Here is a 242311-nt window from a genome sequence, read left to right on the forward strand (position 1 = left end):
CTGTGTTGCACGTCCTGTGTTTCATGAGGGACAATTATTCTAATGTCACAGTTATCTATGTGTTTCCTTGCTACTGAACTTATTCATTTCACAATACCTTTGATCTAGCTGTTATCACAATTATTTCATCTTTTGCCCAACACCGTTATTTTGAAATTTCACATTGATTATAATGATATCAAAGGCAAACTGCTTTCTTCAGTATTTATTACAAGTGTGTTCCGCTCATAGCTGTGCACCTACACCAGTGAAGGCAGAACAACTTCATTAGAGCATCCCCAGATACTAAATGTCCTCTCTCTCCTCAGCACAAACAAACACACATACCGTAGTCTTGTACAGAGGTGATAGGGCATTGGTATGTGTTTGAACTAAGGATACGTTCTAATCTCTCTGTGGATCCTCAAAAAAAAATATATAAATCACCTTTGGTTCAGAACAAAGGTTGTTTAGACAGTTGGGTACATCCTGTCCTGGTCTGTGGCTTTTTGTTTCACTGTGAATGAACAGATCCGCCTACAAACGGTGAAGTATTTTGCACAAATTAACCAGCCTTGCACAAGTTAACCATTGTTGTCGGTTATGACGCCAAACAAACATTGTAAGGAATTTACAACTGTGCGCTCCCTTTGGCTCTCAGAGGTTAAAAAGTGCTAAGATATGTGATAAAACCTGCAGCAGTACAGTCATAGATAATCACAACCTAAGGAGTGAGGGTTACATTTTGGATTAAAACTAAAGCAGAATTCAGCGGTTGCAAATATTCTGCCATAAAATCGTTATAATGAACCAAAATGCTCTCCACACAGGCACATACATTGACCACATGCAACTAAAGTATGACATTGTGTGATGTAAACTATATTATAGTTATGTTGAGTTGATGATCTAATAACAGTTATTGCCACTAGTCTGCACTGTTCAGGCGGCTGGAGGTGAGCGGGGTACGTGCAGAGAGAAGAAGGAGAAGGAGGGGGTCGTGGAGAGCGAGGTCTTCACTAAAGTTACGAGGAAAACCCAGAACGTGTTGTACTGATTTATTCCTGATCACACACCCACGTCGCTTACAGTGGCATGATTTCATTTATTTTCTCTTTTATATCATCAACATACAAACAATTGATTTGTAATGGCAGTTATATAAATGCAAATCACTTTGTAACAAAATTAACTATTAGGGATTCATTCTCTAATGTAGAAAGATCTTTTTGAAAATATTGTTTATATCCAATAGCTTTAAACTTAAGATGTGCCATATACATAAACAAGTCACATGATCAGGGATTCTAACCTAAAGTCAAAATAGTATAATAATAATAATAATAATAATAATAATAATAATATATTTATATCAAATATATATTTAAACATAATTATTCACAGATCCATCACTCATTCTTCCAACAGAGGTGAGCTGAGCATCAATGCAAACAAAAATATAACACTTCAGAGCTCCTGTTGTTGAGGTTAAATGCCTCTCTTTTTTTTAGGAAGGAAGAGAGCAAAATAGTGTTGCTTGTTTTGATCTTCTTGCACCATTTTACTACAACTTAAAACTTGTAGTGTGCCAAACATATCAGTTCTCAGGAGGAAATCCTGCTACTTGAGTGTCACAAATGTAATAAATGCATCATAGCAGGTAACAGCTGAAGCTCCCAGGCGTCTACAGACAGACGTACAGTATGTCCCTGTTTAGAGTTAAATCTTTGTGAAGTCTTCTGATACTCTTTGGGTAATCAGAGCGTAGCGTTGAGTGACTGGACAGGTGACAGGTGCATGTCAGTAACAGCAGCAGACTTGTTCATGGGGTGGGCCCATTCTGGATACGAGTGCAAGTCAAACATGGCCACGCCCCACGTGTTCATGGCCAGAGTGACACAGAGGATGCCCAGGATGTTCATCACAATGCCAGTTTTCACCTGAGAAAACAGGAGCAGAAAACATGAAGGGAGGTGATGAAAGGTATGTTTAAGTGTCTGATGCAATGATCTTACCATGTCTTTGACCATGAGATGTCCTGATGCAAAGGCAATGGAGTTGGGTGGTGTGGACACTGGCAGCATGAAGGCATATGAACATCCTATTGTTGCAGGTATCATGAAGTACAGAGGGTTCACTAAGCTGTGAATAGCCTGCAGAGACAAAGACAAATCCAGTGCGTTTTTAGGGTGGGCTGTAAATCATTTCATACCTTCGGTGGCACCATTATTGCAAACTTATTTCATATCGGAATAGCATTGTTTAAACCCACAAAGATTTATATTCAAAACCAGAGATAGCAAATATGTCAGCCACAGAAAATGACACACACAACGTCTTGATTTTTCAATTTGATGTAAAATGTTGAGGCCTTGAAGCCTTGCGTTTACGTGAAATAGGTCTAATGCCACGCTTGCACCTCTGTAGGCCACCGAAGATTCTGGGAATTACTTTGGTCATTAGATGTGGGCCATTTGTTCAACATTTTATTGGCAATCTATTCAATAGCTGTTCAGGAATTTCAGTCTGTACCTAACGCCACAATGGGTGGTCATGGTCCAATACATCTTTCATATATATCATGGGTCTCCAACTCGCGGCCCGCGGGACAATATTTTGTGGCCCCCTACTTGACATCAAAGTTTAGTGTTTTTCTCACACACACGATTTTTGGACACTTTCATTTGATTGAAGTCCGCAAAACCCCCTCCGGAGAACGGCCGGTCCCGTGTTGTGATCCCAAATGGCTCATGGACTGAGTTTTTCTTGTTGACGTCACACAGGAGCTGAATGTACAAGGCAGCTTGTCAGCGCTGTTATGACAACGTCAGAGCATTCTCCACACAACTTGTGTTATGGAAAGCCCAGCTCTCTCAGACAGACCTCTGCCATTTCCCAGCATGCAACTCACTAATATTAATAATAATATATCCTTTATTGATCCCCATGGGTAAATTCTTCTCTCCATTGGACCCATCCTTAGTTATTAAGGAGCAATGCGCTGCAGTGAAGCACCCCGGGAGCAACTGGGGGTTCAGTGTCTTGTTCAAGGGCACTTCAACATGAAACTATGGGGAGAGCGGGGATGGAAGTGGGTACCTTGTGGTTACGGGACTCTCCCCACTGAACTACAGCCGACTAATGTATGCACAACATTCAGTGGTGAGAAGTATGCTGATGCCATTGTAAAGCTACAGGGGGAATTTGATCACAGCTTTGAGGGCTTCAAGACACACAGAGACACTTTTCAAATGTTTGTTGACCTTCTCCTTCGATGTGCAAGATGCCCTCCTGTGCTTCATGTGGAGCTCATGGACCTGCAGTGCAACGCTGAACTCAAAGCCAAGTTCAGGGAGGTGAGTGGATGAGCAGACAAGCCGCCACCTTCCCTGAGCTTTCCAGGATGTTCAAGCGGACCATGTGCCTTTCTGGGAGCACATATCTGTGTGAAAAGCTCTTCTCCACCATGAACTTTAAAAAGTCAAAGTACAGGTCCAAACTCACTGATGAGCATCTTCAAGCCGGACTGAGGGTTTCCACTGTTTCCTCCCTCAAGCCGAATGTGGCTCAGCTGTGTGAGAGGAAGCACTGCCAGGTCTGTGGCAGCAAGGAGTAGACAAGAGAAGCCCATGTGAAGAACCGTTCATGTTCGTTCATGTTCTGAAGAACCTGTTCAACCGTTCAGCTGGGCCTTCAATACCATTATCCCCCATAAACTGCATAAAAAAGCTCAAAGCTGCATAAACTCAAAAACCTTGGACTTTCTACATCACTCTGTTCATGGATTCTGGACTTTCTATCAAAGAGACCACAGAATGTGAGGATAGGGAACCTGACATCGACAACCACCATCCTGAACACTGGTGCACCTCAGGGCTGTGTGCTCAGCCCAGCCCTCTTCACTCACTTCACCCAGGACTGCTCGCCCATCTATAAAGTGAATAGTTTGCAGACGACACCACTGTGGTGGGACTCATCTCAAACAACGATGAGACGCACTACAGACAGGAGGTCCAACATCTGGCTGAGTGGTGCTCGGACAACGACCTGGTCCTGAACACCACCAAGACCAAGGAAGTCATAGTGGACTTCAGGAGATCCAGGAAGACCACACCCTCTCCACTCTACATAAGTGGGGAGGAGGTGGAGAGGGTGGACAGCATCAAATTCCGGGGACTCCACATTTCCAAAGACATCACATGGGCCCTGAACACATCACACCTGATGAAGAAAGCCCAGCAGAGGCTCTTCTTCCTGAGGAAGCTGAAACAAGCTGGCCTGTCCCCTACACTTCTGGTTAACTTTTACAGAAGTGTAATAGAAAGCATCATCTGCCAGTGCTTTACTGTGTGATACTCCAGCTGCACAGCAGAGAACAGGAGGGACCTGGCCCGGGTGGTTAGAACCGCACAGAGGATTGTGGGAGTTACCCTCTCTGACCTGGACACCGTGTATGTGGGCCGCATCCAAAAGAAAGCCAGAAACATCTACACAGACATTACACACCCGGGGCAATCTCTGTTTGATCCACTGCCATCAGGAAGAAGATTCAGGGCTATTAAACCCCAAACTAACAGGCTGAGGAACAGTTTTTTCCCCAGAGCGGTTTCCTCCATCACCCCCACCACACCTACCACCCCACCCAGCTCACACCTCACATCTTTCTCACTTTTAAGCCATTGCTGTCTGTGTTTTATGTTTTATTTATTTTTATGTTTTATTTATTTTTAAATGTCTTGTTTTTAAATCTGAATGTCCTGTCTTAAATGTTTTTATACATGTTTTTATCTGTTACTGCTGTACTAACTGAGTTTCCAACTTAATTTCGTTGTATGTTTTTTACAATGACAATAAACATCCTTATCCTTATCCTTATGTTCTAAAGAACCGTTCATGTTTGTTCATGTTCTGAAGAACCCGTTCAACCGTTCATGTTCTGCAGAGCCGTTCATGTTCGTTATTAATAAAGATTGAGAAGATTGGATCAGTTGTACTTTTTTTTTTGGAATACTTGATGTGGCCCAGCCTCACCCAGACTCTACCTCCAGCGGCACCAGGTAAATTGAGTTTGAGACCCCTGATATATATGATAACTCAGACACTTCCAATACATCCTGTAAACGATTCTCTGAGTGCGTACTTTGCAGTGTGGGCACCGCTGGAAAGTACAAAATCCTCCAAATAATCATTACTGACAACAGTAGTTAATGTCCAACAGGCTACAACCATAAAAGAACATGTATTGTAAAGAGTTAAACAACTCTACTAATCCTTTGACAAACATAAAGAACGAGGTCAGCAACAACCCCTGTTCCCTGTCAAGTTCATGAGTTTCCACAGCTTGTCTTGTCAATGAGTCTGACTGTCATCTTAATCATCAACAGAAATCACACCCACAATATGTCTTTAAGTTTGGTCTTACCAGTTCAGCAATGACGGGTAAAAATATGATAATTGTGGCAGTGTTGCTGGCGAACTCAGTGAAACAGGCCAGGAAAGCAGTGATCAACATCACAGCTGCAGCAGGAGGGACCTCAGCCAACGGCTGGAGGTGGGCCCCAATCCATGTGGCGAGTCCGGACTCCTGCCAAATGCCACAGGATCAGGGGGGGGGGGGGGTCAAAGGTCAAATCTCAACATAATAAAGCAAAGTGGAGAACAGAACCAAACGGAGCAGAGGAAAGAGGAGACATGTTCTCTCTCTCTCATGTACAACTGCAATGCGATTGTAACAACATGCTTACCTCGCAAGCTTTAGCCATAGCGAAGCCGCCCCCGAGCAACAGAATGATATTCCAGGGAACAGAGTCCTGAGCTTTCTTCCATGATAAGAGAGGCACATAAGGAGTATTTGATGCTGAGAAAAAATATGGAGGGAAACAATCAATGAAGATGTTGATATTATTTCTCATAAAACATGTCCATATGGACAATGTTTTCTCACACCACTGGTGTGTGCTGATTCAATATGAGATTTGGTATTTAGTAGGTCAAATTTCCACATACTTCCTGTACATACTTATTTAAAGGAATATTTATTTTTAAAGCATGCAACAGAATAACAGAAATGGGCCACTATAAGGTGCTTTTTGCAGTGTTTTATGTGATGTTTTATACATTGCTGATGATTTTGTTGTTGTTATTGTTGTTGTTACTATTTTCTGTACTGTATCTTACGTGTTTTGGTGAGATAAGGATGTTCCATACTGGTTGAAAAGGAATTTGTAATCTTGACCTACATTGACAAATTGACAAATGAGCCCCGTGATTTGCTGTTTTTTCTCTCTCTTGCGTCCAGCAGTTTATTTGACCAGCTGAGCATAACAATCACAATCACACACAAACACACACACTCACACGTGTCTCCAGCGCACACAGAACGGATGCGTACAAACTGTACTCGCACACACACACAAACAAAAAAAACCAGAGTGTGACAACATAGTTTTAAGAGATTATTCTAATCACAGAAACAGAGAAACTACAGTTTCAGCTCCAGACTCCAAATGCACTCAGACTCTCTAATCTACATTATTAACATTCCTTGACATATTTGCAGTATTTGCAATAGTTGTTCTGGAGACACAGAGTGAACGTCTTTGAGTCTTTCACAAATATGTGTTCATCAATATTAACTTGTGACTCCACAAGCCACTACTAACTGGTTGCTTCCATTTCTTATCTCGTTTGTTATCTCATTTGTTCATAAATGATATTCTCACTTTGTTCCTTTTTACAGCACTTTTTGTCCGGGACAAATCTAATTAAATATGTTTATTTCGCCGATATACATATATATATATATATATATATATATATATATATATATATATATATATATATATTTATAAGATAACATTAGAATACTATGTTAATTAAACGTGAATAGATGTGTTGTTTATAGTAAAGCTCACTGACCTTGAGGGTCAAACCACCAGCTCAGAGAAGGTTTCTGAGACGGGAAGAAGAACAACATGGACACAATAATCACACCAGTGACTGCGTCTGAGACGTACCTGCAAGACAACACGGAGGGATTTCCCCATCATAGATAGACAATAATAAACAAATGCCTTAATACATAAAAATGGATCATTTCCAAACAAGAAATTAGATCAAGTGCACCTTTCTTACCCTTTAATAAAAAACACAGACCAGCCGGGGAAAAATTTGGGATCTCTCGTGAAAAGCAGAACGGCAAACAATACAAAAAAGAAAGAGATAGCTCCCTCTGCAAAACTGAAAGGGAAGTTGAAGTCAGAAAAATGGCTCTGGGATAAAAAAACTAAAAGATCCTGTATTGCATGATATTTGAAGACATACACAATTCTTACTTTATGGGCCCTAGTTTTCTGTAATCTTCCTGTATTAGAGCCTGTGCTCTGGCCTCGGCTTGGGCTCTCCGGTCGTATTTCGTGAAGCACAATCTGCATGAAATAAAATGAATACACTATGTGAAACATATTTAAGATAAACAAACCATGGTAATTCTGACAATAAACAGCATTTACCCTCATACGGAAATAGAACCATCGTGATATTTTGCCTTTAATGTGATAGCTAAAAATTCGAAAGTCGAAATATTATTTTTAAAAGATTTAATAAAGTTTCTCAATCTGCAATAAGCAAACGCCTGACACCCCATTACCGTGAATTCAATCCCCCGTGGAGAAATGCAATCCAAATCCATCCAAAAAACAGGAACATGACCATCAGCGGGAAAGCGAACGCAAACCAAGAGCCGAAGTTGATGAGGTCGCAGTCTGGAAAGTAGCTGTAAGACAATGAACGTTTTGTCAAACTGCTGCTTGTTTTATTGAAGTTTTGACTATAAAATTGCTGTGCAAAAATAAAAAGTGACTTTTTCAGCTGTCCAATCAGGATGAGGTTGGGCGCGGTGCCCGTCAGCGTGGCGGTCCCTCCGATACTCGCTGCGTAAGGGATACAGATCAAGAATCCTTTCCACACCTTCAGTTGGTACTTGGACTCCGTTCGGATCTCCTCCGCCGTCCTCGTGTCGCTCTGCTCGGTCCCATCCGCCCTTTTTGAAGTTTGAAGAGAAATGATTACTTCAAACGAACGGCGGTCAAGGACATGAACTCCACCAGAGTTTAACGGGACTTAGGAAATACGCATATTTGCTTTCTTGCTGAGAGTTAGATGAGAAGATTGATACCGCTCTCATGTCTTTACAATACACATGGTAATTAAAGCCAGCAGCTGGTTAGCTCAGTTTAGCATAAAGACTGAGAACAGGGGCACCAGATATAGCCTTGTTCTGACCAGAGCTAACGAAACCCACCTCCCTCTAAAGCTCCCTCTTTACACAACAAGGTTTTTTACTAAAGGTTTGAGATGCTTCCTGTGATTGTCTTCCTTTTGGAGAGAGCTGAGTTGTTTCCCTCTGCTTTCAGGTTTGATGCTAAGTCTCCTGGCTGGAGCTTTATTTACCATTCAGACATGAGAGCACTATTCACTACTAACTAAAAATACATATCCATTTTTGGCAAAATGTTAAACTCCCTTTAAGAAAGCACAATTCAAACATCACGAGAGTTGGTTGTTTGAGGGTGTATCGGATTGTGTAAAACCATTTCAGTGTTTTTCTCACCCGTCTATTGACAGCAATTGTTTTTCGGAGGGGACCGAGGGCAGTGAATGCAGCTTTACAGGAGAATGACCTGAAAGAAAGGGAAACAAAAAGTGTGTTAAACACGAGTCAAATATTGCCCTCTGTGTGAAGGGAAATGTTCTGTACTGTTCATATTCAATCACTTACCACTTGATTATTGACTAACTTTGTATTAAAGGACAAAACTGTACGAAGTTCACATCTGAGGTTATATATTAAAGAACCGTGAGAGCAAGCCTAAAACAAAACAAACCATCTTCTTTGCACATTTTAGTAACCTCACCTTTTGGACATCTTTTAACAACAAATAAAACTAGCATTATTATTTGTATGATTTTCAGTGATTTGGTTATTTACACATCCAGCAGTTATGGAGCAACAGTATCTAACATTATTTATTTGGAGTTGTGTTTCTAGCCACTTGAACAAAGTCAATTCAAATAGTTACTCTCTTTTATTTCTGTTTTACTCCAGAGAAAAATATTGCACATTGTGTTGATCAGAGCCACAAAAATCAGCTGAAAGACAAAATGTTCCGTAGTACTGAGGGGAACTCATCACTAATCACTATACCTTCCACATTATACATTTATTATTTATAATTTCAGCCATTGTTAGAATAGCTACATTGATTAGATCAGCTCTAAGTAAACAGTCACATGTCAGGTAAGCGACATACAACGTACCATTTATTATATCACCTTCAATGCCCGCTGTGATCTTGCTGTTCTCTTTCAGGGTCTCCAGGTCTCCAAACAGACTCTCCAGGATGGCATTAGCAATAGGGAGCATCATGGCTGTGGTGGCGGTGTTGCTGAGCCACATGGACAGGAAGGACGAGGTCAGCATCATTCCCAGTATGAGCCTAGGAAAGTAATTCAATCTCAAATCAGTAACTTAAATCATGGCTGCTGACTTGGAAGATGATCTTTTTGGAATAAGGAGCACTTTCACATACAGGATCATATCGATATTCTATATTTTCGTCAATAAATCCCAGAAAAAGTCCAAGACCAGCTACCATGTTAGTCCCTTTCTCATTTTTTGACTTCACTGCCCTGTCTTTGGCCCCGACACATAAAGACTGAAGACATACATTCATATATCTTTTAAAACATCTTTTTATTTCCTATGACAGCTCAACTTTTTAAAGCACTTTTTAAAGCAAACATTGTTTAAACAGGGACACATAGTGTATTTGTTTGGGACTATTTTCAGCTGCAGATTAATACATATTGGGTGCTCTATAGTGAGCATATTGTCAGCAGCAGTATGGTGCATGTTGGATTGGCTCGAAATAAACCACATAACCCATATTCATTATAACAAAAGAACATGTTTCTTGGTGCAACTGTGTGGCTGACTGGAATTGAGCTCTGTGGCAAAGAGGAATATCCGGATTTGTATATACAGGAAGTACTTGCACAGATACAAGTTCATTGTTGGTCTTGTACTTTTCATGAGATGTATTATAAATTAGAGAAATTAAAGAATTTCATAATTTTCTCACCAGGCTGGTTTTACTCCGACGATAGAGAGGACCTTCAGGGCGATTCTGCGATGCAGACCGCACTCCTCGATGGACGACGCCATCACTAGGCCACTGAGGAAGAGAAAATTGGTTTCGAGGAAGTACTGAGGGCAGACTCTTTTGGATGGAAGAATTCCCAGTGTTGGGAAGAGGCAGACCGGAAGCATCGCAGTGACGGCCAGAGGAAGGGCTTCTGTGCACCAAAACATAGCCATCAGCATCACCACATAAAGACATTTTCCCTCCTAAAAGATAAACAACAGGTGATTGTTAAAAAATTTAAAAAAGGAAGCAAATTAACAATTGTGTTTCACAAGTGATGTATTGCAGTACATACAATAAAATACATAAACAATAGTGCAGGGCATTGCGGGATTACTGCTAATTACTACTTTAATGGCTGGTTCAACATATACATACTATATAACACGCATTAAAAAAACATGCTATGCTTCTATGAACTTATTTGGTATACAAAGTAGCACATCTAAAATTAGTAGTTTGTTAATGTTAGAACACAAAAATAGCGAAATTAAATACAACAATTAAATCATAAAAATGTAATATTCTATTGTAATAGGCTATAACACTTTCAAAAGGATCCAATCTGCATAATACCTAGGGTTTGTGTATGCTGATAATACTACGGCGTACTTTTACTAAAGTAGCTCAACAATTAAAATCCCGTCTTGTCCTGTGGTCTACTTTTATGTAACGGGTCTGAGTACTTCTTCCACCACTGAGCCGGTGATGAATTGATTCATTAATAATTGATTAATTATTCATGACGAAAATACAACCACGTGAACTAATGGCGTAACATCTCACTCACCTTCTCCGGGAGAGTGAACAGGAGTGGCAATAACAGGAGTGGGACGAGCAGGAGGATCAGCTGTTTGTGGATGCACCACAGCTTCTTGGATACTACAGATAGTTTCATCTCCAGAGTAAAGTGTTGCTCCGTTTAGGAGGAGAAGGAGCAGCAGACTGGCTGAGAGGAGCAAGGACGCACTCTGAAGCCTCTCTCTCCTGGTTCAAGATTAACTACGCCTCCTGGTCAGGTGCGGAGCGAGTCAAAAGACACAAAAAAAAGAAGAAAAAAAAGTAAAACTAGAAAGCACTGCTGTATATTTACAACTATATGCAAGTTACTTTTCCCCAGTGAGTATAACAAGTGGTAATTGTCACAGTTTGATCCTCTGTCCATACCCCCCCTCCCCCCCCCCCCCCCCCCCCCCCCCCCCCCCCCCCCCCCCCCCCCCCCCCCCCCCTCCCACACACACACACACACACACACATTTGCCTCATCTGCTCTGCCTGTGATTTTAATATTTTAGGGTTGGATTCATTATGTAACCGAGTAGGAAAACCGATTCTGACAGTAGAACCACTAGAGGGCACTATACTTCAGAGAAAGCTAGCGGGAAGTGAAATCCCTGTTTTCCAGCGACTAACTTGCAGCCCTTTGGAGTTGTTTTCCGTGTGGGTGAATATGTTCGAAAATGTTTATTTCTGTAGGAAACGATCGAAACGTGAGTGAATAGAAGTCAGGAAATTTATCGTTTTTACGCTATATGCGCCGATGGTGATTCACTTGGTCCGATGTTTATAGATTTTTATCAACGTTCATGAGAGGACTGCAAGGCTAATAACGTTTAGCTTTTTAAGATCATCCTACAGGTATACATTCTGTTATCATTCATGTTCGACAACATTTAATCTGAGTGCATTGTACCGAAATTATTGTTTTTAATTTCAGAGTTAACTGTGGTATTGTTTGTTTTATTTTATTTTTGTATTAACAGAAGAGCTAACAGTTTTGTATGCATCGAAAGCATGCACTAAATGTAGATTATTGCACTGATTGTTTGCACAGTTTCAAGGTGCATTAAGTTAGCTAAGGATTCAAGCCACTTTATTAGATGGGTTGATGCACTTCAGAGGTTAGTGACCAAGATTTGTGAAACATTTGGATGTTTAAATGGTGATCACATTTTTTAAGAGAGATTTTGTGTTACAGTGTAACTCTTTGTTATATCTAATACAAATTCCAAATGAACTCTATCCTATAAAGAGTAGTTGAGAAATAAAAATCCCTAAATATAGTTTTGTGTGTGTGGTGTCATACCACATTTCACCTGCCGATTATCACACAGTTTAAACATCATTAATTTGCAAATGCTTCGGTTTAAAATGAGACCAAATTGAATTATTGAAAAATCAACGAGCTGTGGATCACTTACTGCCCTTACAGGCTGGTTCATGAGTTGAGTGAGGAGCCAGCGGTATAAAAGAGTGAATAAAATATATGTGTCACAGCAGGCTGATGGGTTCAGTACTATGTGATATTGGTTGTGGACAGACGGAGAGATACACGCTCGGCACACACACGGCTGAGCACATGATCACCCCACAGGTTTACGTCTGGCTTAAATAATTGTAAAATAATATATCCATTAGATTGTTAGCACAGTGTGGTTTTTGTATTTTTGGTTAGTTGCTAAACTGCATCCCATTGTCTGAGTACTTGTTCTCTGTGTAATGTCAATAAAGTTTAAGATAATATGATTTCATCATGCAACGTTTCATAAATACATGCATATATAGTAACTGATTGGCTGAAATGGAATGAAAATTAAATTGAAAAGTTGTCAGTTCTTTTTAACAATACATTTGAATGGATTAAATCAGAAATAAAAAATAGCTCAGATTCACTCACATGTAAACAGTTTATTGTTTGCTGGAGGATACTGATGCCACAATATATCAATTATAGGAAAGGAAGTTATCTTGTAACATTTTTATTCAAAACAACAATGTACCAGTGACTGAACTGTGTTTATTCTGTGCTACATTTTCTTAAAAGATGTCAATCTTTCATCACAATGAGTTTTCATCCAAAGTCCCAAAATGGTTGTCTCCTTTGACTTAATGACAATGAGAATATGTTAAGGTCAGTATGAGTTGAAAGGAGCAGTGCTTGTCAAAGGTTGAGAATTCTTCAAGGCTCTAGTGGGAGATTATTAACTTTCCTTCTTATCTTGAGGTCACGAAACCACTCGCTGCATACAAGATGGGTTTGACACGCCCCCACAGTACACAGAGGAAAATGGCAAAATGTGGGTCAAACTAACTTTTATTTCAGACTCATGGTCCAGATAGTACAAAAATGAAATAGAATAAAATGCATTAAAAAATCACATGTAAAATACATAGACCTACGAATGCCTTATAAATAGACAGCTGTACCAATGTCTCAACATCTGGGAACTAAAGTATATGTTTGATAAAACCAAGATTACTTCATTTTCGGAGTCATTAACCCGGCAGATAGTTTTATACATACGATTTCTTAAAACAGCTTGGAAAGTATTAACTCCTGCAGCCACAAACATTTCACTGGCACTACTCCATCTCGGTCTCTTCAGTAATATTCTCATGGCATCATTATAAGCTACTTGGAGTCTGTAAGCTTAATTTTTTGTAATTAGACCACAAGTGTGCAGTGGTGCACAATAGGCTCTAAACAGAGACATCTTCACTCCATCTATACACACACTAAACCTGCGTGAGAGAATGTTTGCTTGTGCATGCATCCTACAACATTGCCTGTAGATATCTTCATCATCGGTCATCTGTTCTGTAATAAAATGTCCAAGATATTTTACCTTATCACAGACACCGAGGTAATTATCAGACCATTTGAAGTCAGGGAATTTTACACTTTTGTCCTCTTCGGTTCTACAGATCAGGATAGCACTCTTACTGGCATTGTATTTGATGTCATGTTCCACACCATATACAGTACATACAGTAAGGAGCTGCTTAATACCAGCATTACATGGGCTAAGAATCACAAGATCATCTGCATACATAACATGATTAACTAAAGTATTGCCAATCATGCACCCAGTATTACAGGCTTTCAACTGCTTGGAAAGATCATCAATATATAGATTAAAAAGAACTGGGGACAAAATCCCCCCTTGTCGGACCCCATTGCTGACCCCAAATGGGGGTGAGACACTTTGGCCCCATTTTACTTGCATAGTCTGGTGAGCATACCAGTTAGCCAGAACTCTCACAATGTGTTTGGGCACACCTCTTTTTTACAAACAACTTTCCATGATTAACACAGTCAAAAGCTTTGGAGGCATCAATAAAACACATGAGAACAGATGAGTTTTGACCTCTATATGTGTTGACAATTTCCTTTAAGGCACATACACACAAGTCAGTGCCATGTTTGGCATTGAAGCCAAACTGATTATCTGAGGAGTGAATCAACTCATTTAACCTGTCCAACAGGATTATTCTACTTTTGACAGGATGCTTGCCAAATCAACGGGCCTGTAGTTATCTAAGCTACCTACTTTACCAACTCTGTTTTTAATGACGGGCACTAACAGAACAAGTCATGCGTCACAAAGCTGGTAAAACAAATGGCAAGAAGAGGAGCTATCCTCGGACTAGCATATCAGAATCAGAACCATAACCTTTTATTGCCAAGTATGTTTTCACATACAAGGAATTTGTCATGGTGGGTGGTGCAACAATAGACAGTAACATTAACAACAATCAACAACAATCAACATAATGCGAGAATTAAGAATATAAATATAAGATAAAGTGCACAGACAGAAAGGTTTCAGTACTTTAACCAGTGTAAGTAAGTTTAAAGTGAAGAGTTACATGTAGTTAAGTGTTTTTGCAGAGCGGATGATATGTTGCAGTCTGCCCTTGTTCTCGGCAGTGGCTGCAGCGTACCAGATGGTGATGGAGGACCAGAGGATGGACTCAATGATGGAGGTGTAGAAGTGCACCATCATTGGCTTTGGCAGGTTGAATTTCTTCAGCTGCCTCAGGAAGAACATCCTCTGCTGCGCCTTCTTAGTGATGGAGCTGATGTTCCGCTCCCATTTGGAGGTCCTGGGTTATGATGGAGCCCAGGCAGCAGAAAGACTCCACAGTGTCGACTGGGGGAGTCACAAAGGGGGATGGGGGCGGGTGGGGCTGCATTCTTCCTGAAAGCCACAATCATCTACACTGTTTTCAGAGTGTTGAGCTCTAAGTTATTCAGACCGCAACAGGTCACCAGATGGTCAGTCTCCCACCTGTATGCGGACTCATCCCCATCAGAGATGAGTCCAACGAGGGTGGTGTCATCAGCAAACTTCAGGAGCTTGACTGGAGGTGCAGCTCTTGGTGTACAGGGAGAAGACTAGAGGGGAATGAACGCAGCCTTGGGGGGAACCGGTGCTGATGGACCGAGAGGCTGAGACATGTTTTCCCAGCCTCACGTGCTGCATATTTAAGGGATTCAGCAGTAATATGGTCTAAACCACTTGCTTTGCCATCAGCCAGCTTAATTATAGCGTGGTATACCTCATGTGACATAATCATCATTGGCACATTACTCTCAATATTGTCCACCTTATATAAGTCACTTGTGATACAGTTGAATAAGGTACTATAATGCTGTCGCCATTACTCAGCAATATTGTCTGATCCTGAAAATCCATCAACACGGCAAAGATCGTTTACAGTTGAGAACTCTCACTTCCATGGAGTCAGCCCTCATGGCTTGCTCATTTTAACAAATGAAGCGAATGGCATACTTATATCTTGCATTAGTGAGCTTCTTGTACTCAAGCACAGGCCCTTGTCTGGGTCTCCCCAGTTTAAGACTTTTTTCTTTGGTAAAGTTCTGGAAAAACAGGAGGATATGAGCTTCAATTAAAGACATCGCTTTCATGAGGCAAAGCATGAAAACAAAAAGGATGATTGCTGATGATAAGGTGTGTTAAAACTGTAAACAGATGCTTAACCATGTCCATCACCAGGTCATGGACACGGTTCCATAGAGCATCCAGTGATGCTTCCTGACTTCATATTGTGTTCTCCATGCCAACTCCATGCCGCTAAGGCTGGTCTTGGTCTGTTCATGTGGGGTGGTCACTTGGCTGGATAGCTGCCTGGCTCTATCCCACCTACAAAGGTTTCAAGAGAGCTCCAGCAAGCTCACAGCGGGGTCCTTAGGCCTGACTTACCGGCTGGCTAGCTATTGACCCCCACAGGTGCTCGCCTCCCAAAAATGAATTTTTCGATTCACCATTAATTTTCAATGTTTGAAATGTACATAGTTGTTTTCTCGCTTCAGAAGATTATGAGAAGTTATTTTAATGAAGAAACTTTTTTGGTGTGAACGCAGAATAAGGCATACTGGGTCGGCGTGGGATTGAGCTGCTGGGACGGCTCTGCTCGTTGGAGACCAGGTTTTCAGGAAGGCGGCACAGTTTCTCTCTGCCATGATCAAAGAGCTGATTTGTGAATTGTGTATTTGTGATATTTAACAGTAGATTGTAGGCTATTAGTTTCATGTTGTGCAATGACGGTTTAGTATAGTATCCAGTGTAGTAGTTAATAATAGTAATACAAAATATTTATTTACTTATCAAAATGCGTTTCACAAGACAGACACAAACAGAACAAATGATAGCATTCAATGCCAGATACACACACGTTTCTACATTACTAATAAATATAAAGAATACACAAATGTTGTCTTGTGAACTTTATAACCTGTATTTTGTTTGAAGACGGCCGAAGTAATAACTGTGCACTTTTAACAGTTAAAATATTTATAATTATAAATTGATACATAAAAATATAAAAAGAAAACAGCTCATATAAAAGTGTCTAACCAACATACCGGCTCACTTCATTAAGCATGATATTGCAATTAAAATAATTAAAACCCTGTTTTTAAACAGTTAAATTCTCCAGTGTAAATCTGATTCTGCGGACTGGTTGTGTCATGGTCGTGCCAGTAGGTGGTGATCTGTGCACATTTTTCTCTACTCTGTACCTGCTGAGCTGCACTCTGTGTGATGCCTCTGTTATGATCTCAAATCAATATTTGTAAAAGCAGTGATCCATTTAATGCCTTTCCTGTATTAGTTTGACTTTGTACACCAGGAGGAGAACTCTCCCTCACTGGGATGAGTAGTGGGGACAGACATGACTACAGCATCTCAACATGCAGCACTCTCACTTCACTTCTTAAACAGGAACTGCACTCAGCTCCAGAGGGCTTAAACTAAAAGAGAGTGTCGATGTTTTAAAGATAATCCAACCACAATATTCATCTGCTAAAGGCTTGTTGAAATTACATTTATAGGTGTTTGTGGTCCCACGTTCAGAGTGATGTTATATTTGAGCATTTGATTTATAGCAGGAACTAATAGCTTTAACTGGGTGAAAACCACTAGCTGGGTGATACACAGTTGCTGAGTTTATTAATATAAATGTATAAACAGAACAATTAAAAACATGAATAACATGCTGACCGTTGCAATTTATGCTTCATGTTAGCATATCAGATGTAAATTTAAACCCCGTCAACATAATCAAGTAAATTCAACGTTACAAGATCACCTGTTTTTTGTTCCTCCTTTTTGTGCCCATTCCTGTTTAGTTATGACAAACTCTTCTGGTTGAGTTGACCTCTTTCAAGACATTAAAAAAAAAAGGCAACATGTGTTTTGGTTCACCACAGTGACTCATATTTACAAACCTAATGGAAAAAATAATAATACATGAACTTCTCTGAAAACAAAGTAAAAGCAGAATAAATAAGTAATTGAAAAAATAAAATCACTTGCAACTGCTGACTTCGATGATTTGTACCTCTATATCATTTCACAGGTCAGCATCACCACTTATGCTGGAGTCGTCTCGAGGACCTCGTACGAACAGCTTGAATAACCTGAACGACCACAACAAAAAGAGACAAAACAAATGAATCGGTAAATCTGGAAAGAAGCCCACCCACTATGTATCTCAAATACGATTCCTTAAGGCGGAGGCGCGCTGCTGTTAGAGGAAATGGTGTCTCAGAGGAGGAGTCAGCTCGCCTACAATCTGTTAACTGAGCATCACCCTGCAAAAGGTGTCAAATGTTCACAGAGACAACCCGCTTCACTGGTTTACAGGACACAGGGTTTTCCGCACCATAAAGAAATACAACAAAATAAACTGCGATTCACGTGGAATATTACAACGTTTTACAATAACACATCTGATCATGTGGAACACTTTTTAAAGACTATCCTCCTTCGCCACTTTATTTTGTACACCAATACATTCAAATCCAATGCAACAGCTCGGCCAATTGTTCTACCTCGACAAAAGATGATAATGCTCAGTTTGTGTCGACACTGTCAGAAAGGTATTCATTTAGCAATATGTTTATTGTCAAGGTCTTAGTTAGTGCTCGTCTTGTACTGGACTACATTATATTAAAATTAGTTTCTAATATTCCTCTCCCTTTATAAAGGGGGTCGGCAAAACCTTAGAAATGTGTCTCAATAACATTATAGACCTCAATAATAAACATATTTCTGAATTAATACCACTCTGACAGTGACGACAAAAAACAAAACATTATTAACTTTGTAAAGGCAAAAACTGTTAAATTGTTTTACATTTTACAGGAGTGTCTAATAAAGTGTCCACTAAGTGTAAAATACAACCGATCAACAAGTCCTCCAAATTAAATAAGGCATGATATTGCTTCCCTCGAGAACAACACATAAAAGACGATCTGACTCCCCCATCGGCAGGAAATCATAATTTGACCTTGCATATTCTGCTTTATGACCACACAGTGCTATGGTTTGGTTCGGTTCAGGCACAATACAACTTGGTCAAGAGTAATTTGCTTCTCTTTGGCATGATGGATGAATCTTGGTTAGTGAAAGCTTGACAAACAAACAAACTAACAAACATTTTCTTGCTGAACAAAAGTGAGAAACAGACATTTTAATTTGTCAAATATATGTTTAAACCACTATTCTTTGGTTCGCAAATGTCCATGAACATGCAAGACATGTCTGTGTTTCTTTTCATTCTCATTAATCGGATGTGTTTTCGGGAGTTTGGGCTGTCACAGTTTACAACCAGAAGATCACTCACCACAATATATTTAGAGCTCTGCATTGATTGGTGTCAGTACCTCCATTACTCCACCTCCGGACCCTTTACATCTTTTGGCCAATTATGCCTCTTTATTACACACTCAATCATTTTGTTTATCTAAAGCACCTGTAACAAATCCAAACAATGCGTGAAGAAAAATAGAGTTAATTTACCCAAATGCTGATTAGAGATGAAACGATTTTGGCGAGGCCCACTGCCATGTAGCCCATAACGCTCCACATGACTGGCATGTCCTCTTGTTTGTGGCAGCGCAGGTCGGGCTCAGTCGTGTTCAACACAGGTGTCATCGTTGTCATCTCAGTCTTTTTCCCACAATCTGTATTTAGATAAAGAAATATGTCTGTAAAATACATATTTCATTGCAGACTGGTAGAAATCTATCACAGCAATAAGTCTTGTTAATACCTAGATCTCATCGATGATTAAACTGTATTTCTGCAAAAATGTTTAACTGCAATTTCATAACATTTCTCCACTGACATGTTTTTATCTGAAATAGGATTTGTTTCATCGGCGGTGGCATCGCTTCACATTTTACTGAATGGTAAAATACGTATGGAGGGAAATGCATAATTGCCACAGTGGAAAGGAAAATATTAAGTGTGTTTGAGAAGATGGATACACTTAAAAGGGGGTTTCCTGCTTTTTGATGTGGCTCAGCTCATTCTATGACGCAGAGGTTGAAGTAGGAAAGGTTGGGTCATAAAAGTATTAAATAAATACATGACCAAACACTTCCAACACACTCTTGGCTTTTGAGCATTAATACAAAAATGACTTTGCATTATATATGGTTTAACAGAGTTTAATTCCAATCTTGGATGTGTTTATTTGATTATATATATAGGAAACTATGATAATAACAATTACTTTGTGGACTTCAAATACTTTTGCAACTTGCATACTGTACCCTGCAACTTTAACTGTCAAATGTGAAATATCATAATAATAAAACATTACATCTGCCATAAATATCTTGTCATTACATTAAAAAATCCCAAATTTAGAGATTAGATATCAAAATACCATCCAGATATATGTATAGCCCAGTTCAGATGCTTTAATCGAGTCATATATTCTGCCAAGAATGGTGTTAATTAAAGTCGAAGCTTACCATTGACCTTCAGGTGAACTTCAAAATTCTGATTTTGACCCCCTATATTCGCACTGATTTCACATTCGTAGGTGCCTGAGTCTTCAGGCGTCACACCGGACATCAAAAGACTGTTTTTCTCTCCAAACCTGGGTTTGGGTGAACGAACGAAGTTGCTGTACTTCTTGGTCTTGTTATCTCTGCCCCTCCTGATGATGCCAAGCTTTGTGTTGTTGAGATGCTTAAAGTAACAACCAAAAAGTAGTTTGTTCACATCAGATTAAATGAAAGTCCCACACACACACACACAACCATACTATCTATCTGGAATTAATCGCGGGTTCAATTTAGCAACATTTCTGATTTTTGCGTCACTTACCTTGTACCATGCCACAGAGCTGAACTCCATGTTGTCAACAACAACACCTGGACACATCACCAGAACATCTTCATAGCAGTTTGCATACATTTCTGGCTCACTCTGGGTTGCGTAATGCAGCAACAGCATCTGAGATAATCAACCAGCAAATTGTAGCATCAATAAATTGAATAATGTATCTCTGTGAAGGAAATGATCAGTAACATATGAATGCAATGTTTCAAGCTTGAATTTTATAATGATATAAAAGTCAGATTTAACTCACCTTAATGAACAATACCTTGTGGAGCATGATCCGTCACTTCATCCGTCACTTGAGCAAACAAGTGACAAGTGGCGTTTCGTTCTCGCTTCACTTTAAACCAAACCACACATTTCCTGTAAAAGGGGCACATTTGAGGTGAGGGGGGTGTTCATTGCCTGAAGAAAATATGCCGCCAAGTGGCCCTTTAGAGAGCTGCATACTTACTGTATTACATTAACTCATTAATATATTTTTATTTTTATTTTTTAAAGGGAGACTCCACCAATTCTACACAGGACATTCAGAGTCCTTGCCGCAGAAAGTCAGTCTGCCACAACCACAATGTCTCCTGCAGCTGAAGTCATCAGGTTTCTGTCAGCTTGGGCTTTGTGTTTAAAATGATAAGATAAAGGCTGTGTCACAAAATGTGGGGTTTAAAAGTGATGAGTGGCATGACGTTGTAGGATCCAGTGTTTTTGGGCCATAATAGAGACTAAAATTCAGGATATTCCACTGCTTCAATTTTCCCTGTTTGAAATCCACCAACCTCTTTACGCGGTTGCTTTAAATGATCTATGGCGTTTCCTGTCTGCCTCTCGCAGGGTTAATGTGTCATTTGTGTGTGTGTGTGTGTGTGTGTTGGTCTGGTCTTCCTTCCTCTTTCTCCTGGCGCCCCGACTCTGCTCGTCATGCACACCTGTCTGCACTCGGCTCGCCACCTCTCCCAGTCTGCTCACCTGCCTCTCATCCGCTCATCAGCTTGCAGTATCTCCTCAGATTGTTGTTTCAATAACAATGGCAGTTATGCTGCCGGGCCAACATAGTTCATATCTCCAGTGCTTCATTATGTTTGTGCTTTGCGTGACTAACCTGTGTCTCTTATGTCCAAGGAATTATCACTCGCCATGCCTACCTATACACCTCTCATGCATTCACCATTATCTCTACTCTTTTCTGCTGCCACTGGATTTACATTCCCAGCCAGCTTCTCGTCCAGATTCTCTAATCTACAAAAATAATAAAAACACTCTTTTCTTTACAGCACCTCCCTGTTCGTGTCCTGGGTTTGGATCCCTTCTGTGTTCCCACTAAATCATTGGATTGGATATAAAAATCTTAATTTTGCTGACCCTCAGTGGTTTAATGGTCGAACTGCTGTGTACAACTTGTGTAGTTCGAAGTTACATGGTGTAGTGTAAAGCCGGTCGTCATAGAGACGTACGAGACACTTACATATTTTCTGACAGTCTCTCCTGGAAGGGACAGAAAAAAATCGTACCTCGCTGCAGTGATGTAGAGGTGTACTCCAGGGTGTGCAGGTACACTCTGGTTCCAGGTGCAATAAAGTGTAACAGGCACTTTTAACCAGAGAGTGTCAAACAAACTAACAAACAATCAAAATGTAGGGTAACAGAAGACAGTAGAAATGTGTAATACTATACATGTAATGAGTAAGAATAAATTAAGTGTTGTATGTGGTATATGTGGGTCAGTAAGATATGCTTACATAAAACACACACACACACACACACACTGACACACACACACACACACACACACACACACACACTGATACACACACACACACACACACTTATGAGGCTGGCTCATCCTGTTGTTTTCATCACAGGGAACTCCCCATTGTCTCCCTTCAAGCATATTATTTGTGTGTGTCGCTCTTGTTGACAAAGGAGGTCGATATATGGTTATTAATAGCAGACTGGCTTTATGGAAAAGGGAAGAGTGAGGTCTTTGGATTCCGCCATCTGCATTAAACAATGCCTCGTTCAGCAGCAGCTGGCACAGCGAGTGCTGGGATGTAGACATGTACTGATGTTAACACAGAGCATCGGTGGAAATGAGGATTTTTCAGCCGCTTCCTATTGGACACCGGTAACTGCAGCTGTGAGCGGTTTTAGATTTATGACATTGAGTAATCTAAGCATTGGAAATGAGTAAATACAAAGGCATGAAACTCCTCACATTTTTGAAATGTCTCTCTCTTGGTCAGTCACTGCAGCTGCATTAACACATCTTAATCAAGCACGAGGGAGTTTTACAGTTATAGGCCAAAAAAGGTGTTAATTGGAATAGGTGTGGGTATAAAGGACATTTATCAGACTTATCAACGGTGTAACTCTCTTAAAGCCTAATTGTTAGTTTAAATGTGAGTAAGTGCATGCATGTATTAATGCATGTTCTCCGTGCTGTAGTTAAAGGGTGTTGCACGCCACAGTAAATCCCAGAGGTTGTTAGCACGCCCAGCTGTTGGCGAGGGTCTCCATGTTTCTGTCAGCGAGGTTGTTCACTGCACACTTTGTAGCCTCTGATTGAGGAAATCCTCTGTTTGCTGAAATGAAACGTCCCAATGGTTCCGCCGTCCCTCCCATAGGTCCTGTGCGCGGAGACTTTCCCATGAAGACTGTGCATGTTTACTGGGTTTTGACAGATATATAGCTCTTTGATGGACCTTAACACTACCCATAAGGTGCTGGGGGAGGCTAATCGGTGATATTTTTTTAACTCAAACCAGAATTTAACACCAAAACTTTAACCCGAAGCCAAATCAAATCCTTTTGAATTTGGTACATTTTATAAGATCTTTATTGTTTTACAGGAGTTAATTTCATTCTCTGCTCAGGTAGACATTACTCTGCTGTATCTTTATTTAGCAAATAGTTTCTAAATGAATGCTCTGAATATCGACTAAAGAAACTGTGCAATAACACTATTTTAAAATGAAGCCTAATATATTGCATAATCTGATAATCATATTTTATTGACACGCACAAACTAGTCTCAAACATATACAATAATAAATATACATTATGCAGTTAGAAAAGCCCGAGAGAATGTGCAGAATGCTTTTCTGTTTCATCTAAATAATATGTTGGTTCTGTACAACTATACAACCCTAACTGGTGTAAATGTTTTTGTGAGGCAGCAGAGCTTCATCACATTGCCTGTTCAATTGTTTGTTCAAGGAAGCAAAACCAAAAAAAACCTTTCAGTCTGTATTGCTGGATTCTCACCTCTGCCTCTGGGCTTTGGCAGGCTGCTGAGTGCTGGAGGTCGATTGTCCGAGCCTGCAGCAGAACTCAGCCGTCTTACGACGATATTGTTCTCTAATTTCTTCTCTGGGATTTCCTTTTACCAACTCCCCCCCGCCCGCCCATCCTATTCACTGCACAGCCCTCCATCATCCTCCCTCTGTCTGAAGGCCTTGCCAGACTCTCTGGCACATGAAAACAATTGTTCTTGTATGTTTGAGGAGACACAACCGCCTCCTCCGACAGGCTTTTTTCTACCCCACAGAGGCTCAGCTGACTGTCGGGCAGACAGACGTCCTCCTCCTCCTCCTCCTCCTTCTTTTGGAAAAGTGGTCATGCTCAGTAAAATCGGAAGCGAGGTATCAGAGTCCTGAGCCACAAAGTGACTCAGAACCATTAATATCTTTGACATGCAGGTGGCGCGAGGGGCCATCTCCCCAGCCAGTGAGGGTTTGAAACATGCTGAAACAGACTGTGAGAGCAGGAGCTATTAAAATATTACCATGTGCAGGTTTGTCTCTAACAAGAGCTCTTTGGCAAAGACTACAAAATGCTGACGGTAGAAGCACCCATCTGGGAATCAGGACTGCGCTCCCAGATGAGGTTGAAAGAATGCTTTACATCCTTCCTGTTCCTGGCTCATTTTGTCGAGTTAGAGAAGGGAACCAATTTGAACAGTCAGAGGAGTGATTTATGGTTAATCTGCAGAGATGTTTTCATGGAGCCATTGCTCAACAGGAGTGTGTCCTAAACGCTCCTTCTGCCATTCGTCTAAAGCAATATCAGTGAGTCAATCAACATGACCAGGCAGAGATGTTATTAAGTCAGTTTCTTCTCCATTTTTGCACAAATAACTCTCTCAAAACAGTAAAAAGAACACTAAACACGGAATCTGTAACGTACAATAAAGCCCTGAGCTTCTCAATGGGCATCGTAAAGAAGACACTTTATTGAACGTCATTCTGCATCCAAATCCTGAACACATATTTGTTGCTGCTATTTTATCTGCTTTATTTTCAGTGTTAAATTCCTAACACACACACACACACACACACACACACTCACACAAATTATAGCTTTGATAATGCCGGATTACCCAGTACCCATGGGTAGAAATCCTCCTGAGACAAAAGGTTGTTTGTGTAATTCTTTATTTTACTGTTGGGTTATTTACTCTATCACTTTTTCTTTTTTTACCATACATGCAATAGTGGAAGAAACATTAAGAGATTGTACTTATATAGAATTAAACAATACAACAATTTGTGAAGTTTGTTGTTTTTATTAATCATCAAGCCATATTTAACATATTTTAGTTTGGGTAAATAACCCATCTGTGATGTGAAAAAATAACCCAGTATTGCACTGGTGCTATATGTTTAACCCAGATATGTTCAGTGACACTGAGGCCATCCTTCTGACCTGCATGGAAGTAAACACACATATTCTCTCTCTCTCTCTCTCTCTCTCTCTCTCTCTCTCTCTCTCTCTCTCTCTCTCTCTCTCTTCTCAGTGTTTAGTTTAGGTTGCAAGAGTGAGTTCAGACGTGATCCTTCAAAATACATGACATAACACAGCAGTGTTCAAGAGAAGTGACAAGTGTTTTTGCATTTTTGGTTTTGATTTTCTACTTTTCTCCAAAACAAATCCAAAATCAAGGTCATTTCTCATCTCTGGCCATAAAACTGGCAGCAGGAGGAGGAACTGCCGTCTAGCTTCATTTCATCTTCGCTGAAATTCTTCCTGCACAAAATCTCTTTTGGGATTAAGAGATGCGAGCATCCGAGGAAGAGGAACAGCTCACCAAGGCAAAGCCGTAAACCTTTGCAGTGGTCCCCAGATGCCTGTCAGACATGTTAAACAGATCCACACTGACCTTATTCCTCCCTCATCTCCTCTGATGGTCTCTGCCATCAATTTGTTACCTGTCATCTTGGGGGGAAAAAAACGAACTTCTACTTCCGAGTTGGTTGAACACTCACTATATTGGGCCGCTCTCACTGAAAAGCAACACCGGGGGAGCTGTACATCTGGGTCCCAGCGCCGGATGAAGTCAGGACTGGCACTGACCCAAAGCCCGCCGCACAGAGAGTTGCTCAGAGAGGTCGGCTGAGCGTTGTTTTCCCTTCCTGTGCCTCCGTGACGTCTTCCTGCCGGGGGGAGCCTCGGGGAGCCATTTGAGGAGGCCCCGGGGCCCCGAGCGCGGAGGACTTAGCACAGCAAATTCCAATTAGCCTGACAGGACAGGTGGGGGATGTAGGGGGTGGGAGAGGAGCTCAGACCCCCAGCATGCACCTTTAACTGCTTTAAAACTCACTTTCCATACAGACCCCTGAGTCACCGGGGAGCCTCCCTCTGTCGTTTTGAGGACCAGGTCTGCAGTCTGATTCAAAGCGATGCCAGACAGGAACTTGGGTTCAGCTGTCTGTGTGTCCGTCTTTTGGGCCAATCACTGCAGTGTCTTTTTCAGACTGGAGAGGACAGAGAGGCCCGCAGAGACTTGGCTGCTTTTGCTTAGCAGCCGGTATCTCAGCAGTTATGAAATGTTTCCCAGTGAAAGAGGTCTAAATAGTCTCTGCGCTGTGGCGACCTTGCTGCAAGGGAATACAAAAGTAAAACAGCTGGCAAATCATTGCAGAAAATAAATAAGATCGGAATTATCTGTCATGTTGATAGTGTAAGTAAGAGCCTGAGTATAAACTTCAGACTGAATCTTCAACCTCTGCTGACACGTGAACTAATCCGCTAATATAACATCCCAGAAAGTTATCTTTCGGCTCAACGGCAGCATTATATTTGCATAATCTTTCATGATTACACTACAGCAGGGTTTCACTTATTTGCTCCACCGTGACCTCTGACCTTTCACCCCATCACTCCCTGTCCGTTGGGCCCACAGCAGTGATTTATCCCTCTGACATACCAACAGCTGTGTTGGGGGCTCCGAGCAGAGTGTGAGCTACTATTTGCCGTGACTAATCGATAACAGACTTCAAAAAAACACCAATCGTGAGATCTGGAAAAAAATACACCAGTCATTGACACCAGAAACCTTGAACCTTTGCTGAGGCTCTGCGGGCTTCACACAACAACGTCTTGGCAGCATTACTGGAAACATTGGAAAAGTGTGCATTGGAAACATCTTTCCATAAACATATAAAACCCATTGTATAGCACTTAGTTGATGCTTAAGTAAACAGATATTTGGAAATGGAGCAGAAGATTAAATACAGTTGTTAATTCAGCATTTAGATGTCAAACAGTTTCATCTTAGAAATTCCAATATACAGTTGAGCTTCTTGTTATATAATTAGAGAAACCTTTTGAACCCGGCTCCTGGTCCCAGGAGTGAACTTTTTTTCTTTTTTTCCCTTTGTCAATTTCCTCAATGCAATGCTATAACAATGTCCTAGTCATTACCACAATCTGAAATATGTTTTGACATGATTAACTTTCATGACTTTTCAAGTGTGTTTGCTCGAGGTCACAGGACAAAACCTGGAAATCAGGAAAATAACTGCTATTATGTTTGATAAAATATATTTTATTTAAAACATTCAGGGGATGAAAAAAGTTCATAAGTTTCAAACAAATGCACTGCATCTTTGAGAGGCTTATGATTACATTTCAAGTATAAATAGTCTCTTCTTGGGTTCCATCATTTGATCCAGCACGTATGTGTGTGTGTGTGTGTGTGCGTGTGTGTGTGTGTGTGTGTGTGTGTGTGAGTGTGTGTGTGTGTGAGAGTGAGTGAGTGAGTGTGTGTGTGTAATATGTAACTCCAGCTTCGAAACTTCCCTGAGAAAGTCTTTGAGGATTTTCAGGTTGCTAATCGTTCACTGGTCTTCAGTCAGCGTCTCATTCGCAGCGGACCCAGCCTTCGCATTTTTAAACAGTCTCTTCCATCCTTTATCTGAAAAAAACAAAGATTCAACAATACTCAATTTAACTGTCAATGTATTTAGGGGAAATTACAACATAATTAATGACGATTTATTTACTCATTTTTTCAGCTTAATTGTTTGATGTCACATTTATTTCCAAATGCAAGAGGAAGCTACTAAATGAGGGCACATATGTTTACTCACAAATAACAACAAGAGAACATCTGTGTTTGACTGTGTGAGGAATTTACAGCGAGCGCCAAACATGTGCCGTGCGTAAAAGTGCGTTTTACGCACGGCATAATGGACTTACACAAAAGTGGTCACGATTGAAAGAGCAACAGATGCTATACATGAGACGAAATATTCCCAATAAGCACGATCAAACCAAAAGAAACCTGTCTGTGTTCACTTGATTATTTATTTAGTATTTGGAGATTAATTGGATTTGCAGCCGCCAGAGTAAAACAGGCATTTACCCCTTTTCTCTGGTTGCTCAAGCAGAAGGTGCAGATGGTCCGCGGCTGCAGCACCCCGCTCTCTCCTTGCGCATGAAGCGCGCCGAGGCACGGCTGCCCATCGGCGCTGCCGTCTCCGAGAAGAAGCACGTTGGCCAAATGGGAAATGTAGCTGGATGCTAGTCGAAGAGTTTCAATCTTGGAGAGCTTCCTGTCCACCGGCTCGGTGGGTATGAGAGTCCGAAGAGCTGTGAACGCGCCGTTGACACTCTGGGTCCTGCCTCTCTCCCTGGCGTTAGCGGCGCTCCTCTGTTTCACGACCACCGGGGGCTCGCCATCCAGTTTGCGCGAAATCCGTCTCCGTTTTTCAGTGGAGTCGCAGTAACTTTGCTCCGAGCTGCCGTCGCTTTCGCTGCGCCTTTCATCATCCTCGGACGTGATCGTGAAGTCGGAGTAGATCAAGTGTGTCGCCACAGGCCGCAGCATGGCGAAAGTCATCTTTAAAAGTCCCGGTCCGGCTCCCAAGTCCTCTGTGAGATCAGACCGAGGAGAAACGCAGGGACCAATCCGGCATCTCACTGGCACACTGGCTGCATGAACCACCTGCGGGGGGGGAAAAGGACGTTGTTGCTAAAGCTGCCCGACTTTCCACTACTCAGATTGGACTCGACTCTTTCAGGGATGGACGCTGAGTACCTGGTCAGCTGGGCTCTTATAGCCGGGTGGGAGGAGCTGCCATCAGCACAGTGTTACAGTAACCTCTCAAGTGAAAACACTCATAATAACATGTCATGCCAACGTCTTATAAATCACAAATGCAGAATAAGTGTGGATGCATATTGCAGTGAGACATAAACACACTGTGGCCAGCGGAAATATCAAAGAAACATGAGCACTGTGTGATTTTTTTGGGGGGCAATTTTGTTGTTATTACTCCACATTCAAAGTCATTATGGATTATGAATCATTACAACAAGAACATAAATAACGTTAGCAAGACACAAGGTATCAGTAATATACTTGTACTTATACTTGTATTCAGTGGTGCAAGATATGGGAGTAAAAATAAAAAACTCCATTGCAAGTAAAAGTTCTACATTCAAAATCTTACAACTGTTAACAGTAAAATGTATAAAAAGTGGCCATTATGTTGAATACCCACTTAAGTATTGGAGTACTGAATATCATATCATTATTACTCATGCATTGATGTGTGAGCAGAATCGTAGTGTTGCTGATCCAATTTGTAATTATTTTATGCAACATAATGCTGAATAGTTAAGTCCACATAAACATCTTTTTTTAATGAACTGATCAAATGCTTTCCATGTACATTTGTTATCAACCAAGTAACTTAGAACTATAGCTTTCAAATAAAAGTATTGAAACAAAGAATAAGAATATTTGCATAGAAATGTAAGTGCAAGTACCACAAAAGTGTATGCAAGTACAGTATATGAGTAAATGTACTGAGTAACTAAGCCAGTTAAACTTGCACAATTCAAAACGTAATGCAATGGAGTGTTTTAATGGCATTTAGGGACTCAAGTTTGCTTTTCAGTTAATTTACAGTTTACTCTATTGTGACATGTTTATGGTGCGGCCACCCACTGACCCTTGTTTCTTTTAGCTGGTAAACCACAAGACCAAAACAAGCTTCATATCATCACACAACTTCAGCTTGCTCGACACCTATACATATACTTGTGCAGGTGTTTGGAGAACTGTATGTAAATTCAGTTTCCAATGTAAATTGTCGAGTCAAATTTAGGAGGTTCTTTAATTTGAATATATTCTTCATGAAGCCTGGCTTAATTATTCGACCTTGAATCACCAAAGAACAGCAACGAGCAGCCTTTAATTGCATGGAGTAAATAATCCTTAAATCCTTCATCTTAAATCCCCATATTAAAAAGGTCTATACTCAGCAGCAAATCTTAGGTAGCAGGAGAAAGTTGAGTGTGAGTAAATAAACAGATGATCCTGGAATGGCGAGCTTGCCGGCCGGAGTTTAAAAAAAAAAAAACAGTGGCAAATGGACGATTTAGTCTCGACAGCCACATTCAACCACTTCAGAGCGCCTCAGCGTCATCAACAGCAAGACATCAGAGACCAACACTGTCTGCTGAAGGAGTTCTGAGGTCTTACAAAGGACACGAAGCAGTCAAAAGAATCCTCAGTGGCAACGGCTGCACGTGTGAATATGTCAATGAGCAAAAACAAGGTTGTTTCTTCAGAGATTTTACTTCTCACACAAACTGTTTATGCTGTTATTAAACAAAATGATGCTGCAAAAGTCTCAGACACTCGCTTCTGCTGCGGTTTATTATATTCAGTACATTTAGGGTGTGTCTTTGTGGGGCATGTGAACTCACGTGTGTTGACATGGAACTAAAGACAGAGAAGTTTAAGCTTTCTTTGAAGAACTCTCTTGTTTCATGGAACTGTGAAACTCTCTTTTTGCTGGTCAGGAAGAAGTAGATTAATTTACCCGCGCTGATGAAGCGACAGCATGTTGGGTTTGCCACCCACTGAGTCCTGTGTTCACAGGGCTTCACAGAGCTCTGACAGCAGCAGCTCTGTCTGAGGAAAGTTTTCTATCTCCGCACAGTTGCATGTTGTGCACTTTATTAGATGGCAATGTCCATAACTTTAGAAGATGGATTGTCATGAAATATGTTACGTTCATGTTCCCCAGAGGATGAATCCTAATGACTTTGGTGATACTCAGAAACTATTGGTTTTGCACACATGCTCATGTCCCTTTAGGATGAATATAAATAACTTTGGGGATCCCTTGACCTTTAATCTATTGCCACCATCAGGTCAAAGTTTTTATTTGTCCAATATGAAAACTACGATATTATATGGAGGGTGGAGGATGAGTTAAGGAGTCTCACAGCCAGATGAAAGAAGCTGTTTTGAAGTCTGGTGGTACGACAGACGATACTTCAAAAAGAAAAGGTCACTTTATTCCTTTAAAGTGTTGTATTAGAACATTATAGATCTGTAGTATAATACTGTTATATTATCTAAGCATATCATTAGTTTTTAATGAAAACTATTGTCAAAAGAATGTAATATCCCTCTGAAATATAATGACCTAGAAGTAACGTAAAATGGGTACAAGTATGTCAAAATTGTACTCGGTACTTGAATAAATATACAGAATCACATTCCACCACTTGTGTTCAATTAGCGAATGGAAAAAAAACGCTTTAAAAAAGAGAATGATAGCATAATAATAAGCTCTGTTTCACACGTGAAGCTGAGGTAGCGATAGCTTCCTGAGCACATAAAACAATTGCATTTAAGTGCACATCCCTTTAGAGTGAGCCCGTTTAATTCTGCTGGGCATCACCCTCTCATCGACTTTTATTCAGCACTGAGGGGCGGTGGACGAGCCACTGTTTACCAATGAGTGTGTTGTTGAGTCAGACACTGGAAGAGTGTGAACAAGAATAAGACAGCTTTCTATTCTCCACGTTTCCTCTGCTGCTGACACATTTGCTTACATGTCAAGAGATATTCTTCATGTTTCTTACTGTCAAACAACCCCAATAATAAAAAATAAAACACAAATTGATCCTATACTAACAAGTACTGCCTGTGTCGATATAGTTTATTCCTTTTGAGCTACAAAAACTATTACACATATGCCAGTGAGACACCATGCACTGTCTGACATGCAAATAGTCCCCAAAGAATACACTATCTACTTCTATCCGAGTAGCATTTGCCAGAAATTACAGTACATTTTTAGTAATGATTGAAATGATCAAATCAGGACCGTTTTTGTCACAATTTATGTCTTCAGTAGAAACGAACGGGCTTGAGGCTGAGAGCAACAGACAGGCTGGGAGAGTATTGACAGATGTGACTAACTCACTGTTGGTTTTGGTCTTTTCATGGGATTTGGGAGGGCTGTCTCCCCTGTCTCTTAGTATACGTAATGTTTAGGTATATCTATATAATATAGAGTTCTAGCTCGGGTGAACGGTTTAGTGAGGTAAATAAAGCCAAGGAAAAACGTTAAACACAACAACGGCCTGTCACATATTTCTCTACATTATGACTTAGATGCTGCCGAGGACCTGATGATGAACATTGCTAGTAGACACACACGTTAACATGGAGGCGAGTCACCCGCCTGCCTGACCGAGCAGTTTGTCTCGCTGTTGTGTTGCATGCGGACTCAGATATGTGTGATGTCACAGCAGAGACTTTGGGCCTTCTGGTGAGTCAAACCAGTCCTGTTTTTTGTTTTGTTTTCCTTCTTACAATTAATTTGTAAATAAACTAAAACTAAGACTTTTCTAACATGTGAAGGACATGCAATCGATCGATTGACAGAAAATTCCCTGGTAACTATCTTGATAATCAGTAAGTAATTGTTCATGGATATATGCTTTTCAATCAATGTATTTAAAATAGCTTTGAGGTTTGGTCCTTTGGTTGGACGAAAAGCGCTGTGACTGTGTCGGGGTTATCCTGACGGCACTTTTTACAAACCAAACAATCGAGAAGATAATCAGCAGATGATACAACATAGTTTAAATAAGCTCACCCTCAAGTGTTATAGTGATCTAATGTTATATTGTATAATTGTTTAACAGTTACAGGGGACATTTATTCTGCATCAAGTCATCTTACTTTTAATACTTTTAAGTACATTTTCTTCTATACACTTCCACACTTTTCAATGCAGGACTTCTACTTGTATTGGATTCTTTTTGTAATGTTTTGTTAGTACTTTTACATCTGTAAATGATCTGAACACTTCGTTCACTGCAAAGAGGACACAGTGGTGAGGTCAGAGGGTGGATACGGAATTGCAAATCTGGCCCAAATTACACGCCTGCAGCAAGCGGTAGTCTGAGGGAATTCCGGATAGGAAGCTGTGAGAAGTCACCAACACCTCAAACACCTAAACCCTTTCAAGAAGATTCGGTTGTAATGCCCCCCCAAGTGGAACAAATGGGTGAGCTGGCTAACCAGAGATCATTTCTTTAGCTGTATATTAAATGTAGACAGGAGAGCCATAACCAAATTAGTACAATCTTGTTTTATTCTGCCACTGTATCACCTCAGCGGTGCTTTAGAAAGAGGGAACTTTCTATTCTATTCTTCTAAAACTATTATAAATCTGCGATAATAAAAATAAAAGATGAAAAGGCAGGCTTGTAAAATTTTAAAGAGATTGTAAACAACTGACTGGCTTGAGCCCTTTATTTCAAACTGCTTATAGGAAATACAAACAGAGCAATTCATTGTTGAGCAATGCGGTTTGTACAACAGACCATGAGACATTCTGTAGGTAAAACAATTTGTGCGGGATGTGAAAAGTAGAGAACAATTTAGTTTTGTGAGTTCTAGGAGGAGTGAGTGACCCTCTCTGCATCAATCAACATTTATCATCGTGTCCACATGATGCACAAACTACACCACAGCCACCAGAGGACCAACAAATATACCAAGAACGAAAGAAAAAGAAATAACGTTTTTGAAGTATTGTCAGAATCATTTCCAAATGTTGCAGCTCAGAAAAATAAATGTCTTTCTTCTTGGCAACAACAAATACAAAAATGTAAAATCCAGTTTTTCAGTGATAGACTGAGCAGAAAAAAATGTAACTCTGCTAAGAGCATCAAGGAGGCGTCTTCAAACACAAAGTAATCACCATAATTTGATCAGGTCATAATTGAGCAAAGCAGCAAACTGTAAAAAAAAAAAAAAAAAAAAAGACTGAGAATTGACACGGCCACAGTCCATTTATGAAAATGGCCACAAACACTTCCTCTTCTTGGCCCCCTAAACCCCCTTGAGTTGGTTAAATCCTCAAAGATAAAGCGTACAGAACCACCCATGGAAACCGCTCCCCAAAGCAACAGGTGCAATGTATTTTTTTCATACTGGTGTTGCGTGTCAAACTCCCTTTGAGGATATGGTTACTTCCAGACAGTGAGCGAGCCACAGGAAGTGCTCTCACACGCGACGATTCAGAGGAGACATTTAGAGTCCTGCAGGGCCGGTCGGTAAAAGCTGCCCTCGGGTCTCCCTTCATTTCCTCGGTGGCCACAAAGGGAGACCATTAAGCAGCTCCGGGCTCGCATTGTGACGGCGTTGATGTCGGAAAGGCCTCGTCTCTGCGCAATGCTGTATTTGATGTATGGTTTACTTTCATAATTATGCCAACCTAGTTCCTTTCTCCAAGACAGAGGGGCTAGGGAACTGTTTCAATAAGCAGGGCCAGTCTCAAGGTCGGTACCAACAACAAACATGTGCTTCGAGATTACAACAAACCATCATCATCATCATTGTTGCATGTTTGAGAAAGTCAAACGATTGCCATGTATGCTGATTACTGTAAGTAAAATGCATTCATACTCCTAAAGTATCAGTACCTATCGTATGGAACTTGGTTTTTTGGAGGGTTTTCATATGAATGGACCTGGATGACGTCAGCAAGACTGGAAGGTTACATGAAGGATGCAGAGACGAGGAGTGAGAAAGACTGATGACAGGAAGAAGGAGCAAACTCATCAACTCGACAACATCTTGCATTCTGACATACGCTCTTGTCACCCTGAAGTTGCACAACACCCGATTCCTTCTGCAGACCATCTGCTCCATAGGCTCCTTTCTATCACCGCCTGTCGGAAACTTCACAATCAAAATTGACTGTGTCATATTTCAGAAAGTTTTGCTTCCTTTTTGCAACATTTGGTCGTACTTAATTTTGTATTCTTAATAATTTCAAAAAAAAACTGCATGCCACAAAAAAGGGGACTTTTGATATAATAATTTAAATGTATGATAACATTTAAATCTTTTCCCAGAACTCAATAGAAGGAGATCAAAAGGTGCAAGTGAAGATTAATGGATTAATTACGTCTTTTATCACGGAATACATTTTGACATGACACAGTAGGAAAAGCACAGGTGTAAATAATAAAATGAATGACAGCTGAACGTCATTAAGCTGCTTTGGTTTCAAGGTCCTATACTGAGCATGCTGGCCCACTGTCATGCTCGCATTGGCTTACTGGGACTCTTGAATAGAACAAAAAACATGTTCATTGTTATGCTTTTCCTATTATTAAGTGAAAATGAAAAAAGCCTCAACATTTGCAACCATCCTTGCATTGTAGTGTCACTTAGCTGTGTCCTCTTATTAATGTAAATTATGTATTTTCTGTACAAACAGAAATGGCAAGATGGCGCTGCAATGTACAATAAGGTAGGGAATTTACCATTTGAATTGCTTTTCAGGTGCAAGTACAGGGATAACACAATTAAATGACAGTTAATCAACTTGGTAAGAATGTAAAATTTACAAACGCACACATTTACAGTCAACCCATTAAAAACCCATTTCACGGGTTTCAAATGACAAATTTCATGTGTTTAACTAAAGAGTTACATTTCCCCCTGCTGGTAAATCCTTTGTTCTGCAACAGAGGAGTCAAAACTGTGTTGCCATGTGTGAACCACTCGAGCAAAGTCTCTCAAAAAGCTGTTTCAGCATCACCGCAGATCAGGTGTCGAAGCCCCCAAGTAAGTGCTGAGGTCAGATATGTTTGATTTGATGAGCTTGGCTGGGATGGTCGACATGTTCAGCCTCTGATATGCAGCAAACCTGTGACAGCCTCCAAAAGAGTAGTAGTAATTCCCCCCCTCTCTGCCTTTGATCCAGAGCACATCTATGGGAGGAACAACACTGATGTCCGCTGTCTCTTGAAGGAAAGACAAACTGATAATTAATTAAATTCTGATGAAGTATTGATACAACAGTCATATTGCACAAAAAAAAAATGTGTACACTATATTGAAATGATGAAGAGGGAAACTACAGTACGAGAGAGTAACTTTAACGTTACTACAAACATGTCATTGTGCAGAATGGACCTTTTATGTGTATGAGTTAATTAATTAATTATTATCAAGTGGTTTTGCGAGTAGAAGTGGAGTAAATTTGAATAATATTGTAAAGCTGAATACAAATGTCTCACATCATGTGTATATGGTGCTGTGTATGTAGAATGTCATTCTGGTGGAAAATACTGAACATCATCATCAATTCATTTTAATTAATTAGTTCAATTTAATTTAATTAAACTCCTCTTCACGTAAATATAAAACCTCTACATTCCCATCAATATGAAAGTGTTATTATAAGAGGAATTAAGGCGATAAATAAAAAGCACAGACATGAACATAAACCTGAGGTGGACTTTACTTTGGGGAACCATAAGTCACAGTGGTGTTGCTGGCCGAGCCATTTCACGGCACTACCTTTAATGCACAGGTTTGTCTTGGGACACCGTACAGCTAAAACATTATTACCTTTATTGTGTTCATTATACTCTGAACTTTCAGCTCATCCAGCACCGGAGGAATCGGTCTGATGATGACGTGCATCGGGACGTTATGAACCTCCTCGAGGCTGTCCGAGTGAATCGACCTGTTGTTTTCGACGTCACACTCAGTGGACGTTCCCGACATGTTTCTACGGGACAAAACCGACACGTTCCCCCGTGATAGTTTAGTGCAGAGCCACAAGCGAAACATTTACCTCTCGAAAAGTCCTGTAGAGCTAGAGGCTTCCGGGTTGCTAGTTCCTTAACGTCGCGCGTGCGCAGTAGCTTGAACGGAAGGTTTTCATTGGTCCTGCGCGCTGGCAATCACAAACGTAAAGTCTCACGCCCCTTTCTGGCCGGTTGGACCTAGCTTGCGTTTTCTCCTACAAAATTACGTACAATTTGGTCCTGTTTGTATTGTTAGCAGTCAGGATAAATGTTGTTAGTCTTCCATTTGTTGTCGTATGAGGAGACAATAGAAAATACCCGACCTATAACCTATAACAGTGTGAATTAGCAAGCTTTAGCTTAGTAACGGTCCCTTTTATTCGGAAAAAAGTTGATGAATTTAGCGAACTGGTGTAACTTCTTATTGAAAGTCTACGTTATTTACGCACCCAGCAGCCACGGCGCTAACTTTATATTACAATTAATTCGGAGTCATGTTTCTGTTTACCATTTGAATGTAAGTCGAATATTTCTCTCTTTTTAGCTCTGTTTTTGGTCTCCACACTCTGCTGTTTGGTAACATAACGCTGCACGTATGGCGAGGAGTGTTTCTCACAAGACAGCCGCCTGCTGTAGCTGAACTAAACGACAGCAGTGAGTAAACCAAAACAGTAACGTTGTGGGTCGGAAAACAATGACCTAAAACTCACTATAAAGTTCTACGGAATTGCTAATTTAGCTAGACAACAATAATTATCTAAAGGTCCATTGCTAGGAATGACCCCTTTCATGTTATTTTCACGTTTAAATGATTTAGTATTACAATATCTATTATGGCCGCTTTAAATATATTTTCCTCTTGTTTATTTTATGTTCCCACAGGAATAGAGGTTAACTCTCACTGTAGAATGGACAACTGTGTGTTATTTATCTCCTGTAGTCAGTGATGCAAAGTCTCTGAAAGTTCCATTTAGCCGAGTACATTATGTCTGTTGTTGACATTGGCTTAACTCTACTCCCTCATGGTTTGGGATCCCACAGGCCCCCTGCTGTTTGTGTCAAAATGATAATAGTAATTGCAAAATGAATGATTTCTCTCCCTTTTTAAATATGCATTTTTCTTTTTTTCAGACCATATCAAAATTCAACATGTCGAGGTAATTCTGTGGTAACTCTTCCCTCTGTCACAAACTGGACTTGCACATTTGCATGAACAAATACAGTATTTATTCCCTGTGATTGTTAAAGGTCATTCACAGACAAAGAAACATATGTTACATGGTGACATTATGTTTGAGGTCAATTAGACATCTCACAAATAAACTGTTGTAAAACTACAAAGACAGAAGTCAAAACCAATCACAGATATACATCATGTACAAATTCTATATTGTACAGATTGAATGTCTAAGAACCTTAAACAGAAGTATTGTGTCAGACCGTTGAAACATGTCATCACAATCAATTATGTAAATGAGCGTCATTATACTTGTAGCAAGACAAACTTTACCCCTTTTTGTAAGATAACTTATTCATATAATGGCCAAACTGTTTCTCATTAAAATGCACTCCAGCAATTAGTCACGCAGTTGAAAAGAGTTGCTACACGCCCAGAATCCTTTGGTGACAATAGTTTTTAATGAGGTCAGTGTTTTGTATTGTCGACTGTTGCATGATATAGGCTTCCTCCATCAAAGTGCACCACTTGGTGATTTTCTATTTTTGCAGGGATTTCAAAGAGCCAGGCAGGTTGCTGTGGTTACAAAAAGGACGTCTGGGCCCGCAGCTTTGCACAGGTAAGTGGAAAGCTTCAAAGATCTGTGGAAGTGGAGCGGAAACATAACTATTGTTGTTTTCTCCAAGCCGCAGCTACAGTATCTTCTAATGAGACAATTAAAAATGATTTCTTGGACAGTACAGGCAGGCCATCATATTGAATTATTACAAATACTTTGAACTACAATGGCAGCGCCTTTTATGTTGATTAATTGGTCACACGGGGATCAGTTACAACATGAAGGAGGTCTATATATAGTATGTAATCATTAACAGTGGAATCAGTACATTGTACATCATTGTGCATTAAAACTGAACAAAATACACCATGTAATGTAGGCGCTCCAGTGAATATAATCAACTATTACCTCATTGTCAAGTGATAGTTTTGCAGTAACAGCATCAATCTGTTTATAATTTGCCCATAAACAGCTTAGCTTTGAAAGCCACCTCACATTTTCTACTTTTCTTCCTTAAAGAGCAATTTAGTTGACTCCGGTGTAGCGTAAAAGAACGCCTGAAAAACTCCAATTATACTGTAATATGCTGACATGGATCGTGCAGCTGGCTGCATGACTTGGTGTTTCTGTTTGAATAACTGCATTTTTATAGTAAATATGTATGGTGATATATCCCCCCTGGGCATTCACCACTTTATACAATGTCAATTTCAGCTCGCTTCTTTGCTGTCAATCAAAAAACACTTCATCAGGCACCAAAAGAAACCAGCATTACTTGAAGAGAAGAGAGCCTGTCAGTCAAAGCATATATACATGTAAATCATCTCCAGTGCTTAGGTGTGTTTGGAGTCCCACAACACTCTGTGTGACCCTCTGCTGTCACAGCAGGACTGTACTCTAGTTGCGAGCATATCTCAATTACTTAGATTGAGTTAGTCGCAGGTACAACGGCAGGTCATGGAAGAACAGTTCCCACATAATGATTTGCTGTTAATATTAGATTTCAGTCCCTGTGGGATTGTCACACTTAGAGCAGCTGGAGAAAATTACCTGCCAGCTTTCCGACAGGGAAGTGAGCTATATTTATTTATACCTTCCCCTTTTTTTTTTTGTTACACGTTGACATGCTTTTAAAGTGGAAATCATTCGGACGGAGATTTTCAGTCTTCAAACTATAGCTTTGTGATAGATGAATGTTTCTGAAATCATGACACGGTTTAGCATCAGCGGATGTTGTGTTTGCGGCTGAACGTGAGGCGGATTTGTTCACTGATGTTAATTATTCACTGGTGGCTCTCGCTGCCTAAACCTATGAAATAATTTTCTGCACTATCTCCTTCTCGTACAACTGCCCAGAACAGGATTTTTGTTTAATGATCTTCCTTGCCTTGATATAATGTTGTTCACCCAGGGAGATAACTGGTGCTTTGGAGTGAGGTTATTTAGATGTAAGCTGTAGTCTGTCTTTCCATTTGTATTGCAGTTAATTAACTTTACCCTAAAAACACATGCAGAAGAAATGTTTTACCACAAAGCCACAAAAGCATAGTTAAAATGATCTTATATATGTCTGAAACAAATGATTAATGTCACATCTGTAATTATGTTGCTATCCTTGTTTCTGCATGTATTGTATATGAAGAGAAAAATTAGCTATTTAAAGAGTACCCTCATGGACTTTTGCTTGAGTGCTGATGACAAGTTGGATATCTTAGATGCATAAAAATGCGATTTTGACATGACTTCAAAAAGAGAAGCATACGGATGAGGTGGACCCTCTGCCAACAGAGAGACGAGGAAACAGATGGGTTTTACACAAACAGCACAAACATCAAGAACACTGAGTTAAAGAGCTTGGCAGTCTCACTTGATGAAACAGTGAGGAATGGAGGCGCTTTTAATGAGCAACTCTCCTGTGATGCAGAATGTGAAAAGACAAACTGTTAGCTCTTAAAGGAGCAGTTACAGTTGGTTGGCCCAGTCTGGTTGAATCCAATGGTTTCACTAACCTCTTGTTGAGTGACTTTGGTCAGTACGCGTGCAGATTGGTAATAATGAGGAAAAATGAAAAAATGGCCTATTGTAGAATATATCGTTCAGTTGAATTATCCAGTTGAACCATCATCAACAAAAAAAAGCTTGTTGTTGTTGTTGGATTGTCAACGCTGACAGTTGGTGATCCGCCAACAGATGGCGCCAGATGTATGAGAAGGGTCACATCGCGGGCCGGCACCAGTTCAAGAAGTGTTGAATTAAATATTAATATTTTTTTTCTAATTACAGAGACGACATGTTGTTTGCTATGTCACCTGTGAGCAACGGAGAGACACAAGCTTAAATACTTAATTCAACACAGAATTTATAATACATTTTATACCACGACTGCAATTTTGTTCAGTGAACCGATTAATGTTCTACTTTCTATAAAATGTCAAAAGAAATTACTAGTGGCTAGAACCAGGACATATTTGGTGTTATTGCTTCAGCAAACTACCTAAATGATTAATGTATTATTAGAATTGTTGCAGATTAATCTGTTGATTGACTAATCAATTCATCAACTAATTGTTTCAGCTCGACTGTCATAGTAGAGATAATCTCCCTGTACAGGTTTAAGAGATCAGAATTTGTATAAATACTCTGGCGCTGCAACTAACAAATCCACAGATTATTTTCTCAATTGATTAATTGATCTTTCAGTAAATAGCTAACAAATGCTCTTTACTTCTGTCCAACGTTCACTATCACAAAAGGAGAGAAAAAACACCACATATTCACAGAAGCTGTAAATATAGACATTTTGGTACTTTACAAACAATTAAAGTCGTTAATCATCACAATGATTCATTATTTTTTCATAGATTATTCATAATAATAATAATAATAATAGACTAATTGGTTCAGCTCCAAAATGACATGTTGCTTGCTGTGTCATGTGTGAGCAACGGAAAGACACCAGTTGCAACTTAAATCTATTTCTTGAAATGGACAACACCCTACAAATATAGTTTTTTCTCCATATTCCTCTTTGCCTGTCATCTCAGCAGTACACATCATTTCTCTGTGCAGTGGAGCAGTTCAGACTTAAAAGAAAGAATGCTGTTTTTCTATAAACAGCATGATTATACATTGTTTGTTTTAACAGTTTGTGTTGTTTAGTAGCGGCATATCTGCTGCTATACGTAGATGTATTCAGTAACCTTGTGCTAACCCTTCACCACATCAGAAGGCAGCTTTCTCTCAGACAGCCGCTCAGAAGATGGTGGTGATCTTAGGTCAATATCTTTGAAGTGAGAGTGTTGCATGCTCAATTTTGCAGGTTGTTTTCAATAATTTACTTGATATGCTCTGAGAGTCTGTGTGTGGCGATGGGAGGCTGTCGTTGTGCTGCAGAGTGCTGCAGGGATATGAAAGGCCACGTCTCCTTTCCTTCCTCACAGCGCTGATCACTCAGAGCTGCTGTTGTTACACACACAGCTCACCCACGGGTGATGTAATTGGATTGCATGGGTCCCCATTTTACAGTCCATTGCCATGTAATGACATCAGTTACTTACTTTCATCATAAAATCTGATAAGGGACAGCATCTGCCAGGCTAAAGTTTGAATAAGTGCGGCACATGAATGTGATGTGCGGGGGTGTGCAACATCCTGATCTGCAGCGCCGCGAGCTGTTTGCTCGTATACAAGAATCAACACTTGGTTGAGTAAACTTGTCATTTGACTTTGCAAAATGTGAATACAGATATGACAGTTTATTTAGTTTATCTTCAATGACACAACTGAGCATAGAAGTACATAACTGCAACAACAGTGGCAATCAGTGCTTTCCCACAGTGCAGCAAAGTGTCTTGTTTCTGAGGCCCTGCTCTGCTCTGCTCTGCCTGCTGTCTCATTATGCTGCTGCTGTGCTGCTGGAGGACACTGAAGGACACAAGCGATTGAATTCAAATGTTGTATATTCCCTGGAAACCAATCAAGAAAAGCCCCAGAATAATAATCCCTGTCCGCTGTCATGATTCATTTTTATTTTGTTCCATATTTTTCTCATGGCTTTTGAGTCACTCAGAAAGAGTAGTCTCAGCATAAAATCAATGTTCCATTAAAATTTAATGACCAGGAAGGGCTTAATAGTGGTGGAACAGATGCCTCTGCTTTTGATAACGCCGACATCTCAGGAACTCCCATTCAAAGCTGTATTGGTGTTGTCAGGTCCTCTGACCGTTCCTGCTCTCAGCCGCGGCAGAAAACAAAGGATATTGGCATTTCTTTTGCCTCGTAGCGGTTAAATTAAAAGTTAGTCAATTGACATGGAAGCTCGTAAAATTCATCAAACATTGACAGAGGAGGGTACAGCTGATGGCACATTAGAGCCATAACTATATTTACTCATTGTGTTGATGTTGACACATGGCTATTCCAGACAGATTCCAGATTCACCATTTTTCTCAGTGTGTTTTATATTATACATATATATGAGAAAAGGGTGTGTGTGTGTGTGTGTGTGTGTGTGTGTGTGTGTGTGTATGATTTTATGTGATTAAAAATGAAAAAACACCCTTTACGCCTTTAATGAAATCACAGTTGACAATTTAAAAAGAAACAAGAGTGGACTTGTAGGTTCCTTGTGCTATTTGTTTTTTTATTAACGTTATTGTTGCTATTGTTGTCATTATTAATAATTGTAGCAGAACAAGATAAATCAAAACACCCCTCAGCAATCATGGCTTAAGTTTCTTCATACTCAGCTGGGAGAGAGAGAGAGAGAGAGAGAGAGAGAGAGAGAGAGAGAGAGAGAGAGAGAGAGAGAGAGAGAGAGAGAGAGAGAGAGAGAGAGAGAGAGAGAGAGAGAGAGAGAGAGAGAGAGAGAGAGAGAGAGAGAGAGAGAGAGAGAGAGAGAGAGAGAGAGAGAGAGAGAGAGAGAGAGAGAGAGAGAGAGAGAGAGAGAGAGAGAGATCTTAATCAGTTTTTTCTTCTTTGAGGACCATATGGAAGGTTTCAAGCAGCCAACCATATGTTGAAGGCTTTTGTCATGGAAATCATACTTTTTGGCACTTTTTCATTGCGCAGCCAAGCCGGGCACATAAATAAAAGAGAACATAACAGAAAAATCATACAGAACATGATCAAATCTTTCAGAATACACATAGTTTGAAGGTTTTTGTCTGTAACTTACAACAGATTGCTTTTTAATCAAGACACTCCCTGATTCATACGGCCACCTAGACTGCAATTGGTACCTGTATTTGTCTTTTCTTTTTAATAAAACAAAAAAAAAAGACAACATGAATAGAAAAAGAGCAATTAAATGTCTACATGCATTGTCATATTATTGCTGTGATATATTTACAAATATATTTACAAAAAGCATCAAAGAGGAACAATGTCTCCCTATCTAAATTCAGAAGTTTTAGATGAATCAAAATGTGCCTCCTTTTCTGAAATTAATATTTTCTCTGAGGACGATCTGTACTGCTGCCAGTTTTAGAAGCCTACAGTACATTTCCAATTGATGTTTTTAATGATCTCAATGCTTTTATCTGCCTCATTAAAACACAGTCCCCAGGTTTTGGAGAGGCATTATATCTCTGTAAAAAATAGAACATATAAAAAAGGATCTATAGGAAGTAGTGATTCTGCATCAGTTCAATAATACAGCAGCATGCCAAACTGTTTGTTCTGCAAGGTAATCAGGAGACAGGTGGTTTGGATGCTCTCATGCAGTGATTCAGCTGTAGCACTTAGACGGCCATTGACAGGATGATTGTGAAACAGGGATGAGAGGGCGGACAAATGGAGCAGAAACTCCTCTTTTCTCCTCCGTTTTTGTGTTTTTGTTTTGTTTTTAGAGCGAGCTCAGCATTACTGCGATCGTGGCATCCATTTGAAATATGCAAATAGCTGACAGCGCATTTGCCTGCTGGTGCTTGACCTTCCCCTTGGAGGTCGCTCACCGACTCAATTACGCTCCCTATCTGCAGTCTGTCTGCAAACACCTGTTATCCTCCCACACTCCACCACCCTCTGCCAATCCCACTTCAGCCCATCTCATCCTTGGTGCGTCTGTTTGGATGCAGTTTGGACGGGATGGGGACAGCCGGTCGGGGGGGTGAGGGGGGTGTACAAATGATGGGGGAGTTGGAAGTGCATTACAGCGCGTCGTTTTATTACAACAATCTTAAAAACTTTCTCTACCAAGACAGTACCACGACAAGATCATTTCCATTAGCGCTGGTTAAGAAGCATATAGCTCCATCCATTCTCTCTTTTGAAACCTCAGAGGCTTGCTTAGCTGTTTTCAACTGCACAGAATAATTTGGGGGCAGTTGTAACTTTTAATGCAATGCTTTATTATATCCGTGACCCAAATTAGAATAATATTAATCCTGTTGTGTAACTTTCTAGCATTTCAGTCCATTTCAGCTGCCAGAAGAGATTTGTTTTTACCTGGTTGCTATTTGATACAAGAGACGGTAGAAATAATGAATACATTAGAGAATAGCAGTCTTTTCTAGTTGTATTAACACCTGTAGCAATTTTGGACTCGCTGTATGAAGGATTTAGTGTTGCTCATAGTTACTGCATCACTATTATTATTGCTTTTGCACCGTTGGAACCTTGTTGTAACTAGATTACACCTACCTTATTATATAAAGGATAGTGGTATTTATTCATGGCGATGTCTACACCATCACCATCACCGTCGGCCATTTTCTGGGATTTATTTATTGCCTGAGATTTAAAGACAAAAAGGGCCAAAACTCTCGACTCAAAAGGATGCAGTGGACTTTTGGAAAACAGCAAGATGGAGAGTATTTTAGTGTTTTGTTTTCATCGTTTATTTTTATTGCCCTAAATCGACTGAAAACAGGACAGCTGTGATTGTTATACATGTCAGTTGCTGTGTCAGTAAAGTTATTGCCACAAAAGTTAATTCTGCATTCATTTGTGTGAAGTCTCCTAACACTGGTACTGTACATTGTTCCTCTTTAAAAAACTAAGTCCCGTGGACTCTCTACAGTTTTCATGCATATAAACATTTTCTTTGAAGATCAGCAGCATCTTACAAGGTCAATGGATGTTCATCTTTTAAATTATAAACAATAAATAAATACATGATAATTAACAAATTAGCAAGTCTTCAATAAATACACAAAAATAAGGTGAATAAATAAATAAATAGATAAATAGGTAGTTAAATAAAGTATTTACATGATAAATAGATGGTATGCATCTAAACCGTGGGCAGAGCTTTGAGCGACATATAAAACAGACAAACAGAATAATTTGACTGTCACTTTGTAACTGAGGGGGTGTGAGTCCATACCTTCGCTCTGAGGTAATACTGGTGGAGGGGGAGCACCTCAAATAATGGGTAAAGATTGCTCTTTAAGACTGGACGATGCACCATAAAGGCAGCAGAGTTTATGCAAGCCACCATGGTGGAGGAAGAACAACAAGAGTTTTCATTGCTATAGACAAGTCAACCGCACATGGCACTTATAACAATAGATCATTTGGTCTGGCTGCCAGTGTTTTTGTCCGAGTCAGTACATCAGGGTGAGACTATGAATTTGATGTGTGATAACCTGTTCAACAGGCCTGTTCAATGTTTTAAAATCACTGCTCTTGCAGAATTGAATTGAATGACCTATGGCCGATGATCGTGTATAGCTTATTTAAATTGGCCTTTCTTTTCTTTTTCTTTTTTAAATACCCACAGTTACAAAGATGCTTTAGATCGACAAGGGATAATAAGCACAAAAAAATAAATTTAGAAAAATCAAATAGAAAAATAACATCCGTTGAATTGAAACATTGGTGTGGAAAAAGGGGGTTTGTCTTTTAACCTTTTAAAATGATCTCCCTTTTTTTGCAAATACTGTCATAGTTCACATTTTCATAAAAAGTTCATGTTGGCAGTTGCAAAAGAATTCAATTCTTAGCAAATAAAAAGCAGCATAAAAATACAAGAGGTCATTTTGTCTCTAAAAAACAAAAGAACACTGTTAGTCCTTTTTTATGTTGTTTTTTTTCATTTTCTCATTACTATTTGCTATAAAATATCAGGAATCTAAATATTATTACTATTGATATCAATATCATTATAGTCATTGATAAAAATTCACATGCCAGGCCTCATATATAATCGTGTGTATGTTTGTGCACACGTGTGTACATGTGTGTGTCTGTGTTTGTGTGTGTGTGCGTGCGCGTGTGTGTGTGCGTGCGTGCAAGTGTCTATTTGCATACATGTCTGTGTGTGTTTACATGAACCCACGTCCGTGCGAGCACATGTTGCTTAATTGTGTACAACTATCATCTACTGTCTCTATTTGGGGGAAGGTTGTCTGATTGTATGTTTCTGTGGACGATTAGCTACTGTGCAGGGGAAAAAATCCAGCATCTTTTGAAATTGTCTTTGCCATAATCAGTTTCTTCACGTAATCTCAGTGAAAATATTGCTTTCTAAAAAAAGGGAAGAAAAAAGGCATGGAGGGCAGAGTGAACAGGGTTATTGGTTGTGAACCTACAACAGGGGTTCAAAATTTAGCTTTTTCCTTCGTGGTTAGTTTTCTGATCCAGAGTCGTCTTCGTCCGCAGAGCCCTTGAAGCAAGCTGACTCATAGTGCTTGTTCAGGTAGGACTTGAGAGCGAAGGTCTTATTGCAGCGCTTGCATCTGTAGTGCTTGAAGGCAGAGTGTGTTTGCATGTGGGCGCGGAGGTTTGAACGGTCAGCAAAGGCTTTGCCACAGTGTGCGCAGGCAAAGGGCTTTTCCCCCGTGTGTGAGCGCATGTGACCTTGAAGGAGCCACGGTCGGCTGAAGGCCTTGCTGCACACGTTGCACTTGTGCTTGAGGTCGTGGGTGAGGATGTGCATGGCCAGCGCTGGCATGGACACGTACACTTTATTACAGGTGGGACACTTGCGGGCCATCTTGCTGTCCAGGCTGCGGTGCGTCTGCTTGTGTCTGCTGAGGTTGGAGGAGGTGGCGTACGTCTTGCCGCACTCATTGCAGGAGTGGCGAGCCGTGCCAGCTCCCTTCTCCGGAGCCCCGCCGTTGGCGCTGCTGCTTCTTGAGCCCCCTTCACGACTCTCGCTGTCTCCCTTCCGCCTCGAGCGCCCATCGGAGATGAAGAAGGCATCCATGGTGTAACCCTCGGCCAGGGCCTCCGATTCACCACTGTAGAAGCCGCTGGCTGTCATGCCAGACTGGGGGCTGTCGGGCTGCGTCAGGTCGGGGTCACAGTACTCCTCTCCGCTGCTCACCTGGGTGTAGAGGGGATCTGACACCGGCGAAGCCAGCTTGTGCTCCATCTTCTTCTCCCCCTGGTATACAGATGGTGTGATGTAATCCTGGATGTAGCCTGAGTAAGAGACACACGCAAACACAGTTGGCCAGGGGTTGTGATGGATAAGGACACAGTGACATGCTGGTGATTACATGATTATCATGTTGGATGATTGCCCTTCGTAAAATGGTGAAAGAGTGAGTGGCAGCACAGAGCTAATTGCATTTTTCCAGAACTCACAGGTTGCACTCAATAGTGCAGTGATGCAGGAAAACATGACACACTTAGCTGCGTTTAGGAAGGTTGCAATTTTACAATGAGGATGAGCGCTAGATAATAGCTCATCAAAGAAGTCTCCTGCAGGAAGATGCATGTTAAAGCCCCCCTCAAATGAAGGAGTCTCATTCATTAGACAACCTGTTCTGCATTTCTGGTATGTCAGTCCTCTTTGGCTGTGGCCTGTCTCCGTGTTTCATGTTTTAACTCTAAGCCTTAAGAAATATCTTTTTCCCAGGTTTTTTCTACCAGTGTTAAAAAAAAAAAAAAGCACACCCACCCAAAAAAGAACAGGTTGCATCTCTGATTGTTTATGTATTAGTTTGTTTTGTGCTGCAAACAAATGCATATTTTAGTTTTGGACCAGATTACCTAATTACATCCTGCTGCTTACATCCTGTAGGATTTCATGCTACTTCTTGAAGCATGATGCAGCAAAGCACAAAGCACCACGAGTGATTTCAATTGTACAGAGCATGATTTCAGAGAGATATATTTTTGTTGGCATCATTAATGTCTTTGCTTTCCCTCCATAGCAGCCCAGTGCCAAGAGGAGCTAAAAGGCTTGCTGGCAGCTAAATGCATCCAAACAGAATTCAATACATTCTTATCCTCTGACTCTTAAGAGCTGAATTAATACTAAATGCATTTACCTCCAGGGTTGATATTCTATCCGTTGAACATATGAGCGAAAATATAAAAGGTGGTGAAATTCCTTTGCTGGGGGAAATAGTGCATAACTGCAGGAGGAAAAAAAAGCCATTCCTAAGCACTGTGTGCAGCAAGCAGTGGAAATGAGGTATTGATTGCTTTTTAATGTAATTCAAAGTTCTGAACGGATCAATAGGCGATCATATGTAAAACAGTGCAGCTGTTAAAGAAGATAGAAATAGTGCGAGGAACGGGTCAAGTATCTGCGACACACAATAGTTTATTTAGCACAGTGTGCTTAAAGCCTGATAATGTGACACACGTTGTTTGTGAAGAGGGGTCACCTGTCTGCAGCAGCAGCGAGCAGCGAGCCCACTGAAGGGCCTTCAAGAAACAGGCCATTAAGAAATCAGTTGAAGTGCTCTCTTACTATAGCGTCTCCATTCCTAAGTGTTCCTGTTCACACACCCACTCTGTAAGAGGCATGACCATGACACCCCGTGACAGGGAAACACCAGGTATGTGCGTTCATTATTAAGCTGCACCGCATGGTTTTTGAACTACGCAGACGGTGCGAGAGCGCAGCACTTCCTTTCAAAAGATGTATCCGTTCATCTTTCTTTGTACTAAAGTCGTATACGATTCCAGTTAAATGCACAAACGCTGCAGCTCCAACAATTATTCCTCGCTATAATCCACCTGTTTTTTTTTACGGTGACACTATGGACTGTAAGCCATGTAGCTGAAGGGCCTCTGCACTATGTACGACAACATGGCCCTGATATTTGTGCAACAAAACATGCATCAATGTAAGCAGAGTTGTTTACTATATTTCAATTACCCAAGGTCAGACACGGAGCTCATCATTTAGGACCCGCGCTGTATCAGCCTTTACAGCTCATAGGCTCGTTTCTCTCATGCAAAGTAAGCATGTAATTAATGGACCCTCTCAGCCACCCCTCTTTGTTGTTCGACAGACACTCAAGTCAAATGTCTCCACAATGGGGGGAAAGTAAATCTCCTGGCACGGCAGAAGTGCTGATGTGAGGTATTTCAGCCACGCTGTGAATTCTTTTATTTCTCCTTCTCCTTCTCTTTCTTTTTTTTTTTTTTTTGGGACTCAGCACGAAAAAGATTCTTTTGTTCAAATGAAATGCCTTTTGTTAACACCAGCGTAGTGCCTTATCGTCCTTTGCTTCTTTTTAATACAACCCTTATTTGTCATGGAGTTGAACAATAGATTCAGGAACAATAGAGAGTGACAATAATTACACGCACGTGTATTATTTAATAATAATGTAAAATTGTGCAGCAGGAAACCTAAATAGCATTTACAACAAGTTAATAAACATGCCATGTAAATAAATAGAAATGTAAAAAAATATGTAATTATATTGTAATTTCTTAATTCTGTAGTTTTTACCCAGTTAGTTATTTCCAATTTAGCAAACCATCATACTTCACAAACCAGCCCAGACATTTTTAATTCCACTAATCCTGATCCACCCAAAATTCACTGAACCTTGTTATTGACACGGTTGAATAACAGGTGGGCATCATCACAGCATTTAGCTGTGGACTATGGAGCCTCTCTCTCTACAAACATAGCCTGACACATCACAACAAAGACACACATATGGCCCTTTAAACGTGGCCACAAAATGGAAGCGGCGAGCTTAAAGCAGAGCGTTAAAGTGAAGGTCGCCTCTCAGCTCTGACTGGAGCTGACTGTGTGGCCGCTCCGTGTGTTGACCACAGTGCAGCTATGTGACTTTCTTCATGTTTACTGTACAACCTCTGTCACGTGATCAGCCTCATTGCTGCCTCAAGCACTTTTGTCTCCTTTTTCTCCTTCCCTTTGCTATCCCTTCAGCCCAGCTCCCCGCCTCCCTCCTGGCTGTACTGTACTGTTGATGTCTCTTGTGACGGCGATAGGCCTCCATGGCTGAAAGTCTAACCCCTGCTAGTTTTTAAATGCCCGGAAGGAAGAGAAAGATGTAGTGGAGCAATGGGGGTGGGGAAACTGTGCATGCTCCATTTGGATGGGAAGAGGGGGGCAAGGGAGGATCGGACCGTGATGGGAACTCAAGGACAATAACAGCTAAGGACAAATGTATCATCCGATACTCATCTCTCATATTCATGAATTCTTTAGTCCACATGATGATCAGATACATTCAGCCTAAGTGTGTTCAGCCACTACAGGGTTGGTGCAGTCATACAAATACGTAACTGGAGCGTCTCCCGATTATACACACGTTTTGTTCCCTATTTACATAAGCTAATCCGTGGCTGTGACCTGAATTGTGTCTGTCCTTCACTGGAGTCAAAAAACAAAAGTCTGGGAGCAGGGTGATGGGGGTGGGGTGCCACTGAAGAGGATTATTTAGGATATTGATGCAAAAATCAGCTGGCTGCATGTAACATCTCACGTTCATTCACACACTACGAGCATGTTTTTGGCTAAAGCAAGAGAAAATGTCACACCGACACAAATACAAAAGAGGATGCCATCTGTGCTAAGTGGGGAAATGTCAGGCAAGCTGAAATAAGCACCGGAGCTTTCTACAGGCAGGAACGCTAGCAAGGCTTTAACTGGAGCGGGGCAGACTGGAGGTATGTTAACTCACCATTCTCACTGAGACGAACCCCAAGGCTGGTCACCGAGTCTGTGATGGAGCGTGCAAAAGTGAACGAGTCGTCCAGGTGGTGGTGGTGGTGGTGATGATGATTGGAAGTGGCCACATTGGATGAAGAGAAATCATCAAGCTTGATCTTCTTCACCAAAAATGAGCGTGGCATGTTTCAATGGATAAAAACACAAAGCTGAGAAAAACGCATGAGAAAAAAATGAAAGACCCTCTGAGGAAGCACACAAGCAGATCTGGCTTGACGGTAATCCTTGCGGTAAATGTTGAGACAACGGCCAAAAACATAAGATAAGAAAGAAAATGGAAACCAGTGGAGAACAAGGCTGACGGCGATGCTGTGTGATACTCTCTGGCTCCCCCAGCTTCCCCCCAGAAAAATAAAAAAATAAAAAATAAAAGCGATCCTGTTCAGCACTGGATAGCTCCTGTGATGCGGCAGGCTTAAGGGACCAGTGAGGAAGAGAAGAGCTGGAGACAGACAGAGAGAGGAGGGAGAGAGAGACTGTCAGACTAGCTGAGATCAGCAATCACGCCAGCCTTTATATGGGGCACAGGCAGTGGAAGATCAGGTGGTGCTGCGAAATGGAGCTGCTTAGCTTTAATCCATCAAATGTCCCCGGGGACACACATCAAATTACTACTGAACCGTCTGTGCATTCGCACACAGACAGAGGAGAAAGAACACAGGCAGACCCCCACTGCCCCCACTGCTGCTCCCCCCTTCGACTCCCCTCCCCTCCCTCTTTCACCCCGCTTATGCTCCATGCTCGGAGGAGGAGTAAAAGAGGAGGGCAGACAATGGAGATGTGGATGAGAGCACACTCAGTGTCCTGTCCCCCATTGTTTTCAGATGAAGTGGCACAGTTTATGTTTGCCTTGTACAGGCGCTGCCTCCCTCATGTCATCTCCGTTACCTCAAACAGCCTCAAACGCGTCCGTCCCTTGGTCACACTGCACTGTACTCGCATGCTGAGAGCACACGTACAGGACAGGAGAGGTCATCTGAGCGTCTGCGAGTGCCGGACCTTTTTTTTCTCTCTTTCTTTTAAAAAAAAAAAAAAAGAAAAGAAAAAAAGCCGCACTGGATTCCAGCACTGTTGACGAGCGGGCTTTGGGGAAGTACGAGTGCAGTACTGCTCGGCTTGTCTCTCTCCCTCCCCATTACCGTTGCACAGATGTGCGTCCTGCCATGCGTGGCAGTGAATTATCTGATTAATTAATTACATCTTTTTTGATTAGGGTGAAATCTAGAATTAGATCCGTGCTCGCGAAATTGGCTGGATATATCTGGGTTGGTTTGCATGTGTGTGCACTTGTTAGCTCGCTCATTTGATTGTTGTTGCGTTACACATTGTGGGTGTTCCCCCGTTAGAGCTCAACGTACGTTGTTTTCTTGTTGGAGTCAATAAAAGTGAAACATTTAGGCAGGAAATTGATTCAATTGGTAGTTTACAAAAGCAGAAGTGGAACGTTTTCAAGCGAAGCAGAAATTACCTGTTTGATTCAATATCAACAGGAAACACTTGTCACATCACTTGTTTGATTAATTAAAGCCTCATGGCAGTTAATTTGATTATTGAATGAGGAGTGTTGCTTCTGTTTCTGTTATATCACACATGATCTGTGGAGGCATCAGAAAGAAGTGCAGATCTAGTATGATCTATTTGGTTTTATTTAGTTTATATTCTGTTGCTGTTGTGTGGTTGAGCAGTAATGGGGGTGGTGAAGTCATCAGGATAGGAAAAGCTTTCGAGGAGGAAATTCTCCATTCTAGCAATTTATTTTTTAATAATCATGTGCAAATGCTTACAGTTAGTTTGCTAATTATTGTTTTTGTCTATAATTAAAAAGCCTGTTGCTATTTTCCACAAACCCAAGGTGTCATTTTTCAATTGCTTGATTTTGTGTATCCAACAGTTCAAAGTCCAAAGATATTTAATTAACAATCAAATAACAGACACAAACTGAATAAATCCTCACATTTGTCAAGCTGTAACCAGAGAGCACTAATTAATACATACATTATCTAAATGATTGGCCATGTAATTATCTTTTACATTAATGTATTTTCAGTCAAAATACCTGACTGTTTATGTAAATAGTGCTGTTTTTTTGTTGTTTTTTTGCCTTTATTAAAAGTCACAACATGCATCCAGTGTTAACAACAAAACAATGAGAACCACTTGTAGATCCACTGAGACAAATTAATAAAACCCCACAACCGTTATTCTTGTTCATCTTTGAACTGATTTAACATATTTATCATGTACATGTTGATCGCGGCTTGGGTTTGAACGTTGAAAGGTGCCATCGATTCCCCCAGATGTCTAGGGGTGCCCCCTGGCCCGGGTTGCTCTAAATCCTCCCCGCCACGAGCGGTGACCCTGCGTCTCGGTCGTGGCGGGTTTCAAGAGGGGAAGTTGTTAAATCAGTGTGCTGATGATTTATCACACGTTTGTGACTGTACATCACAGCGCAGGTCTACATCGCTGTCGCCAAGCCAAGCCTGTAGAGCAGAGGCAAGGACGAGAAAGGTCACGGGGAGAATCAGTGTGTGAAATGATGAGCTTTTTTGGTGCTGAAATATCTATTTTAATAAACACCCTTTTGTATGAGTCATCTTGGGAAGCAATATTTTAGTAAAGTAATCAATTCCAACTCTTTCATTATCTACATTCAGGTGGTGGTAGGACTGGGCAATGAATCAATAACAGGCTTCAACTTCGCAACTTCCCAGAAATCAAGGTGAAGGCTTCAAATGTCTTGTTTTATTCAACTAAAAGTCCCGAACCTTAAATATTCGTCTTATAATTACCAAGTGGAAAAAGCAGCAAATCCTCTCAGTTGATATTCAGCTTTCACCATCTTTTCTTGAAAAATAACTGAAATTATCAATGAAATAGTTTCTTTTCCCCTGTTATTTTTGTATCTGACTAATTGTTGTTTTTATTAAGTTTTATGATTCTATAATAATATATTTACCAGATCCTAGTATTCATTCATATTGGAAAAAAAACACTCTAATATTGACACCCCAGTCTTTTTACAGTGGTGTTAGATTAAATATTCTGCTGAACATTAACATCATCTGGAGATGAATTATTGCATCGTTCTTGTGCATATGAGTTCTACTGATTAGTTGAAGAAACTGCAACAAGTTAGCTACAGGTGAGAGGTGAATTGTGACAAACAATTAGTAACCTGAGAGATGTTTCAATCACAGCGTGTGATTGAAACATCTCTCAGGTTACTAGTTTCCAGCAGCAGGCCAATTGTTTCTTCCTCCTCCTCCTCCTCCTCCTCCTCCTCCTCCTCCTCATGCCGGCACTCCGGTCTACTTATGGCCCCCAGACTGCCTCTGACATGTGGTCACTGCCTCAGGACGTTACCATAGCGACTGACCCCCTCGGGCTGGAGGAATGGTTTTTACTCTGCGATGCAGGAGCAGGGGCTCAGCTCCGGTCAGATGGGAGGGGGTGTAGAGGCTGCGGTACACTCAGCCTCATTAACATCCTGTATGGCCCTCCAGGGTTATGGAGATGACCCGACTGGCCGAATGAAGGAAGTCAGTCCAGTTGATTTGTCCCTTCACGCTGTTCCACCACTTACAATTAAACTACCAACATGAACACTTGTTGTCTCAATTTTCAGACACGTGTTTACTCAAGTAACTCCCAGCTAATTCAGCCACTTGACATTGAAGAAATAGGAATTACTAAACGGAACATTTTCTTTTCACTTGGATTGTGACGCATTAAACATGAAACTCCAGTGCCTCATACTTGGCTCTGCTTATATAACGTCACTCTGGGCTTGTTGGGCTAGGTGAAGAGATGCTAAGAGTCCATTAAGCAAAGCCATCTATAATTTACCTCACTCTTGCTTACTGGGTCACTTCAATGAGGCTTTTCTTTGAGTTGCTGCTGCTGCAGCAGGACACTCTCGTGCTCTTTAGAAAGACAAAAGCTGCTGCTGATGAAACAGTTTAAAATAGAATACGAACACACATTAGATGCAACAAGTATTTGTTTAAAAAGAACATTCATATTTAAAGGGCATTTTGTGTCTGCTAGCATGCGTGTGTTTGGCACAAAAATCCCTTTTACACAGACACCGATCAGACATGGCTCAGTAAAGAAGGTCATGAAACCAATATTTAACATTTTACTGTGGATTTCCAGTCCAACATGAAGTCTGAATGGACCTTGACTGCCTCTCCAGCCGTACTGTATCTAATGCTGTTTGGCAGATAGTTCAGTGTATCACTCATGCCCTATTTGGCTTGTGTCTGCCTGTTGTCCTGCATGCAACTCGGAGCGTGTGTGCATTTGTTGTCCATGGGCAACTGTTCAGTAAATAGGGCAATTAAGTGTGAAAAGCAGAAAGGAGCTAGCATGTTCCTATCTCTTTGGTGGGGGAGATAATTTATGCTAATAACATCTCTACCGCTCAAGCTGCCCAAAAATGATAGCAGACCCTTTTGGCTTCAGAAGAATCTTTTCATCCTCTTGGAGAAAAAGAAAAAGAAAAAAAAAGTGGTTTCTCAACACCTTGCAAATAAGACAGCTGTGTGGCAGTGAATGAATCTCTCTCCCCCTCTCTCTGCCTTTCATCTCCAGATGATAATCTTTTCTCATTCACTGTCTTGTATGGGGCATGTTTGTTCTTCATTTAGCCTGTGGAATACTTGAAACCTAGTTTCCCCTCCGTCTCCCCCCCCTGCTCTCTCTTATAGCCTCACACCCTGTACACAATCTATCATCATTTTTCCTTCAAGAGCCGTCATAGGAAGTAGCAGCGAGCGCACATGTATTACAGTAAATAGTGTCCTATGCATGAGTGATGCTTCTTAATAACACTCTAGAAGAAACTTGAGCTCAGTATGCTGTTCATGTGGCATAAATTCCTCCATGATACTAAGGGCACAGAGGCATTCGGCGGCTGTGAGGAGCAGGGTCCATGATGGCAGTTCAATAAATAACCTCAGTGAAAGTGGCAGCAATAAACCATATAAGATCCCTACCAGCTACCCCACTATCATGCTCGCCGAGGCGCTCTCATGTCAGCCACTATAGAACAAATGTGTCCACTTCCAAGGCCGAGGAAAAAAGCCATATCGAAATGTGGGTTACAGTTTTAAACACCTTCCACGTTTTAGAAAGCATGCTTGTTCGCTTTCTTTATGAGAGTTAGATGAGAAGGTTGATGGTTATGTGTTTATGGTAAATATGAAACTACCACTAGCACGGATAGCTTAGCTTTGCACAAAAACTGTAAATAGAGGGAAACAGCTTGCCTGGCTCTTGCAAAAGGATATAATAAATGCCTTACTGGCACCTTTCTTTGAGCTATGACTGCAGTCATTCCCTAAATCTCCTTCACACATCAGTTGTGGAGCAGGATTGTTAAACATTTAGAGTCACGTGTGTCCACCTGAAGAATGTAAGTCTAATATTCACGTTTCTTTTTGTCTCTATCAACCCCTGAAACGTGCAGTAAAGCTCTGTAAAGTCGATGGGAGCTGCAGATTCAAATGCTACTTTTAATCGACTTGAATTATCATTAGCTTGAACCAAGTTGTTTTTGTGCCTAAATGTAACCAAACATAAACCATAGAGGCGTTAGATCAGAAAGACCGTATGTGTGTCAATCTGGAGCATACACGACCAACAACGCATTTGGTTGGTTAATTTGTTGGACTTATTGGTGCTTGCTAATATTTGTCCAGTTATTGGTCCCCATGCCGGCAGATTGTTTTTTAATCTTTGGACAGAGCTAGGTTCGCTGTGTTCCCACAAATTGTTTCACTTTTCTGTTAACCAGGGATATGATTGTTTCTTCAATGTTTTATTGTATCCCAAATGTTAATTTATATTTCAAAAGGAAGCTATAATCATTTAATTCACTGCCAAAGACACATTTCAGTGTGTTCTTAGTAATACACTTTCATTTTCTAATGCTGTAATTAAACCTTTACTATAATAGTCATCATTGCACCTTGCTCTGATTTATCGAGAAATAATTGTTCCGATAATCTTAGTTTAAATTAATCGGGTTAATTAATCACCACTGTGTCCTCGCCCTCCCTCTCTCGAATAAAGGCATTGTAAGTCTTTTCACATTATGTTCTATCACGAAGGTCAGAGCGGTGGGTAATAGACTGTCGTTTCCAATTTGTACTTCCGCGCAAAAGGAAGAGCAAATGCGTTAGTGAGATGGTATCAACCCGTTTAAAATGAGACAACAATTGGGCAGATTTGCATGCATGCAGCACGGATGTAGCAGTGTAGCAGAAAGATTACTCAGTGTTGGGTGCACAGTTATACATACCGGTTACTCGTTTTCTTTCTGAGGATTTACTACACCTGTTTGCAGCCAAGAGGACCAACAAAGAGACCCGTACCTGACACCACAGGCCATGTGTGATTGTATTAAAGAAATAAAAGAAATCTGCAACCAAACAAATTTTCCACCAGGCAACGTTGAGACGGGCATTTTACTCTTATGTGTTTTTCCTACCAGTGCATGTCAGGGAGAGAGGTGAGATCAATTTCCACCGGATTAGGCTGCCTGGGGAAAATGATTGCTTTTTCTAATACTTAGTAACAATTTTTCAATTTCCTGTGGTCTTTGTTACTCTCAACATTTTTGCAAATGAGCAAAACAGAGGCAAGCGGCGTTGCTGCTCCGCGAACTTCACCTTGGGACCAAGCATCATTTGCATATATATTGAGAGCATACGTTTTTGGTTTATAATAGTCACCATTCTGGGGTGGGGGCGGGGAACTGGGGGCGGCTGGCAGGCATTCTGTCACCTGTTATGAGGCCCTTGTCCATGAACATCCCTGGGAGACGAAAGCAGGCGATAATTAAGGTGCTGGGACTAAACTGGTGTTGCTCTCTCCCTTCACACATTGTTTTAAATCTGAGGCGAAAAAAAAGTAAAACAAAGACGGCTGCAGGGCATGTCTTTGTTTCCTAGCTCCCAGAGATTTTTAGAGAGCTACCAAATTCACAGAAAATGAAATTAATCTATCGGCACAGCACTGATCCTGTGGTGATTACAGTTTGAGCCTGATGCTATTAAATCCACACGTTCCACTCTTTGCACTTTCACAGTGTGCAGGGGCTAACTACATTCAGGCAGAATCCGAGGAGATGCAGTGCAGATGGTCACATGACAAATGGCTTTATTGCCCCGTTATGGAGATTTGAATCATAATTGAGTATCTCTACAGTGATGTGTGCACTTGGTATGACTCACAGTGAGCCTTTTGCAGGAGGACAGATGAGCTCTGTTGCTTCTACTTCAATCTGCCACAGCGTATTTAGATTTCACGTCAAATCTTTTTAAACCAGTCTCGTTATTTCCATTCTCTCGGAATATTTGTGCAAGATTTACGTCGAGATAAAGAAAAGAATTACCAGGAGAAAACTGTTTGAACACAGAATGGTAAATCCCACTCAAGAGAAACCAAATTAATTGTGAAATATACCCACATTTCTATTTCAGCAATCAGTTTGTATCGGGTATCTAAAGTCGAATAAGGAGTAATGTGAGCATGCACATTTGCACACTGATGCATGTGCGCCACGCATCACTGCTTTTGTGTGTGTTGAGCGCTTTTCAAAGGGCATGCTTTTGTGCAGGCACAGATGATGCAGCTGGCAGAAGCATGACTATTGCTGGAAGCACGTCCACGTTGGCACACTTACAGAAAGCTCCTGGCTCCTGGGTCACACTTTATATAGGCTGCATAAAGGCTGCCTGCCCGTCTGCTGTCTGGCCCATGGATAACGTCTGGGATGTGCTTACTGTTGAATCTGTCCGTTTTCTTAAGTCTAGAGAGGAAATTATTAGTTGATCATAAAATGAATCTGCAACTCTTTTGATAATGAATTCATTGTTTGAGTCATTTCTTTTCATAGCCAGAATTCCCCCGCAGCAACCGAGTTGTGAGGATGTGTTGTTTTTTTTTAATCTTCTATGAGAACAAGCTGGATATCTTTAGATTTTGGACTAGACAGAAAAAGGATTTTAAGGCGGCAATTTGGGCTCGAGGATGTCAACCAGTTGACGAATTGTGAAAATGTTTGTCAGATTAATTGATAATGAATATATGCGTCACTGAAATCACTACCAATGCTTTCTCATAAGTATCATTTCTCCTGTGCTGCTAATGCTGTTTTTAGAGATAGCGGATAGCGTCACACTAACTGTTACAAGATGCAGTCTCAGAAATGAAGAAAACATGTTATGCAAGGTAAAATCATTTGGGTAGGTGGATTTATTTAGTTTTTCAATACCCAATACTCCAAATGAAACACTGTAATTTTTACAGGATCAATCATGTTTCCTGAGTAATGATAGCTCCATTTATTGTGTAATTGCCTGATAAATTAACCAGCACAGACACCTGTCAAAACAGCAGACAATCTCTGTGAAACCACCTCCCAACAGGCTCATCTTGGTGGGCTAAGTTGGTAATGACAACTCCCCAAGTCTGTCCCCTCGGGCTGAAGGATGAGAGCACCATAGAGTTCTCTTTTCCGATCCGTCCCTATTAGGATAATGCATCAAATAGACATTTTAATTTGAAGTTCATTTTCTCCTCAAGGCTCTGTAAATGTCTGCAAGCGTGCATGTTGGAAGAGATAACCTTTCTTTGCAGCATGTGATCTTTTTATTCATGTGTCCTAATGAAATGTTCACTTATCATTTACCACAGTTTGGCATCGCGGACGAGTGTAAAATTCTGGATATTCCAGCGGCTCTTTTGAAACTAGGCGGCTTCCAAAAAAAACACCCAAATAAATCCTGATGCTTCATTCACAGAGCTCCTCCCCCAGCTCGACTAAACCGCAGATGACTCATTGATTTCCACAAACAAACCAAATTGCCAGAAGTGGTACGCTCTAGTGTGACTCTGAGGAAACCTCATCACTCAGCAGTTATATTGTTGTGCACCCAGCGACCTCCTTTTTTTTTTTACAACCCGGCTAGTGTGACGATAACGTGCGTGAAATGAGCGCCGAGGCCTGCCAGCGGTGCCTGAGCACTCGCAGGGCCCGACACCTGCCTGCGCTCAGCTGTTCCTGCCACGCTTGACCGCATGTGGCTAATAAACAGACCTGTCCTTATCACTGGAACTCCATTAACGGTGGTCGCAGTCACCTGAATCCCTCGCTGGGGCGACAGCAAATTACAAGGCAAATGTAATGGGTTTTGCTATATTGCCACACACTGAGATAGTGAATTACACCAAAGGCCTGATGTTATTACATGTCCCCAGGACGCCGGCTCTGTGTTTTATGATGACTCCAGTGAAAACCAGGTCAGCGCTCAAATTGTCATGGTCTTCGCCTCCAATGCTCCACTTCTATCTATCATGTCCATTCAAAGAGGGAACAAAGGCATGCAGCAGGTCGTACACTTCACATGTCGGCCACTTCAGACAAGTGTCTCACAGAGACGTGTAGCTGCTCTCTTCACTATTATCGGTGTGAGACAACAATTTGTTGAAAAAGACACAAAAGCGAAGTGATTAATCAGGTCGCCATGCGGTGAGATCCAGGGGACCTGAAGGTGCTCTCGAGCGTGAAAAAACCTGATGACAGGAAGGGAAAGAAACAGCGTTTAATTAGTCATGCTTGATTATTGTATTAAAGAAAACACTACAAAAAAAAAAACACAATGCTCAGTCACACCAGCATTAAAATAGCTCAATTTAAGGATGAAACACATGGGATGTGTAGACCAGTGTGAGCTTCAATGCAAGTCCATCAAAATGAAAACATCATACAACTCCTCTCCAGCGCAGCATGCTTTATTCACCAAATGTTTGAGGCTATCTGGTCTTCTTCAGGGTAGTGCCCACAGCTGTTGATTGGCACCTTATATACACGTACAACACATTAGTCACAACACTTTACAGTCATCTTTTTCTTTAAACCTACTATTTACGAAATATCCTTGTCCTTTTTTAGAAAAATATCTATAACAACAAATACAGAGTCCTACCTTCACTAACATACAACGATACACGTTTGTATACATGGTATCTATTGTGATATATTGCTCACATGATATATCCATGTGAAACCAGAAACAGCCTCGTGTACCACCCTGATGAAGGCAAGATAGCCGAAAACGATAGGTGAATAAAGCATGGTGTGCTGGAGACCTCTTTTCATTTGAATGAAAACCTCTTTTCAATTTAATTCACTTCCTGGGGGCAAAGTAAATCTGTGTTTTATATCTATGTTTTTTTTTTCTTTTTTCTATTATATTCCATTTAAAAAAGACCGGCTTTTGTGCCAGCTTTCTATCAAAATCTGTCACCAAATCACAATCACATTAGAGCTGACCATATGGGACTTTTTTTTTTTTAATTGAAGAGGTTGAAATAAGATTTCTTTTTACTTTCATCCGTTGCGTTTTTGATGCAGTTTTCCTATGTACTGTTTCCTGCAGTCAGCAGTTATAAGTGCAGACTCTCTGTGGTCGACAGGAGAAAGGGGGGCATGTAACAGAAACAGTCAAAGACACGGGGTTTGTTTTTGATTATTGAACCCTGTATCTTTTCTCTGGCCATACATCTTCCTCTGCCAGGCCTCCCAGGGGCTTCGGGCCATCCAACACCACAGGCCAGCTTTTGAGAAGGAGGCAGGGACAATGGTACCTGCAGGTCCCTATCCAGGCTCAGGAGATACCGCTGGGGCCTCATTGACAAATTGTCCTTGTCTGGCCACATGAGAGAGTGGGGACTACGGTAATTGCATATTTCCCTCTAATTGCATTTGTCACATGTGGGTCTGCTGCTGTGGAGCCAGGTCTGAGGCCCTTCTCAGTGATGTGTTAAACCAAACAGCTGAACTCTCACCTGCACCGCAAGAAGGGGATGTGCAAGAAGAGGCCTGCAAAGAGGGCAATAAATTATGCAGAGGCACAAAACATCAGCAGAGCAGCAGTGGAGCCGGGCACAGAGGCCACGGGCCAGACGGAGACATGCTGCAGGTCCATTAAAGCCTCAGACGTGGTCATGAAGGACTTGACTCAATTATGCTGTTTAAGGACAATCAAGGGCTTCTACCTGCAGGATTACATGACTTGAAGCTCATAATGCAGACCAAAAAAATCATCATTATCTTAGTTGTATAGTTCTAATTATCTTAGTTGTACACAATCACCACTATTATCAGCCTGTACTGAGATGGTCTAAGAGATAACCTAATAGATAATAAATAAATAATAGATTTTTTATGACAAAATCTAAAACAAAGAGTCTCCGGATTTAAGAGTTGTCCACATATAGGAGCGGGAAAGGTTTTCTCATGAGAAAATAATTGTGTAGATCTGGTTAATTATTTTAAACCATCAACTTTTTGTCTTTGTGTTAAATGTTAGAAAATTGTGAAATGGGTCCATTTTAAGTTCTCAGACTTCAAAGTGTTGTCTTCACATGTCGCGTTTTTGTCTCATCAACAGTCCATAACCCAACGATATTCAGTGAATTGAGTATAACAATAAGAAAAGCTGCAAATCCACACACGTTTGAGCGGCTAGAACCTGAATGTTTGGTATTTGGCCTTGAAAAAAATGACCAAAGCGATTTACAGATTGTCGGTCGAGTAATCGCGTTTCAGCCCTGATTCACATGTTTCAGCCCTGATTTCTCTGCTTCAACAAAGTTGCATGTGATGGGTTAAGGGGAGGGGGAAATAATAACGAGCAGCTCTCATCTCGGCTTCTGGTGCTTCGTGATATGCGGCCGGGCTGCTGCATTATACAAAGGGGTTGTACAACTACATTTTAATCCACTCGTGTTTCTGGCCTGATAAAAGGATTCTCTCCATCTCTTTCTGTTTAATTCACACTATCATCAATCAAATGTGTCCCTGCCCCCCCCCACCCCACCCTCCTCCTCCCTCCCCAGCCCACCCCATCCTCCCCTCCTCCTGGGTTTTGGGGGTCTGCAGCAGATAGGTTGGGGGTCCCCCGAGGGGGTTAGGGACATGACGGACTGGTCACAGATGCCACCGAAATTAAAATGCAAGAGTCTGTGCAAGGTGTTACATTTCTCAGACATGCTCATTTGCAGTAATATCTGAGCAACATAAAGAGGCTTATCTGTGATTCCACATACGACTCTCACAAGATTATGTGAATATGATTTAAAAAAGCACGCTATTTGGGAGCGCTATCTCCATGGCGTGGCTACAAGTGTGGAAGATTCCCTGTGCGGTAGACACACTGTTTTTGTCTTCCACTATTGTCTGCACATGACAGTCGCCACAGGCTACTTAGTAATGAATATGTGCCTGTAGCATGTGTGCTGTGTGGAGCCTATGAATAGAGTAAATATGCACGTCTCTGCACAACAGGTCAGCTTCTGAACACAGACAGAAGAGAATATGATCAACCGCTGAAACTACAAAGGAATTATGTATAAACAACTGCTCAGTCTGTGACTAAAGTGTCATGATGTCTGATATCGCAGCAAACCCTTTTTGTCTAAATAAGGCTACAGTCCTGTGTTCTTCATTGTCTTTCATAGATAAACCTCTGATGGTAGCTCTCTTTATGTGACACGTGAATATACGCTCCACTGACAGGTAATACAGAGTGTAACAAAAATAGCATGTTTGTCTAAAAGCCTATGTTGGACTATTTCATGACATTTTGATAAAAGTAAAGCATTTTCAGCAGATTTGTTAATGTAACATTGAACATTGAATTGCAATATTTTTTTCCGTCTCCCAGTAGAGCCTGTAAAAGCTTATTGTTATTCTAAGAAATAATGAATAATATAGTATATTTGTATAACACTTAATAGATTACAAAGTGCTTTAAAGGGAAAAAAGAATAAAACCACGTACCAAATCACATTATTATTTTACTTATGTGGGAAAGGTAAACCATTATTCATTTCCAGAAACATGCATATACCAGCCTGCATCCGCATAAAGACCCACATGTAAACAAATGACCCAAATTAAATATGTTTTACAAAGAATTTTGATATGAAATATGTTTTCAGAAACGTTGAGGTGACCTGACAGTTAAAGCGGGGGTTGCCGTTGGTCTCAAACCTTTTAATACGGTGACAGCCAACAGGTTTCTCTCTGATGTCTTCAGACTGTATGCAGGTTAGTAAAGGTCGCAGAAATATAATCAGATATTGCCTCGGGACGGTTTATGAAGTGCTTTAAAGGTTATGAGTAACATCTTTAAAGGAAATCTGTAATAAACAGGTGGCCAATGTAAAAACTTTAAAAGAGTGTATCGTGTATTTTCTTGTTGGTTGTTAGTTCCAAGTCCAGTTTAAGGACAGATCAGTGAAAAGTTACCATGGCAACAACTATTATATTGCGAGTTTAAAATCGTGAGGTAAACTTAAGAAGTAAGGCGCTCACGTTACAAAGCAATAACAAATAAAATGCTTGCTTGCATGGATGGGAATAGCCACTACAGCATCTTGCCAAATGCAGCAATTTTCTTGTTCCATTCGTACATTTTCTGACAATCGATGTTGTTTTTCTGTCTGTAGTTCAACACCGAAGGCTTTACACGGAGGCTAAAGGAGCTTATCACGCAAAGGTCCCCGACAGACTGAGTAGGCTGTCAACATCTTATCTGCATGGAAGTGATACACCTGCGCTATGTGGCATTATTTTAAGAAACAGAGGACACAAACATTTAGTTTTGCGGGCCGTTTTTCAACCCAGTAACCCTGTAATAGGACAGCAGGTGGCAGGTGTTGAAAGAGGAGAAAGTGAATGTCCTGTCTTCCCCGCTACAAATCTTCTTGAACAGTCCAATTTGAACAAAGGATTAGGTGCCCATCATTAATCATATAGGCTAATCTTGTAGATTTAGGCAAGTGGTTCCCAAAAGTCAATAGAGCTATAATTTAATCAGAGAATGCCATCATAGTTTATGGAGCAAAATGGAGAGCTTACAGACATGGTCTTTTACAATTTGCTTTGAGATGATCACCTCTGTGCACAATAGGCTCCGTCTGAAGACACACTGTGGGTTTACAGGTTTTATGTTTTATGTTTATAGTGAAGTAAATCTATTTACAATAAAAGAGAAGAAGGAAATGTTGCGTGTTGGCTCCAAAACAAACCTCAGGCAGCTCTAGATCATATATATATATATGTGTGTATATATATATATATATATATATACAGTATATGTGGATATATTTATGTCGTAATTATTCTTTTGTGAGATTAACAAGTATATGACATTTTTTTCCCTCCTTTTACATTTTCGCTTTTTAAATAATTGTAACTGTTTTACAAGAGCTATATAAATGTATAGTGTGTTAGTAAACACAAAGTTAGCATGATTCACTAACATGGCTCCTGCTCTCTCAGTGTAACTGCAGTCTTACTTCATTCTTGTAGTTAGTAGTTTATGGGACAAAAGTATAAATATTTTATTGAGAGTAAATAATTCAACACCTGTGTATTCCTCTGCGGTTCACTACCAGCTCAGATCCAGTCACTTCAAGACATCTTTTGTGGATGGAGAGCCCTTCAGCCTAAATGACACTTGGCCAAATAGCATTTAAGTACATGCTCAATATTTTAACAGGGCCACGCAAGGAAGCTGTGGAGTGGTTGGGCTGTTCCTGTAAAGTAGAGGAGGTGGAGAGGCGTAAAGCTTTTATTAGTGACTGTAGAGCTTCTCTGCTCAGGTCTAATAATTAACTCAGAAATTATCTTAGTGCTGTGATATAGAAACACAAGGAGCCGCTTATTATTATTATTATACAATTATAATCTGTAACTCAAGCAAGTTTAAAGAATAATGGTGTCAGTATTCTACAACGACTAAAACCAATGATGTCGGTCATTAGTATTCTTTTATAAAGATGTAATTATCAAAAAGAAAAATGGGGGGGGGGGTCACAAAAAGGTGAGGACTAAATGGTTTCCGAAAGCAGCTAAATACTGTATTTCTACAAACACAGAAGTAAATATTGTATTTATTGGGGACTATCAGCAGCAGTGGTGTATTTTGGATCGAGTCAAACTAAACTACAGTGTTTCATGATAATGAAGGAACATGTCTGAAGAGTGAAACCAGTCATACTTGTGTATCACGTAAACTATAAAGTAAAAATAAGATTTACAAATGTTACGCGATGTGTGCGTAATTTTGGGTGCTCACAAATGCATGTTCATTTCTACACACACATATCAAGCAATTTGAACATGTGTTCAAATATCTTTAAAACATAAATTTTTCATATTCTTTACGTACAGATTTTTTACTTCCGTCTTCACAGATCTGAATCTGATTCGCCTTGGAAAAGCTTCCTGTGTATGCATAACAATATGTGTGACATTTACACATTGACGAATCTGTCACCATGCATCTTGGAGGCTCCACATCCAGGGGTGCATGGATACTGGAAGAGAGTCGATAGCCGGCAGTCGTCTGTGGGCACGGACCTCACAGACCTCCCCGCCCTCCCTCTGGTCCTCCAACGTGCTCTGTGGGCCCTGGCTTGAATCTCAGCCACCTGGCTCTATCCCACAGCCCAGAGGCAGTCTCCAGCCAGCTCCACTCTGCTCGGCCCCTCTGCCAGAGAACCAGAGGGAGGGCAGGAGGTCAGCGGGGTTTGTAGCGCTGGTTAGCATCATAGCTAGGCTAACACACGTTACAGTTTAGTTTACTATTTAGTCTTTCCCGGTTTAACCAGTCAGGACCGGCTGTTTTCCCAGCAGCATAATACATTCACCAACTAGCAGTAGCTTATTTAAACCATATATGTACGCGTATAGGCTACTGTATAGATTATTTAGTTAATATATATATACGTGTACGAAGGGTAGACGAGCTATTCTGTCTATTTCGAAAAATATTTTTTTCCCACTTTCAAATTATACATCATATTTCACTGAAACACAGATGTCCTGGTTTCCCACCAGCACTTAAACGCAGCCTACATGTGTGGACTTGTGTGGAGCTGGAGACCAAAAAATAAACCTGACCCGTTCTTATTCGGGCAATTGGTGCACACACGTTTACCAATCTGTAAATAAATACACAAGAATGTCACAAATACACAGGAAGCTTTTCGAAGGCGAACATGATCAGATCTGTGTAGTTAAAGTTAAACATCTGTTCGGAAAAAATATTAATATTTATTCAAATTGTGATGTGTGCTGTTTTAAATGTTTTTCATATTGCCTGGTATTTGTGTGTAGTTGAAGCATGCACTCACGAGTACCCAAAATTACGCAGATAATGTTGTCACCCAGTGCAATAGTGGGGCTCGCTGTGATTTTAATAGTTTTTGGACAACAATGTAGCTCTATGGCATAGAGGAATAAGATATAGCAGTCTCTACTTGTTAGTGGAATCAATTATTTATAGTTTTTGGGGTTTTCATGAGATTTGTTGACAATAGGAAAAATATTGAATACCTCCAGACATGTATAAGTTAAAGAAGAAACGCGTTGGTTAAAAGATTAAAAGATGTTGTATTAAAAGTACAGTCAGCAAGTACTGGTAATCAAATTTACCAGAACTGTTTTCTGAAATATCACCGGATGGGTGTTGAAATGGCCATTCAAGAAGCTCTGATTAATGCTCTGTTGATGAGAAAATTAACTTATATACACTTCATTATAAACCCGGCAGACCTCAAGGACCCAGACTTTTATGAAGCTGGGACCAGATGTCATCCAGCCACAGCCCCAATTAATCTCCGGGCCTTGTAACACGCCCCTAGAAACAAAAAAAAACCTGATTGGGTGTGGAGGGCAGAGACAGTGAGTAGAAAGCGAGGGTGAGAGATGCTATCCGGGGAGCAGCCGGCCCTGGCGAGTCTGCAGAGGGTAAGATAAGAAGGGGGTGGCTGCGGTGTAGCCCGGGTCTCAGAGAGGAGGCTGAGGTTATTCATTGCTCTGCCGTGAAAGCTTGAGAAGATTACCCAGAGCCTGGTTGGCAGTGATACAAGGGGGGACAGGCAGAGGGGGGCCCCCTCTCACCCCTTTGTTCCCCATCCATCTGCTTGAATCTCACAATGGCTCATCAGGACCAAGTAGGGTGGAGGGGTGGAGCAGCAGAGGCTTGCAGAATGGGAGGAAGTGAGCGGATGGGGTGGGGCTGAAAGAGAGGGGGGGAGGCAACCTGCAAGACATTGGGAGGTAATGCGAGGCAGAGTAGGGAGAGTGGAGCTAAAAGGAGGGAGAGATAGGGCAGGATGGGGAATGAATCCTGGAGCATGGTGCTTGTTGAGATTGAATGAATGGTGCTGTGGCTGACAAGCTCTGACAGACTACATCGGGAAAGGCCAGGGAGGCGGGGGTTCACATTGTTATTTTCTGGGAGGTAATGGGCTGGCAGCTCCTCTTCACTCTGAATAATCAGTACTTTGGTTAGACTCAGACACCACTTCAAACCATGATAAATACACCACTCCAAATCCTTGCCACCAAGAGGATAGCATTTGTCTCTAAATGCCTTGACCACCATATTTATCTTGTTGAGGAATGATCAGATGATGAAGGGTGCTTTCTTCCATCACACAGGTAATTATAGGTGTTTTTATACACGGAAAACATCAGTAACAGCTTACCTTACAGCAGGGGGCTTTCCAGCAGTCCCACTGGGCTGATGGTGGTGAGGAATGGTGTTAATGGTGAAATGGATCCAGTTTATTCGCGTTGTGTTCGATTGGCTGCAGAGGAAACTTTTACGCACAGATGCAATGGACGTGTTATTGTGCATGTTATTATCATCGCACTCACAGCTCTCTGGTACTTTAACGTAATTATGTATTCAACGTGATAATAATTCACCGTAGGCTGCCACTGTAATTGTTGATTCACTGCATACATTTCAGAGTGCAGGACTGCTGCGGGCCTTTCTTCAGGGAAAGGAGGGCAGCTCTCTTTATTCAAAGTGCAGCAGCTGGTTCTATTAATGGCAGTTCATCATAAAAGCAAGATTCACCTCCATACTCCACGAACGAGCACAATCCATCAGCGTTTCTGCATCACAAAAAAAACGATAAATCTGCTAAATTCTGCAGACTGGAAGTCTTTGGATAATGTTGACAGGTTCAATCAGAAAAGGATCAAACGAGGAGAGATTTTTTATTTTTTCACCATGTTGGTTCGGTAAGCCCTCCTGAAAAAACTGACACTCGGGTCAACCCATCTTTTGATTGTTATCAGTGTAACTAGTTCACGTGTGACTGTATGAATAGCTAGAGGCTATTACACTGCTGAATATGAATAGCAGACCAATTACTTTGGCCCAGATGGAGCTGTGTGCTCCTCGGAGAACGGCCTATCCTCGCCTAACGCCCTGCACTCTCCTGGTAGTGACTGAAGAGGGGACATTAGGAGGGCTAATGAGGTGCACAAATATGAATTTCAAACTGATATCACATTTTGGATCAACTCTCAACTCACTGTCCTATCAAAAAATGCTTCTCCAGCTCTAACAGTGTTTTGCTTGTGATTGTTAGCTAATTGCTTCGCTGACAGTCGCTCAGATAAACTGCTAAATTGTCATTTAAATGCATCCAAACCTCGGAGGAGACCGAGCACTGTTTGAGCATTGCAGCCGACCAAAATTGAGTGAATGGATGTTGTAGTTGAATCCCTCTCCGTCCCAGAGGAGCTTTTACTGGGACATTCCCAAAAGAATCCTATCTCAAACCAAGCCAGTGTAGCTGACGCTCACACACACAGTGGACATATGGCCAATCTCCCATCGTCTGCTGTGCTATTTACGGCTCAGTAGCCTGTCATTTGTTTTGCCTCTCAGAAACCAGTATGACACCTGTTTGAATTCTCAATAAAAGGCTTTTTAATGTCTGGGAGAAAGCTGTTGTCACTTAATCTTCCTCTTTACATCACTAATTATTGCTACTTTTCTCACAGGATTGACAGTAATGTTTTTGTTGATGGAAATTTGGGCTCATAATGATTGTCAAGTCAGCTATCAGAAGTCAAAGAATCGTTGAGGCATCCATGTGCTTCTGAAAGTTCATTAAAGCAATGCTCCATTTCCTCTTCACGTAGTGACAGCTTACTGTAGCTAAAATCTGATTATTACTGGCACTGTGGAGAACTGCTAACTATGGAGCAGTATCACCAGTGTGGGGTCCATTATTTAATCGTATTGCTCCACTGTACACTTAACATTTAAGGCCAGCATGCATTGGGCAGAAAGCAGGAACACTCCTAGTCAATTCCTTCTGGTGTTATATAATATGCACAATCTATACTTGTGAAAATGTATGATCTTTATATCACCAAAACATATTCGATTAACACTACTGTTCATTTAATCTGCCATACTCCTCCTGGCTGTGATTGGCTGGACTCTGTCCAGAGTGGACTCCGCCTCTCGCCCAGTGTGAGCTGGATGCGCTCCAGCCCCCTGTAACTCTGCTTATGATAAGCAGGTATACATAATGGATGGATGGAGAGATGGAAATTTAACGTGGTCTGATTAACACAGGCTTTCACATGGAATATGATTATATGCTCATTGATTTTATTCATAACAGGGAAAATGGAAATTGTGCCCAATCTCAAGGTTGTTTCTTAAATAAGAGCTGAACTACTAATACTTAAAGTCACAGTGAAACAGCAGTTAGAGCGTCTTCATCTTCTGTAATGACATGTATTTCAAGGTGAGGTGTAGCTGTACCAGATGGATTAGATCACCTCCCTCGCCCGTGTTGTTAGATCAGCGGGTGGAGGGCGAGACAAGTTAATACATTTGGAGCATAACCAAGTTTTTGCCTCCTGAGACCTAAACACACTCTTCTGACCTTTGCTCTGCTACGTTCCCGCTCGCTAACGGTCAAGTCAAGTTTTATGTATACAAACAGCAGTTTGGCTTTTCACCTCAAATCACATGTTGTATTTGCCCCCAATGTTTTTAATAGGAAAGAAGAGAGGTGTTTTGATGTATAAATACGGCAGAAACGGGTATATTTATTTATTTAATCCCATTAATGGGATTGTTGGCTGTCCTCACAGGACTTTTTTTTGTTTAATGACGCTGTGTCGTTAATATTTTGTTTTGTTTGTTTGTTTCTAACTCCCAGAAGATTAAAATATGTCTTGGGCATCATGTTGTGTTCACTGTATAATCAAAGTGTCGTTCCAGGCGATTTGCAGTGAAAAGACAATTGTGAGAGTTACATCAGATTTTAATTAGTACGTAATCAATACCGTGGGACCCTGGGGTTATGTCCTCTGTATTTCTTTCTGGGAATTGGAAGGTTTTAGCACTCTCAGATGGTTTTAAAATCCATCCTACGATTTTAAAGGCTGATTCCAGTACTTTTTTGACTGAGCATATTTCAATTCCTGGCACCGTGGAGCATTTACATCTCCATGAAAGGATATAAAGCACTTTATTTTACAAGGTGCAAATGTCCTCATAATTTCTTTGACAGTTTCCTGAAAAGAACAATATAATGTTGTACTACTTACTGGGAAAATGGAGAATTCTCTGAGACAGTTATTTTAGTTAATAAAGTTTATGAGCAGTAGTTGAAATACCAGCTTCATTTAAATACAACTATAATTTAACAGCTGAGTAGATACATTTGATGAAACTTCGAAAAAGGTTAAACATTTTTAGCGACTTTCTTTCTGCTGTCATGACCCTCAGTATGTGTAAAATACTGACTCGAGTCCTGCATGCAATCTGTTTACATGTGGACGGTTGTGACTCAGGTTTAACGGAGTCACGGCGGCTCGCACTATGTAGTTTTATCTCTGTGAACCTGAAACGCAATCGACCCAGTGTGATAAACTCATGAGCAAGGCTGAAGAAATGAATCATCCTTAACCTCATCCTTACTCACCTAATCAATATGGAAGAAGACTTCACAGTTTCAGTTTATGTGTTTGTAATGACCCTTTTCTTCATTAATTAGACAACAACTCTTTGTTCTGAGATCAGGTGTTTTCCAGAGTAAAACAGATATTTGCTTCGAGCTCTGTGAACCACAGGAGGTAAATACACTGGGCCCAGGAGGCTGGAGTGCCCTGGATGTGGAATCATCTTTTGAAATGCCTCCTTCCTCCACTGGCTATGACTGCATGAAGGCCACAGGCATAGTGCATCTAATAGAAAGAAAGAAAGGACAAAAGTATCCTTTCGAATTAAGATTGGTGTTAGAAAAGAGGGTAATAAATGTGAGGAAAGACATGGGCACAAAAATAGTATCTCTTGACCATTATTATGTTTTATTTGCTGTTGTCTGCATGTGTGAAGCTTGGTTTATCATCGCAGCCTCTGAATTTCTGTAATTTGCCATGTTTTGTAATCTGATAATGCTATTGTCCAAGTTTGATTAGGTTTGGGCTCAAACATGTTTTGATTAGGTATAGGGAGACATTGTGGTTTATGTTGAAATTACTACTTTGTTGAGGCTAAACCTTTGTTGTAATGCTTGTAATGCTTACAATGAAAACCGATTAGTCAACGCCAGGAAACGACCGTAGTTATGATCAAAAGAAACCGCAGTTTGAAAAGTTGAAACCGGTGTTAAAGGAGACATGTCATGCTCATTTTCAGGTTCATACTTCAGGGGGTTGGCGGTTCAATCCCCGCCCTAGTCGATGTGTCCTTGAGCAAGACACTTAACCCTGAATTGTTCCCTGTAGCTGTGTCTACAGTGTATGAATGTAACATGATTGTAAGTCGCTTTGGATAAAAGCGTCAGCTAAATGACATGTAATGTAATGTAATGTAATGTAATGTACTTGGATTCGTGGTTTTCTACTAAAACATGTTTACATGCTTTACTAATTAAAAACACTTTATTTTTACTGTCTGTCTGAATATACCTGTGTTCACCCTCTGTCTGAAACACTTTAGCGCCTGTCCCTCTAAGCTGTCCCTGATATACATTTAGTATATGAGAGAGTAGATTTAGTATATGTCTCTGTATTTATATAACACGAGTTGTTGATCCAACCGTCCACCACTCTGCTTCTGCAGACTTTGCTGCTCTATAGCGACTAACTCAAGGTCTTCGTCCCGTTAAACGTTAATATGTTGTTTGGGTGAAACAACTGATGCCGTCGCTCTTGTTTGCAGGTCATAAACAAATGTATTTGACAATTCAAAATTAGACGTGTTGCCAAGAAGGATTCCAGAAATTGCCTTGATGTGTTGGTGCATAACAGGAAACAGAGTAAGACAGGATAAAAAACACAAGCAAGTGCAAAAGTCAAGAATCCAAAATAGAATATTGTGAAATGTACAATGAAAATGAGACAATATGTAGAGTATTTCTGTTTTTAACATAACGATCTGGACAGTGTTTGAAACCAAGAGGATGTGCAAAATAACATAAAGTTACAATATAAAGTACATAACGTAAACATTTGACCTAATGGTTGTTGCTTGATGAAAGAAGGATCAACATTCTTTTTTACAAGTGATCCTGAGGAGGATGATGAACAAAATCCTTTTCCAATCCATTAGATATCTGAGACCTTTCAGTGTGGATCAGAGTGGTGGACGGACATCGACTGCCATAGAGCCAAACTGCTCGCGTGGCTAAAAAGTGCTTCGACAACCAACAAACTATCTTGCTCTGCAGATCTTTAATGGGAGCCCTACGATGAGTAGATCCATACTGAGCTCCTTTTCCTCTGCACTTGAACGATCATATGGCCACCAACAGGAGGAGGCGTACTGTAGCACCGCTTACCTGTTATGGAGGGAACAGGATGCGATGCTCAGGTTTAGAGTGTCACCCTCAGGCCACAGAGTGCTGAGTCAGTCGCCACTGACAAGGTCTCCTTGCCCTGCATTCACCCTGACAGCTGAATTATTCATTAAAAGGAGCGGAAAGCACAGGGGACCCTGCTAATGTCTCAATGGGATTGTTGGCTGTCCTCACATAGGCCGTCCAATGAAAAGACAAGCGTCAGAGCATCATTCCCATATGATCCGAGAGTATTTTACTCAATATATTTATGAAATGGACATCACACGCTATCCACACAGTTAAAAGTGCTCTCAGTGACTCATTGACTCGTGGCAGAGCGGACAGATCATGTGTTTCCTGAACTGATATGGCATTAGCTGCTTTCAAGGACACTGAACGGCGATGTGTGGGAGTTTGAATCAGACCCTTGCAGATTTATTGAGTGCACTCCCACTATCGGATACATCCAAAAAGCGGCTTGAGTTGTTTTAAAAGGTTGGGAACTTTGCCAGTTGTCGTCATCAAACAGAGTGTGTCTATGTCCATGTCCTTTCATAACTGGCAGCGAGCCAGTGAGGCATGCAGAGGTTAACTTAGCATATGACATTCTCTACAGCACCGAATCCCCACAATGAACTAAATCCTGTTAAAGTGAGAGTGTACAGGGAGGGAGGCCACCGGTTTGAACATGACACATTACTGTTCTCCATCTCCGACTATTCCATTTTTACGTGGGAGCAGTGCAGGCACGAGAGAGAGATCAATAATCTGTATGAGATAATGAAATCAATCATTAGAGCTTAAGAATCCACACTAGTTAATACCGAACTAGTGGAGAGTCCTTTGATACCAATTAAAAGGAAGTACGAAAACCAAATGTCACACAGATTTAAGTACACCACGTGTTTTTTGTTTTTTTTTAATTACAAGTGAGAGAGTACAGAAAACATTACAGAGCACACGTCTTTTCCATTATCATTTAACCGTGTATCAATTTCTTATGACCAGAACAACCCTGAATCAAGTTACATATTGCACATCAGAAAGGTTCAATATTTACAAGGTCAGTGGTATCAAAAGTCCTGTTCCCATGAGATCTGTAGGCAGATATTCTTCACTGTAATGTACAGCTCAGACATTATGGTCCGTCAAACGCAAACAGTTTCACCTTTTACCCTCAAGATAAAGGCTTAGAAAAGGTTTAGGGGGGAAAATGGAATATGAGAAAAATGTGTGGACCATTCGCTGTAACCTTTTTACATTAACATTACAAGTTGTTGTCCATTAGTCTCTTGCCTTCATGTCTTTGGCCTATTTGTCATGTCTTCCGATAGTTTAATAATGTATAATATATTTCCTGCCTTTAGACTGTATGAAAATGATTGGGGTCTGAAACGTTCTGATTCACTTCATGATTGAGCTAGACCCTCTCCAGCATCACTAATACTTTCTTTGGACCCTCTCTGTGACTTTGAACTGCAACACCCAATCCAAATATTTCTAAATAATACAACAGTAGTGCATTAGTACAATTTGTGGTACAGCCATCAATAAAATACTATACCTTTTTTCAAATGTACACAGAAGACGAAAACAAGACAAGATGAGCGTACGAGACCAAATCTCTGTACTGCTTCTCTCATTGGATTTCACTGAAAACAGAAGAAAGGCGAGACAGAAACACACAGAAGTATTGAACGCTTCAACACCACCTTCAAAAGCCTTTTAATGCTCTCAGAGAAGATACGGTGTTCATGATCAGCAGTGTAATGCAGACTCAGCAGGATATCCAAATCTGTTGTTATAGTATTTATTTGAAAGACTGCATCCATTTTTTCCTTTTACCTCAGGTTTCTTCATTCCATGCATATCTTTACATCTGTTTATAGGGAAGATAAAGGGTGCAATATGTTCATTTCCTCAATGTATAGCTATATACTCCCCCCCCCCAGCGCTCTAATGCTACCTCCGTTTGTGCTAATTACACACAGAGCATCTTGCCACAATTTTTTTTTAGCACCTCTTTCCACTTTAAATATCGGTTTCATGACTACAGAGGGATTGTGGGAGCTACACCTCTGGGGGCAGCGGCATCAACAGGCACAATACCACAAATCACATTTCTTCTGCAGCCTCTCCACACACACACACACACGTGCGCTCAGATAGAGGCCGACCTGTTCGCGAGCACATTCAGCAACAGATGGACGGCCTTGAGGCAGAGCCTGAGAGACTTGTGTGAGGGTGTGAAAGCTGCCAATTGATTGCCAAGATCAGGTGTGCGTCTACACAAAGGCACCTCCTGCTCTTTTCAAGTATCGGGGGCTAGACTCGCCTCAGGATAAATGGAGACACAAAACAACAGTGGCATCTGTGGCAGGTAATGATCCCTTGACCAAAAATCTGGATAATGACATACCTCGACCATTTGTTGCAGTTAAAATCACTGTTGCTCCACGTGTGTCCTCCAGCAACATGTGCCGGAGCTGCGAGAGCAGCTTGGTCGAGTTACAGCCGTAGTTCAGCAGTCAGCCGGTGTTGGAGGCAAGCCAGCGAGAGCAAGGCCGCATGAAACGGTGTCAGCTTTTATCTGCTGCTGATCCAACCTGCAACCATAAATTGGGCTGCCCACATTGCATCAGGTCAAAAGGTGGATTAGAGCACACTGCATCAGCTAATGAGCATATTAATCTTTTTCTGAATCGTGCTTCAGTTCTCAAAACACTTGAGAGCAGCAATTTATATTCTTAATTTGTCCCGCAAAACGTCGGCACTCCCTTAACATTTTTAACTTTTGTCGAAATTAGAAGCATTTGACCACCGTAATGGCATTTCCACTTATCGTTACTAAAAGTGTATAATCTCTATTTTTCTGATAATGCTTCAAATGACAAGGTGGAAGTGGGCACTTGGAATGCTGAACGTGCAGAGAATTGTCACCTGAATTCTGCAACTTCTCCTCAGCTTTATAGTGCGTTTTCGCTCAGAGTTTAGCTCATTTTTAACCGAATTTTTGTTCACAATCATCGCTCTCATGGTGTCATTTTGCTGTTTTTAATGAATAAGCTGTAAAATCTCACTGTACGCTACATGTTAGTGCCAAACAGCAGATGGACAAAGTAAGCAACTAGATGTTCAACATTGTGTATATTTTCCCTCAGGAGTTGGTAGAGACCAAAACCGAGCTAAAAGAGAGCGGAGCCTGTGTTAGCTACTTATAACTTGAGTGCACCAAGCCTCCACCACGGTAGCGCCAGCATTTGTTCTGATGATCTGCATTAGGGTTGCAAAGGGGCGGAAAGTTTCCAGTAAATTTCCGGAAAGTTTCCACCGGAATTTTGGCTCGGGAATTTTGGGAATTTTGAAAAAAAAAAAGTTTTTTTGCAAAAGCATATAACAGGGAACTTAAGTGTAGTTGAGAACAAGACTATGCACGCCTAGCTCAGCTGGATCCTGAATGCAGCTGGTTGGGAACATTGTCTGCCAGAAACATAAACGTAAACATTCACGTTCTGTTGTTTTTGAACGTCTTTGTCATCAGTGTTGTGTCTGAACGTTTCAGCCCTATGCCTGGCAAGTGTGAGAGCGCCGAGTTGCGTAGAGGCCAAGAGCGGTATGGCAGACAGATAGAGATTTCAATTATAGCTCGCAACATATTGAAAAAAATAACAGAACTAGTTCATTTTTTTGGAGCTGTGAACTTAGTTAAAAATTTTGAATTATGAACTATAAACTGGTTCATTTTAAAATGTGTGAACTATGAACTGAATTAGTTCATGTAGAAAGTGAACTTTCCCAACACTGTTTGTCATATAGCATATTGATTACTTGGTAAACTGAAGCCATGTTCATTTTAATACCAAGTTTATTTGTATACAGTAGACTAACTTTACAGCAGTGAGGAGGACGTTGATGAGGTCCAGGAAGAAAGCATTTAGACCTGAAAGGATTCAGGAAAAAACACCCCAAAAACAATTTGGGCTGGGGGGTGGTGATCATAGGGAATAAACCTTTTTTATTCAACGTTCATGGTTTTGTTGTTCGATGAAAGAATAAAGTTCTACTCACAAAATGTCAAAAAAGTCATTTTTAAAAGTCGGATTACAAATGTTTATATGCAGTCTACTAATGACAAGGTACATACAATTAAATTACCCCAAAATTCCCAGTTTATTCCTGTTAATTCCCGTATATTCCCGTTTATTCCCGTTAATTCCCGTGGAAAGTTTCCAACTTTGAATATTCACGGAATTTTGCAACCCTAATCTGCATACATGTGAAAACACGCAAGGTAATGATTGTTGCTATTCAAAGCACACTGAAACTTCTCACAAGCTAGGAAAGATACACATTGCACATACCATACTGGTCTCTATTTGTGTTAGTCATTTATGCACATAAACTAGTTAGTATAGCCTACGTTTGAGTATTCCCATGCAGTGCTCAAAGATGTTCCTCCATGTGTTTGGTTGTAGTTGCACTCTCGTGCGTTTCTCGCTGCGATGACAGCTGTCATTAACCACCGCTTCGGTGGGAATCCACTTTTCCCCAAGGAGAAGATCTCTGCCTCAAATTGCTGATAAAATGCACATCGGTCTGAGAATGCGGGTCTTGGAACAAGGTCGACAATGGACCTGTCCCGAGTTGCAGACCATTTTTACTTTAATATAATGGAAATACAAATATATTTAGACTCCGGAGGGGCTTGGAGACGAATGCACCCGCCTGTTACGAACCTCTTGGCTCATCAAAATGGAAACAAAGCTCTGAACCATGCCGACGCACAACACTGCTGCTGAGGCCACAAGGTGCAAGGAAAAAGAGATTGAGCTGAACTTCCTGTCCCCTCTTTATTGTCTTCTTTCAATTAGGCCCCAACCAGGTTCACCTGAGAGGAAACACAGGTAAACGTGAGTTAAAGCATGTACACATCACCGCCAGCAGGGGGGAGCATGTAACACTGGCAACACTAAGCAGCCCTGATGTTACATAGAAGTCCTACTTGGGGCAAGGACACTCTTCTAATAACCTGGCATGCTGGCTGTCGTCCGATATACATTCATCATATCTCCCAGTATTTTTGAAAGACACCATTTGCATAAAATCTGAACGCAATCAGCACCTGCAGGGCGGGAAACATCACTGCGTTCCTGTCCAACACAGTCTGTAGTTGAGGGGAGAGCTCTTCAATTCACTCAAACACGACTCGCCTGCCAAAGCAAAACCACTCAATCAGCTCACTGTCTGAATAGATGTCTAGTGGGTTTGTCCAATCGCAGACAACTCTTTATGGTCTTAATGCCCTTTCGCTATTTATTCTGTGAAGATGCTTTTCTTTTCTGGTTTTGTGATCATTATTTAGTTTTAGTTTTGATGCCTGCATACTAAGTTACACCCAGGTGACTTAACAGCAACTTAAAAGGTGATAATATGTCAGTGATGTGTACACAACATGTTCATTCCGTGAAGTATTTATGGAACTGTGTCAGTGAGACAGGAGACACTAGAATTGTTTGTGTCATTTCGCACTGAGACGTAAAGTCACAAATAATAGACAGAAATATCCTTGACAGATGATTTCATAAATTCCTGTTGTTCACAGGTTTCTATTCATAGAAACCACTAATGTATAGAAGGAAATCAAATGTCATAATACAATACACTACTGCAAATAAGAAACTATTTAGACATGGAAAACAAATATACTAATATCCTGCCTTACCAAAACGATGTGATACCTCTGGCTGCTGTGTGAAAGCAACAAGAAACGTGTAAATGTTTGTGAGAAAATGAGACCTTTTGATAATCGCCTGAAGTGTTTTGAGAGCCATGATTTTCATCAGAAGTGCAGGAGTTCTTCCCTGCGATATCTGCCTGAAAACAGGTGTTGAAAAGTAATCACACCGTACTGAGACAAACCAATCATATCACCACCTGTTCGCTAAAAGCTCCACTGACATGTTGAAATACAATCTCCACCTGGCTGCGAGTGATCCCATGTCATGTTTCCCCACAATGCCACCGTGGTGTGGCTCAGACGAGCACCCCGCTACCCCTGGACTCAAACATCAACCAACAGGGTCTCCCCTTGATCCCCTCTCCTCTCCTCTTGCTTTAGTAAACACGATAATAGCAGTGCTGTGTTCGTGTGGGCTCCATGTTAACACTGTGGCTGTCAAAGGCCATCATGCCCCTTCAAAGGATGATGGCTCTCTAAAGTGGGCTCTCTCGGTAGCAGCCATTTTCCACTTGACTGGCCCCACACACGAGGGGGACTGGTAGCCCCTAGCAGCTGGGCAACTGGTCACTGGGGGTGGGGAAAGGGAGATGAATGGGCTGCATGTAAGGGGAGGGGGCTAATAGCAAGAAAGGAAGGGTGTCTATATGCATCAAGAGGTGTGTTTGGTATTTTGTCCTAAAATACACCCTTTACTTTACCCTCTAAAACACTCCTGCTAATGCACTCACTGCTCAGGAGGGTTTACACATTTCGGTCGACCATGCTCGCTGTTCCATTTTATCAAATGCGTACATTTCAACTCACTGGCATCAGGATATAAAGCATCATTTTTGTGCGCCATGCTGAAACATTTTGTTGCTCGCCTGAAAAGCTGGCAGATGTCTTGCACTCCTTGATGAGAAACAGACTGCCAATATTTCATCAGAAGCTGGGAACAAAAGCCCATTGAGATGTTATGATATGAATGATAATTCAGAGAGTGCGTGTTTGCTCGGCCATATGGGCTTTGTGTCAACACTCCAGGTCCAGCCAGGTCTCGCTCGGGACCGGCAGAGCAGGATGCATTTTCATAAATCATTTCTTGACACCGCATCAAGGTTATGCGGTTGGCAGTCTGTAGCCGGTAAATTGCCTTTGCATTGACAATGCAAAGGAGCGCCGCTGGGATTTAAGTAGTTCAGTAGCTATTTATGGCCTGGAAATTAGGATGACCTTTTCCCAATCTGCCTTTTAATATTAACCAATTCAACGAAGTGAAATGTCTTATCATATACCGGAAAAATGAACCATTTATATAGAAGCCTTATGCATGCAGACAAGCTAGCTTTTGTTACCCATCCATGATGCACGGGCTGCATGCTACAGACAGTGTGGAGGTAATAATTAGCTCACTACTGCAGGGTAACAAGTTAGCACCCCCGTCCTGCTGTGCCGCTCTGTAATTGGTCCCCTCATGTGGCACAGTCGGGCCCTGGAACAAAGGGTTCCCAGAGGGGGAATCTATGCTGACCCATGCTGAACCCTCCACAACAATGACAGGCAGGAAGCATTTACATATGCTGACAGACTTGTCTCTTCCTAGGGTGGAGTGCTAGGCACTTCATTAAAGCAACATCAATACCTGCTGATAGAAAACGAGGAGTGGGCCCATGTGCATCGCTGTCTGCACCGAGACACTATAGTGAAATGACATAGGGCTGTCACATCCAATTTCAAATAAATGGACGACATTTATTAGATGGGGTGTATGTGTGAGTGTGTGAGTGTGTGTGTGTGTGTGTGATTGATGGGGGAGATTCTGTCTGAGCAGTTAAGCAATTGGTTCACCCGCAAACTGTTCACCTGAACATCAGCTGCCAAAATCTCACCCAAAGCAAATTTCCACCGCATTTTTTTTGTGGTTTTTGTAAAGAAACAATAAAAAACACGCTACCTTTTGTGTGGTCAATCGTTAACGTGCTACCTGGTGAACCTTGCATTCGTGCCTCAGAACGAGAAGATGGCGCGCAAAGTCAGACACAGGTGATCTATCTGTCGATTCAGCAGGAGTGCAGGTGGGTTCATGCGGTCATCGCATCGTGGCACTGTGAATGTATTCTCTCATCCAGTTAAAGGAAGGGTGAATCCTCCATCCATTTGACACGCTGCTCATTTAGCTGAGAGGCACAGTGGCTGGCTGGAGGGAGGGGAGCTGCGGTGGAGCAGTGGTGATGGGTGGGGGGGGCTCTTTGGGAGGTGTCGTCCTGAGCAGATGGACCTCTCTGTGGCGTAGTAAGTGGAGTCTTCGCATGGCAGAGGAGACTGCAGGATCTCACAGGACCGGGACACAGCATCCAGGTGGCCTCAGCCCCTCCTGACCAGCTGGAGGAGCGATGGGACCATCTGACACACGCAGGAAAATGATACACTTTTCTTTGCCTGCTTTGTTTTGTCTCGACACAAAGGCCCTGAGCCAATCAAGGAATGTAGCTAATGAAGCTTAGACTAAATCCTTTTGATTACATATAAGCGTTCAATGTCATGTTAACAATAGCGTTAACATAAATTCTTCAGGTACACACTCTGAGTTTAATGACCATAATCACCCTTTTTTTATTATTATTTCAAGACAATAATAATAAGGTATTGTTTGATTTCATTCTAAGGCATTCTTCAAATGTACGTCAACAATCGACTGCAGTGATTTGTGCAGCTTACACATGCTGCGATGTGGATCCAACAAATCCAAGTGAGAAAGTCCCATCTGTGCTTCTCCTCCACTGATCCTGGGCCCTAGAGGCTACATTGGGCTAATTGTGGCCCCATTTTCCCTTCCTTATCTTTTTGTTTTTACTCAGTGTTGGGGTCAGGGAAGCTCCCAAGTGACCAGCGGCAGGAGCAACAGCCATCAGCCCCCGCTGAGCATCAGTAATTAGAGCCCTCCTCCTCTCGGCCGGGGAACCTCTCGCTCTCCTTCTGAAGGGCAAGGGGCCAGGGAGGAGGAACAGCTGCTGATGGGAAACCACTCTCTGGTTCCCATGGATGACCAGCGTCCCTCCATCCTCCTTAGAGGATGTGCAGAAGCATCTTTGATTGGGATGATGGGGGCTTGGACCAGACATATTATAGGATCTGTCTGGTTTCTCTGGGCTGTTTATGTTTCCGTCCTTTTTGTTATCACCATTTCCATGACCAGTTGGTGATTTATTAATCTGTTGGTGGTTTGATATGGAAAGCATTTCAGTCTGTATTTGAACGGCGCCAATTCAAGACTTACAAATGCATGCTTGAGCAATAAATTACAATAAATGGACTATAACATTACCATGGCCTTTGTGAAGCTTATAATGGCCACTTTGATTAGAAATGAAACTACTGGACTATATAATGGTGTTTTCAGAGGTGGTGACTACAAACAGTGGTGGAAGATGTATTCTGATCCTTGACATAAGTCAGATATCAATACCACAATGTCAAAACTACTCCATTACAAGAACAAGTCCTGCATTCAAAATCATAGTATTTTGTTTGTCCTAAAAGTATTAAACAGAAAATGCAACCTGTGACTGAATTATGAATTTTTAAAGACTGCTTTTAAAGCTGATGCAACAATGTAGAAGCAGGTCGAGGTTGAGTTTTTGATTTTACATTTTTGTTTAGAAAATACCTGTTTCAATTTTATTAAATGTAAAATCTACAACAGAACAGAAAAAAGTACAATACTCTAAAATGCCCGAGGAGTAGAAATGGAAACGCCTCAAAATGGTACTGAAGTATAGTTCTTGAGTAAATCTACTTTGTTACTGTCCACCACGCGGTACACATAAAGATACAAAAAATACAGTATAAAATATAATAAAAATCAATAAACTATGAAAGCTTCACAATGTCTTTACTGCAGGTTTTATGTTGCCCACTCATGTGTATTATATGCCCATATCAGTATCTATCCCACTGATTGCTGGTAGTATAATACTACATGTAGCTGTCCATGTTTTCACTTTCTCTCTGTCATATTCACAGTAATGAAACGCACCAACAATCTGTTTTTATTATATGCATGCATGTTTAAATTTAAGCAGACACATCCCGTATTATAGGCGTATGAATGTCAGCATGAAATCTTTAGCTTACATGTGTAACATAAATTTGAACTTTTTTTCACGTGCACTGTATAAATGGATTTCATGGGCAGTGATTTGTGGTCACCATGTGCCTGCAGAATGTGGTTTGGCAGGTTTTAATACATAGAAGTGTGCTTCCGCCATCTAGTGGGCAAATAGCAGTTTCATGATTGGTGCAATGCACTTATTGTCCTGAAACCACTGAAGCAGAATGAACAAAAGAGCCGCTTCCAAGTGTGTCAGTTCTTACATTTTATATTAATACAAGTTAATAGCATATTAAAGGATTTACACAAACATTGAAAAAGTTAAGTGCAAACATGGTGTAAAAATCATCTAACATTATTTCTTTAACAACAGTTATTAAGAAGAACCTCATTTTGAGAAGTAACGCTTATTGCAGAGAGTTAGAAGAAATGATTGATTCCACTCTCATATTTATATACTAAATATGACGCTCGAGCCAACAGCTGGTTAGCTTAGCATTAAGACTAACAACAGGGCAACAACTAGCCTGTCTCTATCAAGTTAAAGAAAAATACTTACCAGCACAAGTTTGTTTAAAACACTCCAACTGTGTTGATCATCAAGAAATACTTAAGACTACAACTTCACAACATGTTGATTGTGCATGAATCATACAAGGTCAACGAGTTGATGATCTGATTAGTGATCTGTGGAGGTGCTTGGAGGCAGATTGTGTACCTTTGACAGAGCCACGTCTTTATGCTAAGCTAAGTTAATGGCATCTCGCCTCCAGCACTGTACTTAACACACAGATGCGAAAGTGGTGTTGATCTTTCCATCAACCGTTGGGAGAAATCTAAAAAGCACAAACTACTCCTTTAACTGAGAGTGTCTCCGGCCTCCTCAGGAATGTGGCTCTCAGACAAACTGTCATAAAGGACAATGGGTGTTGCAGAAGTCCCCTGACTTAAACAGCTGGTAGACGTTAATCAGTGGGAACATGGTGACCGAGCCAACCAGCGAGCCCATCTGTGCTGCAGCTCCGCACCACACCAGTGCGCTGTGGCTCCGGTCTCTCAGGATAACACCCACCATTACTTTGACATAAGACAGCGTCCCAGTGAAGAAGAGCCACGAGAGCACCTGGTGAGGGCAAAAGAACTCATCTGAATGATGATCTGGGATTTTTTTTTTTTTACATCATTTGTGTCTTATAAAAACATGTTTTATGTCATCAGTTATGAGAGGGTTGAACTTTGCCACAGGTATTTATATTCCCTGATAAAGCCACTGAGAAATGTTTTCTGTGTATTTTATTTCCACACCACACATCTCTTATGCAACATGTTCGTGTCTCACGTACAATGATCATCTCTCCCGCCACAGACCCTTGAAGCAAAGGACATGGACTCATAGCCGCCATTGCCATGTTATAGCTGCCAAATCCTGTCCCCAGTGCCGTCAGCAGGCCAAGAAACACCACTGACCTGGAAACAACAGAGGTGGGTTATCAGTTTTCTCATTTCTAAGGATCTACTTAGAGATGAGAGATAAGTTCTCTTTCAAAAGGATAGTTTGATTGATTTGTATTATCCCACATAAACCATGTGCCAGACATTCATTTGAGTTGCCTGTGCACTAGCTTCTCTGACTCAATACCATCTCTCATTCAGCATTTATTTCATGTCTTTAGGACAAAATAAAGCGTGTTCCTTTCATTAAGACAAATTAGCAAATTAGCAAATTAGCGCAGGTACTTAGTGTCAATATCCATAAGATTCACCAACTCTCTCTTTTTTAAGTTATTTTCCCAATTTCTTAGATACATTTCACGAGCAATCCTTCCTCTCTGTCCAGTACAGGTCTGGAGCTTTGGAGTGATGGTGTTCGTTAAATGCAGCTATAAAACAGAAATATCAATTGTTAGATTTTATATTGAAAAAATGAGCATCCCTATCTTTTGGTTACGAGTTTTGTTACAAATGTTTTTTTTGAATGAGGTATTCCTCTGGAACAGAACCCGGAAGTTCAGATTTCACTTTGGCTCTCTGTTAACTTTGTACTGGAAAGGCTTTGGAAAAGGGATCTCTTTCAGACCATTATGGACAGGAGGACGTATAACTGCAAGTACAACCTGGTTCACTGTGCCTATTGTTGTAAGGCAGACTGCTGTGAACCTATCTTTTAATTAAAAATCTAGATCCATACAAGAATCTTTACCTGTTTTGGAAAAACATTGCAATGGTGCAAGCCACTGGGTTGGCCACCGATGCCAGAGCAGCAGAGAGGTGATAGGCCAGGTTCCCATAGGACTTACAGGAGTACGTCTGCACAGAGGGCAGCAGGCCGTTGGTGGCACAATTGACCCACAGCACCATACAGTAGATCAAGGTCAGCTGGGACACAGAGAGTTGTGGTCGAGCCAACAGAGGCTTGCTTTGGACCGCCCCATCTCTCTGGCATTTTACGCCCTCTCCATCAATCTCTGCTCCGGGGTTCTCCAGACCGGAGCAGACAGATGCCACAGTGTCTGGCACCAGGTTTTCGGTAGACAACTCGAATGTCCGAGGAAGCCTGTTCAGTGCAACAAAAGCAGCCAGGCTTATGCACATCATGACTGCTAGGAGGACAAAAAAAACCTCTGTGGAAAAGTTGGGAGGAAGATACTCTGTGTGTGATGACCACAAGCCCCCGTCCGTGTGGTTTCCTGTAGCCTGAGACGAGTTAACACATTTGGCGATGCCAACACTCTGTGCCAGAGCGACGATGCCAGGAATGAATCCACTCAGCCCCTCCCCAATGAAATATGTGGTAATGTATTTTGCCGGAAGCTGCATCATAAAAGGCAGAAAGGTAACTGAGGAGGTGCAGTCCACCAGAGAGAGGAAGAAGGTGATGATTAAGAAGGCGGTGCTACGTGATGCCCCAGCCACTATCGTAGTCCGGTCCCAGAAGAAGGCGAGCAAGAGGCAGGAGAGGACGCCGATGGAGAGGATGCAGTAGATGACAACATGCTCTTTAAGACGCCCCGGGTACAGTTTGTGCATGAGAGTGACCAGCAGAGGCCCCAGGTTGGCCAGCTGGATGATGACTGTCAGGTAGGAGGGAAGCTCCCAGCCCTCCGGGAGAGTGTTGACGATGAGCGGTAGTTCCACCCACAGGCCGTTCACTGCCACCCAGGAGCCCAGGCCAAAGGCACAGGCCAGCATGTGGACGAGCACAGCCATGGTGCAGCCGGATCAGTGTGAAGAAAGCTTAAAGAAGAAGAAGCCTCCCCAAATGGTTCCACCTATGCCGCGTGTCATACCTAGAACATAAAGTCAGGAGCATTTTTTTTAAACTGTTAGACTATCTTAAAACAATTGTGATTTAGTTCAACTAAAGTTACCACAAATGAGCAATTTGGTTGTGGAAATCTGAATTTCTAGCCACGACAGGATGTGGGTTGTGGAGGTGTTGAAGGTGCAAAGGAAAGTGATGCAGGTTGTATATCAGCTGTAGGAGGGGCAGGAGGAACCATCCTATATTCCTGTAATTTCCCCACTGAGGGACTAATAAAGGATTATCTTATATTATCTTATCTCTTATCTTATAGCCCAAGGGCCCAGTTTAAATCAGCTGATAACCCTCCACCGTCAGCCAAAGGCCTACTGAGGTGGGCCAGAGCAACTAAGAACAAATTAAATGTCAACAAATGTCAAAAGAATGTAGTTCTTTAGTAAAAACAAAACAATAGTTCCAAGATGTAAAGTAGCATAAAATGAAAAGATTCAAGTGTCCCTTGTTTGTTGGCAGAGGCAGCACATTCCTGATTATTCATGTGTGCAAATGTCAGTTGAGGCCAGCTGAGTCATTATCAGTAAACCCAACAGCTCCTGAGCATCAACGTATCAAAGCAAGTCAAGGACAAGTTTGGTTTGTGGTAGATAACAGCCAGTGGGAAATCAAGTGTCTCCGGACAGAAACTAACAGAAATATCATTTGAGTTCACGCCCACAGAGCACTCCACATGTCTGAAGCAGCTGATACCATTTTCACATCCCTTTTCACACGTTGTGGTGGAATCTGACGGACAATATGGACAATATGGAATGTGTCTCAAAAGGCATCGAACATAAACAGTATTAGGTATTTTAATAATGTGATCACTTGAGATAATATAAAGAAAGCGTGGTCTTCATACAGATTATCATGCTTTTGGAAGAATAGAAAATACTGTGTTTACCTAACTGAACTAATAATCTGCCTTTTTTTTCGACATTTAAATGTACTTACAAGTTCCTTCGGTCCCTGGAGGCGTTGAATGCGACTTGCTGTCATCTTCTGTGAGGGTCCGCAAAAGACCTGTTCTTTCTTATATACGCACACTGATGAGAAACACATGGGGCTTCTGGGTAGGTCAGAGTCCACTTTGCTGTTGATCGGCTCCACTGGGTAACAGAGGGCAGTGTCTGTATCCACTGAGCTTTCTTTACTGCACCCACCTCTTAATTAGGTCAAGTCTGTGCTGAAACACGTCAAGGTTCCCTTGACATTTTATCTGGCATACTTTTGCCTGCCCCAGAAGGGTAATAAAATGTGCTGCAGGAGGTGTTTTAGACTGTCCAGGCCTGCAGGGCCCCCTACTGGTCCCAGGTGGATCTGGCACTGAGATCTCAAGGAGATTCACTTGCACACAGCATTTGTTGCACAAGACTCCAACCCTCTCGCTCAAAGAGTTGCACAATGATTTCAGGGAAGTAGACACTTCTTCATTCCTACTCAGCAATCCCAAGAGGCCACTGTCCTCACGTAGAAGCCCCACACCATCTGCCTCTTGTTAAGTGGGAGAACTTAGCTGATACAGTTTCAGTGTCACAATCCAGATTTATACTTTAGTGCATAAGTTAAACAAAAGTGTTTGTATTTATTGTGTATTCATGGCCATTGGTTTGTTTCTTATAACTGATTTAACAGGCCTTTTCTTAATGGACATGTTGACATGTCACAGTTGAAAAGCACAAATCTAAATAATAAAATGAATGTTGGCTGAATTCCACTTCACTGCTTAGTGTCAGGGTCCTGGTAGTGTGCTCACTGTCAAAAGGATCCCTTTTCCAGAGAAATATGTCAAATATAAGCATGTTTTGATTACTGTTTAGTTATTGAACTTAGTCCAGTGGCTCAGCGTGCTCACTCTGATAGTGCTAGCATGTTTATTTCACCATTTTAACCACGTTAATTTAGTCAAATAAAAGTGTGTATTTAATGGCACTCCAATAGTTGTGAGGACATTTCGCAGGAAACAGGAAACGTCAGAGCATCACGAAAGTCAGTAAAAATCATCCACTGCTGAACATGGATGTCTAAAAATATTTCATGGCAATTCCTCCAGTCAATATTTCAGTTGGAGACACGGAGCAATATTAATGGTATTAGTAACATGTGCCTGAAAAGGGTCTAATAATTATATAACTTTATATACAGTGCCTGAATTGGACCCAAAAATGTGCCAGTACCCTAATTCTGCAGTTGCATGGCATGATCATTGCATCTTGATTGATATATTTATATTTAAAAGTACATTTAAAATGTATTTTTGTATGCGTTTCATTAAATATACTTGGCCTACATATGACAATATATATTGGGTATATTGGGTTAACAACTTTTTATAGAGCTATCGATACAAATCATTTTTTAATTACATCTGCGACGTGTGAAAATATCCAACATAATTGTGAGTGTTTGCATGATGTTGTGTTCTTTGTGCTCAGTATCTGGCAGACAGATGTTATTAATGTCCATTGTCCTCATATGTTCTCAGTTCTGCTTTTCACTTTAACTTTGCTTCAGGCTACAGCGTTTTCCATAACACCCATTTGCTATTTTTCCACATTTGTATTTTCCTGACACCAACAAACTAGGTTTCTCGTCTCTGGAATTTTACAACTCAAATAAGATTTATCTACAGGAGGGTTCTCAAAGTATAATTTCAACACAACCCCAGTGACATTAAGCACTGCAATAGTATACGACTAATAAAGATTAATTATACAACGCTTATATTGGAAAATCTGATTACAAAGGAATTTACAAAGGTCAGAAATGAGGCAATAAAATCATAACAAATTTACAATACACATAATTACATACAGTATATGTATATTATGATTATTATGATTTAGACATTTTATTTTGACAATTTAAATTAGTTTATTGTCTGATGCCATTCAACATCTGTTACAGGAAAAACAACAGCTACTCCACCGCAACTATTTAGGCTGCCTAAAACAAGTGTGAGAAAGGAGGGCAACTTGTCTTCAAACATAAAATCTGTTTCTTTGGAAATAGTAAAAACGAAAATAAAAGTATTAAAAGTCCCAATGTGAGCTCTATGAAACCAGCAGAACTCTCCCTGCTCAGCACCGACCAGCAGACACACAGTTTGAGACCAGCTGTTGAACTTTTAAAGCATTTAGAAGCTAAAGGGGACAGATGTTTCACTCGAGATTTCATCGAGACCAAAACCCGAGCTAAAGCAGAGTGACTATGTGACATGCATTCATCACAAACACCGACTCAAATTAAATGATAATGTTGCTCCTGTAACTGCTGGATGTGTGAATATTAAACTCACAGTGAAATGTCACCGCGGAAAGGCCACTCGGAAATTGGTGAATGTGGCAAGTTCTTTGAAACCACCCCTACAGGCCATGAAAGAATACATATTTGCACAAGTTGCTGTTTTTACGAGGTCTAAAACAAACCTGCCGTGAATGTTAATAAGTACATTTACTCAAATACTGTCTCCAACTACTCCACGACATTTTTTAAGCTGTTGTATTTATGACATTATTTATATGTCGCTTTGCAGATTCAGATTATTAATACAAAATCCAAATCAACTAATAAATGAGGATGGATAATTATAGGTTATACTACCTGGCAGTACATAATAAACATAAGAAATTAAATTAATTTATACAACATGCTAATTAGTGATCTTAAGAGATGTTAGGTGGATTGTATTTACCTTCAGGCAGAGCACAGGCCAGCCGGTTCTCTCTATTTCTGGTCTTTATGCGAAGCCAAGTTAGCTTCATATAAATCCTCACTTAACTTCAGAGAAGAAAGCGAATACGCGTCGTGGTTTCTAACAACGTGTCTGCTGACTGAGGGTAATTAAAGAGCAGAAGTTATATGAATGAACACTGTACACAAGACATTATGTAGAAATGCTCCATATAAACTGTCATGACTAACACGTAGTGAACTGCAACAACACAAATGCATGAAAAGCTTGAATTAATATTTATGAAAGAGTGTAAAACATATTGTCACATGAAGTATCAGACAGCTTCGCAAGCCAGACCAACTGCTCCGTTACACTGGACCAGAAGAGGGAGCTGCTTTCACTTCTATATTCAAGCATGGTTTTAAACTGGACTTCTGCAGACCTACAGTAGATTTGCATTCTATGCATATAACTATAAGATATAGTGGTGTAGATACGCAATGTTCCCATTGGACAATTCTCCCACAGAAGAGAAGAATAAAAGCCACGTGTGACAAAAGGTGCTCACTGCCAAGCACCTTGCTGAACTACAGTTGTGCATTTACAACAGGACTGCTTGGGAACCGTTATGCCAACAAGTTAAAATGTGCGTTGGTGGGGGGGGTCATCATTTGTAGACCGTGAAAGATTATCTCATAACTAACAGCCCCGTTTTGTGAATTACATGTGAATATGTACAAAAAAGGCAACACACAAAAGAGGTACACTCAATAAGATTATTTATGTTATTGTACAATCTGCATGTTTAACAAATAATAATAAAAAAAAAAGATTAGTAACATGTACAGTATTCAAACGATCATATCTGGTGTGGACTGAGGACTCCGCCTGCCTCGTCACATTGAGTCCACCCAGAGCTCCAGTGATGGGGGGGGGGGGGGGCTGGAATGACTCAAACAACAAGTGTGTGTTTACATATAGAAGTGTACGTATATTATACCTGTGTGTGTGTGTGTGTGTGTGTGTGTGTGTGTGGATAAATGTGTACATGCGTACGTATGTTTGCATGTAGCCATTACTGTAGACTTCAGTCTTCTGCTGGGTGATTGTGTATACAGATATGAGAGTATGTTTGCATGCATCTGTTATTGTATACGTCGTCAGCCATATGTGTGTGTGTGTGTTCAGTCAAGGTGTTGGCATGAGGGGGGCTGTCACATGGGGAGGGGTTGGGAATAAAGGGATGAAAGCAACAACAAAAAATAAGTCAAGGGGGCAATGGAGGCAAAAGTAGCAGGGGCTCAGTTGTTGTAGATCTGGCCCTCGGGTGGCTGAGGAAGCTTCATGTTTTCCTTGCAGGTCATGATCCGTCGCAGCTCCAGCAGCACCATCCGGATACTGTAGGAGTTCTGCCACTTGGCCAGTGCAGTCACCGCATTCACGTCAACCTGCAGGACAGAGAGCAGGTGAGGATGCGTGGATGGCTTCTCCATCACAGGCAATTCAATTTATCTTATCTAGCAGTTTAAGTGAAACTAATCTAGACTACCTCCTTGAGATGAATCCTAAAAGGTTTCTTGGTCCGGTCATATTACTACGTTTTGTTTATAATTAGAATGAATGCAACGGTTGCATCAGCCGTCCGCAGATTCAAGAGGAACAGGAACCGTCTTATCTGCACTAACCAGTCTACAGAGCAGGCATGGCCGTCCTCCTTTCATTGTATTCACCTTTACTCATGCCAGTGTAATGTGTTAACAAGCTTTTGTGCTGCATGCACATATTCTTTGGTATTATAAAATATACATGCGTAGCAAGAGCAGGATAAAGAGCAGTATCACTTTAATAAGAGCACAGGGCAAAGTACTCAAGCTAGAACAAGAGCAATTTGTTTGGAAGATGTACATACCTCACCGCTGGAGGTGTGCACGCCATTCAAGTTGATCTTTGTCACAAATTTGACAAACGGTGGTGACTCTGGGTATTCTGGCCCACATACAACTTTCAGATTGTACATCCTGTTTTCAAAGCTTGTCTGTGGACAGAGACGGGTAGAGAGGTGAGTGAAAAAACACACACACACACACTGTGTTCAACCCCAAATCTTGGTTATGACTATAAATATTTTGTTGAGCCAGCTGTAGTCTGACATAAGTCCATGTGAGTAATAGTTATATACATTAGTTCTGGTAACATTTTCTAAGAGAACCTTGCTAACATGCATCAGAAAAATCAACATGATTTTCAACAGAAATTGAAGCAATTGTGAATGAGGACTGTGCTTTATAGTGTGCTGCTACCTGTCATTTTGTAATATTATATTTTGTGGTGTTTTATCTTTACTTAAATGCGTTATTGCACCGCTGTCTCAAACTAATGTAGCGCCATTCGTCACACTCCATCACCTTTGCATCTGCCTTTTGATGTAGCTTCTGACTGGCCCACTACCATGACAATCTGTTCACCTCTCACGCTTACTGCACGGTCCTCAGTGTTAGGAAGTGGCACCACTTACCCTCGTGGGGCCGAGGATCACCCCTCTCCAATGTGTTAAGGTCATGTCATCATCATCCTCCAGACCCCAGCTCACCGTCCCATCACCCACACCTTTCTGGCCTTCTTCCAGCTCCTCCAAGAGCCGGAAATTGCGAGGGACTTTGACAACTGTTCGTGGACACGAAACACACCAAAGTCAAGACAGCGCTCACACGTGCAGTCAAACAAGTGGACTTTAAGCACTGTGCAATGTCACGCCTTTCGATACCAGCAGACCAAATGTGGCATCTGGCTTCGACGATGCTGCAGCATTTGGCCTCTGCGGTGAGATTATGAAGTGCTGCGTCGTTAACGGGGCCATGCAAACAAACACAGTCACGCTACCGGATGATGCCGCAAACCAGCGCGGATCATCTCACGAGTCTCATTGATGAAACTCTGCATACATCGTGTTTTCTCAGAGACAATAAAAAAAATAAAAAAATAAAATTAAAAGTGCCGTCATTGTTGACATGAAGCAGTCTCAGCCAAACGGAGGATGCACCGACATCTATAGATAACATTCCCGGGTGGGTTCGTGACACATTCGTGTAATATTACACCGTAAATAAGACTAAACGAGACGAAGACAATTGGCGTTAGCGGTGCTTCACTAGCATGGGGGCTCAACACCGGGACCGTGGTGACAACGTTATTTAACCGAAGCCGACACGATACGCGGCGCCGCAGAGGGCCGGTGTTGACCGGCTAATAAACCACATAAACCCCCGTCACCGGCAGTCAGGGTGCAGCCCGTTGCCTTTCTAACTTAAGTTACGTTAGCTTAGCTCGTAGCGTCGCTTCCTATTCATTGCCTCCGGAAGCTCAAACGTTGCGTTAGCTTGAGTATTTTCACACTTCCGGCGCGTCGGCAGACATTCAACCTCGTTACGAAACTTGAACGCTACGTCGTGATATTAAATTTGGCCGATTGTTCGGTTTATGATTGCGATATTATTTCTCTCGTACATTTACCTGATCCGGCGGCCACCGCCATCTTGTCGCTTCACACAGCGGAAGCGCGCACGTCGTTTTGCTTGTGGCCATGTGCGTGCGCGTGGAAACGCAGAGCAGGGCTTCCTTTGTTGTCATTAGAAAATGAATTGAATGCGATACTAGGACTAAACTGTATTGTCCTAAAACAAATCAAAGTGTGTGAACAAAGGTCTTCATATTTATTTATTTTTAATACACAAACATAGATTAATAAATCAAAACAAATCATGAGCAGGGAGGACATGGCTGGAATAAATAGTCCTGAAAGAAGAAGATATTCCCATTAGGTAGCACATGTATTAATAATGTATAGACCCTTTTCATTGCAGACATTTTAACTTGTCTTAGAGCCTCCAATAACACTTACGATACTCTGTTAATCTGTTGTATTACTTGCAACTGTGCATTTCTGACTGTGACGTATCAAAATGTCCTTAAAAACTCCTGTGGCCCTCTGTTATCAAAGAGAGATTGTGCAGGCAGAGCAAGAGAAAGCAACAATATAAAGGATGATTAACCTAATTACTTAAGATAGGGGAAGATAACACTATTTATCAAGAGGGAATTTAACGTGCAACAGTTGCAATACAAAGTAAGAGTGCAAATATAATTCTAAAATAATAAGATGCAAATCCAAAATCTATACAATGCCAAAATCATGCTAACAGTATGGATAGTACAATATAAACAGTTAATATGAGTCTAGGTGCGGTTGCTTATAGATATATATGTGCAGTATCACATTTGAAGTGTAAGAGCACGGTTAATACAGAATATTGATAATACCATTATATCGCACATTACGTCCTGTAAGTCAGTTGTAAGGAGTTGAGGTGTGGTGCTTAAAATAAATGTAATCCATGAGACAGTAATCCAGTAACAACATATAGAAAGAAATGAACTAGAGAAAACAGGTAGTAGTAATTATCAACCTTTTATTTAGTTTATTTATAAATACAGTTTAATATATACATTATAAGTCTCCCAAATGGAAGACAAACAAAAGGCATCGAGGCATCAAATACTCCATCACTACCAGCATACATAACCAACTACAACATCCATAAGGTGTGGTTCTTACGTCAGAAGAGGTGAGAGGCCAGAGAAGGGCACATTTAAGTCAGCCAATTGTTTTCCTATTTCGCTGGCAAGAACTACCGAATCAATCAGGGTGAGGATAAGGCAATTCAATAAGAAGCCCACGGATCATTACAAAAGTCATGTTAAACATACCAACGACTGCCCACCCCAATTACCAACAATTTAATTTGCCTTCACAATTTCCAACAAGAAGATATTCAGTCAACCACACAGTCATAAAATACCCTTCAAATCCACGACGTCTGTCTAAACGAGACAAAACAAACAGCTTTATCACAAATTCTACCTCGATGACAAGAGGTCGAGTTAACTGTAATGCTATGTAGTTACTAGAGAACCTATAACGCATCTAAATCATTCAACTGACTAAGGAAAAGAGTGACTAAAACAACTTTTATTTATTAAAAGGCCTTAACTTGTTTTTTTCACAATTTCATAATAACAGACTTAACCACAATCTTGAGATCATCTGGAGAATAAGAATGAAGAATAAGTTAATGTATGTTCGATCTAAACTTGCAACCAGACTCCCAACTATGACAAGAAGCGATGATGGCGAGCCTGTATCCAAGTTTAAGATTGCTATGTGGTGCCTTCTGAACTCAACATACATATTTATTGCGAGGTTGTCAGTTGTAGCAATCTCCAAACTTATTACTGCATGTCTAGTATTTATAGCAATTATCCTTTTAATATTGTATTTTCAAAAACACGACATGTCGTCGAAGATGTTATTACTTTTATAGCATCACAAAAAGGAACTTGCTGACGTTCCAGAACATCCAGTAGAGTCGATGGCAAAACTCCTATTCATAAAACAAGTTGTCTGTCAACCTTCATACGTATGGGTCTAGTTTCCCAAACTATATTTCCCCTAATACTGATTTAAAAAAGCTACAAAAGTAGAACTACTACGCAGGCCTTAAACTATGATGCAGTGAAAGGTAATTGTGTCCCTTTACCAGCAAAGAGTGCCTTGCACACAGAAAACAGCGTCTCACAATAGAAGCACTAGGCAATCTGCAGTGGATGTCTGTATTTGACCTATGGAGAGTAATTGTATATAATCAAGTATGAAGGATTAAAAAATGGATTACATTATATCAAAAAATCATTTTGGCTATTTGAACTATCTACTATAAGTACAATATCAAGTTCACTAATTCAGGATTTTTTTTTCACCTGTTCAACCCAACTGACAGAGAGGTTAGCTCCTTTAATTTAAAACCTAAAAAAGATTTATTACATAACATTATGTGGGGTTTTCTTTTAAAAGCAGCACAATTGACTTCATATGGAACGAGGACAAAGCTACAGACGACGTGTGCTGTGCACAAACTCAAAGGGAAACTGGTGACCCAGTATATTACATGTTGTACGCATGCACGCATTCTTACATCTGTGTCGCTTATAGTACATGTATTTGTGCCATGCCGGTTAAGTAGCACATTTTGTAAGCCCCCCGTTTTCCAACAGAAAAAGCAAATATGTGTTAACTGGTAGAAAAAGAAAGGCATTTTAACCTAAATCAGATGAGTTAAGACATATGGTTAAGGGCCTGCATAGTTATTCGCTGCACAAAACATTTACAAATGACTGACTAAAGCATTCAAAACAATCTCCAACATAATCTCGAGGCGTGAAGAAATTCCTGGATCGTGAGCGGTCACCGAAGCCCTTGTAACATCCCCCAAATCTGCTTGGCAGTTACCAAGACGATACACGGTGGCAGCATTGCTCACAGGGAATGTTGCGCTCTGAAAAATGACAGCTCCTTCCCACATTACAAAACAATAGCAGGACGTGAGGCGCGAAAACAATGTTACACACTGTTGGCACATGACTTTGGAGCATCTGTGTCTGACTAAGTAAGACACAAAACCCCCAAAAGACAGATATACGGTTGCAACAACACAAAAGTACATTTAAATGGAAAAAAAAAAAACTAAGACATAACAAGTACTGCATCTGTGGTGTGTAAGGCAGCGAGACAAAACTGTGTCTGCCTCTTTCCTGCAAACCGGTTTGTTGATCAGGAGTCAAATACAAACTCGTCATCGACTCGTCAGTAGGGCCCGCTGACTCTGCAGAACAACAGCATGATACATGTGTAATTTGCCCAAATTTCTAAAGGCCTAGCATCAATGCGGACGACAGTTACATATATTTCAAAGCCACTTTTTCAGATCAAATTACTCATCCTCTTTGTTTCCTCCCATCATAGAAGACAGAAATGCAAACTGTTCCAATGGCCAGATAACATAACAAATTAAAATCAAAATGCCAGCCTATAATCTGACAGCAATAGGAGCAATTTGGTTTTTGGTTTTGGTTTGTGTAAATTAAAACCCGTTTTATGAGCTGTCAGATCTGTCATTTAGCATCCTAGAGGGATGATGTTGGCTTTAGAGTAGCATTGACTCTTCCTTTGTAACTTAAAGTGACAAATCCATGACTAATCCATCAAATATTGTCATCACCTCTCTAACAAAACAGCTCCAAAAGTGTGCAGCTGAACCTAAATGTGCAAGAAATCGACAAAAGTAATTAACCATTTTGTTCTTTAGCTAACAACATTGGGAAAGCATCCAAAAATCCAATATCCCCCAAGCCCGACTACTTGCCCTGGCCTAAATCCAATGGTGTTACTTGCACAACAAGTAGACCCTTGATGAGGTGGAGATGCAAAGACTTATCCAGAGATAATAAAAAGCAGAAGCTAAACATAACCAAACTTATGAACAGTTCTGTCTCTGAAGGAGAGAAAAAAGTAAGCGTTCACTCTTTCAAGTATTCTTTTTTTGGAGATTGTTGGGAGAGAGGGAAACATTTGCATCTCCTTGGAAATTATTTAGAATCAACTGTATGTAACTAAAGTATCTGCATATACCTTCTGAGCACACGCATTTGCAAATCACCTCAAAAAAGTGATGAGTTGTTTTTAGACACACAAAGAGTTGAGGATATATTGCGTTTTGAAATGAGGGTCTCCACAAGTGAGTAATGAAAAAGATCCATCGACAGAGCCCTCCTCTGGAAAAACAGACATAATGTGCAAGACGTAAAGCTATGGCATCAGAAAGTGTTTGTTAGTTTTTCTTTCTATGGATTACAGTTGTTGTGAGGCAAAAAAAAGGGGGATGAGAAGCCTGGACGGAGCCAGGGTCTTCTGAGGTAGGGTGCAGTCAGCCTGCGGCGTTACTTGACTTTTTGAGCCCAGTTCAGGTCGTCCGCCCTGGGCTTCTCTCCCGTTACAGCCTGGATAAGATCCTCCAGGTTCCTCCAGAAACCCAGCTTCTCCAGAGGGTAGTTCAGCCAACCTGGAGAGACAAAGCTCAATGACAAATCTGCCCGACTCTCATCCCATAAACTGAAGCATCCCGCTTCAGAACACGATTTGAACCCGTGTAACTACAATAAAAGACGAACCTGTAGTGATGCAGAAGTACGTCTCATGAGGCGAGACGTGATGGACGCGGTGGTGCTTGCGGGGGAGGATGACTTGGCAGTCCTGGAGGAACACAACCCAACGAGGCAGGCCAAAATATGTGTGCGACCACTTGTGAATCTGGTTGGTTAGGGTCACAAAGATGGCTAACGCGAACAAGTAGCAGTACCAGGGGTAGTGACGGTAAATCTCTGCTGCAAAATAAAAAAAGAAAGAAAAAAAGGAGACAGAAACTCATTTGTTTGGTGGATTTCTTTTTCCTCAGAATGGTCTGTTGAAATCGCATGGAAGGAAAAGTTTTAAAGATCGGACAGAAGAAAATGCCAGATTTGGTTTGTTGATACAAAACTCACCAGGGGAGAGGGTGAGGAAGCTGTAGGCCATGTTTGCTAGGGGGACTATGGTCAGCATGCAGTTGTCACCATTGGTCTCAATGAAGTCGTGACGGGTAATGGCTGTGGGGTCGATGTGGTGCTCTCGAAATGGCCGTATAAAGGCCTGAAAAACATTAAATACGCACTGTGAATGTAGGAAATGTCCTGTTTCAAATAATAATTTACAGTATAAACAATGGATATCTTACCTTTCCAAAGATGGGTAAATCCACTGATCCCCATGAATCAGCTCCCCAGTGAACAAGTCCTGATGCAAAGTCTGCCGTGAGTATTCCCGCCACTGAAAATGAGTTTGAGGAGGGGAAAAGCCCAGAAAAAAGGATGAGAAACCCATTCAAAAAAGGCTAAACAGAGAACAAACAACACTTTGTTTGGACTGCGGCTCTAAAAACAACAGAACTCATCAACCAGTGGCAACACACAAACAAGATAATGTGATAACGTTTCAGTCAGCACTTACCAATGCTCAACAGAATGTAGCACAGATGACCCAGGTGGAAATTGGCAAGAATGTGAATGAAATTGAAGGCCATGAGTGAGAAGCAGAGGACGACACATAACCACTCTTGAAATCTTTTGCCTGAAAGAAAAACACGAGTCGACGTATTAGTGCGATTGACACACGAGCAGCAGTTCCTGATAACCTAAATTATCAGGAATATAAAATAGATTTTAAAAAGTTATCGGGCACATTATGTCCACAGCTCCTGAACATGATGTGACACAATACGATTCAAACTAAAAATGTCCAGAGGTTAGTAAACAAGGCAACACGATTAACTATCAGATGCTTCCTGACATCAGTGAGGCCACATTCTTCTGCACTTTGCCTTTTGTTACATGACCTGAAATACCTGTCCACGTCATACAACTCAAAGGAGGCTCCGGTCTTAGAGAAGAAAGTCTGATCACCAACTCGCTGTCAGATAAGGTCCTCAACTGATATGAGGAGCTCCAAAGACATGAAGTGTGTGTGCACTACAGGCGTGAAGGCCTTTCACGTCATGAGTTAAAATGATATGAAAGACCAAATCTACCTCGTGGTACGAATAACGTAACCTGAGCGCAGTGGACTGGCTCAGATATGAAAACGATCTCATTAGTTTATGCTCATGGCTCTCGGGGTGACAGTCTACGAGCTGGCTGAGCACCATCAGTGTTATGAAAGGTCACAGCAGCTCCACAGACGAGGCTTCACGGCCGAAAGCCGAAGATCCCGACGTGTCACCGGCGACTCAAAACACACATCCAACCTCAACCTCACATGATTCATGTTGAGTAACAACTAAAGTCTGACTTTGGCACGGGCACGGGCACACACACACACACACACACACACACACACACACACACACACACACACACACACACACACACACACACACACACACACACACACACACACAGCTGTCGCTCGTTGTTTCCGGTCATTTAATGTTAGTAGTTAAAGATAAATAGGGTCCTCTTGATGCGATGTTACAAGTGCAAACGTTACTTGGTAACTACGCTATGTAAAGCCTGTCGCTCGTGGCCACTTGAACCAGGGGGGGGGAAGTCCGTCAGACGGAGCTGCCGCGGGGATCGACTCACCTGGTGAGTACAAATTGGCCAGTTCTTGGGCCCCGGCGTGTTGTGGACCCCATCTGGCCGAAGGCCGGCCCGGTGCCTCCGTCTCCGTGCTCTGTGTTTCCACTCCACACCGGTTCTCGTTAACCATTCTCGCCATTTCTCCACTGTGGGCCCAGCCCCTTCAATCTCTCTCTCTCTGCTCGCAGTCAGTAACCAACGGAATCATCTAGTTCTCAGCCCACAGACGGCGTAATGTTTTCAGCCAATCGGGGGGAAGTCGCTGAGCGCCGCAGCCAATCAACGTCAAGGAAAATGTTCCACGGACAGTCGATTGACCAATGGGGGTTTGCGAGGGCAAAGACCGCATTTCCTGACCCCACCCGTCCTGTCTGGTGTCTGCTCTTTTCTCAGTCCTCCGCTGGATGTACAGTAGATGGAGCTCTCTGCCTTTCTCTCTCTCTCGTTCTCTGTAACAATAATACACGATGTCAAACAACACGGGGTGTTACAGCGACATCTGTCACCCGTCACATTCTGTGACGCTACAGCTTCAACCAAGTTCTGGAAAAAAAAGCCGAAAGTTTGACAACATACGGCTCAGCAATAGTGGACAAATTATCGAGACTTACAAATTAAAAGTTATATTCATAAGCATTAAAAAGCGAAACTACAGTCTACAGTCAGGCTTTGTGCAGCCTCATTTAGTCTGATATGACAGCTGCGTGTGTTGGCTCATGTTAGGTAGCGAATTGACACGTGGCCATAGCTGCTGTTCTCTCCACTACTAATATTAATACACGTTTAACTCCACTCCATGTATTTGACCGCTGGAGTCAGTGGTTACTTTGCAGATCAATATTTCGCACAATTTTTAGTAACAGCAGATACAAAAAATGGAATAAAGTCACAAACTCGAACGATTCACAGAATAAACTGTAACACCGGTGCATGAATATGTTGGGGCTCCACTTGGGAAAGACATGTTTTGAAGTGTTTTTGGCTGCGCACCAGTGAAACAGTTTATGTTGAGCTACGCATGTCCTAAACATTTAGATTACCTCCGTTGCTGTAATGCCGTTGTGTCCTGTCCTGAAGCTCACCACTAGATGGCAGTAAGGCCTTACAATACAACGACATCACGTCGCTCTGACTCCTGATCGTCAGAAGACTTGATCGTTGAGGTATGAGCGTTGGGGCTCAGGAGGCCAACTGAGCATGTGCATGACACTAAGACCTGTTTTGCACCATGCAGAGCCAAGTCACATTGTCCGGTTCGTATAACGTGTTTGTTACCTCCTCGTTGATAAATGTAATGTTCTGAGAGTAACATCGCGATGCTAAAACATTTGTGAAAACACCTTTCAGAGTTTTAGTCATAAACCAGGCTGACTAAACGCCCAACACCCACCCTGACCCTCGTGCAGATGTCTCATCTTGTACAGTTTTGACTACACAACAACAATGTGGTTTAGACTAGTCTCTGTTTGTGTTGTGGGGAAACAGCTGTCTGGAGATGTGTCTGGGGCTGCTTTCGCGAGCGTCGTCGTTCTGGCGTAATTACGCATGAACTTGGTTGCTACTGAGTCGGATTTGTTTTTCATTATTGTCGAGTAGATGAGACGCGACTTGTAGAGTGCGTGGGTGGACGTGTTGTCAACAAAATGCTGGAGAAAAAATAAATAATATTCTGTCGTTGGTGTCGGTGTTGTGTATTTTCACTTTTTATTGGTGTTGTCTCAGTTTCGTTATTATATAATACTAATACTGAAAGCCAATGTAGTTACATTGCAACTCAAAGTCTATACCCCGACTAAATGTCAAAAACGCCACACTTGTTTTCCCCTTCTTTTTTAAACCGATAAACCCAAATAGTTACATACAGAAAAAGGTCTTCCAAAATCAGCACATATTGTTCGGTTGGCTCTCGGCTGCGCGTCACACACCTGCCCAGCGAAAACCCCGCCCCGCGCGTCTAATAAAACCCCCCCCGAGACAGGAAGACTTGTCAATCCCTCCCAATACAACATCACAGCTCCTTCAAAGTAGTTTCGCAGCGTGTTGTCACGGGCCAAGTGACACGGGAGATTTACAAAAACTCGTTGCCGTCAGACACTTCAGCCATTTCGCAACTGAGGCAACTGAATCCAAAAACAATCTGGGCGTCTCATCTCAGCCCTCCATGCTCCTTCAATCCGGCGGGTGTTAAGATCCATGGAAGTGGCCGGCTTCTACGACGAGGGCGGCTTTGCTATTCACGGTCGAGACAGCATTATCAGTCCCGTCAGCAACGGCTCATACTGGAGGGTCGGCGACTCGATGACGGAGCTGGGCATTGAAGAGCGGGAGAGAGCGATCGACTTCAGCGTTTACCTGGACTCAGCTTTGCACTGTCCGCAACTGGCGGCGCAGACGCACCACCAGCAGCAGCAGCAGCAGCAGCACCAGCAGCAGCAACAGGGGGACGTTTTCTCCGATTTCCTGGCGGAGAACAAGCTCAAGAGAGTTGCGGCTTTACAGAACTACAAGAACTACTCGCTGTTGAACGAGCTGGAGAGCAGCCAGTGCGACAACTTGAGGGACCCCAGGGAGCCCTACGCGCTGGGTTACACCGAGCTGCAGGAAACCCGCGTGGATAGCGTGCTGAGCCCTGAACTCACCGGGAGCCGCTACAGAGCTGCCGCCGCGGCCGAGAGAGACGACAGCCAGAGAGACGCAACTATGGAGAACGGCTCGTCTGGTTTCTACATTCATTACCAGTCCACCAGCGGCAGTCTCGGGAACATCTCCACCGCGTCCTCGACTTGCTCCAGCCCGCCCGGCACACCTGGCCCGTCGGGTGAAAGCAGGTCACCGTCGCACCGTGGCAAAATGTCCTCCGGGAAAGCGAAGAAGCGCCTGGATAAGGACAGCGACGAGTACAGGGTGAGGAGGGAGAGGAACAACCTCGCGGTGAGGAAGAGCAGGGACAAAGCCAAAGTGCGCAACATGGAGACTCAACATAAAGTGCTGGAACTGGCTGCAGAGAACGATCGTTTACAAAAGCGCGTAGAGCAGCTGTCCAGAGAGCTGTCCACCCTGCGCAACCTGCTCTCTGCCACCGGGCAGTGTTAGAAAACCTCCACCAGAGACTCCACGCGGGCCACTGGGCTGCTTGTCTAATCATCGATGGACTTTAGAGCTGGAGGTGATCCACTGAACAAGTGTTGGAAAACGGTACGCTTCACAGGTGAAGACAGCGACCACCAGTTTACAGGGACAGTTGAAAATGGGACTGAAGGAGTGGGTGCATGGATTGCGCAATCATTCACGATTCTTCACATGTCACCGTAGCTTTATTCTCAGATGTAATTTTGTTTGTGTATGCAGTATTTCGGTGCATATTTTACATACACGCGAGTGAATTTCTACATTTTGTGTATCTGGAAGCAATGGTTGTTGAGGGAAGAGTTGTGCTGCAGTGAAATGATGCAACTCTTTGTAATAGTAGTGGCAATGAATGAAATAAGTCAAATTATTTAATATTAAATGGTTAAATGCTTTAAATGTACTTGATATTTTATTGAATTAAACAGATTTATACTTTGTCTAAACAATTACATTTGTAACTTCATTTTTTGTCATTTTTGAAGCAGGTGCAGACAGGGGTGTTGTGCTCCCCCCTACACATTCACACACTAGTCAGACTGTGTATTGCAATGTGTTTCAATTACAAGATATACTGCAGATACATACTGGTTCGACATTAAGGATAATTTGCAATCTTTTAATTCAGGTCAATATGACAAACAATTGAAGGAGACACCAATAAGCTAAAGGAATGTGATGTTAGTTTTGGGACATTAAGTGATTTTTACAGTCTTCACCAGTGAGGCTAAAGACATTTTAATAATGCCTCAGATCACCATCACAATACATAATTATTTAGTGTTTCCACAAAGCAGAAAATGGCATTCAGTGGTTTGCTCAGTGCAGTTATACAGTGACACAACCCTCCTCTGTTACTGAATACATAATGAGGATTGGTATCCAAAATTGTGTTTTGTAGTACAATAGAAAAATTAAGGGATTCCTCATAATACCAGACTATCCATACTATTATGTGGTAACTCTTAATGTCAACGGAACGCATTCCTGTGTTTACTCATTTATTGACCTCAGATCCTCAAATACATCCAACCAATTTATACTGAAACGATACTGCTGAGAGCAGCGAAAAAAAGAAGGAAAGAGAGACACACACTGCACGTAGCACATAAATGTTAGCTTTATCTTTAGCACACGACTCTGTCAATAGTCTGCTGGGTCCACTGGCCCAGAGAGGGGTTCAAGGTTGCATAGAAATTAATCAGCAACTAACCTCCTCACACCACTTCAGGTCACGCTTCAATAGTCAAAAGAACTGGCTGAGAGGTGAGATACCAATAATCCTTAGCAAACCTTGTTTTACCCCGAGGTGGGAAACACTCAGCAGAAAATGAAGAAGTAAAAAAAAAAAAAAATGGGACTAAGTAGGTTACACCAGACATGATAGATAAGTCGACTGCTTGTTTGCAGTGGAATTTACCAAGCCGTTCAACTGCATTTCACCGCACAATATGAGACGTATCTGTCTCAAACACGCAAACCCCAGACAGAGAGGATAAAGAAAGAGACACGGTGGGATTTGTAGATGATCCGTGACAATTTAGGGTGGGGAATGTTTTTCTAACTCTGCAGAAAAACAGCAAAAAAGAAAACACCTCATTTAGCTGTTTAAGAGGGGACGCACGTACTTTATTCTCATGGAAAAGTCACTTCATATTCTCTCAAATAAAGTGTAAAAAACGGTTGCTGTGAAAGATGACATTTTGAACAGAGTGGATGTTTCAACACACTCAATGATGGAACAGTTTAGCTTTTAACTGTTGTGCAATATCCTCCCTTTCCAACACATCACCACTTGAAGAATGCTACACCCACAATTGAATAAGACATTGAACTCCATGAACATGCTCTATTGCTCCATGAACATCGCAATAGCTGTAAATAGTTGTGGTTTAGCTTTCAGCCTTAAAACATTGCCACTCAGAGGGATTATTTCTTTTATTTATTCATTTTAAAAACATAATCGACACAAGCGCATGGAACCATTCATGTGTCATAAAACAAGTTAATGATTTAACATCCAGCACTCCATTGTTGTGACTTTCTTCAGCACATTTCCTGCTCTCATCGTAGCCGTCAGTGTTGGCAAAGATGCATTTAGACATTCTCTGCATTCTTTCTTTCTTAGATGACCCCTCGTTTCCTATTGGAGCCCCAATGCAGTCTTGCCCTGCTCCCGGCTCACATGCTGACAGGAGAGAGGGAAATTCCCACACAGGATGACCTCTTTTCTTGAAACTTTAGCCCAACCCCCTATCCTCATTTTACCGTCAATGGGCAGTGTCTGACCGTAAACTCCTTGTTGCATCACAGGCCCTCCACGGGCCAACTGGCCTCTTAAAAAACTCCTCTGATAAGGCAATACACACACACACACACACACACACACACACACACACACACACACACACACACACACACACACACACACACACACACACACACACAAACATCTGTCATTCTAATGTCCACTCTGTACCAGTTGTTGAGAAATGTAAGATGTTTTTGTTTTATCTATGAGTCATGTTGGTATGTTTTTTTTAATGCTTATTACAAGCTGTTTCTACATTAAATCACTTTCCCACAACTTAGCATTAGATTGTGTTATTAATTGTCCAATTAAATTAAAAAAACGTTGGATGATGAAAACTCAGCCGTCTCTTACATGACACGTTTGTTTTTTAAAATTTGGCTTTGGTTCAGTTGTTCTTGCTTGTTTAGTTTGACAATGATTAAGCTAACACAACATTTGAATACCATAACCTGTGTGTTGGGGTGACTATGGGTGAGTAGTTAGCATGCCCGTCTTTCAATCAAGGGGTTGGCAGTTCAATCCCCGCCCTAGTCGATGTGTCCTTGAGCAAGACACTTAACCCTGCATTGCTTGTGTATAATGTAAAGTGTCTTTGAGTATCTTGAAAAGCACTATATAAATTAAATGGATTATTATTATTAAAATAAAACAAGAAGCAAACTGAGGGATTAGTGGTGTGTTGCATCTACACAGATGGTTATTTAGAAAAAGGTATGACACAAATTAATATAGGGTAAAGAGCAGATAATTAATTGGCAACTATTTTGATAATCAAATCAGCGCAATCTTTAAAGCAAAAATTTAACATATTTGCTGTTTCGCGGTTCTCAAATAAAAGTATTGAATGCTTTTCTTTGTTACACATGAACTGAATATCTTTATATTTTGGAGTATTGAGCAGAACAAACAAGACATTTGAGGATGTCACGTGGTCTGTGGGAAATTAGATTTGGCATTTTTTATGACAAAACGATAAATGGAAAAAGCTAAGAATCTACAGGTTAATCGTTCATAACGTAGAATCAATTTAGTCATCACAGCAATTACAACATTTGCAAATCAGCACAAAACAGTGATTACCATGTTCTGCCAATTTGGGGAAACTTTTCTTTTGACATAGTTTGCAATCTATTTCACAAGCATAAGTTGGGCAATATTCAATATTGTTATTAGAGTCAACAAATCCCATAAAAAGACCAACGCCAAGAGTGTAGTCCGTCTATCGATACCTTTCTGACTTCCCTGCCTTGTCTGTTGAACTCAGTAATCAATACATACTCTGTATTTAAATAGCTGTGGTTTTTAGCAAACTTCACTCAGACAAGAATAAAATGTACATTTGTTGTGACCTATTTTCAGCCACAGAACAAACCATATATGGTGCTCCAGTGAGTATTTAGATGGTATATGTGGAATTGACTCAAAATAAATGAGGTTAGTTCACCTGCTCACAGTTAATCTGCGGAGTACCCCACAGTTCTATCCTGGGTCCTGTTTGTTTTTCTCTTTCTAAAATCCTTTTTGCACATTCCTTCCTTTAATCGTTCAAATTACTTTTCGATAAATATAGATACAACTTTGATGGCTATTTAGTTCAATAGTGCTCAGTTGTGTCATTGCTTATTCTATATAGAACATATTCTATTAAGTTATTTCAAACATTTCATAATCTTCATGATTAATTATAAACAGGGCTAGATTAAGGATCAAATAACGCAAGATTTATAAAACATGCACTGACTGTGATTTTAGAGTAATTTAGAACCCTCAGATACTGAAATGGTTTATGTAGAAATATTTGATCGTGGAGCTGTCGGAACTCTTTCAGACATGTTTTGTTTTGTACCTTTGTGGCTGCAGTGCCACATCATCCCGTGTATCTATATCATATAAACACGGTTGGCTCAGAGGCAAAGTATTGAAGACTTTTAAAACGAATGATGATTGCCAATGTAAACTTTCTAATGATTTTCACAAGTCTGACCAAAGGCAAAATGTATTTAAAGTGTCTGGACCCTCTGAAACTCCGAAATACTCTTTTCAAAAGTAGCCAAACCTGTGTCGTCTTTCTAGCCACAATTAAAATAAGAATGTATAAATGGTGATTTTAACACTGTGATTTTGCTTGTTTAATTGCAGTTCCTCCTCTAAGTGAAAGGAACACCGGATATCCGGACCATGGGTTGTAACGGGAAGCCAGACCGCCTGAGCTCCGGTAAACGGGCCAGAACATGATCTGTCTTGAAGTGCACCAAGATTTCAACATCTTAGTTCACTTCTGCTATTCTCGCCGTAGATGACTGTGAAAACACTAAACTTACGTGCAGAAGTGACTTGCGGTGACTACACAGGATCAAGTACCACTGCCCAAATATTGTGTAACACCAGGTCATCCTTGCAAAATGACCGTTAATTTTTTAGAGAAACGCTGGTGTGTAAGAAGAGTTCATTTCATATTTTATACTTGCAGCGTATGAAGGGTTAATTGATGGTTTATGCGGATTGATCAACAGGTGTGTCCTTACTGTGTACAGAACTTCAATTATCAATTCATAGATTAAAATGTACAACTTTTCCTTTTCGCTGAGCTACCAAATGTGAAAAGTTGTGAAATGAAGCTGTATGAAAAATGTTTTGTGCCATTTGGGACTAAATTGCGTGAATGGTGGTTTAGCTGGCTATCATGTTAAAATATTGAAAAACTAAGGATTTCATCAGAATTTCCAAAATCGATAAATAGCTATACAAGGGCAACGACAACCTCTGAGGATGATCCTCCAGAATACATTTGAATTGGTTTGAAAATGTATTTAGCACACATCATTTCAAATGGGACACCTGCTTTTACAAAATGTTAGGATATGAGCAAACTAGAAAGGTGCAGTCAGTGGAGTCCAGATCTCCGCCAGGTGTGTATGCAATAACTAACCACTGCTGAATTATGGGATTGAATGAACACGCCCCACAATTAGCTCACACCCCGTCTAGACCACAAGTGTATCTGTCATTTTAATCTATTAGAGCAGTGCCAGTTGTAAATAAGCCTGTACGCTTGTGGCCTGTGGTGTTGTTGCTGCTGCAGACGACACGCCGGTCTGCAGGGCCCTGAAGCTCCGCCCCTGCTGTTACACAGAGGGCTGGATGCTAGTTTATTAAAAGTCTATACATATTGAATGTGTCCACATTGCACCAAATTCGTCAATATGTGCGTAAATGTGAGGTTGATGTCCGATAGAAAGACACTTAATAACTGTGTCTTTGGTTGCAGAGCAGCGGCTGTGTTTGTAATTCTGTTAGCTGATAACACATCATCCAAAACAATAGAGTCCGGAAATGCTCTAATTTGTGTTATTACATCCCATTCCGCATTTTATCCTTTACTCAAGAAAAGTGCATAAATGGTGTCAGTAAAATGTACTCAAGTAAGTTCCTTATTGAAGGATAGCATTAAAATGGTAAATAGTTTTGTTTGCGTAAAATACAGCATAGTACCTCAAATGTGTACCAAAGTTCAGCAGTAAATTAACTTATTTACGTTCCACCACTGAACACAAGATGGCATTTTATACGCTTTATTATATAATATATTAATTGATCTCTAAATTGCCCATAGGTGTGAATGTGAGAGTGAATGGTTGTATGTCCCTACATGTGCCCTCGATGGACTGGCGGCCTGTCCAGGGTGTCCCCTGCCTTCGCCCTATGTCAGCTGGGATAGGCTCCAGCGCCCCCGCGACCCTAATGAGGATAAGCGGTATTGAAAATGGATGGATGGATATTATTATACTATAACTATTAGTCACCTCACATGATAGAAATCATTCACAGTGAAGACATAATTGCTCAAGAGTGATGAGCCAACAATGATTTAGTACTGTTATCATACTTGCACACACACAAGTGGACGTCAGTAATTTGTTATGTAGTTCATTATTGCAGGGCTTTATAAAAAAAAGAAGACATCCAACTTTTATTTCACAATGTTTCTATTAATATTGAAAGTTCAACCCATTGCACTATTCCTCAAAGCTCTCCTCTAAAACTTTCCTAGATTACCAGACAGTCGGACACGCGGCTCAATTAGACTGACATCCTGTTTTATTTTGACAACTGGTCATTGGAAATTGTGAGTAATGTAGAAGTGAAAATGTGTCCTCTAACACTTTAAAGAAAATCCACCACCAGTGCAAACATAAAGCATGATGAGGGCACTTACTGTAAATTGAACCTTTTAAAAACCTTGCTCCCCAATTGGGGTGAGATTTTCACATTATGTTTAAACTGTGTAAAACATTACAATAAAGATGAGCAAATATATTGATGTTGTGCATCAAATTAAACAACAGAACTTGGGCTACAAGAATTAGTAAGCCATTTCAACACAACTCAAACACCAACTAAAAAAAACTATAAAAATATCCTAATCATCATTTTAATAATAATAATAATAATGCATTTAATTTATATAGCGCTTTTCATAATACTCAAAGACACTTCACATAATTAAAACATCCTAAAAGCTAAAAATAAATAAATAAGAATAGCTAAAATACAGGTAAAACAAATAAAACAAATAAATAGGGACTTTGAGTCGCTCGGACCCTGATAAGAAAACAAAAACAAAAAAACAAACAATCACACATTAAAAGCAGTTCTGAACAGGTGGGTTTTGATTTGCGATTTAAATATGGAAAGATCAGTGCAGTATCGGATGAGTTTGGGGAGAGAGTTCCAGAGGGAGGGGGCAGATATGGAGAAGGCTCTGTCACCCCACGTCCGGTGCTTGGTCCGATGTGGGATGGACAGGAGGTCGGCATCAGAGGAGCGGAGCTGACGGGATGGAGTGTGGTGGTGGAGCAGGTCGGTGAGGTAGGAGGGGGCCTGATTATGGAGGGCTTTGTGAGTGAGGAGAAGGATTTTGTATTGGATCCGTTGTGGGACGGGGAGCCAGTGAAGGCTCTGGAGAACAGGGGTGATGTGATCACGGGAACGGGAGTGGGTGAGCAGGCGAGCAGCAGAGTTCTAGATGTATTGGAGTTTGTTTAGGATTTTGGAAGATGTGCCATAAAGAATACTATTGCAATAGTCAATTCTGGAGGTGATGAAGGCGTGGATTAAAGTTTCAGCAGCAGATGAGGAAAGTGATGGGCGGAGACGGGCAATGTTTTTTAGGTGGAAGAAGGAGGTTCTGGTGATTTGTTTGATGTGATGTTCAAATGAGAGGTTGCTGTCAAACATGACTCTGAGGTTGCGGATGTGAGGGGAGGGAGACAGAGTGGAGTTGTCAATGGTGAGGCAGAAGTTGTGACTGGTTTTGGTGAGAGATTTGGGGCCGATGATGATCATATCCGATTTATCACAGTTGAGTTTGAGAAAGTTGGTTTGCATCCATGATTTAATGTCAGTGAGGCAGTTGGTCAGAGTGGAGTGAGTAGTAGTGGTAATGGCTTTTGTGGAGATGTAGAGCTGGACATCATCAGCGTAGCAGTGGAAGAGGAGACCGTGATGACGTATGATGTTTCTAAGAGGGAGCAGGTAGAGGATGAACAGAAGAGGACCAAGCACCGAACCCTGGGGGACGCCCTGAGACAGAGGAGCAGTGAAGTCAGCCCACCATTTTGTCAGGAGTCAGCCCACTCAGCACCTTTTCGGAACTAGCAACCCGTAGCTCGCTGCTATCAGAAAAGGCCAGATAGCCAAAAGCAAGAGGATTTAACACAGATTCTGCGCACCAAAGCATCACCGAGATATGAGCCAAAGAACACGGCAACATGAATCGCTTTATCGCTTTACAGTCAGCAAATACTGCTTACATTTGTTGATTAGAAGAAGAAAAACAAATTTTTTCAGAAAAAAGCCCAAACTGCTGTATTTAGATGTATTGAACACCATAAGTAATATACAACTGAGATATATGGTTTGGTACATGAGAAAATTCAAATTGCACAGACGGTGCCCAAATTTGGCCTAAATTCTCTGTACCTCTCTAACTTTGTTCTGCTTTTTCAAAGTCAAACTTTGTAGAGAGACTGTTCACTTATGTTGATATGATCTGGGTGGGTTTAGACCTTTGCTCTGCATCCTTCCAAGAGATAATAACCCTGAAAGTGCTTTTTTTCCCTAGGCGAACCTGAAACTTCTATTTTTGCTATGTTTCATCTTTATTTACTCTTAACCAGTAACATATATACTAATATTTACACATCTGAACAAAAGCTCACATGGGTTGCCTTTATGATAACACCAACATTATTCAAATAGATTTTGTGGTTGCAGAGTTACACCCTTTTTAGTTTGGGTATATAATTTCGAGCAGAAACCTAAACAATAGGTTGTTTTTTAATTAAGTCAAGGGATGACAGATGAACATGGTTTGATTGAATCAGCTTTGCAAGAAGTTTAACATTTAATTTGGTATAGCAGCTATTGACTGAGTTGTCGATCTATTTATTGCTTTGTGTGAAATGTTATTGATAATTATGCAGTTAAAAGGTGCAGGTAATATTCAGCCCAAAATTCACATTTAAACCAAAAGGTAGCCCTACCTGAGAGAGGAAAAATAAAATACGTATGTATTTAGAGAGGCTATACAGTATGTGAATTTAGACCAACCATAGGAAGGCAGATCTGTGGGAAGATTGTTCCCCTCTGATCTTGTGACTGCATGTAAGAAAAGCCTGACCGAGAAATGTAAAAAATGAAACAACAATATTTTGTTGTCAAGTTGCTGCAAAGTAAGCTAATGAAATGTACAGTAAATTCTCAGGTGTACATTCATGAAATCACAGATACCTTGACATAATAGCAGTCATGTGTGGGCTTTGACATGACCAGATTACTCAACAGGAAGTAGGGTGTGTTGAAGACGTTGGCAGCCATGAAATATTCCTCCCCCACAATAGCTTAACTATGTGACCATCCTCACGTTTGAGTCTTACCTTTCACCTCCTTCCCAAAAGACAAACAGACAGTCATTGGCATATGCGTGTGCGTGCATGTGTGGGTGTGCATGCGTGCGTGTGTGTGCGTGGGTGCCCGCGTATGTGTGTGTGTGTGCGAGAGAGAGAGCGTGTGTGTGTGTGTGTGTGTGTGTGTGTGTGTGTGTGCGCGTGTGTCTGTGTGTGTGCGTGCGTGCATGCGTGCGTACGTGTGCGTGTGCGTGTGTGCGTGCTTCTGGTACAGACTGCTGCATCAAAATCAAACTCGGACGCAAAGAATTGTTGTTTTTATTTCCAGTTGCTATGAAGAAAACGTCAACAATGACCCAAAAGAACACCATGGGGACATCTGTGGTGAGGAAGCTTTGTTTACATGTGGACCACATGTCAACGTCGACGTCATCACTCCTTACTGCGTTCAGCGAGAGGAAGCTTTGAACCAAGGGGAAGCACCAGCTCCAACCTCTTGGTATTAACGATATGACCTATATGCATGAACTTAGCCAATGACAGGCAAAGTACGATATGTCACATCGGCGTCTGCTCTGACAACGTGTCCACAGCAGCAGCAGCCAGGGGGGGGACAGGAACAGGAAAAGGAACTGCTCACGGGCGAGTGTCTCTACAGACGCAACCAAAGACATCAGCCTATGAAATAGAGGCTGCAGTTTAATGATAACAACACAGCGGTGTGTTTTTTTTCTACACTCATTCTGTAGCAAAATAAAAATTGATCATGCTGATTGATTAGGAACACAGTTTTATTCTTGTGATACAAGACTATGTCATGTTTAAGTGAGAACTAAATGGAAAGAGGCACACAGATCTTTTACTAAAGTACCAATACGACAATTTAAAGAACTCCATTACAAGTAGAAGTCCTGCTTTCCAAATCATACTGAAGTACAGAGGTATTAACAGCAGACTGCACTGATATCATCAAAAGGGAAAGTAATTGTATTGCAGAAAGATATCCTTTGTGATATATTAACACAATGTTATATTGTTAATACCTAAGTAGCATTTTACCGTTGTAACCGGTTGAGATGGAGCTTCTGTTATTGAAGGTGTATACAGTTGGATAGTTTGATCTACTGATTCGAAACCTAGGGTTTGGGCCCCTCCAAAGGGTCACAAGATAAATCTGAGGGGCCACACATTTAATACTCAAACCGGTTTCGGGCCTTGAGCAGTTATTTAAATTTTTCCATTGGAGAAGTTTAGAAAGCTTTTCAGGAGCCCGAACTAGATCCTTCTTTATAATGATCAATTCCAATCTCATGTCTGTATGCTAAATATGAACAACCAGTGAGCTTAGCTTTGCACAGAGACTGGAGATACTGGGAAACAGGTGGATTTTGTCACCTTTGAACCCAGCCACGCTAGCTGTTTCCCCGTTTCCAGTCGAGCCACAGTCTGCTAACCGGCTGCTGGCTGTAGCCTCATATTTAGTATATTGAAGTATATGTTACTCAAATGTAATGCCTTCTACTAAATGTATACCTTCAGTATAAAATCATACTGAAAAACAGTACTTCAGAAAATGTATTGAGTTGCATTCCACCACCGGTCGATACTGAGGGCTGACTATATTTCACTATATATTTTGCCAGTTTTGAAACGATAAGGGCATGAAGAGACACGGTACACCTGACAGAGTACTCACACTTCCTCGTATCGACCTTCCATTGAACAACTGTGGTGTGTATGGTGACTCAGACTTTGCAGAGTCACACTGGGAAAAAATCTGCCTCTCCTCACATTCAGGAATTTCCTGATGCATGCTCGGCTCCTTGTGCAAATGATCTGCAGGCTACGAAGGAGACTTACAGTCAAAGATCGTCCCACCCACCCTCACAGCTGGCCAGCTATTGGGAAGTTCCAAGTTAATAACTAAGCCGAGGACTCATGCTGGAAGAGTCAGCAGGGCAGATATCCTTTTCGGTCGATTGTGAATGTGGAGTCAGCATTATGCACAATTAGGCCGAGCAAGGAGGCACCGGAGTACACTTATGATATTTGTGACATTTTTCAAAACTGCCATATTCTGAAGAGCAGTAATATTTCATCTAATTCACAGACACTGACATGTGTGGGCTCTGGTGGAGGACACGCGTAGATGTGATGTATACGTTCAAAATAAGTAATGTGACAACACTGTCAGATCAGGTGGTCGGTTGTCTCAAGAGACACGACTGTGGCTTTAAGAAGACTTCCGGTCCTCGGTCACACCTTGATTGTAGTTTTCCTAGATGAGTGCATCGTGTTCCATCTTGCCAGCTCTTGACGTCAGCAGAGAGCAGTGGTTGGGAGTGCTCTGACTCACTCTGTTTAAGTTGCATTCTTGTACAACACGTACGAGCCTCTTATTTCCCAAACAGGAAGTTCTCGCCAAGACTGTTGCCAAATCATCTGTACTATATCAGTGTGGTGGAGTTTACTCAAGCAGTGCATGTGTCAAGAAATGTTCTTCCGCACTTGAGTGCTCACTGACCATTATTGTTTTGGTCTTTTACACTCAAGTTGACCTCAACTGAACTTGGACTTTAACATTTTTGGGAAGTTTTCACCACAAACTGTCAGAATAAATATAATAGTTGAGTATTATTATGTTCTGCAGTAGTATTTTCCATGTAAAATCATCTCAGTGCAGTTGGAAGCCAACAGAATATGAATAAATGAGAGCAATATGTGGCATGCGACGTCACAATCCCCTGAAAGACAAAAGGCAGTTTATGTTCTGCCATGTAACTCGTGACTCCCATTTACTGTAAATGAAAGTACAATTAAAAGTAATTGATGAGCAAACCCTGGTTCAATACAGAAAGCTAGAAAGAGTGGGCTGCAATAAAAGCAGAGGCTCCATGTTAAGTCAGGAACCAGCTAGTTTTACAATACAACAGCGTCACCTGGTGGTGGTTTTAAAACAATTCATTCAGACTCTGAAGGCAAATAACTATCAATACTCAAAGCTGGAAGATGTACTCAGATTGTAGCAATACCAGAGTGTAAAGATAATGTTACAAGTAAATGCCCTGCATTCAAAACCATGAGTATAAACATCAAGTTTTACAAAAAATATATACAGTATATGATATACTGATATAATTTAGTTAGTGATGCATTATGAGTACTTCAATATTGTAGCTGGTAAGGGTGGAGCAAATTTGATATGTATTGCTGGTCAGTGTAATATTATAATTATATATTATCATTTTTTAGTTGATTAATTAGTTGTCATAATTATCTAAATCTGCTAAGTAACTATTAACTACAACTGTCAAACAAACAGTAACTCAACAATGTATCCATGTACAGTACTTAAGTAAATGTACTGACATCACTGTCCTTATATTGTTGAATATGTTTTCTTCAATATAATAAAGGAAATATAAAGTGCACGATCAAGAGTACAAAACGTTGACTCCGACTAGAAGATTTACTGACATCTTCCGAGATATTTTGGCATCCTTTGTAAAGGACTTTAAAGTTGTAAGTAATGTTCGGCTTTAATGATTATCAATAAATAATGTACTAATGTTTTACACATCAGTTATAAACCATCATACAGTCGTGTGTGAAATGCTCAATTACCAGTCTCGAAATGAGAAATTGTAATGCGTTTAGAGATGTAAATGTGTTGAAAGAAACCTGCACAAATCAACAGGAGACTTGTTTTTTTTGTTTATTTAAAAAGTAAAACAACAAATGTAAATAAAAAAATACATGTTTTTGAGCTCAGCATAAGTAGAAAAACAGGAAAAACCTGGTGCGATGGCTGCACGGGTGCTGAGATTGAATCCCTTGCTAAAGCAGAACACAAAAAATAATAACTCAGAACATTGAAACCTGATTTGAAAAAAAAATATATATATATCTAGTAAGGGTGTGTCCTTGTTGAGGACGTTTATACATTCTAAAGAAAAAGTACAGCTGTCGGACCGACAGTCAACTGAACTTTGTCAAAGGTAAACTGAATGCTAGCAGTTCAGCTAATCTCTTTTTTTAGGACAAACCTGTTGATTCACAAATGCAGCATGCTTAAAAAAAAAAAAATGGAATCATACAAAACAATATTGCCAGCTCAGGGCCACGCATATACAACGGTTCATTGCTACAGTGTATTGTTTTCATCCCTGTGCTGGTGCTTGATTTTTGGTTTGTTCAAAAGACCCTGGTTCCCCATTCAAACTCAAGTGTTTGACAAAGTAAAGGGTGACACATTAGTAAGTATTATTTATTGCTGGCGAAAAGAGTCGGGTGTTAACTACTCTGTGTCTCAATAAGCTGGCATTCTTGTGTGTAACTTAACACGCGTAAAAGATACAACGGTGTCATTCGGGGTTTCGTTACACATTCTCCTGGCACGAAAAGCCTCCACACAATTTAAACCAGAGTGACTGAAAACAATGACTGGCAAAGGCCAGGTGTTATTACCTCATCACCACTGTCCGTTGGTGAATGCCACGCGTATGGAGAAAGAGACAAACCGCCCTGTGCCTGCACCATTTTGTTTTTTTTTCAAAAATACTTTTCTGTGTCACTGTTGAGCCAACAGGGAGAAAGAGACGCAGCGGGGAATCAACTACCAGAAGGCAACTCAGTCTACATCTCACATACTGAAAAATGTTATATTAATATTTCTCACAGAGTAGATTTAACTCAAGCATCAGTAGAAAGCTCCACTAACTACCACTCGCGCACATGTCCACACACAAACACACACACACACACTCGGCATGCCTCCTGCAGACCTACACAGGCCACCAGTGAGGACAGATAATCCAATGCCCGCCCCAGCATGCATCTCTTATCTAGTGGCACAGGGTTGCTTCCCTCTTACTTTCACATCCTTCGCCTTACTGTCGGGTTAAATATTGAACCACAACAAACAAACAAAAAAGTTTCAGGTCAAAAAAAAATCTGGCTCTATGATTTCTGATCATTTGTGGAGACAATATAAAGAAAAAAGTTGGAAATTAAATGTGAAATCCTAACGGACGCCTTAGTACAAGTTAAAATGGAAGAACACATACAAGTGTCATTTGGTAAATAAGAGAGGAGACACAAGTAAAAATGGGCTGACGAGCCATTCGTCCTGGTTCACAGAACAGGGGCGTGAAAACAAACCCTTTTTCTCTCAACAGACATGTATTGCCTGTTGAGTCTGTGTTTAAGTTGGCACGCATATTTGGGACGTGACACCTGAAAAAACTAAGGCCCTGAGCATTCGTGTCGACATATTGAAAGAACGTTTGGGTGGGTAATGAGGATTGGTGGCCTGTTCTTCCCAACAAGCCGACCCCTTCGCACTGCATTTGTAAAATAAACGAGTGAACCTGAATCTGCTGAAGTCCAAATAATCCGATCACTCGTCGAGTAAACCCAAAGTCGAAGCAGGCCGGTTGGCCAACATCAGTGGAGAGACAGAGAGCAACAAAAAAGGAGGCGGCGGGACAGACATCAGTGGAAACAGGCTCGATAACAGACGTAAGCACTGAGGGCCAGTGCCGTGCACAGGCACACGTTGGTTAGTAGAGGGGACCAGGTCCCCGGCTCAGGAGAGCTTTCCTTTGGCGGCTCCGCTGCCTCGGGCAACTCCTGCTCCTCCATCTCCTGCTGCTGGGATTTCATTGGCGCTTTGGAGTCGTGATCTTCGGTCCCAATGTGGCCATGGAGCTGATCATCACCACCGGGAGGAGGCTCGGGGGCAGCAATGTTCCTCTTTCGCAGCTCCGGCTCTTGTGAGGACCTGAAGAGAGGAGGGCCGAGTAAAGCTTTAATGTCTCCGAGCAGTTTGGTTTTATTAAGTGGTTATATAACAGTTGGGAGATTAAGTTTTTACTTGACAAAGTCCTGGAGCCAGTAGCACCGGCTCCCTCAGAGTTCAAACATAATGGGTTAAATTAAAATGGGTTGCAACACACAAACTAGTCGAGATTAGATTAATTTGCCCGACAATCAAACACTCGCCTGCTAATAAGGATGTAATGGGGATTATTATTCTCATTTACGTTCCACGATATTAACACAACATTTTATTTTCACAACTGTTTACATTTTGATTGGACGGCACTACAGATGTTTCCTAGCAACTGCTTTACACGTAACTAAAATCTTTACGATTAGACGTTAATGTCTAAATGGTGCAACCGGCTTCATTAATTAAGTCACTAGTTTGAAACTAAACTAGTAGTTGAAGGGTGTCCTCCGAAACCCGACCAGTTCAACTGGTCAGCTTTACTGGTAGAGAGCTATGTGTGCCACTCAACAAAATATGTGTTCTAACAGCTTTGTAGACAAAATAGACCAATAAACACATTTTTTAAACCTGGCTTGTAGTGGCTGAATCCAAACAAACAGTTCTAATGTTTCTGCAAACACCTAAAAGGTGTGATGAAATTAAAGTTTGGCACAGCCTTCCTACCACCTGGTGCCGTCTGCTTATCAGCTACTAGAAATTCAAAGTCATACCTGCTGCCTCAGATGCCTCCTGGGCTCAAATTTAAGCGTGTTTCACCACGCTTGCTGCTTGCTATGTAATGCCGGCACGATGGTCTTATAATAAGCTGTTGCAACCCAATCCTGCCCTCTCTTTTAAAGTTGACACTAACGATGATAGACAAACTAAAAACAAACACTTTAATAAAATGATTTGAATGATTACCCCAGACTGCGGATCTCCATCTGTTGGAGGAGCTCATCGTTTTCAGGAAAGAAGGATGGCTCAACTTTGCCGTTGTAAGGGTCTCTGGGAGGAGGAAGCGGAGGCGGAGGGGTGAACTCTGGAGGATCATCTTCCTCGTTTGACAGCTCTTTCAAGGACTCCTTGAGAAGAAAAGAAAAAAATACTTTTATTTGCAAAAATACTAAAACAACGTGTACTTAACATGATATCCAATTGATCACTGTCTTAAAATTGAAAAGAAGAAGTTTGAGCAGAATAGACGGGAGACTTGCCTGCAGAGATTTATCTCCCTTGATGTACTTGGCACCTTCAATGACAGCGAGGTAGGAGAATCGAAGTTGATCTGCTGTCTGAATCAAGCCCATGCGATAGCGTCGCATCTCCAGCAGCACGTCACGAATACGAACTGAAGACGGGTCCTTACGGCTGGACATCTGCACAATACAGCAAACACACTCAGTACACAAGAGTCTCGGGTTTTAAGTCAAAGTTGAGCTCATAACTCTAATTGGGGAGTTGTACAGCACTGGAGTCAGACACTCTTCATTAATGGTTTCTTTAACAATGACCAAGGAATGTTGTGTTGCTCTATTTTTGCAGACAGAAAGATATGACATCCAGATTTCTGTACAGACCAATAACAGGCACGTGTCCACGAGACAAAAGGTCCCAGAGCGCCCGATGCCGGCGCTGCAGTGCACCACCACTGGTCCCTGGTCAGAATTCAGACAGCCCGACTTCTGCACCTTGAACAGGAAGTTGAGGAAGGAGGCAGGAGACTCTGGTACCCCGAAGTCAGGCCAGGTGGTGTAGTGAAAATGTAAAACCTCACGAGTCTCATCGGTCTGTAAAGGATGATAAGACATGCAAGGGACAATTAAAAGCCCATAGAAGAGACCAGGATGGAGGCACGGAGCATAAACAATGGTCACGCCGTGTCTACTTTTACACGCACAGAAAAAGAACTACGAAGAGAAGAAAAAGAAGGAAAGAAAACGTACCGACAGATTCTTCAGCTCCAGCTGACGGACTGTATAGTAAGACTTGATGTCTTCTGAAATGAGGGTGAGCTTAAAATTGCCATCTTCAAAGATAGCATCTCTCTCTTCTCTGTGTGGCCAATATTGGGCACATTTGACCTAAAACAAAAACAACAAAAAAGGTGCACATTACGCATAACCGAAAGAGAAAAGCAACAAGGTTATGGGGCAAACAACCGAGTGACAATGTGAGGAAAGAAGCCACCGCTTACAGATCCTTTCTCGATGACTCGGTTCAGCATCACGACCCCGTGGGTCCTCTGCTCCCACACCATCTCCCAGAAGTTGCCACATGTATTTGGAAGGGGTCCCTAAACAAAGAATGACTGTTGTGTCAGAAGAGTAGATTTGATTCTCAGTAAAACTAAAAACAAACCAGTGCATCTATTTATAGATCTCAGCAAAGCATTTGAGATTGCTGAGCATACTACTATTCTTTACATTTTTTATTATTATATATATATAAATATGAAAGAATTTGTCAGAAATTGTAATTCCTCCTGTAAAGATTATTTTTACTTTATTACACCCGTTTCTTACTACACTGTCATTTATTATCTTCTTTATCCACCAGCCTCCACGTGTGCGTTCCCACGGGAGGATGTGGTCATTGACAAATGCATTAATAATTATCCTATGTTGTAAACCATTTGTTAAACGTTTTCAATCAGTTGCCAGTTTATTAAGTACAGCTGCAAGACGTCTAACCTTCATGAAGGTTATGATGTTCCGTTTTTGTTGAAACTGTTTAAGAGATGTCAACTCTATGAACATTTTTGAGGATGTAGTTTGTGCTGCTGTTGAATTGTAGCGCGTCACACCGACAGGTGTTTCTATTAATTTGTCCACCCCATCTCTCATATGTATCAATGAAGGCAGACTAAATCCCTCTCTTCATAATGAAGTCTTCCCTTGAATGCTTCAAAGCACAGGTAGTACTATCACCCACTTCCTTCCGCATAATAATAATAATAATAATTACCATGATGCAATACTTGCATCATGGTCGTTCACAAGTATAATTAAATATTGTCCAATATCACGTAATAACAGGTATGATTTCTGAATAAAGGGTGGATCATCGCTGTACAGAGGAGCGTCCTGAATCTTGCTTACCTGAGTGAGGATATATTTCCTCTGTGCCTCTTCTACTGTTATTAGGCTGGCATTAATGTAGTCATTGGTTCCAAGCTGCAGACATATTCTGCTGTGGTCAACTTAGGAGAGGATGAAAAGAAGAAACATGAAAACAAGCCTGGATGTTTTTAAACGGTCACAACCCTCAGGGGACGACAGATCAGACTGACTAAGCTGCTGGGGACACATGACGAGTCTGTCTTTAAACAAAACACAGAAGTTTACACACTTGATGGCACATTCACAGTAGGTATTTGCATTTATTATTCAGCGTGAAGAAGAGGAAACGACGCAGTTCAGCTGTTGAATTGTGACGTTATTGAAAAAAAAAACATTTTTGTTAAATAATAATTAATTTCAAACACTGGACTACGCTGAGTAATGAATAGTTCAAAGCAGCGGGGTCTGTGGGCCTCGCTGTGCATAATAGATATATAATAACAATTAAATGTACTTAAATAATGCGCTTCTTATGTTTACAAAGTGCTGGAAAGAATAACTTGTACGATTAGAGGAGAAAATAAGTAGTATTTCTTTTAAATCGTGCTTAAAATGTGAATAAAATCTACTAAGATATGAACCGATTGATGATCCACTCGAAACTTGTTTTATAGTGTGTAAAATGCTCAGACTGCATTGTTGGTTAATGATTATTGGGACAAATTGGTGTGATTCATTTTCTTTTATTATTGCAACTTCACGTTGTACTTATGTGTTTTATTATTCGTCTAATTGTGCGTTAACACGGTACATTTACACCGATGTTGTTAAATGTCATTGAAGATTATATAAAAGCCAGCCGACACAAATTGGTTTTATGTAAAGATGATTATTAACCTTATTAAATTCACAGTAAAGAGACCAAAAGCTATGAGCTGGACGTCACATCCTTTATGATGTCGATCCAGTGACGCAACCCTCTGCATATTGTGTAATACTGACATTGTGTTATTTCAAATGACTGAGGTCAAACAGCAGTAAGCTGTTTGTATTACACTCAACTGTGGAAGACTCGGCTGCTGTAACTTCAGACAATAAGTCACCACTGGATGATGTTTGGAAATGAAATAGCAGATTACATAGCCGTCATAAATTTAAAAAGGAAATTTCAAAACTGCTCAGTTCAGTGCAATCAGTCAGATAGAAGAGCTACTTACATGGGCTAACATCTCTGTAACGATTCCGATTCTTGTTTTCAGGCAATTTGGCAACTTTGCATGGGAGTTCACATGACTGCTGGCGAATCTCCTGTGGCAAAATAAAAATAACAGAACATAACATAACATTGACATTAAAAGGTCTGATGTAACATGGTGCATACTGTGTCTCTGTGGCTGACAGATGCTTTAAAGCTGAATACTGTTAAGGATCTTGAGGGGGGTTGTTCCTTCCTTTATTGAAAAACAATTCTATGAATTCTAAAAACAAAACAACAAAAACGTTCAACTCCCTAAAAGGGTCCTACTCATGTGTGTGGGTGTGTGTACTGGGTGATGGGTTTATTGCACCCACATGACTGAATCAACTGTGAAAATAGAATAATAACACCTGATCCACACTGATTTGTAATTATTTGATATGTTGTGCAAGAAACGGTGGAAAAAAACATAAAGAAAGAATCCAAGGCAGTGATGGAATGTACTTAAGTACTTCAAGTACAGTGTTGAGCATTCAACAGTAGTTGAAATTAGCTCCACATTTACCATGCTGCAACAGTGGTGGTGCTTACACAATAATGCATCAATAATCATAATCCGGTTATATATTATTCTACATCAAGTATATTATGATGCTAATACTTTGGTAATTTCACTTTTTTTGAATGTAGGACTTTTAACTTGCAACACAATGTTGCTGCTTTTACTCAAGACAAATACCTGAATACTTTTTTTCCAACACGGACTCGATGTACAATGTGTATTAAATGTACAATAATATAACAGTTTGGTAAATATGGGAGGGGGGGTGCTGCTCGCCCGGAGACCCAGGCAGACACATCAATCATCGGAATGATCCGAGCAGGCGGAACGACTAAAGTAGAGGCTTAAAACAAACATTAAACGGGGAGCAGCGACGCTGCAAACTCGTGTGCACTGGCTATAATTTGGCCTAAAAAGCGGCCGCTTCACCGGCGGACCATTTCCACCTTGATCTCGCCGGAGAGGTCCTACCTACCTGGTAGATGGCGTTCCAACTCCCGTTTTCATCGATTTCCCGAAACTCGGCTTCCATTGCTGACAGTCCAGCTGCCACTCCTTCTTCTTCTTCTTCTTCTTCTCCAGAAATGGCGAACCGCAGCTCCCCGCCGATTGAACAAAGTGTACCCTCAAACTGTCCCGCAATAGCTGCCGATTGTTCCGTCAATATCCTGTAATTCTCAGTACGACGGCGTAGATTACCGAGCTACCTCTGTCGGCCTGGAGTTAGCGGAAACACGCCGCTGGCTCCTCCTCCACCGTGGAGCCGCCGGCCTCCAGGGGCGTGCGTGCGTGCGTGCGTGCGTGCGTGCGTGCGTGCGTGCGTGCGTGCGTGCGTGCGTGTTTGTGTTTAAGAGGTTGAAATCCGCGCCGGGTTTTCCGGGTGTAGATCTGGATTTGAATGTCCTCATGAAAGCAGAATTATGTAACTTTATTTGTAGGAAATAGTCACTTTTACCAAGTCCCACACGGCAGCTTTACGGACAAACCGGCGATGACGAGCGGAAGGCATCTTGCGTGTGGGAACGTGACGCGTCCAGGGCTCCGGGAGCGCGCACGCAACCCCTCAAGTAATGGTCTGTTTACGTCCAATCTGTGGAGTCTCTGTTGCTGTGACCTGCTGCAGTTTAGTCAACGAAATGTTCTAGCTGGATAAAACTCGTGCCAGGGATGATATGATATTATTTTGGGGGCATTCTAGACGTAAATGTCTTCGAGCAGGCGGCGCACAGCGTGACCCATCAAAGGTCATCATGGATTAGCTGTAGTTCAGTTATTTTCTCCAGACAGTGTGACTGACAGCAGGAACTGGGACAAGGGACTTTGGTGCTACTAGCGTTAGCTAGCAACGCAACTTAGCTAGAGGTGTTGAATCGGCTTTACAGCTGCGACAGGTATTATACACATTCTTGACAAGTTCTCCTGTGTGTGTCGCTTCGTATGTTGTCTCCCACCGGCCATCGGCTCACTTTATATGCCTGTGTTTTCCTAGTTGTTGTCTAGCGTTGGCGTTAGCCCTCAGCTGTCGCTGGCTGCTGCTTGCTAATGTGTAGCTATAGTAATTGCCTCCCAGTGGTGGAAAAAGTATTCAAATCTTTTAACGGTAAGTTGCATTAGCAAAACCACAATGCCGAATTACTCAATTCAAAGTTAAAGTCCTGCATTCAAAAATGTAAGTAAAGTAACAGTCCATTTTTGTTGTTGCATAAAAACAAGTATGTGTGTACGTTTTAAATTGAAAGACCTGTTATTGAAATAGTTTGTATTAGTTTTCGATATGATTTGTAAGACAAATCTTATTCTGCTGACTACAGCGATCAGAAAAATTTCATAAATTGCGATAATGTTTAATGTTATCCTCTAAAATGAATTGGAAATACTAAAATTAAGCATAAACTTCAATACTGCAAAATAGTACTGAAGTTCAGTACTTGAATATACTTTACATCTTTGTTTCTCGGACTTTCTAACTTGTCACACCTAAAAATAGCCATGGTTTCTGTCCGCATGCAACACAAGCTTGAATCCCTCCCATTATACACCCATTTAATGCATTATACACCCATTTAATGCACACATCTAGAAAGGATGGCAAATACCTTAAGTGCTGCATGTTCAAACTATAAAGTGAAGGGTGACTATGATAATAACAATTTAAAAACTGTTGTGATTCTCAACAAAATGTATCTTTCCATTTTAGATTCCTGGAGTAGTTTGAGATCCTTGAGAGATTCTCCAGGCAGCATGGCTCCCAAAGACATCATGACCAACTCCCATGCCAAATCCATCCTCAATGCCATGAACTCGCTTCGCAAGAGCAACACACTCTGTGATATCACTCTGAGGGTGGAGAACACCGATTTTCCCGCTCACCGGATTGTCTTGGCCGCCTGCAGCGACTACTTCTGTGCCATGTTCACCAGTGAGGTAATACTAAAACAGTTTTGAGTGCTTAGTAATATGTTGAATTGTTACTATTATTTACCTCTCCATGGAATGTTACATGAAATTTGATCAAATTCAAGAGTAGAACAATATATGTTCTCAGGCATGGAAAAGGTACAAATGGTTGAAAATGATCTATTTACTATTCACTCTTCTTTTCTTTTTTTTCCAAGTCCATTTTTTTTTTTTGTCCATTATCACAAATCACAACATGTGCCTCAAGAGCTGTACAATCAGTCCAGCATACGGAATCCTCTGTCCCTAGACTCTTGATTTCCCCATAAAGAACTTTAACAAGGACAAAATGTTATAAGCCCCAGGAAGAGCAACTGAGGAGATAGATAGTAAACGCATATGAAGAATAAGGCAGTGTTTTTTCTTTTACGACGCAGTTAACGAGAGAATTATAGATAATACCCAATGCAGATCCCTAATCCCTAAATGAGATGTTTATTGTCATTGTCTCTGTCTCTGTGGCTCTGCAGCTTGCAGAGAAGGGGAAATCTTTTGTGGACATTCAGGGGCTCACTGCAGCGACTATGGATATCTTGTTGGACTTTGTGTACACAGAGACTGTACTAGTCACAGTGGAGAATGTACAAGAACTGCTCCCTGCAGCATGCTTACTGCAGCTCAAAGGTAGGTTGAGAAGTTCCGGCTGTACCTTTTATTTGAGAAGTGTTTGCCTAAGCCAGCTGATATCGTTATGAGTATAGGCAGAGGGTATCTGCAGATCTGCAAGAATTTCAGTTTCCCCAAATAAAAAGTCTTAGAAGGTATTAAAAAGTAAAAAATATGAATTTGCCAAAGTCATAAATATTGTATCTTGCCTGCTGTACAGTATCGTTAGTTATAAAATGGTTTTGCATTTGATTGCGGGCTTTTGAGAGATGCTCTTCACCTTTTTAAACTAAAAGTTTTTTTTTTTAAAAAGGTTGTTAAATCTTTGTTAGTGGAGTTTCAGTCTGCACCATCAGACCTGTAGCAAACCAGGGAGTTCATTGTCAAATATGACCTTTTTAGCAAAAACTTAAATTAATTAATCATTTAAAATTGGTCGATTCTTCTATCCATTTTAGAAGTATTAAAAAGGGGGTGTAATAAATTATTCTCGCCACTTGTAACGGGTAATAAATTGCATCTACGTGTTATTTTAAAAGGTCTCAAAAAGTCTGACATTTAATTAAGTTAATCCTACAGAATCCCACTTTTGAAATGAAACGTCCTCGGCATTTCCAAATTAAGAGTTGTTGAATGACATTAGAATCTTGTCTATCAAGATTTGGCTGAATATGAATGTGCGTGCGTTCATTCACACGTATACATATGTGTCTTTGTTTTCCTCAGGGGTGAAAAGAGCATGCTGTGACTTTTTGGAGAGTCAGCTTGATCCCACCAACTGCCTGGGTATTCGTGACTTTGCCGAAACTCACAATTGCCTCGACCTGATGCAGGCAGCCGAGCTCTTTTCCCAGAAGCATTTCTCTGAGGTGGTTCAGCATGAGGAGTACATGCTGCTCAGCCAGGCAGAAGTTGAAAAGCTCACAAAATGTGATGAAATCCAGGTATGAAAACCGGATGTTGTGAGGTTTTAAACCGTATCGTCAGTTGTACCGTCTGTGGTCACTGAGAACTATGAAAACTATATGTTATTTGAAATACCTGACTCCACAATGACACATGCAGTAACGTGCCTGAAAAGCAACTTGACTCAAATTGTTTAGTGTTGACTGACTTTCACAGCTTTCGTATTGTGTTTCAAACGGTGTGAAAAGAGAAAAGCAAGCGCCAACCTGCTGTAATCTCAGCCCCTCCCACCTCTTCTTAATTCCATTCACTTTTGTGGATTGAGCTGACAAAGAAATTGCAGTGAAGGAAAAACTGATTTAAGTTTGCCCTTGTACTCAGGAAATTTCTGTTTCTAACCACATACCTTGCTTTGTGAGGACATAGTTATTATCATACAAGTGACACACTTTACCACAAATCATACACTTTACCCCTTTGCTGCAGTAATCCTGTAAATGTCCCCACTGCGGGACTAATAAAGGATTATCCTAATTTATTTCATCTTAGCTTTTGATTTATAGATCATCGCATCTCTCTAATTGACATTTGTGTTAAAACTAGACCAAACATGTAAATCACTGTCACGAATAATTTTCCCTCCGTAAAACCTTTATGTTGTCTTCCTCGTGTGAGAAACTCATGGCTTGTTTCACCTCCAGCAGACGGCATCGTTGCACGTTGTGCCTTTGCAATGACACAAATAATTGCAATTGCTGATCAATCAATGATAAGAGTGGTTGTGAGTGTGGATGATTTACGTGCTTAAACGTAGCTGTAACTCCTCTAACTGTATGTGCCGTCTGTTTGTAGGTGGACTCGGAGGAGCCGGTCTTTGAAGCCGTGTTAAACTGGGTCAAACACAACCGAAAAGAGCGAGAGCCCTACCTGCCAGACTTGCTCCAGTTCGTTCGAATGCCGCTCCTGACCCCCCGCTACATTACAGATGTCATCGATGCCGAGGTGAGCCAGGCGACGCACATTGTTGTTGTGTAATCATACGGCCAGCTTGGATTATGTGTTGGAAGTGTTTATCACAGTTACCACCATAATTATGCAAGTTTTGACATGTTGTAGCCCCTCATTCGGTGTAGCCTGCCATGTCGAGACCTTGTTGATGAAGCCAAGAAATTCCACTTAAGACCGGAGCTGAGGAGTGAGATGCAGGGCCCACGCACACAAACTAGATTAGGTGGGAATCCTTTTTTAGTAGCAATTTGGCTATAAGATTGTTTTCTATGTAACCGCTCTGTAATGGACAGTGATGGTAAACGTGATTTATGGGTCCTTTCAGGTGCCAAAGAAGTCCTGTTGGTTATCGGGGGGTTTGGCAGCCAGCAATCGCCAATAGACATAGTTGAGAAATATGATCCGAAAACACAGGAATGGAGCTCCCTTCCTGTAAGTATTGAATATTTCAAAGAGAGCACTGTAATGTTTTTCATCCCAGCGAGTTTGGCTAATACAGACCGGTGTGTCTTGAGTAGAACATTGCAAGGAAAAGGCGTTACGTCGCCACGGTGTCTCTCCACGACCGGGTGTATGTGATCGGAGGCTACGATGGCCGGTCGAGGCTCAGCTCCGTGGAGTGCCTGGACTACACGGCGGACGAGGACGGCGTTTGGTACACCGTCGCCACCATGAATGTGCGGCGTGGCCTCGCTGGAGCCACGACACTCGGAGGTGAGCGTGCTTCTGTATGACTCGCACCTTCAGCGATGCTTCCTGCCTGCGAATGATTTCTTATCTCTCAGAAAGGTACATCATATCTTGTTTGTATCTTGCTCGACTCATGACAGACATGATCTATGTTGCTGGTGGCTTCGATGGCAGCCGGCGTCACACCAGCATGGAGCGATACGACCCTAACATTGACCAGTGGAGCATGCTGGGAGATATGCAGACAGCAAGAGAAGGAGCTGGTCTAGTGGTGGCGAGTGGACTTATATACTGTCTAGGTACGTATTTTGTCTTTTTTATTTATTTATTGTTTATTTAATAAGGGACAGTGCACATTAATATAAACATTTCTGTAAATGTGCCAGAGTTAGCCAAGAGGCTATTTTTCATCTGTAGTTCAAAACCCAAATAAATGTAATTCACTTTCGCATAAGACAAAGAAAATCAGATAATACTAACAAATGAGAAGTGGGAATATTTGGCCCTTTTGCGTCAATAGACGTGTCGTTTTACACTCCCCTTGTATTTCCTCATAGGTGGATATGATGGATTAAATATCCTGAATTCAGTGGAGCGGTATGACCCGCACACGGGCCACTGGACAAGTGTTACACCTATGGCCACCAAGCGGTCAGGTAGGTAAGCAAACAGAATGCAGCCAAATATTCCATCTTACTGTGTGTGTTGCTTTTTATCTGAGACCTTCCGACTGCTTTCAGGCGCTGGTGTGGCTTTACTCAACGACCACATCTACGTCGTGGGAGGGTTTGATGGTGTTTCACACCTCGACTCCGTCGAGGTCTACAACATCAGGACAGACTATTGGACCACTGTAGCCAGTATGTCGACGCCTCGATGTTACGTCGGTGCAACCGTCCTCAGAGGACGTCTCTACGCCGTCGCCGGGTAAGAAAGAATGTCCCTTCTTTCTGTGACGGTGGGTTTTAATGTTTTCAAGTTAATCTCAGTAGGAAACTTCAATGCTTCAGGAATGTTGAGAGACTTCTTGGTCATCATTCCTCCTCTCCCTGAATGATATCCTCGTAGCAACATGACTGATATCCTCGTAGCAACATGACTGCACGATAGTTTAACCAAAGCTAATGGGAAGCCAAATCAAGTGCAACTTTATTGCTGGTATTTTGCCACGGCAATTCAACTGGCAGGAGGATCTTTACACCACGGCGGGGCAACGCGGTCCAGGGAGAACACACAACAAGGGAAAACGATTGAACCAGGCTCAACTCTTAGCATCATCAGGCGGTGATGCAATTTGTGCTCATCGGGGGTTGCGGATTGATTGATAACGGGTCGGGTGTGTGCCGGTAATAAAGAAATGCTGACCTGGCAAGTCATAGCATTGGCCAATCAAATACATGCAAGAGCACATTCCTGGTAGATTACTTCGTAGCGTAAATGCCTTCATCAAATCTGCAAATGTAGCTGTCTCTTCACAGCGCAGAACAGATCATGTGATTTTTTTTTCTTTTCTTTTTTTTTCTTTTTACTGTTTACACTGAAAATAAAAAACAGATTGGAGTCCCGTGTATAAGAAGAAGAAATTAAATAAAATTGATTTTGGCCACTTTTCGTAGCATAAGTAACCCTGCACAGTATTTCTCATTGAGCTGCGGTGAGCGGGTACTAGCAAAAATAGGCAATTTGGAAGAGCCTCACTTGATTTGTCTTCAGATACACTTTTGAATATATTTCTGCACTTTAGGATTTTGTCCCATATCACTTTAGAAATGGATCTCTTAATGGATTAGTAATAAGATAATAGATAATGAGTATTATCAACGGGAGAAATTATTACAGCAAGCAAAACCTGTTTCAGTGTCCAAATGAGCACTTCATTATTGTTTCAAGACAGATTTAATAACATTGTGAACCTCTCCCTTAAGATGTTTAAAACTGAAATTAGTTGCAACTGTATTCCAACACTTTTCTCTTGTTATCCGATAACTCATAAAGTTTATCTGGATACCTGCGGCGCTGCTTTATCGCGGTTAAAAACTCTCCGTTCATCTCCGTTTGTCTCGCATCTCTCTGCCTCCAGATACGATGGGAACTCTCTCCTCAGCAGCATTGAATGTTACGACCCGGTCATCGATTTCTGGGAGGTCGTCACTTCGATGGCGACGCAGCGGTGCGACGCCGGCGTCTGTGTTCTACGAGAAAAGTGATCTTTGCCAAGAACCACAAGAGGAAAAGCAGACGGGAGGACAGGCAGCTAGACTTTGCTAAAATACCACTAAAACAGAGCCAAACAAAGGAAGACGTTTGTTTGCTAGTATGCAAATGGTTACTCTCAACAACGAAAAAGAATCGGTGCAGCAGTTTTGGCTGCCTTATCTGATGGATGGTCAACCCTTCGACAGTCGGACTGTGCAACAGCAGAGGTAGAGGTCACCTCCAAAAGAGGCCTCCGAAGAGCCCATCACCACCTGCATGACCCTTCGGTGGTACTTGTTGCTGTCGTTACCTGTGAGATTATTTTTTCAGTTTGTCTTCAAAGTGCAATATATTTCTACTCATCGTAAAAACAGAAAAAGATGGAGTTAATTTATACTCCGGTTGCTGCTATATGCCTTATGACTTTGGCCTACATCAAACAGTGGACATCCGTGTTGCCTCCCATTTGACTTTGATCACAGTGACAGGTCATTGGCTTATTATCGAGTGTACCCATTTGGCATTTGCGAGGTCATTAATGGGGTCAGTAATTCAACCCTTTTTGTAATTCCTTCTGTAAACAGTGCTTTTAGATTTCATACAGAAGGTTTAATACTTATTGTTGCTCTCAAAATATACATTTAGAGATCAATATTGTTTTAGAAAATGACTGAATTGTACCAGTTGACTTTGATTATTTTGTCCCTAAAAAGAAAAATGTAATAAATATGAGGTGCATGTGATTTCTATTTTAATTTGTTTTCTTCCTGCACTTATAAATCTGGGAATGTACACGAAGGACACAAAGTCCTCACATCATTGTTGCCTGGGAAGTGAATAAACGCACTGAGAACTGGCCCGTTTCATCTTCTCGGTCTGTAAACTCCTGATAAGTGATGCAGAGAGACAAAACGCTGCATGTTCGCTTCACACGTCGTCAAGCTGAGTCAGCTTGACGACGTGCCACTCGAAGCAGCAGATTCAACAAACTAAAACAAGGTAGACATTTCCATTTTATCCCCGTGCAACTTTAATGTGTCCATTTTAGGAAACTAAAAAAACCTGGCACCCGATTACTAATTAGCCTTCGTACGATGGCTGTTTGACACCATGAGGTTGATATTTGTGGCTCAACTATTGAAATGAAATGCAATGAAACATGAATGTTCCTTTCAGAATAAACCCAAATGACATTTGTGATCCTCAGACGTTGCATCCAGCACAGCAGGTCAAAAGTTTTAATTTGTCAAACACTTTTTGTGCTTCCTTTTTTTTTTTTTTTAGGCATTATGTTTTTTGGGTCGTATGCCTGATTCTCATGACTGATATCTCAGGAACACCTTCTTTAGGGAATCCCATCTGGTTAAAAACATCCACTTTGACTCTGAAGGTGAACTGATTAGAATTTAGTGGTCAAAGTCACTGTGACCTCACCTCCATCCTTTTCCGGTGAACGCGACATCTCACGCCTGGATTCCACAAGCTCGTCGGTATGTGCACTGAACTAACAATGCTGCTGAAATATTTCACCATGGAGAAGAGTTACCTCAGTTTTTATCAAGGTGAAGTTTTGTCTGATACTTTTCCTAAAGACACCATGTGAATAATGATTAAACAAACAGAAGTTTAGTCTGTCTCTGTTGATCAAAGGAAAAAATAAGATTTAATAGGAAGGAAGTTTACACGTTCACCAAATAATAAACACATTTCACCATCTTCTGTACTTATATGTAACATTTTTAAGATTAAAGGATGATAATATACAGATATCTGTATATAACCTATTTTGCTAACTTCTAACTGAAAAACCTGCATGATTTTATAGGTGGAAAATAACTAATTACATCTACTTGAGTGTAATTTGAGGTATTAACATTTAATAATACTTAATATTTCTACTTGGCCACATTTATTTGACAGCTAGAGTTACTTGTTACCCATCAAGATTAAACCTATCATCTGGTAGAATGCTGCACTGTTTGTGGACCTTAGATTAGTCATTAGTCCCACTTCAACTGCTACAACATTAAAATCCATCAGTAATAACCTATTTTCAAACGAAACCAATTAAATTCATTTTCACAATTACATTTCCAGAGCTTCATGTCTCCCACAAAATCTGAATAAAAAAATATAAGTTATAAGTTAATGAACTTTACAAAATCAAAATGGCACAACTATCCCTATTTGTAATCATATGTCCACCAGATTATTTTAGGTTTCTGTTACGTTCTGAAATCATCATATGCATCATTTCCCACCTCACAGCACACTTTATGCCAGAGGACTGTCAAAGTCCTCCCGCCTCCCTCTCTCCTCGAGCTGAAGAAACACACCGTCTGCAGTATCAGGAGCAGCGCTGGTCGGTGGAGCCACGGCACTGGTCCCAGATCAGTGCAGAGGAAGGTCTTGGCCTGTTTGGAGCCTTGCAGACAGACAAATAAACTCAGTAAACATGGTGAGATAAATGGTTTTGAAATATGTATCTCACTTTTCTGCAGCGGTTTTTACCTTCTTTATCTGTGCTGGACACAAGTTGTATCCAGAACCTCACCAAACCTCTGGCAGCATGGATCACATTAATATGGCAGTTTGTGTTAATATACAAATAGGTTCTCAAGTGTAAAGGCTCAAATTATTATGTATATGTCTAAAACTGCGGGTGTTGATAGTTTAATGAGTCACTCAGCCAAAGCTTCATCCTCAGACCCTCCAGAAGAGCCTCTTTTTGTATATATTGAAGTTCATATTTCAAACTTGAATTTACACTTGTGTCTTACAAATATGACTCAACATACGTGTTCCCATTCTGTATTAAAATGTTTTACTCTTAACAAATGTAAAAACAGCACAAATTCATAATGTATTGGATCATCAGACCGTTTTGCATTTTTGTACACTGAGCTGATGAATATGTAAGTAAGAAAAGGCCATAACTGTGTAAAGTCCATAACCAACTATAATAAACATCTAAAATTAATTTATTACTAGTATCTGAATTTCATTAATCTATTTTTCTTAACCTGAATTTTTACAAAACTTTAACACAAATATTTAAGTTTTCTTCTCGGCCAGTAGGTTGACATTGTTTTCATTTATTAAAAAGCCTTCACAACTTTGATTTGATTTGAATTGATTTGCATTAAATTTACCTCAATATTCATTCGTGGTGCCAAGAGAATCCTAAAGACTTTGGTTGTCCTGTACCTTTTCCTCTAGCGCCATCATCAGGTCAAAATGTAAATGTATTTAATATGTCAATGACTAAATACCTGCAAAACTAATGGCATTCCCATCAACCTCAGCTGTACTTTGCAATTGATCTTATTAAACTTTATGAATGAAAACTTTCTTTTCAGATGAAGTAAGAATTGGAAAGTACAACAAGCTTTTCCACACCGAGCAGCTGATCTCTGGAAAGGAGGATGCAGCCAACAATTACGCTCGAGGCCATTACACCATCGGGAAAGAGATCATTGACGGAGTCATGGAGCGTGTTAGTAAAATGGTCCATAATACCTATGAAGCTCATACATTAGCTAACATGTCACCTTTCTGCATCACATTAAGCAACATTTTGCTCATTACACGCATCACTTGCAGAGAGGTAGATGAGAAGATCCACTCTCACGGTCCAGACTGGAAACAGCTAGCATGCCAGGCTAGTCATTTCCAGTCCAGTGCTAAGCTAAACTAAGCTAAGCTGCTGTAGCTTAATATCTATTTGACAAATGTGAGTGGTATCTATCAATCTTCTCATTTAACTCTCTGCAAGAACAAGTGCTTTTTGCAAAATTATTACTTTAACAGTCTGTCGTGTCCTTTTCTCTTCCCTCAGTCAGACCAGTGCACCGGCCTTCAGGGCTTCCTGGTCTTCCACAGCTTCGGCGGTGGCTCTGGTTTCACCTCTCTGCTGATGGAGTGTCTGTCTGTCAACTACGGCAAGAAGCTGGAGTTCTCCATCTACCCAGCTCCCCAGGTTTCCACCGCTGTGGTGGAGCCCTACAAAGCCATCCTGACCACCCACACCACTCTGGAGCACTCTGACTGTGCCTTCATGGTCGAGAACGAAGGCCATCTTCGATATCTGTCGTCGCAACATGGACATTGAGAGTCCTAGTTATGTTAACTTTAACAGATTGATCGGTCAGATTGTTTCCTCTATCGCTGCCTCCCTTCGTTTTGATGGAGACCTCAATGTCGAACTGATGGAGTTCCAGACCAAACTGGTCCCGTTTCCACGTATCCACTTCCGTCTGGTCACCTACTCGCCCCTTATCTCAGCTGAGAGGGCGTACCACGAGCAGCTGACTGACCGAGATCACCAACGCCTGATTTGAGCCAACCAACCAATCAGATGGTCAAGTGTGACCCTCGTCACGGCAAGTACATGGCGAGGTAATGTCGTCCCCAAGGAAGTAAACGCTGCCATCCCAGATAGAAAAACCAAGGAAGTGCCGCTTGACATTTTTCATCTTTCTGATCATTCTCTTCGTCTCAACAGGTTGGCATCAACTACCAGCCGCCCACTGTAGTTCCTGGTGGAGACCTGGCCAAGGTCCAGAGGGCTGTGTGCATGCTGAGCAACACCACTGCTATTGCAGAGGCCTGGGCTCGACTTGACCACAATTTTGATCTGATGTACGCTAAGCGTGCCTTTGTTCACTGGTATGTGGGTGAAGGTATGGAGGAGGGAGAGTTCTCTGAGGCCAGAGAGGACATGGCAGCTCTGGAGAAGGATTATGAGGAGGTTGGAGCTGAATAAGCCCCGATTCTGAAAATGACGACGAAGGCCAAGAATACCGAACCTTGTGAGGCTGTGACGGATACTTTATCCTGTACTGATGCGATAACGATTTCATATCTATTCTGTGTATCTTCTAAACTGGAGTTAATCAAATTATCTTTCTCACTGTCATTTATTTTTAACATCAGATTGAGATTAAGAAGACAGACTGCTAAATGTTGAATTGTGCTTTGAAATAAAGTGTGTGGTGAAACTTGTTGGGGATGCAGGATGTTACAGTTGTTAAAGACGACACTCGGTCACCACCACGACCCCATTACAAATCCATTCGGTGAACACAAGTCTGAAAGGTGAGTATATTCAGTGGAAGAAATATAAAATTAATACTTCATCTAAGAAATACATTTGAGCTTAGCTTAGCTTGAAGAACCGCAGGTAACACATGTCTACACAACGTTGAGGATGACAGGTCTTGATGGAGGATACCAAGGTGACAAACTACTTTAGTATACATTTGATGTACTTGTGCTTTACTTGAGCAAATCCATTTTATGCTACTTTATACTTCTACTCCACTACATTTCAGAGGAAAATATACTTTTTACTTCCCTACATTTATAATACTATAAAGTTACTAGTTACTTTTTAGATTCAAATTTTACATAAAAATGATCTGATCATTTATTAAATATGATGCCCAACAGTATGTGAAGTAGTCCAAATTAGCTAAGTTACAACATTAAAGTACCAATTACATATTAATTAATGAATAATACAACAATAACACTGGCAGAGGCTGTTCTGCATGTTGAGTACTTTTACTTTGTACATTATGTTGCTAAAAAATATATAACTTAAGTCAAATTTAGGAAAGGAGGAATTTTACTTGCAGTTATGTATTTGTATTGTGTGATATTGCTACTTTTACTTAAGTAGGCCATTTGATACATTATATACATTACATATTTACTAAAATGACGAGCTTTCGGTTCCAAGTCTCCCATACGTAGTTTTATGACCCTGAACTATATCAAAATATACCAGTTTTATTTTCCATGACATCAGCTGACGGAGAGCCTTGTGGTTGTGCAGCAGCAGATGTTATAGAACCAAGAGAAGCATCCAATCAAACTGCACAGACGGCCTATTTAAACAACGAGTCCCGGCAGCCGTGAAGGTGTCACCTGAACGTATTCATCCGCGTGTAAAGTGTAAACAGTAGACGTTCTACAAAGAAGAGACTTGTTTTACATATTATAATGTACTATTCCTTAACAGTACGGGGAGAGAAATAGTTTGTAACGCTTTCAGAATTACGTGCAATGTTTTGTGCTGCGGCGGTGAAGTGGAAAATATCAAGAATCTAGAAGATAATCTTCACTAGATGAAGATTTTAGGCTGCGGCATAGAGCTGACGTTGCCTATGCGACGGACACATTTGAGGGTGTTATTAGATAGAGCACATTTCAGTTTGTATAATCTGTCAGGCTTTCAGCAGTAGTGGAGAGAAGTTGTGTACATTTACTCAAGTACTTAGTCTAAATTACATTTTTAGTATTTTTATTTTATGCTACTTTATACTTTTATTCCACGACATGTCTGAGGGAAATATTGTACTTTGTACTTTCCTACATCTATAATAGTTACTAGGTATTTTTAAAATGTTCCATAACAATGAGTATTTATTAAATGAGTCATATTTTGAATGCAGGACTTTTACATCTAACATAGTATTTTTTGTACACTGTGTAATTGATACTTTTACTTCAGTAAAACATTTAAGGTAAAGTATTTCTTCCGCCATTAATGTGATTTGGGGTTTGAATATCCCAATTCCGACTTTCTAATATAGCCTTAATAACCATAGGCAAACATTTTTTCACACTTTATTGTTATTGCCTTTTCATCATAGACAGAATACTTACATAGAAAAAGGGACAACAACAACATAAATAAGGACCTGGACCTCAAAAGCAGACACATATTCAGGGTTTGTTGTCTTATTATTGACACATAAACATTGTCTATTTCTCCCACTTCTCACGACATCTCTCCTCTTGTTCTTATCCTGTGAGTTAACAGTTCCATATTACCGAAGTGGAGTAACATACATGACTTAGGTATAGCATATATAGCCCAGAATTTTGACTATAACCATATAGACATTTACCCCAAACTGTACAGTTTCAGGACGTATTCAAAATTCATGGGAATGGTCTACATTTACTGCCCCACATTTCCTCCAACATTGTTTAATAGACAGATATTTGCTTGTATTTTGGGGGGTAATAAATAATCTAATTGCATTCTCCCAACAATGTTCTCTCCAAGTACGGGAGGATTTTGAAGACCACACCAAGTTCTTTTTCCCATTTCAGTTTGACATACAATGTTGTATTTTCTACTTTTTCCATCAGATGTTGATATGGTTATATATTTCTTTAAATTGTAAACTTCAATTATAGTTCTAATTATTCCATTGCTATCCAGGTTAACTTTGTGCTTTATTTCTCTGTCTGCTTTTTTCATTAGCATACTGTTTGCACATTTGGACACAAAAGAAGCTCAATCTCTCATGTGCTAAATTATGCTGAATCCATGACTGTTAATAAAGTTTGAGGCTATAATACGATTATAAATTAAAATGTAACAAAATGATGTATTTATATAAAAGAGGTTGTTAATAAATATGTATTGCACTACAACAGTGATAAAAATTAAGACATAGTTTTAACATCAACTTTCACATCACTTAGAACTGTATGGTGTCTAGTTTTTTCAGCGGACGTGCTCACAGCCTTGGAACATTCTCCTCGCTGTGCATGGAAGTGTGTGTGCGTGTGTGTGTTTTTGTGTGTACGTGTATGCTCTATGCGTGTGTGTGTGTGTGTGTGTGTGTGTGTGTGTGTGTGTGTGTGTGTGTGTGTGTGTAAGCTGCCTCCTCTCGTGCTGTCGACGACGACTGCCACCGAGTCTGACCGTGAGCAAACGGGAATAAAAAAACACTCCGGGCGAACCGTAACACGGCGATACTTCTTCCTGTGACCCGTCCAGTACGAGCTACCAGCGGGTCGGTCCAAAAACGATGAGCCAGCCTCGGCCGGACGAGTTCAAGCCTCCTCCGGAGTGCCCGGTCTTCGAACCAAGCTGGGAAGAATTCAGAGATCCGTTTTCCTTCATCAATAAGATCCGTCCCATCGCCGAAAAAACGGGCATCTGCAAAGTCCGCCCGCCTCCGGTGAGTGCGATTAATACAATTAAAAAAACAAACCTTTTAACCGTGAAGCCGTTGAGTAGATGGACCAAGCCGATGGGATTTAAAGGGACTTTTCAACATGGCGGATACAACGTTAACGGCTGCGCTCATTCTTTGTGCTGCTCGCCGCTAGCCAGCTCCCATTTCTGGTTATTAACGCCACTGCGGTTCCGTTTTTTGGGGGCTCGGTTTGAAGCTCGCTGGCTTTAATAATGACGTGTCGGTGTATTAAAAGTGCATTTTTATTCCGGGTTCGCCGTGTGTCAACAAAGCGTCGGTGCTCTGCTCACTGAGCCACTTAGCTAGCTAGGCTAACGCTAGCTAGAAGCTCAACAGCCAACCTGTCATAATTTAGCTCACGGCTTTGACGTTATGTGGCGATGCGGAAGCCATTCCTCCTTCTTCTGCGTAGAAGATGGTGATGGTAATAAGATAAACGTGGATGTTAGCACTTGTTATTACCCATTGGCCCCCTTTTTTTAATGTCCTCGCATGCATCCAGTTTAGGTTAATTATGGATTATTTGTTGAAGAGCATCATGATGCAGTTGGGTCGTTTCCATCCATCACTACTCGACCCACTGGCAGTTTCTAATGAAAATCTGTAGCAGTGTGTGTGTTTATGTCACGGGTCAGGCTAAATAAATCATCCCTTTAATGGGTTGGTTGTCATAATTTGCCACATGATGGGACAAGAGGTACACTGGGTTATTTAAATATAAAGTCCACTACCATTGTTAAATAACAAGTTTTGACACTTGAAGTTGTTATTCAATGTGTCATATTATACAACTGGGCAGAGGTGTTGCATGTTGGTATAATATCAGTGTCTTGTCAGATAACCACTGTTCATGTATGAGCCTGTGTTGTAGGGTGTTGTCCTCCATGTTGCCTTTGTGGTAAGCTGGGCTGGTGAGTGAGTCTTCCATCTGGCCATTTTGTGTGCCAGCGGGGGATGTTGGCTCTTGATTTTAAACAAGAACTTGGGTCTCTGCTTATACAATACTATGTTTTTGTTGTGTATACAAGGTTGTATTGACACAAATATTGATCCGCGTTGTGAGTTATAAACTGAAAAAGATCACTGTGTTCTTTCTATTAGAGCAAGGCCTCGCTTTTCTGCCAAACTTGATTCTAACATTAGTTTAGTAATCTGCATCCGGTGTAGCAGATTATTAAACCACCTCTTTTATCTGCCTAATTTAAGTGACCATGAGTAAAGGATATAGAAATTACTGGAATTTGATTCCATGCAATTGTAATAAGAGGACCATCTGCAAAGCAAACACAAATATACTTATCAATTTAGCATCTCAATAAAAGAATAATAATCAACGCCGCATAAATATCCAGGCTATGTTTTATTACGACCTTCATGTGCCATTGTATGTATTTCTGCTTTTTAGGGTTGGCAACCTCCATTTGCTTGCAACGTTGACAAACTTCACTTTGTTCCTCGGATCCAGAGACTCAATGAACTGGAGGTGAGTTTTGTTAATCTGATTTATATACCCGTGAATATCTAACCACATCTGTTTGTGTGTCAGCACTCTAAAAGTGTACGTTTTAATGGCACGTTTTTACATTGTTTATTTAATTAATCGGCCTATACAGGCTACACTGATGATAACAAAGGGCATGTTATGAATACCTTGTAATGATATTGTAATAATGCAATTTAGACTGGAAATTACAATTCATAATTGCTATTTAACCCAAACTTTACAACTATTTATTTGAAACAGTAGGACACACTATCCTGTTCTTGAATATAAATTCAGCTTCTTTGGATTTTTATTTGATTGCCTTGGTTTGAAAGCCTTGACTCCTGTGTCTTTGAAGATTAATTAATTTCTGACTGACTATCATTTCGTATATCTTATCCAGGCACAGACCAGAGTCAAGCTCAATTTCTTGGACCAGATTGCCAAATTCTGGGATTTGCAGGGATGTGCCCTGAAGATTCCTCATGTGGAGCGAAAGATTTTGGATTTATATAAGCTAAACAAGGTTAATAATTGACAACATTGCCAATTATTTTTAAATATACGTTGCAATCAAACAACTTGCCCCATTCATGTAACTCACTGTCGTTTCAGCTGGTAGCAGATGAGGGTGGATTTGACCTTGTCTGCCAGGAGAGGCAATGGACAAAGATTGCACTACAAATGGGGTTTGCCCCTGGCAAAGCTGTTGGCTCACACCTGCGAGGGCATTATGAGAAAATTCTTTATCCCTACAATCTGTTTCAGAGTGGAGCAAACCTGCTGGTGAGTTGGACACGTGCATCATTATGACGGCATATCTTGTTCCTGCTGATGCTCACGAAGAGAAGCTGTCATACAACTGTGTGTGGCTCATCTGTAAACAAAACCCTAATAAATAAATAAATATAAACAGATGCATATGCATGTTCTGACTATATTTTATGTTAATTATAGATGAAAGTTGTTTTTTTTACAGTATTTTTCTTTGGCGAAGTTAACTAATATGCGTGAATTCACAAGTAATTTATCTGGTGTCTAGTTTTGTAATTTAACAGCTTTTGCACCCAAATATTCCATAACATGTTTCAACAGAGCTTATGAAAGTCATTGGATTGGTACTGGGTGACCTCTTTAAGAGGTCATTTTACATGTTTTTAATTACCCAATTACCCTTTCTTGCCTCAGGCACCAGAGCCAGCTTCCAAACAGAAGCATTTGGAGGCTGATCCTGAACATGAAAAGGTATGTTTGTGTTATGGTTAAAAGCCACTCGCCCTCACAATTAAGAACAATGCATGTTTATCTACATCTGGACTGTATGTCCAGCTTATTGCTTATTTTCCAGGCATGGTAATGTGTATTAACCATTCTTAAAACAGTTATTACCTGGTTTTACAGCAAAAAGGATATCCTCAAACAAATGACGTTCCAGCTCTAAGAGTTACTCTACACTTAATATGCATCTTGGGACAAATACCCCTCAAAAATATTTTGTTTGTCACAGGCAACAGTCACTTTGCTGCTTATTATTTATCAGTTCAAGTATTGTTATTGTCTGTCTCCTATTCTAAACAAATGCAACTATAATTAAACTCAACAGGCAGCTTCTTCTTGAATGTCCGGTATTGTTTACATGTTCACTCTTGCCGCAGCTCAAATCTGTTTTTTGTTTTCTGATTTGGCATGTTCCTCCTTAGTTTCTGTGCCCCCCGTTTTGGGGTGACAAACTAACTAAACATCTCCTTCCTTCTTTGTCTAAAACTGAGTTAAATACTACTATCTTTTAAGTTGTATATCCCAGTCTTTGAACCACGTTTGGTAGCTGCTGATTCTTCCTAATACCTCATTTATCACAGTTTGTAAACGGAAGTAATACATATGTAAAGAGATCTCCTTTTAAACTGCAAGCTGTGGTACACTCACACTTCCTGATTTAGACAATGAAATACATAATTTCGGTGTTTTGGTAGCCATATTAAGATTTAATATTCCATTCATAACCTACAGGTAATTCAAATTTTTTTTAACAGCCAGTGAGCTGTGGTTTTAACTGGCATGCTATTTCCTTCATTGTGTTCAGAAGGCAATCCACCCAATGGAGAACACAGAAAGCATAGATAGCATGGACACCAAGGACACCAAGCTGCAGGACCAGGCTCAGAGGACGACTGCCCAGACGCCCGACACTAGCCCCACTGCTCGCAGAGCAAAGCGCATGAAGTGTGAGGTGGGTGTTGTTTGAGAGAGCCACAAACACCTGACTAAAACTGTCCTGAAACAAAGCAGCACAGACTTTGCTCGTCACTAATCTCCACATATTTACACATCGTGATTTTAGTAGTTTTAAGTTGCCTGCCCTTTAATTTCTCACTCTTTCTGTAGGCCATCTGTGTGAAGACAGAACCAGGTGAGCCCGGTGACAACAAGCCGAACCTGAGGCGGAGGATGGGATCGTTTGTCGTCAAGCAAGAACCAGGTCAGGTTCCACATCCCCTAATAACATTTACAATAATAATGAACATCAGTTAAACTATCCCTATTTACCTTATTATTAATAATATTAATACATTAATAATATAATGTATTCACAAGCAGTATATAAACACTTCACAAATAGTTTATAGCACACTAAAGTTTAGTTATAAGCAGACATGAGGGTTCAGTCATGTATTTTTCAACAACTTTGAGTCCTCCTGTGGGCGATCATAACAGTTGGTTTGAATTTAAAATTACATAGTACAAGAAGGGAAGGATAAAAGAAAAACGACCCCAACCTAGACGCTCAAAACAAAACCTGGGATCCTACATTATGTTGGTAACAAAAATCTGTAAAAAGCATCAGACTCTTTTTGTTCTCTTCCCCAAATATTGAATGAGAGGCTGCCAGATGGCATCTAATTAGTCCACTTGATTACTTCAAATATATCGGTTCATTAGAGGTGTGAATTGTTGCTCGCCTCGCAATTCAATTTAAATGCAAAACAATTCTCCCTCAATTAAAAATATTATTACACATTGCTACTTTTTCATCAATTAATACAATCAGTCAGTTTAATCTGAACTCTAAATCTATAAATCTGTCCACAACAGTCTATAATATATAAAAATCTTCATCTTTTCAATACCACTATCTGGGTGAGCCACCACAGTACATAAACATCCTAAAAACATCTACATAAATAAGGCGTTCACATAGTTCTAAGACAGAGCTCTGAACTGTGGGTCAGTGGTTAGCAGGTCCGTCTTTCAATCAGAGGATCAACGGTTCAATCCCCACCTCCGCTAGCCCTAGTCGATGTGTCCTTGAGCAAGACACCCCCCCGTAGCTGTGTCCATGGTGTATGAATGTAAGTCGCTTTGGATAAAAGCTTTAGCGAAATGAAATGTGATGAATGCCGATGGCAATTTACACTGCATGAGTTAGCCTATTGTCGTGCCGGCTTTGTCTTATTCATAGCTCTTCTACTCTTACTTGGTTTGAGTCACTGCATCCCCCGGCATGGTTATAACACCACGGTGGAATTTCAGCCTGCATACATGTTTTTTTATAGCCCAACATTATTCACAACAGAGTAGCTAATATTGGTAGGGAGAGCAACAAGCTAGGTGTATGTGTGCGTGTGCGTGTGTGAGAGAGAGAGCGTGTGTGTGTGAGCGACGCCCTTGTTGAAACACAAAAGATCAAAGGAGAGGAGAGATAAAAGTGCGTCAGTAAATGACAGCACAATGCAGTAGAGATTCAAACTGAGCTGGATTAAAACCAAAGCCTTGATTATTGACTGTCACTGCATCGATGCAGAATCGTTCACGTCTGCATCGTGATGCGTCTTAGAATAAAGAAATTTCCGCACCTCTATCGTACATTAATAAACACTTATAAATGTCCTTGAAACAAGTTTTACATTTAGTGACGGTGTTAGTAATGTTTCTTGTTGTCTCGCAGAAAAAGAGATTCCAATTCCAGTGAAACAGGAACCAGTTGAAACTAAAGAACCAATAGTTGAAGCTGACAAATACAAGTCACGGTACAAGAAAATCATCCCTCCTGTTCTTCCAAGTCCAGTAAGTAAAGATGTCTTTTATATCCTCTTTTGGATGAGATTTACCTGCATGTGATATCAATGTGTAATGCATCATTGGGAGTCAAATCACTTTCCCTTATACCTTTGCTGGAAAAAATGTATTTGTTTATCTATAGATTGTGTATAGAAACCCGATTAGTTGTGCTAATAATGCAGCTATTTTTGTCCCAGTTGTCGTGGCTCTGAAACAGATTCATTACAAACTCCTTTTTGTTTTCAGGTGGATCTGGTTGTGTGTCTGGTGTGTGGCAGCGGGGGAGATGAAGAACGCCTGTTGCTGTGTGACGGCTGTGACGACAGCTACCACACCTTCTGCCTCATCCCTCCTCTACCAGACATCCCCAAAGGAGACTGGAGGTGCCCCAAGTGCCTCGCTCAGGTGAGGATAAAGGCTGATCAAAGTGACTCAAATTGACTCTTGATTAATGAACTGTGCAAGTTCATCGATCCTATCCTGTCTACTAAAAGAGAGTTTATACAAATATTTATAACATTAATAGAATATAAGAATCTCCCCCAAACACATTTAACGTATTTGTTCACTGTCTTTTTTTCTTTTACCCACAGGAATGCAACAAGCCTCACGAGGCATTCGGCTTTGAACAAGCATACAGAGACTATTCCCTGCGTGCATTTGGACAAATGGCTGACGCATTCAAATCTGATTACTTCAACATGCCAGTTCATGTAAGTACAAACAGTTTCAGAGTAAATCTGTCGGTCTTTCAGTAAGTATTTATATATGTATATATTTATATTTATTTTTAATGTTGCTTCGTGTTTTCATTACAGATGGTACCCACAGAGCTGGTGGAGAAAGAGTTCTGGCGTTTGGTGGGAGCCATCGAGGAGGATGTTACTGTAGAATATGGAGCAGATATTGCCTCAAAGGAGTTTGGGAGCGGATTCCCCATTCCGAATGGAAAATTCAAAGTTTCTCCGGCTGATGAGGTAAACCAGTAAAGCAACTCAAATGAACTTCTATTTGGTGAATCCATCCATGCATTTTATGGTTATCTGGGTCCAGGTCACACTTGATTATATCATGAGGAAATTGTTGTTATCTACTGCTGGGGACTAAGTATTTAGGATAATAAATAATTCTATTCTATATTATCCTGACCGTATGATCAAGAGACGGGTATTACATTGCATTCTATGTGGTGTTGAAAGGTCTTAAATCGAACTTAAAGATTAAACTTGCAGTTGTATCTGACTATATGCGATAGTATGAGTCTAATTTACAATCAAGGGTTGTAAACAGTTTATTCCTGTATTATTAAACTCTGCATGTCGTCGGTCTTTCAGAAATACCTGAAGTGTGGCTGGAACCTCAACAACCTGGCGATGATGAACCCTTCTGTACTGACTCATGTGACAGCTGACATCTGTGGGATGACGCTGCCGTGGCTTTATGTTGGCATGTGCTTCTCCTCCTTCTGCTGGCACATTGAGGATCACTGGAGCTACTCCATCAACTACCTGCACTGGTACTTCAGACTTTAGGGATTGTCTTGATAAGAGCAAATAGAATATTCATCGTTGCTTGTGATGGTTAATATCTGGTCTAGACTTTGTTATTTTTGTTTAATTTTAAACTTAATCTTCTGTTTATCTTGTTCACTACTTAGGGGGGAGCCCAAAACCTGGTATGGAGCTCCTGGTTTTGCTGCAGAACAGCTGGAGGAGGTGATGAGGAAACTGGCTCCAGAGCTGTTTGAGTCTCAGCCTGATCTATTGCACCAGCTGGTCACCATCATGAACCCCAACACCCTGATGGCCCACGGAGTCCCAGTACGTATTTATGGAGCTTCTTGACATGCACTGACCTTCTTTCTTTTATCCGCACTAATGCACCGCAAACAAGCAGCTGGCCTTTTTTAACAGGAACGTAAATGATCTTCTTTTGTCTCTGCCGTCCTTCAGATTTACAGAACAAACCAGTGTGCTGGTGAGTTTGTCATCACGTTTCCCAGAGCCTACCACAGTGGCTTCAATCAGGGCTTCAACTTCGCTGAGGCGGTCAACTTCTGCACTGTAGACTGGGTAGGTATCAGTTCATACCTTGCTGTTTGTAAAAGTAATCAAAATACTTCCTCAAGCATAATTGTGTAAAATAGCAGCTCTTTTAAAAGCTGGAGAACTTTATTTTTAGTCATGACTGATTACACAACATATTACAATTGCTAAACTAAGATGTAGCCAACAAAGTACTGGTGTGAGTTATCTTTTTAATGTATATAATAATATAACATGTAGAGACAAAAAGGACTGGCTCCGAAGGGTTTTATTTCACACATTTTATTTTAATTAACGATTGATTTTAAGGGGGTTCTGGACAGGTTTTTTGGGGTCGCTTGCCAATCGCTGAAAGGCCCATTTGAAGACTTCTATTTATCGTTGTTGCATTTAATTATTCTAAACAACATTGTATTAAGTATTAAAATGAGGAGATAAGAGAGTATCATGATTTGACGAACTGTTTATTTATTGGCAGGCAACATGTGCAACATATTCAACTCGTACGTTTTTTTTATGAAGAGATGCTGCTATACTGCTTTAAAGTAAATCCCTCACTACACCGGCTTTGCTTTTTAACACTGAACCAAACAAAGCCGGCAATTCTTTCCCCAGTTGTGATTTGAGATGGCATGCCGGGATGATGAGTAGCGTCTAGTGTATGTGTGTGTGTATTTCTGCCATGCGGCATGTCCCTTTTACACAGAAGTCGTTTTGGCTCTGTAACAGGCTTAACGGCGAACAACTCATGTGATGTATTTTCTGTGTGTATTGTACACCACATGTATGCACTGTCCTTGCAACCCATTTCATTGTTCTCTATATCAACAGATGCCTCTTGGCAGGCAGTGTGTTGACCACTATCGTATGCTGCGCCGGTACAATGTGTTCTCCCATGATGAGATGGTGTGCAACATGGCTTCAAAAGCAAGCACGCTCGACGTTGTCCTGGCATCAGCTGTCCACAAGGACATGGTCAGCATGTTACAAGAAGAGCAGAAACAAAGAGAGAAGGGGAAGAAAATGGTAAGATAGGCTCTTTTCTTAATTACCAATACACTGTTAAACTGACTAGATTGTTTCTTCATGAGTGTTGAACTTAAGTTGTTTAATTTAATACATATAATAGTGAGTCACTTTTACTGTGTGTTTTGTTGATAGCAATGCAAGGCTTTCGATTACATGTTAAATACACTGTTGAGCTATATATTTAATACAAGCTCATGGTGTCAATTAACAAACAAGCTCATGGTGTCGAGTTACTTTGACCGTCTTTGTTGTTGTCTTACACCTTCAGGGGATGGTGCTTACCAAGGAGGCAAAATACGATCACCTCCAGGATGACGAGCGACAGTGTGCCAGGTGCAGGACCACCTGCTACCTGTCTGCTGTCACCTGTTCCTGCAGCCCAGGAGTACTGGTCTGTCTGCACCACATCAACGACCTCTGCTCCTGTCCCATCACCAACTACACACTGAAGTAAGTCCCCCTGGAGCTGATTAAGAGGTAGCAGTGAACTGGCTTTGGACACAGTGATCAGAGCACACCTGTTAGTTTTGTAAATGTAATTAATACTTAACGTCAGTAAAAATGTATTTCATCACAGACTACCCTGGGCCTCTTGAAGTAGATTTCGGTGTCTTGTTATTACCTTTAGCTCATAAATGAGGTGTTTCCGTTTCCTCCTGCAGTCTCAGGTACACACTGGACGAGCTGTTCCCCATGATGAATGCAGTGAAGCAGCGAGCTGAACTGTATGATGAATGGGCCTCCCTCGTGAAAGAGACTCTTGAGGCTAAACTAGAAAAGAAGAAAGGTAAGCAGCAAGAGCAAATATGAAAACAAAAAAGCATTAAAGCAGCTTATCAGTGATTTTGCATGTTTATAAATACTCCATACGCCATATTTGAGCTTTTGTAACATTGCTGGTATGGTTTTTCTACGCTAATGTTACAAAAAGCAATCCCTGTGTCTAAAAATGATTTATTTAAAAAGAGTTGTTATTTATGTGTGTTTTATGTTCTCTAATCTGTGAGCGTTGCCCTATGTGTAAGACGGTGATTAACCAGGTGTTCTCTCCTCAGGCTTGCAAATCTTTCGCTCCCTTCTTGCTCAATCGGAGTCCAAGGTGTTCCCGGACAACGACATGCTGCGTCGGCTACGTCTGGTCACACAAGATGCAGAGAAGTGCTCCTCGGTGGCACAGCAGCTATTGAATGGCAAGAGGCAGACCAGGTAGCGCTCATACACTCTACAACATCAGATTCATAGATTAGCTGTATTCGCATTTCTCTTCTTGTTTTCTTATGTCAGGAAGTAGAATCGGTGCCTTTTTAATGGGGTTCATTTCTTTTAACTGATTGCACACTCTTTCCTAGGTATCGGTTTGGAAGTGGAAAATCATGCAGCCAGCTGAGTGTGGAGGAGCTGAGTTCATTTGTGAGGCAGCTGTATAACCTCTCCTGCAGTCTCCCTCAAGCTCCCATGTTGAAGGTAGGATAAATTAATCCATTAATAACATACATTCAAATTGAATCTGGGCAGACACTGTGCTTTTTGATTAATTGTGTATGGTGACACAACTTACATTACACATTTTAATCTGCACGGACAAAAACTGTGACTTTTATGCGCACGCTGTACAAATCAACTGACCGACCACAACATGTCTGCTCACAGTGAATGTTAGCGAGGAACAACTACGGAAGCCTCATTTTACCTTAAAATTAACTTCTGAATACATTCTACGCAGTACAAGGACTGTGGAGGTTGTTGCTTACATTGAAAGCACATTAGGAACGGATCTCTCCAGTTCCTAATGTGAGGAGAAATGATTACAGCAAGCAAACCTGTCAATGTCAAACCCATTTTATTGATTGTGATTTGACTTCCTGTATGTTTGAATCAATGTCCTTTCTTTAGGAACTCTTGAATCGCATTGAAGACTTCCAACAGCACAGTGAGAAGGTCCTGGCAGATGAAGTTCCCAGCGTCGCTGAGATCCAGAGCCTGCTAGACGTCAGCTTTGACTTTGACGTAGAGTTGCCTGAGCTGCCCCGCCTGAGAGTGAGGCTGGAGCAGGCACGCTGGCTGGAGGGGGCGCAGCAGGCCAGCACTCAGCCTACCACCCGGACTCTGGAGACCATGAGGAGGCTCATCGACCAGGGAGTCGGCCTGGTGCCTCATCCATCTGTGGAGAAAGCCATGGCGCGCCTGCAGGAGCTGCTCACGGTATCCGAGCACTGGGAGGACAAGGCGAGCAGTCTTCTCAAAGCCAGGTGAGGACAGCACCGACGGATCCATGACTATGTTAGCGTTTAAGCCACAAGGTGGAAAAAACATCCAAAAGATCACCAAGAAGATGTGATAGGTTGCTCTGGTAATACCTGTCACTTTATGTCCAGGTATTTGCACTGATTGTACGTGAATTATGTAACATTACATCGGTGCTCCTGATTTTGCTTCATTTTAATTACAGCTAGTGCAAAATGCTGCCGCTAGAATATTCAACAAGACCAACAAAAAGTGAGCACTCATTTAGTTCTGCCCTCATTCCATTGGTACTCATTGCTGTTCAGTATTAACTGTCACAAGTGCTTTTCAAAGGCTTTAATGGCATGGCTGTCAGCAATGTGCATCTCCCCATTATCAGAAAAACTAATTTCAAGTCAGGTGTAGTCAAGTGTTATGTTCCCTCACCATGCTTAGTTTACTGCAGCTTTGAATTTAGATTTCACAGTATTGAAAATATGGTTTAATAAAGTTTTCTAGTGTGTTGACCAAGTTGTTTGACACTTCTTTTGGATTTTGTATTCCATCTAAAGAGTCTGATAAAAATGTGCTGATAAAAATGTGCTTACAGGATGTTTTGAACATGTTGGTTGGAAAAATATTTCAGAATGCTTCCTGCGAAGATGTCGGAAGAAAATGCCAAGACAGTTGTCATAGAGAGTAATTCATTTGGAGGTGATGCAGTTTTTTTTTTACCTACAGTATGTCATTTGTGTTTTACTGCCCATCAGACCACCACACTCCATAGAGACTCTTAGTGCTGCAGCTGAGAAGACGTCTAGCATCCCCGCTTACCTCCCGAACTGTCGCCTTCTAAAAGACACTGTCAGAAAAGCCAGAGAGTGGCTTCAAGAAGCTGAGGAGCTTCAGGTTAGGACACACTCAACATTGCATGACTTTAGTGGGGGTTTAATGGATAACTATTCTCTCTGTTGGTTGATTTGAATCTGATTGTAATATTGAAATCGCTTTCTTTTTTTCAGGACGGTGATTGCACACCGATGATGGACAGCCTCTCTGACATGGTACTACGAGGACAAGCCATTCAAGTCCGCCTCGAGCCTTTAGAACGGCTGGAGTCTTTAATGATAGAAGTGCAAGAATGGAGAGAATCGGCATCGACAACCTTCCTTCAGAGAGACACGCCCTTTACCTTACTGGAGGTAAAATTGCTCTTTTAAAATGTCAATTTAGGCATTCGACAGCGCAGAAGCTTGAGAAGGACTGCCTGGTTAACATATAATATTTAGGAGCCATGACTAAATTTCTTTCTTTTATTTAATAAGAGAAACAGAATATGTATATGTAAATATTTAATAGAAAACAACGAATTCATGAATTAGGAAGTATAGGAGTACGTTTTTTAATCAAGGCAGAGGACATAATGGGTGTTTAAAAGACTGCCTTCCCCCTTCATTCTCTCGCTTTTGTCCTTGTTTTCTGTGTTGAGAGACAAATTCAGTAAGAAATTAAAGGTATCATTAAATATTCATTTTAAATCAATTGCTAATACAGGCATTCATAAACATGTTATGAACTACAAAGGTAGCCCTCTCCTACCTCACTAACCTCCTGCACCATCGGTCCAAGTCCCGGGCCTGGGGTACAGGGGCACAGGGGTACAGGGGTGCATCAGCAGGACCTCTGAATCCCTCTGGAACCTTCTCCCAGACACCTTGGACAATATTCCTCAGTCCTCTCTTTTAAAACCACAAGCATAACCCACCTATATAAATCTGTGATTCAGTAGTACCACTCCCTTATCTGTTGTTGTTGTTGTTGTAACTTTGCACTCCTGGCACACAAATAAAACACTGTTTTGTCAATCACAGGTCCTGTGTCCAAGATGTGAAGTTGGTAATGTAGGTTCTCCAAAGAGAAAGGCCAAGAAAGGAAAAGAATCGCCGAGAAGTAACAAAAAGAAACCGCCACGGCTGAACACTCTCAGTGACGTGGAAAAAGCTCTTTCAGAAACCAGAGATTCTACCTCTGCAGTAAGTGTCGTCATTCCAAGATAAATGAGACTGTGAACCCTCACTATCAGGAGATGTACTGACTGTCTGTTTTATTCACCAGATGGCAACTCTGGAGGAGCTGCGGGAGAGGGAGATGGAGGCTTTCTCTAATCTAAGGGCAGCAAATGAGTCAAAGCTCCTTCCTACAGCAGACTGCATGGACCTGAAGGTGTGCGTCTGTCAGAAGGCGCCCATGGGTGCGATGTCACAGTGTGAACTCTGCAGAAATGCTTTCCACAGCGTGTGTGTCAGAGACCCATCGGACTCCTGCGAAACACAGCCGTGGCTTTGTCCGCAGTGCCAGCGATCGGAGAAGCCCCCCTTGAACAAAGCCGTCTCTCTGCTAGCATCTCTGCGGCGCATTGGGGTGCGCCTGCCAGAGGGCGACGCGCTGCACTATCTGGTCGAGAGGACGGTTAACTGGCAGCACCGAGCACAGGAGATCTCGCAGTATTTTAACCTACCAGAACTGGAAGAGAGACCTGGAACTCCTCCCACTTTAACTCGTTGGGCATCGGGCAGCCATGATGCTCACAACAACACTCAGGTCACTCTTCATCTCACTCTTCATCTGAACAAAGTTTTTATGTGCAAATGTTAAGTTTGGGGTTTGATGTTTTTCATACAGGCTCCATGTTTGACTCCAGAGTGGAATAGGACAAGCCATACTCAGACTGTCTTCTACACCGAGCAGAGATGCATCCCGCTGCAGGGTCAGTGCCATCTCATTTTAAACTGCAGAGTCATGGGTTGTTATCGATTATTGTTTATGTTTATGTTCTGGGTGTTTTTCTGTGAGACAGGCCTGAGTCATGATCTCGAGGAGCTGATGGTGGAGGGGCTCCTGCTGCAGGTGTGTCTGCCAGAGGTGCAGAGCCTCTTCCACGTTTTATTGGACAGAGCCAGCAGCCAGCACACCAACCGATGCATGTCACCGCCGCAGGACGAGTCCACAGACTGTAACAAACACATGCAGTTTAACTCTCAGGGAACAAATCTGCCACTGAACCAGGTACAACCTCTTCCCACCAAATGAATCGATTTAAATCACTCCTAAAAGCTGCCTCAATATCCATTTTAATTGTTATTTTTAGGACGGCGTCAATGGTGTGAGGGAAACTATGATTGACTCAGAAAAGAAAGCAAAGCGGCATCTGGAGAGGGAAGGATTAAATGCAGAGCACAGAGGGAAGGACAAAAAGCACTCCCATAAAAGACAGAAGATGAATAAAAAGAGGCCAGCCTCGACCTCGTCCTCTCCACGCTCTGATTTCTCTCAGTCTGATGACTCTGATGAGGAAATGGCTGTGTGTCCGGCAGAGAGGTGTCAGCTGCCGGAGGGAGATGAGGTGAGAAAAACACTCGATAGATTATTCTCTCTGCAAAGGTCCGTTTTCCTTCTACTTCAGGAAGCAGAACGTTTAGAAGAAGTATCATGTAACGACAAATTGAGTTTAGCTGCAGAGGAAGACTTTTGCAATCGGACTCCGTGAATGTGAAGCGTATTTACTACATGTAGGTCACACACATAAAAGAATGCTGGTGAAGGAAAACCTACGTTTCTCTGTAAGAAATTCCTGGTGATGTTATTAACTTGGTTGTGTTTAGGAAAACATCTTTTGGTTACAGTATCCATCCACCCTGACCTTATTTGTGATGTGTCAAAAACAAATGGATGTATTGACAATTCAGTTTCGTAGACCAGGCTGAACTGACCCATGCTTAGTATAAAACTCCCCTTGTGTTTGCTTTTTGAGCTGCAGGAGAAGGATGTTCACAAAAAGAGGTAATTTTGTACTAAAAGGGTTATTAAGATATCCACTGAAGCCTTCTACTTAATTTAAGAGGACTGTAGATACACTCTAAAGCATGATAGAATGTGTAATTTGAATGGCCAGTATGAACAAAACTAATGATAACAATATTCTCAGTGTACATGTGGGCATGTTAGTGATGTTAAATATAAGACAGACTTCCTCTTAAGATCAAAAAGAAATGTGGTGCTTAATCTAAATAAAGAACTAGAGCACACTTGTTTTATTAAATAAAGTGGTTATAATCAATAGTTGTAATGTATTTTGAAGGATCACATGACTACTTGTGTGTGAAAGGTGTTGCTCACACTGAACTCACCTGGCTGCAGTTCCCCTCAGCTCCATAGAAGGTTTCAGTGCATTGACATTCATTATTTTGGTTTTCTGGCTCCGTAACTTTACTAAGTTACTAAAAAATCTCTTTAAACACGCTGTCCACTTCCTGCTCAGCACCAAACCGCTGACAGTTGACAACTAGCCAGTGAACATAATGCAGCACTTTGCAGCTGAAAAGCCTGACAATTCACTAAGAGAAATGTACATTACATTCATTAGGTGGACAGAAAAACAACTCTAAATGAATTATGTTACTTTGTATCTCAGTGGCCAAACAATGAATGAATGCAGGTGTAATGTTAAATCGTGTTCCGTCTTGGTTAAAACACTGTGTGTGTGTTTGCCTGCAGGTGAATTGGGTCCAGTGTGACGGCAGCTGTAACCAGTGGTTCCACCAAGTCTGCGTCGGTGTCACAGCAGAGATGGCAGAGAAGGAGGACTACATTTGTGTCAGGTGTACACTGAAAGATGGACACATGAGAAAATGAAGAGAAAGTAAGGAGGTCTGTTTGTCATCAGTCCGTTTATTCGAGCCACCAGTCTGGATATGTCACTGATCCTAAGCCCCACCTCCTTCTGTCCAACCCTTTTGTAACAACGGTGCTATCTCCTCTTTGACTTGTTGTCCAGAACTATAATGTTTATTTTTTATTTTTACTATATATATATTTCTTTCTTTCTTCTTATGAATTGTTTGTGGTTGTCTCAATGAAAAAAAAATACACAGGATGTGAAGTGTGCTGCATGAGATTCCATATCATCAGCGCAAAGGAGTCTTTAGAACATTAAAGAGGTAAATCAAGGGGTAATATTATCTTCTCTGGAACCTCCTTGCATGTTGAACCAGAGCTAAGGGGAAGGGAGTCACGGTTTTTCATCCCCTATTCCCCCAAAAAATTACTATACGTTTCTTTAAAATCCAGTGTTTAGTACATGCATCTTAATATAATTATTCCCATTTTTTTGTAGAATAGGTTTATTTATCTGAGCAATAATTTGTGTCCGAATCGACTTAAATGGCTTGATCTCCGCTGAGATGTGTTGGTGCTTTAGCGATGGTGTGATGTACAGAGAGCGACACAGATGGATGGATTACATCTGTGGTGATGGGCGATGACATGTTACCACCACAGCATGTAATGCAGGTCACGTGGGGAGGATTTTAGGGTCGCTGAAGATGTTATAAGTTTATATTGTGGAATAAAGCCCTTTTTGTTCTATGGAGAAGTCCCATCATTTCACTTGAAAACATGGAAGAAAGAAACCACTAGATGTCCTCGTAAACATGGTTTGATATGGAACTCGTTTATTGTTCTTTGTATCTAGTGTACACCTGTTGGTAACCAAGTTCTGAACTACACAAATAAAAATGCCTAAAGGGGAGGGATCATTTACATGCAAAGACTTTGATTTCTTCCTGTGGGTGTCAACAGATCTGTACTGGATACTGACTGTATCCAAAAATATATGTAACGGCAATGATCATTTTAAAAAACAAATGTCAGGCTTCAACGTCTGTGAGTAGCTTGCGAAGAATGAATGTCTTTAAAAGGTGTCTTGCTGACTTCTTAATTTTTCCACTATAAATAAATCAAAATATAAGAAGCTCAAGCTCTGCTTGCTGTTATGACAACTGTTTAAGAACTCGGCTATTGTCCTGCTCTTTCAAATTGAACATAAGAACGAGGAGGACGCTAATGACAGCAGGTACAGCCAGGAGGAGATCCATAAATCTGTGACCATAAAGTATCAGATGATAAAAAAATTAATTAACTGCATCCTTCAGGCTGCGTGTTATCGAGCAGCTGAGACGGCCATTGAGTGCTGAAGAGCTGCAGAATGACATTATGATCAGCGCAAGTGGATCAGTCCAAGTGATTTCTAAATAATAATTATTCTGCTGTGTCACAGGTCAGAAGTGTATATGTTTCTTGTTACAGATAAGGGTTCATATTTCATAACACAAAGACAAACATTGAGCAACTGCATCAGGAACTGAAAAACACACTGAGCAAAGAAAGTGACGTGTTGGTGAGATTGAAGTGAGTCAAACACACCCTGACAACAGATGATGGCTTTTCCCTTTCATCAAAACAGCCTCCAAACAAACAATGGCATACAGTTTATGTAAAGTATGCCCCCGTGTTACAATGGGAATGGAAATTAAGCTGTCATTAATGAACCCAGTGTTACGAATGGACAAAGCAACTTTCATAATACAGCCCACACGTTTCCTTTCCTTATCCAACCGCTAGAAGTGAAGCTCGGGGAATAAAAACGTCTCATGTTAGAACAAATTAATTCACAGGAAGCTGTTGCCAACGCAGCCTTTTAAGGATTACTTCTACAAAGACAATTCAACACGTGTTTACCCCCTCGGGGTGGGGGTGGGGGTGGGGGTAATGAAAGCTTAGATCAGACACACTTTGTTTTTAAGGTAATCTGTAGTTTGTATAATGGGGTCGAAGGACAGCATATGTTCATAGCGTGTGTATGTCGACAGCACAGCACGGAAACAGGTGCTGTGTGCTTTTCGATTTAAATAATTTACGGCTGCCATATTATAAAATCCATATCTGCCGTTTATGACGATGACTGTGGTAACAGCTCTTTTAATTTGTTTGTTTTCAACAAGGGCAGGAACCTTTTGTTTCGAGTAACATGGCAGCACCGTCCCCAGGACACAGTACATCCCGTACATCCCCGTACAGTACATTTATTTACAGTCAGAAATCATGTGAGGACAAACTCCATATATAGCCAGTGTAATGAGGAAGATATGCAGTGAGAGTAACGCAATCTAATCCATGCAGTCACTAGGCTGTGACCAGCTGTCTGTCTTGCTCTTTCATGTGGGCCTCTGTCATGCCAACAGTAACAGAAACAAGACATGCACACAATGACATATGGAAATGATGAGTGGATGATCAACTGAAGAAAACATTTAGATACAACCAACAATGTGACACACCTACAGAAATGAAATGTGTCTCAGTGACAAAAGCAATGATAAGCGAAGTGAAACTCCAACTCTACTCATCTTGTATTAAGTCTGAACTATTTCACTCAAACGCCTCCACGTCGATCTCATGTTGGCACTAGAGAAAAAAGTCAGAGGATCACCAAAGTTATTCTGAGTCTTTGTCCAAGAACCGTGACATATTTGTACCAAATTGTATGCCAATCCACCCAGTACAGATATTGTATGTGTTTCACCCGACAATTGAACACTTTGACCTGGTGGTGGCGTGAGATGAAAAGTCAGGTGATCGACACAATCAGTAGGATTCATCCTCCGGGGACCACTAATGTCTTTACAGAACTTCATTGTAATCCATCGATTTGTTTTTAAGATAGTTCAGTCTTTAAAAAACAAGTCATAAAATAAATCAATAAACGGACCGCTTGCAACTGTAATGAAAGGGAGACTCACTTTTCTCGTGTGTCAACATGTATTAGAATAAATCTCCAACCAAGGGGCCCTGAAATGACTGAATTAAAGATATTATAACAAGAAAGGCAATAAGTAAGGTGACTCAACTCTCCCTCTGCATCAGCTGCTGTAGTTACCAAAACATTAGTGAGCCAGATGTGTGATGACCACAGCTGTACGGTGCAGCCAGGTCATCACAGCACTCTGACTGCAACGTGTGAACTAAAAGTTTAATATGTTCTGCTTTTCAGATTACCAGCTCAGAGGGATGCAGCATGTTCATATGGCTCGTAGATACATTTCATCTACACCGAAAAGTTGTATCCCACATGTTGTAATCCACCCAGCAACAAGGGTAAACATTACATATATTTATTTATTTAAAAAAATGCAAAGGAACAGAAGCAACTTAGACTAATACTTTGAACAACATACCTGACAAAAAAGAATCGATTTGAGATTAGATGGTGAGACTGATGAATGTCAGAAAAACAAACCTTGATTCTTTGTGTTCTAGATTTTAAAAAACAATCCTGTTTCATTACAAATCTAACAATACTCTCAAGTTAAAGTTATGCACTAAACAAGTATATTACAAGCTAAATGTCCTTGAAGTATCAAGTAATCAATACAGAAAATGTATTTTACTTTGAAGTAAAGTACATGTACTTAAGTAAATTACCTGAGTACATGCACTTTGTGAACTACATTTCACCACTGGAGGTGACACAGGTGACGTCCCAGCTCTATAAAACAAACATGCATTTCATTTCCTGGTCAGTGTTCAAAGGATTATCACTCATTTATCTTTTAATTTAATCTTTATTTGGATCTCCATTATCTCTCACAAAATGGCTGTTAGTATTCCAGGGATTCACACTAAAACAAGAACAGCAAAAAAACAAGAAAATAAAAATAAAAACAAGAAAAGGCAAAGCACGCCAAATGTAAGGACCAGAAAATGAAAGGTCTGTGAAACAATAAACAATAGTTGCTTATAATGGACAAACTAATATAGCTGGCAGACATGTCTAACAGTCCCCATGCTTTGCATCACGCTAATCACCTTTAATGGGACTGTTAACATGCTCTATTCTTCCTAGAGAGAACTTGTGAACGAAAGAATTTACAGCATCTCCTCACTATAACTGGATTAAGTCATTAATCAGCGTATGGCGTCCTTATGGCCCAACTCCCTGCAATTCTTAACTACATGAACTAAGTCGCCACAGGGTCTTTTCTTTTTTTAAACAGACCAAATCTTTTTTGCAAGCTTTTAATAAAGTTTAGAATGTGTGGTTGAAGAGTAACACTTTTATCTTAGAATCAGTATTATCCCTTTTTTAAATCAAAATTAACAATCATATCTCTTTTTATTGTCATACATTCATATCTTATATGTTCATATCATATTTATTAGCTCTTTGGTCATAATTTTAAAGCACATTAAGTCTAGATTCTATGTTTATGAAATGTGCTATAAATGACGTGCACTGTGTTTATTTGTCTTATTGTCCAATGTTATGCACCACCCGCCAAGAAAAATTCCTTGTATGCCCAACATGCTTGGAAATAAATGGTTCTGATTCTGATTAAACTGAAGAGGTTTAAATTGTGCCTTAACCTGGACAGCTGTGATTGGCTCATCCTCGTCCAATCAGCAGCCTCTGCTCCGACGCTTCCGTACTTTGGCACATTCACACCGTGAGAGAGCGCACACACGGCGGAACACGGTGAGTGTCTCGTGAAGCTCCACCCGTACCTACATTAGCTAATTATGTTGCTAATTATCAAGTTGCGTGACTCGTTTGGTTTATTGAGCCGTTCCTTAAATGTTACCGTCTCCGACGGGCCACCTACACGCTCCACTGCAGCTAAACCAGAAGTAGCTTTAGCTTCCAGGCTAACACCAGCTAACGACGAGTTAGCTGACGAGCTATCGGGACGGACTGTTTGTAGTTCAATTAGCTTCATGTCCGGTCTCATCTCACTTGCTTTCAGATATATAGCGGTGTATCCACGCGTTAACAAAAGCTCAACTCAATCATGAGCGAGATTAATGAGAACACTAGTTTTGGGAGTCCAGTGTAATGCTAACTGGCTAGCTAATGGTGTTGGCTAAACATTTATGTTGACCATTAGGTCTTAAAATTGAGTTTATTGTTTGTCAGCTCCCGTTTTGACAACGTTAAACCGGGAGCTCGCGTTTCGTTTCTGTCCCAAGCCAGCATTAGTTAAGTGTATGTGCTGCACAGCTCGTCTTTCCTCTCTCTAAGCTAACAGGGATGTTAGCTCGCATTTGCCAAACGTTGCTAGCCGAATGCTAATAATTGGTAATACATATACTTTTTGAAACTACTTCTTGCACTCTAAGTTAAGTTCGTATTTACGGTGTGTATCCATCAATACGTGATTTTAAGCTTTGGCTGGTCGTTTTCTACGGTGTCGGTGTGCTGCGTTGTGACTCTCAGCCACACCCTTCCTCTAGAAACCAACCAACGTTTCGCTTTAAGTTGTCACAGAAATAAGGTCCTATTAGATAATTGTTTTTAATTGCCGATTTAGCACGATCGTTTTTCGTTTAACAAATAAAAACGTCGTTTTTTTTCTCACTAAATACTTAAAAAAAAAAAAACTTTTATTAAATGAATCAAAAGCTGGTAAAGTGACAATCTATCGACCCCTCTGGACTCTGACACACTGAACTGAAGAGTAGCCCGGTTAGAACTATATATTTTTCAAGTCCACCAGCCTTGTAATGAATGTTTTAGACAATCATGTATTTTTTCTGTATGTTGATCAGCAACAGGTTTCTCGTGCAATACTTTTTGTTTATGTAACAACTCACCACTTGGTGATTTTAAGTAGACTCGTGCAGCACTTGCAGGCATCCCAGAACAGCAGCAGCATCAGAACACTAGATGAATGAGCAAACACTGCACAGCAGAGGATTTTAATAATTAAAAAAAAAAAAAAATTATCTGACTTTATAAGCACATAACCAACAATTCTGTTTAGTTTAGAATTAATCCAGTTTCATTAAGGCTGTAAACACTTAAATATTTGGTTTAATTCAGGGCCAGGTTCCTGTCTAAACAGTTTGGTGTAGTCTTGTCTTCTGGCTCCCAACCAACACTCAGGATCCTTTTTTTTATTATTTGGTTTCCTGCACAGATTTTTAGCAAAATAGTCTATGGTGTCCATTTGAAAACTGGGATGGCTGTTTACATCTCACTTCATGAATGTGGGATGACGTGATCTTTAGCTGTTGGCACCAATGAGACACTTTCATCGACAAAACCAGCAAATGTTTACGAGTAGGTTTGGTGAAGGTTGTCAGCTCAAGTGTTCAATACTTGACATGTTTGCTTCCAGGCTCATATCTAATCGTGGGAGGGCTGAGCTTTCTTATCGGATGTCAGGGCTTAAAAGCAAGTTTTGTGACACCCACACACACTTATTTTTATTTTAAACAGTTTCGGCGAACAAATGCATCAGGCACACAATGGTGTCACCCTAGGTGCAGCCGCCTTGCCATGGTAATGATTTCAGTGCAGTTGTCATGCATGCACCCTCTGATCTCCATTTTCTGTTTGTATGGTGTGCTTGAGTAGAGGGTCATTACAATGGCTCTTTGTAGAGTGCCTCGTGTGCCGGTCTCACTGTGGGTTTCTGGGGATGCTTCATTCGTCCTAGTTAGAATTGCAAATGCCGGTCAAGTGTAACAGAGTGTTTTTTGTATTGTTTCTCAACGTTTGGCAATTATCCAACAGACCTAGTATGATTAGTAGATTCAAAGATGTTCGTGAATGAGATTGTATTGTGCATCACCCCCTCTTTGACATTTTGTATATCAAATGAAAATTTCATTTGTGTTTCAGAATATATAATTTAATTCGCAAAAAGCAATATTTTAAAACTTTCACCACACTCTGTACACATTTTTTTTTTTTTGCCACTCATCAGCTCTGATCTTATTTACCTTCATCTAAATTCCTTTTGAAGTCCACTTCAAGATGGAAATTCTCCCCATTCAGTAAAATCAGCCAAAGTACATTGCAAATTGGGCAGATCTGCTCATGCTCTCTCTGAATGTATCTGAAATGTTTGCAAATGAAACAACAATGAACTGTCTGATTAGTGTTAGATTTGTGACTTTCTCATTGTTCAGTCACACAAGAAAAACAAAACTATGTGAACGAAATGAAATAAAGTTGCGTTACACAACAGAAGACCAGCCTTCTGTATTACTCAAGGGGTTTATGATGCAATTAATATTGGCAGCAGCTGCAAAGTTCCCTGGATGGTAATGGCTTGTTATAAGAAAAAATGTCTTCACCTGAAACAATTTCATGCCTGAGAGTTCTTCTGACTCTTAATATTTTCTAGGCCATTTCGTCTTTGAACTGTTTTCGGCTGATGGAGTTGATGATGGGCCGGTGGCCGTTCTCCTCTGTATTATGAGATGAAGTTATTTGCGGCACTGGAATCTTATGTTCCGACACTGACATTTTTAGGATCTATTTAACTTTTCAGTTTTTACTAAATAGCAAGTTTTTACTAAAAAGGCACGTACTTTTTGTTAATTGCCTGTGTTGAAACTTGACTCACCCGTCTGAATCTTTAGAGTTATGGAGCATTTCTTTGATTTTCTTCGGCTCTTCCTGAATTTTTTTTTTTAGGAGACGCCTGTCGTCGTGACGGCTGAAGTCCCATGGTAGTGGGTGGGAAAGGGAGCTCATTTTTTGGCAGACAAACTGCGTTTTATTCTGCTGATGTCAGTTGTGTTTTCTTATTGTTGGAGGCACTGTTCTGACACGGCGTTCACTCTTATATAAGCGTAGTAATTCAGATTCGGATTGCAAACAGAATCAACTTTACTGGCCAAGTATGTTTACATGTACAAGGAATTTGACTCTGGTTTTATGTTGCTCTCAATGTACTTAACCATTCAGTTTATTTTGTATAGCCCAATATCACAAATTACAAATTTGCCTCAGAGGGCTTTACAATGGTTTCATTTAGTAAGCTGCGCTGGTTATTTTGGTCTCTGTCCCTCCACAGACCCTTGTGCTGTCCAGTGAAGTTGCCCACCATGCGTGAGTACAAGCTTGTGGTGCTGGGATCAGGCGGCGTGGGAAAATCAGCACTGGTGAGTAACGTCTGCTGCAGCACTGAGTGATTATGTTCATTACCTTTTTTTTTTCTCGTAAAACGGTGTTATTGACATTGTTATGATGCAATTCAAAATAATGTAGTGCTCTATAGAATAAATACGAAGGGCAATTCTTTTTAAACGGGAATATAGAGTTGTAGATTGCTTCTTTGTGCCACAAAAACTGCACTGTCGTACCGGGTTATATTCTGCGGATAATATATTCTGGAATGCAATATTTCAACAGGCCACAATAAATAAAAGACTGAGGCATGGGTTGTGCAACCTCAAGAATGTAAATTAGTCTTGCTAAGAAAATGAAAGTGGCTTCTAGTTGGACATTCATGTTGATGATGAATTGTTATATTTTAATTGTGTTTTTATATTTTGGGAAATTTGCCAGTGTCAGTTTTTCATTAATAATAATATACTTGCGTGACTTTTCTGTTCCATTTGTTCATTTCAGACGGTCCAATTTGTGCAAGGAATTTTTGTGGAGAAGTACGACCCAACAATAGAAGACTCCTACAGAAAGGTAGGCTCAGAATCACACTGATCTCCATGCAACTCTGTGGTTTGCTGTTAAAATGCCTCCAATTTTCTTATAAGAAAAATGTGCATGTTTTATTTCTTCTTTCTCCAACAGCAAGTGGAGGTCGACGGGCAGCAATGTATGCTGGAAATCCTAGACACGGCTGGAACAGTAAGTCAAGTCAGGTACCGGATGAAGATGGAAGAAACCGTAAATATAAACATGCTGCTGATGGCTCCTCCTCTCTGTGTTTGATCTGCAGGAGCAGTTCACGGCCATGAGGGACCTGTACATGAAGAATGGCCAAGGTTTTGCTTTGGTGTACTCCATAACTGCGCAGTCAACATTTAATGACCTACAGGACCTGCGGGAACAGATTCTGCGAGTAAAGGACACAGAGGATGTGAGTGTTATATGCTCTTTTAAAACATACTTTAATTTTTTTTTTTTACCATACTGTTGTCTTTTACACTGATATTATAGTCAATGAAGTGGGGTGATTTAGTTTTTACAACAGGTAAACATGGCAATTCTGTTGCGTCACATTAAAACACTACAGTTTTATAAATTACTATAATGCAAGATGTGGAAAATCAAAAATCTCACATTTGAGAAGCTGAAACTGTTTAGCATTTTTGCTTGAACAATATCCTATATGATTAATCAATAAAAAGGTGAAGATTGTCAGTTTGACAGCTTAATTAGATAATCAAATTTTTGGTTAATTCATCTTAAAAATATGAGCATGTTTCCTCCTAAAGGAAATATCTACTATTAATTTACAAACACTTCACCCACCTCTGCTCAAATGTTCACATACTATAGAAGTGAGCAATGTTGTGCTGTGCATCTGGAAGTAAAGAAATAAGATTATGATTATATTGTGTAAATAAACCAGCACATCCTTAAATTACTATACACACACACTGGCATACAGGTATTGTAACAGACTCTCTCCACCTCCCTACACTCATATTTTGCCAAAAAGAGACCGACTGCAGAATAAACTAAGTTTAAAGATGAATATGACTGACTTTTTGGTGTAAATATTGTCAGTTATTTTGGCCACGATAATTGCGTAGTCTAATCTAATAGTGGGGGGTGTATATACAAATCCTCAATCGAATAAAAAATAAATATGATGTATAAAAACTGAGGACATAAATATAGAATGTAAAACAAGATGACACAAGAGAAAAAAATAATAAGAAATAAAGAACATAACTTTGGAAACGCATGGTTTTCATCTGAAAGCATTAGTGTTTATCTTATTGTAGTGCAGGTGAAAGCATTTCTCAACGCACCTCCTCGGTGTGCAGAGGTTCTCCTCAGCAATAACCTTTTATCAGTGTTTATCTGTATAATCTGCCTGTCGCCTCTCGGTCTCATCACTTCCTCAGAAGAGTCGGCTCTGTGGGAGAGAGGGCAGAGCGAATGGGGGGCAGGAACTCTGGGACGGGGAGTAAATGTCAGAGCTATTAGATGCTATCTGCCACCTCCAGTCTTGGTCTCGTCATCTCTTGATTTAGAGCTGACGTGCAGCATGCTGAGTGCTTTATTTATTCATATTGGGTTACTTGATTGGTCTTGATTTCAAGGCTCACTAAATATTGTTCTTGTTCATCTACTGTATATAACATCATAAACCAAGTGAAGCATGCCTATTTGGCCGTGTACAAATGCTGTATGCAGTATATTGGCTGAAAGCTCAAACCTTTTAACATTTCCGTTAATCAGGTTCCAATGATCCTGGTGGGAAACAAATGTGACCTGGAGGACGAGCGTGTGGTTGGAAAGGAGCAGGGTCAGAACCTGGCCCGTCAGTGGAACAACTGTGCCTTTTTAGAGTCTTCAGCTAAATCAAAGATCAATGTTAATGAGGTAAGTTCTGATGCTATTCGTGGGTCTAACGGTACACAGAATATCTGTTTCTGTGTTATGAATGGTTCGGTACAGCAGGGAAAACCCCAAATGGATGAGGATATGCTTTTGTTTTTGATCAGACGGTAGTGCAAGTTTCAACGGTACTGGGGGCAGCAACTATTTTTAAGAAGATACGGAACATTTCAAACACTTCTGTATTGAACTGTACGAACATGCATCGTTGATATTATCAAAATGCATATAATGAATGTATATATTTTCTTTCTCTCGAAGATATTAGTTCTGTGATCGCTGAAATGTTTGGGACCAAAGAACTTTGTCTTGTTTTAGATTTTCTATGATCTGGTGAGACAGATCAACAGGAAAACGCCGATGGAAAAGAAGACTAAAAAGAAGTCGAGTTGCACACTGCTCTAAAATGCCCTCCCACAGCAGCTCCAGGCCAGGTGAGTGGGTGTTGCATCTAAATGTATTTCAGACATGAGCAGGCCAGCCGCTGCACACTGAGCTGGGGCTCATGGAACATTTTAGATGTTTATTGCAGGTTTTTTTTTTAGAATCTTTTAATTCATTTTGACGGCACGCAAGTATTGTGCTGCAATAACGGATACATTTGGTCAAATGTAGTTTAAAGCATCGCTGATTTATGTAACAATAATCACCAATAATGTAAATCTTTTCAGGGGGAACAAGACGTGTTTTCATATGAAGTGATGAAAGAGAGGTGTAAACAAAGTTACTGAAAGCTAATCGTGTGAAAAAACATTTTAGGGCTTCATCTTTTAATTTGATCAGATTGTTTATAGTGTTTTATCCAAATTGTATCACTTTGAGTCTTTCATACATGTTGTGGCGCCACCTGCTGGCGAAATGATGTTACTGTAAATAACTAACATGTTCTGGCCAGTTTTCTACAAATAATGCACTGTACTAATGGTACTGTACTAATTGGACTTAACATTACCAGCTACTGTTTCCCAACACATGTCATGGTGTTTTTTGTATGAGTTTCCCCAGGTTTGTGATCGTAAATCATTGGTTTACAGCCGTTTCACTTTAATACGAAAATCAATCTCTTGAGTTTTATTGCTTGGTTGAAATATGGAATTCATCATAGTGACAGTCACGGCATGTAAACTTCTGAAATTAGACTACACTTCCTTTTTAAAACTGATCATGTAACTTTGGCATCAATAAAAAGCTGACGTTACTAAATTTAAAAGGGATCTGAAAACATGTCCGGTTCATCGTTTTTCAAGTTAACTCGTTAGATGAACTATTTTGTCTGTAAATCCGATGTAATCTGTAGCATGTTGGCTAGAGATCAACTTTGCTTTTGTTTTTGTACAGTGAGAGGACTGTGGATTAGGAAAGGATGTTTTAATGCCTGCATCATGGCGCAACATCTCAAAAGTTGTAGCCAGGTTTAAAACACGGCTGCCAATTTTAGTAATTAATACGTCCGCTAATAGAAATGTGACCTGAAGATTAAAAGCTTTATTAGTCACCCGTCAAAACCTTCCACCTTCAATTGCTCGCTAACCAAATTTGAGTCAAACGAATGCAACAAATATAAAAATAACGTCTGCAGTCCCTATTCTTTTTATGGCAACCGTCAAGCCCTGCAGTTGGAACAGGAGGGCCGGTTACAGCGAGTAAAACCGGTTTCAATGTTCGCACCTGACTGGTGTTTTTAACACAGAATATTTAGGAACCTTTAACATGATGAATCCGTCATCTCATACCGTTTTGCTCTGTTTGTGCGTGATCACAAATGCGATGTGTTTAGTGATCTTGTCAAAATGACTGGAGCCCCTGATGGTTAATTCTGGCCACTGAAGTGTTCAAGAGAACCAGAACCTTTTATTGCCAAGTATGTTTTCACATGCAAGGAATTTGTTGTGGCGGATGGCGCAACATTGGACAATAATATTAAACAATCAACACAAACATATTAAATTTACAATATAAAATAAAGTGCACCGGCAAACATAACGGTACTTTAAACTGTAATGTAAGTTTAAAGTGAAGAATTAAGGCACGTGCAGGGGAGTGACTGGTAGGAAATGGTCCTGGGGACGGCCTGGCCAGTGGCTCCCAGGTTATTTGAGTTTGAGGCGTCTTCTCCAAACTGAGGTTCCGATTTCTCTGCATATCCTTCACAATGTTGAATATCTACTGACGTTATGTTTTTGTCTTGCTTGCAGAAACTCTTAATGATTAACTGTTTCCCAGTGGATCGTGCCAGCATTCCAAGTCCTCTCCAGAGCATTTTTTGAAACAGGCAGACGGATACTTCTTCACCTATTGCAAAATGGCAGGAGACTGCACATACACTCAAGATGCTCTTCTCTGCTTTTTAGCAGCGAAGAAATCCACCTTTTTGTTTTTGTTGTATAGTCAGCCTAATGACAACTCTGTTGTTTTATTTGTTTTTTTCTTCTTCTCCAGGGTGTCTTTCTTTTTGAAATATTAGTGTAAAAGAAGAGACCATGGGTTTAAATCCATATATGGGAACTAAAATGTTTTATTAAAAGTAACATCAATCTTTGGCATATTGTGACAATACGTTTGCAAAAGGAAACCTTGTGAAATGTTGACCTTTTTCATACATTTCTGCACTAACAGTGTCAACAAAGATGCATCATTGTCCATAAGTTACTCGCTCCTCCTTTCAAGGATGTGTATTGATGAGATAACATCTTTCCTAAGTGACTTTGTTTTTTATTGAGAGCTGCAAGCCTTCCATATTTCCCATAATATATTCTACTTCCATTTTTGCATAATAAAGCTAAGGAAATTAGTATTTTATAGACTGATGGGGGGAAATGGTGTGTTCTGATTTGTGTCTTGAGGCTGAAAATATATTGTACTAAACCAACTCTAATATTGCTGTCACAGATGCTTTTCCAGCTTTTATGAATGATTAAATTTTAGTACATTTTCATTATTTTTGTCTTGTTTTTTTCCTTAAATTGGGTTTTCCAAAGTATGAACTGTTTGATCATTTTGAAAAAATAATGCTGGATAATTCATTTTTAAATTTGTTTTTAAATAGTTTGTCTGAATTATAAACAAAACAACTTTAAATAGTTTGATAAATTGTGTTTTCTCCACCGCCAGCAGCTGAAATTGGTAGAGTACTGCTCAGGACACAGGGGGAGGATCAATACTTCCAATAGCGCCTCCACAAGCTTAAAGTGCAACTGTAGTGTTTCCTGTTGGCAGAAATGACAGCCTCAACCCGAGTCACCAGAGTCTTCGCTGAGGAGTTGGCTCGGCTGACCAGCCGTGCAGGTTGTTGAGCGGAAGGAGCCCAGAAAGAGGAACCCTCAGGAGGAGGAAAGAAAGCAATCAGATTGTGGGCATGAAGCCAGTGAAGAGACTCAGATCAGCTGATCCACCTCAGAATGATGGTGAGACACAAAGGCCTCTTTAAAATGGCTGAAGTTACTAGTTATTTACAGATAAAAAACTATATATTCATACATTTTTACAGATAAAAAACTATTCATACATCATATGCCTTTATTTTATTTTATTGTACAGTGTATTGTTAAAGATAAAACCAGTAGTTGGACCAACTTTCTAGTTAGAGACCGTTTACATTTAGTCCAAAGAGATAACGATTTAGTTACATATTTCTTTTAAGATCCAAAGAGGGAAAATCCCCCAAATCTCACACTAAAAAGCAACGTTTTTTAAAAATGGGCACATTTGTGTTTCTTTTTTTCTCCTACCCCAGTGACCGTCATAATTTACTATATGTTGTGACCCTTTTGAGGGGCCCTGACCTTTAGATCAAAGTAGCTCCACTTCAACCAGCTCCAGTAACGAAATGCTACCAACACATTCACACTGATGCAGCAGCATCTAACAATGTACTATACCGGTCACATAGACCATTCTTCTGCTGAACGAGTAGGTTTGTCTTATTCTTATTTATATTTACTGATTTAATTTTGCTGCTGATTTTACTGAACTGGATTTTGAATGCTGGGTATTTCCTTATAGTATGACTTTGTGTTTTACTTACTTCCTTACTGTACTTTACTGAAGTCAAGGATCTGAGTTACTTCTTCCAACACGGGCTAAAACAGAAACTAAAGCGAGATGGTTTCTGATTCACCCATTTCAACCTGCTGCATGATAAACCTTCTCTCTAAAAGCATCGGAATAGACTCGCAGCAGTTATATTGTCGCAATTAAAATCCCATCTCCCTACATTATCACTGCTGTGCAGCGGCGGTGACTCCCAATCTTTCTCACCTACCCTGGCCCTCCTCCTTGCCTCATTTCCCCTCCCTCTCTCCTACACGCATGCATACAGACCGACAGGCTAGGCGACCCCCCTCCCCCCTTCCATCATTTTCCCATCTCTTACTCACTCTCTTCCCTACAACAAACATGGCCGCGAAATCTGATGGTGCACCCGTCTCTCCACGAAACGAAATCCCCCCCGAGTGTCCCTCCAGGTCGGACACGCGTCCTCCCCAGCACCGCCCTGCCGAGCAGCGCTACTCGCTCCCGGACTGCTGCTGGACGCTGTGCGCCCTTTTGGTGTTCTTCTCGGACGGGGCCTCAGACCTGTGGCTGGCCGCGGACTACTACCTCCGGAGGTCCTACTGGTGCTTTGCACTGACTCTGGTCTTTGTGATCATTCCGTCCGTGGTCGTGCAAGTGTTGAGCTTCCGATGGTTCGCCTACGATTTCTCGGAAACCGTCGAGAGCGGCACGGCCGCGGCCGCCGTGGTGGGGGCGTCGGTAGCGGAGGAGAGCGACTTCAGCACCAAGGACAGCGGCGAGCGGGGCGCTGGCCGCTCTGCCGAGGCCGGGGTGCTGCCTGGGCCGGGCACCGGGGGAGGAGCCCGGGGCTGCTGCAGAGCCTTCATATGGCTCTTCCAGGCCATCATTCACATCTTTCAGTTGGCACAGGTCTGGAGGTGAGTCTGAACATAACGGGATCTGAAAGGAGGGGAAACTACACACTCTGCCTTTGTGTGTGTGTATATATATGTATGTATGTGTGTGTATAAATATATATGCATTCTCCACAGTCCTGCATCACGCTCGGTAAACGCTCCCTGTGAAAGCTAAACCAAACGTAATCATTCAGAGAGGACTCTGCCCAAAATGCCAGAATGTCTTGCTGTATTGTTTGACGTGTCTCCAGCTTAGAAAGGGAGAATTAGACTCCACCCAATGCCCCCCTCCCACCCCCCTGACGCGCTTTTAGGTCAATCATCTCCCAGGAAAATCATCAACTCATCCACACCAATCGCCTTATATAGACACATTTTTAAAAATCCCCTTGTCTTTAGGGGTTTTGGCAAGAAGTAGCCTGAGTGCTGAAGGAAATGAATATTCGTAAATGTCATGGGGGTTGCTTCCTATTTGCAGTGAGATGTGTGCCCGCCTCTCTTTCACTGAGCATTTTCAGTTCTTGGCTTGAGGCTCCTGCTCTTATGTTTGCTAAATCCATATTCTCAAATCTCTCAGCTGTTTTTAGATTGAGTCTGTTCCTCTCAGTTGAGCCCAAACATGTTTAATTATCAAGCACACTGTGAGACTGAAAACAAACCGGTGAACAACGTTCCTCTGGTACACGCCTAGTAGGTCTGTAGGTCAGCTACTCAGTGATGATAAGGCAGTGCTCAAGCTTAGAGTGCTCTGATCGGGTTTGACAGGCTTGAACTGCTGCCAGCCAGGAGGAGGCATACAGCTAAACTGTAGAGGGAGGAGGGTTAGACAAAATGTGATGATATTCAAAGACAATTTGTATTTTATAGACATATACAACATTATAGAAGGACATATTATGTGTAAAGATTAAATCAGATGCAAATTGCTTGTTTGATTTATCTGTGAGCCTTCGTAATCTCCCCGTCTGTCTATCTTTGTGGTCGCTCTCTTCCTGCCTCTTTAGACAGCCCTATGGGTAATATATATTGATTTCTCATTTCCTCCTAGAGACTTGGTCTTATATGTTTGTGAGTGTGTCCAGGAGCACATTAAAACATTGTGGCGGCTCAGAATTACCGGTAATGCCATTAAAGCTGTTGTGTGTCCTCCGTTCACTGCCGCTGCTCTCAGACCGGCGTGTCTGCACATTAAGAGGATTACCGCTCAGTGTTTTACCCTCAGCTGTTAACTCCGGAATGATCCGTCACTGATACACTGTTAGTCAGATGAACCGAGATCAATTTGGGCCGGCTACCAGAATTAAATGTCAGCGCACAAGAGATGGGATATGGGGGTTGTGTTACAGACTGAGTGTGTGTGATGAAACTCTGTCTTTGTGTGTGTCCTCCTGAGTCTTTGACCCTCATTGTTGCACGTATACGCTCTATTTTCTCAGTGTGTTACATCCCGAGGCGCACTTTGTGTAGCAGGAAGCAGGACAAAAAAAGGGTTACACAAACTCTCTTGTGGTTCACCAGGCTTGTGTGTGTATATAAGGCTTCTCAGACCCTTCTCCCTAAGGCGTTTACTGATACATTTATAGCCTCAATTCTCGGCGGCAACCAGCATTTTTTTTCTTCAAACAGTTGGGTGTAAAAGTAATGATTTACAGTGGGTATTTACATGGTACAAAAATGTGTCACGTGTCAATGCATTTGTGCAGGAATTTGTTTGCACAGTGCACATGTCAACCTGTGTGTCTACCAAACGATGTGTGTTTGTCATACAAGGTCATCATAGAACAAGCTGAGATAGGCGTGGGACTACATGCCAGCAAAGCTCAGGAGTTCAACAAGAGATTTATAGCGAGCTCTCTTTTCCCTCTCTAACCTTGAATCTGAAGAAGAGATGGAGTGCATTTATTTGGATTTCCTTCCTTTTTTTCCGCAGCACTAACTGATTTTATTTGAAGAGAGATTGCAGACAAGCATTCACCCCCTCCGATGTCTGTACTAAAATTAAAATCACAGAGCTGCTTAGTTTTGTCTCGTCGGAATCCCGGAGGAGCAAGCAGACAATTTTTTGGCAAGAACTACTGACAGCTCCCGGAGTTTGGAATAATGGGTTATGACTTCTGAGAGTTTAAAGTCCAAAGGTTTTTGAAGCACAGTTTTTAGAGTCTGCCTTATAACATCGATGAATGTGTCTGAATTGTGTGTGCCTCTGATACACAGGTATGTCCACGCCCTGTATTTGGGTGTGCAGAGCCGCTGGCACAGAGACCCTGAGCGCCGACACTACTACTGGCGCATGATGTTTGAGAGCGCCGATATCAGCATGCTGCGTCTGCTCGAGTCCTTCCTGAAGAGCGCCCCTCAGCTGGTGCTGCAGCTCAGCATCATTATCCAGGCCAAACAGGTGCTGCCCCTTCAGGGTGAGTGTCCCAAAATGGCCAATCAGCGCATCAGTCAATCACACGTCATATTATGACGATGAGTCACTTATGATGCGCCTCAATCAGGCTCCCAGTGAGCAGCGACATGTATATTCCTGCTGTGCTAAATGGTACGACAGTTACCCCCTGGCCATTTTCATCCGGTCTAACTGCTCTTGCTCATCTCTCTCTCCCCCTCTGTCTCTCCAGGGCTTTCAGCTTCTGCCTCACTGGTATCCCTCGCCTGGATGCTCGCCTCCTATCAGAAAGCCCTGAGGGACTCCCGGGACGATAAGCTACCCATGACCTACAAGGCCGTCATAGTTCAGATTCTGTGGCACCTGTTTGCCATCGGTGCCCGTACTCTGGCCTTTGCCCTGTTCGCCTCTGTGTTCCAGCTTTACTTTGGCATCTTTATTATGGCCCATTGGTGCATCATGACATTTTGGATCATTCAAGGCGAGACGGACTTCTGCATGTCCAAATGGGAGGAGATTATCTATAACATGATGGTGGGCATCGTGTATGTTTTCTGCTGGTTCAGTGTTCGAGAGGGACGCACTCGCTGCAGGATGCTCATCTACAGCCTGACTGTTTTCGTTGAGAACGTGGCGCTCACCACTGCCTGGTATTTGTACCGCGACACTCTTACCCCAGACTTCTTCGCCGTCATCATGGTGTGCGTGGTGGCCAGCAGCTACGCTCTGGGCACCTTCTTCATGTTTGTGTATTACTGTCTGCTGCACCCTGACGGCCCGGTCTCAGGGTGGGGTTATATTGTGGAGAAGGAGGTGCCTCTGGAGATGCTGGCCTCCCCAGCTACCAGCCTCCCCCCTGACGTGGTGAGCAGCCCCCCCAGAACCCTTCAGAGAACTAAAGGGTCAGAAAGAGAGCAGGGCTCTGGGGTGGATGGAGACGTGTTTCAGGTCCGACCGCTTCGGGGAGCTCAGGCCCCAGTGCCCAACCTAACGCCCAGGACAGAGGGGCCTGTCATCCGCATAGACCTGCCCAGGAAGAAGTACCCTGCCTGGGATGCTCACTTCATCGACCGCCGGCTGCGTAAAACCATCCTGGTGCTCGAAAGCGCCGCCCCGGTCACGCCAAGGATTCAGTACCGCTGTCTGGGCACACCCAAAGAAGTGATGGAGTACGAGACCACTGTGTGATGTGCCGGAAGAGGCTCTAACTCAGCTAGAGCCGCGTGGACACCCTGCCTTAAATAAAATGGCAGGTGGATGACTCTCACTGAGTAGTCTGTTTCAGCTACGCGCCTACTTGATTGCTCTCCGTACTGCCAGTCAGCGGAGACAAACAGGTGTGAGAGTGTGGTGTCTTTCTTTTTTTACGAAGGCAAAGTGCTGTGATGTTGTGTAACGATGGTGCATATTTCGGTTTCTGTATCATTTCTCAGATCAGGGTGTGGTACAGGAAGATGTTGACGTTAGCAGCAAACCTGCTGTCCAGTGAAGTTAGAGAGAAGCACAGGTAGGCAGAGAAGTGGAGCTGGTTATCAATCAGAGGCCCAAAGTCCTCCTCAGTGAAAGTGCTTCAGCGCATCCTCGCAAAGCGGTCAACAACCGAGCCTTCAACATGCATGATTATTTATGGCAGCTAGAAATTAAACATCATTGAACAAGATGTAGAAGGGTGAGATGCATTTAAAAGACGGTGAACTCGCACTGAAATTTTAAACACAATCTACAATAAATATACCACAGGCACGGATGATCATAAGCATAATTTTCCATAGCTACTCACTCATGTTGAAGGATTCTCTGAAAATGCTGAATGTAAAAACGTGATTATTTGTGACAAGGCTTCGAAAGCTTCTTAGTAGGGTTGACAACATTCCTGTGGTAAAACATTTTTTAACATTTTTTTTAGGTAAGCTAGAACAAAAAAAGAGATTTGTGTGTTTACAAGCAATCTGTTGTTTTTGGGACACGCCATCACGATTATTCCAATAAGATGCACCTTCATTCAGAATGTGTACTGAACAATAGCTACATTAGGATTTACATTTACAGGATGTATTCTGATAGGACTCTCAACAATTGTATTTTCATACTGCATCTGTCTTACACAGCAAAGGACATTAAGTTCCATGTAAATTAAACTGTATAATGAAGAGGAAGTTACAGAGGGACAGCACTGTCTGTAATAATACTGTATCCATACTTTGTTGTCTGAATAATGTAGAGGAAAAAAAAGAAGAGCTGCAGACTCCAGACTCGGAATAGCTTTGATATTATTGATGGTACAGGCATGTGATACTTGTGGTAGCATTTTTATTTTACAGGATCTGTAATTTCCTTTTAATTTTCTCAAAACGTTCCAAGAAATACATTTCTACTTAGATATGAGTTTTAATGAATATAAAGAGAGAATTTGAGCAGTTGATGTCCAGAGGAATTTCCATGAAAGAACTGCTCTATTTAAAGCCCAACATTATTTATTCATCATCCACTAATTATTGGAAACTTAATTCGTCATATATAATTAATTGAATACTCACCATACTCAACACATTACACATGTCTGACCTGCTGTGGAGTCAAGGTCACACTAACTTTGCATTTAATAAGAATTTATTATTTGGTATTTATATACCTACAATTTGTGCTAAATATCAGTTTCCAGGAACCTTAAAAATTAAATTATTAAGAATTAATGGTCCTGTAAAACAAAGCGATACCATACTTTATTTTATCAGGCTGTTTTTTGTATAGAGTAGTCACAAGAAGGAATATTCTGATATGTGTGTGTGTGTGTTTGTGTTTGTGTGTGTTTGTGTGTATGTGTGTGTGAGCTCATATACCAGCATGTGTATGGGTGTATGTGGAGGAGGGAATTCTGCCATGTACATTTAGGTTCATTTGAAATGTGTCATTGAGATAAGACAGTTTTGTTGTAAACACTGTCCAGTCCGCTCAGTTTTCCCAGATGACACTCAAATAAATAAGTAATAGCCCACTGAACACCTTTACCAACCCTGTTGCAGTAGAACAGAAGAAAGAAGAAGCAAAGCCAGAGAAGCTTACATGATGGTGCTAACTGTTTGAGTCCATCACATAACTACCACATGGTGTACCATAAAATGAGCGTGTTATGGCAGGAATTTGGGCGAGGCTGTACCTCAAAACACAAACTCAAAGCTAGAATCAAAAAGCCTTAAACTGTTCATACCAGACGGTTGCTGTTCAAAACAAGAAAAAAAAAGATTAATGAGAAGGTGAAGACAATTTTATTATGTTGTTGTTGCTAAAATAAAGAGCAATGTGTTTACCTGATTTTTGCTTTAAGTGCTTATTTAAAAAAAGAAGTTTTTTACACAGAAACAAGACACTTTCAAACACAGCGTATAGACAGACACACAGATATGCCATACATGTTGCCATCCATGGAGCATGCTGCTAGCATGGCTAAAAACACTAAACATTGGGCATTTCATTTATTAATTTGACTTTGATTATAATTGTAAATGACATATTTCTAAATAATGGCCATAATGCACAGCATAGTTTTGGTGATACCATATCCGCCCGCCCACGATTTTGTAATTTGTGCAAAATTGTTGAATCTAAACTCTTTCATGCGTTCACAGTTTCACAGTTTAAGATTGGCGGTTGCAAATGCAATGTAGTTCTCAAAACTAAGCATGTTCAGGGTTTCCAGGATGTGACAATTTGTTTGATCTTATTGGCCTTTTGTCCTTATTTTTATTGCACGATTGTATAACCTCTTTAGAAAATCATTGAGTGCAAATAGATTTTGTCTGCATCAAATGTTAGACAGTTTCCGAATAGTCTAAATGTGTACAGATGGACTTTTACAGATTTTTTTCAGGTGAGGGTCCAGCATAAGGCCCAGGTGATCTTTGAGGCTTGATGGATTGACTGGATGTTAAAATATATAGGTCAGATGATGTGTGATGTCTACCAGAGGAAACGCTTAAGGAGACTTGTTTTCATATTAAGTGTCAAACAAGCCAATGGGCTATTGCTTCCAGTACTATTTATTATCTGTTACTGCAAAAGCTGTTGTAAAAAAATGAGATCAATCATTTCCTATAATTATTAATTAATCAGAAATCAAATTTAAATGATGAAATTAGTAAATACTTCCTTTGTTTCCATGGCAGCGCCCACTATTTTACTACACCCAATCAACGGCGAGCAAGATACATAATTTCCACCGCTGCCAATCGGCGCCAAGAGGGGCGGGGCTAATGCTGTGCTACCGGTCTCCAGTTGCGTTCAACGGCCACATTTCAAACTAGAATGGCGACTGCTGTCTGCGGTCTGCAGTCCACCGGCAACAACAGCAAACCAGTGAAAACACACCGAGAGCACCGGAGGAAAGCAAAGGATTCTAGAAGAAGACAAGCGGCGTTGTTGTTTCTAACTAATATCTCACTCGACGGACGGCCCCAGTGTCAGCTGAGCGATGGAAACGCCGACCAAAGAGCCGCGGAGGAGCAGCGACTCGGGAGCAGAGACAGCGGCGCAACGCTCGAGCCCCTGCCGGCGGTTAGCCAAGAGCCGGTCGTCCAGGTGACAGAACCCACCAATGCCGGAAGTGGCTCGTCCTTCAGTTTCCCCGGGGTGGTGGTCTGTCCAACCCGACCTTCTTCAGTAATGTCTCCGGGACTTGCCGGGGCGTCCGCTGTGGGGGCCAACGATGTATTTTTGGAGGGTGGTAGTGGGGCCGAGACGCTAACCCCGGACACCCCTCTGTCTCCTGTTACCACCGGACAGCATCCCTGCTCCCGTGTCAGGTCAACGCCCGCCGCTATTAGCCCGGTCCCGACCGGTAATTCTCTGGATTCACGACAGAGGTGAGTGTATCAGTGGTCGGTGTCTCAACATGGGCCTTTAAAACCGTCCAAGTGCTCACTTCCGCATAAAATATAACCAGCAGGTATAAAGACAGGAAGTCACTTTCATTCTCCTGTACTTATGTAGCCTTAGTAAAGTTCCAGTATGCTCTGCTTTAACCTATAAAATATGTTTACATAATATGGGATGTATAGATGGAACATTCTAGGGTTATTTCACTGTATTCTCTAATGTTACTTGATGTCTTAGACATACATTATAGTCACTGGCCTGCTTTAAAATAGGAGATGACTCCTGTGTCAATTGTCAGCTTTATGGTGTGGTTTCTTGTTTAGAGAAAATACCTTTTTATAAATCTTGACTATCATATTTTGCTTTTACTCAGAATCTATGATGAGCCACATCAGGTGAAGGTCCTTTTTATTTTGTTACATTAATTAAGTGTTTTTTCTTTATCATCTGTTATGGTATTCAGGTTGAGGAATGTCTCTGGTTCTCCTGGACCCAAAGTGCCAAAGAAAGTCCACTTCATCAAGAGTATGAGACAGTACGATACCAGGGGATGTAGGTGAGTCTCCAATTTATATTTACAAATACATTTATGTGTGTGTGTGTGAGATAAAAAGTTTCCTGTTAAAAACAAAACAAAGGCTGCTTTATTTTGTTATCTGAAATATGCATTCAGCTCACAAGCAGTGTTATACTCTTGTTAATATTGTAATAAGCTGCTTAGCTCTGGCACAAAGAGTTAGTTTGGCCTGCAGAGAATATTAGCAGTGCAGCTGCTGCGTGGCGACAGCTACAGTACATGTAATCACCATTGGAAGCTTTGCCAAAACCAAAAGAGGTGCTGTGTAGAATTATAACACCCTATACCCAATAGGACTAACGAGTGGTATTTGTTTTGGATTTATTTTCTGGAATATTTTCTATCTCACTAAAAATCACGTATCATATTTTTTATCGCTTACCATACTATGTGTTTTTTAAAAATTATTTTACATTTCTCCTCCACTCAACTAACATTCCATGCCCACCCACATACATGAATATGTGTCATGTGTTTTCTGCTGTGTGCAAAACAATGATGCAGCAATCCTAAATTACCCCTCAAGTCTTACTTTCTGTTTGAGGCCGTGCATGTTACTAACTAAGCTGAAGCAAAGCTGTCTAGGTTATGTTCCTAAGCTTATTAACACAAGTAGATTTTTGTGTTGCTGTATTGTTCCTAGTAAGAGATGTATTATCGCTCTCTGAGACCCAGGGCCTGCTGACTGTTACTGATTAGTGTTTTGTGAGCAGCTGAAGTTGTGTTCAGTGGTTGTAAGTAGACTGAGTGATTTGTCTACATATTTAGCAGAACATAAGAGTTCTAGTGACCGTAAACTGTGTTTGTTGATGTTCGTCAGTCCATCTGGGAGCCCCAGTTTATGCCTTGTGTGTTTACATAACCTTTGAGCAAAGAGATAAGCATAAGGTTCCAGCATTAAAGCCAAAATCACTGTCTACAGCTTCTGTTCAGGTTTCAATTTATCGTCTCTTATGATGATTAACTTTGTTTGGTTAATTGTATAGACAGAGATTTTGTTGACCGATTTTAATCATTCATCAAGCAAACATTTTAAGGGGTCCAGTTTCTCCAATTTAAAAATGTGTATATGTTATATTTCTATTAAAATGTATATCTTTTTTATTTTTGGGAGGAAAGGTATCACTGAAGGCACTGGACTAATGATTGAATGAGACTCTGGCACTAATTGATTAATCAAGAGAATAAATTGCACATGAATTGATACTGGTTTGGACTTGTTTTATCAGAAAATAGTGAACAATTTCTGTCACAGTTTCCTAGAGTGCAAAGTGACTTGTCTCTTGTTTTGGCCGGCCAGCCATCCATAACTTTAAGATTTTAAGTTAATTATGAAAGAAGGCCAAGTGACCAGAAAATAGTCGTTTTACATTTGGAACATAATGGAAGCTGTAGCCTTTGATTTGTTTTGTATTTTTGCTTTAAAAGGACAATTAATTGATCATCAAAATGACTTCTCTCTGTGACTTGGATGTAATGGTATTACAAGAGAGAGGTTTTCTTCCTCCACTTTGAGCTTCATGTAGTTTTTGATAGCGGTTCAGCTTTGGTAGTAATTCCGATCAACATAGAAGTGTGACTGGTTTCGTAGCCACTGTAGCTCAATTGACAATGAATATTGTGGGGAGAGTAGCAGTGACTGTAGCTGTTGCTTGTAGACTGACACACCATCTGTTTTGTCTGCCTTAACTTGCTGTGTCCTGCAGGATCGTGCTGATTTGTGCCAAGCGGTCGCTATATGCCGCTTTCTCAGTGCTGCCCTATGGAGAGAGTGCTCACCTCAGGTACAAAGAAAGCACCATCCCAAGCAGAGTGCACCCACCCATCGCTTTTATGTTTTCATCATCCTCCTGAGTGATTTGTCATCATCATTGTCAGGAAAGGGCAGTGTGACTTTGTTGTGTGGTGAGAATGACACCAATGTGACTCTTTCTGAACAGTGATCCTAAGCTGGAGGCACAGAGACAGAGGTTGTCTTCTGTTGTGGCTGCTGACCTGCTTCCTTCCCTTGAAGGTGTGGAGCTTGGAGACTGTGGCAAGGTAAATGTCTTCCTCGGACTATGAGGAAGACCCGAGATACTCTCATTACTCAGATATACCTGCTTGATTCGAAGGTTGCTGACGGTTTCCTTTTCGCTTCTCAGACGGTGTCATACGCTCAGTTCCTTTACCCAACCAATGCCTTGGTGAGACAGAAGAGCGGCGGCGCACCAGAGAACTGCACAGCTCAGACCCCCCAGTCCCGTTTCCGTGGCAATGGGCAGAGGAACTTCACCCCGGCTCGTCTGAACAACAGCGTGGCACAAGACCCATGTATGTCTCAAATTAGGACCAACGGGCACAAATGTGCTTCTTCACTGTTGAACTGATAATCAGATGTTATAGCACACTGTCTTTTCTGTGTTTTTCAGCTACAGAGGAGGTGGTAGAGTACAATCCTAACCTACTCAGTGACCCTCAGTGGCCTTGTGGGAGACACAAGAGGGTTCTGATATTTGCATCATACGTGGTGAGTTTGTTCTCTTTACTCGGTACATTTAAATGACGTCAACAATTCAGGATAAAGTCACATTTCTCTAGTAAGCAATTTTTTTTTAAAAGATAATGTAAACAATAAATCTATTTTTTTGTTATGGGGTAAAGGATCATAGTAAAACATTTTCTTCACAGATTTGTTTTTCTGCTTTTTACAAGTATGTGTGTGCATGACAGACTGCAGACTGAGAAAGTAAGGAGGATATTACATCTCGCAATTCGTCTTTATATTTTAAATAATTCCATCTAAACTTGGACTACAACTGAAATGACAGGGTCTCTGCAGTTCTTGAAAAGTTTTTAAAAGCACTGAATGCAGTTTCCTCAAAAAAGGCGAAAGGTTGGATTAAAACATATTCCTCTTGCCCGTTGTCATTTTAGTTATAACATGTTTGATAATGGGCTGTCGGGAGATATTCACACATGTTGACTATTTGGATTGTGCATGTTGAAATTTCTTTATGGAATCTTGAAGGTGGCCGCTTGGTATTTCAGTCACCTGTTAGCTGATAGGCAAACGCACCGCCCAAAGCAATATAGAGCAAGCTGTTTCCCCCTCTGTTGGGGGGCCTGTTTAGAGTAGTGAGTCAGCAGTCAATCAATGACGGTATCAAATAGGCAATACAAGTTTTTTTTGAGAACGTGCAAGTCACTTAAAAGACTCCGCCATAAAAGAGCACCCAAAATATTATGCAGTATAGTATGTAAGTTTATCCGTGGACAGACGCAGTGATGCACACAATCCCTCAAGCGCACACACAAGGTTATTTTGTTGTTTTTTTACATCGGGTTGCACAACAAAATACAGGTCGCGGGCCCATTCTGCTACACAAAATAACACAAAAAAATGCAAACACACTGGTTATTTGATTTCAGGTACAGGTCTGTTTAATTCAACCTGTAAATGAATCGGCTATAATCTGTAAAATGAAGCAGATAAACCAACTTCTAGCTCTGTGAGAGTTCACATGATTTTAATGCTGCAGAGTAGATCCCATCGTGCGTGCGTGCGTGCGTGCGTGCGTGCGTGCGTGCGTGCGTGCGTGCGTGCGTGAGACCGTCCTTACCTACAGGGACAAAAGAAAAAGCAGAACTGTAAAACTGTTTTTCATCTCTTCAGACGACTGTTGTTGAGTATGTGAAACCATCTGACCTGAAGAAGGACATGAATGAGACTTTCAAAGAGAAGTTTCCTCACATCAAGCTCACTCTGAGCAAGATAAGAAGGTACAGATTCCCTCTGGAGTTTCAAAATGTCCTCTTAGAGCCTTTTGTACCTCATCACATTTCATTTCCAATTTTAATCTGGTTCAAACGCACTCTTTCTTAGAAAACTAATCAGTTAGTGACTTCTCTCTTGCCTTCAAACTAGCCTGAAGCGGGAGATGCGGGCCATGAGTGATGACTGCGGTCTCCAGCCGGTCACCATAGCGATGGCTTTTGTTTACTTTGAGAAGCTGGTGCTGCAGGGCTGCCTCAACAAGCAGAACCGGAAGTTGGTGGCAGCTGCGTGCGTGTTGCTGGCCGCGAAGATCAGCAGCGATTTGCGGAAGCCAGAAGTCAAACAGCTCATTGATGTGAGTAAAGTTTCCATAGAACATGGACTCGATGTGCAAGAATACATTTTTATTGATCCCCAGAGTGGGAAACTTGCTAATCAGCTGATACGAGTAGTGATCTCATTCCAGTGCGTTAGAAACGAGTTCAACAGGTCATAATTCCCTCTCCTTATATACTTTTCAAATAACTAATACGTTTTTCGCCAGAAACGTTTAAAGTAATAAAGCATGTCAAAAAGTCATAGTATTGTGTGAAAAAAAAAGTAATGTGTCGGAAATCTTTATAAAAAAGTAAATTTAATTGTATAGCATATTGTTAAAAACAAATTTCATACATATGTAAAAATAAATAATCAGTTTGTCGAAAAAATGTAATAAGTCATATTTTTGTCAACATTTCACAGTAGCATGTTGAAAAAGTAATTATATATCTCTAACGTCTCCAAAGTTTATAAAAGGTTGTCGTATTACATGTCAGTGTCATAATGAAATATGTCAAAAAGTCATCATAATCTGTTTGTAAAAACAGTTACAAAAACAAATCTCATAGTATGTCATAAAAATAAAGTCACCGCCTCATCTCCAGTGACTCGCTATGGACAAAATAAACCTGCAGGAGCATCAAACAGATGCTTAATATATTTCAGTGTTCATGATCGACACATTTCGTGCTTTCCTTTTTAAACTCTTCCTCTGTTTTCTCCGTGTGGGCGAGCAGAAGCTGGAGGAGCGTTTCCGCATCAACAGACGGGAGTTGATTCCGTTGGAGTTCCCGGTGCTGGTTGCCTTGGAGATGGGCCTTTACCTACCAGAGAGTAAGGTTATGCCACACTACCGCAAGCTGGTGCAGCAAGGCTAGGACTTGTGTGTGTGGTAGAGTAATCGGCACTGTTTCTGTGGTGGAGCGACCCCTTTTATAAGCTGTGGTGTTGAAACAAATACTTCTGATACTATTTATTTTCGGTCGCTCACTGTTTATGAAGGATAACTAGTTTACACTCATATTTTAGACTTGTATGTGTCTCCGAATGTCTTTTTGTACGTGTGACGTTGCTAATGCAGTCATGAACTCTATGTTAGAGATGTTTTGATGAGCACGTTAATTGTGCTTTTATTTTAATACGTCCTAGTGTTCTTAAACTATTTAAATTAAAACATACGCTGTGATGTTTGCGGAAGACTCGTCTCCTGCACATTTCTCATGACTACAGTTGGTAGCGTACTTATGAATTACAAGGAACCATACTGTTGATTTTTGTAAATGCCTTTTTAAACACCACTGTGACATTGAAGATGATTTTAGCCAAGAGACTGACACTGTCGATTGTTGGTGAAAAAGATCAGAGAAGAACATAACCTTCAATTTAAGTTTGTTCAATACTTGTATGTTCAACAATACTCCAGCCACATTCATATTTATCTTGTGAATAGAAAATATTAGTTCACACTCATGTGGCCAGCTGTGTTCAGACTGTGTGCCGATGTACAGTACAACTGTTGGAATAATATAATATGTGATGCTTTTAATTTGAATGTCATTAACCAGAGATGTTTTTATATTTTCAAAAAGAAAACACTGGAATTTATTCCTGTCAGGCTAGTTGACGCATCTTTCAGTTCTCAGGTGTTTTTACGTTCTCATGTCTTTGAATGGCTCAAATCTAATCCAAAGAGATTATAATTATATGTATTACCGTTGCTGTGATCACTGAAATCACCTGTGCTCCCATTGTAAGTGAATGGAAGGTAACTGATTGTACTGCTAACAGATCACATGACTGCAGTTGCCACTTAATGTGTAGCTCTTCAGATTTAGGTGTTTGTGTGTGGAAAGAAAAAGTGCCTAAAACTTCAGCGGCAGAGAAATTGTTACCTATGAGTGACATTTGAGTATTGCTGCTGTAGAGATCTTTAAGTGTTGTGGTTTTTATTGTGCTGAAAAAAATAAATGTATTACGATAAACATCCAAATAGATATGTAACTGCAGAAAATGTTGTATTTGTATGGTTGCTGTCAAATGTGTATTTATTCATTGGTTTCTTACTGTAAAATAAATGTTTTTCAGAAACTGAAAAAATCATGTTTTGTTCCTCCCCAACAATCAATCATATGAAGCAGTTTATCTTCTCTGGGCGAAGTAAGTTATGAGAATAAACACAAGACAGCTCGGCATGTTTCATAATTTTACTGCAGGTGGTTCCATGTTCACTCAGCTTCCTCCTTTTGATAACAACAAACACTGTTGGAGGATGAACACGGCACTATCAGCAAGGGAGGGAGTCTTAGTGACATTCTCTACTATACGATCTTTATCCTTAATGTTTAATAGTTACAAAACGAGTGAAGCAGCTAAATAAATACCTTAAATAATAAACTTTAAGAATTCTTAGTCCAGACTCATGTCTTCATCGTCGTCTTTCTTCTCTTTGGAGTCTCCATCCTGGTCCGGCTTCGTCTCCATGGCTTTGGCAAAAGCCTCGACATCTACAACGATAGAAATGTCCATAAAACTATTGCTAAAAATTAGGCGAAATATTGTTTTTGTTAAAGTCATTAAGTAATACAGCATGTTGAAAAACATCATTTTATTTTTGACACTACGATGTCAAAAGTCAGGACGGTACTTCCAAAAAAGTCATAGTATGTTGAAAAAGAGTTAATACAAAAATATTATAGCATGACAATATAGAGGAAATAATGAAGTATGTCAAAAAGTCATCATAATCGAAAGAAAAAAAGTGTCAAAAGTCATTGAGTCATAAAAAGGTAATTCCATGAATGGTGTGTAATAGAAAAGTCACAGTATAGTACTATATCAAATGTATGACAACTAATTTATATTATAGCATTACAATAATTATTACTGGTACATTAGTACGAAAGCATTTTAATGCTGTAGCAGAGTCAAGGAGGAACTCATTTTATTCACTATAATATAATCATGTATTGTATGTAACATTTTAAGGTAACTGTAGCTGTCACATTCATTTAGTGGAGTTGTTGGTGAAGTACAAGTATTAGGTAGCACAATTTGGAAATACTCAGTGATGGACTGACTTACACACAAGATGATTTGTTTTGTGTATTAATAACAGTATAAAATAAATCACTGACAGGGACCAATCATCTGTGGAATGAAATCTTTCCCTTTTGATGATGGGCATACTTACTAAGGGCTTGAATACAGCACTTTTACTTGTATTTTCATAGTGTGACATTAGTACTTTTACTTGAGCAAAGGATCAGAATAATTCTTCCACCACAGGAAATACTCAAACAACTTAAGTAAATATGTACCTGGTTACATTCCAGCACAGTTAAAAAAAATATATAAAAATGTTCCAGTTCCCTGTGCATCTTACAATCTCTCTGTGTGAACAGAAAGATTTGTTTTCTAGCCGTGAAACAAACCGTTACAGTTTTCTCTCCTTGATGTGGGCAGAACACTGACCTCCTTTGTTGGCTGCGTCCACAGCCTCAGCCGGCAAACCGAACTGGTTCATCAGAGGCCCCAACTGCCCGGACGCCAGGGCGCTGCTGAACATGCTCATGGCCTGCAGGGAGCCGATACACACCCGGATGAGGACAAACAACAACGAGATAAGTGTGAGTCACGGTGACCGGAATCCTGCTAAAAAGAGAATATACTAGAGATTCGATAAGCCTGATAATAATAATATACTAATTCCCAGAATTAGGGAAAGTTATAATGATTTCCAAACACAGCACAGCGCACACGTTACCTGCTGAAACTGAGGCGAGCTCAGCGTGTTGTGGAGCTCCTCCGTGCTCTGAGGCAGGGACTCTCCAGAGGGCAGATAAGGAGTCAACCTCTGCTGCACCTCGGGGTTCACAAGGATGGGAGCCATGATCTCAGGGGTCAGGACGCTGGCAAGGTCCACTGCAGGTGACAAACATCCCCACTGACCGGTTACTCTAAAAGGTATCCAGATGTCCTGAGCGACAAATCACGACTTCTTCAGTTTTATTAGAATGCTTATTTATGTATGCGAGTCTGTAGGCGATACTCTTGTCCAATCCTAGTCTATCTGTAGCGATTATAAACGTTAGATAGTCAGCATTAAAACATTCAAACCCCTGAATGTTGACCTGTCTGACGTCAGAGTTACTTCCACTTGTATTCAATTGGAGCCTTCATGAATTAGCTCGCTTCAGGAGATCAGACAACATAAATACGGTGGAGAATTAAGTATTCAGATCATTTACTTGAATAAAAAGGAACATATCACAGTAGCGATAACACACTGGGAAAATACTGCAGTGCAAGTCCTGTCTTTCAAAACAGTTCAAGTAAAAGTAGTAGTATCGTCAGTAAAATGTTCCCCGTCAGCGTTTCCCAGCCGTGAAAGTGTTTGGCTGGTGATGTTTTCACCGTCTGTCCGTGCGTCACCATGGTGTGACCTCATGGCTAAATGTGGTGCTGGAGACACATACTGTAGTGGGAAGTACCACAGCAGCGCTTTTGAGTATTTTTGTATTATTTTGTTTACATGTCTGTCTATGTTCAGTCACAAAGCAGTGTTCAGTGGGTTTATCTTTTTCTGCTCCTTAAGCAGTTTTTTGATGTGAATCTGTAGGCGATGTGAATAAATAGTGTCCATGAAACAGGATAGTTGTGCCTAATATAGAGTAGCAGAGTAAAATTAAACCAAAACAGCAAGACTGCAGTTTGCAAATGATAGTTTTCATGTTAAAATAACACAGTATTACAGAGACGGTTGCATTCACAGTGCTATTTCTTTGCTGCATAATTACTTGCGGGACCACACAACTTAGGCCTAATCATGTGCGTTTCCTCTGCTGGTTATTTTCGTGTTGGTATAATTCCAGTCCTGAGGACTGTGGTTCTCGCTCGCTCGGTTCCTCACCTCCTTGTCCGCTGGCGGGCACATTCATGGTGGCCAGGATGCTCTGCAGGTCTCTCAGCTGGATGGGCTGTGCAGGGTTAGCTGCCCCCGCCGCCACAGAGGAAACCGCAGGGGTGGAGGGTGTGGTGGCTGTGGGGGAGGCCGCTGAGGGAGTGATGGGGGTCGTCGGCACCGGGGTGGAGGCGAGCCGACTGGTAGCAGAGGTGGAGGTGGAGGTGGAGGTGGGGGTGGGGGTGACGGCTGTGGACGGACTGAGAGGAGAGAGATCACGAGTCAACATGAGATACAATACATCTCAACCTGTGATATTGTTTATCATCATCATCAGCAACAACAGCAACCAGATAAGTGCCTCTAGTCGCCTCTTGTTACTACTTTGGATTCTGATTTATTCATTTAAAATTGATAAATTAGATGATCAACAGAAAGTAAATGAGAAACTATTAGTCATTTCTTTTAAGCAATAATACCAAAACATATTCTGGTTTATGTCCTTCAACTATTATCAGAGTGGAACTGCAACGAAAAATCGGTTTACGACTTGACAGAAAATCAGCCGTTTGCTTCTAAAATGTAGAATAGAAAACTGAATATTTTGAGTTTGGGACCGTTGGTCCGACAAAACAAGGAAACTAAACCTTGGAATGAATCAGCGGATTAATCAATAACGTGAATAATCGTCCGTTGCAGCCCCATAATAAAATTATACTATAACAGCAGAGTGTTAAAAAAGGTATTGTCTTCGATATTAAACGGAATAGGAAACCTTGTGGAGGAGTTACTGGCTGCGGGAACACTGCTGCTGCTGCTGCTGCTGCTGCTGCCGCCGCCGCCGCCCCCCAGGAGGTTGGCCAATCCGGGACCAGCCAGTGCCCCGAGACCACCTGTTGTTCAGAGAGAAACAGCCACATTATTCTCCCGAGAGCATGAAACTGCAGTTAGCAAGATGTTGCCCTCTTTTGTCTCATTATGCATGCAGGTACGTACCGATCCCCCCCAGTCCAGTTGGTCCAATGAGCTGCATGAGCTGGTTGTGGCTCATGTTACCCAGAAGGCTTTGCAGACCACCCTCCCCTTCACGAAAAATGAACAGTTGACATACAGCATCAGTGATTAAATTCACTTTTTAGATGTTTTCTGAGGACATATATTTAAGCTTCTTGCACATTACAGGAAAACTATAATGTGAGCATCCGTTACCTCCCAGAGCGGACAGATCATGTCCTCCGCTGCCGCCACTACCGAGAGCGCCAGGCATCGGAGGGTTGTTGAGATACTCGTTCACTTTGCGGCAGTGCTCCTCGTCCTTGTCAGTCTTTGGCTCCTGAGATCAGAAAAAACAAACTGCTCAGGCGTACTGACTCACTAATAAAGTTTTTAACACTTAATTCAGAAATTCTACTACTTTGAGCATTGATATAATTGTGTTTATATATGTTATATTGTTTATAATTATATAACAATTAGTAATTTATTGTCTTCTTTCTGTTGATTTGAATTTGAAATTAATTGGAAAGATGCATTACGAGTTGGTTCAACTTTCAAGTGTTTAAAAGACAGGGCTGGCGATATTCTATATTCTTGTTAGTCAACTAATTTCTTCCCAACGACTCAAGCGCAGTAAATGCTCCATCTATAGTGTATATTTTATTACGTTGGAACAAGTCCCACAGACAGTAGTAAGTAGGGCTTTTGCTAAGGTCTATTTTCAGCTGGGGACTAATACACATTTGGTGCCCGAGCAGGAATTTACGACAGCAGGACGGTGTACGTGGGACTGACTCAAAATGAACAACAGTGTCCACATTTTGATGAAGGAACATGTCACTCAGGGCAACAGCGTTGCTCATTGATGGGTTTTGGACAACAGTGGAGTTCTATGGCACAGAGACTTGTCATGGGATTCGTTGACAATAACAAAAATATAGAATATTGCCAGACTTGTATATAAAGCCTGCGTTTCTGCCACATGCAGCTTTTCTGCAGGCCGTTGTGCTTCATACCTGAATCCAGAAGAAGAGTCTTTTGGAGCCGGCTTTGAACTTCAGCACATAGACTCGTCCGGTGGTGCACTGGCTCACTCGTTTGAACTCACAGTCATCAGGAAAGATGATCAGGTCCTAAATCAGAACATGAAAAGGTGTTAATAATAATAATAATAATAATAATAATAATAATAATAATTATTATTATTATTATTGTTTGATCCAGACAGCGTCACCTACATCATCCACGTTCCCGGTCGTCCGATCCTTCCAGCAGAAGTGGATGAGGGAGTCGTCGGTCTGCTGGATGTACACCTGACCTTTGCGCTTGTCAGGGGTCACCGTGCTGCCTTTCATGGTCATTTTACCGGCCCGAAACTCCACCAGGTACTTGCTGGAGGAGCCGCGGGACCCAGACGCCATGCTGGGGAACAAAGCTCCAGACGCCATGATGAACGGGACAGACTGCTGCGGGGAGGAAAGACAGTTATATACGCACATGGCGTATGATTATTAGGATTTATTATTTAGGTTTTTACATACAAGAAATGTGCCTGGGTATTTTGGTGCAAGAGGAAATGTAAATAAAAACTGTAAAGTCAAGAAACAAAAATATAAAGAGGAGAAACTTTTAAAATAAAATCATGATTTATGTTCAAATATAAAAGTGCTGTGTCGTCCCAGATATTAACCTGAAGAATATACGAGATTGTCTTTTTCCTGCTGTATCTCACTCTCCCAATGAACCCATTATCCAGCAGATTAAGTGAAGTATATTTTAAATGGTAGTTCTTGATTGCACATTCATCCTAAACACAATTCTGACCTATTTCATGTAAAGCCATTATTTTGTCATTTCTTTTCAGGGGATAGTGCGGCTCTCCTAGGCTATCATAACAAATGACTACATTAGACACAGGTTATAATAAAGAAGCCGATTTATTACGAAACATAGGACAAAGCTAATCCCAGTGCTCCCATTATAAACCAGCTAACGTTACTGCAGCAGCCACAGATGACTCTGCATCCTGTAACGTTGTTAGCAAGCCGTCTGTTTTCACCTCGACGAGATCACGACGGAGCTTCAGTTTTACAATTCGCACACGGGGATTAAAACCCTTCTGGTTTATATGTTCTTAATTTAAAAATACATACGAGAAAATAAGATGCGTTATACTTACATTTACCCACTGAAATGTCGTTCAGCCGGAGAACAGGCTAACGCAGTGAAGATGATCCTTATTGGCTGGCTGGCGCCGGGGCTTCACGGTGATTGGTCGAACCGTGTGTCAACAACGTCGTCTTTAACTCTCCGTGAGCATGTTAGGTAGAGATGACACAACACGTCCCGTTTCTAGTACTGGACCTTTTTATATACATATGGATCAGAGACTAAACTACTATATAATTAGACATCCTTAGTCCATAGTTTTGGAGTACTTGAGCATTTCAATTTTATGCTACAATTCAACAAGAATGAACTATATATACATTTACCTGAAGTTTATTTAAACTAAATGGCATTACAGAATAAATAATTATGCATTATTCAACTAAGCTACACAGTAGTATATAAAGTAATTTTAATGATCTCCACCTTTACCAGGTGAAACATTAAAGTGATATGAACATTCATAATCTAATATCATAATTTTGAAATGGGTACTTTTTTTTTTACAGGTACTGTTAATATATTGTGTTCCTAACACCGTTGTATATATACCCGAGTACAATGTTGAATGCAGGACTTTTACTTTTCACAGTACTTCTAACCTGTGGTATTGCTACTTTGTTAACATACTTAGGTAAATGAGTACATACGTGATACCTCCTACTTTAGTGTTAGCATGCTAACATTTAGAAGTTAGCAGTAAAGACAACGTACAGCTGAGAGTTTTGATCGAACTTAAACCCGATGATGGATCCCCAAAATGTCTACACTTCAGTTTAACTCTCACTTCTTCGCCTGAAGGAACATGCACCAAAAATAATGAGGGTTAAAACTATCTTATAACACAGGGGGCCTTAAAATGGTGTGTAGCTGCAACATGCCCTTTCTTTCGCCTCCTTTAAATAATCTTGTGACCTTTTATTTGGGAACGACCGGTGTTAATAAGACACATGGATGCTGTACGATGCTGTTAAAGTGAGTGTTCAAACAACAGCAGGGCTGGTAATAGTCCATCATTTATTTCTCAAATATGCCATGTATGCATATGGTTGTCTGTGGATAACAGTATGGGAGGGAATGAACATACAATGTAAACATTTTCAAATAGACGCTAGATGGCACAAGAAGGCAAAAGGAGTGAGATCAGAAGAACCATTGGAGCGAACCTGCACCTTTGGGTGTCTGTGGGCCTCACAAAGTGCTTTGAATTCAGAGGAAAGATGACAAGCTGGGGGAAGACATGATGTAGAATATATATTCACTGTACAACATGTGCATTGGACTGAGCGTTCAAATGTGCAGCTTATGCAATGTTAGTGCCTTGAAACACAAAGGAGCATCTATATACCGTCCAACAACTGCTGTATGGACGTATGTAAGCATTATCAACAGCACACAACATTCATTAACTGCTGCCTCTGAAGCGCATATTGGCTACACGTTAAAGAGGAGTAAGTGTTTAATTGTTCACATTTCAGGAGGGCAGACTGGATGGATTTTTTTTTTTTTTGCATAGATTTATGATGGCTACAGGGTCCTGGTTTGGTTTTTCCTTTCTCCAAAAACACAGCTTTCACTGAGGGGAAAATATTTTAAAATGGGAACTCTAAAAACAGTCAGTTACTTGTCCATGTGTGAAGATAAATAGCAATTATTATAATAAATATATAATAAAATGACACAGCTTTCTCTTAATACAAGAGGTTTTCGAGCTGTTCCTCGACAAGGCACCGCCGAAGGAGAGACATCAGTCGCAACTCACAAAATATGTAACACATTTTTAGATTCGGCTTGACTTGCACTTCCCAGGAATATCATTATTAATATATAAATAAACGTTTTAAAATCCTGTTAGAAATAATTGAAATCAAAGACTATTTATAACTCCAGGACTTGCCTGAGAATCATCATGTTTAAAAAAAAAAAAAATTTTCTTCAGTATCAAAGAGATCCAGTGATAGTTGTTTGTACATTTCAAACAGGAAATGCTAATAGCTAATTTGGTAAACTTTTAATGGTGCAAAACTTACTAAAATAAACAACAGCCATCTACCCAAGTGACTCCAGGGCAACAATATGTCTTGTTTAGTTAGTTTGTCTTAAAACAAATAATATTAATAAGCGTTTAAAAATACATTAACATGAACTTTTGACATGTTTCTTATAGTGTCCCACTTTGAAAACCTTCTGCTGTAAACCGAAATCCTCTGTATCCGTTGCTTTAACGTTTTATGTGAATCCATTTACAGTATTAGACTTAGTGCAGAAAAACGTTTTTATGGCTTTAACATTGTGTAAATAATCTTGGCGAACATGCATGCACCAATTATCATACACATTATCTATGTTACAGTGGACAATATAATGTACCAACAATATGTTTACTGTGACGGTAAACGTGGTTATAAGCAGCTTTCATCTCTACTGTAAGTCTATTCACGGAAGATGTATCACACTTGTGACATTTCATGGATGTTCACAGGTAACTAAAATGCACATCTAATATTCAAATAGGTTATCTAATTTTTTTTTTTAAGTAGCAGATGTTGTTTAAATAACCCCTGATATTTGAATGCAACAGGACAAGTGTGTGGTATGTCTACAGGTAAGATTACGGTTGGCTACCTGAACTAAAACTGAGAATATATCCTCTAGAAGTCAGAGTGTGTGTCCTGCAGCAGCAGCATGATCAGCACACACGCACACATGGTTTAAAAACCCAGTAACATATATGTGGACTATTATTGTCTTGATTAGGGCATATAAAGATGTCAACATTTACATTAAGTACATTCTAAAAAAAACTAAAATTCTTAATATGACAAAGTCCACAGTCAGTACCAATCTGATAAACTGTCCGATAACATTTTGATATCAGCTTTTTATGGACTCAAACAAAGACACAGTACCTGTGAGTGTCTGGACATCACAAAGACACAAACGATTGATGTAGAGAAATAAAGTGAATCCTATCAGAGCGGTGAGGAGATCTTCAAACTGAACACCTCCTCCTGGGTCAATAAATGCTGGGACAGTCCGTGTAATTCCTGTCAAAATATCCGCCCGTGTACAGCCAATCCTCAGCTCCAGTATGAGGGTTTGTTCCCAGCTGAAACCAACTGGAGACACATGAAACATGCAGGGTTTAAATTACAGGCTTTAAAGGAAATATCACATTGCATGAGGGATGTACAGTCTTTGATTGAAACTATGTTTCGAGGAGCTTCTTCTGCTGGAGAGGTGTGAGAAACAGCTTCTGTACTACCAAGAGACACAGCCGCCAAGCGTTTGTCTTCTAGTTAGACTGCGATGATGTGAGAAGTGTCATCTCTCCAATTATGTATTTAACACGGCAGAAATCCAGGATGTATGAGGCATTGAAATCATGAAATATGTAGTATTGTTGGCTTTATTTGTGTGCTTAAGTGCTTTTCTTATCAGTCTCAAAAGGTGACTTGACAAACAGAAACTAAACTTATTTCACCGTTGAAGCCTTTCTCACAACTATTGTGAACACAAAGGACCTTCTTCTCTCTAAATACATCTTCTCATGCTTTCCACTATTCTGTAAAAGCACCCTCAGGTGGTTAGGAGTGAGTCGTTAAGCATTCAGACCAGAATTAGCTTGTTTTGTTAAATAGATATCAGCCAGTCCAGTTTGAGGAACAGATTTAAGTGCTTAGAGGTTTATCAGATAACAAAACTCTGAATGGTTTATAAAAACCACAGACATGGTTTACAAGTCTGTAAAATGATCACGGGAGCAACTATTATATCTTTTGTGGCAACTGTTGAGGTAAAATATTAAAAATAAAACTTTCAAATTACAATTTACCAGGAATGTACGTTTGCATGTCTGTGACGGCCAATGCAGCGCCTTGCTGGATGTTGGTTTGATAGTGAATGTTAGCGAGTTGTGGCTCCCGGACATTAATCCATCTGTACTGTTGGCATGAGTGAAAACTCATAAATACTAAGTCATTACAGGGAAAATCATGATGATCTGATATCAGAATAATCTCCTCAACACCATAAAAGTGTCTCAATCAGTCTTTTGTGGTATATTAAAATGATTGGATTAGATTTGTCTCGGTGTAATAAACGGTGTGGTGCCTTTTTTATTAAATGACAGCATCCAATTCAGACTCATGATGGAAATGTTACATTTGTGGCTATAATGTAACGACTCAGGTGTTATTCCGCCATGCGTACATTGCAGTCACATTTATGTCACAAAGTGCACGTCTGAGATGGGCTATATTTGCAAGTTCTTGAAAATACACCTTGAAATTTGTGACGAGCGCACACAGACACACACCTGGTGGACCACTCCTCCTCATCCACAGAGCGTTCCCTGCGTGAGGCCCTTTGTTTCTCCTCTAACCGCTCTTTCTCTGTACTTGATGAGTCTATAAAAACAAAGAAATATGAATGAAAAGCAATTGCAGAATCATATGAGGGTTGTGTGTGTGTGGGTGGAATTAATGGAGTCGGCTTCTGTCAGTGGGTTTATGTGAGGTTTGTGTTACCCATGTCTCCGTTCTCCATGGCTCTGATGTCGGGCCGTAGCCGGCAGTCGGTTGGTGCAAGTAGTCTCTCCATGCCGGGCTCCAGTTCGTTTAGTGTCATGGCAAAGCTGGTGAAGTTATACATCTACACAAGGAAACGCGGAGAACAACAATCTTTGTTCATTAGGTGATTTCTCCGGCTGTTAAATCAGCTAATTCATAGAATCTTAAGCTATTTTACTACTTTTGAGACAAAATCCTGATCTATTAAGGACTTTTTAGAAATCACGATGTCCCAAAACACACTGACTAGAACTAAAATGAAATCAAAACCCATTTAAAAAGGGTTTGGTTCACTCAAATTATGTAAAAATAACAATTCTCATTTATCTCTATTGGGATCTATTCATGCAAAATAGTTTTACATGCATTTGCCCAGTTTTGAGATCTCTGCCTCCACCTCAACAGAATGGAGGGGAATTTTGTTTGCAGTGTTCACAAAATTAAGAATTCTACAAGTCCTTCCAGAATCTGCATGGCTACTACTTCATCCACTTTGTCATAGGAACTATTTTTTCATGAGAAAAAAGTTCCTTCCGTGAAGACTCTTGCTACTAAGATGTGTCAAAACTGAGTTTTATTTACCTATTCCTTTAGAGGTAAAGGAAATGGGCCAATTTTAGAGAATTATAACTTAAAATCTGGACGGATAAGACCAAAACACCTGCACGGCTAGATACCACAAGAAAGTTGAAATGTGTTTTATTATAAAAATCTGATTAATCAGCCTACAGAAATTAATTTGATGTGATGGGAAATAGAAACCTAGCCATTCACCCCAATATAAAAAAACATCTATCGTCACAACAACTGCCTCCCCACTTTAACAGTCACAGCCTTAAAGTTAAAAGGTAACCCGAGAAATGCAGGTGACGATACCCGAGCAGTGTTTCTATAAATGGGCCCCAGTTGTTTGCATTATTCATGCTTGTGTGACAATGCGGCTGGTTTCACGCTACCCTGATGCGCTAAGAAACAGACGTGTGGTTGTAAAGAAGTAGACTGCAAGCTAGCAAACAAAGATGTCAACAAGCAGGATGATGAATAATACAAATTCATGATAAATGTTTTATGAGGGGAAGGACCTGCCCTCAGTGAAAAACACGAGTTTTGGTCAAGTTTGTTTGCAAGCAAAGCCTCCAGGACAACTTTAACAGGTGTGCATATGTTCTGTGTGTTTTAAGTGTGTGTGATTTTCACCTGTGCTGAATCAGCAGGCCGCGGCAATATCCTCCACAGTAAGGCACTTCCTGGTATCACAGTCACAGTCTCTTGAACTTCTGGCATCTCATCTGACTCCTCTGCTTCACAACTATGTCCCTAAACAAACACACATACAAAGATAAATAACATGATCAGAGGTGCACTAACAAGCTGAAGCTGACAGTACATACAGTTCATGTACAAACAGCTGATTCACAGAACTACAGTTGCCACAAATTCAACACATATCTCAAGCAAAAATGCATGTCATTGCAAGACATTATGGATTAGTGCTGGCAATGATCTAATCATACACTACACTTTGAACATAACTCAAACTAGACAACAGCAGTAGCACATTACAGATATCAAATACATGTTTACCTTACCTTCTACTAAAGCCACTGCATGTTATTGTGAAAGGAAAAGATACCATTTGAGAAAAGAATTTAGAGTGATGAGTCAGATTACGTCCAGTTGTAAGACAGATAAAACACGTCAATGACAAACGTGAGAACAAACTCAAGCAGCAGATCATAAATCAGTCAAAACAGAATAGACTGTACTCGCTCACCGGTTTCAGCTTTTTTGAGTCTCCCCCCGTCTTCTTGTCTGACTTCTTGTATGCTTCGTAAACCTTGGGGTCCATGCTGTACATGCACTCTGTCCACTTTCCATAGATCACTCTGCGCTTCTTCTTACTGGTTCAACAGCAACGAGAATCCAATTCAGTTTAGAGAAAATTAAATCACAACAGATGGCTATTAACAGTGTTGCTGTGATCTTGCCCTTACCTTTTGTCTTGGATATGACCCTCGACTTTGTGCAGCTCTTTCCCAAACATACCACACGGTTTGAAGTTCAACACACACTTATCTCCAGTCCTGATGGATTAAAAGTACATATATAAAATAAATAATACAACCAGTTTAAATATTGCAGTTAAGAATTGTCACTATACCTGTGGTTGACTATCTCCACCGTTCCATATTGCTCAATCCAGAGTTTTCCCAGTATGATGTTATGCACACAACACATTGGGTTTGTCCATGTGTACACTTCTTTATGTCTGTGAGAAATTCAGAAAGGAATAGTTCGATATTTTGGGGAAAACACGCATTCTTTTTCTTGCCGAGAATTAAATGAAAAGAATGACACCACTCTTGTGTTGGTCTCTTAAAAAGACAATTTCTTACCTTTGGACAGGACCAGGCTATCCATTTACAGTATTTATGCTAAGCTAAGCTAACTGGCTGTAGCTTCATGTAACAAACAGATATGAGAGTGGTATCAATCTTCTCATCTAACACTCTGAAAGAATACAAATAAACATGTTTCCTACAATGTTGAACTAATACTTTAAAGATTAGTTGGAGACACGGTCACATTCATTTAAAAAATGTTATCCAAAGTTTATCCACAGTTTGTATGTAAATATAAGAGCGGTCATAAGACCAACACTTTAAAAAAACTGCATTGACTGCTAACAAATAATCAAAATCAATCAGATGCAATAAAGCTACTCATAACAAATAAAAAAGCACAAATACTCACTTTAGTAGCTCCAGTGTCATGATGCCTTTGGGCTCAGCCTCCACACTTTTGCCCCAGAACTTGAGTTTTGGGTAAATTGAGCCGTGAAATTCAAACTCTTGTTTCAGAGACTGGGCATGGAAGGCGCTGATGGGGGGGTGGTGGCTCACCTGCTCCGAGATCAACCTGTATCCCTCGTCCTCTCTTAAAAAAAATGAATTAGAAACTTGCAGAAATTATTTAAGAAACATTTTGGGTTCCATCTATCATCAAGACAATGTTGTCTTCTCTAATACCTTGTGAGTTCATAAGTCTCCCCCAGTAAAGGATTAAATGGCTTTCCAGTCCTTTCCCATTGAGATGCTACAGCTGAAACAGCAAACGCAGCAACAACCTGTTGCAGAGACATGAATCAGAGAAGAGTGGCAAAGAATAACCGGTTCATTGACTGATAGAAAATTAACCCTTTAAGTCGTTTTTAAGCAAAACGTCAAACATTTCCTTGTTTTAGCTTTTCAAATGTGATGATTTACAGATGTCCTTTGTCCCATGTGATTGAAAAGCTGAATATCTTTGGGTCACATGCTCAGCATCATCCTTTATTTGTACCTGCATTCGGTCTATTGAGTCAGACAAACTGCAGGCCTTGTGGATGAGGTTAGTGTGCTCCATGTACTCAGAGATTCTCTGGAGAAAGCTCAGTGGCTCGTTAAACACAACCGGCATCGCTATTTTGGACAGCTCCTATAAGAGCACATGAAAAGATCAAAGAACAGACCACATAAATAAGCATGTGAACTACCAGATCGGATTAACACTGTCGTACAAAATTGCTTACTTAAACATCTCATGCACCATATTATTTAACTTTCATGCAACAAATACTGTCGGACATGCGTTTTGTATCCCTGGTTTTCTGATGCTCATTTAGGCTATTTCGGTACTTTGAGAACCTGCAAAAAAATTCCACGCCAATTATAGTCAGCTGAGCAGAGAGAAGCCAAAGAGTTCAGACATGATTAGTCTTGTAGCGGTGCAATTACAGCTGAAGCGTGCAAGTATTCAATTATAAACTCCAAAAAACATGTCACACTAGACCCAGAAGAAAAGCATGTTAATAGCAAAATGTGATTTGAGAAAGTCAGATCAAATTGGAAGCAGATTGGACTCACCATGCCAATGCATTTCTTCAGTATACTCCACACACTGAAATTGTGTCTGGAGATCATTTCGGCAGGCAGGGTTTTCCTGGTACACATTTGGACCAAATAAGATTTATATAATGTGAACTCAGACAAAACTTTTGAGAGCCATATCTGTTAATAGCTGGCAGAATATTGTTTTCACAATACACTGCATTAATATACAGATATCTTTCAAAGTGAAACATTGAAAACACACTAGCTAACAGCATACAACTGTGGTTGCACTGGCCTTGTCTGCTTCTAAATGGGAGTGCATGCTTAATGAACCCCTTTAGACCTTATCCCAAAGACTAATGTGGTAACATGCATATAGAAAGACAGACCACACTTCTGCATGATTCCTCACCTGCGCTCCCACACTCCATTCTCCTGATTGCTGCCGTCAGTCACCCGCTTACTGTCAAACACTAGCGCATCTTTAAAACTGACCTCACAGGAATCATCTGACTCCAGCCCTGATGGGGACAACATGAGGGTCAAGGGAAGAAAGAGGGAAAACAACTTAGCACAAGAAGCAAGTACAATTAACGGTATGAGATATGTCAGCGTGTCTCACCCGTCTCAGCGTCGTAAAACTCTTCCTCACTGTTCATACTGAGCGGAGAAAGTAACTGTGTGTTACTCAACAGTCATATTTCCACCATTGGCCTGTCCCTGCAGCCCCAAGCATCACAGACAGCCGACACACCTGCAACAGCACGGACTAGTTACACCAAGCATGGCAGCCAAAGATTATGCAGTAAGCCTCATGTTATGTCTAAAAAAACAACAGCTTTCTAGCTCACTGTCAGCTGCTCTACTCCCCGAAGAGCTTCAGCTAGTTAGTTGTTAGTTAGCCCGTGCTAGCTAACTAGCCGTTAGCATCGCTACTGCTAAGCTTCGCTGTTAACCGGAAGTTGTGTGGCAGAGATTAGTTTACGTTATCAACACAGACCACGACACGAAGATTTACACACAATTAAATTAAATATACCTGTGAATTCAGGTCAAATTAATGCTCAAGTGAAATCAACAAACGAAGAGTGTATTGCTTCTCAAACGGGGCGGAAGTGGGCGGCAAGGACACCGTGACTGACGGATCCGTCAGACAATCACAGCGCGGCCGTGTGCGTTCTAGAAATAGATGCTCAGCCGTTTTTAACCGTTCACAAGACTTCAAGGCGGAATGGACGCGACTCCTCAAACGTATGGTTCAATTAACAGTTATACACTTTATTTATGAGGCAAAACAATGCTTCAAAGTGCTTTGCATGGTTGAACCAAGAGCAAAACCTCTCAGGATTGCAGTGAGGCAAATGTAACTAGGCAATTAAAAAGAATACAACAATAAAATGCAATGAAATACTCAAAAAATAAGATAAAAACAACAATAATAATACAACAGATAAGACATGGTTTCCAAAGGAGAAAGTGGAAACTGTCGGAAGCGACATCATCTAAATGGCGTCAAGTCACGAAGCGCCATGGTAAGACCGGAAATGTGGACTTTCGAAATAATAGCGCAAACATCAGAGATAGCTCAAAAATATATGTTGTTATGGTCAATTGATAGTTTTTGTCATTATGTATTATCAATGTATATGTTTTACAATCATTTGACAAAATACATTGTTTCAACATAATGTGTTTGTAAATATGTTCATCAAGGGTCACGGATTCATTTTATGTTGGAATTGTTGACCAGAAGTCATTCACAAACTGCGTTAGTCAGACACTGCTGGTCACTTTCTGCCCCCTTTTCTGCGCTCGTGTTGGCAAAGTTGTAGTCTTCAGGATGGAGAGCAACCAGAGTGATGTGTTCAGTAAGCTTTGAGCTGCGGGTTTTATGACCTTTCAACATAACTAAAGAAGAAGAGAAAGAGAGTCGCGATGAACAGAGACGGGGACAAGAGCGCAAAGACTGCGCTCCGGAGCCAGAAACCACCCAAGGCGCAGCAGCAGGTTTCTGTCCAAAAAAAGAAGAAAGATCCGGCTTCAAAAGATGCCCTAAGTGGCTCTCGTTCATCTCAAGGAGACTCGGAGAGGGAGCTGAAATCGGCGGGACTGCAGGGAAAACGACCGGTGAAAGTGTCACCCGGTGCCACAGTGGACTGCCCCGGTGCGCAGAGGAAACTGTCGGATGCCAGCAACGCTTCAGAGGATCTGAGCAAAGACTCCGGCTGCCCGTCTGGGAAACTTTCCTCCTCAGACAGCAGCTCAGAAATATCCGACTGCCCCTCGGAGGGCAACCATAAGCACGACTCTCCGAGCAGCGACAATGATTTAAGCTGGATAGACGGTGCAGCTTATCTGATCCCGGACAGCGAGGGGAAAGGCGACGGGAGACCGTGCGTAAAGGTGCCTGCTGCGGGTCTTAGTTTGTTTAACTCTACCGGGACGTTTATGGATCTAATGATGGGAGAGACAACCGAAGACGTTGTCCGGGAAGTGGAAGATTTGAGATCAGAGAACGAGTATTTGAAAGTAAGTTTAATTTAGTTTCAATCATGTGTATTATATTCATTTAGATGTTTTAATTATATTTGCGTTGTATTCGTGTGGCCTAAATGTCCACTTTTAGTGTATGTGTCGCTTCTTTGTGAAATCTATAAGAGGGCCTCAGACTCTGAACACCAGAGCAGATTTGCTGTGCTCTTGTCAGTCTTCATTAGAGAGTAAGGACAAGAGAGGGGAAGGTCTCGTGCTGTGGCACCATCAGCAGAATTCCCATATAATATTGAAATAAAACTGCTAAATGGAAGATAAATAACAACGTGAAAACATGTGGAAAAATAAGACATTCAAACACAAACTAACACATACTTTTTTATTGGTATACTTCAATGCAGTGACTTGCACATTCATCTGTTTGTTGCCAGTTATTTAGATAATTCAGTGTAATGTGAGTTGTGGAGATGGCTGCTTTAATGTGTAAGAATGTGGTAGTCTCTACACGGTTGTATTTGTAGTAAGACGAGTAAATTAGGAGTTTAAAAAGTGGAAATTAAACAAATCAGAATGTCCAGTTGGAAGGTTTATTCTAATTTTTTGTTATTTAAAAAGGTGTACTCAAGTGATGAGTGTTAAATATCAAAGTGGCTCACATATTTACAGCTTTAGAGTAAACCATTACAATATGGTGTGAAATATGAATACATCAATAAAGAAATAGACAGACACAGTCAACAATAAAATAGTACAAAGAATTCAGTCTTTAAAGTCTGGCGCTTTTGTTGTCTTCCATTGTCTTGAAATAATTGGAAACTTCAACCATAAGCACCACATTTGGAAATGCAATTTGATGTTTTTGGTATTTGACATTTGTCCCCCGAGAGTAAAAGGGATTACTGAATCAAACCATTCACCGGGACCACAAATGTGACCCATGGCTGTAACTTTAACATTCCTATAATATGTGGGGAAAACATATAAAAGTTGTGGTCTTTCGGTGTTGTTTTGTCCCAGGATGAGGTGGAGGAGCTTCGCTGTGAGATGTTGGAAATGCGCGACATGTTTCAGGAGGAGGAGGTGTACCAGCTGCAGGACCTGCGGCTGCAGCTGGAGCAGGCCAACAAGACCTGCCGCATCCTGCAGTACCGCCTCCGCAAGGCCGAGCGCCGCAGCATCCGAGTGGCTCAGACGGGGCAGGTGGACGGGGAGCTCGTCCGGAGCTTGGAGCACGATATCAAGGTCAGAGGTCATTCCAGTTACTCCTCATGCTTCGTCATCATGCAGCCTTGTTAAAGCTCGCAACTGCCATAAAACAGTACATTCCTTCCAAATTGGCTTTTAACTGAATCACTGCTATTCCAGTTAGCAATATAGATCTGTTATTCCCACAAAGCTATTTCCCATTTCAGTGATTGTTTTGCTCATATACGCACCGAAGAACAATAATTATTTAACAGCAGCCTGACTCACAACGGTTCGCTGTGCTGTTAACTGCTTCCTGCTGTTTGTCAGCTCCGCAAAAATGTAATTAGCTGGAAATGTCTTCATCATGCATCCTGTTTATATTTTTGAAGTGCCATGGTGTAATTATGTGGTGAGTTGTTCTCCATCAGTAGGAAACATACAAGCACAGTAATCTTTAGCAGAATAAATGCAGGTCAATCGCTCTGTTGACTTTGTGGCGGCAGCCAGACTCAGTTTCTTTAAGCCGGGCTGTGTGTGGTGGTGTAGGATTCCCAACAGCCTCACCCTCTCACCCTCTCACCCCCTCATACACTCATATGGTGAATTCCTGTCACAAGCATTTTCTTGTAAAATCTCTTTCCAACTCTGGGAAGGAGATGAAATCTGGGCCAAAAGATATTCTTTACAGCAGTTTTGCCTATTTGGAGCAACATTTGGAGTGACATTTCTTGTTGGAAAGTCAATCAAACGGCTACAACAAGATGCAAAATGAGATGCAGAACGACACAAACACAAAGATGCAAAACGAGACACAACACTACCACAAATAGATGCTAAACGACCGCCAAGAGATGCAAAATGACGTCAAAGAGGCATAAAATGAGACGCAAATGACCACCAAGAGATACAAAACGACCAGAAAGTGACACAAAAATACTACAAAGAGATGCAAAAATACTACAAAGAGAAGAACAACAACCATCAAGAGAAACCAAATGAATTCGAAGAAACTCAAAATGACTACCAAGAGAAGCAAAACAACCACAAACAGACAAAAACGACAACTGAGACACACAAAATGGCAACATACAGACGTGAGACAAACACAAAGATCACTAAAACGACTATAAATAGACGTAAAAAACCACTGCATCTCGTTAGGGGTGGCAACAGCGGATCATCTACTTGGTCTGTGTGGAAATCTGACTTTATAATCCACTTATTTGATTTGGCAACGGTTTTTACGCATGTCTGTTCCCAGGTGGTCCATGATTGGAGATCCACTAACCTGCTGTTGGCTTTGTTTGCAGGTGGCAAAGAGTGTGTCCCTCCGGCTGTACAACGAGTTGGAAGCGGTGCGAAAGAAGGATTCCCAGTTGGAGTGGGAAAACGAAGTGCTGCGTGAGAAGACTCAGGAACTGGAAGTGGCCAAGCAGGTGTTGCAGGCTGAAGTGGAGAAAACCAGAGAGGTGCGACATTAAAGCACATCATTTTACATTAAAGCCCCCCCCCCCCCCCCCCCCCACCCCTTAAGTTAGTTTTGCTTCTTGTTACTTTATTTAGATGTTTGAGAATGAGGAAGGGGAGTATTTTTATAGGTCTAAAATCTGGCTTGGAGGAGATACTAAATAAATCTGTTTATTGGGCTCAAAAATATTCTGCCTAAATCTTGACAGAAACATAAGCTGCTGCTACCGACACCCTTTTCACGAGCCTCCATCCCTCTGGTCAGGAATCCTCCTCTCCATTTCTGCTGCTACACAGCTGCACCCGCCCCAGCCAGTTGTCACCCTCATCCTCAGTCACCCTGAAGTCAGGTGACACATGACCCGGGTGCAGATCAATGGTATGAGAGGAGGGCACGGCCAGCAGCTGCCCGGTGCCTCGGCAGGGTGAAGCAGCCTGGTATGCCGAAGCATGAACTTCAGGCACAGCTGACATCCTCCCAGAGAAAAAGGGAGAGAGAGAGAGAGAGAGAGATTACAAAAATAGCCTTGCATTCTCCCTTTCTGCTCTTATTAAGATATGCTAAATCTGGATCAGCGTGTATTATGGCATTCAAATTGGTGTTTGTGTGGCGACATACTGACCTGCAAACGCACATGCTTTTATTGTACAGTGGCGACCGCACCTCGGCAGTGATTGAATTTCTAGTCCACCTTTTATTCCTGCGGCCCCTCCTGCCTCGACGGCTCCAGCGATGACGGTCGAGCACTTCAGTGACACGTGTGTGGTTTAATCCAGGATTCGGTGCTTTTGCATGAGCTCAGTCTGACTTCGGAGGCAGCTGCTAGTCCCTTTGATCCCAGCAGGGAAATCCACTTAGATTACCTAATCTAGGGCCACAAAACACAGTCTAGATGGATGTGAAGGAGGATGAACATTTTAGAGACTCACATTGCAACTGGACTGTCTGTGACCCAGTTTGTGGGACTTGAATGGTAATTTAATACGGTCAGGTCACGGCACAGCTGCAGATGCTTGAACAATGACAAAAGCATAAATGACGACTAAAACTGTGTTTTTATTTTTAAAAACACAATTTATGGCAATTTTCCATTTCAAGAAATGCAAAACATGCATTTTCATCATGCATATTTCTTACTTTTATGACATTTTATGTTATTGCTTACACTGACCTTGAATTGAAAACACAATGACCCACTCCTTATGTGTGTTAGCCACTTCTAGCCTAAAGAGGATGACTATAATTAACATGGTGACATCCTGTCTAGCTTCTGGGAGCGAGACAATGCTGCCAGAAAGAAGTTTACATTCCTCTAATGCTCAGACTTACAATAAATGTAGAGAAGGGAAGGACTAGAATGTGAGAAAAGGTTTGGCTCAAATCACACCGTGGACTGTCATTTCATTTTAGGTTAAAAGTATAACAAGATCATAATGTTTGAGATTGTGGGAACTGCTCATTCCCTTTCATGCGGAGAGTTAGAGGAGAAGATGGATACCACTCTCTCGTCTGTAAGTGGTATCCATATCTATGCTTACGCACAGATCAGAGCCGATCTCAGCATCAGAAACCAGATAAAGACATCTCAGAAAGTGCAGCCATGTCTATCCATCAATTCAGTTTTAGAAATGACAATTTGCTCACTTGGATATGTTTTTTTGTCCGTATTGCACCCTTAATAAACCTCTTGGCCATGTTTGTATCCCTCAGAGCACTCTGAAGAAGAAGAGCATCCGATCATCAGCCAGTAGAGCTGAGAAGAGGCTCTCTCAGCAGATTGAGGTTTGATGATCACATCGGATGTAAAATTTGTCTGCAACCGATACGAAACCATCATCCTCAGAATGATATTCACTGTTGTTTGTTTTGCCCAAAGGATGACAGTGCAGACCTCAGGTGCCAACTCCACTTTGCCAAAGAGGAATTAGCTCTCATGTGCAAGAAGCTCACCAAGTTGGTATCAGAGAGCGAGGGCTTGCGCGAGGAGCTGGCCAAATACCACTCGGCCTACGGCGACATAGACGCCATCCAATCGCTGGAGGGCAAACACAACTCTGCCCACGCCAGGGAGGCAGGGGTCAAAATTCACCTCAAACTGGTGGAGGAGGAAGCCACGCTCCTGAGCCGGCGAATTGTTGAACTGGAGGTGGAGAACCGTGGACTGCGGGCAGAAATGAGCGACCTGAGAGAGAAAATGGGAAGAGGAGGAGATGAACATGAAGAGGAGGAAGAAGAAGAGAATCGGGATGTGTCGGAGGAGAATCTGTCGGCTTCCACACCGGTGAAGGAGAGAGAGCGAAGTATTGAAACAGGATGCGCATTATTCGAGCAGGGTCAGGACGAGGAAGCAGAGAAAGGTCAAAGTGATGCTGAGACTGATGGGATGATTACTCGTCATATTACTCGAGAGGGTCCTGTGGGTGGTGAGTGGGACCCTTCAGACCGCCATGAGAGTGACAACAACAAAAACAACAACAGAGGTCTCAGAGGCATGACGGTGAAAGACTATGAAACTCTTCTAACTCTCAGAGATCATTCCAGCATTTTGAGTTCAGCAATCCAGCTCGTGACGACTCCTCCAAAAAATGGCCACAGCTTATCTACCTCATGTGCTTTTACCTCTCCGACAGAGGTGGACTTGAATGACAAGGCACATAAGATATTCCCACCTTCAAATGAGGCATTGGAGCTTCTACAGGCCATGTTGGTGGCTTTCATTGGGAGAGTGGAGACGCTCCTAACGGGAGGAAATTTTGTCAAACTCTCCGTTCACAAGGACGGACACGTTCGGGATTCCTGCGCGTTCTCCTTTCTCCCTGAAGACTGTCCAGATCCTAACCTCAAAGAGTCACCAAGTAAGCAGTGTGTAGAAGACCTACGCACCTCAGAGGTTAAGGAGAGAGAAAAACAAATGAGACAAACAACTTCCTTTCAATCAGACCTCATTCACAGCTGCAGGGACCCAAAAATGCGACTGTGCTTGCAGGTTCTGTGGATCCTCCATCAGTGGTGTCAAGTTAAAGGACCCGGGCTGGAGGGAAAAGAGGTACAACTAAAGTTGTTCATACTAAAATCAGCATATTGTGTCTGTTTATAAATAAATATATATATATATATATATATATATATATATATATATATATATATATATATATAGGGATACATTTTCTTATATACCTTGATTTCTTTCATTCAGGGTAAAGACAAAACCATGTCTGTGCTGCGGGGGCTGTTGCAAGACCTTGGTGCGGAGCTTCGGGATGAGTGGCTTGAATTCAACAGTAGGGCCAATAGTACGTGGAGCAAGGACGCTGAGGTAAGGATGAACCCTTCAGGCCTGGGGCTCTCCTGCTGCGTGTGAAGCTCTGTGATACAGCGGCACGTCCTGCTGATGATCTGGCTCCCTGGCCACACGCCCTCCTGACACTCAACAGGCATCATGAAAACATTCATGCCAGAGTATTTAGGCTAATCTCTTGTCAGGGCTGCGGCCAAACAGGACATGTTCAAATCTGCTGCATGAAAACACTCCACTGATTCTCTTCATTGTCCAGAACTGGTGCATGAATATATTTCTTCAAAATGTGACAGCGCCTTGATTATTGTTTCCAGCCACTTGGTCAAATGCAAAAGGAAAGCTTTAAATAACCGCTGAACTGTCGGTGTTTTCTTTGCCCAGCATGACTGCTTTGAAGGGCCGGATTTATTTCTTCAATGGTGTTTTTCCTCCTTATTCCACTGGCTAGACTGTAATCCCTCCTTTCCTCTGAGGCACATTTAATATGCAAAAAGTGCCAAAAAACGTCTGTCAATCAATGTAATTGAACCCAAACTTAATGGTTTATGGTGTTGCAATGTCAACACACAAGATTCTAAGTCGTAAATAGGAATCGGTCCAATTTCTACCATCAATCCCATATGACATGAACACTGTTAATGTTTAGTCGCACCATATTAGTTTAACATGTTAGCATGCTAAGATTTGCCAAGTAGCACTAAACACAAAGTACAGGTGAGGCATTAGTTCAGCAGGTATGTCAATCCATACAACAGTTGTTGAGATATCTGGACCTTAGTTGTGGCTCTACAGGAAAACATTTACGTGACATTTCTTTGTCATTTTTTTTATTCAGTCTGGCACCAGTGAAGGCTTTCATGACAGAGCTGACAGGTGAGTTGTTTTAAAGCATTCCCATCTTAACCATTTTGTTTGCGGTTATAATCCATGTATCACCATCTGTTTTTCACAGAATGAGCAGCTCAAAAGCGAAAAGACTTCGGCGACAGTTTTCTCCACACGGCTGCAAGAGGAAGAACTGGTGCTATCTGAGCCAGGAGGCTGCCCAGCTGGACCGAGAGGACCACGTTAAGACGTGGGACCATCTAATCATGCCGCTTAGCTTCCCTGATCTCGACTTTGAGCGGATGTCCACGGAGAGGAGCCACACTGCCCCGGAGAAATCTGCCGTCCGCATCTACTACAGCCCCCCGTCGGCTCGTAGAGTCCAGCTGGCTCAGCTGAAGCAAAGCCCCGTCACAGATCAACAGTCTGTCAACTCTGGCTCTCCGTGGTGCACGCCGCCGACCTGCTTCTCTCCGCTCTGTCTTGGGGGCTCAGCTGCTAACCTCAGTGACGACATGAAGGAAATGACGGCCGGCTGGAGGCAGCCGGTCCAGGGCAGTTCACAGGAGAAGAGAGGGCGATTACAGCAGCGGTGGGTGGACGTGGCCTGTTCAGGTACTCAGACCCACATGAAGCCCCAGATGGTGAGTGTTGGTCTGCAGACAGACGGGTCAGTCACTGTGAGAAGCAGTCCATCCCGGGTCCTGAACACCTCCTTGGTCTCCGCCCGTCTACACCAAATCTCCACTTCACTGGACGGGGGACCAGGCAGAGTCGAGAGGCCCAGAGTCTCCACCTCATCCCCTAAATTTGACCGGAGACACTCTGTATCTGGTGCATCGTCTCCCCCTTCATCCATCAATTTGAGCTCCTCCTCATCTTCATCCTCTAGGGATCGAGTATTGTGGAGCCAAAGACACCAAGGCCACACCAACCTCACGTGGACTCGACAAACCAGTAACAGATCCTGTCCAGGACTGAGCCACAGCTCTCTGAGCAGCGACAAGTCTTCCAGCAAACCTGCAGGCGCCAACCGCTACGGCATGGTCACAGAGTTCCTGCGCAGGGTGAGCGGCCGGGCAGAGAAGCCGGTACCGGGGTCAGGGCAGAAGACAAAGAACGGCCTGAAGAACCTGGAACGCGTTCCAACGAGGCCTCCCGCCGCTCCGCTGCACAGGAATGACAGCGTGACGAGGATCGTCAACCAGAGGTTCATGAAGCAGCGAGAGGAGGCCAGTCGGGCCCAGAGAGAGGAGAAGGGGAGCGGTCGGAACCCCCACGGTGTCCGACACAGTACCGTCACAGCAGAGGTGATTGTAACAAACAATATGTCTGATGTCTGTGTGGAAATCAGCAGTGGGTGTGTTTTATCAGGTTGAGGCGAGATGTTCCGATCTTCAAGTTGATTGATTATAAAAAAATGTACATGAGGTTAAGTTTTGCGGTGAATAATCAATTAAGTAGCGAATCCATTAGTCAATCAACCGAAAATAAAACAACAATACAAATGTTGAGTTATTTATGAGGCTTAAATAGTAAACATCTGCTGGTTACAACCTCTCAGATGTCAGGATTTGCTGCATTATTAAAAAACAAGTGATTTCAATACGTCACACTGGAGGACTAGGGGCATTTAAAATCATTTGTTGACATAATGTAGACTGAATGATTACTCAAGAAAAAGACAGAGACGACACAGAATCCAGGACGTCTGCACCACTTCCAAGCAAGACTTTCTGGATTCTGTTTCTTCACCTGCCCGACCAAAGAACGCCTGTCGTATTCGCCATCAGAGCGTCGCAGCCTTTCATCGCTTTCCTCTTCCAATGTGAACAACTTTGTTAATGAAAATAACTGATTGTTGCTTGGTAAGTGTCTCAGTCCTCTCTCTTCTTTTTCTCTGACCAGGATGGAAACTACGACCACAGCTCCAGCAGCACCCTGACCTTCTGCTTTGCTCGCCCATCTCGCTCCACCCAGAGACAAACGTCGAGCCAGAGCAAGCTCCACCGGCACAGATACTCACCTCCCTCGAGTACGGCTGCAGACTCCAATTGTGAGTGAACGGGCAGAGAAACGGCAGCTATTATTTATACTTCTGGACAGCTGAGAGCAGTCCGAGTGACAGGGAAGGGCATTTAAAATGTAATTTTAAAATGTAATTCCTTCTTTACAGGAGGGTTGAACTGGGAGAACTGGTCACTGTATGTGGGATGTTTAGGTTGTCTAGCTCAGTTTTTGTGTGTTCTTTTGGTGCAATTTATAACCCTCATCTCCTTTGAATAAACATCTAATAACAGGATGTATTGAGATCATTTCATCTCCATATATGGTTTGACAGTCCTCCCCTACCCCTGAAATCTGCAGACACTTGTTTACTCTGCAGTAATCAGCTGCTTCAGGAGGGAGAATGCAGTTACATCACATGCTCAAAACGGCTAAGTAGTTAATAAGATAAGATCAGGAGCATGATCCATCCTTTCTCTCTCTCTCTCTGATTGTGTGACTGTTGACTTTCATTGTCTTTGAAAACCTGCAGCCAGCACATGAAAATGTAGCGTTTTGTTTTGTAACTTTGTGATATATTTGGATATTAAATATTGATTGTGTGGGATGGAAGCTCAGTTTTTTTTTTAAGCTGAAATATTTTGCCTCCTCTCAGTGGTGGCTGGCAGCTAGCCGGCTGTGGTCAAGGACGGAGTCACACAATCACACAGTGTCGCGTTTCTGCTCAACACACGTGTTCCCCCTCAATTCTCTCTATAAAACACACACACACACACACACACACACACAGACACACACACACATACACCACACACACACACTGTGGAGAGTCTTAAAGTCAACATAACCCAGTTTCACAGGATGAGTGAAAAGGTGGCTAAAACACACAAAAGCTACTATGAGTCTTTACAATTAATATTATTAATGTCGATTAATTTTGTCGTTTACATTATTTGGCACTGGCAAAACATTTACCTCTCATATCCTATTGACAAAAGAAGTGACTGACATCCGCAGAGACAGAGGTCAAGCAGCTGTCCTTTGCAGAGGTGATGCGACTGTTTCAGGAGGGAAAGGAAGTGCCCGGACTACAATAGAAAAGTTTCATGTAGAAATCATTGAAACAAAAAGTATATAAATACAATTACAACAATGATTCTTTTTTTTTCAATTAAACTACCTAACAGTATATTTAGTAAAATTAGCTTACCAACTGTACATGTTAATGCATCTATGATACAAATCCAGTAATATACAATATAATTCAACACTCTCAAACAGGACATTTTGCTGACAATACTTTAAAAAAAAAGATGTTTAACTTTAACTTGCAACAGAGTACGTTTAAACTGTAGTATTACTACTTTCTGTGTACCTCTTGTGACACGTTGCAGTACTGCATCACACCTGAGGGGGCGCTGCCGCTGCAGCTCTGCCCTGTTCGGTTAACTGCGTTCCTTCTGTTGGTTTGTTGATGAAAACAAAGCCGGAAGTGGCTCTCTGCTCTCGGATACTTCCACATGAGACTGTCAGGTACGTGAATGTTGAATCAGCGGTTAGATGGAGTCCGTTTTCTTGAGGTTTGATTCGTTTGACTTCGAGGCTGATGGACGCTTTCAGGACGGTGTGAAGGGTTTAAATACGTGTCGCAGCAGCAGGGAGGAAACCAGCCTGCTGGACCTGAAACTCTTCTTCTACAACAGGTATGCGGCACCTGTGGATGTATCCGAGTACATTTACTCTGGCACTGTATTTAAGTACACAGTTGAGGCAGTCCCACTGCACTTTACACGACATTTCGGACGGAAACATGGCATTTTTCTTACTTTAAATTGCATGTATTTAAAAGATTTATTTACTTTACAAATTTTTGCACACAAAACAAAGAGCTTATAAAAGGACTGGACTATAAAATACACTGGACTATAAAATACACAACAAAATAACGTTATACAAGTATATAGCGGAAATAATTAGTAATTATTTAATGATTTAATGAAAAAGATCTCATGGTTCCCGCTACTTTTCCTTTTTAATTATTTTCATTGACTTCTTTAAAATAAAAAAAAATAAAATAAAAGATTTTAAGTGCTGGTATTATCTAAATGTATAAATTACTTAGTACTATTAAAACCGAACTTCTTTCTGCTGCCAGCAGATGGCACTATGCACCACTGGGTAGCTTAAGAATGTTCCCTTGGGGATCAATTGGGTATTATTCATGTAATATAATATATTATATTTAGTATTTTCAATCTGAATGTGGTAAATAACTCTCAAAGAAATGCAGTGACGTAAACAGTACACTTTTGGCCTCTGAGCTGGAAGTATAAAGTGGCAGAACATGGAAATACCTCATGTATAAAATACCTTGCAATAGTAACTGTACTGCATTATATGTTATGTTTTTACATCATGATCTTGATGATGAACTTAACGTTACAATAGCACAGAAAATGAAGCCGTTTCTGTCATTTCCAGGTTTGTGGAGCCCATCGACCGGACAGGCTACAAAAAGCGGAGTTCTGCTTCTCCTTGTGTGCCTCCAGTAGACGGTGGTGTCGAGCAGCTGGAACAGCAGACACTTTCAGACTCTGAGATCAGTAAAAACCAGACGGCAGAAACATCCGCAGAGACAGAGGTCAAGCAGCTGTCCTTTGCGGAGGTGATGCGACTGGTTCAGGAGGGAAAGGAAGTGCCCGGAGCAACACAACCTGACATAAAACCAACGAACCAGAGTCCCACTCCTTCTCACATGGAAAGGAGACTGAAACCCTGGGAAACGTCATCGGTTTCAAAGTGACCTTTCACTGTAAAATAAAGATATATATTTTAATAAAGACTATGACAAATTCCAACTATATAACATGTTGTCATTGACTGGGGTTTGAAAAGTAAAGCAGGAACAAGCACTGAAAGATAATTGATGAGCAGAATACACTCAAAATGAGGAGCATACTTAATGTGAATATGTGAGAATGAAACTCACATTATCCTGTTTGCCTTCAATTGTGCTCCTCCTTTGTCACCTGGATTACTGAGGAGACGTAAGGTTTGACAAGCTTCCAGTGGTGGAATATAAAGTACATCTACTCAACTACTGCATTAAAGTAACACGTTGAGGTACTTCCACTTTATTCTTTTGCTCCACAACATCTCGGAAGCAAATGTATTAAAACAGTACAACAATATTAGTAAACATCAACAACTCAAAAGAGTGAGTGCAAAAGTATATGAATATTTCTTCCACCAATGCAAGCTGCTACAAATGTATTGTTCCGACAGTTGTTTATCTTTTTTAGTATATATATATATATACTTTTTATACAGCCTATGGTCGTATTAAACATTGATATAAAGAAGCAGAAATGATGCAGCTCTTATTTTATTTCCGTCATCATTCAGGTGAATTTAAGTTCCTAATTATCTCCATTAACTTGGACTAATCTACATGAATATAATAATTCCTTTTTAATTTTTTTTCACAATGGGGGGTGCACAGCACTTGTTACTAAATGCATGTATCTAATTAGTCACCTCCAAAGCAATAAAACAAGTCAAAAAGAAGAAAAAGAAATGTATACAACTATCAACTATGTCTCAATTAATATCACAAAGGCCATTTGTTTTTTTCACCATAGAAAAGGGCTTTACTTCTCTACATCACTTTGTTATTTCATTGGAACAAATAAACATTCAACACAACAACCTACAAGAAAAAAAAAATCTAAAAAATGCAGAGGTAAACAAAAACAGGCAAAACCCAACTGTACATGCAACGTTAGCGCTGTTAGCGTAGCACCATCAGGAACCAACAGTCCCAAACGAACAGGCAGTAAGGCGAAGGCATCGAGCGCGTCCCTGCCGGTCTGTCCGTCACGCATGTGTGTGTGTAACTGCACAACATGCAGTGAACAGATGCAGCAGCACAGTGACGTGTGGCCAAGCACCGGGAAACTTACAGTGATTCATACCGAAAACAGCACCATAATAATAACTTTCAATCAAGCTAATATGATCAATTTGAACGACAACAACAAACCACACGGGGGAGCGTTACATCGTAACACCTGAACAATACTGTCAATGTTTTAAGAGACTTTAAAAGCTGTCATCTAAAGAAAGATCAATATTAAGAAATCAAAAGCACAGATATGACATTCATGCAAACGAATGGTTCGTGTCTCACTGAGATTAAAAGGACCACAGTGTTTTTTTGCAACAAAACGTTTTAGAAAAATCTTTCTGTGATTATAGCGGTAACTACCGAAAGCATTCGTTACTGGTTAATCTGACGATTGATTTCTTGAATAATCGATAAATGTTTTTTCACATCACACGGCCAATACCAGCCACAGGACCACAAATGACAATTATTTTAATAATGATCATTCTGAAGAATATTTAGTCCTAATAGTTTATTAATGGTTTGGTTTATGAAATGTCAAAAACTACAGGATAAAGTCGGGATCCACAGGAGGGCAAACTGTTTCCATCAAGTTCAAGGCTCGCTGCTTTGTTTAAAGCCCTTTTGATTACTTAATGTAGAAAAGGTTTCTAATCTTCTTTTTCATAATTTCTCATTTTTTTCCATTATTTTTAGTTTGAATTACAATTCATTACTTTTATTATTTATTTATTGTTTTTACAATTTAATTTTTACAGTTCTCCCTCTTCATTGAGGCTTTTGTTCACATTGCTACCAAAACATAATTATTACTGTTTTTATATAACTTTTAATTATTATCTTGTTCTTACAGTATAAACCTGAGGAAAGATACATCTTGATCTTTTTTCCATGAAAGGATAATAAAAGGTCTTAAACGTTGGTTCTTAAACAAAGCAGCGGGCGTTGGCTATTAATATATTTGCCTTTTTTGGAGGAAATGTGCAAAATCATGATTATGATCCTTTACTGCAAGTTACACGTCTGCTACATCTCGTTTAAGTCAGACCTCTGTAGTCTTGTCCTTATTACAGTATTATTGTGGACACTCAAGTGGAAATATTAATACTCACAATTGGTTGCTCTCAAATAAGTAAGTAGTACATATTTTTGGTATAAATAGCAGATCTTAAAAAAGATACAATGTTAGCACCGATGCAAAATCAATGAGGTCATTTTGGGCAAAATCACTGGTGCACTAAGGCGAGATGAATGTAATTTCAAGCAGATTGAAAAAATTGGCTAGTAAAAACAAAACAATTCACCACAGCTAATGATGAACATGATTAGATCAGACTCAAAATCAATGGTAAGATTATGCAATAAAACAAACATTACAGATCACACTGACAGATTTCCTATTTGTAAATTAAAAACAGGATAAGAAAGTGTTACTACAGATGTTTAACCAGTACATCGGTGTTGAGGTAGAGACCTAAAGCCTGAACCACGAAGCAAGTTCAACAGCTCTCTTTGGCTTCACTGAAGTTGTAGAAATATTAGGAACAACGTACAAATATGAAGACATGTTGTCCAATGATGACAAACAACTCTGAATAGATTATTGAATTAAAATGAGTTAAAGTAAAGCGCTTCCTGCTGCCAAAGCCGAGAATAATCATGATCATTAATTGCAGCTGTCATGGTAGGCAACATGATTCTACTGATCTATAAAATGTCTCTATTGCAACTTTATTGATCATTGCAAATTCCGTGGTTCATGTCAGGATCCTGTAGGAAGGACTCATTTCTTTCCCGTAGCTGATTGGTTAGTAATGGAGCTGTTGGCAGGTTACCATAGTGATCTACCCCAAAAAGAACCAGCTTTGTGATGCTGGAAAACCTGAACTAAGCCCAAAGATAGCTTGTCAACCGTCTGATCTCGCTTCGCGATTCAGGCCAATGTTCCGAGCACAATTATTGTTTGATCACAGCACCATCATCTATCAAAGGAAAAAAAACTAACTGAAAAGTGTCAGTGCCTGCTGCTGATAGTGGATGATGGATGACTGACAATTCACAGGATTAACGAAGCCCGTGAGTAAACACTACACGTCAAAATAGTAAATTCTACAGTAAATTCCTAACATTATATAAAAAGACTGGAGAGTTTGAACGGGCTAGTGATGCAGGGCGGGGCATGATATTAAGGCAGTAGGTTTACCACTGCTGTTCTGTTCACAGTCACTATTCACATTCAAAGTAATCCTTCAGCGGGGCGAAGAGGTGGCGGATAACAGGGACACTCCAGGAGCGACCCAGGACCCTCTGCCTCTGCGCGCGGCCCATGTTGTTCACGTCCGTGTAGTGTTTGGGGAAGCCAAAGATCCTAAAAGAGTCGAGCAGATCGAAAAATGTTGCAAGAAAAAAAAAAAAAATCTACTCATCGAATATTTGATCCAAGATCACAACCGCGAGGTGGCCCACGATAAATATATTTTCCAAAAGGCTTACTGTTCCATCTCGGTGCACCACAGGTAGTCCTCTTTGCCGTTCATGGTGACAGGAAGTGGACCCATCTTTCCCTGCCTTATAGAGTTAGACTTTGTTGTGATGGTGCGGACTTTTTCAAACTGCAGGAAGAGACGACGTATCAGAATCAAGTTGTTTCCAACTTAAATTTAAGACATTTTAAAACCTTTGTAATACCCCACAGAATGCAGATACCCTGGTTATATGGTTGCTTCAACAACAACATAACTAATTTAGTCAGGTTATCATCTATCTTACACACAGCATAATAAATGTTCTACCAATGCTTTGCGTCCGCCTTCCAAACAATCCTGGAGGCCCACTTTGTCATCGAGAGACGTAGCGAGAGGTCTAAAGAGAAACGCAGACAGGTTTGTAAAGTAAACATTTATGTTTTACAGTGTGAGAATATGCATGAATAAAGGGCATATGATTGTGTATTATTAAGTACCTGTTCATGCCAGGGAGATTTCCCCAAAAATAGCGTGCTCTGTGAGCGGGACTAACTTTCACTGCGTCGATCAAAATTGGATTACACTAGGAAAAAAAGGGGAAAAGGCAAATAATGAACAATAAAACTTAAGGAAGTCTGTTTTCCTGCCATTGGGCTGAGAGGGTTATCAAAAATAATCACCTCGAGGAATCTGCATATATCTGATTTATCGTGGGAACTCATGAACACGACGTTCTCAAACAACCAGAAGAAGGGACGGTTGTCGCCCTCCTTCGGCTTCAACAAGGTCAAAAGACGGTAGAACTCAAAGAAGAGCCTTCCGGTGCCCTCTGCAGGACAAACAGAGAGAGAGAAGTCCAGTGAATGTGTGTAGAGGAAGCTGAAAGCTGTATTTGTCCCAGTAGTTCATCAGTAACTGCTACAGAACGCACAGCTACCGACATGCCTTTCACAGAAGTTTGAAAGCTGCATACCAAATAACCCTTTTCGAATAGGGTTGACCATGGACAGGTCGTTACACGGACTGCCTCCAATCAGAAGGTCAAACGGACCCCATTCTGCCACCTGCAACACATAAACACAGAGTTCCTTTTCGTATGGTGTCTTTCGCCTCGACCGTTACTCCGGCTCGTACTCACGTGTTTCCTCGTGATGGTACGAACATCGTTGACGTATTCGATCTTTCCCTCGTGCTTGATCATCCCCACGGCGATTGAATCGTCGCAGATCTCTGAAGCAATGTAGCGCTCAATCTTGAAGCCGAGGTCTTTGAGCACCAGGTAGCCTGTCATGTTGCAACAGTATAGTAGTTAATCATAAGGAAGAACGCACACAGTTTATTCAATGTAAACTCCATAATCGTGCTTTTTATTCAGGTCGCTGTCTGACTGAAGCTTCCAAAGACTCGGTAGTATGAACAAAACATCACAGAGACTAGAGGAACAAGATTGACACATAACATGATAACTAACCCGTTGCAAGGCCGTCAAAAAGCGAGAGCACCCTGATTGGTCGACGCTGGTCAGCAGGGATGGAGGGGTAAACTCTGTGAGGCTCCTGTGAGAAAGAAAACTACTTTCAGTTCCACTGCAGCAATTAGCTAAATAATAGCATTCAGCAAGAGACAGTTGTAATGTACCTAAAACGTGTTAAATCAGCTGGACGTTTATTTTTGTGTCTGTGTAAAAGTGTTAAGAAAGGAAGAGAAATATGAGAAATCTTGACTGGACAAGGACAGCTACCTAAACCTGTCACTATATGTTGTGTTCAATAAGTTAATTAATAATTTCAACATAAAATGTAATGGCATTTATTTTGATAATCGACAGATTTCTAGTCATTTATTAAACAAACACACCTAATATTCTCTGAGAATATTTTGCTGTACATTTTAAACCTGAATATTTCAGTTTTTTAGGCTGTTTCACTCTCAGAAACTGTGATTGTTATTAGTTACGGTTTTATGATACAGTGTTTTATGAACCAAAGCAATTCATTCTGAAAATAATCAGCAGATTCATTGATAATGAAAATCAGGGAGGCAAACGGGTAACGGGCAACAGAACATTGTCCGGATAAAAACCCAGGATTCAAAACAACAAATTAACACTACAACTAAAAGCATAAATGACTTTGTGACGTAGAGAATAAAATGTCATTGGACCAGAACCAACAGAAGAACAAATTACTGTCTTTTTGTTTGGTTCTTGAATTAATATTATTTTTGCGGACATTGTCTTTCCTGTTCAAACAAGCCAACATTTGAACTAGTAATGTGCTGTGAGAGAATAATAACGTGCGGTACGTACAAACGCCATGGCGCTGTTGTTGGCGAAGAAGTCCTGAACCTTGACGCTCCAGTCTGGTCTGAGTTTGAGGTTTCCGACGCACTGTGACGGCTTGCACATGTAGCAGCTCCACGGATCGATATCTTTCAGCGTGTCAAAGGTTCCCGGGCCCACCAGGATTTCCACACAGTCCTTACAGAAACATCTGGGACAGACAGAGAACACATTGAGAATACTATATATATATATATATATATATATATATATATATATATACAAAATATAAAATGCAGATGGCATGAGCAAATGTAGGCAACAAAGAGTGACCAAACGTCATTGAAATATTGAATAAAACCTACATACGGTTACAGTGATGGACAATAGTCACCAATACGACACCTGCACAGTGTTTACCTGCAGCAGCTGGCGTTGCCACACAGAATGACCTCTGAGCCGGCGCAGCACACGGTGCAATACGACTGGTAGCCGTCCTCATCGTAGCGAAACAGCGTCTCTGTGAAGTTCCCCTGCAAGCGGTGACATGGCGGTGACATGGCGGCGACATGGCGGCGGTGCAGCATTTGGGACGTTAATAGTGTTTCGGATGCTTAGACGTTCACTAACTGGAGCAGACCAGATGAATTGTTGGGTTATAAGATTACCTTGCATTTCAGACAAAGACCACCTTCAAACAATGGGTGCCGCACTTCAATCTCAGTTGATCCACAAGCCAAACAAAAATCTGGAATAACATTTTAAAATGAAGAATATTTATATCAAAGACAATTTTAAATCACATCCTGCTTCAGTACGCTCAGACAAAACGTACCTTCAATGTGTTTGCCTTTTTCTTTGACCTTTTCTCTTATTGATTCTGTAAAATAAAATGTTACAAACAAATCACAAATCAGAAAAAATATAACGAGGACATAACATAAACGCCATGACTGAATCTAGTAGGTGATTTTACTTTCATAAGAGTTTGTGTTTGCGGATTAAATGTAATGATCAAAATAATACCTACCTCTGTTGTAGATGATGACGGGTGCGGCCACCTTATTTTTAAAAACATATTTCCTTTTTGCTGGAGGCGGGTTGTCAGACATTGTAGAGTCAGAAGAATCGTGATGTACAGAAGAATCTTGAACAACAAAGACAAGATGCAATCAAGAGTAAATGTCATGAAAGAAATAGTTGTCCAAGTGGAACTGTGAAGAAAAACCGAGAGACGTCTATAAACTGACTTTAGGAGACAAAACGTGACGACTAATTCTAAAATCTTAATACATATAGCAACACTGTCTGTCCAGTGGCCAGTCTACAGTCTACTGAGGCTTTCTGTAAATCCAGTCATTACTAAATAAGTGAATGTTTATAAATGTACACATACCAGGAGGTCCAAATTTTTCAGGTCCGGAAGGCAGAAATCCTCCAGAGGCCCAGTCCAGCATCAGCTTCAGCTCTTTTCCTTTGTTCCCTTCCGCTTCAGCAAAAGACTTCGAACATCGCTCACCTGCCAACTGACGAGTCAGCGCATTCAACAAGTTACATGTGACGTCTTAAATGTTTGCAAAGGGAGACATTGTTACTATTGAGAGAGCAAAATGGCCACTCAGCTGTTTGAAAACAGTTTTTAATAATCTATTCCCACATGATTTAAGAAGCTTTCAGTTCGGTCCTAATCAGTAAACCGTCTGATTGCATCCAATTTAAAGTTATTGAATACATAGAGAGCTGCTGTAGAAAACAGCTCTGTTAGTTGTCACTTGTTTGATAAAGCTGCATTTTGCTTTTAACAGAAATAATAACAATAGTTAGATAGATGAAAACAGATGAAATAATAAAAAGAGTGGAATGGTATTGAATATATTGTAAAGTTTCAAATACTAAATAATAATAACTAATAAATCTGTTATTATACTAAACTCCTCTTATTAAACTGATTAAACCCACTAAAGACAGGAGACTGAATCTGGGAATAGTTTTACCACAATCACAAGGACACACTTTGAAAAATGACCACTGTGATATTAATGACATGAGCTGTCTGCTTCTAGATACGCACATTACAGGACCAATCACAGGCCACTTAGTCGTAGTTTCCTAAGTTTGAACACATGTTGATGAGATACAACATTGTGTAACCTACTGAAAAGTGACATTGGAGGATGTGCACAGATTTGAATCTGCTTTAAAACACAGGATGTGGCACAAAATGTTTTGATTTTTCTGACATTTTTAGTTTCTTACCTCAAGGATCTGGAAGATGGCTTCCTTGTAGACGGGCAAGCTGGCATAGGAATTTTTACAGAAGCACTTAGTGAAGTTCCTAAATGTCAACAGACTCTCCGTATAGATCTGGAACAGAACGCGATGACAATGTTAAAAGTCCATTCAACACGTGTTTCCCGCATCTCGAGCACACCAACTTCTTACCTCTGAGAACATCCCGTCTCCGAACCACTCCACCCTGCGCATCCCATGGGGAGCTGACTTGGTTTTCCAAGACATCACCATCCCAGGCCACCAGGAAAAGCCTTTCACTTTCCCCCACACCAGCTCCCCTGTTGGGAACCCTTTGCCATCCTGCAGATGTAAAAAAAAAAAAAAAAAACACACAGATAATCCATCCATCCATTTTCAATACCGCTTATCCTCATTAGGGTCGCGGGGGCGCTGGAGCCTATCCCAGCTGACATAGGGCGAAGGCAGGGGACACCCTGGACAGGCCGCCAGTCCATCGAGGGCACATGTAGGGACATACAACCATTCACTCTCACATTCACACCTATGGGCAATTTAGAGATCAATTAACCTGCAGCATGTCTTTGGACTGTGGGAGGAAGCCGGAGAGCCCGGAGAGAACCCACGCTGCCACGGGGAGAACATGCAAACTCCACACAGAAGGACCGCTCCGACCGGGAATTGAACCCGCGGCCCTCTTGCTGTGAGGCGCTAGCCACTACACCACCGTGCAGCCCCCACACAGATAATTTAACAGATATTTGCTATGACATCATGTTTGATCGGCAGGGTGAGGACAACTGTATTGCGGGCTTTCTCTTGTAACTGTTTGATTACCTGGTAGGCCAGTGTCCGTCGTCCTCTCGGTGTGGGTTTATTGAGGGGGGATGCCTCTTCTGCCTGAGAGTCAAACACATTTAAAACAGAGTCAAACATTTTTACCCAAAGAGGCCCACCTGGACGCGTCTTTTGTCTTTTAAGGGGGTGCCGGGGGATCTTTAGGGGGCGATAGCAGGTCAACAGTATCTGCCACATCGATGTGGTCTACATCACCTGAAAACTGGGAAACCTGAAGTTGAATTTGAGATGTGTGTGTCATGTTATCATAAACCAGAAAGTGTAAAAGGGACTTGGAACAGAATGATAGAAGTATATGATGTCCATCCAATGCATTATGGCTCATAAATCGTGGTGATCGTGATGGTGATACCTTTACATACAATTGCAGATTTATGAAATGAAAACATTTTGTTACCACTCAAGAGTTGACACAAATATAAAAAATACCACCAAAATACCACATTACGACACCAAGGCCCTGAGGAACACCATAGGAACGTTAAAGCTGTGATTTTGTATCAAAAACGTTTGGCATTTTTGGTTTGCATTGTTCGCCAATTGGATGGCAAGCTCCTCAGATATTCAGATATCTTGAGGTTAAGTCGACGGACCCCTCCGAAAATTGCCTTGCCAGTTGTCCTTCACCAAATCTTTGCCTAACTTTGGAGCGTTGGGGTGGATCATGACGTCTAGTTTCATATGATACCATTATCTTCATTCACTTATGATACCAGTATCTCCACAAAACTGAGGCAGCTACAGCTGCAATTAATGGTCAGAAGTTCAAAATGTACTTTTAATGTATATTTAATTTTAGGGTGACGTGGAGGAAAGAAGCAAGGTAACCCTGCATCAATGTTAAGATATGAACATTTGTTTTGTTCACAGCAGCATCATGTACTGAAATATAATGAGTAATCAAACTGGTCAAATCCAATAATAAAGGAGAGTGATGTTTGACATCACTGTGTTTGCGATGTCTGTCATCGCACAGAACAGGTGTGCTTTCGTTTGATGTTAAATGTAACATAACGTGTAACAATATGTGCATTTTAAGGTTCCCTGTGGTGTTTTAGATCTCTGGTAGCCATATTCAAAAGGACTCAGATTTGACCAAACGTAATCACGAAATCAGATGCTAATTTCTTTCTTTTGTTCTAATGGCAGAGAGGCCTGTCGTGGCCCAGTGGTATTCTGGTAGTATACTTGAGGACACCTACCACCTCCTCTTGGGACTCCAGACCCTTTTTGCTGTCCTTATCAACACCTTCGGGGATGGACCGGGTTCTAGCACCAGCCTGAAACACTGTACGGGCCTGTGGCTTCTGGCGCAGGATGTTCTCCCGGCCATAACCTCCCCTAACATCCATCTGAGAGACAACACAAATATCATGCACATGCAATTGTACACTAAAACACACACACATGCACACACTTTCATATAGGTGCAGACTGCACTTCACATCACACGAGTGATTATGTTGGCCATAATGGAGGTTAGTAAAGGGCAAATGGATGGTTAGTATAAGAGGGGAAAAACTGCCAGATATGATGCAGCAAAAAATACATGTTTCTGTGTTGTCCCTGTGTCAGGGTAGTTGTGAGTGTATAGCTGAAGGTTTTTATGGTCCAATAATCAACAAGTCCTATTTTTCATTAAAGATCCGGATTTATAAACCTGTTCTTTTCTAAAAAATGTGTTACCTCTTTCCACGTGGCGCCATTCTCTACAGGCGTGCAGGCTTTTTCTATGGAACGAAATAGAAAGTATTTTAGTACGTTTTCGTGTCGAGTTCATTACAAAATGTATGTCTGCATCCTGACATGTTAATACCGGAAATCTGAAGGATTACAGAATCCTGAACCTGATGCTCATTACAAAAATACTCCGAAAATAAAAAGACTTGTCAGAATGCCTCCGTGGGGTTTTCCTTTACTTACGATGTATCTTTGTGAGACGAACTTCACAATGCTTCACTGACGCAGTAAGGCCATTCAGGTCTAGAAAATCAGATATAAATGTTAACGACATGTGGGATCAACTGCATTGACATCTTAGTAAACTTCAACACATAACCTGTCCATCATGCAAAATCATTGTCATCATTCCATGATAAGTTGATTATTTATCGGATTGTTGAATCAAGTTAGATGCAAATTTCACTTTGCCCGATGGAATATCTTTCATCTTACCTTCAGTGTGACCTGTGGTGTCTTTGCTGCTAGTGTTGTCAGAGAGAACGCTGTCAGACATGAGGTCACACTGGCTCTCTGTAAAGGCCTCATTCTCAGAAAACATTGCAGCATCAGTATTCTCCAGGGCCTGCGACGGGAAATACAGCAAGTGCACAGAATTCATTATAATAAAGATGTGAAAAATAAACACAGACTAAAGATGTTGATACAGCGCCCCTATTTACATACCTGAGTAAAAACCTGCTGAGCCTCTAGGGGAGGACAGGGGAGAGACAACAGGGTCAGGACAAGCTTTCTGAAGATGGATGGCGGATTGAGTTCCTTCAGTACGCGAGCCCAGTGCTTCTCCAGTGAACTCCCTTCTGAGTTGTCTTTCGCTCCCTCCTCCGCTTGCTGATACTCAAGGAATTCACTTGTGAGCCGTTTGACCTCCTCAGGGGAGGTGCAGATTTCCAGCTTGGTCCCAAGCTCCTCTACCACTTTCCCAGTCACCTTCTCTCTGCTCTGGGGGTTCAGCAGCTGAGCTATGCTACGTAGCACCTCATCACTTAGAGGCAGATTCTTTGCAATGCAACCTGTCAGTGCGATGTAGAAAGACAACGCCTCCTCTTTTAATAGCGGCAGTGCATCTGGAGCCACAGACTCATTCAGGAAGCCTTCCACAGCTTTCCCAACCAGACTGAATTCGGGGCTCGACAGGTAGTATTTATTTTTCTTAAGGATTTGGGCATCGCGTTCTTTGAGGAAGCGAGCAGCAGCTTTAGGTTGAAGGAAGTAGGAGGTGTAGGTGGACAGCAGGCGACTGCCCTCTTCTAGGATTAGCAGCATATCACCTCGGGCAGCTCCCTCCAGGGTCTGCAAATGCCTTTGGAAACTGTGCAGAGGCTTCAAGGCCTGCTCCAGGAACATAAATGTTCCCCTGACTTTGGGATCCTGCAGCTGTGAGCAGATTAAGTTGGCTTTCTTATCGCTCTTGTCGCAAGACTTGAAGTAAATTATGAGATCTGTCCATAGCTCCAAGGTTTTTGTGACCAACAGGCAGAATTTAAGGCAGCTGTCGAGGAGATGAAGTGATGGACTATCCGCACCGGTTTCTGAGCCAAAAAGAGCTGTGAGGTTGTAATTCTTGGTAGCGCAGGAGGAGTAGTGAGCATGGATATCTACCATCAACTCTTGAACCTGATTTGAGAGTGTCTTAATCCCAGCATGGCAAGCAGCATCAGCGATAGCATATAGCCCTCCTAAGGCTAGTATGTTCGGGTTAAGTTCCCTGAGCTGCAAGCAGATCTTCTTTGAGGCCGCACCATTACCATCAGAATAAACAGCGGCAAGATTATCTGTTTGTAACCCAAATTTCTTCACGGTCTCCACCACTGCTGCCGCTTTTTGATCTTCTGCGCCCTCCACTGACTGAAGAGCATCCAGAAATTGGATGCAGTGCCTGGAGGTTTTGACATCAAAAAACCCAACAAGGACCACAGAGACAGTGTCATCTTTTCCCAGTGAACACCCTCCGTAAATGTAGATGCAGTACGGAGTGTGTTGGCAAACCGATGTAACATCGTTGGGATACCGCAATCCCAGTTTACTTCGTGCAAAATGTCGAGAATCATGTTCACCGTCAGCAGAGCCAGTGTAGCAGTGCTTGTGAATAAACCGGATGGCTGCGTCGCTACAGGGCAGCGGTTCAGAGCGAGCGCTTTTCAGGACAGCATCGTTGTGTATTCGAGCCCTTTTAATGTGTTTATTCGTGTCCGTGTGTCGCTTGAGTTCAACGAGGCCTTTGTTAAATGTCTTCAGGTTTCTGTTGCAGGAGCGGCAGAAGGTGTATTCCTCTCCGAGAGCACTCTGGTCAGCCCAGTCGAAGCTAGCCTTCCACCTTTCAGTGAAAGGGAAAGCGTTCATCTTTACGGTGCCCGCGTCCTCCGTTTCTGAATCCAAATTAGATTTGTCTGAGAAAGTACGAGAATAAAAATGATTACGGCACACTTACTGTAAATCTGATGAACGAAACACTGTTTATTATTTATTATTATTACAGTGAAAAAGATGTTACGTTACCTCTATGCACTTTGTGAGGTACCACAATAGGGCTGATATCCTGGCCGTCCCGAGCTTTCACGGGGTCGTATCCCTCATTTTTCCCATTCACCACGTAGAAAGCTTTGAACCACTTCAGGACCTCAAAGTTCATTTTGGAATTCCCTTGTATGAGCTCCTCCACTGGAATAGCCTAAACCAAGACAAAGAAGACATGACAACATTTTGTAAATTAATCTCACTTCCATATTGATTACCAAGAATATACTTTAACCTTTTGGAAAACACACGTCTTCTTACTGAGGGAAAGATGATTAGATCGATACCGCTCTCGTATCTCTACACTTAAAATAACGGTAGAGAGATCATGTGTCTAACCAAGCTTAGCATAACGACTTTACACAGTAGGAAACTGCTCGCCTTTCTCTGTCATATGTCAACAAATCTGCCTACCAGCACCTACCAGTTGTAATGCTACTCTACGAGAGAAAAAGTGCATACCTTTGTGATACCGCTCTTGCTGAAGGCCTCGTGTAGGAGACTGAAGTTGTGCTTACAGTCATCCTCACCTTGTGCATCAAGCTTCACCTTGGTCATGTCAATGGAGCCAGGAATAACCCAGTCCATGATTTGACAGTGACATGCACCTGTGGGATCATACACACAACACACATGAAGACAGTACAGAAAGTGGTGTCTACGCAAATTAATACTCTTTTTGCTGTTTTTCCAATTGTAGTGAGGATATTACACCCGAGCTGTGAGCAACCATGACCATTCAAGCAACACAACATGACCCCTGAGCTGTTTCCTATAGCTACTTCACAATAAATTCCCTCAAAACTTTGAATGTGAACCAGAACCAGCAGCATGAGATTGCAAATCGGCTGTAAACCAACCACATATCAGTGAAATAGGGTTGATTTATAAAAGCATGTATACAGACATGTAAATGTCAAACTGAACTCCAAACCAAAACGATGCAGATACAAGTTAAAGAAGTGCTGCTGTACGGTTGTTTTGTGTTGTATATCGGCTCATACTAATGACTCACCTGAACCTATCTCCCGCACATCTTTGAAGTTTGTCTTCAGCAGGTTGTTGATCCAGGACAACAAATTAAAGCGGCTGCTTTTATCCGGGATGGAGTCTGGAGACACGACCACCGCACTCGCCATTTTGCTGCTCTCTAAAAAAGAAAATCACAACATTTATACATTTACTGTCGGGAAGCTGGTGGTCCACTAATTGCAGCGCTTGATTCCGATTATTGCTGTTAACGATGTCTGTTAAGGTCTCCATGTTTGGTTTTATCATTAGGCCATTTCATATCTCAAATAATGAGATATATCACAATATAGCATGTTTTTTTGGTAATTAAAAAAAGTAATGGTTTATATGAAAAAACACATGGTTTTTGATACCTTTGTGTGAATGAAATACATGACAAATGAAAAGTACAAAATAATAAAATGTTCTGGAAAACCTGAGTTGGTATATGCTCGTTATTATCATTTTACAATACATAAGTAATTGTGTATCACAATACACAATATGATTCCATTGAAAGACAGTATGTTATCATATTAAATTATCGCCCTGCCTTAAACCACCACACCCAACTTCATTCACTTCCTGCAACTCCTTCTTAGACACTGCCAGAAGGCAAGGCAAGTTTATTTATAGAGCACAATTCGTACACAATGCAATTCAAAGTGCTTTACAGCTACATACAATTAGAAAAAGGCAAATAAAATCATTCCATAAAAACATTAAAATAATCATTAATTAATTATATTAAAAGCAGAGGGTTATAAGAGCTTCAGTCCCTTTGCCATCCAAAGTGTAGAACTATGTGTTAACCTTTGTGAGTTCAAATAAGATGAGATAAGACTGTATTTATCCTGAGTGTAATTGCTGCGCACAATACAAAGTGGGAAGAGTAGAATAACAGAGAACAATAACATGTTCTTTTGTATTGCGTTCATATGTTTAGTCTAAATGCCAAAATTGGGGATGCACTAAGTGGCACAGAGAGAAAAATACCAAATTTACTTCATCAATTCAATAATATTGTTTGCCAATAGTGTTATTTGTAATAATATATTTACTTGCAACACAGCTTTTTATGTTTAAATGTTCCGTGACCCCCTCACCACCATCATTGTGCAACTATATCATTCATAGAATACTGAATGACATGCATCATTGGTGGAACGAGCTCCCCATTGACATCAGGACAGCAGAAAGTCTCTACATCTTCCGTCGCAAACTAAAATCACATCTTTTTCGACTATACCCTTGAATAGGGAAGGTAGAGCCGTAGTAGCACTTTAGTGGCACTTAAATGTCTCTTACTGACAGCACTTTGTAGTTTGGCACTTTAGTAGCACTTAAATGGCTCTTACGGATAGCACTTTGTAGTTTAACATTATTGAAGAAATTGTACTTGCTTGATTCTTGTTGTTCTGAGTTTGGACTCATTTAATGCACTTATTGTAAGTCGCTTTGGATAAAAGCGTCAGCTAAATGACATGTAATGTAATGTAATGTAACATGCTTTTTTCAGTGATGCACGCTCTTCCCAATATTCAAAATATAATGTTCATATTGTTATTCAACAGAAAAAACATGGCTGTCAGCAATGCCAAAGCTGCTGTTTACTCCTACCCCATGGCATACTTCCAGGGGTGGGGGTCAGTGGTGAGACTGGGTCAGGGGGTGGTTCTAATCCCTTATTGTGTAACAAAGACTGGGTGCTTTCTATCAAATAATCTTCACATTTGCGTCTTTGGGTTGAATCTGACGTGTTCATCGAGCTGATCTGTAGCGAGCTACTCCAGGACACTCGAGCCACGCTGCTGCTGCCGTTTCTCCTCCCCTTCCTCCTTAATGTATAGACATCGTAAACGAAATCTCGCGTTGTCCATTTTTTTTTTTGCCGCGAACGCCCCCCCCCCCAGTGTATAACTTTCACTGACAAGGAAGCTTCAGCTTTAACACGAGAGTCCTGCTACTTTATTTAGTTGCAGGCGTGAAGAAGAAAAAAACAAAAAAAACACAACGCAACCAAAAGTTACAACCGCGCCGACCGGCATGTTTATTTCTACAGTCAGTGTCACATTACATGCGTGGTGCAGATGCTGCTGCCTGGTTCCACATCGGGGCAGGGATCTAGTTAAAACGCCGTCAACGTTGCGTTTTAAGCGAGTAGCTGAAAGTGACGGGAGAAAGTAGTAACAACTGAGTATCCGCGCATACGCACGTTATTACAGCAACCGGCACCATTAAACTAATGAAAGACAATTGCATTATTTATTATTAAGTCCAAAAAAACAACCCCGGCTAGCGATCCAATATGTTATCGCCGTGTGTTTTTTTTATCAGTCGGTCTTTGTGTTGAGAGCCTGCAGAATGTTTGATTTGCAACACACCGGGACAATAAAGACTGTAACAGGACCCTGGGCATATTCATCTGCAAACCGCCTCTATAGGAGAAAGTCTCAGTAGAATATAATCTTCTGGCTGTGCATATAGACATTAGTGAGAGGGGTAGCTTACCTCGCTGGTTCCCTTATTGAAATAGATGTGTCTCCTTACTATTAGCTTCCCCCACATTTTACGGTGGGCAGACCGGCACTTGTGACGTCCGCATGAGCCGAGATGAGCCATTGGACGAGCTGTGCAGGAGGTTGTCCCGTCCGCCGCCTCCACGAGTAATGTGGCGATTAAAACTGCCCTGGGATTACGGGACCGACATCCCTCAACGTGAACGCAGGCTGCTCAATTGTTAGCACGATGAAAAAAGTATTGCGCAGAAAAGATACATGTTGCCTAGTTTCAGTTGATCGGGAGAAAAATATGTCTGCTCACAAAGGCCAACTGAGTAAAATATACTCAGTTTATGTGTAAAACCACCGGACCACGAACACAGCTATCACCCATCCACTCAAAATTAACTCACGCTCGTTAATAGTCAGTTAACAATGTGACAAAACACCTAACTAAGTTATATCTCTATTTTTATTAGGTCGAATAACACGATGACGTCCTTAACGTTGGTCGCCTAGCTACCACTCGCTTTACGCTAGCCTAATTTAGCGTTCCCGATGTAGGCCTTCGCCCTGACATCTTGAACGCTTCTTTGGATAAAAGCGTCAGCTGAATGAAATGTAATGTAATATACGTATCATATGAATACACTGTAAGCTGGGTACACACACCGTGTACCAACGTGCGAGACATTACAAGAGTCTCGGGTTAAAGACGTCGCGGGTTAACGCTACTTTACGTGTTTCGGTTATAAAGTAACCAGAACATCCGGCGAGCCTCGGCTGGTTTCGGGTGATATGGTCACCATTGAACCGCTGAATGGTAGTTAAAGACAAACGGGTTTCGCCTTTTGTAACATTAAAGACACATCGTGTTCACAAACACGCAGTAGTGGCGGCTGTGTTGCGACGCCTTTTGGTCATCTGGACTGTCTCCTGCAGTCTGTGGCCGTAAAGTAGTGTTTTAACCGTGTAATGGCGATCTGTGAGTCCAACAGTTGGACGGAGTCAAGAACTCAACGATCCTCTCACGGGAAATTAATCACGGGGAAACTTTAGGTTGTATGCAGTCGCATAACAAATAACTGAGTGTGTTGTCTAAAGAAAGGGTTGACTAAAGAGCGAAGGGGCGCGGCCAATATGGCGTCGACTTTGGCCATTTTGTGACAGGACACCAGTGAAGCCATTACACCGTCTGAACCACAGTAGAGGATAACGAAATGTCGCCGCAGTGTCGGCCTCCATACTTCCATTACTTGTTTTTACTGTCAAGTAACGTGGTTTTTACTGTCAAGTAACGTGGTTTTTATTGTCAAGCAACGTGGTTTTTATTGTCAAATGTGTTTTGAAATGTTATTATTATGTCGACAAGCTGTGACTGGAACAAAACGAATGTTGGCATTTAAAACCAAATATTGGCACACAGTTACCGTGTAGACACAAAAGTAGGTGTATTTTCAGCCCAACTTCTCAGCAAAAGCTGCTAAAACTAATGACAAGATCAACGGATGTCTTACTGCTTCAAAAGATAGTTATCAATGATTTATCAGCTGACAGACAGTAATCACTGATACTAATACATCTTCCATTAGATAATACCGACATCCAAAACAGTAGAAACTGGCCTATATGCTAACTTTTTGACACATAAAGAGTAGGTCAGGAGATCTGAGTATAAGTAGATACTACTGGGAGTGAGGACGAGCCACATCTGAGCATGCCAGCCTTATATTGGTTTATTTGGGATATGGCTTACATGGAAGATACAAAATATGTGGTTATTCGTGTTCTATACAGTTTCCCCGTTTCATGCATTTTTTTTTTAAACATCTCAGCGACATATTACTGTACCAACTGAGAAGAAACCTGGATAAGGTATCAACCGCTGGTTTCAGGCCGATTTTGTGAGAAGTGTGTCTAAAGCTTTGCACACAACTTTATGAATATTTCCATTTCATGAAATGACACGGCCATAAAAAACATGGAGCATTTGTTTTCAGAATTTCACTCAGTGTTAATATAATGTCTACAACGAAGAGCTGGAACAAGATGATACATGAATAAGATACTACTAGGCAGAGTTGAAAAATGCTTTTTGTTAGTCATTAAGGTGAAATGTGAGGGCAAAATCAGGGTTAATTTTGTTGAAAATATGTGAATAATAACTACTGACAACCAGATGGGCGGCAAACATTATTGAAGGTCCAGCGACTGGTTTCTCAATGTTTTTGTGACAGCAGAGCGTCTCATGATGATACCCTGAATGAAAGACAGCTGCAGGAAACAATAGCAGCGATTCCCAGGGACTGGATCTGGAAACTGGAGCCCAGTCGGCTGGCAGCCAGAGAGCCTCGAGCTGGGAGGCTTCGAAGACATACATGACTGCACATGTGTGTTCTCGTCTGAGGACGTCTTCATCCCACGGAAACCACCAGCGTATAGGACCAGTATTTTAAATCAGACAAGGCACTAGTGGTCAGTTAGTGTATCACTGTGGGTACATCAGCAACAATGCTCCAGAGACGGATTCGTCTTCAGTGAACTTTATTGCAAACTTTACACACTGCCCCATTTACACTTTCACACAGGAAGTAAAGTTAAACTGGGTTTAAATTAGTGGAAAACTTAACTTTTCTGCCATTTGGATTGCGACTTAGGGGTAAATGGGTCAAACTGTCCTTGTTCATCCATCGTAACAAAGTTTAATTGTAATTCATCAATACAAATATTTCAGCATCTTTGTTTATGATTGTCTGTAAACGATTTTTATTTTAACCTATATCGGCTACTTTATGTTTTCACTATTAACTAAATGTTGTATTTAATTGCTCCGTGCTGATCAACAGTAATAACACAAGATCATCAATGCTAATCAGCTGCATACCAATTGCCCCACTGGCTGCTTCCTCACATGAGGGGACAACGAATCCATCAGTTAACAGGTAGTCATGTTTGTGATTAATTTGTGTTTCCTTGTTACTGTGCTATAATTCCTTTGGTCCAAATTGACCAAATCAGTAACACAACTGTAATGAGATATACAATGTTGTATAACTAGGGGCTAAACAACATGTTGATTTGCATGACTGAAATGAGTTAACGTTTTTTTCCCATAATTTTTGTGCAATAGAGAGGGTTGAGTACTGAGAATCACTAATGAGGTCCAGGGGTTAATGTGTGCATCTGAATTTATGTTCAAGCTTAGGAATGAATGTAAGTGAATGGTTATATGGGACCACACTGGCTGAACCTTGATGGCTGTGTGTCCATGGAGGGAAATGATGTTCACGGTATCACAGTATTTATTGATGGATTGATACTGAGGTGTATGACCCTTGATGCGAAAAATGCTACAGTGTGAGATATATTGCTTTAATACGGTAAATTGTCCCTGACTGTCTTTTTATGATGTCATTATGAAGATAGCTCTGGGCTTTTGTGACACCATCTGTGGTGAGTGTAGTTTCTCTCTGGTGGTAGCTAACAGCAGGGTCACAGGGGTCAGGGTGGGCTTTGTTTGTCCCCCAATTCTCCACCAGCTCATCCTCCCAAAGGGCCCGGTAGGCTGGGTAATCAAAATCTTTACTTGTCTGTGGCTGACGTTCAGTGGTGGTGTAATAGAATGTGCAAATATGTGTGTGTTCTTATGAAAAGCTAAAACAGATAAGACGAGGTTGATAATTTGCTGTTTTCTTTATAGTTTCTTCATGTGTTGGGTTAAAAGGTCAGACAAAGGACATCAGGAGTCTCAATTGTAACCATTTTAACATAATGAGAAGAAAAACCCACCATAAATTCCACCTCCCAAAAAGCTTAAATGACTGGTCCAACAAAGTCTAATGTGTCAAGAAAGAACTAGTTCAAGTGGGATAAATGGTCATTTTCATATGCCATTTGATCTTTGTATAAATGTCTGAAGTTATAATTGACTCTCTAATTATCTGTTCTGGCCCAGAGTAAGATGTGACTGCTGCACCTGCCTCATGAGGAGAATTTGATGGAAAAATAAGCTAGCACCGCAGTATTACATAAATCATGTAATATCAAGGTGTATGAATATAAATCTCCACTTGCAAGAGTGTCATGTTGTGTGGGCAAAGAAGTAAAAATATCAAGTGGTCGGAGAATGAGGAAGAAAAGTCTGAAAAGGGAGAAAAAAATTAGAGGTGAAGGTCCTTGGGAGGGATAAGGCCATTTGGTTGACACTTTAATGACTTCTTGAGGCCTTTCAGAAGAGTTCAGCAATCTGCAGCTTTGTTTGTGTATGATGTATGTTTAAAGTATTGTATAAAAATGTATACTTTAGTCATTGGTCAACAATCATGAATTGATCCTACAAACAAAATGAATGTCTCCCATTGAGCCACCCTGGGTGAAATGCTCCTTTACTGTGAACCACGGGCACTGTGGTTCCGTGTGAGTCAACATGTGTATGTTTCAGACAGACAGCAGCACTGTGAAAAAAACCCTGCAACCCCCTCTTTCCTCCGAATGGAGGCGATGCAGGGACACGGCAGGGGGGCTAAGCAGAGGAATCTGGAAAAAACAACTGCAGGGATTCTAGCAAAACAGTTGAAACTCATCTACCTAACCTGCAAGTGCACAGTCCTCTGAGATTACTTTGTAAAGAGAACATCAATATCAAGGCAGACCTTTGCATCTCCTCTACAGTGTGGAACACCTGCCAATATAAACCCAACAAATAGAATATTTACTTTGATGCCTATAAGCTACAGTGCCCAATGGTTTCAGGTACTTATTTTGCCTTTTTCTAAATGACACTATATATTTGTGACTTGTTGTTCAACCTGCAGTAACTGATTCATTTTGAACCACTTGGGGGCAGCAGAGAAAAGCGGTAAACACAACACTGACATATCGTCACCTTATAAGTTGACATACATGAATTATTTAGCAAACAGTTGTTTATTTACACACCCAGTTACTGAGCAACATTAGCATTCATGTGTTGACGTGTTTGTTTCCTCCATGATGAATGTAACTACTCTCTTTGAGCTCTGGTTCTTTCTTTTTTTAAATCTCTATAACGGCGCAGGAAAATATCTGTCTCATCAGCTGCTAAGCGCTCCACTATATTCTCCAACTAGTCGTTAAGTTTGTGTCTCGTGGTTTATTAGAACCGTTTATCAAACAGCTGCCTCCTCCGTCTGGAAACAAAACAAGTCACTGAGAGACGAACTGACACATTGTCGGTTTTGGTTGTGGGATTTGTTGACTGCGAGAACGCCAGCCTTATGCTTTAAATTGATTTAATTCAAGAGCTGGCTTTGGATCAGCAATGATCAGCAAGAATTATTGCAAACACCTGCTGTTTCATGAATAGAGTAACAATAGTAGCAGGAAAAGACAAGCTATTACATACGTTCAACACTTATTACACTATTATTCATTTAATAAATGAACATGTTTGAGGCTCTGTGGATAAAAAAAAAGTACTAACTGAACCACTTTTTGAGAGTGTCATGTGCAGAGAAGGAGGAATAACAAGTGTACTAAACATAGAAACAAAGTCTGAAAAGGGGAAGAAAAAACAGAGGCAAAGGTCAACAGAAGCATTTAGGGGATACGGCTTAAAGGGCAGAGCCTGACAGGTGCAATCAGATGTGTCACACAGCCCTGGCAAAGTGGATGTCAGTGCAGCTGTAGGGGGGCCACTATAAGCATGTCACCGCCAATCAGGGGGATCGAATAAGAGCTGCAGAGTGTTTGGGCAGCAGGGAGTGTGTGTGTCTCTCCACAGTGAGCCCATTACAGCTGTCGAGCCCGAGTAGCATTGGCATGAACAAGGCCACAAACACAGGTGGCACTGACAGATCCAAAAGCACGTGAAAGGGAGTGGGTGATCGAGTAGCTTCATGCCAAGCAGCTAATTGTGAATGAACAGATCAGGCAAAGGGTCATGTTTGGGTCTGTTGATGATAGCAGTCAACTTTCTGGAGACTTGGACTTGTTTATAGCTTGACGAGCAGAATGTGTTGCCACTTAACTTGTTCATGCCTGCCAGTTACATAAGCAGATGTTGTGTCAGAGATAAAGCTTTAGCTATGAGCAGTGGTTAGGTCACCGGGTCACACATACAATATGCCTTTGTGTGGAGGCAACAGGCTTCCTCTGGGCCCCTCGAAGCCTCCTAGACCGCAGAGCAGTGTTCAAGTCATGTTGGGCTGACTGACATGCAACTTGTCAATGCTAGACATCTGAGGTTCTAAAAATACTGACGTTCTGTGCATTGACTTCGACTTCAATGTATTTATCACATTGAATTTGAAGCTTTTTCCTTTTCGTCCAACACTCCTATACAAAAAATGATCATCAGATGCTAGAAGCTGTAGATACATGTTAGGAGCTTGTATCCTTGTTTACATGTTAGTGGATTGTTATCCATAAAAAATAACCAATTTTAATTGAGACCATGCTGATCCATTAAAAATTAGTTAGGTATACTGTAAAATATTTAACATGAAGGTCACACGATCATCAGATTCTCTATCACTTGCAGAGTCAGTCGAACAGCCTTCATACCAAAACACAATCTATAGAAGAAAATGCCCACAGCTGAATCGCTAAACTGTCCAATTTCATCCTTAACCGATGAAGAGGGAACAGAGAACACGTCTAAATGAGCCCAGGTGCTCAAGCTAGTTTAGCAAGGCCGATGGCTGCTTTTGCAATCACTTTATATTATTGCAGTGTTTCAGACCTTCACCAGCACATTAGCTGCATATTATACAGTACACCTCAAATGTATCATCATGCTTGAAGTTAAAATTAGTACACGCTAATGTACAACAAAAGAGAACCTTAACAACCCCATTAGAGCTTTTTAAGTATTGTAAAAGTTTAAAACCTCATCAAATGTTCAAAATGACATTACAGGTAAACTACACCTTGATTTGTATCTTAAAGGACCAGAATACTTAATTTACTTAATTTTATTCTGAGGTGACCTGGTTTATTTATGGATTATCTGAACGGTGTAAGAGGTTTTAAGAGACACATCTCATAAAATGTAACAATTAGTATTAAAGCCACCACAATACTTTCAACTGGATTTGAACTTGACTCTTTAAGAAGTAAAAACCTCAAAAAAGGGTGAGTTGCAGTATATCACACTTTTAACTGCATTTCAAGATGAGACGTGTGCAGAGAGCGATACACATTGTACCCATCAAGTCCAATGTTCACTCTCTCTTAGCTTTGGTCTCCAACTCCGGATGTAAACATGTGACTCTTCAGCTGCTAAATGCTCCCCATTTATTTAACTGTGTCTGTCTGATGTCTCTATGTGCTGAGCAGGTAGTGTGCAGCGGGTTTGTGGAGCTTTTTCACCCAACACAACTGCCTGCTGTGGCTGGGAACGGCACTGCAGAGTTGTGTGTTGGACAGTTAAACAATGATCTGAAAGCCAATAAAGCTCTGTGAGTGAATCATTTTTATATTGTAAATTGATAAGCTGTTATTGTACAAATATTGATCATGACTTTTAATATAAACACGCACGCACGCACGCACGCACGCACGCACGCACGCACGCACGCACACACACACACACAGACACACACAGACACACACAGACACACACAGACACAGGGCTCAGTTTAATGGCTGCTCTGTGGCTCCTCTCCTTGTAGTGTGTGCTCATTAACACTCCCTTGTGGATTTCCAAAGAAAATGATGGTGAAAGAAGGGCGGAGGCTTCGTCTCCATCAACTCACACTAATCCAGTGTCAAGCCAGTGCATGTGGGGCGGGAATGAGCACACACACTTTGGAGGAGAGGGGTCTGTGAGCCAGAACTGTGGCCCTTATCTCCCTGTCATTGTCCCTCCCTCCCCCCCTCTCTCTTCATGATTAACCAGACTCATCGCCCTCTATGGTCCGTCGTTTCCTGTTACTTAGTTACCAGTTGCCATGATTTGCCTGGGTCGCTTGTGTTTCCATGGCGACTGTGCCCATTCTGTCGTCTCCTGGCTTGCCTCCTGGCTGTGCTGTCCCGATGGCCTGTAGCCACCCCGGGCCCTGACCCACAGCTCCCTGCCTCCCTGCCTCCATGCCTCCATGCCTCCATGCCTCATGGTACCATAAGTCTGTCAATGTGTGTTCACGTCGCACTACAGCCCCACCATGCCAGACTGGTAAATGCAACTTCTAGCTGGTCGGTGCTGTGGCTGACTGAGCAGACAAAGAGAGAGAGTTGATATAATAGATAATAAATATGCAGTCGGCATGCTCTCTCTCTCTCTCTCTCTCTCTCTCTCTCTCTCTCTCTCTCTCTCTCTCCCTCTGTCTCTCTCTCCCACAGCTACATCTCACCACACTTCAAACCTCAGTGTATGAAGAGAAGGGAGAACAAAAGTCGTCTGATAAAGTCGTCTATGGTTTTTTACTTCTTCAAACGTAGCTCTTTAGGTTTACTATACATTTGTTTAAAAAAAATTATTCTATATCCAGTATACAACAAATATAGCTTCTGTGTGTTTTAATTTAGCTTGTTGAGGATTGAAATTAAGCCCAACTGTATGCCTCATACAATTAGGGATTCTGTTGAAATGGTACGCAGTTTTGGTTGAATGATTATTTCAATTTTTTACAATCTGTATGAATGTTTGAATCACACAGCTCTAAAGACATATTGTGAACTGAAAGCTCAATAGATATATCTATTTTATTGGTTTCATTCTCTAATTCTGATAATAATTCTTGTTTGAATTAGTCTCCAGTAGTTTAATTGGTCTTATTGTCAGCTTATCATTCATGTGTAAAGCACTTTGAATGGCACTAATCTGTATGAAAGATGTTATACAAATTCAGTTTGACTGACTGATCGATTACAATAGATGTGAATGGAAAAATGTGACAATTATATTTAAAAAGCAGCATCTCCATACCAAATATAATCCACAGACCCAATTTTGGACAGTTTTCATACAAACAATTTAGCTGTATAATAAAGAAATTAAAACTATTGAGATTTGTGGATCTCAATAGTTTTTGTTCAACCTCAGTATCAACAAAAATTTGGAAAGAGATTTTAGCTGTTGATTCTTTAAAATGTCACTTTTCAATACTAAAACCACCAGAAATTACAATGATAATACAAATAATATAAAATAAAAATAATACAATTCACTTAAATATGAAATTATATAAAATACATTTTTAATAGACATCACAAAATGTGGAAATATTTTTTTATGTGATTTGGATGAACCTTGAATCTACAAAAATACACATTATACCATTCATATATTATTCATATATTAACATATCTCGAATATTACAACACAGACAAACAAATCATGCAGTTAACTGAAAGAGAAATGTATGTAACTGATGTTGTTGTCTTGTGTCGGACAGGTCCGGTTCAGGATGGGTGACACAAAGGAGGTGCAGTTCTAAACTTCACCAACAGGCGGCAGTAGTGATCAAATTGTCACTCATACTTAATCCCACTCTGAGATCAGCATGGGGTTGAGGAGGGTGAGTTTGTCACCCTCACTGAGGCTGATTCACCATCACAGCCTGGCTCTCATGCTCTTATTCAGTCTCACAGTTCTGTGTCACTCTCTGTCTCTCTGTACGTCTCCCGTTAGCTCTGTTTAGGTTGTTTCACCTCCTCTACGACATACTGTGATTGTATGTTCTCTTTACTGATTTCTGCAGACATCTTCTTTTTTAGAAATGTAAATACCCCGGAAGAAATGTTTTTGAGTGTGAGTGATACCTTCAGTGATGGAAATGAACTTAACTCACCAACGATTGATGCACTTAACTTGCATTGTGTGCAACTTGATACTCCTATACTCTACTTTTTTCTATTGGAACGTTACCCCCCCCCCCCCCCCCCCCCCCCCCAAAAAGAGACATTTCAACATTAAAATGCTGCTTACATGTTAATGGTTCTGCATAACACATGTTTCATAATATTTTATAATATAGTATAGGCTACTTTTACAGTGAAGAACATTTCTATATCCTCATTTTGCATAATGACTTACTTATAATACTTTAATCTGTCGCTGCATACAGGAATTTTACTTGTCATAGTATTTTCTTTCACTGGTTTATTACTCCTACTCAAAGAGTTAACTCCAGCAATTTAGTATTTCCATAAAGTTAGATGAAAAATAAAGGTCAAAATCGAATATATCATAGAATAGTTTTGTCCGTCCTTTTGTAGAACACTACCCATGAGCCTCAACCACAGTTGCTATGGAGAAGAAGCCAAATTCAAAGTACTTTATCATCTGAATTCTTTATGTACACAGGCTTATTATGCCTTAATCACTTTTCATCAAAGAACTAGATATTTTCTGGGCGAGTTTCATGCTGTCGAAGAGCTTCAACTCTGAGTTCCATAACATTGGCTGTGGAAAGAATTATGTTTACGTTTATTTCTGGAACAAGTGGTGGCAGAAATACGTCCTCCCACTTCACACCTCCATTTACTCAGACTTTAAAAAGTTCCCACGAGTGCCAGAATACTTCATATTGGTTTCTCAGGCTGAGTAGTACTGTCATGACTTGTAGAAGGGAATGCCCCTTCAAGAACAGCATTTGATTAACTCTTCTACCACTGGATACTTGCACACGAGACTTGCACACATGTTCATTGGTGGAGACAACACTGCAGGTTGGTATGCAGTGGATCCGGAGGTGAGTCGGTGCAGGTCAGAGTGTAAGCAGATGGATGTGAAGCCGCTGTCATCGGGCTTGTCTCTAAGTGAGGTGTTTTATTTTGGAGAGTGGGGTATCTCAGTTTGAGAGCATCCTTGCTGTGGCCCTCCAGGACAGGAGTTGTCCACCTCATGGTGAAAGGAAAGCGCTCAGTGGGGGATTGTGAGCGTAATTACAGCAGTTTTGCCTCATTAGGAGTGAGGAGGCGTGACCCTGCCTCCAGGTCTGACAGCTGAAACGCATGGATGAGGCATAATCTCAGAGATCGGTGCATTACAGGAGAGCAATCTGAATCCTGTTGTATGTGTGCATGTTTTGTCCAGTGGTGGAAGAAGTATTCAGATCATATACTCGAGTTAAGTGGTGAAAGTACCTTGAAAACAATACTTAGCTCGATAGTAAGTAAAAACCCTGATTCAAAATGTTATCTTACTACAAACATGTTCATAGAGACTCAAAAGTTGTATTACTTATTCGAAGGAAAATAGCCTCTGTGAGTGTCATATGTTGTCGCTCAGTGATTCCCAACCTGGGGGTCGGGTTCCCTAAAGGGGTCCCAGAATGAATCTAAGGGGCCACCAAATGATTAAAGGGATATTTAGAAAAAATATATGTTCCAGAAATGTGTTTACATTTTCTTTCTGTTACCTAATGTTTGTGTTTTCTTGTACAATACGTGATACTTTCAGCTCCGTAGGTTAGAAATTGACCAATTGGTTGTTGGGACCCAATGCTGGTGTTATTATTCTTATCTATATTAGTGATGTGTGGTTTATTGTTGTACAAAACAGTGTGTGTCACAAACAATATGTTACAAATAGTGTTTAAAAAGAGCTTCAGTAGATTATAACAGTTCAAAACCACGTTTTAGTTTTGGTCAATAACGCAACTGTAATATAAAAGACAACACTAAAAACTCGGTCAAAACAAGCATAATTTCTGGTGGGTGCCGGGTAGCCCAATGTTATGTTCACACAAATTGGGGGTCAGTATGAAATTAAGTTCATGATGAGTCACTATTAAACATGGGGTCATTCTAAGGGGTCACAAACCAGAAGTTGTCCTTTGTTTGTCTTTTTTGTCATTGCCACCTTTTTGAAATGACAACAAACGGCGGATTCCATTTAAAATAAGAGCTGCGTTGAGATGTTTCCTCCCCTGAGGGATGGATGGGGGAGCCCTGGAGCTCTTCCTGTATGCAGGCCGGTCCAGAGAGAAGAAACAACACAAAACCAAATGATGAAATTAAATGAAATAGCATGCAAAGGAACACACACACAAACACACACACACACGCACACACACACACACACACACACACACACACACACACACACACACACACACTAACACACATTTGCGTGTGTTCAGTCGATCTGTTTGTCGTTCAGTCGGGGTGGGGCTTTTTTTTTGTTCAGCATGCCGTTGTCTGAGTCAGGATGGAGAGATGAGGATGGGGCATCCCACTCACCCTCTGCACGGCCGGAGACACTGCTGCTGTCATGGCAACAGCAGCAGTCACCACCGCCAGCATGGGCCTATAATGCACAGACCAGGAGGAGTCACACACACACACACACACACACACACACACACACACACCCACACACCCACCCACACACAC

General features: G+C 41.1%; 20 protein-coding genes across 30 annotated transcripts; 8 read left to right on the top strand and 12 right to left on the bottom strand.

Moving 5' to 3' along the window:
• Window positions 1-1145: 1145 nt before the first annotated feature.
• slc13a3 (solute carrier family 13 member 3) lies at window positions 1146-11142 on the bottom strand. Of its 2 annotated transcripts, none has more exons than XM_034537258.1 (13): window positions 10975-11142; window positions 10122-10387; window positions 9313-9476; window positions 8591-8660; window positions 7841-8020; window positions 7628-7753; window positions 7314-7406; window positions 7114-7218; window positions 6898-6995; window positions 5724-5836; window positions 5402-5563; window positions 1995-2132; window positions 1146-1919 (listed from the first exon to the last, which is right to left on the bottom strand). In XM_034537258.1, exons 1-13 carry the CDS (start codon window positions 11080-11082, stop codon window positions 1737-1739), a joined length of 1806 nt encoding a protein of 601 aa, XP_034393149.1. In that variant the 5' UTR covers window positions 11083-11142; the 3' UTR covers window positions 1146-1736. The 2 variants fall into 2 exon arrangements, with proteins under 2 accessions (XP_034393149.1, XP_034393148.1); XM_034537257.1 differs by having other exon boundaries at window positions 9298-9476; window positions 10975-11082.
• A 2194-nt stretch (window positions 11143-13336) lies between these two features.
• Window positions 13337-20993, bottom strand: LOC117734008. The gene is made up of 5 exons (XM_034538024.1): window positions 20880-20993; window positions 20615-20743; window positions 20257-20476; window positions 19295-19458; window positions 13337-17910 (listed from the first exon to the last, which is right to left on the bottom strand). Exons 1-5 carry the CDS (start codon window positions 20904-20906, stop codon window positions 17857-17859), a joined length of 594 nt encoding a protein of 197 aa, XP_034393915.1. The 5' UTR covers window positions 20907-20993; the 3' UTR covers window positions 13337-17856.
• Window positions 20994-27758: 6765 nt separating this feature from the next.
• tcf15 (transcription factor 15) lies at window positions 27759-28915 on the bottom strand. The gene is made up of 2 exons (XM_034537629.1): window positions 28272-28915; window positions 27759-27821 (listed from the first exon to the last, which is right to left on the bottom strand). Exons 1-2 carry the CDS (start codon window positions 28746-28748, stop codon window positions 27759-27761), a joined length of 540 nt encoding a protein of 179 aa, XP_034393520.1. The 5' UTR covers window positions 28749-28915.
• A 4558-nt stretch (window positions 28916-33473) lies between these two features.
• On the bottom strand, window positions 33474-36877 carry srxn1 (sulfiredoxin 1 homolog (S. cerevisiae)). Its single transcript, XM_034538226.1, has 2 exons — window positions 36597-36877; window positions 33474-35984 (listed from the first exon to the last, which is right to left on the bottom strand). The coding sequence occupies exons 1-2, from the start codon at window positions 36819-36821 to the stop codon at window positions 35778-35780; spliced, it is 432 nt and encodes a 143-aa protein (XP_034394117.1). The 5' UTR covers window positions 36822-36877; the 3' UTR covers window positions 33474-35777.
• Window positions 36878-45338: 8461 nt separating this feature from the next.
• On the bottom strand, window positions 45339-52069 carry scrt2 (scratch family zinc finger 2). The gene is made up of 2 exons (XM_034537662.1): window positions 51366-52069; window positions 45339-47883 (listed from the first exon to the last, which is right to left on the bottom strand). The coding sequence occupies exons 1-2, from the start codon at window positions 51535-51537 to the stop codon at window positions 47084-47086; spliced, it is 972 nt and encodes a 323-aa protein (XP_034393553.1). The 5' UTR covers window positions 51538-52069; the 3' UTR covers window positions 45339-47083.
• Window positions 52070-84190: 32121 nt separating this feature from the next.
• On the bottom strand, window positions 84191-88467 carry slc52a3 (solute carrier family 52 member 3). The gene is made up of 4 exons (XM_034537422.1): window positions 88196-88467; window positions 86141-87227; window positions 85284-85407; window positions 84191-85063 (listed from the first exon to the last, which is right to left on the bottom strand). The coding sequence occupies exons 2-4, from the start codon at window positions 87145-87147 to the stop codon at window positions 84851-84853; spliced, it is 1344 nt and encodes a 447-aa protein (XP_034393313.1). The 5' UTR covers window positions 87148-87227; window positions 88196-88467; the 3' UTR covers window positions 84191-84850.
• A 3212-nt stretch (window positions 88468-91679) lies between these two features.
• Window positions 91680-94539, bottom strand: LOC117734012 (ubiquitin-conjugating enzyme E2 variant 2-like). 2 transcript variants are annotated; one of them, XM_034538030.1, is made up of 4 exons: window positions 94428-94539; window positions 93433-93581; window positions 92827-92952; window positions 91680-92365 (listed from the first exon to the last, which is right to left on the bottom strand). In XM_034538030.1, exons 1-4 carry the CDS (start codon window positions 94447-94449, stop codon window positions 92219-92221), a joined length of 444 nt encoding a protein of 147 aa, XP_034393921.1. In that variant the 5' UTR covers window positions 94450-94539; the 3' UTR covers window positions 91680-92218. The 2 variants fall into 2 exon arrangements, with proteins under 2 accessions (XP_034393921.1, XP_034393920.1); XM_034538029.1 differs by having other exon boundaries at window positions 94422-94490.
• Window positions 94540-95916: 1377 nt separating this feature from the next.
• On the bottom strand, window positions 95917-101385 carry tmem189 (transmembrane protein 189). 2 transcript variants are annotated; one of them, XM_034538028.1, is made up of 6 exons: window positions 100983-101385; window positions 99853-99972; window positions 99581-99672; window positions 99351-99495; window positions 98979-99188; window positions 95917-98869 (listed from the first exon to the last, which is right to left on the bottom strand). In XM_034538028.1, exons 1-6 carry the CDS (start codon window positions 101116-101118, stop codon window positions 98748-98750), a joined length of 825 nt encoding a protein of 274 aa, XP_034393919.1. In that variant the 5' UTR covers window positions 101119-101385; the 3' UTR covers window positions 95917-98747. The 2 variants fall into 2 exon arrangements, with proteins under 2 accessions (XP_034393919.1, XP_034393918.1); XM_034538027.1 differs by having other exon boundaries at window positions 98979-99191; window positions 100983-101380.
• Window positions 101386-102953: 1568 nt separating this feature from the next.
• On the top strand, window positions 102954-104557 carry cebpb (CCAAT enhancer binding protein beta). Its single transcript, XM_034538026.1, has one exon. It carries the CDS (start codon window positions 103173-103175, stop codon window positions 104070-104072), a length of 900 nt encoding a protein of 299 aa, XP_034393917.1. The 5' UTR covers window positions 102954-103172; the 3' UTR covers window positions 104073-104557.
• Window positions 104558-117026: 12469 nt separating this feature from the next.
• On the bottom strand, window positions 117027-124703 carry LOC117733088 (tyrosine-protein phosphatase non-receptor type 1-like). The gene is made up of 9 exons (XM_034536448.1): window positions 124398-124703; window positions 123380-123470; window positions 122202-122302; window positions 121298-121396; window positions 121047-121184; window positions 120681-120890; window positions 120318-120479; window positions 120025-120185; window positions 117027-119109 (listed from the first exon to the last, which is right to left on the bottom strand). Exons 1-9 carry the CDS (start codon window positions 124452-124454, stop codon window positions 118821-118823), a joined length of 1308 nt encoding a protein of 435 aa, XP_034392339.1. The 5' UTR covers window positions 124455-124703; the 3' UTR covers window positions 117027-118820.
• Window positions 124704-124739: 36 nt separating this feature from the next.
• On the top strand, window positions 124740-132641 carry LOC117733086 (kelch-like protein 12). Of its 5 annotated transcripts, none has more exons than XM_034536446.1 (12): window positions 124740-125313; window positions 126120-126346; window positions 126850-127003; window positions 127712-127929; window positions 128744-128893; window positions 129008-129122; window positions 129225-129331; window positions 129418-129613; window positions 129730-129888; window positions 130147-130245; window positions 130330-130516; window positions 131670-132641. In XM_034536446.1, the coding sequence occupies exons 2-12, from the start codon at window positions 126164-126166 to the stop codon at window positions 131794-131796; spliced, it is 1695 nt and encodes a 564-aa protein (XP_034392337.1). In that variant the 5' UTR covers window positions 124740-125313; window positions 126120-126163; the 3' UTR covers window positions 131797-132641. The 5 variants fall into 5 exon arrangements, with proteins under 5 accessions (XP_034392337.1, XP_034392334.1, XP_034392335.1 ...); XM_034536443.1 differs by having other exon boundaries at window positions 124740-124995; XM_034536444.1 differs by having other exon boundaries at window positions 124740-124989.
• A 462-nt stretch (window positions 132642-133103) lies between these two features.
• On the top strand, window positions 133104-136600 carry tuba5 (tubulin alpha 5). Its single transcript, XM_034537809.1, is given in 9 exon segments — window positions 133104-133175; window positions 134054-134243; window positions 135145-135293; window positions 135624-135857; window positions 135859-136119; window positions 136122-136177; window positions 136179-136239; window positions 136290-136547; window positions 136550-136600. Coding segments are annotated over 9 exon segments (1332 nt in total).
• A 2747-nt stretch (window positions 136601-139347) lies between these two features.
• Window positions 139348-156225, top strand: kdm5bb (lysine (K)-specific demethylase 5Bb). Its single transcript, XM_034537721.1, has 28 exons — window positions 139348-139770; window positions 141194-141271; window positions 141675-141797; window positions 141887-142057; window positions 142460-142516; window positions 143355-143501; window positions 143657-143750; window positions 145218-145336; window positions 145577-145735; window positions 145924-146043; window positions 146149-146307; window positions 146665-146846; window positions 146988-147150; window positions 147283-147402; window positions 148207-148401; window positions 148673-148854; window positions 149067-149191; window positions 149460-149610; window positions 149754-149868; window positions 150298-150653; window positions 151398-151536; window positions 151650-151829; window positions 152499-152660; window positions 152743-153228; window positions 153310-153394; window positions 153485-153693; window positions 153776-154030; window positions 155182-156225. Exons 1-28 carry the CDS (start codon window positions 139618-139620, stop codon window positions 155317-155319), a joined length of 4623 nt encoding a protein of 1540 aa, XP_034393612.1. The 5' UTR covers window positions 139348-139617; the 3' UTR covers window positions 155320-156225.
• Window positions 156226-159906: 3681 nt separating this feature from the next.
• On the top strand, window positions 159907-168785 carry rap1aa (RAP1A, member of RAS oncogene family a). The gene is made up of 8 exons (XM_034536850.1): window positions 159907-159997; window positions 163329-163416; window positions 163886-163954; window positions 164066-164122; window positions 164214-164354; window positions 165689-165832; window positions 166166-166281; window positions 168043-168785. The coding sequence occupies exons 2-7, from the start codon at window positions 163360-163362 to the stop codon at window positions 166250-166252; spliced, it is 555 nt and encodes a 184-aa protein (XP_034392741.1). The 5' UTR covers window positions 159907-159997; window positions 163329-163359; the 3' UTR covers window positions 166253-166281; window positions 168043-168785.
• Window positions 168786-170242: 1457 nt separating this feature from the next.
• Window positions 170243-174416, top strand: zgc:198371 (uncharacterized protein LOC497072 homolog). The gene is made up of 3 exons (XM_034537446.1): window positions 170243-170778; window positions 172972-173171; window positions 173382-174416. The coding sequence occupies exons 1-3, from the start codon at window positions 170243-170245 to the stop codon at window positions 174335-174337; spliced, it is 1692 nt and encodes a 563-aa protein (XP_034393337.1). The 3' UTR covers window positions 174338-174416.
• Window positions 174417-177415: 2999 nt separating this feature from the next.
• Window positions 177416-184515, top strand: cables2a (Cdk5 and Abl enzyme substrate 2a). Of its 2 annotated transcripts, XM_034536773.1 has the most exons (9): window positions 177416-178008; window positions 178485-178577; window positions 180305-180382; window positions 180539-180638; window positions 180743-180911; window positions 181010-181107; window positions 182254-182360; window positions 182506-182710; window positions 183411-184515. In XM_034536773.1, the coding sequence occupies exons 1-9, from the start codon at window positions 177452-177454 to the stop codon at window positions 183549-183551; spliced, it is 1548 nt and encodes a 515-aa protein (XP_034392664.1). In that variant the 5' UTR covers window positions 177416-177451; the 3' UTR covers window positions 183552-184515. The 2 variants fall into 2 exon arrangements, with proteins under 2 accessions (XP_034392664.1, XP_034392665.1); XM_034536774.1 differs by lacking the exon at window positions 180305-180382.
• A 348-nt stretch (window positions 184516-184863) lies between these two features.
• Window positions 184864-190830, bottom strand: LOC117733264 (proteasomal ubiquitin receptor ADRM1-like). Of its 2 annotated transcripts, none has more exons than XM_034536775.1 (10): window positions 190749-190830; window positions 189808-190035; window positions 189586-189702; window positions 188783-188906; window positions 188570-188656; window positions 188349-188466; window positions 187583-187833; window positions 186437-186594; window positions 186145-186247; window positions 184864-185177 (listed from the first exon to the last, which is right to left on the bottom strand). In XM_034536775.1, exons 2-10 carry the CDS (start codon window positions 190015-190017, stop codon window positions 185080-185082), a joined length of 1266 nt encoding a protein of 421 aa, XP_034392666.1. In that variant the 5' UTR covers window positions 190018-190035; window positions 190749-190830; the 3' UTR covers window positions 184864-185079. The 2 variants fall into 2 exon arrangements, with proteins under 2 accessions (XP_034392666.1, XP_034392667.1); XM_034536776.1 differs by having other exon boundaries at window positions 189808-190032; window positions 190749-190816.
• A 911-nt stretch (window positions 190831-191741) lies between these two features.
• Window positions 191742-200376, bottom strand: LOC117733711 (oxysterol-binding protein-related protein 2-like). Of its 2 annotated transcripts, none has more exons than XM_034537536.1 (14): window positions 200221-200376; window positions 199804-199935; window positions 199594-199702; window positions 199215-199290; window positions 198652-198786; window positions 198339-198436; window positions 198064-198246; window positions 197471-197578; window positions 197304-197393; window positions 197084-197210; window positions 196507-196626; window positions 195268-195391; window positions 195057-195147; window positions 191742-193857 (listed from the first exon to the last, which is right to left on the bottom strand). In XM_034537536.1, exons 2-14 carry the CDS (start codon window positions 199838-199840, stop codon window positions 193755-193757), a joined length of 1401 nt encoding a protein of 466 aa, XP_034393427.1. In that variant the 5' UTR covers window positions 199841-199935; window positions 200221-200376; the 3' UTR covers window positions 191742-193754. The 2 variants fall into 2 exon arrangements, with proteins under 2 accessions (XP_034393427.1, XP_034393428.1); XM_034537537.1 differs by having other exon boundaries at window positions 199804-199841; window positions 200221-200316.
• Window positions 200377-201079: 703 nt separating this feature from the next.
• si:ch211-197l9.2 lies at window positions 201080-210668 on the top strand. Its single transcript, XM_034536197.1, has 9 exons — window positions 201080-201710; window positions 202692-202916; window positions 204173-204331; window positions 206041-206112; window positions 206207-207376; window positions 207527-207646; window positions 208464-208501; window positions 208581-209763; window positions 210362-210668. Exons 1-9 carry the CDS (start codon window positions 201117-201119, stop codon window positions 210515-210517), a joined length of 3717 nt encoding a protein of 1238 aa, XP_034392088.1. The 5' UTR covers window positions 201080-201116; the 3' UTR covers window positions 210518-210668.
• A 4195-nt stretch (window positions 210669-214863) lies between these two features.
• On the bottom strand, window positions 214864-230072 carry dnmt3ba (DNA (cytosine-5-)-methyltransferase 3 beta, duplicate a). Its single transcript, XM_034537045.1, has 26 exons — window positions 230001-230072; window positions 227494-227628; window positions 226941-227086; window positions 226461-226632; window positions 224628-226351; window positions 224397-224526; window positions 224145-224204; window positions 223908-223951; window positions 223424-223573; window positions 222201-222263; window positions 221556-221705; window positions 221370-221477; window positions 220510-220639; window positions 220144-220260; window positions 219949-219993; window positions 219782-219861; window positions 219534-219646; window positions 219141-219324; window positions 218304-218388; window positions 217971-218116; window positions 217806-217896; window positions 217513-217661; window positions 217330-217415; window positions 217160-217229; window positions 216861-216979; window positions 214864-216735 (listed from the first exon to the last, which is right to left on the bottom strand). The coding sequence occupies exons 2-26, from the start codon at window positions 227615-227617 to the stop codon at window positions 216594-216596; spliced, it is 4428 nt and encodes a 1475-aa protein (XP_034392936.1). The 5' UTR covers window positions 227618-227628; window positions 230001-230072; the 3' UTR covers window positions 214864-216593.
• Window positions 230073-242311: the final 12239 nt, after the last annotated feature.

The sequence above is a fragment of the Cyclopterus lumpus genome, chromosome 7, assembly GCF_009769545.1.
Source record: "Cyclopterus lumpus isolate fCycLum1 chromosome 7, fCycLum1.pri, whole genome shotgun sequence".
Classification (NCBI taxonomy): Eukaryota; Metazoa; Chordata; class Actinopteri; order Perciformes; family Cyclopteridae; genus Cyclopterus; species Cyclopterus lumpus.

Bases quoted from the DNA above. Each gene is read 5' to 3' on its own strand.
- slc13a3 (XM_034537257.1), bottom strand. From the start codon at position 11,082: ATGAAACTATCTGTAGTATCCAAGAAGCTGTGGTGCATCCACAAACAG. The intron at 8,021-8,590 runs GTGAGAAAAACA...AACTTCAAAAAG, and splicing joins CAATTGCTGTCAATAGACGG to GGCGGATGGGACCGAGCAGA. The intron at 5,564-5,723 runs GTAAGCATGTTG...GGCATTTGGCAG, and splicing joins CTATGGCTAAAGCTTGCGAG to GAGTCCGGACTCGCCACATG.
- LOC117734008 (XM_034538024.1), bottom strand. From the start codon at position 20,906: ATGCTCCACAAGGTATTGTTCATTAAG. The intron at 20,744-20,879 runs GTGAGTTAAATC...TGATTATCTCAG, and splicing joins ACAAGGTATTGTTCATTAAG to ATGCTGTTGCTGCATTACGC. The intron at 20,477-20,614 runs GTAAGTGACGCA...TGTTACTTTAAG, and splicing joins GCTCTGTGGCATGGTACAAG to CATCTCAACAACACAAAGCT.
- tcf15 (XM_034537629.1), bottom strand. From the start codon at position 28,748: ATGACTTTCGCCATGCTGCGGCCTGTGGCGACACACTTGATCTACTCC. The intron at 27,822-28,271 runs GTAAATGCCTGT...TGTTTTTTTCAG, and splicing joins TGAGCAACCAGAGAAAAGGG to ATAAAGGATGGAAGAGACTG.
- srxn1 (XM_034538226.1), bottom strand. From the start codon at position 36,821: ATGTTTCGCTTGTGGCTCTGCACTAAACTATCACGGGGGAACGTGTCG. The intron at 35,985-36,596 runs GTAATAATGTTT...TTCCTTCAAGAG, and splicing joins GTATAATGAACACAATAAAG to ACAGCGGACATCAGTGTTGT.
- scrt2 (XM_034537662.1), bottom strand. From the start codon at position 51,537: ATGCCACGCTCATTTTTGGTGAAGAAGATCAAGCTTGATGATTTCTCT. The intron at 47,884-51,365 runs GTGAGTTAACAT...TCTCTTACTCAG, and splicing joins GGTTCGTCTCAGTGAGAATG to GCTACATCCAGGATTACATC.
- slc52a3 (XM_034537422.1), bottom strand. From the start codon at position 87,147: ATGGCTGTGCTCGTCCACATGCTGGCCTGTGCCTTTGGCCTGGGCTCC. The intron at 85,408-86,140 runs GTAAAGATTCTT...TGTTGTTTCCAG, and splicing joins GCAATGTTTTTCCAAAACAG to GTCAGTGGTGTTTCTTGGCC. The intron at 85,064-85,283 runs GTACGTGAGACA...TGCCCTCACCAG, and splicing joins TGGCGGGAGAGATGATCATT to GTGCTCTCGTGGCTCTTCTT.
- LOC117734012 (XM_034538029.1), bottom strand. From the start codon at position 94,449: ATGGCGGTGGCCGCCGGATCAGGTAAAT. The intron at 93,582-94,421 runs GTACGAGAGAAA...GTCCACGAACAG, and splicing joins GGCCGCCGGATCAGGTAAAT to TTGTCAAAGTCCCTCGCAAT. The intron at 92,366-92,826 runs GTATGTACATCT...TCTGTCCTGCAG, and splicing joins TGCACACCTCCAGCGGTGAG to GTTGACGTGAATGCGGTGAC.
- tmem189 (XM_034538027.1), bottom strand. From the start codon at position 101,118: ATGGCGAGAATGGTTAACGAGAACCGGTGTGGAGTGGAAACACAGAGC. The intron at 99,496-99,580 runs GTAAGATATCCA...AATGTTTTTCAG, and splicing joins ATTTACCCATCTTTGGAAAG to GCCTTTATACGGCCATTTCG. The intron at 99,192-99,350 runs GTGAGTTTTGTA...TTTATTTTGCAG, and splicing joins CTTCCTCACCCTCTCCCCTG to CAGAGATTTACCGTCACTAC.
- cebpb (XM_034538026.1), top strand. From the start codon at position 103,173: ATGGAAGTGGCCGGCTTCTACGACGAGGGCGGCTTTGCTATTCACGGT.
- LOC117733088 (XM_034536448.1), bottom strand. From the start codon at position 124,454: ATGGAAGCCGAGTTTCGGGAAATCGATGAAAACGGGAGTTGGAACGCC. The intron at 123,471-124,397 runs GTAGGTAGGACC...ATTTTGCCACAG, and splicing joins GTTGGAACGCCATCTACCAG to GAGATTCGCCAGCAGTCATG. The intron at 119,110-120,024 runs GTAATCATTCAA...TCCTCTCTTCAG, and splicing joins ATGGAGATCCGCAGTCTGGG to GTCCTCACAAGAGCCGGAGC.
- LOC117733086 (XM_034536443.1), top strand. From the start codon at position 124,914: ATGACGAGCGGAAGGCATCTTGCGTGTGGGAACGTGACGCGTCCAGGG. The intron at 127,930-128,743 runs GTATGAAAACCG...GTCTGTTTGTAG, and splicing joins CAAAATGTGATGAAATCCAG to GTGGACTCGGAGGAGCCGGT. The intron at 129,889-130,146 runs GTACGTATTTTG...ATTTCCTCATAG, and splicing joins TGGACTTATATACTGTCTAG to GTGGATATGATGGATTAAAT.
- kdm5bb (XM_034537721.1), top strand. From the start codon at position 139,618: ATGAGCCAGCCTCGGCCGGACGAGTTCAAGCCTCCTCCGGAGTGCCCG. The intron at 147,403-148,206 runs GTAGGTATCAGT...CTATATCAACAG, and splicing joins ACTTCTGCACTGTAGACTGG to ATGCCTCTTGGCAGGCAGTG. The intron at 151,830-152,498 runs GTAAAATTGCTC...TGTCAATCACAG, and splicing joins CGCCCTTTACCTTACTGGAG to GTCCTGTGTCCAAGATGTGA.
- rap1aa (XM_034536850.1), top strand. From the start codon at position 163,360: ATGCGTGAGTACAAGCTTGTGGTGCTGGGATCAGGCGGCGTGGGAAAA. The intron at 164,123-164,213 runs GTAAGTCAAGTC...TTTGATCTGCAG, and splicing joins TCCTAGACACGGCTGGAACA to GAGCAGTTCACGGCCATGAG. The intron at 164,355-165,688 runs GTGAGTGTTATA...TCCGTTAATCAG, and splicing joins GAGTAAAGGACACAGAGGAT to GTTCCAATGATCCTGGTGGG.
- zgc:198371 (XM_034537446.1), top strand. From the start codon at position 170,243: ATGGCCGCGAAATCTGATGGTGCACCCGTCTCTCCACGAAACGAAATC. The intron at 170,779-172,971 runs GTGAGTCTGAAC...TCTGATACACAG, and splicing joins CAGTTGGCACAGGTCTGGAG to GTATGTCCACGCCCTGTATT. The intron at 173,172-173,381 runs GTGAGTGTCCCA...CTGTCTCTCCAG, and splicing joins ACAGGTGCTGCCCCTTCAGG to GGCTTTCAGCTTCTGCCTCA.
- cables2a (XM_034536773.1), top strand. From the start codon at position 177,452: ATGGCGACTGCTGTCTGCGGTCTGCAGTCCACCGGCAACAACAGCAAA. The intron at 180,912-181,009 runs GTATGTCTCAAA...TGTGTTTTTCAG, and splicing joins CAGCGTGGCACAAGACCCAT to CTACAGAGGAGGTGGTAGAG. The intron at 181,108-182,253 runs GTGAGTTTGTTC...TCATCTCTTCAG, and splicing joins TGATATTTGCATCATACGTG to ACGACTGTTGTTGAGTATGT.
- LOC117733264 (XM_034536775.1), bottom strand. From the start codon at position 190,017: ATGGCGTCTGGAGCTTTGTTCCCCAGCATGGCGTCTGGGTCCCGCGGC. The intron at 188,907-189,585 runs GTATGAAGCACA...TTCTGATCTCAG, and splicing joins GACTCTTCTTCTGGATTCAG to GAGCCAAAGACTGACAAGGA. The intron at 185,178-186,144 runs GTCAGTGTTCTG...CTATCGTTGTAG, and splicing joins GGACGCAGCCAACAAAGGAG to ATGTCGAGGCTTTTGCCAAA.
- LOC117733711 (XM_034537536.1), bottom strand. From the start codon at position 199,840: ATGAACAGTGAGGAAGAGTTTTACGACGCTGAGACGG. The intron at 198,787-199,214 runs GTGAGTCCAATC...GTGCTCTTATAG, and splicing joins TGAAGAAATGCATTGGCATG to GAGCTGTCCAAAATAGCGAT. The intron at 198,437-198,651 runs GTACAAATAAAG...TCTCTGCAACAG, and splicing joins ACTCAATAGACCGAATGCAG to GTTGTTGCTGCGTTTGCTGT.
- si:ch211-197l9.2 (XM_034536197.1), top strand. From the start codon at position 201,117: ATGAACAGAGACGGGGACAAGAGCGCAAAGACTGCGCTCCGGAGCCAG. The intron at 204,332-206,040 runs GTGCGACATTAA...TGTATCCCTCAG, and splicing joins AAGTGGAGAAAACCAGAGAG to AGCACTCTGAAGAAGAAGAG. The intron at 207,647-208,463 runs GTAAGGATGAAC...TTTTTTATTCAG, and splicing joins CGTGGAGCAAGGACGCTGAG to TCTGGCACCAGTGAAGGCTT.
- dnmt3ba (XM_034537045.1), bottom strand. From the start codon at position 227,617: ATGGCGAGTGCGGTGGTCGTGTCTCCAGACTCCATCCCGGATAAAAGC. The intron at 219,862-219,948 runs GTACGTTTTGTC...ATGTTATTCCAG, and splicing joins AAAAGGCAAACACATTGAAG to ATTTTTGTTTGGCTTGTGGA. The intron at 219,647-219,781 runs GTAATCTTATAA...CACCGCTTGCAG, and splicing joins GTCTTTGTCTGAAATGCAAG to GGGAACTTCACAGAGACGCT.